This window comes from Rattus rattus, chromosome 3 (assembly GCF_011064425.1).
Source record: "Rattus rattus isolate New Zealand chromosome 3, Rrattus_CSIRO_v1, whole genome shotgun sequence".
NCBI classification, from domain to species: Eukaryota; Metazoa; Chordata; class Mammalia; order Rodentia; family Muridae; genus Rattus; species Rattus rattus.
The window spans coordinates 59,098,521-59,356,452 of NC_046156.1; the positions used below are offsets into that span (position 1 = coordinate 59,098,521).

A 257,932-nucleotide genomic window follows, 5' to 3' on the forward strand; every position below is an offset into this window, starting at 1 on the left:
CAAGGTTAACATTGGTTACAAAGAGAGCTTGAAGCCCACCTGGGCTACATGAGACCCCGTCTCAAAACAAAATAAAATAATTGTTCCCCCCACACCTTTATAGGGTGCAAATTTTTATGGCTTTAGACTTTGTTCTTTTATATTTGACAGAGATATTGAGTGTGAGCATCGACGCAGGCAAGATGTACTATTGACTGATGTCAAAGCAAACCCTACCACCAGGAGAGAGGAAATGAGTCACCACGAAAGTGCTTATTAACTTTTACAGCCAGCCTGCAGAAGCATGGAGACCACAGGCGTCCTACCCCCTCGCTCAGCTCCCAAGCAAGGGTCGTCTCCCTGCCGTTTCACAGGCAATCTGCTACCTACATTCATGGGTAGCTTTGCCAGTCAGAAAGCATCGGCAGACTTCTGCGAGAGACACAGCAGAAAGCCCATTGCCATGATGGAAGCTGAGAGCCTTCATCAGCGTTGACGTTATTACCTCCTAAACCAAACCCTTCCTCTTGAAAACAGTTCTCAGAGGCGATGTGAATTACTGTCTATGGACCTGTGGCCTGAACACAGCATCTCTTCCCAAGCACATCTTTATTGTTGGTCTGACTCTTGGATACATGCGGGACCACTCCCAATAAACTGAGATGCCTGGGTCAGGGCACACCAAACACATAGAGTGCCCACAAAACCCGTTTGTTTGCCAAGCAACCAGAGCTTCCAGGGACTAAGCCACTATACATGGACTGACCCTGGACTCTGACCTCATAGGTAGCAATGAATATCCTAGTAAGAGCACCAGTGGAAGGGGAAGCCCTTGATCCTGCCAAGACTGAACCCCCAGTGAACGTGATGGTTGTGAGGAGGGCAGTAATGGTGGAAGGATTGGGAGAGGAACACCCATAAAGAAGGGGGGGAGGGGTTAGGGGATGTTGGCCTGAAACCGGGAAAGGAATAACATTGAAATGTAAATAAAAATACTCAAGTTAATAAAAAAAAAAATGCTAAAAAAACAAACAAAAAAAAACCCATTTGTTAGTTTCTTGCTTCTGTATTTTTATCAAAAGGACATTTATCTTACAATCATACACTTTGCATATGCATAGAAACATCTGTGAAAGACTGTCATAGAGAAAGAATCACAGTGCATTTTAATATGTTATTAAATAATGAAACTGGAGTGGGGAAGTCCTAAAATTGGAGAATGAAATGTAGTTTAATGCTTACCTAAATCACTCTTTCTTAGCAGGGAGCTTGAAGCAGGTGGGATAGGGAGATAGAGGGGAAAAGAAAGCCAGAAAACCAGAGGCAGCAGGGGTGGGGGGATTGGGGGGCCTAGGGAGGTGGGGTGGGGAGGGGGCAGGAAGAGGGGTGAGGTGTGTAGGGACTGTGGGGGGTGAGGGGTAGAGGGTGGAGTGGGAGGTAGAGGAGTAGGGGAATGGGGGATAGAAGGTGTTAGGGGTTGGAGGTAGGGAAGTGGGGATGGAATGGAGGTAGGGAGTGGGGTTGGGGAGTGGGGAGGTGAGGGGTAGGGTGGGGGCAGGGGAGATGGGGTGAGGTGTAGGGACTATGGGGGTGAGAGAGTAGGGGCTGAGTGGGAGGTAGAGTAGTAGGGGAGTGGGGGTAGGGGATATGGGGCTGGGGTGTAGAGGGGTGAGATGTATGGAGTGTGGGGATGAGGGGGAATGGGTGGGAGAAGAGGTGAGGGGTATGGAGGTGGAGGATGGGGAGTGGGAGATTTATATATCATTTTCACTATTTTTCAACTGTCTCTGCCTTTTCATACACACTTTCTAAGTTCTGTGACAGCCCCAGAGGCCTGGTGGCAGTGGGAGATTACTCTGCTTTTCTTGCATTTTTATATTATGATTTCATCGTATCGTTGACTGGAAATCATGACGATATACAAAGAGTGCTGGTCCGCTGTAAGAGAAAACAGCCGCTTCTGGATCTCCCTGCGCTGCTAATCGTGCACACGTTAAACACGCAGATCATATTCGTCGTTCCCAGCCGGCTCCAGACAGGAAGGACTCCCACTCTTGTGTGAATAATTATGTGTTCTTAGAAGATGGCCAAGAGTATATTTTCCCTCCATAATTAGGAGACAGAAAAACAAGATGAAATGATCTGTTTCCTACATGCCTCCCCAGAATGCTGGGAACACCAGTCAGGACGGTGTTCACGAATGCTGTCTTCAAGCACAGCCGGGCGTACTATGTCTAGTTAACAAATTACGATGCTGAGGAAAGCTCTCTGTCTACGACCTTGGCTTTTCATTCCCTTAGCATTGAAATGGAAGAGTTTCGGGGTTCGGAGTCTTGTGGGTTGTCTCTGCCCCAGCTTTTGATCACTGGCACCAACCCTTGGAACCTCATCCCTTGACTTCCTGGCTCTAGGTGTGTCCTTCGCAGCCCACCTGTTACCGTGCACTGGGCCTCTGAGCAATGAAGGACTATTTGGTCTGGGATCAAGCAGGGCTGTGCTCCAGGATGTCTTTCCTGTTTCTTGGCTTCATTGGGCTGCCATACGGCTGGATTAGATGTCTGTAAACACCTTTAATGACCGGATTATGTAAGAAGACCAAGGGCATAACCTGTGACAGCTCTTTTTCTCTTCTCTTTTTATTTCTCCTTGAAATTCTGATGGCTTTGGAATTCCTTGCTGTCCCAAACCTTCTTATTCCTTTCCAGGTTGTCCTTTAAAGTAATTTTCTTTGTATTTCAAATATCCCCTGTGTGTTATCTGTCCCCCCAGTGTGCCTAGATGAAGATGTGGTTTCTGTGGCCCTTAAAGTCCTTCTGTTTGTTTGCCTTTGCGTCCAAAATATTTTATTACGTTTGGTCTTCCTCAAGGCAGAACATTTTCTTGCTCTGCAACACTTCTTGCTCCTCCCTGTCAGTGCCCCCAGCAAAGCTACAAAATATCTCCTTCTTATCACTGGAAAGTAGTTTTCCTACTTTTTGAATCTTATATGAATAAAATGACATAAGGTTTACTGTTTTATACCCAAATCGTTCACTCGATGTGATCCATTCAGATCACACTGATACACCAGTTTATTCCTCCATATTATCGAGTAGTAATTCATTGCACGGACACGGTACAGCTCCTTTGTTGTTGTTAATTCTTATTTGATGGATGAATGGCGGGGGTGGGGATGAAAAGGAGGCCTCGACTGATCTGAGCATAGTGGAGGAGAAGGTTTATTGTAGATAAAGGGGAGAAAACAGCCAGAGGCAGCGGCATCTGGAAGAGTCCAGAATGAGTATGGCCAGACTGAGCCAGGCCTTGTGATGAGAGAGTGTGAGGGAGAGGGGAAGGTCTGGAAACCAAGAAGGCAGGAGGCCAAGAGACCAAAGAGACAAAAGGCACCCAAAGGGTAAACAGGACCACATAGCCCAAACGGATGGATTAATGTCGTGTGTGTGTGTGTGTGTGTGTGTGTGTGTGTGTGTGTGTGTGTGTCAGCTCCAGCAACACTTGGCTATGTATGTTTCTGATGCTTCTTGTGGTGATTCCTGAATTAATATGTTTGTTTCATGAATATAGAGATTAAAATCTGCCCAACTTTCAACAGAGGTACCACTGAAAACGGCGTAAAATATTTGAAAGCCGTGGGCCTAGTTAGAGATTAATGTTTGACGTACACAGCTAGATAACTGAACAAAACACACTCGCCACATGGAAGGGATGACGTCACCCTATGGGTACGGTGATATAGCCATACCATACTTAAACGATATCTTCACCTTTGGCACTATTCACAGTAGATAAGACTTGGAATCTATCCAATGGCCCATCAGTGAATGAAAAGATAAAGGAAATTTGATAGTTAGTTAATGAGACACAGTGTTGCTCAGTATCCGCAGAGATTTCATTCCAGGGCTCCACCCCAAATCTTAGAGAGCACATGTTAGGGAGCTCTGCTCTCCTCCCTAGAGGAAACAGTCTCAGATCCCTTCAAGGCCACACTCCCAATGACTTAACATCCTTCTAGAAACTGTTCCTCATAAAGGAGCCTAGTCACATAACACACAGGCGAACAAGTCTGGCGATATGGGCCTTCAGGGGAAATGAGAATGATAACACCATATGATCGACAGTTTACTTCTGGGTAGATACACAGAAGAGCAGAAGCCAAGCATGGTGGATCATGTCCAGTATCCCAGCACTGGAAGGTCAGCCAGGAGGACTGACTGCTTGGGCTACATACTGTTCCAGGCCAGACTTAACTAGGAAGGAGGACCTCAAAAATAAAGTTAAAAGCCAGATATCGAAGAAATACTTGTTCATTCACTCTCATACAAATTATGCACGAAAGCTAGAACATCTAGCAACAGATTCAAGTGTCCAGCAACACCTGAGTTGATAAACAGGATGCAGTGTATCCACACATCGAGATACTAGTCAGTCTTGCAAAGGGAAATACAGGCATGGATGAGTCTGGGGGCTACTGCAGTGAATGAGATAAACGACTTGCGGGAAAAACCTGTGTGGTTTCACTTAATCAAAATTTAGAGACAAAAAATAAAGTGGAGAGTTTGCAGTGAACAAGGAAGGGGAGGGAATCCCAAAGGGTAGTGTTTCTGTTTTACAGGTGAACGATGTATGGAGATAGATGGTTGCACATTACACACATGTTTAACACCACGGAATTGTATGTTTAAGACAATCGAGATGGTAAATTTTGTGCTCATATCTATTTAGTTTGGGGGAAGATTACTCAAATTAAAATTCCAGCCCTGCCAGTAGCCCATTCTGGACCTCAGGTCCCTCATCTTCAGAAGAATGGCAGGAATGGATTTCTGAGGTCATTTCTCACTCAACAGACTTTGAATGAAGTCAATGAGTGCTCCTGTGGTTCATAAGTGTGGGACTAGAAGACCGGTTCTTACCACTGATGGGTGCAGACATAGGAAATAGTTCTTACCACTGATGGGTGCAGGTGTAGGAGATGGTTCTTACCACTGATGTGTGCAGGCGTAGGAGATGGGTTCTTACCACTGATGGGTGCAGGCATAGGAAATAGTTCTTACCACTGATGTGTGCAGGCGTGGGAGATGGGTTCAGATGTGTGCAGGCATAGATGGACCACTGATGTGTTCTTACCACTGATGGGTGCAGGCATAGGAGATGGTTCTTACCAATGATGGGTGCAGGTGTAGGAGATTGGTTCTTACCACTGATGGGTGCAGGCATAGGAGATGGGTTCTTACCACTGATGGGTGCAGGCGTAGGAGATGGGTTCTTACCACTGATGGGTGCAGGCATGGAGATGGTTCTTACCACTGATGGGTGCAGGCATAGGGAGATGGTTCTTACCACTGATGGGTGCAGACATGGGAGATGGGTTCTTACCACTGATGGGTGCAGGCGTAGGAGATGGGTTCTTACCACTGATGGGTGCAGGCATAGGAGATGGGTTCTTACCACTGATGGGTGCAGGCATAGGAGATGGGTTCTTACCACTGATGGGTGCAGGCATAGGAGATGGGTTCTTACCACTGATGGGTGCAGGCGTAGGAGATGGGTTCTTACCACTGATGGGTGCAGGTGTAGGAGATGGTTCTTACCACTGATGGGTGCAGGTGTAGGAGATGGGTTCTTACCACTGATGGGTGCAGGTGTAGGAGATGGTTCTTACCACTGATGGGTGCAGGCATAGGAGATGGTTCTTACCACTGATGGGTGCAGGTGTAGGAGATGGGTTCTTACCACTGATGGGTGCAGGCGTAGGAGATGGGTTCTTACCACTGATGGGTGCAGACATAGGAGATGGGTTCTTACCACTGATGGGTGCAGGTGTAGGAGATGGGTTCTTACCACTGATGTGTGCAGGCATAGGAGATGGTTCTTACCACTGATGGGTGCAGGCATAGGAGATGGTTCTTACCACTGATGGGTGCAGGCGTAGGAGATGGGTTCTTACCACTGATGGGTGCAGGCATAGGAGATGGTTCTTACCACTGATGGGTGCAGTTGGGTTCTTACCACTGATGGGTGCAGGCATGGAGATGGTTCTTACCACTGATGGGTGCAGAAAGATCTTACCACTGATGGGTGCAGGCATAGGGGAGGGTTCTTACCACTGATGGGTGCAGGTGTAGGAGATGGGTTCTTACCACTGATGGGTGCAGGCATAGGAGATGGGTTCTTACCACTGATGGGTGCAGGCATAGGAGATGGGTTCTTACCACTGATGGGTTGGAGATGACCACTGATGGGTGCAGGCATGGAGATGGGTTCTTACCACTGATGGGTGCAGGCATTGGGTTCTTACCACTGATGGGTGCAGGCGTGGAGATGGGTTCTTACCACTGATGGGTGCAGGTGTATGGTTCTTACCACTGATGGGTGCAGGCATGGGAGATGGGTTCTTACCACTGATGGGTGCAGACATAGGAGATGGGTTCTTACCACTGATGGGTGCAGGCATCTTACCACTGATGGGTGCAGGCATAGAGATGAGTTCTTACCACTGATGGGTGCATCTGGGAGATGGGTTCTTACCACTGATCATAGAGATTTCTTACCACTGATGTGTGCAGGCATAGGAGATGGTTCTTACCACTGATGGGTGCAGGTTTAGGAGATGGTTCTTACCACTGATGTGTGCAGGCATAGGAGATTGGTTCTTACCACTGATGGGTGCAGGCGTAGGAGATGGTTCTTACCACTGATGGGTGCAGGTGTAGGAGATGGGTTCTTACCACTGATGGGTGCAGGCGTAGGAGATGGGTTCTTACCACTGATGTGTGCAGGCATAGGAGATGGTTCTTACCACTGATGGGTGCAGGTGTAGGAGATGGGTTCTTACCACTGATGGGTGCAGGTGTAGGAGATGGTTCTTACCACTGATGGGTGCAGGCATAGGAGATGGGTTCTTACCACTGATGGGTGCAGATATAGGAGATGGGTTCTTACCACTGATGGGCAATGAGGTGGAGATGGGTTCTTACCACTGATGGGTTGAGATGGGTTCTTACCACTGATGGGTGCAGGCGTGGGGAGATGGGTTCTTACCACTGATGGGTGCAGGTGTAGGAGGTGGTTCTTACCACTGATGGGTGCAGGTGTAGGAGATGGTTCTTACCACTGATGGGTGCAGGCATAGGAGATGGGTTCTTACCACTGATGGGTGCAGGCATAGGAGATGGGTTCTTACCACTGATGGGTGCAGGCATAGGAGATGGGTTCTTACCACTGATGGGTGCAGGCCACTGATGGGTGCAGGCCTTGCCATGGGTTCTTACCACTGATGGGTGCAGGCCAGGCGTGGGAGATGGGTTCTTAACTGTCTGTGCAGGCATTAGGTTATTACCACTGATGGGTGCAGGTGTAGGAGATGGGTTCTTTCAGCATTGACCTAAGGTTACTTGTGCATCCTCAGTTTCTTCTACCTCCATACCATATAGGCTGGGGACATAGAAAAATGGAACCACACATGAGAGATAAAATGGACTTTGTCTTTCTGAGGTCCACTGAATGTGATTATCTCTGGTTGTATCCATGTCTCTGCAAATAACACGAGTTTGCTCTTCTTCACGCCTGAGAACGATCCAGCCTGTGTAGGGATACCGTATCTTCTCTCTCACTCCTTTGCTGATGTTGGACATCTAGGATGGTAGCCTAATTTAGCTGTTGTAGAAGAGGGATGCAATAAATGATGGCGTGTAATGATCTCTGATATGTTGACTTAGATTCTGGGTGATTTGGCAGATCTATTTTTACATTTTAGAGGAGCCTCCATATTGACTTCCTCGGTGGTAACTTACCTACCAGTAGTGGGCAGGGCTCCTTTGGGTCCACGGCCTTGCCATCTTTGGTAACGCCTTCTTCACAACTGTCTAAACATTAGGTTATTAGAAGTAGATGCTTTCAGAAGCATCAGGTTTCTTCCTGCGCCCACAGAAGCTGGGGACAGAGTGGAAGAGCTTCACTCCCTAGAGTCCAGTCAAGCCCTGCCAGGATGAAACATAAAGGCGATTCTCATGCGACCGCTCATGCGACCGTTATGCTTGGAATAGCAGAATGGCTAAACGAAGGCTCGGGTAAACTGTAAGCCATCAGGACTTCTGCCTCCCTTTGATTTATGAGCAAGCCCTTCCCTCAAAGTCCCCACAGAAACAGCCAGTTTGTTCTGCTCCCTAACTTCTTCAGGACAAACAGTAAAGATAAGAAAGAGATTGTAATCATTTACCTTCATGTCTGGGAGATATTTATGTCCCTCAGTGCTCTCAGGCCTCTTAATTTTGAAGTTCAAAACAGGTCTTATCTCTTGAATAAATAGTAGATAAACTTTCTTTTAAAAATAGGAAACAAACACAAGCCATTTATTTTGAGAGATGGATTTATAGGTTTTTTCCCCCCTTGTTTTCATACATGTCTAATTATTAAAAGGTCAACCCATGAATGGATTTATTTTGGGATTTTTTTCGTTGGTTTGTTTGTCTGAGACAGGGCCTCATACATCACAGGTTGGCCTAGAACTCATTGTGTAGTGAAGGATGGATGACCTTTGACTCTCAATCTTCCTTCCTTACCTGTTTTTTGTGGTGCTGAGGATGGAACCTAGAATAGGGACAGAGAGGGCCATGCTGGAAGGAAGAGTTCCTGGGACAAGCCTTGTCAGCTGTGACAGACATGGTCCTTGGTCAGAGGCTTCAGGAGCTCTTTTTGTGATGGGTCATATGTCTTGGCCGACTGCCTCAGCTGTGTTAGACTTATGCTGTCCTGGAAGGCATACTTCTGTAGAGCTAGAAAGTTAGCACTGGGGAAAGTCCTACATGAAGAAATGGCAGGAAGGATTGACTATGGGGTGTGGAAATGCTGGCTCTGCGATCCCAGGGCAGGGAGGCTCCTTGCTCTGCTTCAACACCTATCATATGGAAAGGATTTGATCTGTGTTTATTGGATACATTAGAGAGGAGGAATGAGGATTAGAGTGTTTGCAAACTAGCCTCCCAAGAATCACTCTTGGCACCCATACTCCCACACTTCCATACCCCCATACCCCATGCCCCCACCCATATACACACCCACCATATACCCCACTCCCATACCCCCCACACCCCATGTCCCTATCCCCACCCCCACACATCCCACACCCCATGCAACCACCCCCACACTCCCATACCCCCCACACCCTCACACCCCCACACCCTCACACCCCCACACCCTCACACCCCCATACTACCACACCCTATACCCCCACCCCATGCCCCCACCTCCACACATCCCCACCTCCCATACCCCACACCCCATACTCCCCATCCCCCCACCCCCCACACCTAATACCTCCCCCCCATCCCCTCAACCCCCACCCCCCTCCCCCCACCCCACCCCCCCCCCACCCCCACACCCCACACCCCCCACACCCCACCCCCCACCTCCCACCCTCCACACCCCTCACATTCCCATACCCCCACACCCTCATACTCCCACACTCCAAGGCAGAGTCTTTCTGGATCTTCCTGATGGCCTCAAACTTTCAGTTCTCCTAGGGTATCCCAAGCACTAAGATCAAAGGTGTGTACTACCATGCTGAGCTCCAGAACTACCCTTCAAGTAACAGCCTGTGTGAGCTGGAGCAATTCTATGTAAAAACTGAGAACTGTGATATGTAATCCCACCAAGAAAGGAAGTGGGCAGATGCTGCTGTCCTGACCCATTCCGATACCTAGAGATGGAGGCCAGAAAAGGTCTCCCCCTGGTCTCAGAACCCATCACTTCTCATCAGTTTCTGCAACCTGCAACCTGATGACAAAGGACAGTTTCATTCTGGTTGAGCCGTTCTACCAAAAAGTCCTAGGTGGCGTTGATAGAAGGTGTCGATGAAGATTCTCCAGATGTTTGCAATGTCTCGTTTAAAAACAACGATTTATTTATTCTTATTTTATGTGAATTGGTGTTTTTCCTGCATGCGAGGAAAGGGTGTTGGATTTTCTGGAGCTGGAGTTACAGACAGTTGTGAGCCATCATGTTGGTGCTGGGAATTGAACCTGGGTCTTGTTGTAGAATAGCCATTGCTCTTAACTGCTGAGCCTTCTTTCCAGCCCCGCAGTGTCTCATGGCTACCTGCTTTTTCCAACACACAGCCAAACTGAAGGGTCGCAGCAGTCAGATGCTTTTACCTGCACACCCAAGCCCTGAATCTTCATGAACACCTCATCTCCTTGCTTATCACAGTCTGCAGTAGGCCACCTGCTAACCCATCCAGCAATCCAACTTAGTTTCTTGATGTATTTTGAAAAATGGTGAAGACGTCAGGAACATTCCTTCTAAATGCTCCAGCATTCCCACCCTCTACCAAGCCAGTATTTCCAGGCTTTTTGCCTTTGCACACAATGAAACGCATAAATCAGTCAGTCGCCTGTTGAGACTTGACAAACGCATACATGCCTGTGAATGCTTTCTGAGTTCGTTCTGATGGATAAAACATTCTCGTACAAATTATTTTGTGGACATATGTTCTCATTTCTGTTGGGTTAATTCTTTGAAATGAAGGAATCATAGGAAGGTGGGGGTAGTTTGTTTTATTAAAAAAATCAGCCATGTATTTTCCCAAAGTGTTGAAAGATGGTATATCCCACCATTGTATGAAGAAGACATTCTCATTGCTTCCAAAAGTCTTCTCTGCACGTGTGCGTTTGTTCTAAATGGAGATGTAGGTGAATGTGATACAGGGGACCCTTTCCCTACAACCACTGCCGAAACCTTGGGATTCTGAAAGGATAGCAATCGTGTAAGCAATGAGTGAGATGCTTCTCAAGGCACAGCAGGCCTTAGTGGTAGGGTCACAAGGGTGAGTCATGGCACCTTTGCCTAGGGGGTAAGCAAATCCTGTCTTTACTTCTGAAGCTATGGATAGCCAAACTCAATATCATTTGTGGAGAAAGCCAAGTCTTGGTAAGAGTTAGTAGCTAGAAATGGAGGGAGAATGCCATAAAGAAGAAAGTTGGCATCCAAATTTGAGGTCAAGGTATTTAGATTAATATATACATATATATGCATATATATATATATATATATATATATATATATATATATACAAGCAACCAATCTTTCCCTCTGAGTGTGTGTGTGTGTAAGGGGGAGTACATGCATGTGAACTGTATACATGTGAAAATCAGACAGCTTACAGGAGTCGCTTCTCTCCTTCCACAGTGGGGTGAGGATTGAACTCAGGATGTCAGATTTGGCAGCAAGTTTTCTTACCTGAAAGGATCTCATTGGCCTCACTATGCTACCCAAGCTGGTCTCAAAGTCCTGGGCTTAAGTAATTCTCTTGCCCTAGTCTTCTGCCTAGCTAGGACTCCAGGCATATGCCACCATGCCAAGCCTCAAAGCAGCTTTTAGATAAGGGTTTATTGTCATCTTTTAATGGGTTAGGCTTAAAGTTAATCCATCTTATGGTGTTATTACAAAGCCGTGCGTCCTCCGTGTTCTCTTAATGACAGCATCGTTTTATAAAATGCACACTTGTTGCCTGTGTCCTCCCTCTATGTACTTACCACATGGTCAAACATTTGGCCAGGAAACAGATGGTCTCAGAATTGGTCCAGTGTTTATGAACATAGCAACCCAAGAGTCTCTTATCTGAAACAGCCCTAGGAATGTAGGAGATGTAGACAAAGGTTGTACAACGGCTGGTTCAGGGTATGGGCTTCCATTAGCAAACTAGCTGAAAGGAAACCAGAGTTACAGAATGTCCAAGCCCGAGGATAACTTGGAGGTGACCGAGAACTTTCTCACAAGGGAGTTAGTAGTGAGTGTGTAGCGTCCCTGGTTTCTGACAAGTTGTTAGAGTTTTCGTTACCCTGAGGAAGACATACACTCAGGCCAGCTCAGACTTAAGTGACTTAGTTACAAGGAAGAAGAGTTGCTCTGCTCCTCCAGACCCAGCCTCAACCCCGAGCTCTGCAACAGAACACCAGCTGCAGCCTACCTTCCCCTGTGGCTGCTTGTCTGTGGATCCACAAACTATCCTCCCTCCCCCTCCCTTCACCCGTCACTGTATCTCAGCCCTCAACGCCAGCAAGCACCTTCTGTTCAACCACAGGCCACGCCAGCCAGAAAACCAGGAGGGCTGCCCACAGACCTCTCTTTTCTCTCTGTTCCCCCAGACACAATTCCTCAGTCCCATCCCTAGCGATGCAACTGATCACTGGCTGCGGCCTTCCCTCCCCTCTGCACGCATCTCCTGAGGCTCTAACAGACCTTCCAACCTACCTCCCCGCCACTCATCACTATATCCCAGCCTGCAACAGCAGCAGGCGCTCCCTGTGACCACACCAGCTGAGCAGACCAGCAAGAAATAGGCAACACACAGCCAGCATACTCTCTGAGAATCCAGAAATGAAACAGAAGCCAAGAAACAAACGCCCACCCAACAAAGACAGATCCAGAAATCAGCAGTGCTTTCCCACCCCAGAGAGACTAGAAGGTAAGTGAAGGCTCCATGTAGACACCAGCTCGACTTCTCCGTGTTCACTGAGTTGTGCGTATGCTGTCCTCAGCAAACTCTGTTGTCCTCAGTCTCTCTGTGTGGGAAAGTACTCTGCAGACAACTGAAAGAGAAATGTGGACACCAACCCAGCCACAAAACCTTTGACCTACAATGTGTCCTGCCTGAAAAACACGCTAGGGCAATGGTGGCACTGTTATGAAATATAATGTGGCTATGGTGGTTTACTGGGGAAAGGGAGGGGAGGGGGGACCTGGAGAAGGGGTATGAGCAGACAGACAGGCCAGGGCTGGGAGGGCAGAGAGTGGGGGGCAGAGAAGGACAGAAAGAGAGGCTCAGGAACACATGGGGGGGAGAGAGAGAGAGAGAGAGAGAGAGACAGAGACAGAGAGAGAGACAGAGAGACAGAGAGAGAGAGACAGAGAGAGACAGAGACAGAGAGAGAGACAGAGAGAGAGACAGAGAGAGAGACAGAGAGAGAGACAGAGAGAGACACAGAGACAGACAGACAGACAGAGAGAAGAGACAGAGACACACACACAGAGACAGAGAGAGAGAAACGGACAGAGAGACAGAAAGAGAGAGAGACAGAGACAGGTGAGGGTGGAGATAGCGAGCAGAGAAACAGAGACAGAGAGAGGTGAGGGTGGAGGTAGCGAGCAGGTGATGACACAAACCATTGCTAGGTCGCTGTTGGGAGGAGCCTAGCAGAATTGTCTGTAACCCAACAGGCACAGAACTTGTTGGAATAGCCAACCAATGTCTGGTATGACTTAAAGCCCATTCCACCAACAACTAGAGACTAGATAGCCCAGAGAACTAGGGTAAAAGCCTATCCCAGTACAATGATTCCCAAGGATACATTGCTATACCCATAAACCAGAGCCTTATGCAGTCATCATCAGAGGGGCTTCCTCTGAAAGCAGATGGGAACAGACGCAGAGACCCACGGCCAGGTATAACATGGAGAAGGAGTCTAAATTGGAGGTCCCCACCAAATCTCTCTTCACAGAGACCAGGGACCCTGCAGGATGGAGGTGGGAAGATTATAAGAGACAGAGGGGATGGAGAAGAACATGCCTCTCTGAATCAACTAAGCACAGCTTGTATAACCTCACAGAGACTGAAGCCCCAAGCACAGGACCTACATGGTCTGCACCAGGTCCTCTGTGTAGCTATCAGCTTAGTGTTTTTATGAGACTCCTGACTGTGAGAACAAGCGGGGCTCTGACTCTATTGCCTGCTCCTGGGACCTTTCCCCCACTGGATTGCTATGTCCAACTTCAGTATGAAAGGTTCTGCTTCATCTTATATTAATTTTGTCATGTTTGGTGCTTTCTCTCAGAAGCCTGTTCTTTTCAAATGAGATACAGAAAGGAAGTTGATCTGGAGGGGAGGGGTCAGGTTGGGAAGGAACTGGGAGGAGTAGAGGGAGGAGAAACTCTAATCAAGATACAGTGTATGAGAAAAGAATTTATATTCAATATAAAGCTTCTTTTACATCAAATTGCAGTGTTTATTTTACAAATGAATGTAATTTGGGAGTTAGTTAAAAAGCAAGCCAGTAGACAATAACTCACAGATACGATCCCATAAGAATCCATTAAATCTGAAAGGAAAACTTATTATCAGAATACAGTAGAAGAAAAATTCTCAGTTCCCAAGGCCTTGTGGACAGTCCAAGGATATTAACCAAGACCATTAATGTGACTACCACACACCGCTTTGGTCAGCTTCCTTACTCAGACATGCAGCTGACCCCGATCCTCTCATAGCTGACTTTAGGTTTCGAGTTTAGACCAAAATAAAGGCTAAATGTTTTGAATGTGTTTAGAAGAACTGTTTTGTCCAGTTTGGGTCAAGTGGCCACCACTGTTGTCTAAGACCACAGAGCTCTTTCCTGTGTTCAGTGCAAGGTCAGTGGTGGTGCCGTCTCAACAGTTACCTGCAATCAAAGCAGAAAACCTGAGGAAAAAACTCACAGGATATCAGAAGTCTTAAAAAAAGACTCTTCCCATCCTTTAAAACAAGAAGTTTTATTTATCTGTGTAAAATTTTAAAATGCCCTGTTAGTTCACCCAGAGATTCTAGAACAAAATAGCAGAATATCAGAGAGAGTAATCAGTGATTTCCTTGCCTTACAACATGAGAACTATCCTTTTTTCCTTTGATTAACTTATTTTTCAGCATATCTGATATAGAAACTAATTCTAAATGTACATATTAGTGGGATGTTAATAATACAATGGTTTGACAAATTCATGCTTCATTGAATGTCTGGATCACTCAAGTTAAACATGAACACATTTTTAAATATTTTATTCACTTTAAAATAGAGGAATAGGAAGAGGAGGAGAAAGAGGAGAAGAATGGGGAAGAGGAGGAGAAAGAGGAGAAGAATGGGGAAGAGGAGGAGAAAGAGGAGGAAGAGGAGGAAGAAGGAAGAAGAGGAAGAAGAGGAGGAGGAGGGGGAGCCAGGGTCCAGCCTCGACACAGGATCAGAGTTTTCAACTGGAAGCAGGGATATCTGGAAGGCACACAATAAATATACATGGACTACTCTTTGGGTACAAACTGACAGGCAATTTCAAGGCTTAAAGTTATTCTCTCTCCTCTCTCTCTCTCTCTCTCTCTCTGTCACACACACACACACACACACACATACTCACATACATACACACATACACACTCTCTGTCACACACACACATACTCACATACATACACACATACGCACTCTCTGTCACACACACACACACATACACACACACACACACACACTCTCATGTACACCTCACTCTTTCTCTACTCGCTCTCTACTTGCTCTTTACAGGCTTGCACATGTTCACACATGTTCTCTCATTCGCTCACACACTCGCTCACACATGCTCCCTCACGTGCTCTCTCATTCACTCTCTAGCCTTTCTCTTGCCCCAGTCTTTTATTGATACTCTAAAAGCAGACAGAAAAAAGACATTGTATAATCATTGCCAAATCAAATTTCAAAGAATAACCACATCCCACAAAGAATTAAGAATTACAATTGTTCCCCAAAATTTCAAGCTTCCCCTATTCCCAGGCCTGTGGCCAAAATAATAGTAATTGCAAACTTATCATTATTTAAAGTTTAACTTTTGACTTATTATACTTCAGAGCTCCGAGGTCAGCTACTTGCACTTTCCTGTGAAGCTCTAATGATAAATGACATGGGCGAAGCTGCCAGGCAGTGGCCAGAAAGAATCAAGTTAACCCTTAACCAGTAGTTCTGCTAATTTTCTGTTCCTTTACATTGCACACAATGACTCTCGTAAGAGTCCCAGTATTTTGACTTAGTTTACTAGTATATAATTTTATATATTCTATACTTCCTTCTACAGGAACCACTCTCAAATGTTATGCAAAACTTATTTCCTAACTTCAATAACTTTTTCCTTCCTTAAGATCCCAATGTTGGCTCTAATTCATTTTCTAATAATTTCTTCAAACTTTCTTTGCAAAGTCAAGCATTAATCTGGAACTACCATTGTGCAGTTATTACATTGTTTCCGAGATGAGAACACACAGCATGCACCTGGGCCATTAGGACTGTGCTGTGCTGTGCCCCTATGACTCTATTTTTAATTGTTTAAGAAACATTACATCGAGGAACATCTAGTTTCATAGAATTCACCAGAGCAGAAGGAGAGAGAAGTAGGAAAGTCAGATATAATAGAATAATTATGCACACCAAGGCCAACTGATAGGCAGTCATGCACAAATGAAATCTATACAGCCGTTGTCCAGGGCTAAGGTTAGGAGAAATGGGAACAACCAATTTTTACAAAGAGCTACTGCGGGCTACTGAGATGTCTCCATCCCGGCCTACTGCAGGCAGCCTCTTATTTCAGATGGCGGGATGTGTCTCCTGCTTCTCAGGGTCCCAGAGCTTCTGAGATGCCCTGGGCTTCTGAGATGTCTCCATCCCGACCCACTGCTGGCTGTCCCTGGCATCATATGCTGTCCCCAGCAGGGGAGGAGGAGAATCGCCCGTGGAAACAGAGCATGGCTGGGACTTGGCTGGGGAATTGAGCAGATGTGTGTGGTTAATGCAGTCAAAGGCTTCAGGCGGCATGCCTGTGGCTCCGACCAGACACTTCCTCTTCTCTTAGCTCAGCATTCTCTGGGTGTTTAACACCCTTGAGCCTGACTGCCCTGATCTCAATGCTACTCCACATGTCTGATCATGCAATCCCTCCTTCCCGAGGATCCACCTTGCCACCCACTCATTGCTCCAGCACTGTCCTCCAGTAGCTGAATCCTTCCACCACATCAGCAGCCCCTCTTCCGCAGTCCAGGTTCTCAGCAGAATCCCTTGTCACCATTTCTGCCTTTGTCTCTTTCGATCTGACTTGGGAAGGTCCAGAGACATCCCTTTCATGATGACATTAAGACACACACTGCTGCTGACTTGTAGAACCCTGTCTCAACGGATATATCTAGAAAACACACCACACCCGAGGCTCAGGGAGTGTTGGAGGGAACACCAAGAAAGTGACTGGGAAGAATGGAAGTGCCGGAAGATAGGGAGATAAGCTAAAAAGGGACGTCTCCTGGATATGACATGGCCCTGCAGCTGTGCTCACCTCACAAGATGGATTGCTCCCTATTGACATTTCCTCATGACACAAACCATACAAAACAGTTCCTTTAAACATATTCTTAACCTTTAGCCTTTACTTTGTCTGAACATGAAACCCAAAGTCTCAGCTATGAGAGGAACGGGGTCAGCTGCATGTCTGAGTAAGGAAGCTGACCAAAGCGGTGGTGGGCGGTAGCATTAATGGTCTCGGTTAATATTCCTAGACTGTCCACAAGGCCTTGGGAACTGAGAATTTTTCTTGTACTGAATTTCAAGGAATTCTTGAAGCCCCACACCCCTTTGGGGAACTAGAGCCAATTAACAGTCTTTGGGAAGATGAGTAATTTTCTTCAGTGCCACAGCCACTGAAAGTCATTATTTATCTGGTAATTAAGTCTGTACTCAGATTCATACAAACGACCCCAACCAAACTCAGTGGGCCAAGAACAAAATTACTTAATGGGGGTGTGGGGTGTGGGGTGTGGGGTGTGGGGTGTGGGGTGTGGGGTGTGCTGCTGGGAAGGAGGGAGGGAGGGAGATGGGCATGGAAATATGAGAGAGCGACAGGAAAGAGCTGACTCAGATTTATTACATGTGTATAAGATTGCCGAAGAGAGGAAGAGAGGAAGGAAGGGAAGAAGAAATGGAAGGAGAGGGGGAAGGAGGGAAGGAGAGAGAGAAGGAGAGAGGAAAGAAGGGAGAGAAGAAAAGAAAGAGAAGAAATACAGGGAGGGAAAGAGAGGAGGGGAGAAATGGAGGAGAGGGAGGAGGAAGAGAGGGAAGAAATAGAGGAAAGAAAGGAGGGAGAGAGGGGAGAAATGGAGGGAGAGAGAAGGAAGAAAGAAACAGGAAGATAAGGAAGGAGAGAGATCCCTGACAGAACGATAGATGACTGCTCCCAGGACGGGCTGGCAGAGGACAGGACTGACAATGGCAGTTACCCCCTTAGAGTGGACAGAGGTGGGGTGTGTACACGGATAAGGCCCCTGGTGGTGACTAACCCCAGGCTCTCTGGGGATGAAATTGGAGAGAAGCGTCATCATTACAAAGGCACTGGCTTTGTGACGTTTCCTTCTGCCCTCGGAGTGGCTCTCTTCCTGGAGACTTGGTTTCTGAAAGGTGGAGCACTGAAAAGCGATCACATGTGCGCCATGACTCTTCCTCCAGGCCTTTCCCAGAGACATGTGGAGCCGCGTTCTGGGTGACTAAATGGTTGAGACATACCCAGCCCTTCAGAGGCCTGGGAGGTTCTGACTGAGGAAAGCTAACATGTGGGTCTCTGAGGTAGCCATGGAAACGCACCACTGGCTTCTCCAGCTGTAGGAAGCCAACCGGACAAGCCAACAGCGGCTATGCTCTGGATCCAGCACTCCCGGTGTTTGCTCAGAGGGCTTTGCTCAGCGGCACACTGTTTGTTTAGCCCGCGCAGGGCCCCGAATTCAACCCCCATAGCTGTTAGGAAAACAAGATGGAATAAAGCAAAACACAAAGTCGCTCGTCTGACATTTTCCCAGGTTCTGTACTGGCCCACGAGGAAAGGCTCTGTTCCTTCTCCCCACAGGACACCACACAGAGGCTGGCTTCCGGTTGAAGCTCCGGCTTTTCTTTCTCCGCAGTTTGTTTTCTTTCTGACTGCCAATGCATTTACACAAAAGAAGAGAACCAACTCACGAAGTTCTAAGAGTCTTTCCCTGAACCCTGTGGTACCATACAGTGACCACAAATTCGCAGCGTAGGCCGCCCAGTTTTCTGTTACTGCATACCGAAGCGCCACAAATTGCAGAGGTTTAAAGCAAAACTCGTTTGCCCTCCCACAGTTCCTGCAGGCCAGAAGGTCAGGCAGGAGTTAGCTGGGTCCTCTGACCCAGGCATTACAAACTGAAAGCAGTCATCAGGTAAGCTTTCCTCCTGTGACGCTGGGGAAGGATTCAATCCCAGGCCTTTTAAGTTGTCAGGTAAGTTTAGGCCTTGCAACTGTGAGACTGAGATGGCTCACTCGCTCTGTCTGTCTGTCTGTGTGTGGCGGGCTTCTTTCACCTCCTCCTGGCCTCTGACTTTATGCTACATGCATGATTCTCTGCCCACAGGCGTGACTCTCTCTTCCCAGCACAGAAACCCTCTCTGCCTCATGTCTTTCTCCAGGCAAAGTTCTATCTCTTTTAAGAGGTAGTTCTGTTAGGTCCACTGTTTTCAAATAGTTATCAGCATCATGAGATCTTGTTTTATATGAAATTTAGAATAAATTTCGTCACTGGCTCTGTCTTGCCTCAAGAACATTATATAAGGCTAAAGATTATTAGGGGCCATCTTAGGGTTTTGCCCATCACAATGTTATGAAAATATAGAGGCTAGAGAGATGGCTCAGTTAGTTAAAAGTGCTTGCTGTCCTTCGAGAGGACCGAGGTTCGTATCCCAGCTGCCACATCTGGGGCTGACAGCAGTCTGTAACTCCAGCTGCAGGGAATCTGATTCCTCTGTCCAACATGAGCACTTCTACTCACATGCACATACCGACACATAAACCTAGCTACAAATAATTAAAACTAATAAAAAGAAAGCTTTCCCCCCAAAAAAACCCTACTTCAGGTTTAAACAAAGAAGGGTGACAGCTCCCTGCTCTTTCAGAATAAATATCAAATTAATTCTCCTCCCATAAATGATAATACCATTTTCAGAGGGTGGAGGAAACTCTGCAAGCTCGAGTTTCTGAGGGATACAGAGAATGAGGGAAGCGGCCCCCAGCCTAATTCTTTCCTGGGGACAGCGTGCAAGGACCACAAGAACAAGCTCTTGGCTCAAAGGAGATTTAGGGATAAGAGGCAAAGACAGGAGATGGAGGACAAGGAAGAAAGGAAGGGAACAAAGGAGAGAGAAGCAAGGGAGCAAGGGGAGGGAGGTGTATTTGTTCCAGAGTGGGACAAAGGACTGCTTCTGGATAAAGACAGATGTGCCCATAGGTAAATCCCAGTTTATAAAGGTAAAATGGGAAACTCCATGTTAGGATGAGATGAGGTGTTTAATTTTGGTTGGGCATATGAATTAGGTGAGCCAAAAGGGGCTTTGGACTACCGGACTTCAATACTTTGATGGGTGGACCTTGGTAGTCAGCCTCAGGTGGAGGAAGTGGCCAGATAACCTCTCTAAGACCTTGGCAGCCAGCTTTAGGAATGGAATCAGACAGTTTTGTTAGCAAGGAAGAGGGGAGGGGAGGGAAAAGGCCCACCAGAACCATGTTAGCCTGAGCAGACCAGAGTCCCTTCACTGTGTCTCACCAGCAGGAGAATGAACTGCAGTTCAAGTCGAGAGTAGCAATTCCACTTGACCAAAGTAGGACTCTGAGACCAAGACCACTGAAGCAACTGGACTATCCAGGGAGACACACACACACACACACACACACACACACACACACACACACACACAGAGGGACACAGGGGTGGCCCCAGAAGTCCTAAAAAGCTAGTAGGTTGAGCAGAGAATAGATAACAAAGGAAAGGTCCTCTCTAGAGCAGCCTTACTGAAGCCTAAAAGCAACTCCAGAAAATCCCACAGGAGCAGCTGCATTGTGATGAACCCTAGTGAACTGGATTGTCCTGAGAAACACTGTGGACGTCTCCACTGATCACTGCGTGAAAGCATAGACCCGTCTACACAAGTCCACAGTGATTGTAGAGTAACTCAACTGTCCACGAGAACAAAACCAGTGGACAAACTTGATGGCCTAATAAATTAGCCTCAGTACAAAAAGATGTTCTACTAGGACCGGTACATTCTTCAGATACATACAGAATATTAATCAAGATAGAGCACCTTTGGTGAGCCATAAAATACATCTCAATAAAATGTTTGATTACTAGTTATGTTTGCTGACCATAAAACTACATTAGAATTAATAACAATAAGGCATGGGAAATAACCAAATATTTGAAATTTGAATAATATCCTGTTAAATAATATGAGTCAAAAGAAAAAGGAAGAAAGGAAGAAGACCACCAAAAACCAAAGCAAAACAAAACCTGGAAGATGCGTTAAGCACAAGGACAATAAAAATACTGCGTAGGGAAGTTAGCAGGCAGAAGAGCTCAGCAGACCAAATGTGGGAAACACACAACTTCACAGGACTGGGCTAGAGAAGGCAGTCCTAAAACCAAACGTGCTCACTTCTAACCTGGACAAGCAACTTGAACTGAAAAGAACTAGAACAAGTTAAATCCCAAGGAGCAGAAGGCAAATAATGGAAAGGCCAAGCCACAATCTGTCTTAAAATTTGATAGCTCTCCAAGAAGGCTGAGAAGAGAGTGCGAAAATAGATTGTTTTTTAAAAAATGAATTCATTATTAGTGTGTATGTTTGTGTTTATGAAATAGAGAGGTGGAGGGAAGAGGGGTGAGTGTGGGGAGGGGGGGAGGGAGTGAGGGGGAGGGGTGAGTGTGGGGAGGGGTGGGTGTGGGGAGAGGGTGAGTGTGGGAGAGGGGTGAGTGTGGGGGAGGGGTGAGTCCACGTGGGGAGAGGGTGAGTGTGGGGAGGTGAGGGGGTGGTGGTGGGAGAGAGGGGTGAGTGGGGAGAGGGGAGGGGGGGGTGAGTGGGGGAGAGGGTGAGTGTGGGGGGGTGAGGGTGTGGGGGAGGGGGGTGAGTGTGGGGAGAGGGGTGAGTGTGGGGAGAGGGGGGGGAGGGGTGGGGGGGAGAGGGTGAGTGGTGGTGGGTGGGGGACAGAGGGTGGGGGTGGGGGGGGAGAGGGGGTGTGGGGGGAGGGGTGGGGGAGAGGGTGAATGTGGGGAGAGGGTGAGTGTGGGGAGAGGGGTGAGTAGGAGCAAGCACTATGGAGAGTATGGCAGAAGGACTCCTGCAACTCTCTTGATAGCTAGTCTTGCTTAATCAGTGAGCTCCAGGTTAGTTCTGCAAAGAATAAAATTGAGGACAATTATGAGTTCAGCTGCAGATTCTCAATGTAATGCACACCTGTGCGCACACACACACACACACACACACACACAGACACACAGAGAGACACAGAGAGACATACACAGACACACACAGAGACATACATATGCACACACACAGACAGACAGACAGACACACACACAGAGACACAGAGAGACACACAGAGAGACATACACAGACACACACAGAGACATACATATACACACACACAAACACACACACAGTGCACCTATGACTGAGCTCATGATTAGTAATGAAACCTGGAAAACTCCCCACTTAAAAAAGGAGCAAAGCGGGCTGGAGAGATGGCTCAGTGGTTAAGAGCACTGACTGCTCTTCCAGAGGTCCTGAGTTCATTTCCCAGCAACCACATGGTGGCTCACAACCATCTGTAATGGGATTCGATGCCCCAGTGTGTTTGAAGACTGTGTAAAAAATTAAATGAATAAATCTGTAAAAAAAAAAAAAAAAAAAAAAAAGGAAAAGAAGATAGCTTTTTCAAATCGACTCAATGCTGTTCTAGAAGTCTCAGTCTACACAGCAAGAGAAAAGACAGAGGGAGAATGACTTTGTGAAACCCTTAAAACAGAGGGAGGGCTCAGAGAAATGGCGCAGCAGCTAAGAGACCTTCCCAGATTCAGGTCCCAGTACCCTCAGGATGGCTCACAACTGTCTATGACTCCAGATCCACGGGATCCGATGCTCCCTTCTGACCTCTGCAGTCACCAGAGATACAGGTATGTACACAAAGACAAAAATACCCATACACATAAAATCTTAAGGGAAAAAAATCATGTATTAGAAAATCTCAGAGTTGTCAAATTACCACTTGTAATATGCATTTTGGAAGAGTCATGGTATTCTAAGGAACTAAACAGAACCAAAAAGTCTCACCACAGGAAGCCATGGCATGCAGAAAAGTCAGTGTGATGCTATCAAATAGCATTTTGTTATTGTTGTTAAATCTCTTCTGAAAGAAAGAGAAAGAGGAAAAAAAGAAAAAGTGCTTTTAACTATGTAGCCATCTTCATACAATTATATTTTTATATTTAAATCTATTTATAGGCTGGGGAGAGGGTTCAGTGGGCAAAGCACTTGTTGAGCAAGGGAGAGGACCAGTGTTCAGATCCCCAGCGCCTATATAAGATCAGACACACTATTCCATGTCTGTAATTCCAGAGCTCCTATGTATGGTAAGATGGGAGGCAGGCGGGAGACTCCTTGGAAGCTTGCAGATCAGCTGTCTAGTGGATACAACGGCAAAACAACAAAACCCCATCTCAAATGGTAGGAGAGAACTGACCCTAAGGTCGTTTCTGACTTTTACACATGTGCCATGGCATGTGTACACATGCACACGCACATGCACACCCACGCGCGTGTGCACACACACATGCATGTGCGCACACTATGTTTCTGCATTATCTCTGTTCCACTAATACTACAAAACTGTTCCTAAGCAGCCTCATATTACGCACCTTCCAAGCTGTTTGATGTACTTTGGCAAACTCCTGCTCTGAAATAATTCCTACCTAGTCAAGATCCAGACATTTACAACATTCAGCCTCAGCAGACAAATTCTTCACCTAAGCTGGCTACTGTAATTATAGATTAGCTTTGCCTGTTTTAAAATATCGTCTAGATTGGATCGTTTGTCACATATTTTTGCGGTCTGGCGCCTTTTGTTCCACGTGTCGTTTGTTGATGCTGCTATGTTATTAGTGACACCAGGGCTTTATTCTTTCTATTGCTGAGTGCTGTGCACAGATCTACACTGGGCAATGCAGCTCTGAGTTCTCGTGTGTGGTTTCTTTTAGATCTGTTTTCCTGCCTCGTCAGTGTCCCCAGTGGGTCACACAACCAACTTTTGTACGCAGCTTCCAACCTGTTTTATGAAACAACTGTACTGCTTAGCCCTCTCCCAACGACTGTGATGTATGTGGTCTGGACTCTCTCAGCAACTGGTGGTGTCAGGGTTTAATTTTGACCACGAATGGACGTGAACTAAGAGTTCTCCACGATGTTGTTCACTTTCGTCTTCCTGATAACATGGTTTTGAGCATCTGTTGTGCATCAATACTGACACACCTCCTTTGTCTAGTATTGAAGTGTTTGCTGTGTCCCGGAGTTACCATCCTTGTGGGAACCTCTGTGCTAGAAGCCTTCGCGTGCCCGTGAGTCCTTTGTCATATGTCTAGATTGTAAATACTGTTGGCGGCTTGCTTGCCGTTTTTGTGAAAGAATATTGCAAACAGCCAAAACTGTATATCCTGCTGCTTACCATGTCCCTTTTGTGCTTTCCCTTAATAGTTTGTTTCTCTGTGCATGAAACACAGGAAATCATCACCCAACTTAAGGTCATAAAGACTTTCTTCACAGTTTTTCCCCCTAGATTGAACCATCTCCCCACATACAGCTTTCATATTTAAGACAGGAAAGAGTGGGCCATTTAAAAGTTAGTTTAGTGGGGGCTGGAGAGATGGCTCAGTGGTCAAGAGCACTGGCTGCTCTTCCAGAGGTTCTGAGTTCAATTCACAACCAGAAGAGGATCTGATGTCCTCTTCTGTCTTATTAGGTGTACATGCAGACAGAGCACTCATACGCATGAAGTACATAAATACATAAATATTCTTCATGTTAGTTTAACTATTATCCTTCTAGAGATTTAAGGAATGATGTCACTAGTCCAGGCTACTGTATAAAGAAGCAATCAAATGCAAAACATGGTCATTAAAAACTTTTCAGGAGTGGTAGTAAAATTAAGGAGTGGAGCACTCTGTACTGTGTGCAAGGCCTTGGGTTTAATCCTCGACACTACAAAGGTTAGATATGTTAAAAGAACAACAGGAGTGTGGAACAGCCAAGTCCTAACCACCAAAACCTTTGCTGAATACCTACTGTGTACACTTGCCGAATCCCTACTATGTTCTGTTCCCAATGCTTGACAACTGTTGGCTCGTTTTCGTTTCATGATAATCTTTGGGAAATGTACTGCTGTCACTTGCGTTATGACAAAACCGAGGTACGAAGAAGCTAAATAACTTCCCTACACCACACACCTAGCCACAGTGAGACCTGACTGTCAACAGGTCTGAACCATAGAGCAACAATCTAAGAGATCGAGAACAAAAGGAGAATGGCATCTGCTATGAGAAGGATAAGAAGACTAAGGGGAAAGGGAACTAGAGGTACACAATTCCTGATGTGAGTTCTAGAGGAAAAGATAACAGAAGAACTCGGACAATTTAAAAATTAACATTAAAAATTAGAAAGGCATTCTGATTTGCTACAGTTATAAAGAATCTATCAAAAACTTCACACACACACACACACACACACACACACATACACATATCTTGATGAAAATGTAATTTTAAAGCATGGGGAAATAAGGAAGGAGAGCAGGCGGAAGGAGAATTCTATGAACAGAAATTAAAACAGGAATGAACACTGGGGGAGAGAGGGGAGCTAGGAAGCAGAGAGAGCAGGGACCGGTTCAAGGGAAAGCTAACCGTGGCTCACCCCAGACTGACAGGAGTGTTAAAGAAGCCCGGAATAATGCGTTGGTCATCACTTACGAAAGGCACAGGCAATGCCAAAGAAAGTTGGAAGGCACTGGGGAGAATGTAAACAAAAGACTGAGAGAGAGCTGATGTTCCCAGGCCATTTCCACAGCCCCCAAAGCATTCCAAAACTGTGTCAGAGGGGACGCCGAGCAGACCAAACAGGATCACCATTTTATCACTTCAATCCCCGAGAAATTATCAGCTGGCGTTGTTACCACTTATTAATGTCGCTGTCTTTAGGATCTGAGATGGCATGGGTCCCGTATATAGATGACACATGTATCTCGGGAAGATGGGGGAAGTCCAGTGCTTTTTCTCTTCTCTCATAGTCAGCTCGGATTACTTTTCCTGCAGTTTCTGAAATCATACGTGAGGATTCCCCACACACACACACACACATTGAACGAATCGGTTCTCCACTGGACCCGGTTGTTGCCCTCGATTTTGATTTAGTTCTGATGCTACTTAGACAGCACTGGGCTTGACATTTGAAAACCTGGTTTGTGAAGCTCCCCACCACCCCCACTGCTTCACAGGCCAAGTGCAAACAAAAGCTGTGAACTCAGCTTCTGACCATGGCTACAGCTGGGATTCCTACAACCCACTCCTTGGCTTTGATTAAATTGCTAGAGCAGAAACCAGGAAAGCACCCTATCTTTATTGGTTTATTGGACTATTAATAAAGGATATGACATAGGAAACACAGACAGATGAAGGCCAGCAGAGGATACGGTATGGGGGAGGAGGTCTATGGCTCTTCTGTGCTGTCTTCTCCATGTGCATCACCCTCCAGGATGTTCCACGTGTTCAACTATCTACAAGTTCACACAAACTCTGCCCTTTGGGTTTGTATGGTGGCTTCATTATGCAGTCTTGACTGATTACGTAATTGGCTATCTGCCATCCACCAACCCTTCTGCCTCTTCTATCACAGTCATAGTCCGTTATCAGATATATCTGTGTTGTAGGTGAGGCATGAGGTCTTTACTTATACCTTGATCTCCTTGGAGAACAAATTTAGGACATGGCTACCAATCTTTAGTAGCACACAAAAGATACTTAGTGCTGTAGAAGAGATTTGAAGGATTTTGGGGGAGCTGTTTTCTCAGAAAACAGCTATAGACATGGCTCAGAGGTTAAGAGCACTGGGTGCTCAGGTCCCTGCACCCACACGGCAGCTCAGTTATCCATAACTCCAGTTCCAGGGGGTCTGATGCCCATTTATGGCTTCTTTGAATACTAGGAACACAAGTGGTGCACAAACATACATGCAGGCAAAACACCCATGCAAAAGAAAAAAAAAGAAAGAAGAAAGAAAGAAAGAAAGAAAGAAAGAAAGAAAGAAAGAAAGAAAGAAAGAAAGAAAGAAAGAAAGGAAGAAAGAAAGAAAGAAAGGAAGGGGGGAAGGAAGGAAGGAAGGAAGAAGGAAGGAAGGAAGGAAGGAAGAGGAAGGAGAATGTACTATCTTTGCAGAGGACACAAGTACAATTCCAAGCACATACACGCACCATGCAACTGCAGATTTGATGCCTCTAGACCTCAGGGACACTAACACTCACGTGAACATGTCTACACAAAGACCTACACACATGTACAAAATTAAAAATAACAAATCTTAAGGAGAGGGACGAAGACCAAATGAGCACTGGTCTAGCACTGTCTGAAACACAGATATACTAGCTGCTACACACACACACACTCTCTCACACACACACACAAACTCACACACACACACACACATGTACACACACTCACACACACATACACACACACAGAGACAGAGACACAGAGAGAGACAAAGACAGAGACACACACAGAGAGAGACAAAGACAGAGACACACAGAGAGACAGAGACAGGCAGAAAGACAGAGACAGAGAAAGACAGAGAAACAAGATAAAGATAGAGATAGACATACAGAGACAGATACACACAGAGGCAAAGACGAACGGACACAAACACAGACAGACACAGAAACAGACAGACATACAGGCACAGAGAGAGAGAGAGAGAGAGAGAGAGAGAGAGAGAGAGAGAGAGAGAAATGAAGAGCTAGAAGACCTGGAGGACCTGGACTAGAACAATCTTCACCTCAGTGTCTCACTCACTGCTTCCCAACAGTCAGTCCTCTCTTGGGAACAGAAGAGTCAAGGGAAGGCAATGCAAAAGGTGGGGGCTTTCCTAGGAATTTACCAGCCAAGAAGGACCAATGTGTTTGCTCACCGGCCTGTATATCAAAGGCTTGGTTCTCAGCTTGTGGCACTAGCTGTTAGGGAGTTTGGGACACTTATAAGAGGTGGAACCTACCAGAAGGTTTTCTGGTCCCTGAGCTGTGCCCCTGAATTGGTTACCGGGACTTGTGTTTACCATGTTTGGGCCATGAGAATATTTTCATCATATTCTCACTATAATGTTTTCCCTCAAAATAAGCCCAAACCAACGTGTCCAGTGGATCCTGGACTGAGGCCTCTGAAAACTGAGCCAAAATAGAGCTTTCCCCTAAAGTGATGCTCTCTGTTTGTGGCTTGGCTTTTTGCTCACTTGTGGTTTTTAGAGTAACAGAACGCTAACAAACAGGCAGAGACGCCACAACTGAACTAGAGTGGATATGTATTTTCAAAAGGGTGCTATACCTTAAAGATCACTGAGTAGTTTATCCGAGCAGAGAGCTTCTAGAGAAGGAATAACAAATACAGCGTTCACAGGGCCCTTAAACATTAGGAGCCCAAATTCTAGTTAAAAACCTTGGTCCTGGCTTTCAAACAAGCAACACCAAAGTGGAATCTGACCACACGGAGGACAGACTGCAGTGTGCTCCTCCATGGCGTCTGCTTGGAGCTCTTCCTGCCCTAACTTCCCTCAATGACACATTGTAACCTGGAAGTGTAATACATCCTTTATGTCTCTAAGTTGTTAATGGTCTGAATGTTTCATCACAGCCACAGAAAATAATTATAACCATCTGATTCTAATAGAATTTAGCAGTGGCTTCATCTTGGCCCGGGAGTTCAGATGACCAGAGACCTCATTTGCTCTCTTAGGGTTATTGTTACAATGAAACACCATGACCAAAACAAGTTGGGGAAGAAAAGGCTTCTTTCCCTTCCACTTCCACAGCACTGTTCCTCACTGAAGGAAGTTAGGGCAGGTACCCAGAGGCAGGAGCTGATGCAGAGGCATGGAGGGGTCCTGTTTACTGATTTGCTTATCATGGCTTGCTAGTCCTGCTTTCTTATAGAAGAACCCAGGATAACCAGCCCAAAGGGTGGCCCTACCCACAGTGGGCTGGTCCCGCCAACATGGTCACTAATTAAGAAGATGCCGCATAGGCTTACCTGCAGCCCAATCTTATGGAGGCTTTTTCTCAGTTGAGGCTCCCTCCTGATGACTCTAGCTTGTGACAAGTTGACATAACACTAGCCAGCCAGTTGGGAAACTCTATTACAGCCTCACTTTCATTACCAATTATAAATATGTTTAATTTGCTCATATCTTCTTGATTTATCTTTTGTGAGTTGTATTATGTCTGGGAATGTATCTATTTCCTCTTCATCCTAACTTTGCAGATCTATGCCCATCCCCCATCCCTCTCAGTTGTGTGTCTCCTTTTTAAATTATTTTTGGTGGGTGCCTTGAGACAGGCTTTCTCTGTGTAGCCCTAGCTGTCCCAGAACTCACTCTATAGACCAGGCTGGCCTTAAACTCAGAAATCTGCCTGCCTCTGCCTCCTGAGTGCTGGGATTAAAGGCCTGGTTCTCTTTCTAAATTTTTAAGACTTATTCTTTAAAAATATGTGTGTGAGTGTGTGTGTGTGTGAATGCATGCATGTATGCATGTATGTGTATGAACACATGTATGCAGGTGCCTGAGGAGGCTAGAAGAAGGCACCAGATCCCCTGGAGGTAGAGTTACAGCCAGCTCTGAACTACACAACATGGTGCTGGAAACAACATTCTCATCCTCTTCAAAAGCAGAGCATGCTCTCAACAACCGAGTCATCTCTCCAGCCCCACTGGGTCCAATCTGCATAGACCATAGACTCCTGGGGGTGGAGTCATCCAATAGAGTATAGTCAATGTACCATGGGCCATAGCCTCAAAGAAGGACTGTCCTTCCTCCAAAAGTCAGTGTTGTGCTGACTTGATCTTGTGCAAGTCTTGTGCAAAACCCATGGCTGCTGCTGTCCTGACATGCTTCTAAGACAGTGTCACTCTAGTCCTTCCTGACTTCTGGCTCTGAGTAGCTGTCTCTTCTTCTGAGATGGTCCCTGAGCCTTGGGGAAGAAAGTCATGTAGACATCCCATTTGTGACTCGGCACCCCACTGACCTGTATTCTCTACACTTGGGTCTATTGAGAGTTTCTACCTTAATCACTATCTATGGCACTATGAAACCTCTCTGAGGAGATCAGAGAGCTGCACTAGTCCATCAGCATTGGGATATGAATTTAGAGAGAAGTGTGATATATACCAATTACCAGAATAACAGTAGGAATGTCATCTGGGAGCTCCATGGCCATAGATTCTTGGCCAGATTTACAGTACTAGACTGGAGTTTCCACACATGGAGTGGGCCTCAAACCCAACCAGAAATTGGTGGGCTACACCTAAAACACTCCTGCCACTACTGCACCCATGGGCATATCTTGCCTTGCCAGTCACTAGCGTAAGTCACAGGGTCACAGCTGAGTGACCTCCAATGTGTCTGCCAGTGCTATGAAAGCTTGCCAATAGGGAGAGATCTTCCTAGTCGGGACATGATTTCTCTATGGTCCCCACAGGTTCCTTTGTTTGAACAGTTAGTTCCCTGTTGATGACACTGTTTGGTAAGGATTAAGAGGTGTGGTTTTATGGAGGAGGTGTATCAGTTGGGGCAGGCTTCAAGGTTTCAAAAGCCCATGCCATTTCTAATTAGTTCTCTCCCCCATCCCTCCTTTTCTTTATCTGCCTCTGCTTGAAGATCAGATGTAAGCTCTCAGCTACTATTCCAGTGCCATGCCCGCCTACCTGCTGCCTTGCTTCCCGCCATGACAGTCATGGACTCTGACCCTCCACAACCGTGAACCCCAACTTAAGTGTCCAGTTTTATAAGTCGCCTTGGTCATGGTGTTTCTTTGCAGCAATGGAAAAGGCGTGCGCGCGCGCGCGTGCACACACACACACACACACACACACACACACACACACACACCCCTATTATAAGATATCTGTATACATGAGTTGAATTGACGTTACCACACACAGGGAATAATGCTGCTTCAAGAACCTGTAGTTTGCCAAAATAAAAATGCAGTGCCCAGGCATAGGATGCAACTCCATTGAGTAACTAACTGGTCAGAGCTATGTGAAGACTCCTCAAATAGTACAAACCATTTTTATTGCCCTAGAATTTGTATGTCCCTAGAATTTGATAAGACCATTGCTGAAGACACGCCACATTTTGGTCACAAAACTTGAATCTTGTTTCTTTCTTTTCTTTTTTTTTTTAAGTTTTTTAAAATTGTGTTTTATGTGAGTATTTTCTCTGCATGCGTTTGTACGAGCATCCTTTGTGTTCGTGGTGCCTGCAAGATCAGAAGAGGGCATTGGTTCTCTGACGCTGGAGGAACGGATGATTATGAGCTGCTCAAGGGTGCTACAAACTGAATCTGGGTCCTCACAAACGCTCTCAACTGCTGAGCTGTCTCTCCAGCCCCAGACCTTAGGGGTCCTTTTTGTTGTTGTTTTGGGTTTTTTTGTGTGGTTTTTGTTTGTTTTAATCTAAGCAGCTAGGGTCTCTGGAGGTACAAGTGTCTGCAGGACTTGAAAATAGAAGAAATAGAAAGCCAGTTATAAAAGGGGAGAAAGAGGCTTAAAGGAGGGGAATAGGGAACGAGAGAAGGTGACAGAGTCTGGCCAGCATGAAAGAAGGGAAGGACAGGGTCCTCAAGAAAGGGAGGGAGGCGGAGAAAAGAATGAAATGGCTTTTACTTGTATGTTTACCAAAAAGTTATTTTAAAAATACACTAAAATTAGAGAAAATTAAAAATAAGCCAGAAGGGACGTGTTTTAAAAGGCCCTTTATTCTCTAATATCAAAGGATGAACAGAGTAACAGTGCAAATATCAGGCAAACAGGGCTTCTGAGATTAAAAGTTGCCTCTGTGTGATGGAAAAGAGGGTAACAAAAGACAGTTTATTTCTAAGAGAGTGGGGCGTGGTTCAGTGGAAGAACGTTTGCTTAGCAAGCACGCGTAAGGTCATGGGTCTGATCTCCAGCACTCACGGACTCACGCACGCGCTCGCGCACACGCACGCACGCACGAATCACGCACGCACGAATGCACGCACGCACACACACGCACGCATGCACGCACGCACGCATGCGCAGAGAGAGGAATTGAGATTCTAATTCCAAGAGACTAACAGAGAAGTAGCTGAAGCCACATGGCTGATGACAGGAAATCAGAGGAGTACAACAGAGAGGCTATACAGTGAGACCTGGAAAACAGCCTGTGTCTCCAACCATAGTTTCCAATCCAGAGAAGCGAAGTCATGGCTGTGTGCTAAGCCAGATGGCCTTGGTTAAACAAACCTAACCGCAAAGGACAAGCTCCCAGCTGTGGCACACTTACATTGAGTGTGGGGACTCAGAATGACAGTTACTCCTCCAATCCTGCAGGCCCTCCCACATGTCAGAGTGCTACAGCCAGCCACCTCGAGGTGGAAGCTATTGTTTGAGACTGAGTTTCTCTGGGGACCTGAAAACAAGAGACAGCCACAAGGCAGGGGACCTGGGGATATCCGGTCACAATGTTTGGGCAGGAAACCCCGCACTACATCACATCAGCAGATGGCATAGAAGAGAAAACAGGCAATATGTGTCCTTTTAAGTCTGGCTTCATTTTGCTTACTTTCCAAGTTCCATTCATTTTCCTGTGAACACTGTAATTTCACCGTGTATATGCCCAGCTTTCTCTACCCATTCCTCTCTTGTCCCACCCCGGTTCCCCGTCTTGGCCACTGAGAACAGTGCAGCAATGAGAGTCGACATGTAGCTATCTCTTTAGAACCCTGGCTGAGGAGATGAGAGAGCTAGTGGGGTCACGTGGTAATTAGCTTTTCGGACACTTGGACACGCACGGTGGGTGGCTGCACCGTTTAAATTTCTGGCCGTGAGTGAAGGTCTTGCCCCTCCCTCATCATTGCCAGCCCTTGTTGCCGCTGATTGTCTCGATGGCAGCCATTCTGACCAGGAGGAAATGGAATATCGAAGCAGTTTTAAAGTAGTCTTGTAGCTAAAGGCACTGAGTACTTAAAATTTAACCCTATGGGAATATCATTTTTTTTTCAAAAAGCAAAAAAATACAGGTTGACTATTCCTGTGAGAATAGCATTTTCTTTTCTTTTCTTCAAAAAGACTTATTTATTTTTGTGAGCACACTGTACTCTTTGGATCCCTTTATCAATGGTTGTGAGTTGCTATGTGGTTGCTGGGACTTGAACTCAGGACCTCTGGAAGAGCAGTCAGTGCTCTTAACCACTGAGCCATCTCTCCAGCCTACAGGAATAGCATTTTCAATTCTGACTGGATGGTTTGGGTTTGGGTATTTAATTGGGTGGAGGGGGACCTTTATGGTTCTAGATATTAATTTCCTATAAAGAGAGATCTGCTTTGGGCTGCAGACACTACATAGAAGTCATTTCTGGAAACCACATACAAGCCTTATGACACAGAGCAGAAACAGTAAAACCACAAAAATGCGAGATGTTTCATAGAAAAGATTGTTAGTGTGCTAATTGATTACTGAATACATTTGATCTTATTTGCTAAAGAAACAAACAAAAATATTGTGTATAGACCCATCTGTCATTTCTCTATCAGAATTTAATGGGCAGGAATATTGCCATGAGTTCTAAGCCAGCCTGGAATACATAGCAAGTACCAGACCAGCCAGGACTACATACAACAACACATCAATACACTCTAATAACTGAATGTACGTATACTTAAATCAGGCTTTCTGTGTCCTCTCTTCCTGCAGTCACAGGTGAAGGCTCTCTCAGCAGCCGTTGCCTTCTGATAGCCACTTTCCCCCATTTGTGTTGATGGTTCAGAAATGGTCAGACTAACTCAAAGCGTCTACAGAAGTTTCTTGTCCAAATTCTGTGAAGGCAGCATTAGGATCTCTGGGTTCAGAGATCATTTTAGGGCCAAAAGACTTTTCAGGGCCTCGACAAACATGATCAGAACCCTGATATGGGCTTTGAGTCCCATTGCTGCCTGGCAAAAGAATGTTTGCATCATAACCCTCCCAAATCTATGAAGCTCTAAAGAATTTATACCTGGCATTGTTGTGACCATTTACTTCTCACAAAAATCCTGTAAGACGAGAAGTATTGGGCTGAAGACATGACTCAGTAATTAAGAGAGCTTGCTGCTCTTCCAGAGGACCTGAATTCAGCTCCCACCACCCACTTTAAGCAGCTCACAACTGCCTGTAAATAGTTTCCAGGGGATCCAAAGGCTTCTTCTGAAATCAATCTCTCTCTCTCTCTCTCTCTCTCTCTCTCTCTCTCTCTCTCTCTCTCTCTCAGCATGGAAGAATAGATCATTCTGAATCAATAGTTGGTATGAGGAAACGGAACCAGCAGATGTCACCAGAACTGAGATACATAAGGATTGATTCAGGATACCACACTGCTTTTGGAATGAATCTGTCCTGGGAATATCTGATATTCATATTCCTGTGTATTCACTGATGAACTTTTTGATTGCCAGAACCTAAGTCCTATACCAGTGTGCAGGCCATGACTGAGCCTGAACCTACCGCGTTTGATTTCCTTGAACCTAGTTTCCTCTCCGTCACTGTTTACATCAGAAAATGTCTTTCATTCTACTTAGCTCTATTTTGAAACTTTGAAGATAGTTGTGACTCTCTTTCTCATACAGTCTCTGCACTTCTCTATTGAAGAATTTGAATCCAGCAACATGGCCGCTCTGGAAAGAGATCACATCCGAAGTCCTTCTAGGTCTATGGAATCTGACCAGAATGCAGACGCACTCTGGATTATAGGATGATCTGGCTGGAATGCAGACATGCCCTCAGTAGATCCCTTTAATCCCTAACAATGAAGGTGAATTATAGGATGATCTGGCTGGAATACAGACATGCCCTCAGTAGATCCCTTTAATCCCTAACAATGAAGGTAAAGTTAGTTTGGAGAAGGGAGCAGCCATGTTTGAAAGTGATGTCTAGTTGAGGGACAGACAAAGTGACGAATCAGAAAAAGATTTGACAGAATGAGTCAGAGAGAGCCCAACTCTCAAGAGAACACACAGGAAATAGAAGTTACTTCTAGAGCAGCACAGGGAGGGGCAGTGAGAGACGATTTGTTTTACAGAGATGAGCTAATGGGGAAACACTGAAGGAGCCAGAATGAGAATGACCCACATTAGAACAGATCACCAGAGTTAGTTCCAGTCAGGACAGCTGAGTTGAAGCAGCTAGCCAGAGTTCAGAGAGAGAGAGAGAGAGAGAGAGAGAGAGAGAGAGAGAGAGAGAGCTATAAAGGGTGAGTTTATTCAGCAGTAAGCTTCCGATGTGACAATTCCATCTGGCCAATAAAAGTTACTTTTATCAAAACCTTTAAGAATGTATCTAATACTAATGTCTCGAGACTATTTCAAGTTATGGGTGACATCTGTATGGTAGTAAGAACTTCAGAGTCTTTAAAACACAGAAATAAACTAGAGAGATTAACTTCCTATTGAAAATTATTTCAGAGTGTAACACACCCACTTCCACCCACCCCTTCACCCATTTATAGTCCTCCCTACAGAAAGAGAAAACTTCATGTGTCCATGTGGCCCTGGACCTATGTTTAGGTTAACATCACACAAGGAGTAATCTTTTGAGGGCAAACCTGTTAGAGGCAGCTGCTGTTCTATGGGAAAGTTCCATGTAACAACTTCAGTACCCAGTGTTTCTGATATCAGAAAAGAGGTATCTGATGTCATTGCAAATTCAATTCTTGGTGTCTCACACTTATCATCACCATCACCACCACCACCACCACCACCACCACCATCATCATCATCATCATCATGGAAGTGCCTCCTTGTCTGTGCTAATGGAAGCAGCTGAGTTGAGGCTCTGAGGAAAGTGAGAACACTTTAAATCCTCTTTAGAAAGAATGTTTAGCTAGGTGTAGAGACACATTTCCTTAATCCCAGCACTGGGAAGACAGAAGCAGGGGAATCTATGAGTTCGAGACCAGCCTGATCTACAGAGGACAGCCAGGGCTCCATTACACAGAGAAACTGTCTTGAAAAAGCACATACACACACGCACGCACGCACGCACGCACGCACTTGCTTATTCCCAGAAATGTTTTGAGAGGACCGTGAGATTTTAGAGCAGGCTAGTCAGTCAAGTTCTGTCCTTTCAGGGAGCCAGTTCCTAAAGTCAGGACAGCAGATGTTTACCCTGATGCTCAATTTTCAATGATAAGACCATAAGACTCGTAAAGAAACAGGAAGCAGGAAGCAGTGCCCATTCAGAGGACCAAAATCAAGGTGTGGAAAACCAACCAAGAAGAGACCCAGATCCCTGGATTCTGTAGATGTCAGTAAGCTAAAGGGCAGCACAAAAGCCTAAATGCAATTAGTAAAATGACCCGCAAACCAAACGAGAACACAGAGTTTTTGCTTTTGATATACATGGTGACCCCCAAAGTCTGTGTAGAAGGCTTGGTCCCTAGGATGGTGCTGCAGTGAGTGGTGGAACCTGTGAGAAGCCAGACCTACTTGGCTTCTCACGCTTAGCAAGGCGCTTAGACCGTGGGAGGCTGTGCCTCTGAGGGGCAGGCTGCCGATTCCGGCGAGCCTGAGCTCATGATGTGAGTGGTTTGCTACAAAGTCAATTTCCTGGCTAGGTATAAAGGAGCCTTGTTGGAACAGCACCCAGGCCTAAAAAATGACTGCCAAAATCCCAGCTAGAAGAGTAAATGCGTCTATCAAGAGTTACTCACAAAATAGCGAGCAACTACAGGGTCTGGGAAGGGGAACTGGATTCATCCACAGTGACCGTGACTCTGCCTACCCACCAGAAGCCTGTTTAGTAAGGCTGTCTGCCGCAGAATGAATGCAAATCTGGGCACAGGGCGCCACCTATCGTTAACACGCCAGCGGCCACGAGGCTCACCAATCTCGGGGAGTGAGCAGCCTGTCCTTGCTCACATGCGGACCACCGAGAAAGGTTTTATTTCGCTGCAGTTCGGCATGCCGACCAGTGAACTAGAAACTCTTTGCAAGGATAAAGAAACAGGAAACAATAGACCCTGCAACAGGAAGCCAGCGTACAAAGAAGGGCCTTAGATGACTCCTGCTGAGTCCCACCTTGTAAAAGTCTCAGTGCCTCTTCTCTGGTCTTCCCTGGGCCTTGCTGACACTGGTCTTCAGTGAGGACACTGTGTGGTGTTGGTTCACCTTGCCTTCATCGTTTGTCGTGATTTTGTGGAGAGAAAGGCGCCAAAGAACTTCTCGGGATATTCCAGCAGCTTCTTGCTGTATCCGCAGACTCAGGACAATTAGAAGAGCCTCAGTTTTCTTCTGGATCAAGCTGCCGCTGCTGACTCCTGTGAACTGATCTGCTGATATCCTGACAACAAAGACTGGAACTGCCCGAAAGAACTAGTTCTAAACAGGTCCACTTCCCCTGTGTCCTAATAACCTCCCTTTCCTATTACCTCTGGTTGGTGGTGGGCTAAAACAGAGGTTGAAACATTTAAGAACCCTTATTAAAGTAGCTTTTCTAAGCCTACACAGAATCCCAGCACATTCACCTTTCAAAGGACAACCCGTGCCCAAGCCATAGTGTTCTTTCTCTGGCCCCTCAGGTCCATCTCTCAATGCAAATACATTTATTTTATTGTCTTGGACCCAGAGCTTTGCAGAACCACTCAAGGGTCCCCATTCAAAATTTTATCTGAGACATGATGTAAACTCAGATGTCAGTGGTTATAAAATAAAAACCGAATACCTGCCGCTACGATTCAGGGTTGGGGCAGAGATAGATTGAACAGTAATGTCTCAAAGGTGAGAAATAGGGAGGTAGAAGGGAAAAGACAGAAACCCAGCAGGAAAGCATTAAAATGTAAGCCCAAAGCCCTGTGTTCTGTGCACATTGGAAAGGGGGAACCCCATGCCTTAAGTAGTGACACTTTAAGGCCTTGCTGTTGACCCTCTCGCTCTCTTTGACTGCATTCTGACATTGGTGGCTTTCTCAATTACATGCTGCTGGCCATTCTGCCTTTCTGGGATATCCAAATGTGGTCCACTCTTATGGCTTCACTCAGTATTGAAAGGTCTCTGCAGGGATTCGGACCACGAGGCACACTTCTGCCTGCCCATTCAGTCTTTGGGTTGAAACCTCAGTGGAAGCCCCCACGAACCCACAACTCTTGCATTCTGTATACCAAGAAGACCCTCACCATATGCACACGTGTCAGCTGCCTGTGTGAGCTGTACCCCAGCCTGCTTCAACAGTGGTCAGAATGGCCACAGAGCCCTTTCCCGCTGAAAACAGGATAGGTTCCAGCGCAGATCAAAGTAGAGTTCTAGGGCCTTCTTTGAAACGATTCCAGCCTACCAGAGCTCCAGGCCTGTCACGGAAGTGGTAGCCTCAGAGTTTGTAAGACGCCCTCAGACCTCCTCCCTGCTGTCCTGGCACAAAGCAGCTGTGCCCTCTGTCCACGCCAGTCTCCTTAGAAGACAGGCACTCTGCCACACTGCTTTGTTTTCTGACACACACTTTTCTGTTTTCCTTGGCTAGGCTGAGATTTTTCCAAAGCGTTTTGCTATGCTTCCCTTTGCTCTCAAATCCTGCTAAACTCAGCCAAAACCATCCACACAGCCCATTGCATAATGTCGTTTTGGAAGTTTTGCCAACAGAGACCTTAGATCATCACTTTGGTTCAGCCCTCTTCAGAGTAGTAAGGGCACAGTCACTATTTCTCGGTGTTGGCATAACGAGGGAGCCATTTTCTCCAATAGAATTGATATTCCTAATACCGTCTATATTTCTGAGACCAGTTTCTTCGTCCTTCCTGGAGTTACCTGCAAGGGCTTTGCACTTGGAAGAGTCTCGGTCTCTTCTCGTTTGCTCCACCACACTCCTCTAACATTTCCCAGCTGCCAATTACAAAACCAGTTACAGAGAAAGCATTGAGGAGCCAAGGAGCACAAGGAATCAGAGAACGGTGTGGAACCAGAGAATGCTGAGTAAGCAGGTCTCTGACTCCAAGAGCCCCAGAGATTCCCAAGAAGTCCGAGGCTGCAGAGAGCAACGGCTCTCACTCTCTCCTCTGTTACACACTACCACATGGAACCTAGCAGTGCCAGATGGCTCTCGGAATGTCACCTTTCAACTCAGCCCACCTGGGCCAGCAACTCAGCCCATAAGTCATCTTTTGTCTCTTCCACGTTTTACCTCCCGCTTGTACATGTGTGTCTCACGCACGGTGGTTTGACTTTTGTTTGTCTGTTTCTCAGTTGGGTTTTGTGCTTTTCCACTCAGTGCCCCATAAGGCATTATTTACTCTTTAGTCACACTTCCCTCATATATCCTTCCCCTTCCCATGTCTTTTTATCCTTCTTTTACCCTCATCTCCTCCTCCTTTTGCTTCTTAAACATGACCTCCCACAGCTCTAACAGTCTCTAAGATCTGCAGACCCGAACGGTACCCTACCTTTCCCCTTAGCTACTTTACCTACCTTGATTTTTATTTTTTTTCTACAGGATCATCTAATGATTAATCCTTATCTTTACCCACTTCATTGCTAATCCTATTAACTAAAATCCAAGTATATTTCATACCACCCTTGTTTTTTTTTTACTTTTCTACAGTTTTTAGATTTTTATGTGTGCGTGTGCGTGTGCGCGTGTGTGTGTGTGTGTGTGTGTGTGTGTGTGTGTGTGTGTGTGTGTGTGTGTGTTTGAGCATGTATACACAGAGGCCAAATACCCCCGGACCTTCAGTTACCAGAAATTGTGAGCGCCTGATATAGGTGCTGGCAGTCCAATTCAGGTCCTCTGGAAGAGCAACACATGCTCTTAATCACCATCTCTCTAGCTTTCTCTAACAGCGTTTGAAACCCAAGCGGCTACGGTTATTAATTGGTTAGTACTCCAGAGGCTTAGTGGCAGTGTCAGATAACTGAGGTTGCTGTCCCAGTTAAAATCCTACTAAGTAATACAGAACTTAGAGCAGGCATCCAGGGCTCGGGTCTAACTATCTTCTGAACTATACACTCAACACTACTACATCCAAGTCCTGTGAACATTATAAACACTTCAATAGAAAGATCGTAACTGATAAAACTTAGGCTATCCCATCACGTTTTGGACTTCATGAACTAGGCAAAAAGGAAGACAGAAAGTCAAGTGGGTAGAGACTAGGGAAATGGGGGATCTAAAAGGAACTCTGGGAGGGGTGAGTAGATCGAAACACAAAATTCTCAAAGAATTATCAAAAATGCATTTTTAAAACGTCTCAAGATAAAACAAGCCAAACAAAGAATTATACAGATGCATAAATCCCAGTGAAATAATACAATAAACATGAAAAAACAAGACAACATATTCCTTCAAAAACTATCAATCCTATAGCAGTGGCTCCTACCAGAAGTGAGCCGGATGGAATCCCAGAGAACTCAGTGATAGGACGTTCAAAGACACAGGCAGCTGAATGAAGTAAGGAAGGCAATGGATGGCATGAAAGAGGAATCCAACGAAGAGAACTACTGAGGAAAAACCAGTCTAGAACACTAGAAGTGAATAATCCAAATAAGAATAAAAACCAAAACCAAAACAGCCAACCAGGGAGGAGTATCAGCAGCAGAGTGGAGCAAGGAGATGACAGAGAGCCCGAGCCTAGGGACGGAAGAACCAGACAGTCCAGCAATACAGTCAACACTTTTATTGCAGTAGTAGTAGTAGTAGTAGTAGTAGTAGTAGTAGTAGTAGTAGTAGTAGTAGTAGTAGTAGTTGTTGTTGTTGTTGTTGTTGTTGTTGTTGTTGTTGTTGTTGTTGTTGTGCTAGCGAGAATTCCAAGATGTACAGAATGCTCTGGAAAAATCAAAATTACATGTTACCGTCATAGGAAGTTCCTGGCTGTTATGAATAAGGCTGCTATGAACATAGTTGAGCAAGCGTCCCTGCGGCAGAATGGAGCACCCTTTGGGGATATGCCCAGGAGTGGGATAGCTGGGTCTTGAAGTACATTGATTCCCAATTTTTGGGGGAAACAACCATATTAATTTCCCAAGTTTGCACTCCCACCAGCAATGGAGGAGAGTTTCCCCTGGTTCCACATCCTCACCATCATGCATGCTCACTTGTGGTTTTGATCTTCATATTCTGACAGGGGTAAGGTGGAGTCTCAAGAGTTTTGATTTGTAATTCCCAGATGACTGAGGGTGCTGAACATGTCTTTATCTTGGCCATTAGAGATTCCTCTGTTGAGAATTCTGTTTAGATCTGTACTCAATTTTTAAAATTGGATTATTTGATTTGTTGATATCTAGTTTCTTAATTCTTTATATATGTTGGATATTAGCCCTCTGTCAAATGTAGAGTTGATTCCTGGCTTTTTCTTGATTTTATAGTGATTTTTTTTGCTTGTTTGCTTCCTCCTATATTTAATTATTACTCCAACATAATGTGTTCTTTCCTGTAGCCTCATAGATAGATTTGCTTTTCTCTTTAGTTTAATTTGTATGATTACTTCAAGGATTGTCCAAAGAGCTAGCTTAAAGGGCATGAATTCCTTTAGTCTATTTTGTCGTGGAAAGTTCAGATTTTTCAGGTGTGCTGTTAAGTTACTAGTATGCGATATCTCCATTTTCTTTATGAAGGGCACTTAGTGCTATGAACTTTCCTCTTGGCACGGCTTGCATGGCGTCCCATAAGCTGTCCATTCCTTTTCACTGAATTCTAGAAAGCTTTTATAGCTTTAGTTTTGTGCAGGATGAAAGATCTGTTTGCAATCTTCTACATGCCGGCGTCCAGTTAGACCAGAATCCTTTGTTTAGGATGCTTTCTCTTTTCCATTGAATAGTTTTGGCTTCTTTATCAAAAAGCAGGTGTCCATATGTGTGCAGATTTACATCTGGACTTTGATTTGATCCCATTGTCCAAACTGCCTGTTTTTATGCCAATACCATATGGTCGTGTTACTATAGCTCTGTAATAAAGCTTGAGGTCAGGAATGGTGACACCACTGGGAGTTCTTTTATTGTACAAGATTGTTTTAGCTATCCTGGGTTTTTCCATAAAAAGTTGAGTATTGTTCTTTCAAGGTCTGCGAAGAATTGTGTTGGAATTTTGATGGGAATTGCCTTGAATCTGGAGGTTGCTTTTGTTAAGATGGCCGTTTTGGTGTGTGAATTCTTCTGATCCATAAGCATGGGAAATCGTACTATCTTCTGATATCTTCTTCATTCAATTTTTCTCATTAAAGACTTGACGTTCTTGTCATACAGATCTTTTGCCTGTTTGGTTAAAGTTGCCCCAAGATATTTTATATCACTTGTGGCTATTGTAAATGGTGGTGGAAAGAAATCCTTGATTTCTTTCTCATTTGTCATTTGTGTATAAGATTGTTACTGATTTTTTTTTAGTTAATCTTATATTCAGCCACTTTGTTGAAGGTGCTTACCAGCTATAGTTCTCCGATAGAATTTTTGGAGTTGCTTCTGTATACTATCACATCATATGTAAATTATTGTGATGGTTTGTATATGTTTGGCCCAGGGAGTGGCAAGGAGGTATGGTCTTGTTAAAGTGGGTGTGTCACTGAGGGCATGGGCTTAAGAGCCTTATCCTGGCTACCTGGAAATCAGTATTCTGCTAGCAGCTTTCTGATGAAGATGTAGAACTCTCAGCTTCTCCTGCACCATGCCTGCTAAACTCTAGTCTATCCCCACCTTGATGGTAATAGACTAGACTTCTGAACCTATAAGGCAGCCCCAATTAAATGTTGTCCTTATAAAAGTTGACTTGGTCATGGTGTCTGTTCACAGCAGTAAAACCCTAACTAAGACATTAGTGATACTTTGACTTCTTTTTTTTAATTGGATATTTTTAAATTTACATTTCAAATGTTATCTGCTTTCCTGGTTTCCTGTCCATAAACCCCCTATCCCATTCCCCCCCTTCTTCTAGGAGGGTATTCCCCCTCCCCAACCACCCACCCATTCCCAGCGGATCCAGCCTTGGCAGGACCAAGGGCTTCTCTTCCCATTGGTGCCCAACAAGGCCATCCTCTGGTACATATGTAACTGGAGCCATGGGTCTGTCAATGTGTACTCTTTGAGTAGTAGTTTAGTCCCTGGGAGCTCTGGTTGTTCAGTTGTTGTTCTTATGGGGTTGCAAAACCCTTCAACTCCTTCAATCCTTTCTTTAACTTCTCCAATGGGGACCCCGTTCTCATTTCAGTGGTTTGCTGTGAGCATCTGCCTCTAGATTTGTCATGCTCTGGCAGAGCCTCTCAGGAGACAGCTATATCAGACTCCTGTCAGCATGCACTTCTTGGCATCAGCAATATTGTCTGGGTTTGGTGGCTGTGTGTATATGGGCTGGATCCCCAGGTAAGGCAGGCTCTTAATGGCCATTCCTTCAGTCTCTGCTCCAACTTTGTCTCCATATCTCCTCCTATGAATATTTTTGTTCCCCCTTTTAAGAATGACTGAAGCATCCACATTTTGGTTGCCCTTTTTCTGGAGCTTCATGTGGTCTCTGAATTGTATCTTGGGTAACTCGAACTCTTGGGCTAGCATTCACTTATCAGTGAGTGCATATTATGTATGTTTTTTTGTGATTGGGTTATCTCACTCAGGATGATATTTTCTAGTTCCATCTATTTGCCTATAAATTTCAAGAAGTCATTGTTTTTGATAGCTGAGTAGTACTCCATTGTGTAGATGTACCACATTTTCTGATATTTTGATGTCTTTCTTTCCATTTTGTATCCCTTTGCTCTCCTTTAGTTCTCTATTAGAACTTCAAATATGATACTGAATAGATGTGGAGAGAGTGGATAGCTGTGTCTTGTTCCTGATTTTAGTGGAATTGTTTTTGAGTTTCTCTCCATTTAATTTGATGCTGGCTATTGGTGGCTTGCCATAAATTGTCTTTATTATATTTAGTTAAGACCCGTGTATCCCCAATCTATGAAGGGATTTTTATCATGAAGGGATGTTAGATTTTGTCAGAGTCATTTTCAGCATCTAATAAGATGATTATGTGGTTTATTTTCCTTCAGTTTGTTTATATGGTGGATTACATTGACAGATTTTTGCATGTTGAACCACCCCTACATTTATGGGATGAAACCTATATGATCTTTTTGATGTGTTCTTGGAATTGGGTTTTTGAGTATTTTTGTATTAATGTGCATAAGGGAATTTGGTCTGTAATTCTATTTATTATTGAGTTTTTGGATAGTTTGGGTGTCAGGGTAACTTTGATATCATAAAATGAATTCGTCAATGTTCCTTCCATTTCTATCTTGTGAAATAATTTGAAGAGTATTGGCATTAGCTCTTCTTTAAAAGTCTAGTAGAATTCTGTGGTAAAACTGTCTGGCCTTGGGCTTTTTTTTTCATTAGAATAATTTTTAAAGACTATTTCTATTTCCTTTGGGGTTATATTTAAGTTGCTTATCTGATCTTTATTTAACTTTGGTAAGTGGTATCTTTTGAGAAGATAATCCCTTTCTTTTAGATTTATGTAAGTTAAATGATTATTATATTCTATGTAGATTAGTGCTGGAAATTAGTACAATAGTAGTCCTTAACCTACTTCCCCCCCACCCCCAGCAAATAACCACACAGAGACCTTTTAATATTTCAAAGCCTTAGACCTTAGCTGAGCAGACTCTCAACTCGCTCATCCAAGTTAACCCAACCACCTAGCTCCATCAAGACATGTGGCTAGCTATACCTTCCAGGCCCATAGTCACAGCCATCTCCTCCAATGTCTCTAATGTCTCCTGGTAAAAAACCTTCCTTCTTCCTCCCAGAGTTCCTTTCTCTTCCCAGAAGTCCCACCTTCCACTTCCTGCCCAGCTAATTGGCTATCAGATTTTTGTGAAAGCCAATCAGAGAATGCCTTAGGTAGGTGAGGAAGGACAGAGACACAATTTTACACAGAGTACCACAACAGATTTTGTGGAGGACAGGTTTTGAAGTATGAGCTAACCCCCAACTTGAGGTCCATTGTTGTGTACTTCCTTTCCATTTCTGATTTAGATAATAAGCTTAAAGTCATTAGAGCTGGGCAGATCTCAACCTCTGTGCTATTTTGTCTACTTCCCTGTGGTGATCCCCAAGATATCACTTCCCAGGACCCACCTAGGACACTCCAGCTCCATCAGACCAGTCCTCAAGGTCATGCATTTACAATTCATGATACCCTGAGACAAAAGAATTATTTATTTTATGTACATGAGTACACTGTAGCTGTCTTCATGCACACCAGAAAAAGGGCATCAGATTCCATTACAGATGGTTGTGAGACACCATGTGGTTGCTGGGAATTGAACTCTGGAAGAGCAGTCAGTGCTCTTAGCCACTGGGCCATCTCTCCAGCCCCAGTAATCTCCTTCTTCTACCTTCCCACTCTCCTTGTGATCCCTGCCTGAGATTCCCCAAGTCTAAGGTACCAAATCCACCCCCTCTCTTCTGCCTAGGGATGTAGACAGCTTTATTAACCAATCAGGGATAACTTGGGGGTGGGGCAAGGTTTACATATATGTGAGGATCTCCTGGGGGGAGGCAGTATTTAGGGGACCAGAAGTTAGCATTTGAATAAATAGCAGCACCAGACCAACCCCCTACAGGAAGACATTAAAAAATTGAAAGATGTCCTATACTCGTGGTTTGGAAAGAATTGATATTATGAAAATGGTTACTTTGCAAAAGCAATCTATAGATTTAGTGTAATCAATCCTAACAAAAATACCACTGACTTTCTTCACAGAAATTTAAAAAATTAAAACAAAACAAACACAGAACCAGTCCCAGATCAGTGGAACAGAATGGAGTGCCCTACAACTACACCCACCTGGGTTTTGACAAAGATGAGCAAAAGACACATAGAGAAAAAAATATCTTCAACAAATGTTGAAAACTGGAAATCTACGCTCAGAAGAACGAAACTAAACCTTTATCTCCTGTCCTACACAAAAATCTACTCCAAATGTATCAAGGACCCTAACATAGACCTGAAACTGAAATATCGAGAGCAGGGGTTCCTAACCTATGGGATGTGACTCCCCAAAAGACGATTGGAAAGCATAGATATTTATATTACAATTCATAACAGTAGCAAAATTAGTTACAAAGTAGCAACAAAATAGTCTTATGGTTGGACCAGTCACCAGGACATGAGGCACTGTATTAAAGGGTTGGGGCATGAGGAAGGCTGAGAACCACTGACGTAGAATGTCTGTAGCACCTATGAAGCTAGAAAGGGCCATGGGGTGAAGAAGAATTGAGACCTTAAGATCTTAGTAGTGCACATGATAGGAGGATAAAGGGAAGTGTGTGTGTGCGTGTGTGTGTGTGTGTGTGTGTGTGTGTGTGTGTGTGTGTTTCCATATGAAAGTAAAATTGTCTTTTCAAAAATCTGTGAGTAACTGCTTTGGAATTTTGATGGGAATTACATTGAATCTGTAATTTATATTAGACATAATATAGATTTTATATAATTGGAGGCCATTGTGAATGGTTTTGTTTCCTTGATTTCTCTCTCAGCCCATTTGTCATTTGAATATAGGAAGGCGGCTGATTTTTTGTGAGTTAATACTATGTCCAACTACTTTGCTGGAAGAGTTTACTCCTGGTGGAATTTTTAGTGTCACTTATGTGGACTATTATATCATCTGCAAATACAGATGGCTTCTTCCTTTATACTTTCTGTCCCCTTGGCCTCCTTTGGTTGTCTTATAGCTTCAAGTACTATAATGAATGTGTATGGAGTGAGCAGCCTTGACTTGTTCCTGATTTTAGGGGAATTGCTTTTAGTATCTCTCCATTTAAGTTAATGTTGGCTATGAGCTTTCTGTAAACTGCCTTTATTATGTTGAAGTATATCCCTTGTATCTCTGATCTCCCCAGGACTTTTATAATGAAGGTGTGATGGATTTTGTCAAAGGCCTTTTTTGCATCAAATGAGATGAGCATGTAGTTTTTGTCTTTCAGTTTGCTTGTATTGTGATTACATTTATTTATTTACAAATGTTGAACCATCCCTCCAACTATGGGATGAAACCTACTTGATCATTGTGGATGATCTGTTTGATGTGTTCTTGGATTCAGTTTACAAGTATTTTATTGGGTATATTTTTGCATCTATGTTCTTGAGGGAAATTGGTACATAATTATCTTTCTTCTTATCCTGGCAATGATATGTAGTAAGGAGAATACTCACCCATTGCTGGTGCGAGTGCAAGCTGGTAGAATCACTGCGGAACTGGGAAGGTGGTTCCTCAGGAAGATGGGAACCAATCTATCTCAAGACCCAACTATACCACTCTTGGGCATTTATCCAAAGGACACTCCATCCTATCACAAAGACACTTGGTTAACCATTTTTTCTTTTTCTTTTTCTTTTTTCCCCTTTCCTGTAAATTAGCCCATTTAGTGCAGGCCTGGCAGGTCTCAGACGGTAGGGCTTCTTCTGGTCTTTCAGTTCCTCCAGTCTTCTGATGGCAGACTTCACTGTGACTGCAGAAGTGGTATTGTAGGTCCAGGCCCCACCGGCCACTGTTTTCATGCAGGAGCCACAGTGCCAGAAGCCAACGGCTCGTCTCTTCGTCTTGGTCTTGGCACAGAAGGAGCAAGTGTACTTGGCGTGCTGGCTGACCTCAATTTTCTTCACCATTTTCCAGAGGGAGGCACCATAGCGGGTCCCGTATTTCAGGGCAATCCTGACCTTCTTGGTGCATTGACCCCAAGCCCAAGCCTGAAGAGGACGATTGGTTACCCATTTCAATGCCTATCTATGCATAATAACCAGAAATTTGAAACAACCTAAATGTCCCTCAACAGAAGAATGGATAAAGAAAACGTGATACATTTACACAATAGAGTGTTACTCCATCATTTTTTAAAAATGAAATCATAAAATTTTTAGACAAATGGATGGAACTAGGAAAAAGACTCATCCTGAGTGAGGTATCCCAGTACCAGAAAGACAAATATAGTATATATTCATTTATATGTGGATATTAGCTGTTAAATCAATGATAACCAAGCCACAATCTGTAGAACCCAGAGGGCAGATATAGAGTACGGGATCAGAGGGTAGATAGATAGATCTTGTATGTTAGGATAAAGAAATAGAATAGATAATTATGGGTGGATGAATGGGCAGGTAGAATTGGAGGATTGAGTGGAGAGACAAAGGGAGGGAGAGACAGTTAAAATTAAGGGACACTTGAAAGATGGCATAAAAACTTAATATAGTAGAAGCTTCTTAATATATATACAAATATGAAGGTGTGAAATTGCCAAGTAATGGGGGAGACAGTCCCATTTGGCCATCTCTTGTTAGCAAATGAAGGTTCCTATGCTAATTGGATTATAGCCAATTGAGCTGTTGGCCAAAGGGGCCCTGTGGAAATCCCCCAAACAACCCAGGCTGTTACCAAAATAATAGGTTGCTCTCCCCAAACTAATAGCAAGTCCCCGCTGATGAAGACACCTACCTAACACATGAACATGGAGAGCCTTCACCACTACATGCTAGTGTCTTTGGTACAGGAAGGCACTCTTCTCACTACCAAAAGAGAAACATAAACACTAAGCCACCCACAAACCTTTTGATCTACAATGGTGTCCTGCTCGCAAGATATACTAGGACACAAAGCCCGTGGGAGTGACCAAGCAATATCTATCTGATTTGCCTTAGGCTCACTCCACAAGATGGAACCCATACCCAACACTGCTTGGATCACATAGCCCAGGCATCTAGAGTGAAACCAAACCCTGCTGTTTGAAAAAGAAAACGTCGTGATCAAACAACTCCTAAAGATATCAGCAATACTCATAGATCAGTGCCTTATTCAGCCATCATCAGAGAAGCTTCCTCCCTCAGCAGATAGGAACAAATACAGAGACCCAAAGCCAGACACCGTGTAGAGAGAGACCTTGGAAACTCTCATCCCCAAATGTCGTATTTCTATCAAATCCCTCCCCTTAGAGCTCAGGAAAACCCGTGGAAGAGTGTGAGGGTGACAGGGAATGAGCACACTGAGAAGATGCTCTAAATCAACACGAACAAAGCTCATCTGAAGCAGCAAGCACAGGGCTGCACGGGTCTGCACCAGGTCCTCCGTGTTATGTCCTACAATGTAGGGTTGCTGTGAGCTTCCTGAGTGTGTGGATGAGCGGGTCTCTGATTCTTGTCCCTTCTCTTGGGCTCTTTTCCTTCTGTTGGTTTGCCTTGTCCAATTTGGTACGATAGCTTTGGTTTTATCTTATATTTTATTTTGTTATCTCTTAGAAGGTTGTTCTTTTCTAGTGAGAAAATGGATCCAGATGGTAGGGGGAATGGGAAAGAACTGGAAGTAGTAGGGGGAGGGGAAGCTGTAATCAGATATATTAAGTGAGGAAAAGGAATCTACTTTCAATAAAAGGAAAAGAGAAAGAAAAGAAATCACATGATGCATCTTTGCCAGTCACAATGGAATGAAACTAGAAATCGCAGCAGAGCGGAAACTGGAAAATTCCCAGGCCTAAACAGTGAATTATGAGGACATTAAAAAGTACCTTGGCATAAATAAAAATGTAAATACCAGGTGTCAAATTTAATAACACAGGTACTAGAGGGATGGTTCAGGGGTCAAAACTACAAGCTGTTCTTGCGGAGGACCCAGGTTCAATTAATTCCCAGCACCCACATGGCCTCTCAGGACCATCTGTAATTTCAGCTCCAGAGGATCTCATGCCCTCTTTTGCCCACCCCATCATGGACACCGGATATGAATGTGGTTCACAGACATTTATCCAGGCAAAACATCCATACACATAAAAAATATAAAAACCCAATTTATTAATAGTCCCAATAGGAAAATTTTAGTTATCAACACACTGAATGAAAGAAAATCTTTCTTCTTTTTGTAAAAAATAAATTATTTATATATTCACTTGAAACCCCAATACCAACACCCCCCCCCCAAAGAAAATCTTAAATAAACTCATCTTAAGGTAATAGGAACAAAATGAGCTAAGTTATGGTCACAGATGGGAAGGCACAATAAAGCTGTGAATGGAGGTCAGTGAACAGTAGAAAGCAGAGAAGCAGTTGACCAAGGTCAGGGAAACCGTTAGTTGGTTCTTGGAAAACACCAAATTAAAACACAAAAACAAATGAGCAATGAAAACCTGAGCAAGAGAATTTAATACATATTTGCAGTGAAAGCACAAATAACCAATAAGTGTATAAGAAGATGCTGACCATCCCCGATCATCAGGAGATAAGTAAGTCAAAGTTGTAATGGGATAGTTCCTCAGAAGCATAGAAAGGCCATTACTGAGAGTCAGAAATTTCCTGTGATGACGAGGATGGGCAGGAATTGGAACCCTTGGAGAGATGCCTCTGCAACTCCAGCATTTTCCACGAAGCATCAGGACCTGAGATTAGATCTCCAGATGCTACCTTAAAGCTGGGCCGAGTAGCGCCTGTAGTCTCAGCACTCCTGTGGCAAGATGGAAAAGAAAAGCGGGAGACATCTGGAACCCTGTAGGCCAGCTAGCCTGCGTGTGTAGCAGTGAAGAAGAGAGACAGTCTCAAACACGATGGCAGGGTGGACCAACACCTGAAGTTGTCTTCTAACCTCTACACGTGTACCATGACTCTACAGTCACATGTGTGTATGTGATGTGTGAATGTGTAATATGTATGTATGTATGTATCCATGCATGCATGTATGTATGTATGTATGTACAGAGAGGGGATTTTAAAAAGAAAGGAATTGGAACCCCTGGGCAGTGCTAGCCAGAATATGAAAAGGTACCCACACAAATGGAAAATAGTGAGGCAGCTCAAAAAATAATAATTAAAGTATAAATACCATAAGGTCTAGCAATTCCACTTTCAGACGTTCCCCCAAAGAATTGAAAACACACACAGAGAAAAATGTTTCTGCACCAAGGCTTTCAGTAGCCTTACTCAGACTAGAAGAAAGGTAGAAGCAACTAAAGCTGAATGGTGAAAGAAATACAGAGCTTAACAAAATGTCCATGGAAGCAAGCCCCGTGCAAGGACACCACCAGCTGACCTGCCAAAGGGAAGAGGGAAATCTCACAGGGGTCCACCCACTAGATGAGGAGCTGGGTAAGCAAAGGCTGCTGAGGGAGGCAGGATCAGTTTTCTCTCAGGCCGAGCCCCCCATTGGTTAGCCATTCCTAAGCGGTGAGCCTCAACAGGAGTACATCCGGGACTCAGTATAGCATGCTCACCTCAGGGCTTACGGATCGGAGAGGAAGCTAAGGAATGCAGGTGGGTCAGAGGCGAGTGAATTGCTATGATATAAATACAGTACTTGGGTAGGGGTGTAAATTTTTCAAAAAATAAGACTTTCAATTTTAAAACATAACAGACAGCCGGTTTTTAAAAAAGAAAATGTAGTATATAGACACCTTGACAAGTCATCCAGTCTTATAAAGAAAGAGAATTCTGACACATAGTTGAGTCAAAGCTGTGGAGACTGAGGCCATCTCTGAAGTAAAGGGGTTTGCTCTCATCACTGATGTTCGATAGAAATGGCCCAGGGCCTGGACACATTTCTGTAGCTGCCAGCAACTGAGTTACAAAGCAGTTAGAAAAATGCCTTTCACACCTATAAGCCGAGAACATTTGGTGTAAACCATTTATGTGGCATGTCAGGGTGTCTCTCATCAACACACTACAGCACAGATAGACTCTGAAGACTCTACTCTCGAAGCCAGTCACAAAAGCAAAAACAAACAAACAAAAAACAAACCCCCACGCAAATGTAGTTCTCTGAGGGATTTACTTCACTAAGACTCACAGACTGAAGGCAGACAGTGGGCGTGGGGGGAGAAAATGGGGCGTGGCTTAATGAAGTCAGTATTACTTGTGTAAGAGAAAGAGAGTCTTGCCGGGTGGACTAGGACAAGCCTTTAGTCCCTTAGCAGGCAGATCTCTATGAGTTGGAGGCCAGCCTGGTCTACACAGAGCCTGGTCAACGGAAAGAGTTCTTGGCCAATGGGGACAACATACTGAGACCGTATCTCAAAAAAGAGTTCTATAGAACATCTACATAAATGAAATATCCTAATTACCACAAAATGAGCATGAAATGGTTAACATGATATATATATGTATATATGAATATATATATGTATATTCACTGAAACGTTAAATAACTTTAAGATTTCTCAGTAAGTCATCTCTAAACTTATCTGACTTAGACATATATACTTAGAAATACTTAGATACATTTCTCTCCCCAAGTAATGCTGTTTTTATTACTGTGGAGGCCTATGGATGTCCTTTAACATTGTTGTGACTTGGTTTCTATTGAAAATAAACATCAGGGATGGAGAGGTGGCTTGGCAGTTAGGAGCGCTTGTTGTTTTTACAGAGAATCTCACAAGGTGGTTTGGCTAATAACCAGCAACAGAGGACCAGTGCTCTCTTATTTCCATGACGAGTATCAAGGCATGCAGGTAGTATACATACACGCACACACACATTAATGCAAACCCTCGTATACATGGGAGAGGATGCGCTTAGTCCTGCTGCAACTTGACGTGCTAGGGTGGGTTGGTACCCATGGTGGGGGCTTCCCCTTCTCCTCAGAGAAGGAAAGGAGGTAATTGGGGGAAGGAATGTGTGAGGGTGGAACTGGGAGGAGAGGAGGGAGGGGCTGCAATTGAGATGCAAAGTGAATCAATCAATCAATCAATCAATAAATGAAAAAATCTCAAAGTCATTTTAAAACACCCACAACAGAGCCCTTTTGAACAAGAGACACACACGATAATGCAGTTAGAAGTCTTGAGACCACTGCTTGGCACCTAGTGGGCTCTCAGTAATGTCCATCGTTGTCAGTGGGGTCTGATTCAGTGTCCTTGTATGTTATAGGACATTGCATGACTGGCCAGGCTTCTTACATGTTTAAAATTATGATCATCACAAAACTAAAGTGATTTCCATTTTTTTCTTTACAAGAAAACAAATCGAAAGTAGATTAGATAGATGACAAACCTTCGAGTGTCTGTCCTGTTTCTAACTCTGTGGCTAAGGACTGGGGCAGGGTGCAGGAGGCTTCGGCGCTGCCGACAGGGACAGCAGGGAGATCCAACCTTGAGCAGTATGCAACCACTTGGGCTGGCCCAAGTATGGAGGTGGGACCAGCCTCTCCCTGGACGTAGATGTGACAATGACTCCTTGGGGAAATTAGTCTTCCACTTCTCCTGGCGCGGCAGCACCGTGTCAGGGGAAAGATTGGAGACTTGAAGAATAGTGGGGTGTGGAGGGTGAGGGAAAAGGCACTCTTCAGCAGTACTTAGGAGTGCAACAAACCCAGGGCTGCTCAAAACGACCTACCTGTGAAACAGACCCTCTGTCCTGGTTAGCTTTCTGTTGCTATGATAAACACCATATCGTGACCCAAAGCAATTTGGGAAGGAGAGAATTTATTTCAGCTTACACTTTACGATCCATCACGAAGGGATATCAAGGCCAGAACTCAAGGTAGGAACCTGAAAGACCATGGAAGAGCACTGCCCACTGGCTCCCTCCTCAGGCCTGGCTCAGTTTGCTTTTCTGTACCACCCAGGACCACCTGCCCAAGGGGGTGGCACCACCCACAGTGGGCAGGGTCCTTCCACAGCAATCCTGAATCAAAAAAATGTTCCCCAGACTTACGTACAGGCCAATCTGATTGAGGCATTTTCTCCACAGAGGTTCCCTCTTCACAGAAGACTTCAGCTTCTGTCAAGTTGATGAAAAAAACAGAAGTAGCCCAAACCACGCAGCAAACGTCATTTTCTTGTTGGCAGCCATGCTAAGACACTGCTGAGGGCTGACATCTTTTATAGGCTACACAGAACACAGGTGTTGTGATAGTTCAGGATAATGGACCCATCCCTGCTTACCTTAAACACCACATCAGAAACACACAGCGACAGACAGAGCTGTCTGTACCCACCAGAAGAGACAGGCCAGGAAGTCTCACTGAGGATCAACCCTTGTAACCTGTGGGTTTTTTTTTTTTTAACTTATAAAATGTGTTACCACCAAGTATCCTGCAGCAGATGCACAGGGGCATGCAGCAGGCCAGATGCTAGCACCACAGAAGCTGAAAGGTACACAGGGGAGAGATGAGCTTCCTTCATCCGGAATTTAAGACAGTGCTATACTCTGAACACCACAGCTGTCCTCTGACACGGATTACACTCAGATGGACTATTAGCTGTCTTTTCAGGTAATCCAACACTTGATCCCAAACTGAAAGGAAAATTCATCCTGGGGGAGATTGCACTGATTTGTTTCAAACAATAACATCATTTCTTTTTTTTTTTTTTTTTCTGATTTGAAATGTATGGGAAATTTACGTGACATCATTCTGGGAAAAGAACAAAGAGTCATTTGAATAAGTGATGAACTTGTTAAATGACCAAACGTATTAGGTGACAGGATTGCTGGTGACATTTGTGACCTGACATTTCTTTGTTTTAGATAGAGTCTTGACTGTTTGTTTTGTTTTGTTTTTGGTTTTGCTTTTATTTTTTTTTTAAACATTTGAACCATCTTTTATATTTTGATGGCTTAAGTAAAGCTAATGTAAGTACATTAGGAAGGAATGTGGTACAGATTTAACCTCACTCTGTTACCCTCTGCTCCTGGGGAGTTTTTAAGAGTTTTGTCTGTGAGAAGGAAGCCTAGGAAACGCATCTGGGATAAACAGAGGAATCTCAAGTTACTGTTGTGACCCAGCTGTATAGCACTGATTGGACAGTTAAATAAGGACCCTAAGCAAGAACTGTGCATTGTCGGGGTGCACTGTGTGAAGGTTGCCTCTGTCTATCCCACCATTGATGGTTGTGCCAGCACAGAGCTGAGAATTGCTGTTCTTATGGCCTCATAGTTCATAAACATTCACCTTCCTCACTTGTCGAATGGCTTAATAAGAGCTGATGGATAACAGCTAGGCAGACAGGGGAAGGCGGAACTTCTGAGCTGAGAGAGGGTCTCCAGGAGGACAAAATTAGAAGTGGGGGTTCACGAGTGGGACACAGAGGCGGCCGGATGTGAGCAGACGCAGAGTTGACTGGGCACAGGTCGTGGGCTAGGACAGGCACATCGATTTAGACTGAGCTGAGCGTCTGCCCAGCTAAAGGCCTAAACTATCATAAAAGCTCGTAAGTCTCTGTGTCAGCATTTAACCAGTGGATCCAGGGAGTCCCACTACAATGTATGGCAGCCAGTAGGACTTCAACATGAGCCATGAGTACAGAAATGCCCAAGTCACCCCTGTGTGAATGCGAAACAAAGGGATTATTCTTTTTTCATTCATTCATTAATGGATTTACTTTACATCCTGATCACAGTTTCCCCCCCTCCCTCCTCACCTCCCAGCCCCTCCCCCTCACCTCTTCTTCCCCTGAGTCTCAGCTAGTTTTTTTTGCTGGCGATTACGAAACAAATTTTTCATTCGCTGCGTAAAACACACAACAAATACAGAAAAGATGAACAGAATAGTACGCAGCACATACAGCAAGTGAACCTTTTCGAGTCTCGCCCTGGGTCCAGGGGGCCCACTGTCAATGCTCCCACCGTACCCTACCTCCACACAGAATGGGGGTTCCCAGCCATACGTGCAATGGCAGTTCTTTTTGTTGTTGCAAACACCCCGGCTATTGCACTTTTTAGGCAAACAGTCGAACTTCAGGGTGGCGTAGTCAACGCAAGTCCTGTTAAGGCACACCCGGTTAGAACCGCAGGAGGTACCGTCGTTGACATCACCTATGTCGGGTACCCCGTGCGGTATCATGGTCCCATGGTAGCTCGTGCCCCAGCACTTGAGATTGTCTCTCTTCAGGTGGGTGCTCAGTAGAAGGGTGTGATCGGGAAATATGGGGACGGCTTTAATGTTTACACACTGGAGCCGACCACAGACCGTGTTGTCTCTATGACACTTGGTGTATCGGGTAAAATTTACAATGCCACAGTTCCCAGACTGGTCACCTATCATGTTAACTGCATCGTAACACTGGCGAGGGGCCTCCTTGGCTCTACGTCCAAAAATGGCCTGGCACTGCAAGGACCTGGATCTGCACCCCTTATTGAAGCAAAAGCCTCCATACCTGCACGGAGTCCCATCCTGCTTGTAATAGTCTTTCGGACAGAAACCTGAGAGCCCGTCACAGTACTCTGCGAGGTCGCATTCATTTTTTTCCTCCCTGCACACATAGCCCGATGGAAGAAAGTTGCACTTATGACAACAGAGCCCGGAGGAGCAGTTGACGCCCTCTTTCCACTTACAGTCTGGCCCGCAGCACAGGTCGCTTTTGCACTCTTCTTCGGAGCCGCAGTCACACTCCTCCTTGTTTTCCACAATTTTATTTCCACACCTCTCTACTATATGCAGCTTTGGGAAGTCAGATAGACAATAGGACATTTTGTAAGACGCGTGTAAAAAATACTGATGGTAACTACAGTTACTAAACCCTGTACGTCCTGTACCCATGACACAGCTCTTCCTGCCTCTGCACTGACAGAATTCCTCATCATGATACATCCCCACACAATGGCCCATTTCGTGAGCAGTCCAAGTGGCAGGTCCCAGGAGATTAACGTTGAGGAAGCTGCTTGCGGATCCAGCATGGAATTCTTCACATGCCCTTCCCCAGGACCACGCAGTAGCATCACTGTATCTCCTTGCAATGTATAAATGTGTCCAGTCCGCAGGAAGCCGGTGTTGCAGCGAAGCTCTTTTGTAAAGCACGAATTGGCCTAACACTTGGGATAAACTGGAATAATAAAGATGTATTTTGTCAAACTGCGTCCAGACTTCAAGCGCCTTCAGTTGAATCTTCAAGCTGACATCCTGAAAGTAGGTGTCTGCAATTGAAGCCAAGAGAATGGCGTCCTCTACCATTCTAGTCATATTGCCTCGGGTAAACACATATCTACTCAGGTCAAAGACCATGACCAATTCCAAGTACCTTTGGTGCTTGTAGGACTGATGAAAGTTTTTTATCCTAGCCACTTCCTCTTCCTCGGCTGTTGGCCCATCTGTTTCTTCATCAACCACACCACAGGTCTCATTGCCGGAGTTGTCCTCAGTTAGGAGATACACTACATGTTCAAAACGGGGAGAGGCCCTGAGGGGTTCGATTTGGTAGTATCTGGAGTCAATGTTCAAGACGCCTCGCAGACCCCCCATGCATGTACTCAGAGTAGATTCGGCTTCTTGAGAGCCCTCCACGAAGCCCACGTAATTACACTGGTCTGGAATATGTGGGTAGTCCTCTATCAGACTGTCCTCTTTGGTGAAGGAGAAAACTGGCAGGTGTCTGGGCAGCAGTAACTTCTTGGGCCGCAAGTGCACCACGCGCTCCTTGCCTTCTATATGTAAGAGGTATGACAAAGAACTGTCGACACCCTGCGCCTCTTTCCTCAAGCTTAGTACTTTGGGAATGGTGATTTCATACGAGTCGAAGCCCCAGTCAGGGTCAAATAGTAGGTCTTCGGCCATAGCCTCAAGAAAGAGCATCGCCAGAAGCAGCCAGCGGTGTTGGGGGAGGGAGGCCCACACTGACCTCATGATCGGTTCTGTTTATCCCCACTTGGTTTGTTCTAGACTCAGGAGTTGCAGGAGCAACTCCAGCCTCTGGTTTGGGCATCAGATTTCCATGGGACTCCACTACGAGGACAGGAGCCGCAGGCGCACCGCTCCCCTGGCAGGCTTTCCTGGGAGTTAGATGGCGGGTTTTCCCCAGGCGCCCCCTACCCAACGCATCCAGTTCGTTTCCCTCCCCCACCCCCCACCCCTGCCCGGGGCAGTAAATTAAGCTCGCGCTTAAGAGTAGAGGAAAACCTGAGCGCGCGAACAATAGAATAAGGAGCGGCCCCAAGCGTGTTCTAAACACGAGGGATGCAGAGGGGCGGTTGTAGATTCAGAGATGGAGACGGAATAGGGAGATTGGCTCAGAGACAACTTATTATGGAGTCTGTCTACAGGAGAACGGAAGAAATCACGTGCTTTGCCTGGTGGTTGTGGCACATGCCTTTCTTTAATCCCAAAACTCCGGGAGGCAGAGGCAGTGGGATTTCTGTGAGTTAGAGGCCAGGCTGGTCTCCAGTGTGAGGGAGGACTACACAGAGAAATTCTGTCTACAAACAAACAAACAAACAAACAACAACAAAACCATCACTACCCCCCCACACACACATTTTATAGCGCCTCCCTCGCCTCGCTGGTAAGTGTGCCCCATTTTCTGGTGGCTGTCTCCAAGAAGCTGAAGATACCAGTCAGTCCCAGATTCCGCATCACACCCTTCTGCCCCAGGGTCTTCCAGCTGCTGGCTTTTCAGATCTCTTCAGCCAAACTAGAAAACAATCATTTTGCCTCTTTTGCTGCTGGTCAGGAATGTTCAGGTTGGTGTAGCCATGCACAATGAGCACTTGTTGGGGTCAGGAGAAGCCCAGGGATATTCTGAGAAAGGGACATTGTGGCTTATAACTAATTTAAATATGTGCAGGTGACAGGTGATGTGTCATTGGCGAAGAAAAATGTCCTTCATTCAGAGGCCAGAAGGGCTTAACATCCACAGACAACCCCGGAGGAATGACAGAAGACTGAAGACAAACGTTTTCAGTTTTAGTCTTAGGAAATTCAGTCAGGCTGCTTCCCATGGAAAAACTATGAAGACCCATCATTAAGTGAGGAGTGAGCTTTTGATGATCCAGACATGTTATCTGTGGGCAGAATTCATGGCCCCTGGCTGAGAAGGAAAGGGAGAGGAGGAGGATAGGAGGAAGGGAGGCAAGGGCTGAGAGCATCAGGAGTGCTTTCCCTGGATGCTGCCATATTCAGGTGTGGCAGCTTTCAGCCCCTCCTCCCTCCAGGCTGGACGGTTAACTGGCTCAGTCTTGTGCAGGCAACCACAGCTGCGCTGTGCTCATAATTGTGGTGATCCCATTATGCCTAGAGGATGCCGTTCACTTTGGTCTTCCTCCCCATGAGGCTCTTACAGTCTTTTCACCCTCTCTTCCTAGATGGACCCCTGAGCATGAAGGGTGGTGTGGGGCATGCACCCCATATATTCTTAGTCTCTACACAGTCCAGCTGTGAGGTTTTGTGTGCGTGCATGGGTGCGTGTGTGTGTGTGTGTGTGTGTGTGTGTGTGTGTCACACACACACACGCTCGCGTGCGCACGCACAGGCTAGTCACCTTTAAGGATAGAATTTTTTTCATCTTGACTTTTTAAAAATTCATTCTATTCGTTTACATTTCAAATGATATCCTCTTTTCCTGATAGAATTTTAAATGTGGTCGGGTAGGTGGACCTCCTAGGGTAACATAACCCGGGTTAAGTCCATCCCCACGCCATCAGCATAGTGCTCCATGGAATAGTGTGGGGAAAGGAGACAGGGAGACCAAACAAGAGACCTCAGGAAACCTAGGATGTATGGTCAGGCTAAAAGAAGAGGCTTGTGGTGTTCCGAGGATTGGGTTTGGAAAAGGAAGGGCAAGCTGAAACAGGGAGCTGAGCAGAGTTCCAGGAACCCCGAACTTAGCCAAACGAAGACTATGTGAACTGGTTCAGGAGAGAGCTCAGAAGCTAAAGCAGATACCGGGATCTAGGTATACAAACTGGAGATTCGTTAGCAAAGCCAGCTCACATTTTCAAGAAGTTGGGCAAGGCGGAGAGAAAAGACGAGGAGGAAGCTGGTGTGGATGCTGTGACAGAAAGAAAAGGTAAAGAGGACACAGTTCTGACCATTCTCCTCTGCTGGTGGGAAGCCAGACAGAGTGCCCAGTCAGCCTTCAAGGGCTGGGATGCTCCAGCAGTGGGACTACCCAGCAGGAGACATGGGACACAGCACTGGGAGGTGAGAAGGTGAGCGACCATCAGGGCAGGGTTCCAACATGCTCTGCGAGCTCAGCCTCTACAGGGAGAGTGAGGAGGTGGTGAAGGGGACCCAGGAGATAGGAGAGAACCTGTGTCTCCTCCACTGTGAAAGTCCTGCAGAACATTGTAAGGACACAAACAATGCCAGCAGACAGGGAGTAGCTGAGGAAAGGCTGCATTACCCCCTGACTATTGCTCCCCAAGCCCCCTCCATCCTGAGGAATACAGAAAGTGTACATTTTCAGAGACAGAGTCTTGCTATGTAACTATGTAACTGTAGTGAGGCCTCAAGTCTGTGGGTCCTCTGGGGAACACACGCATTTGCTACCCCATCAGGCAAGAAGGGTATTGGAATTTTGAGACGTGGGGTCTAGCTGGAGGAAGTTGCATCATCCAGGTGTGCCCTTCCAGAGGATATTTCGACCCTGGCCTCTTCCTTTTTGCTTCCTAGCCATGAGGTGACAGCTTCTCACACTCTTTGCTGACCAGAGTAGGCCAAACCCATAAGTCAAAATAAACCTTTCCTTTATGATTGATTATTAGAGGCATTTCCCCACAAATATGACAAAAGGGGCAGAAGAAACTTTGGGGAGGCAGTGGCTCTGCTAATGATCTTAACAGTGACAGCTTTACCGGTACACACATATCTCGAACATGTATGTAATATGTAATGTATGTATGTAATATGTAATGTATGTATGTAATATGTAATGTATGTATGTAATATGTAATGAACATGAGTCTCTATATAGAATATTAAATATGTGCAGCAATTTATATGTGGGTCATCTCTCAGTAGAGTGTCTATTGTTTATTTTTATACTTATATAAATGGTACATAAATACAATGTTAGGAAATAATGACTGAAATGTACTAGTTCAGTTCAATGGCCGTCCCCACCCCCACCTCCCTGCTGCCCCACTTCTCCATGGTGTTTCTGCTCCTGGTAAGTCTCCCTCACCCTTCCTTATTTCACCCATTCCATTGCCTTCTCTACCCCGTTCTCTGAAGCCCTTTCTAGAAAGTGACTTAAATCTAGAAAATAGTGCATGTTGTTCACCTTATTGCAAGAGCGGCTCTTCCGCTCTCTCTCTCTCTCTCTCTCTCTCTCTCTCTCTCTCTCTCTCTCCTCTCTCTCTCTTCCTCTCCTGGCTTGACAAGATAAAAAAAAAAGAGTGGCTCCTCCCAGTGACAACACATAGTGCACATAATTTTCTAGATTTACTTCGATGACCCCAACATTCTAGCAGAATGCACTACCCTCTGACTTGACAGTTTCTCTCCTGTGCCACAGTTATGCTAGTCAAAAACCTCACATTTACCCTGTTTTAAAGCTTTCCTGTATTATGCTAGTGAGCGTGAACAAATACGTGCTTTACAACAATTAAGATGTATGTTTACATATAAACACACACACATTTTAGCCCCTTGAAACTATTTCTATTGTGTCAGACTGCTAGAATGTAAAGGAGTAGATCAAAGAAAGGGAAAGTGTTCATACTGATTAGTGTTATTGACTCACCCTTAAAAATGGTGTTCTTTACAAAGGAAGCCACACCGAGCGCTTGGATTTTACATATTAGAATTAAGACCATCTAACTAGCAGCGTGTGCCAGTCAATATCTGCCGCCTGAGAGAGCATGGGCACCTGAGAGCCATTCTCCACATTGCGTAACAGCTAAGGTTTTCGCTAGAAAAAGAATATAGCTCAATATTTTTGGATTGCTATTAAGGTGGGGTATATTTAGTAAGTGGAAGCAAATATGCTTTTAGTTGTCATAAATATCAACATTTTGAGGGCTTGGAGAGGCTCGGTGTGTGAGCCTGCAAGCGTGGGGACCTGACTCTCAATCCCCAGCATCCACGTTGAAAGCTGGCACAGCTGTTTCCCTGTAATCCCAGCGTTGAGAGGTAGGAGCTTGCAGGCCAGTCAGCCTGGCTGAAATGGTTCAGGAAGAAACACTGCCTCAAGGTAATAAGGTGTCAGGGAAAGATAGGAAGATGCCTCCTATTCTGCTTTGACCTCCAAATGCACTTACACACATATACCTCACACACACACACACACACACACACACACACACACACACACACACACATATACCACACACATCATACACATAACACACACACAATCACACACATATACCACACACATCATACACATAACACACACACACACACACAGACACAGACACACACACACACACACACACACACACATACACACTTTAAAAGAAAACACTCTGGGAACCTGGCCCTTGGGAACCCACTTGGAATAGTGCAGGAAGAGTTTGTTTATGGAGCTATTAGAGCCAACAAAGAAAAGGTCTCACTTTTTTTTTTTTTTTTTTGGTTCTTTTTTTCGGAGCTGGGAAAAGGTCTCACTCTTAAAATTCTTTCCAGCTACTGATAAAGCTTAGTAGAGTGCCAGCAAAAATGTTTTTTTTTTTTTTTTTTATTAACTTGAGTATTTCTTATTTACCTTTCGAGTGTTATTCCCTTTCCCGGTTTCCGGGCGAACACCCCCTAATCCCTCCCCCTCCCCTTCTTTATGGGTGTTCCCCTCCCCACCCTCCCCCCATTGCCACCGTCCCCCCAACAATCACGTTCACTGGGGGTTCAGTCTTAGCAGGACCCAGGGCTTCCCTTTCCACTGGTGCTCTTACTAGGATATTCACTGCTACCTATGAGGTCAGAGTCCAGGGTCAGTCCATGTATAGTCTTTAGGTAGTGGCTTAGTCCCTGGAAGCTCTGGTTGCTTGGCATTGTTGTTCATAAGGGGTCTCGAGCCCCTTCGAGCTCTTCCAGTTCTTTCTCTGATTCCTTCAACGGGGGTCCTATTCTCAGTTCAGTGGTTTGCTGCTGGCATTCGCCTCTGTATTTGCTGTATTCTGGCTGTGTCTCTCAGGAGAGATCTACATCCGGCTCCTGTCGGCCTGCACTTCTTTGCTTCATCCATCTTGTCTAATTGGGTGGCTGTATATGTATGGGCCACATGTGGGGCAGGCTCTGAATGGGTGTTCCTTTTGTGTCTGTTTTAATCTTTGCCTCTCTATTCCCTGCCAAGGGTAGTCTTGTTCCCCTTTTATTGTTGTTTTTTTTTTTTTTTTTCTTTTTTCTTTTTTTCGGATCTGGGGACCGAACCCAGGGCCTTGCGCTCCTAGGCAAGCGCTCTACCACTGAGCTAAATCCCCAACCCCTTGTTCCCCTTTTAAAGAAGGAGTAAAGCATTCACATTTTGATCATCTGTCTTGAGTTTCATTTGTTCTAGGCATCTAGGGTAATTCAAGCATTTGGGCTAATAGCCACTTATCAATGAGTGCATACCATGTGTGTTTTTCTGTGATTGGGTTACCTCACTCAGGATGATATTTTCCAGTTCCAACCATTTGCCTACGAATTTCATAAAGTCATTGTTTTTGATAGCTGAGTAATATTCCACTGTGTCCATTCCATTGTCTGTATCCATTCCTCTGTTGAAGGGCATCTGGGTTCTTTCCAGCTTCTGGCTATTATAAATAAGGCTGCTATGAACATAGTGGAGCACGTGTCTTTTTTATATGTTGGGGCATCTTTTGGGTATATGCCCAAGAGAGGTATAGCTGGGTCCTCAGGCAGTTCAATGTCCAATTTTCTGAGGAACCTCCAGACTGATTTCCAGAATGGTTGTACCAGTTTGCAATCCCACCAGCAATGGAGGAGTGTTCCTCTTTCTCCGCATCCTCGCCAGCATCTGCTGTCATCTGATTTTTGGTCTTAGTCTTTCTGACTGGTGGGAGGTGGATTCTCAGGTTTTTTTTGATTTGCATTTCCCTTATGACTAAAGATGTTGAACATTTCTTTAGGTGTTTCTCAGCCATTCGGCATTCCTCAGCTGTGAATTCTTTGTTTAGCTCTGAACCCCATTTTTAATAGGGTTATTTGTCTCCCTCTGGTCTAACTTTTGAGTTCTTTGTATATTTTGGATATAAGGCCTCTATCTGTTGTAGGATTGGTAAAGATCTTTTTCCAATCTGTTGGTTGCTGTTTTGTCCTAACCACAGTGTCCTTTGCCTTACAGAAGCTTTGCAGTTTTATGAGATCCCATTTGTTGATTCTTGATCTTAGAGCATAAGCCATTGGTGTTTTGTTCAGGAAATTTTTTCCAGTGCCCATGTGTTTGAGATGCTGCCCTAGTTTTTCTTCTATTAGTTTGAGTGTATCTGGTTTGATGTGGAGGTCCTTGATCCACTTGGACTTAAGCTTTGTACAGGGTGATAAGCATGGATCAATTTGCATTCTTCTACATGTTGACCTCCACTTGAACCAAAACCATTTGCTGAAAATGCTATCTTTTTTCCATTGGATGGTTTTGGCTCCTTTGTCAAAAATCAAGTGCCCATAGGTGTGTGGGTTCATTTCTGGGTCTTCAATTCTGTTCCATTGGTCTATCTGTCTGTCTCTGTACCAATACCATGCAGTTTTTATCACTATTGCTCTGTAATACTGCTTGAGTTCAGGGATAGTGATTCCCCCTGAAGTCCTTTTTTATTGTTGAGGATAGTTTTAGCTATCCTGGGTTTTTTGTTATTCCAGATGAATTTGCAAATTGTTCTGTCTAACTCTTTGAAGAATTGGATTGGTATTTTGATGGGGATTGCATTGAATCTGTAGATCGCTTTTGGTAAAATGGCCATTTTTACTATATTAATCCTGCCAATCCATGAGCATGGGAGATCTTTCCATCTTCTGAGGTCTTCTTCAATTTCTTTCTTCAGAGTCTTGAAGTTCTTATTGTACAGATCTTTTACTCAGCAAAAATGTTTAATAGATCTTTTTAAAAAGTGTGTTGTGTATGTCTCTGCGTGCACCTGCACATGTGCCGTTGTGTGCCAGGGCTAGAAGCTGGCACTGGGTGTCCTCTAGCAGTCCACCTGTTTCTCTGGCATAGGCTCTCTCCCTAAACCTCCGACTGGTGTGTTCTCAGGTAGGAGCTCCTGTCTCCACCCTTTCACGCCTGGAGTTACAGGCACATACTGGCTTATGGGTGCTGGGATCCTGATCTGGGCCTCACGATTGTGTGTGGTGAGTACTCCTGACCGCTGAGCCATCTCTCCAGCCACCCCTCTGCTTTTGAAACAGGGTCTTACTGTGTAACCCAAAGTAGTCTCAAACTCATGTTCCTGACTGTCAGTCTTCTCAGATTGTTAACAGATAGCTCCAAAGTTTTGCTCGGCCACAAGCCAGCCTTCCTACTCCACAGACCACACATCTTCGCATTTCTTGTGTTCACTCTCTGCAGGGGAGACAGATGTCAATAGTTGGAGTGTGGTTTATGGTCATCTCTATGCAAATGTACATAACCAACTGATGTCAATTCTTTTTGTTTTTCTTGACACAGGTACCACTTCAAGAGCTCGTTGAGTACAAGGCGTAAGGGACAGCCGGAACCTGTGTTTAACCTCTTTGTTACTCTTTCATCACTGAGCATAGCGTTTGTTTTAGATGGTAGTTGATACCTTGTGTTTCCTGGCATAATTTATCGCATAGTTTTTTTGTGAACGTGTAATTTTATCAGCACACCCTTGATTTCCCTGCAATGATTGTGAGTTTTCTTGATGTGGCAGCATCTACTGATATACTTAAAAATGTTTTTTTATTTTATTTGTTATGGGTGTTTTGCCTGAGTATGTGTGTGCAGGGTCCCCATAGTCTACGAGAGGGCATTAGATCCCTTGGAACTGGAGTTTCAGAGCGCTGTGAGCCTCCTGCTAGGCAGATGCTGGATTCTAATCCAGTTCCGCTGGAAGAACGAGTGATCTTAACCACAAGCATCTCTTCATTCCCAGAAATACACTTCTTTTTTGTCGTTTCCTTTGGAGAACATTCCTGGCTAAGATGGGATGTTCTAACACTCATTTGTGCCAGTTTAGGTTTTTATTACCTGACACAAGCTAAAGTCATCAGAGAAGAAACTTAACTGAAAAGATTTTGCTGTTGGATTGTCCTGTGGGCAAGTTTATGGGTCTCTTCCTTGATGGATAACATGTGAGAGGACCCATCTCACTGTGGAGAGTGCCACCCTAGCAAGTAACAAAGACTAAGCCAGTCAACAGTGTTTGGCCACAACCTCTGCTTCAGTTCCTGCTTCCAGGTTCCTGTCCTTCCCTCCCTCCCGTCATGAATTGTAAGCAGAAATAAATCCTTTCCTCCTCAAGTTGCTTTTGATTATGGAGTTTACCACGGCGATAGAAGGCAAAACAGACACTACTGTAGTTTTAGTTTGGTAACAGCTGATTTAGATTTTTGTATCTATAAGTAAGATGAATCTATAACTTTCTTCATTTCATGTTTTCCTTCATGGCACACATGTGGAGTTCAGAGGTCAACTTGGTTCCCTTTGTCTTAATGTGGGTCCCTGGAACGGAACTCAGGTCGTCAGTTTGGGTGGCAAGCAACTTTACCCACTGGGCCATTTTGTCTTTATAGGGCTTGAAGGACTTCCATTATCCATCCTGCTGCTGGGTTGTCTCCAGACTGCACCACCCCCAGCTAAGGAAGCCCAGTAGTAGGCCCAGAGAAACAGTTTTGTCAGAATTATCAACACAGTATCCCCTTTACTTTGTGATTCCTGGACTAACCCATCAGTCACAGGCCAGCAGCGCAAGTTTCCCAAAAATGTAGTTGGACAACAATAATTGAGGAAGGATCTGTGTCTTCAGATATGCCGTCCTCCCACTCAAACTCTGGCCAGGGCTCTGAGCCATCTCTCAGGGTAGGGTGAGAAATGCAAGGTTCATGGTGTGCCTTGACAGGAATCTGCTAGGTAGCTTTCTCTCCAGGTTCCAGTAACTGCTCTTGGCTTCCATTCCTTCTAGTAAAGATTAGTAGATTGGTCAATGCTACCCAGGGGTCTCTGCACTCCATGTTGTGCTTCTAACACTTATGCAAACACTCCCTTATTAAGACACGGTCTTGTGGAGCCCTAGCTGATCTTGAACTATGTAGTTGAAGATGATCTTAAATTTTGGGATCCTCCTGACCTCATTCCCAAACTGCTGGAATACTGGCATCTGTTAATATACGTTAATTATTCTATACTAAAAGGAACATTGTAATTTTTCCTTATCCCTCACCCGCACCACAGCAGAGACATGTGCTAGAGGCTGGGACCAGCTCACAGATCCTGACACTCCACATCCTGGAAAGTGTGCTGGTATTACAGGAGGCTTGTTTTATTTTATTCTTCACATTCTGATGTGAGCCAGTCCCCAGCTCTTCGGCTGTGAGGCTTGACTGATGCTTGACCGAGGGAGACTATTCACTCCTGTTCCTTGTATGAGGTGCAGTATCCAGTCCTACAAATGAGGGCAGGGCTGTAAGGTTCCCAGGTGCAGGGTAGGAGATCAGTAGACCAGTGACCTCCAGCCTAGATCCATGAAAGGACGTGTTCTCCAAGGAAGATTTGGCACCAACAGAGGTCTGCAAGAAGCAAGAGAACAGCCTGTGGGCCATCCTTCTGAGGCTCTTATTAATTCTCTCCATACACCAATTAAAAGCCACATGGAGGCCAACATGTCTTATGCACAATTATAAAACTTGAGGACTAACTGATGTGTGCTAATGAACTGTGAGGTTCTGACGCTTTTTTTTTTTTTTTTTTGTTCTTTTTTTTTTTTTCAGCTGGGGACTGAACCAGGGCCTTGCGCTTCCTAGGTAAGCGCTCTACCACCGCTGGGCTAAATCCCAGCCCGTTCTGACGCTTTCTTAACCAAAGCATCTCCCAAGATTTGAAATTAAGTCATTTCCGGAAAAAACAAACAAAAACAAAAACAACCCAAACTTAGTTTTTGTAATTATGCAACATGATTTAGAAGTGTCAATAAAACACTGGGACATGAAAATAAGCTGGAGGTGAGATTGCTGTGAGACTGCTGACATCACCCTGCCCCCACTGATTGTTAGCAAATCTATGCCCCGAAAGCACTGTATCATCTTACTGTACATTCTGTCCTTCACACAGCCACACAAATCAGCAGTGCTCGGGTAAGGGAACCAGTAAGTTTCTTCTACCCCAATTCTTGCACAGCACACATTCCCCGCTTCTGTGGGAGCCGCTTGGTCCCAAGCAGCTGTCTGTTGGCCACTCCTATGGTTAGGGTGTGGAGGAGCGGCTCCGTATTATGGTATTTCTGAATGGATGAAAACTTTCCCTTCAGAAGCATTTATTTATAATCAAACTAGACGAGAAAATGAAAGAACGTCAGTACTGGGTGGGCTTAAGATTCAGGATGAGGAAGATTTAGGTTTCTCTCACCAACCATGACATCATGCGGTGCTCACTGTGGAACCAGGGCAACAGCAGGGGAGAAGGGCAGAGGAGGAGACCACTGAGCTTTGACAGGGAACCCTTTTTATTTTGTGATAAAAATGTTTTCATATAAATTTCATCTTAAACTACTTTTAGAATGAAACTTTAAAAAGTAAAAACAGTGTGCATACTCCTTTCTACATTTAGTCAGGAACATGCAGTCATTTTCTGGTTACTGAGTTTCTCATACAGATACAAGGTCACTTTTCAGGGAAATGTACACAAGGACGTTGCCATAGTACCACGACAGTTAAGGTTGGGGCCTCAGGACATGGACATGTGTCCTTCCAAACAGTCCTCGCAGTCAACGCGCTGGTTAGAGTCCGGGTCCTGAAATCGCACGCGAACAGAACGTTACACCTTTGGTTCTTTTCTATGCAAGACTTCAAGTGGCCAAGTTTAACAAAAAGATATAACCAACTGTCGGCTTTCGTTAAAATCTCTAACTCAGTCTTTCTTTCCTTCAATCCCCCCACCATCGCCTAAGAAAACGATGCTTAAAACAAAAAAGAACAAATTAAAAAAAATATCTTCAAAAGCAGGCAGGAGTCAGAGGGAGAATTCATATGAATAAAAGTAAGTCCAACAGGGACCGGGACCTGTGTATGGAATGAAGGACATGCCCTTACAACCTTAGCCTCTGACTCAGATCCCAGGAGAAAGGGAGTGCCCGTCCCTCTCCCCTTTCCTAGACACCACACAGGTCAAGAATTCTAACATCTAAGGGACCCATCGGATGTCTGACTGGCAGTGTTGTCTTCATCTCTGTAGCCTGTTGTCTGTAATGGCAGTTTTCACATCCCTCCTCCCAAACCCAAAGGATCCTCTTTGAGGGATCCCTGACGGAGAAACGGTAAGTTTGTTCTTTGTGTCTGGGGAAGGATCAGTGACCACAGGCCCAGTGGCTGGGTTCTTGGCCATGGCTCGTAGGCAGTGGCACTAAGGCTTTAGGCAGGGAGGTCCACACAGAGGTTCTCTTTATCTGGGACTAACTGATGGGCATGGGGACACAGTCACCGTTTAGGGCAATAACACGTCTATATTCCATGAAAGGGGCTGGTAGGATGATGTTGCCACATGATAATAAAGTCAAATGAGCAAACTTAATCTGCCATATACCAGGACAGAACAGATAGTTTTTGCTGATTCAGTGACCTTGGATGGGACTAAAATCCTCACTGCCATGGTAACGGAGTTCCTAAGGTCAGGCTGATGAATGAGTGGAGGGACACTTATTTCAGCTATTGCAGGAATAAAGACTATTATTAAAACAACAATTTAACAAAACCCCTAAAACAACAAATAAACACCCCCTCAAGGTGATCCACCTAATATTATACACAAATGCTCCCGCAGAACTCATTTTCCGGTGTCACAGGCATCATGACACCAGGAAGTAATGATGGCACGGCCCTAGGGCCAATTATTAGCTGGCTGAGGGGAAGATGGAGGAAACTGTCATCCTAGATTTACAACAGATGAAGTTGTTTCTGCTCTTGAGAGTCCGGGACATCACTGAAACCACAATGCAGGAAGCAGGTTTGGATGAGGTACAATCTTAGTCTGAACACGAGGACAGTGAGGAGTCATCATCATCTGACTCTAGGAAGGAAGACAGTGCGGCAACGACTAGCAAAGGCCGCCTCATGTGTGCTCAGGAGACTGTCCGTTCTCCACGTCTGGAACCCAAACACGGATTCCATGTCGTCACGGAGAACCTGCGGTGTACACCAATCACTCAGCACACGGTGTGGAGGGAAACTGATAAGCTGGCTTCTGATCTGAGAGGAAAGTGGTCCTAAGGAAGTTGGCAGTCACTGGGTCCCCTGTGCCCCAGGCAAGTTCTGTCCTAAGTGGCAAGGGCAAATGGAGAGACATTTTCTTCTGCGGGCATCTCTGAGGAGCAGTGCAGCAGCCAAGAGTACCTTCATCTGCTGGATCAATGGGTCCTAAGATTTGGGGGTGAATGTGCTTCACAGTGGAGATCAATGTTGGGCCTGTAAGTGGGTAACTGCTTCCTGGGCAAGCTAGCTTATTTCCTGGACATCCCAACATTCACCCACTTTTCCCACTTTACAAAAAAAATGAGAGAATATCATAGTACCTAAGCCTCCTAGAGTACAATTTTATACTGACCAGGCCAACAAACAAAAGAACTCATATCCTTCCCCCTGGTGAGTATATATGGGGCCCCAGAGGCAGGGGAGAGAAATTAAGGTGCAGGTTCAGAAGGAAGCTTCTCTTCCCCAAATATTTTGTTCTCTCTTTCCTTCTAGGAACGAGACATGAAGGCTGCAGTGTGTGCATTTTTCATAGGCACGTACTTCAGAGGCCAAGGTTGAGACCCATGACCAGAGCAAACCCTGTGAGGCCCCTCGGGTGCTGGGAATGTGGGGACAGGAGGCTGAAGCTGCTTTCCAGGTCAGGAATGATTAAGGGCACAAACGTCTGCCCATGACATACTGGCGGGATCAATCAGACAGGCGCAGAGAGAAAGCACCAAGTGACATCAAGGCCACTTCCAGGGCTGAGACGATTGGACAGAATCCCAGGGCATGACTCTCAGTCCACCTCTAGAGCAGTCTCCACATGGAGGCAGAAGCCTCCAGGGCTTAGTATGGTATTCAAGTTGCAAGGACGTCTGGGTGACAACAGGCGTCCACTGTGCTCTCCAAGAAGAGAGCGAGGGGCCCCAAGGCTTGCATTCATCTTGCATCTCCATGGACTTGCAGGATGGGCAAAGGTCAGTAGGAGCTGAGTCCTCCCTAAAACTGCACAGATACTCAGTGAAGATGAAAACAATGCTGCTCATGCTGGTGTGAAGTCAGGAGCGTCTTTCCTCCTGCCTCCAGAGGCTGGCTACAGAGGTCTCTTCATTTCTCTTGGGTAACCTTCACTCGTCCCTCAGGAGTGCGTGTGATGGCACGTCCATCTCTAACTGAGGCACTCTTCATGCATAAACCTGCATGTTGCTGTGTGGTGGCTCGGACATGTGTGTTCCAGGTCCCCGCTGACCGCCTCCACCCCCTCCAGGAGTTGGGCTGGTGGTCACATCTGACCAGTCAGACGCAGAGTGCGGTGAAGAGCTCGACCATTGGTCAGGAGACTCTGGGGATGGTGTCAGGTACGGGTGCTCGCCCTGGAGGTGACCACCATGACTGGGGGTGCGCTCGGCAGCATTTGAGGAGGCATAACTGTGTTGGGAAGGGGGGGTGGGGTACTTGCCCACAGAGGCTGGGAAAGGGTGATAGGTTGGGACAATGGTCTGAGCTACCTGCCCCTCCTGCTGGGGCATCATGGTAGGTGGGAAAGCCACACTGGGCAAACGGGCCATCTCTGGGATCTGGTACATAGAGGGCAAGGGGCCTGCCACAGCTGGAGGGCAGCTGGACTGTGTCTGGGGAGCCCCAGCTGCCTGAGCAAGGCTGCCTTTTGGGATGAGCTGGAAAGTCACAATGGGCGGCAAGGGCTCACGCTGTGTGGAGATGTGCTTCCCTTCCGGAGCTCTGCTCTGGGGAGCCGCCATGCCAGGGTGGGTTCCCTCTGCAGGAGCCAGGACCATGCCAAACATTTCATTGTACTGGGTCTCACTCATCTCCACTCGGTTCATCCAGTCTGAGGGGACAGGGACTGAGTGTAACCTGCCCAAGCTTCCTGCACTGCCACTCCCTGGGGGGACAATGTGGTGGTGGGATAACAACTGGCTGACCGAGGGGAGCACGGTGCTGGCTCCAGGAGCCAAAGGCTGCATTTCGTGAAGGTTAGAGAAAGACAGTGCATGCTGAGCATGCACTGGGGCAGCTGGGGCAGCAGCCAGCAGAGGCGTGGGTGAGGCCTGTAAGATCCCAGGGGATGTGATCATGGGGGAAGACGTGGCATCAGAAACGTATGTGTGAGGAGACTCGAGCGAGTCGACAGGGGATAAAGTCACTGAGCTCTCGGAGAGCTGGACCTTCTCGTTTAGACACTTCTTCCTCCTGCTCCCCTTGACGTCCTTGGCCTCCTTGGCAAGGTTAGGCAGGCTTGTGGGCATGGTGCTCTTGGTGTTGGGCCGTCTAGCCTTCTTACCCATTGGGGTGTGCTTCAGACTGAGGAAAGACCTGTTGGGCCCACAGAGGACAGGTGAGAGAGCAGAAGTCAAGACAGTCCCCGGAGGGCTGGGAGTCACGTTGTACTCGTCCAGGAGGCGAACTATGTCATGGTGCATGCGGTCCCGAGCCACATCCCGGGGAAGGCGGTCCATGTGGTCTGTGATGTCCCGGTTGGCAAAGTGGTCTAACAGGATTTTGGCTGCTTCATAACTTCCCTCTCGGGCAGCAAGAAACAAAGGTGTCTCTTCCTGAAGAAAGACCGTGGAACATATTTTTAATACCCAGAGCACACAGAAATGTTCCTAACCTTTATTCTTTTATAATCTTTTTAGTACGTTTTCTAAGTGCTTCTTCTATGAAATACCATGGACAGACAGTATCTCTTCCTATATGCCATGTACTTTGACTTCCACAGAGATCTCATCTCTCCCAAAGAACTCACTCTGCTCCCAGGAGCACCAGCTTCTTAGACAGGAGTCAGTGACATGAAGCAGGCCTCAGGGCCAGAACTTCACATCAAGTGGACAGCAAATTGGGCTACCAATAAGAAAGAGAGTAGGGAAACCAAAGTATCCAAAGAACTCAGAACACGAAAGAGAGGGGGTGAGACTTGAGGGAAAGATGTACAACAAAGGAAAGAAGTAAATGCACGAGGAATAAAGGAGGGGCCGTGTCAGGAGGGACCACAAAAGGTAGTGCCAACCCAAGTAGACTTTGGTATCCAAGAACAGAGAAACCAACTGCTGCACAGAGGGAAGGGGAAGACCGTGAGGACAGAGGTGAACAGCCAGGGGCTGCCTCCCAACAAGCTGCATCCTCCCTCAGGGTCTCTGTCCCTGGCTCCCCCAACAAGCTTCCCAGGTGGCCTCCTAAGGGAGACACTGCTGCGAGCATGCTCAGGCTCTGAGCTGAAAGCTGTACCTTGTTGTCCTGCATATCTCGGTTGGCCCCATTCTTCAACAGCAAAAGAGTTGCCTCCACATTATTGACGGCGGCTGCCCAGTGGAGGGCAGATTTTCCTGCAGGGGAAACATTTTATAAGTATGGCACTAAGGAAAGTTTTGTGTTGTTTATTTATTTATTTTTATCTTGTTTTTGTTTTCTAGGAAACCCTAACCTCCCGGAGAACAGCAGCAGGACAGACGTCAGTGGCCAAGGGAGCCAACAGGAAAGCACACTTGTATTTCTGTTCCTTGTGTTCTTAGAACATTTCAGCACAGGCTGGGAGCCTTTAGGTGACAGGACCCCTGGTGTGTGACATTCATGGCCTCCACATGCCCCAGTTCTACACACTGAAGGCAGGAAGCGTTTTGCTATACGCCAAATGCACACTTAAGCTGTCTCGTAATCCCCAGGGAACCCACTCCCGTAGTAAGAGTGGTTACGGCTAGGAACCCACAGGCAAACCTTTCCAGAACATTCTTTGAAGTCCAAGAACCCTCATACTGAAAACACTAAAACCAAAAACCCTTCTCATCTTAATGTGGGGACTCCTAGTGCCTCAGTTCTCTGAGCCCAGCATACTGAAGGAAGGGTGTGACACGGGAAAAGAGTAAGGGACTCTCCAGCTTCAGATCTGAGAACGTCCTCAGGGGAGTGTAGCAATCCTCTTGCTTAGAGACATGCTCTGCAGACTGAGCCAAGTCCTCGTCCATACCATGGTCATCCACTGCGTTCACATCTGCTTGGCAGTTGATCAGCTCTGCCACCATTCCTTCCACAGCCAGGCGGGCAGCCAGGATCAGGGGGGTAGTGCCATCATTCATCCTGGCGTCTAGATCCGTCACTCGGTTGCGGATCAGAATCTAGAAGAGAGGCAGAGGAAAGCGTCCCTTAGATGAAGAAGAATGAGACAAGAGCATTCAGACTGAGGTGTCCCAGGGCATGCGATCTTTATGCGCTAGAAGCTATAGTGGCTTCACTGTGTATTTGTTGAGTAAGTTTTCGCACCACTGTAGATGATCAGGATGCTCTGGCCCATTAGGACGATGTTCTGCTTTCTAAGGAAAGGGAAATGTGTGTGCAAGTGTCACAGCTTCAATCACAGGTCAGCTAGAATTTTCCAATTTCCTCATCAGGTTAATTGAGGAGTAATACACTACCCACTCATGTCAGGGATCAGCTGTAGGCCCACAGACGGGCAGAGTTATAGAGAATTAACACTAATCCAAGGATTTGGACCAGTTCCTGCTCCCATCTGACCTGTGCAGTTGCAAGGCATCACTGCATATCAAAATATTGCTCATTAAGATTCAGAGCCCTGTGGCTGACTGAATCATTCTCTGGCTACTCAAAGTAGGTCAGCTGGGCTTCCTCCTTTTTCTGCCCAGCATAATTGTTTCTCAAAGACTTCTGTTCCAGTGAATTCCACGAGCTGGTAAGTGCTTTGGTAAAGCTGAGCCTCCACAGGCCTATAATAGTTATTTTACTTGGTGTGTGTGCAGGCAGGTCCGTGCAATGCAGGAATCAGTTCTTTTTACTCTGTGAGTTCTGGGGACTGAACTCGGGGTCTTGGGGTTGGTGGCAAACACCTGTGGTGTTTTAAATGCGATGCTTGTTCCCAATAAGTCTCAGCCTTTGACTTAGGCCCCAGCTGATGGCCATTTGGGAAAGACCGAGGAAGTATGGCCTTGCTGGAGAATGTATGTCACCAGTGTGCTTTGAGGTTTGAAAAAGATGGTGCCACTCCCAGTAGCTCTCCACCTCCTGTCTGTGGTTCATGATGTGAGCTCTCAGCTGTTCCTGCCCCCATGTCTTTGCTCCACCATTATGGACTCTGATCCTCTGGAAGCATAGGCTCCATTAAATTCTTCCTATTATTAGCTGCCTTGAATATGGTATCTTACCACAGATAGAAAAGTAACTACGACATGCCTGTACCCAGTGAGCCACCTCACTCTTCCCACTCAAACCAACTCTGGCCCTTTACCTGGAAGACACCTTGGGCATCCGCTGCAACTGCAGCATGAAGAGGACAGCGGCCCATGTTGTCCTGGGCGTTGGCATCTGCACCAGCATCCAGGAGGCGTTTGGCAGCATCAGCTCTCGAATAGCGGGCTGCAAGATGCAGGGCCATCTCACCAGTGCGGTCCGTCTGTGCCTGAAGGCTGGCACCTTGGTAGACCAAGTCCGTGATGATGTTGGCAGAAGAGTCCTCAGCATCTTCGTCTTCATCACTCAGGTCTGAGCTGCCTCCTCGGAGAGAAGCCAGCATCAGTGGGGTGCACCCATCTGCAGGAAGGGAAGGTCCCAAATATATCCAAATTAACCCATTACTGGAACAGTTCTGCTGGCCACCATCCTGCTGTGGGACGGAACTCTCCAAGCTTGCAGTAACCATGCCAGGTTTTACGTGACAAAGCCAGCTGTGTGGAGAGTGTGGGAAAGCAGCTGCCTTTGCCTGGGGCTCTTCCTTAAGCTGATAAGCTTTTCTGCTTGGGTTTAAGTGGAATTAGGACATTTCAAACTAGACAGCATTTTATACAGAAACATAAATAAACCTGTGCAGTGATGTAAAGCAGGGATGGCAGTCGCCTTCTGCTGTGGGGTGCAGCGGTGGCGTGAATGGGAATGGCCCTCACAAACATAGGTTTGAATGCTTGGTTAACAGGGAGTGACACTACTTAGAAGGATTGGGAGGTGTGCTCTTGTTGGAGGACGTGTGTCACTGCGGGGTGAATTTTGAGGTTTCAAAAGCCCATGCCAGGCCCTGTCTGTCTGTCTATCTGTCTGTCTGTCTGTCTGTCTGTCTGTCTGTCTGTCTGTCTGTCTGTCTCCCTCTCTTGGTCACAGTGTCTCTTTACAGCAAGGAACCCGTGATGGAGACAGATAGTATTTTTCTAACCCCCAGAATCTAACTTGTTTAATTAGCCTGCTTGCCCTCAGTATGCTGTACAGGAAACACTGCAAAATCCCTTTCTTTGAAATCTGCATTTTCAATGGGAAACACAGTTAAGGATTTATTCAGTGAGTATGAGTGTTTTGCCTACATGGATCTCTGACCCATGCGCATGGTTCACATGCAGGGTAGAAAATGGTGTTGGAGCCACTGGAACTGAAGAAGTACATCACCATATGGTGCTGGGAACTGAAGAAGTACATCACCATATGGTGCTGGGAACTGGAACCAGGTTCTCTGTCAAAGCCACAAGTGCTCTTTAACCACTGAGCCCGTAATTTAAAAATACTAAATATTTATGTATCTCATTGTATGTGGATGATATGCACACATATGCGTATGGCGTGTGTGTGTGTGAACACATGCATGTGTGCACAAGCACATAAGTGCTGTAACATGCATATGGAGGCCACAGGACAACTCTGTCCAACTTTGACACGGACTCTGAGGTTGAATTCAGGTGGTCAGGCTTCCACGGCAAATACTTTTACCCACTGGGCAGCCAATGTCATTGTCCCCAGGCTCATAATCCCCACATGGCTGTATTTCTCATGCATTCATTTCCTCACTCACTTAGTGTCTGGAATCAGCACGAGAAATGCTCACCAACCACACAGAACTCAGGATGGTAAGGCCCAGCACTGACCTGGGCCTCGGACATTCACGTCCAGCACGTCCACCTCCTGCTCTGCCTGAGGAGGAGTGAGCGCCAGGGATGGAGTCCGGCGGATGTCTGCAGCTTCAAGGTGCTGCTGTGTCCAGGGGCGCCGGTCGACAGGGTCGTCTTCTGACAGCAAAGCCTCATCCTCAGCCTGGGTGGGGAAAATAGTTTCCCCTCATTAACCTGAGCCCTCCGGGTTACGCTGGCGAGGCTGAGGAGCGGCAGTCTTCCACCATCTCTTCTAACCTGCCTATGGTGGTCGCCTGCGTCTTGTTTGACTCCTATTTGCTCTTCAAATAAAACGAGATTTTAGTCTCGTTGGCCTTTAACAATGGTTTCTGTTTCCTCAGCTGACCACGTGGTAAGTGCTACCTGGCACTGCATCACCACCTGCCAACCAGACGCCATCTTCCCTTCTTTAAAAGAATTTAGTTGCAGAGCGACAGGTCCATTACAAACCTGCCACTGTACTTGGCTGGCACAGTCACCTCTCGCCCCTTTCCCGTCTTCCCTCCAGACGGTCCCCTGTGCATCGGCTCTGTCTATCTATGTACATAGTTAAATACAGGCCCCACGTGAGAGAAAGCACACGCTACTTTACTTTTCTCTCACCTGGAAGGTTCTCAAGAAGGGGGATAAACCCTGTCCAAGGTTGCCTGCTGCACTTAAGACAGTACTCGGAGTGAGTACTGAGGAGAGCATGGGGAGAATCAGCAACTCGGAGAGAGAGCCATTGCGGCGGCTGCTGCTGTCTTTGCGGTCTTGCACACGGAATACTAAATACAACGAGGCTTCTGCCTGACTAGAGCAATGGCTCTTTGATTTTTTGGAGATTATAATATAATTACACCATTTCTCCCCTCTCTTTCCTCTCTCCAAATCCTCCCATATACACCACCTCCTTGCTCTCTTTCAAATCTAGGTTTCTTTAATTATTAATTGTTGTTAAATGTGTCTATATCCCTAAATACAGCCCGCTCAGTCTGTAATGCTATCTGTATGTTTCCAGGGTGACAAAAGCAATACGTTTTCATTCGTTTACTTTATTTGGTTTTAGAGGTAGCTGAGGCTGGCCTTAAATTTGGATTCCCTTGACTCAGCCTCTAGAATGCTGGTTTAAAGCAATGTTCTAACTGTCATGCTCGGTGACCTCCCAAGAAGTTAACGGTCTTGGCTTTCCTCACTGGGTAACTCCATGTCTTCCTACAGAAGCAGCGGAGATGTATGAGTAGATGGAACTGGGAGCACCGCACCATCAGTCCTGACTCAATGAACACAGGCGCGGCCCTGAGCCAGGCACAGCGGCTTGCTTTACGGTTTTAAAGGGTCTTCAAGAACAAACATGAGCAGCAAGGGCTGTCAGTGCTCGGCGGCCCCGCTGGTCATGGGGCTCGGTGGCCCCGCTGGTCATGGGGCTCTGGGAAAGATATAAACTGAGAGTGTGACCACAGGACTGCTGGCAATATGGCTTTCCTAGGACAGCTTACCTTGGCTTTCTTTGGCTGGGGTCCTTCATCATCACCCCAATGCTCGCTTGTCGCGGAGCCGATCAGGTTTGCCTCTGACACTTGCACTGAGAGATTCCTGATGATTATTTAGGGGAGAGACAAGAGTACAGGTTATGGCTGGGCAAACGCGGTGGCTTTCTGTACTTCACCGCACACTCTCATGTTAGCCTCTGACTTGGTCCAATGGGATAGGATGCACAGCACTTTTTCAAAATTACAGTAATATTTTTCAAAATTGAGTATGCATGTCTGTGTGTATATGAGCACGTGAGTTCAGGTGTCTACAGATCCCCCTGCAGCTGGAATTACAGCCAGGCCACCCAGCATGGGTGCTGGGAGCTGACCCAGGTCAGTTCATATTCTTGACTACCAAGGTATCCCTCTAGCCCCTTTCAGTACATCATACGCTCACAGCACAACATGACGTCAGCTCCATCCTTCTACCATGCGGGTACCGGGGATCAAACAGGTCAGCAGGCTTGTGGGGGCGGGGGAGACTTTCACCTACTGAGCCACCACACCAGCCCTGATGGGCAATGTTTGATGTGACATTTCTGAGCACTCATCCTTTCTCTTCTCACTAAGAAACCACATCAAACGTGTTCCCCCACTCAGACGCTGAGTGTGGCTGCAATATGTGTACACACAATGCTCACAGACTCGGACAAGCCACTAGGAGCTGTGGTCAGGGCGAATAAGGGGAGGTTGAAAATCTGAGGTTCTGATTCCATACTATGCCCTTCTGCTCATCCCTGCTTCTCCCTGTGGATACTGGCTTATTGTAAATCCTTACTTCAGCCCCACGGCATCCTGCCCCACAGGTTCACGTCGCTTGTGATTGCTGGAGTCTCGGCGAAGTGTGAAGCCTTCAGGCAGCCAGAGGAAGCCGTGCTTGCGCTTCCGCTTTGCCATGATGACCCCCAGCAGGATGAGGAACAGGATAATGACCACAGCAACCGCAAGCAGATAGAGGAGCGGAGTGTTCCTTGGATCCTCCGATTCACCTGAAAGTTCAGAGACAGGGACAGTGATGGAGACAGAGCAACCTCTTCCTACCAGCAAGGGTGAGCCCCAGTGAGGTCCCTTCTCAGCCTCCCCCCTTCAACACTAATGCCACTCACTGACAACAGACACCAGAGGGTAGGACAAGGTCCCTTGGATGGCATGAGAAGCCAGGAGAGCAGCTGCAGCATCTGTGTTCTTGAAGCACTGGTCTGAGTCTTGAATACACTGTCGGTTGTCGATTTCCAGAAATACCTTAGAGCTTAGAGGGAGAATGGGGGAAGAAGTGAAGGATCAGGTCTGGTGGGCCCAGTCATAAAGGCTCCTATGGCCCACCCTTCCCTCTTTCAGCATCAAGCTTTCCACCTGTCGGAGAAAGAACTCAGAAAGTAGATGTTTTAGATGCTGAACATGGACTCTGCATGAGAGGACTCACGATCTGCAGTCCAGCTGACACAAGCCTCTGACTGGATGACACATAGTAGCTGGGGAAGCGGGTCCTAGTGGTCCCCAGCCCCGACAGCTCAGTGCTGCTTAGTCCTCGCTGGCTCTCCTATGTGTCTACACTCATGTCTCAGCAAGGAAAAGGCTGACAGTTACAGGCCATCGACACTCAGCGGGATGTGAAGGGCAGACCCGCCCACCGAGGGGTACTGCTCATGTCAAGCACAGGCATGAAGATGAAGGACCTTGAAAATGAGGCAATGATGAGTCCAAAAGACACCACACAAATAAGGCTCTTGGCAACTCTGGAGAAACAGCACGGTACCCAGATTTGAGAAGGCCTTTCTGACACCTGCCTCTCTCTCGCTTAGCTGATCTTTAGGAGCCTTTTATCAAGGCAGATCTTCATCCTTACATATAAGAGGCTGGGCTGTTAGTTTTAAATGAAGGGGTTCTCTAAGCTTTTCATTTTGATGGACTGAATGTCTGTGCTATGGATGAAAGCCCCCAGTTTTATGAATTCGCTGGGAAGCACTGGTCCTTTGGGAATTCCTAAGTCCAGAAACACAAACCTACCCTATTATCTCCTGCTCCTGCTCATCAGGAAGAGACCTGCGTGCCACCTTCTGCTTCTTCATGGCAGCTGACTTCTCCCCATAGTAGGGGTACACCATTGGGGCGCCCTGAGAGTCTTGTTTAATGCGTAAGTTGGTGTGGAGCAGGGTGCCCAGGGCCCTCAAGAAGCTTCGAGAATCCTGAAGCAGCTGCTCAGGGGGTAGGAGCACCACGATGACCAGGATGCCCTCCGCCAGGTTCTCAGGCTGGTCTGCAGCGCAGTCCAGCCCGTCCCAGCCACACTCCTCGTTGTTGCATCCCTTATCGCAGTGATTGTCTTTGAAGTGGTCTGCACAGTATTTGTCATACCTAGTCAGGAGAGAGGAGGAAGGCATCAGAACACACTGGCTGGAGCCTCAAATGACCGTGGACTTTCCTACCCATTGTTTCCAGCCCATTTTCAGCACCCCAATGTCTAGGGAAACTTCCCCTAAATCATGTACCCCAACACCGTGGACTATACAGCTGTGCCACTCAACATTACCCTGTGCCTATGGGATGGAGAACGTTACACTCACCATCCTACGTGAGTTTAGTGGGTCCCACTTAGCCAATCACACTATGAGGGCAGAATTTTGTATAAGAATCCATCTCTGAAGGTCAATGTGGCTCACACTCGCCCTTCCTTCGCTGACTTAGTAAGAGCAAAGGGCTCTAGAAGTAGAAGATGTCCACGCTTGCCCCAGACCTCTACCCATCTAAGTGCTATTCAGAGGAGTGGGCCAAAATGGTCTGCTTCTTTCTCTTTCCAGAGTAAGACAATAACAGAAGGTAGGGGCAGGGAGATGTTCATACAGATGTTTAAATGCCAAGAAAGATCTGGGTGTGGTGGAACACGCCCATAATGTCGGCACTAAAGGCAGGAGGAGGAGGAGGATCAGGAGTTCTAGACTCAGGAGTTTAGGGCCAGTCTATACTGCATGGGACCCTGCCTTAACACACACACACACACACACACACACACACACACACACACACACACACACACACACAGAGGTATATACACAAATGTCAGGCAAAAGAACGAAAACTCCAAAGGTCCTTTTGTGGCATAACTGGTTCCCTCGCCTCCTTTCTTCGCCTGCCCCAAACCTTTGTTATTTGTACCACTTGGAGGAATTTGCCATCTGCTTGATTAAAAACAGGCCTTCCAAACAGCTGTGTGTTCTTGGCCAGTTCTTTGCCCTCCAGGGAAGATCGCTAACCACACCTATGCCTCACAGAGCTGCTGAGGCTCTCTGGGGTTAAACGAAAGGATCAAAAAGGAAACTGAGCGGAGCCGATGGACCGGATCTGCAACACTGGTGACCAGGAGAGCTGAGAGGCCTGAGCTCATGCCTAAACTCATGCTTCCTAACTAGATGAAAAACACTAGTCTTAAGGAAAGGAATGAGCAGAGAGAGAGTGGTACAGACCTTTCCATCCATCCTGCAGCAGGCTAGGCTGGAGGCTGCCTGTGAGTGGCAACGCCACTTCCAAGGTTATTTCCCCCATGGTCGCAAGAGCAGCATGTGAGAAGGCAGAGATAGGCAGAGAGAAGGGATGTTATGCAGTGAGCAGTCCTGGCCCTCTGTCAGCAAGGGAAAACAGGGCAGCGTGTGATGGGACAAGGCTGGCACCATCTGAAAGGCAGAGGCGGCTTGGGCCGAGGCACTGGAGTGGTTAGGAGCAAGAACAGGAGACCGAGTGTGTTAGTGACAGCCCCCCTCGGCTTCCGAAGGCCTGGGGCTCTTACTTGCAGGTTTTGCTATTCCTCTGGCATTCAAAGTTGTCAAACAGGCACTCTGCAGTGTTGCACAGCTCATCACACTGGTTGTTGATGTACTCCCAGCAGCGAAGCGAGGAGGTGCAGTTGGCCCAGGGGTCCTCCATAGTGAGGGAACAGTCACCTCCATCCCACTGGCAGGCATGACTGTTGCAGGCCTCATCACAGATGCCGTCCCGAGCCTTGTCGGCACAGTACTGACTCAGACAGGTAGCAGGAGGGGTGCTGGTGGGGGCTGTGTAGCTCTCGCAGTGGCTGCCCCAGAACGGTGGGGAGCAGCGGCAAGAGTAGTAAGGAGGCTGGCGCTGAGGGTAGCAGGTGCCTCCGTGCTGGCAGGGGTTACTAGCGCAACCTGACTCGCAGTCCTTGGGGTTCGGGCAGAAGCAGCGGGGTCCCGAGGCGGTGTGCACACACTGCTCCCCTCTCCTGCACTTCACTTGTCCACAGCTGCTCTGGCATCTTGCCCCGGAGAACCCCTGCAGGACAGGGTAATGAGGATGGTGGATGGACTGAAGAGCTTGTCCCACTTTACCCCACACTCCTAGGGAGATAAACACTGGGCACTGCATTCTAGAAATGACCTTTTAAAATCAGCCAACGGGCGAGGGCTGACAGCTCATGGGGTGAATGTGGCACGCCATCACTTTAACGGTCTTACTAGACAGGTGTCCTCCAAGTATCGCCCCACATGGCACTCTCAGTGTCAGGGAACTTTCGGCCTTTGGCACTGGCAAAGGTATCTGCACAGCCAAAAACTAAATCAAGCTTCCTTCTAGTTTGAGAGGCGCTGACTTGCCAATGGCCGCCGCTAAAGAACAGGAGCAGAATGTTGCTGACGTAACGTGAGCAGCAAGGCTCCCACAGCACCAGGGCAAGACTGGGAAGCCAGGAGGAGTGGCCCCATTTCGAGGGGCAGCAGACCACTGTGGTTTCCCCTCGTGCTCTGAAGGCTGACAGGCTGACTGGGAAGCTTAGTTGCTCAGCGTGCCCAAACAACTAAACATGGAAGACCCAGACCATCTTCAGGCACTGACACCCTAGCATTCTCCTAGTGGGCACGAAGAAAACAGACTCAATCTCAGCTCCGTCGAGAATGTGGAAGAGGGTGCGTCCCTTACATCAGCAGCAGGCCACTTACCGGGGGACAACGACAGATGAAGCCATCAGGCACGTTGCTAGCCACAGCACAAGCCCCTCCATTCAGGCAAGGCTTCTGGGGACACACATCTAGGAAGGTTTCGCAGTGTCGGCCTTAGGAGAGAACATAAACATAAAAGGTATAGCTATTAACTCAGAGACACTAAACACTACCCAGCCTCAGAGGCAGCAAGAGGCAGGGCAGGTCAGTTCTGAGCCTACAGGATAGGGAGAGGGCACTCTGCGGGCCTCGGCGCAAAGGGCCATCTCTGCTCAGACCAAGACAGCAAGTACACAAGATCTACCTACCCCAGACCAACCCCCAAAGTGACAAGCAGAAAAGTGACACAAGTTCCAATAAAAACAAAAACTCAAACCCTCTGAGACAAAGGGAGGTCACGCCTCTGCACTAGGACATGTCGCATTTGTTAAGCTGAAGAATATCGTCAGCAGCATTTTGTTTGACTACCTCACAGACGCAGCTGCATTAGGCCAATGCGTGCACCCAACCGGGACTGATAGTTTAGATAAAATGTTCATCTTCTTGGCTACTCTGCCTTTGTATAGTCTGACCAAACTGCTTTAAAACACATCTGACTTTGTCCAGCGCTCATCTCCTCTAAATCCAGGTCTGAGGCAGAGAACCCCTGCAGGCTGCTTCTCCCTGATAAACTGAACAGGTGGCTGGAATCACAGAGAGAACACGGGCTTGGCTAGGGTCTCTTGGCAAACAGTAGGAAAAGGGCCCCATCTGTCCTGTGGTCAGATTAAAAAACTTTATATGTAGTTTTTTTTTTTTTTTTTGCCATTCAGAGTTTAGAAAAAAGAATTTGAGATGTTGGGCCTCTCAGCAGACACTAAGGTAAAACGGCCAATGTGGACAGTGGCATTAGGAGGCCCCGCTGACCATTAGAGGGGACACTTCACAGCGCTGCTCAGTGAGCTGCTTCCAACATGGACATGAGCAGACAGCATTTCCTGACTGGGAAATTCACTCAAGTATCCCTATACCTCTCCCTGTCCTGACCCTCTGCCTTTTTCTTCTTTTTAAGTTCTGGTCAGTGTTTGAGATACGGGCATCCTCAGAGGCAATGAAAGAAACGGGAGCCCACTCTGCCCCAAGAGCCATACCAGCTGGAAAGGACAATTTCTTGTTTGGGGTTACTGCATCCAGGCAGCTTTCAAACTGTGAAATCCTTTCCATTCTTTGTAAAATTCCAAGCATTTAAAGGGTAGCATACATTTCAGACTGAAGAGAAGGCAAGAGGGGGAGAAAAGATAACAGAAGGCAGGCAGGCTGGACAGGGCTCAGCAAAAAAAAGCGTCCCAAAGGAGACTATCAGTTAGCAAGAGACTGGAAGTTACCAGGCTTCCAGCATGTGAGGACACGCCCAGCATAAAAGTCCAAGCAGGTCCCAGAAAGCACAAGACCATGTCACATCTACATACTGGCAACTACTTTAGCTCCACAAGTCACTGGAAGTGGCTAGGTGGCTGACAGAGCTTCTGTTCCGGGGCAGCACTTGGCTCTCTTCATGACCTCTGTGAAGAACAGGCTGGGTGCAGAGCCAAGTCTTAGCCACGCAAGAGGACTGTGCCTACGGCAGCTATCCTGCGGTTTGCATCAGCTGCCTTTTGGACCTGATCTTCGAAGTGTCCTAACAGGCCTCCCAGAGTTAGAAAGATGACAGGCACAGACATTGCAAAGTAATTCATCATCAGGTGTCAAAAGGGGCAGGGTGGTAGGTGCACACAGGGTCAGATAAATGGCTCCTGAAAATAAATGTCTTGTATTTTAAGAGTTTGAGAGTGTACAGTGATCTCTGTAGCACTCAGTGTGGGTGTGCTGAATGCTACTGCAGTGTGGGTGTGCCGACTGCAGTGTGGGTGTGCCAAATGCCACTGCAGTGTGGGTGTGCCGAATGCCACTGCAGTGTGGGTGTGCTGAATGACACTGCAGTGTGGGTGTCCGAATGCCACTGCAGTGTGGGTGTGCTGAATGCTACTGCAGTCACTGCAGTGTGGGTGTGTGGAGTGCTACTGCAGTCACTGCAGTGTGGGTGTGCCGAATGCTACTGCAGTCACTGCAGTGTGGGTGTGTCGAGTGCTACTGCAGTCACTGCAGTGTGGGTGTGCCGAATGCTACTGACATTCCCATATAGATCTTGATTTGCTTACTCAGGCCTCCTGTACATGAGACTAGCAAGGGCCAAGAGGCTCTCACCTGTGAAGGCGCTGCGGCAGACACACTGGTAGTTGTTTTTGAGCTGAATGCAGTCCAGGCTGCCCTCTGAGCTGCAAGGATTGGACAGGCATTCATTGATGTCCCCCTCACACCGCTCCCCAGCAAAGCCAGGCAAACAGCGACAACTGTAGCCTCCAATCCGGTCCACACACTGCCCACCATTAAGGCAGTGGGGGCCCCCGGCACAGTCATCAATGTTCTCTTCACAAAGCAGGCCTATGGGAGAGAAGAAAGTCACAAATTACAAAAATCTATTGAACCCACCATTAGCAAGAGATAAATGCCCTTGTGGTCTTTAACGATTCACTAGATTATATTCCTCAATCTACAGTGGGACCTTTATAATTGGGCGAAAGGCGCTTAGTCTATGCCAGCTGCATGCAGTCCGTGCAGCTTTCTGAGGAGCAGCATGAGAGGAAGTTACACCTGAGGCTCCACTCGTTCTTCTCTCCACCCAGAGCAGCAGGGACAACTGTCCCATCTCAAGGGCACGGGGGCCAAAGCTTAGGAGACACTCTGTGAGTTTTCCACCATTTATCAACTCCAACCAAAATATGAACACAGTTCAAAAAAGAACACTCCCTAGTTACTACATAGACTATGTTGGGGTTAGATTTTGGGCAACAGTATTTTATGTTTTATAAACAATGACTTTTTCCCTTTAAAAGAGTATAGGTGCACACTAATTTCTTTTTTTTTTTTTTTCTTTGTTCTTTTTTTCGGAGCTGGGGACCGAACCCAGGGCCTTGCGCTTCCTAGGTAAGCGCTCTACCACTGAGCTAAATCCCCAGCCCCACTAATTTCTTTTTATTTAAAACAACAACAACAGAGTGGAAAGAAATATCCTGCTATGAATCTGAAGATTATTCCAGCTAAAGGACACATTGGAGTTGAAGCCATCTAGTTAAGATAACTGTGAGGATGGTTAGAAACAACAAAACCAATGACTATGCCATGAAAATAACTTGAAAAGGTTAAAAACAAAACACTGTGTGTCCTCACCATTTACCCATTGGCATACTTTGAGAGAGACGACATAAAAGGGAAGGAGACACAGAAGCTCCTCGTTATCACTAGCAGTTTCAGAAGGCAAATGGCCGAGCGCATCAGAAACACATATGCAGCCTCATAGGCAAGTGCTCTGAAGGACAGACAGAGACGTGGACAGATGGAAACATACGGTATCTGATTACGCAACTCTTCATGGTAAAGGCATATTCACTATAGTATATATAAATGTAATGTGATCTTAAAAAGATATCAGCAGTATTTTTTAATGGCAAACTGACTCAAAAATGGTTTGGAAAAACCAAATCACAGCCAGGAGAGCACAAAGAAGAGGCCTTCATGGTTGAAAGTTTCTCGTGAATTGACCGGACAGGACAACAGCAACAACGAGGGTGCTCCTACCAGCACCTAACTGTGCACTGGAGCTTAGAATCTGATGGGAGTTCCATCTCAAGTCACTGTAGAAAACATCAACCATCCAGTTCCATGGCAACTTCAGAGTCTAGATAAAGCCGACTACCACTCGGATGCAAGCAGCCATAAAAAGGAGGGATAAATTCAACATGATTAGAAATATTCTGCATGAAGAAAAATCAACGAAAGATTCCGACCTCAGAATAAGACGTCTGAAAGGTTACAACCAGTGTACATGGGGAAAATACCCGCATCATGCAGCAAAGACAAATGACTTCTGCACACAGCAAGGATAGACAGTGTAACAGGGAAAGAAGGAGGGATACATCTCAGAGGGAAACAGTAAATGTGCTAGATGCCGAATTGCACAGAGAGGAACGCAGCCAGTCCTGTCACTCAAGTGACAGCTTGGTGTGACAGCCTGGCAGACTTTCTGCAAACGCATTCTATAACATGCACTTATGTGTGCTTTAAAACGCATTCTATAACATGCACTTATGTGTGCTTTAAAAACCCAATGTCTATCACTACAGGACCAGCTAAGCACACTACATAATGTTGTCATAAAGGGGAATTCTGAAGCTTTGAGAAAATACTGAGGAAGTTCCCTATTTTGATATGAAAATATTCCAATTAAGTAAAAAGGTCAAGAGAAAAACAGCACCTTTGATCCATCTTCAGAGTTAAAAGTGGAAGGAATAAAAACTATCTTTGTATTTGGCTCCTACACACATAATGCAATTTTGAAAGACAGCCTTTTCAATCCTCCAAAGACACACAAGAGACTGTCTGCAGTGTGCGTGAAGAGGGGAGTGCACTGTTGGGGTGCACACGTGCACTGGGAGTGCATCTCTATGCATGTCTTTCTGTGCATGTGGACATACTTATCCCTGTCCACATGCACGCATCACCTTAACTATTGACAGATTAAACTGGGAACCAGAAGGTGGAAGCAGACAAAGCCAGTCCGTGCGCCCAGTCGCATAGGATACTTGATATTTGGCGTCATGAGTGAAATAAACAGAAAGCTTCCGAGTGGACCGAGCTATCAGTGGCACACACCATTCTTTAAGCCCGACGCAACAGCAGGATGACAGAAGTGCTCCAGGGACCTATGCTCTGGCGAGCAGGAGGTGTCAGCAGGCAGCACCTGGGAATATAGTGCTGACAACAAGCACTGTGCTGTGAGAGAGCTCCAGAGTCTCTGGGGACAGTCACAGATGGACAGGCTGGGTAGCCAGAGAGGAAAAGTCAGAACAAATATACGCTGTTTCAGGTACCTGGAAACATCACGCACACAGGTATAATCCAACAAGCATTCAGGTAGGATGCACTGGAAGAGAAGCACAGTCTATAACAGACCATTAAAGGCCATCTCGGAAACTGAAGGAGAGCCAGGTATCGTGAGAGGTCATTAGTAAGACCAACTGCCAAGTTCTCAGTGAAGACCACAGTGTAATGTCAGTGAGAAGACACATCTGAAGAGCTGGCTCGGAAACCGTCATCAGGTAGACAGATACACTACATTATCACTCTAAGCTGCCACCAACAAGTATTTAGGGCCCAGGCAGTGGCACGTGGCTTTAATCCCAGCACTTTGGAGGCAGAAGCAGGTAGATTCCTGAGTTTGAGGCCAGCCTGTCTACAGAATGAGTTCCAGAACAGCCAGGGATACAGAGAGAAATCCTGTCTCAAAACAACAACAACAACAACAACAACAACAACAACAACAACAACCACCACCACCAAACAAAGAAAAGAAGGAGGAGGAGGAGAAGGAAGAAGAGGAAAAGGATCGGGGAGAGAAAGAGATTGACTGATCGATCAATTGATTTAGAAAAGATAAAAACCTCATAGTTTTAGGAGACATTCCACTCTGGGACCGCATGCATCTGTGGTACAGTACAAAACCCACGCCGTCTCCTAGCTCTTGGCCTCCACGGGTTATGGAAGAACACTAGTGAGTGGCTCTGACACACACCTTTAGGGACGTGACATGCGTCACTTCCACACTGAGGGAAAGCCTCCGCACAGCCCTGTACATTTTCTCCACCTTTCCTGTGACGGCCCTGGAGGCTACGGACCAAAAGCACAGAGAAAAGCACCAAACGCACACCTGTGCGAGTCAGCGCCAGAGCAGCAAACACAGCCTCAGACCACTGCTGTGCCGTCCAGACGTGATTATTACTATTGATATATCATTAGCTCCACCAGGGTCGTCGCCGCCTGACCAACACCACTGTTTAAAGGCCTCACTACCCAGGCATGGAAGTACACGCCTACAGTGAATCTGAGGCTGAGGCGACTTGGGATTCTGGGGAGAGAAGGAGAGAGGGAGGGTAAGAGGTAAGAAGAGAGAGGAGGGATGAAAGAGAGGAGAAGAGGAGAGAGAGGGGACAAGGGGGGAGGGAGGGAAAGAGGGAGGGAGAGATGGGGGAGAGGGAGAGATGTGAAGGGGGGATGGGGAAAGAGAGATGGGCTGGGGAGAGAAGGGAAGAGGTATGGGAACAAATGGAGAGGGAAAGAGGAAGGTGGGGATAGGGAGGGAGAGGAAGGGGAGGGAGATGCAGAAAGGGAGAGGGGAAGAGGAAGAAGAATGAGGAATGAAGGAAAGGGGAAGAGGGAGAGAGTAGAAGAGAGGGAGACAGAGATGGAGATGGGGAGAGAAGAGAACAGATGGTGGGGAGGGGGATATGGATATAAACCTCCCAAAGGAGAAGACAGAGTCAATTTGGTTCTTACCTTATGAATTTAACTCTACTACTCAAAAATGCCCTGTCACAAAAGATGGATGGATGGGTGGATGGATGGATGGACGGATGGGTGGGTGGGTGGATGGGTGTGTGGGTAGATGGATGGATGGGTGGGTGGGTGGATGGATGGGTGTGGGGTAGATGGATGAATGGGTGGGTGGATGGATGGATGGATGGGTGGGTGGGTGGATGGGTGGGTGGGTGGGTGGGTGGGTGGGTGGATGGATGGGTGGGTGGATGGGTGGATGGGTGGGTGGATGGGTGGGTGGATGGGTGGGTGGATGGATGGGTGGATGGATGGATGGGATGGGTGGGTGGGTAGATGGATGGATGGATGGGTGGATGGATGGATGGATGGGTGGGTGGATGGATGGGTGGGTGGATGGATGGGTGGGTGGATGGGTGGATGGATAGGTGGGTGGATGGATGGATAAATAGATGGATGGATGGGTGGGTAGGTGGATGGACGGATGGATGGGTGGGTGGATGGATGGGTAGGTGGGTGGGTGGATGGATGGATGGGTGGACAGGTGGAGTAGGTGGATGGATGGATGGATGGGCGAATGGGTGGGTGGGTGGATGGATGGATAATGAATGATAGAGATGGGTAGATGGATGGATGGGTGGATGGATGGGATGGATGGATGGATGGATGGATGGGTAGATGGATGGGTGGATGGATAGATGGGTGGGTGGGTGGATGGATGGAGGGTGGGTGGATGGAAGGATGGGTGGGTGGATGGGTGGAGTGGGTGGATGGGTGGATGGGTAGATGGGTGGATGGGTGGGTGGGTAGATGGATGGATGGATGGGTGGGTGAGTGAGTGGATGGATGGATGGCTGAATGGACGGATGGGTGGGTGGGTGGATGGATGGATAGGTGGTGGGTGGGTGGAGGGATGGGTGGGTGGGTGGGTGGATGGATGGGTAGGTGGATGGGTGGGTGGATGGATGGGTGGTTGGGTGGATAGAAGGAAAGGTGGGTGGATGGATGGGTGGGTAGATGGGTGAATACACTAGTAAGCATCTGGAACGGAGTCCTACTCTTTCTACCATGGAACTTCCTATTTCTAGACTAGGAACCAACCCTCCTTTCCATGTAAAGAATTTTAAAACAGTTGCAGGCTGGTCCTCAGCTCTCTTCCCTAAGACTCATTCTGCACTATTAATGGAGTATTCTTCTGTCTTAATTTAGTCAAATTTTATCTCGAGGAAGAAAAGTTACCCAAATGCACTGGTGTGGAAGGCTAAGAGAACAGAGCGTTCTCTGAGGGTCTCTTCTGACGGACTGCTGCCTAAACGTACGACTGCTGCTATCTTTGCCATCCTGCTCACAGGCTACGCAGAACCTTCAGATCCAGAGGTCCCTAACAAGCCATGCTCTCTCCAGGAGACGTCGGAGCAAGTGTCAATTCCCAGAGCACACTAACGGGTCTGCTGTCCACAATCTAGGGGTGCAGGTGCAGGAGCGCAGCCTTCTGTCTGCAGCCTCCTGGGACGGCAGCCAAACACATCCCATTGATTCCCTTGCTCTATGGACACAAGACTTGGCTCACTTAAACAATTAAAAAGCAGGCCTATGCGAATTTGCTCTTTAAGGCTGTTGGTTCATTTTCACTTGAAGCACCAAAAACCCTGTTAGTCGGGGTTATGTCCATTCTGCATTCTGTTTCCTGGAATATAAGCTAAGAAACAACCAAACCTGAACCCAAGCCAGCGGGAGACTAGGGGTGGAGGTGGGGGGTGAAGAGGCAGGTGGCTACAATGAAGCTGCTCTTCCTTAAATTGTCTCAGTTTTCAGAAGCTGATTCAGCACTAAGAACAGATGAGCAACTGTGGGAGCGGCCTGGGTGGGAGAGAGAAGAGACTGCATCCCCGGGTGCCTGGTGGGCACGAGCACTTGAAATGGTTCACGAGGTCGATGCAGGTGCCTCCATTCTGGCAGGGCTGGTTCTGGCACTCGTCCACTTCATACTCACAGTTGACACCCTGATACCCTGGAACACACTGCCAGGAGAGAAGGACATGGAGAATGCGGTCACTGCTGGAGACGGACCATGGGTGAGTGAGAGGTCAGGTCACCGTGGTTTGCTTTCCACCCCACTGAGCAACTGAGAACCCATCCCTCTGTAGCCACGGCATTCTCCGCTACTTCCTGGTGCAGGGCTGCGCTTACCTATCACTCTTCCTGCCCCGCGCCCCCAAAGTCACTTTAAAGGAGAGCGAGGACGTAGGTTCTGAGGGCCACTTCCATGAGACCCCCGAGTAAAACTTTCGGGTAAGGATCTCCTCATCTGTGTACTGCGCACCCCTTCACAGGTGGTAAGCAGCCAGAGGCTCAAACAGTACGTGCTTGCAGTAGTAAAGAGCCTGCGCCCATTGCACAACTGGGGCAAATGAGGAGGCTGAAGGCAGCGGGCCATGGGGGTGGTGGGCCTTGGAGGGCGGTGGACGATACAGGAGGAGTTGGAAGAAACAAGACTTGATAAGGAAAAGACAACTGTGGGGAAGTTTCATTTAGGCGCCACAATGCCAACAGTGCCTGCAGAGGAAGTCCTTCCTTCACAGCACAGGACTACAGAGTAAAGGGAGAAGCAAACTTTGAAAGAGGGGATACCACGGGCGGGAGCTTAAAACTGTGTGGTGACATTTAATGACCCGGCAACAACAGTCTCTTGGTGAGCGAGCTCCCGAGGGAGTGCAGACTCCTTGGCTTCCAGAGCTGATCTTACCTAGGATACACTCACTGCGGCTTACTCTGTGGGCTACACCAGGCAGGCAATACTAAACGGCTGTAATTCTGCTCATTTAAAAACAGTCGGATGTGTAAAAGTTTGAGTGCAGCATCGGCAGGCTTTTGAACTAACAGACCAGGCCTGCTCTGAGATAAACAACTGAAGGCAGCAGGAGAGAGGTCTTCTGTTGTTGCTTGGTGGTCTGGTGGGTTTCAGGTTCCCAGTGTGGTGTTTGGTTAACATCTGGCTCTAACTTCTGTCAGCCCAGGCATTGACAAAAGACGCATACTTAAACATTACGCACAGTAAGGCTGAACATGGTGCTGTGGTACAGCAGGTGAGACCCTTTTTTTTTTTGGTCTGAGAGAATTACTCATTGGCTGGAACTGTGCTGCTCGTCAGGAAGCATGGGGACGACTGTACTAGATTAGCCTGGAAGATGCCAACATAGAGAGCCAGCCAGTTAAGGAGGGGTGGTCCAGACTCTATGAAGACATCTTACCAGAGCTCCGGGAAAGCATGGCTGAAAATAAAAACGCTGACTGCTAAACACTACCATAAGGACAGGTAGACATTGATACTCTGCAGGACACTAACGGCTGAACTCAGTAACCAGTGTTTTTAGCACCGGCACCATCTCTCGGGAGCTCTGTGAGCTCGGCCGCCTTCTCACCTCACATCTGTATCCTCCGATGAAGTCACTGCAGGTGGCACCATGCTGGCATGGATTGGATGCACACTCGTCAAGCTGTTCCTCGCAGTAGCTCCCCGTGTAGCCCAGGGGGCACTGGCAGTGATGCGTGTTGCCAGCATTGATACAGATACCCGAGTGCTGGCACAAGTGTTCAACAGGTACTCCTGGGACACCAGGTGAAGGGAGAAGCATCAGAGAGAGCGTGACACACGGCCGGTTCAACCCAAACGCAAGAGAGCCTGGCTGGTGGCTCTTCTTGGATTCTCTATATCTGTGTCTAGTTTTCCTCGACCCTCAGCAACTGACTTGCATTCAAAAATAAACAAGTTCTGAAATCTGTCTTAACTTCATTTCGGTCACCTTTCTCTAGCCTTTCTTCAGAGCCTTGTCCCTAGGACGCAGCATGTATGTCAGTACCTGATGTCAGGGGCGGAGCTCACCTTTCTGCAAGGCTGCCGCCTTACAGGACACGTTGAGCACATCACAGTATGCGCCATCCCATCCAGGCGGACACAGGCAGCGTGGCCTTGCCTTTTCCTGAGCACAAGTTCCTTTGTTTTTACATGGAGAGGGGCTGCAGAGGTTCACCAGGGTCTGAAGCGGAGGCAAGGGCATACATGCGTCAAAATCCGGATCTCAGAGGTGAAGCCTCTAAGTTACAGTGCGTTACATCAAAGGAAAGACTGCCTTTAACGACAAAGGGACGCCTCCCCATACGCCTTCACTGGGCACACTGTCCTAGACACACTCTGTCACTCTTATAGCCTCATTTGTCTGGCTCGTGTCATTTTAAAAGCCCTTATCCTAGAAATCTAACAACACCAGAGGCTCGGTATGCATTATCCTCAGAGCGTTAGACATGACTATGTGAGCATATATGGCCTCCTTGCAAGGCTGGCAAGGGCTGTAGCTGCTGGGTCCATGCTTCCTCTGTTAGCCCTGCAGGACCACATGCACCTTGACTAGCCCAGCAATGGGAAGATGGTGAAACGATCCCATTCAAAACCTTACTTCAACACCAGCTCATGAATAACACTCCTGACGGACTGTTGCTGGCTGGAAGATGGTCAGTGAGGGGAGGACAAGACCAGCTGGGCTGCCTGGCAGAGAATGCTGTCTTGAGCACAGCACCAAGCTGCTTCATGTGGAGGTGGCTGCTTCTGCGTCCACTGTCATCAAATGCCCTCTGTAACTAGTCAGTTATTCATGAGCTCTCTGAGTTGTTCCTCTTACAGAAGATGTAACGCAGCAAAATTACCATTTGTATGTGACCTTGGAAAGTTCAGAAACTATCATTTCTGGGATCAGGCAGAGGCTGTTTCTCCTCCATGAATTGAAAGTTAGTTTCCTATGAGGACTCCTTCCATCAAAAGATTACATACAGACTTATAGTTATATATCTGGAATTTAAAGATACACAGTTTTGCTATGGCTATAACACTGCAAAGCATTATTACCCTGTTGGCTATACGTGGTATTTACTGATTTTATTTTGATTGTTCTGTCCTGTGTTTGGCTATGAAATGACTTCGGAGGCTCCTGTATTGAGGGTTTGGTCTCAATGATGGTGTCATACTGAACCACTGTGAATACTAGAGGACGTGCCAGCTGGAAAAGTGGATCACTGGTTACATTGGGGGAGCTACATCTTGTTCTTGGCTTTCCCTGCCTCATCTGTCTGTCTCTGTCCCCCCTCTCTCTTTTCCCTTGTCTTTCCCCTTCCCTCCCCTGCCTCTTCTCCTTGTCCTTCTCTGCTTCAGGCCACCATGAGAGGAGTCCTATACCAGCTCTGGCACTATGACACTTCCCTGGTCTCAGGCCCATAAACAAAAGCAGCCAGCGAGGCCCAAAATCTTTAAATCCACAAACCCAAATAAGCTTCCTATTGAGTTGTTTTTGTTGCTGGTTTTTTGTTTTGCTTGTTTTGTTTTTTCAGGTTAGCAGTGAAAGGCTAACAACCTTTCTTCCTGCACACTGGCTGTGGGAGGCATGTGAGAGCGAGAAGAGCAAGCTCGCTGTCAGTCACATCCTCCTCAAACAACCCACACCACACTGCTGGTGTCACCAGTCTGCAGTCTTCTAGCTCTCAAGAAGGTGGCTCAGATTCACCTCAGGGACCACCTGAGACGCACAGTCCTCTTTTCAAACGGTCCGTCTTGCCTAGAAACTAGACAGAGCCCTCGGCTACAGTGGGGAGCTGGATGAGCAGGAGGGAAGCTGATTACCTGACAGTTTTTCCCAGTGTAGCCCAAGGGACAGGTGCATCGGTAGGTACCCAGGCCATCAACACACGTTCCCGAATTCAGGCACGGGTTAGAGCTGCACTCATTGATATCATGGAGGCAGAAGGGACCAGTGAAACCCACAGGGCATAAGCAAGAGAAAGAGTTGATCCCATCAACACACGTGCCGCCATTGAAACAGGAGCTGAGGAGCAAATGAGAGACTGCATCAGCTATGCGAGCTGAGGCCCTGAGCTGCTGCTGTAAAGTCTGGCTGCTGAAATCTAGGATGTGACTGGACAATCACCTCCGAGATGCCAATGCCTACCCCCAGTAAGTTTTAAAGTCTTCTAAACTAGACTGGGGGTCAAAGATTACAGCATCAACTTCCTTTCCAATATCCACTTAGGAGCATTTAAATGGCTGAGCTGTCAAGAATCCTAAAGAGTTGTTTTCCATAATATATTTTATCATTAGATTAAGTGCCCTTACATGAAAAGTCCTAAATAGCTTTTCACTTTAGATTTCTTTATGAAAGAATAAACACATTGCTAAAATAATAAGAAGAAATCAAACAAACTGTCTAAAAAGTACTTAGACAGTGGTAACAGATCTACAAAGAAAGAGAAGTCTTCCATCTGGAACAAAGAGACAGGACAACAGAACAGAACTGATGGCTCTTCTGCTCCACGGCAAGAAATAAGTGATGGTCTATCCCACTAACCTTTCAACCTCTGACCTTTGACCTTCCAATTACATGTCTTTCAAAAACTGAGCAATGAGAGAGGACTGTGGAATAGGTCTCAATCCTCCCTGCCCTACAATCCTAGCATTGTGCTGTGTTGTCTCTCTACTCCCCCTTCCCCGTGAGCTGCTGTGCTGTGCTGTTACCCCCCTCCCCTCCCTCCCCTTCCCTGTGGGCTGCTCTGCTGGGATGTTACCCCCCCTTCCCTTCCCTGTGCTGGGATGTTCCCCCCCTCCCCTTCCCTGTTCTGTGATGTTACCCCCCTCCCCTTCACTGTGCTGTGATGTTACCCCCTCCCCTTCCCTGGGAGCTGCTCTGCTGTGATGTTACCCCCCCCTTCCCTGTTCTGTGATGTTACCCCCTCCCCTTCACTGTGCTGTGATGTTACCCCCTCCCTTCACTGTGCTGTGATGTTACTCCCCTCCCCATCCCCGTGAGCTGCTGTGCTGTGATGTTACCCCCTCCCTTCACTGTGCTGTGATGTTACCCCCTCCCTTCACTGTGCTGTGATGTTACTCCCCCTCCCCTTCCCTGTGGGCTGCTGTGCTGTGCTGTTACCCCTCACCCCCCTCACCTCTCAGTGCACTCATCGATGTTGTTTTCACAGTGGACTCCATGGAAGCCCGCAGGGCACGTGCAGGTGTAGCTGTTGACGTAGTCAGAGCAGGTCCCCCCATTCTTACAGGGCTCACTCAGACATTCATTCATGTCTGTTTGGCACTTGTCCCCTACGAAGCCAGGAAGGCACAGGCAGGAGAAGGTGTTCACTTTGTCCACACAGGAGCCTCCGTTCTGGCAGGGGTCTGAGTCATGACAAAAGAAGTGGGACTCAGGACAGCAGCACTGTGCAGGCAAACGACCCAGGCCAAGCCATGCCCTTTAGAAGCACATTCTGGCTTCCATATTTGACCCCTTTACATTTACCCTGACACGAACCCTATCATGGAAAATGGATTCCATTAACACCCGCCTGAGATGTTCTTTATCTGTTTGAAAATCAAGATCAATCTAATCTATATCAACACCATTTTATAACATTAATAGTCATAAAACTTTCATTGGTCCTCTATATATATGTAAATCAATTATGTAGCTTAACACATACAATATTGGAAATATTGACGAGTATTTTCTTTTTTTTATAGTATAGAATAGAGTTTATTCAGGGGATGGGGAGGGGAGTTGAGAGGGTAGTAAAGAGAAAGGCAGAAAGAGAGAGAGAGAGAGAGAGAGAGAGAGAGAGAGAGAGAGAGAGAAGGAGCAGAGGGTGGGACATACGCTTGTGGAGAGAGGGGGAGGGGAAGTGGAAGAGAGGGAGAAGGGGTAAGAGGACAGAGGGACAGCAAAAAGGCAAGAGCAGCAAGTATTTTCAAAACATGTTTGTGGAGGCCGAGGAAGCAGGTTATATATTCAGTCTGTTCCAAGAACATTGTATAAATCAATTCAATCACCTTCCTGTATCTCTCTCACTTCATTCTCTTATTTAAGTCTGAGTTATAATAATAGCAGGGCCTCATACAGTCTGATGCCAAAGGGATTAAAGTAAGAAAACCATGGCGTAGCTGCTGGCATGCAGGGGGTTAAGTTACAATGGCAGAAACCATCACAAATATGAAAGGAAAACTTAAGCAATGAACTGGAAGGTCAAGTGGCCTCTACTTTATCAGAGTTGTTTAACACACCCACAATATGTTCAAGAAGAAAAGAGTCGGCTTGGTGGCTCACTCTGTAATCCAGCATCTAAATGGTGATGCAGGAGAACTGCCCTAAGTTGGAGGCCAGCATGGGCTGCACAAGGACTCCCAGGGCAGCCTGAGCTATGAGAGTGAGAAAATGAATTCTATCCAAACAGATTCTTCTCCAAGAGAGAAGGAATAAATGATCACTAGCAGATACAAGAAGAAAAATGAGCATACATGTCCTAGCTATTCAGGAAATAACTTATTAGTGGAGAGTTAGGTAAAGTGCCACGCAGGTCTTTCTAGTTGTTTTGTTGACTCAACACAAACCACAGCCCTGTGAGAAAATGCCACCACCAGGTTTTTCTGCAGGCAAGTCTGTGTTGGTAGGGTTTTTTTTTAATTAATATTAATATTAATGTGGGAGGACACCAGCCCACTGTGGATCCTGGATTCTGAGAGAGCAGGCTGAACAGCAGAGCTGATCCTGGTGGTGGTAGTGGAGGTGAGCCAGCCTGAGTATGTGAGCTGAGTGTGACGCGCTGCCCCCAAGCCCCCAGCCACCTGCAGTTAGTCAGGAGAGCTGGCAGAGGGCACGAGAACAGACAACAGACGTGCTAGCCTTGCCCCTTAATGGCTGCAGCATTTGGGGAAGCACAGGCAGCACAGTGGAGCTGAGTGCAGAACAGGAGAGGTGATCCCGCCTCCTGCAGATGGAGGCACTGGTGGCCCAGCCAAAGCAGTGCTCAAGCGCTAGCCCTGGTGATGTGGATAAGGGAGACCCTGTAGGCTAACCAGCTTAGCTACCACCCAGGCCCAAATCCAGAGCTCTCACTTGGCCTACCCCCAATTCCCCCAAAATCTCTATCATCTGTGAGTGGCAGGGATACAAAAAAGGGCCAGTTCTGCTGATTCAAAGCTGCAGGATCTCCATGACACTGAGCGACATCAGGACAACCAGGAGTAGTCCAGGTGAGGATCCAATATCCATGGTGTCACAGAAGCCAGATGCCTCGAACCAGACCATTGTACTGAACATACACAAGTAAAGATATATGGATGGGGGATGTACTGTGGGACACTGTGACACACTACAGCTTCCACGAGGAGATCTTTTATATGGTGTGTGTGTGTGTGTGTGTGTGTGTGTGTGTGTGTGTGTGTGTGTGTGTGTGTTAATTTGGGGAGGAGGTTGCAGGGGTAACAGGGGTAAATATGAAGGGATGGAGAGAGGAGTGGGATTGGGGTACATGGTGTCAACTCACAAAGAATCAATAAAAAGATAAAAAATAGCATGGGATAAGGATTTTTATTATGGAAAAGGAAGGAAGGAAGAAAGAAAGGAAGAAAGGAAGAAAGGAAGAGGGAGAGGGAGAGGGAGAGAGGGAGGGAGGGAAGGAGGGGAGGGCTGGCTGGGCAAGCCGTGGGGAGCAAGCAGGTAAGCAGCATGCCTCCATGGCCACTACTTCATGTCCCTGCCCCGACTCCCCACAGGGATGGACTGTAACTAGGAGGATGAAATAAACCCTTCTCTCCCCACATTGATTTTGGTCACAGGTTTTATCAGAGCCCTGAAACTTAGCTAAGACAGATGGAATCTTTGAAACATATTTTACCAAAGCTCAATCCAAACCAAACTAAAATAATTAAAAGTTAAGACTCAAAGAGAGTAATTAAAAAAAGATTTAAAATATGGCAATAATAATAATGATGATGATGATAATTAATAATAAAGAGTCTGTATCTTGCTGCTTAAAGGAGTATACACCCATTATGCACAACATTTTTAAGAAGAAAGAGAAGGTGCATGACTCTGAAGAATCAGAGGCAAACCTCAGGGGCTTTAGAGATGTGAACCATAAACTACCAAAAAAAAAAAAAAAATATATATATATATATATATATATATATATATATATATATATCAAACATGGTGTCACCTTTCCCTTCAAAAGGAAAACAATGTGCTTAGAAACAGCCCTTGGGCAAACACCTCACAGTGGATTTAAACCTAGTATACAATGAACTAAACAATAAGATAAATAACCCAACATGTTCTTTAAATGGGCAAAAGACTTAATTAGACATTCCACCACAGGTATGCGCACAAAGACCATGGGCAAAGGTGGCAGCACCATTATCAGGAGGATTATACCAGTGAGATGCAGTGCAGCGTGGGCAGGAGGGCTGGTTATACCAGTGAGATGCAGTGCAGCGTGGGCAGGAGGGCTGGTTATACCAGTGAGATGCAGTGCAGCGTGGGCAGGAGGGCTGGTTATACCAGTGAGATGCAGTGCAGCGTGGGCAGGAGGGCTGGTTATACCAGTGAGATGCAGTGCAGCATGGGCAGGAGGGCTGGTTATACCAGTGAGATGCAGTGCAGTGTGGGCAGGAGGGCTGGTTATACCAGTGAGATGCAGTGCAGTGTGGGCAGGAGGGCTGGTTATACCAGTGAGATGCAGTGCAGTGTGGGCAGGAGGGCTGGTTATACCAGTGAGATGCAGTGCAGCATGGGCAGGAGGGCTGGTTATACCAGTGAGATGCATGCACAGCATGGGAGCTAAAGTTCAACACTGACTGCATCAAGTGTTTGTAGACATGGAGTCTGAGTAAGGCTTCTGCGTTGTAATTCTGCTGGGAAGGAAGAGTGGAGCAAGCACCTTAGGAAACACTGTTGTAATTTATCAGTAGTCACTGCAGGTACTGCACGGCTCATCCTACACACAGGCGTTTATTTCAGAGAATTAAACCATTAATCTACACTCCTATCATAACGTTTTTATCTATAATACCTAAAAACTGGAAACACAAACAAGTAACAATAAATAGCACTGGTAAAAATAATCCAAAAGTCTAAACTGCAAAGCTCTCCAAAATCTGAAATCCCTTAAGGGTCAGGTCAACATTATGTCACAAGAACAACTAAAATGGATTCCACAGTCAGCATTCAGAAACATTGAAAGAATTGCATCAAGTTACCTTCGGCCTACTCATGCACAATACACGTGAGAACATGAATGAGCCTCATGCCTCCACTTGGGTCACATCCCCAAGATGTGAATATTCCAAAACCAAAAGGCCTAGAGTGGGTGAGCATCTGAGGCTCGGCACCGACGGGCTGAGCATGCTCAGTGTGCACAGCCAGAGAGGAGGCCACTGGGCAGTAAGACAGAAGACACTAGTGAACATAACCGGTTCAGTAACGTGAGCCAGCCGGAAACAACTCCGACCAGAGCATGCCTACAGAGCTGCACTATATCAAGTGGTTCAAGGTACGAATTTATCTACAGTGGCAGAGGCAGGTCTGTGGTGGTGCGGGACAGAAAGTAGAACAGAAGGACTTTTAGAGGAACATTCCCCAATGGTTGACGGTTTTTGCTATCATTTTGCCCAAAGTGGATGAATTCTATCATCAAAATACTTATAGTTTTTGTATGTTTACTACCCTTCATAAATCTATATTCTCAGAAAGCTATCTCAGCACTGTCCCTAGTTTGTCAGCATTTAAAATGTAGAAAGATGCTTAGACAGATTCTACTACTTGGATTTCTAAAGACAGTAGCTCCCAAAGGAAGACTTAAAGAGTGTGGGATGTCGATGTCGGCGTAAGGAGCAGGGTCCTCACTGTGACTGAGTTCTCTCTCCCTGGGCCCCGGGGCAGGTGTACTCACTGGCGAGGCAATCATTGATGTCCTCCTCACAGTCCATACCACTGAAGCCGGGAGGGCACTCGCACATGTAGCTGCCCTGAGTATTATGGCAGATGCCATTGTTCATACACGGCTTGGAGACACACTCATCAACGTCAACTGTACAGCGCTGACCTATAAAGAAAGGGTAAGGAATAGCCAGGCTTCGGAAGAAAATTCCCACGGAGATCAAGGCAGGGTGTAAGTTTGGGTAGGTATAAGTTTTAGTACACCATGAGCTTAGAGTGTTTTGATGCAGGAGGCCACCTGATTGGTCCGATGCAGGAGGTCCCAGTAAGGCATTTATGTCCCTGAGAAACTCCTCCCAACTGCTACTCATAGCTTGAAACTCTTGGGTTGGAGGGTCTCAGCTACTTGAGGACTATACAGATGAAATCTGGGAAGGTCTTAGGAGCCCTTCCAGCTAGTGGCTCCTGTCCAAAGAGCTGTGGCCTCCCATGTCATCTTTGTTTACGGTGCAGCATGCATCCGGGATCGTTACCTTGCCAGCCAGGGGCACACAGGCAGGTGAAGCTCTCAAAGTTGGGTGCCTCTTTACAAACTGCAGCATTCTCACACGGGTTAGGGGAGCAGGGCGCCAACACCGTTTGACAATTCTTGCCTAGAAAACAAATGTCAGCCTGTGATAAGGAATCAACCAAGGAAAGGAGGGCGTCCAGAGACTGCAAACCCAGATGTGCTTCTGTCAGAACCCCAAGTTACAGCAGCAGCCAAGAGGTTCTAGCTCAGTGGGGTGCCATGCAGTTCCTCATGCTACTTCATAACTGTAATTTTGCTACTGTTATGAATCATAGTGTAAATATCTGGTGTGCAAGGTATCTGATATGCACGTGACCCACAGGTTGAGAACGGATACCAGTTCCTCCCAATATTGGCCCAATACAGTTAACCCGGTGACCTTACCTAGCATGTCGTCAGGGAGGACTTCTGTGGACTAAGTGGGAAGCACACGCTAAGCCCTGTCTAACACTGAATGAACCCCCAGCCTCTGTGCTGGCTGCTTCCTCAGCTGTTACCGCTGGGGCCGGCTCTTTGCACTGTACACCCACATCTCTGTTGCCGGGCAATCTCTACTGCTGTCAGTGGGATGCTGACATCTGCCTGCCAACGAGTGCTTCCTGCCTTAGAATGCTGAATTCAAACTTAGAGAACAATTAAAAGAAGTAAAAATGATTTCACCAAAAGGGCACCAAGTATGTTTTAACACATTAGTTTTCAGCAGGTGAACTGAGTACTCTTAGGATTGGTGGCAAGTGCCTTTTACGGGGGTTTCACAGGCTATTCCATTGTTTCTGAAGTCAAGCTACAGCAAAGTCAACTTTAACAGCCATCCTAAAACTCTGTACTCAGAAAACAAAACACATTATCGTGGATTTTCTCCACAATACTGTGTTATGATGTCAAAATGATGGATGCCGCTGGGCCAAGTAGGCACCGGATTCTAGACATATATAACTTTAAAACCCCAAACAGTAAAGCACAGGGCTGGGGGTGTGGGCCAGCTGTAGAGCCCCTGAGGGTGACCCACAATAGCATGGGCCACTCAACGGCTATGTCATCTAAAAGTTCACCCCAAAAATTCACCGAACAACAGGAGAGGAGGGAGGGGTAACTGCAGTTGGGGACATGATCTATGAGAGAAGAATAAGTAAAAAATAAAAACAACAACAAAAACAAAACAATACAAAGGAGACGCAAGGCCCTGGGATCAATCCTTAGCACAAGAATAACAAACAAACAAATCCCGAACACTGAAAAGCATAAAGGAAGGAAGCTGCTTCCCACTACCATGTAGCCTCTGAGATCATGAGAGACACCAATCGGGGTCCTCAGAGCAGCATCACAGACGTGAGTCTCGGAAACTCGCACGTTGGCACTGCCTAGCCCAGGGCACACACCCCTGCAGCCGTGCCTGCGCCTGCAGTACCCACCTGTGTAAGGCAGCATGCAGTGGCAGGTGTAGCCACTGACGTCATCGAGGCAGGTCCCTTGGTTCAGACACGGGTTTGAGGCACACTCGTCTATGTTCACCTGGCAGTTATAGCCTGGAGGAGGAGGAGACATGTGCACATTGAACCGGCAGCCTCTTATAACCCCAGTTACCGACCGGCTCTCCTAGTGGTTGGTGAAAACTAGGTATCTCGGAAACTTGGGTCGTGGGAGCACCTGCTCACTCATTTTAGTTCGGGTCTCGGATACAGTCAGTCGATGGTTGATCAAAACGATGAGAAGAGTGCCTGAATTCAGGCCTAATGCACCTCATTATGTAACCGGATTCTCCAAAATGAACTGAGAACTCACGCTGCGGAAAAGCTGGCTGCTCTACCTAACATGGGCTCTTAAACGGGAAGTTTCTGGTCAGAAAACAGGCAAACTCATGAAGGAAATCCCTGGTGTACCCACTCGTCCACCCGTGTAGTCTCTCTTATCAGTAAGCTATGTCCTAAGGCCTTAAAAATACTTCTCCTACTTAAAGGCAAAAAATTTATTCCCACTAAAAGATGAAAAAAAAAAAAAACCGTAGCAGAATGGGGCTGGGGCAGGACCCAGACACCACCCATCTTTGCACCTCCAATGTGGCCCAACAAGACTCTTAAAAATGGAGAAGCCAGAGCACTGTGAGCAAAAGGGAGCAGGAAGACAGAGGCCTGGGCTCAAAGGTGCTCACAGCTCACTGAACAAACAGATTTTGATTTTATATTTCCATTTTCCATGTGATCACTGATAAGTTACAGTGAGTTTTTTTTAAAAGTGCTTTTGAATATTCAAGTTTCTTGGCAAATGTAATGTATCAGAACACGAGACTTCCTAAACCTGTGTGGTGTCGTCTGGGCGTCCTTTCTCTGAGACTTGGTGTCTGTGCTGGACAGCTATGTTACTGCGATACACACTGAAGCCGTCTGACAGACAGCCTCAGTGAAGAAAATGCCTGTAGGATATGGCTGTGGGCAAGCCTGCGAGCACTTCTTAACTAGTGACTGACAGCAGAGGGCCCAGCTACCAACTGTGGCTACTGGTCCTGGGGTCTACAAGTGAGCAAGCCAAGGAAGCCACGGGAGACCAGGCAGTAAGCAGCATCCTCCAGCCTACGTCGGCTGCTGCCCCTCGGTTCCTGTCCCCATTTCCTCCCATGACAGACAGTGTTGCGGGAGTGTGGGCCACATAAGCCCTTCCTCCCCAGCTTGCATTGGTCGTGGAGTCGTCATAGCAACAGCAACGCTAAGACAACGTCGCAAGTGGTTAGGGTTAGGGTGGAATAAAGTGAGGATTCTTACAAATAAATAACAAGCTGCTTAAAGGATGTCATCACGTCTCTCTCCAATAATCCTACACACAACCGAGAGTGGTTTAATGCAATCTGTTAGAGTAATATTGTGCATGAAATAAAGTTTCATGAACTTTCATTTCATGTTGGTGTTCAAAAAGTTCCTGATTTTAGAAGACTCCACATTTGGAGTTAGGGACACTCAACCTGTAATTGAGTAGTTCTAAAACACACCAAAGTGTCAAACAGCCCAAAGCAAGGAGAACTGTAAAATATTTTTGAGATATGTTCCTCTGCTCTCTATTTTTCCAGAAAAACACAGGAAACTAAGTGTCCAGAATAGCTCACGTGTAAGGATTTGCTGGAAAGGCCCTGAGCACAGCACAGGGTCCAATGACGGTTAAGTACAACACCCTCAGCCCACTCCAAGAAGCAACCTGACACTGTAGAATCAAGCCTTGGCCAGGAAGCTTACAGTTAGACACTGGAATTTAGGGTGTCAGGCAGCGCGGATCTTTACCACAGAGCCATCTTGCCAGCCCCTAAGTGAGGTCTTAACTGTTCGTTTTAAGTATCATTGTCCCAATGGTTTACCTCTGGTAGGCTGAAGGCAGAAAGATATCTACTCGTGTTTTATTTTGCACATGTCTCGGAAACACGAACTGCTCAGCATACTTACTGTATTAGCAAACTACAGAACGAAAAGAGTCGGAGACCACGATGTGGACCAGTGTACAACAAGGGAAGCAAACAGCAGGTATAATGAGCTGGGCCTTCACCTCACCTTTGAACCCCTTCTTGCATGTACACCTGTAGCCATTCACCAGGTTATTACATGTTCCTCCATTCTGGCACGGGTTAGAAAGACACTCATTTTTGTCCACTTCGCAGTTGACACCAACCCAGCCTGCATCGCAGAGGCACTTATAGCTGCAAGAAGACAGAGGTGTTACTGTGTGGTACAAAGGTACAGCTGAGTCTTAAGAGGCACATAAGAGATAGGTGGAAGACAGGCGCATCCTTCCTTTTCTTTTGTCTGGTATTTTGGGGACAGGGTCTCACTCTGTTGCCCAGGCTGTCCTAGAACTCACTATGTGGCCTAGGTTCACCTCGAACTCATGGTAATCTTCCTGATTAAGCCTCCCTAGTACAAAGATTACAGGCGTGAGCTCATTTCTGCGTTTCTGTGGATCTGTACTGGAATCACCGTCACATGGTAAGGTCATGAATCCATCTAGCATGTCAGTTAGAAGACCGACATGTGCTTCCAACTGGCTCACAGGAAGCTGGTGGACTGCCACAGAGCTATGATTTGTCAAACATACCGGGGCAATCAAAGGAAACATGAACACGAACAAAGCTCAGAACCTCTAGTGCAAACATCAGAAAATAAGCCACTGAAGCCTGCTGAGGATTGACCAGAGTCTTACAGGTCAGTCTCGCTTTCTTAGGATCAAGATCCTGCCTCAGAGCGTGGTATCGAGCAAGACAAGCTGAAGATACCCGAAACACGTATAACACCTGACCCCAACATCGCTAGTAGTTACATGTCATATCAGATCAGTCAGAGAAGGGGAGCTGGGAAGTGGGAGGAGAATGGAGAGAAAGAGTGGAGGAGAGAGAGCCATGGCGGGGTGTCTTGAAGATCATCATGTTCTGGATTGGAAACAAACGTATCTAACATGTTCTCCTTTCTTTGAGTTTGAGACGTGGCAATGCCCACGCTGTGTTATGACAAGAGCATACAGCCGCTCATCGTGTCTAAGACACTCTTGTTCTAAAGCCATCGCATGCCAAACAGCTCTGAGGGCATGCAGCAGCAAATGGACTACCGCAGGCTCCACAACTGAACAGGGACAGGCTGTAAGGTGTGGGGGTTGTCAATCTAGAACACTCCTCAGATCTCAATCCTGTAATATAAACACAATTGTAGATGCACGGATTCCTGGCCCCTCCGTGGGGTCCTCATTGATTACTTATGTAAAGGAAACAGTCCTTATTTCTCAAGTAAGTTCTCAACCCGAGAAGATGGGTCAGGTTCTACAGACAAAGCAGTGATTTGGACGACCTAAATATCAGGTCAAGTTCCCAACTGACAGATACGAGCTATCGTGTTAGTGTTTCCTTCAGTTGGCTTTGACCGGGGCCAATTAGTAGCTTCTAGCTAGCATATGCAGGCCCGTTGGAAACAGTGAGCACATGGCAGCTACTCACCCGCTGAGACCTCCAGTACAGTTTCCATGGATGCAGGGACTGCTCAAACACTCGTTCACCTGTGAGTAGCAGCTGGGATGGTGTGGTCCCTCAGGGCACATACACCGGAAACCATTCACGTCATTGATGCACGTCGCACCCTTGCGACAGGGGTTGGAGGCACACTCATCAATGTCTATGTTGCACCTCTGCCCTGTAGAGGGGTCAGGAGCCGTGTTACTCATATTTAAATTCTCAATTCTCAAGGGACAGAGATTTGAACACATAAGAAGACACTGTCCACGGAGGCAGGCTGTAAGGTTCACGATTCAAGGACTAACATGGAGAAGCACGTCATGCCATGCAACTTGAGGAGCAGTTCCAATTAATAAGGAAGGGAAGTTACTAATGACAGCAGATCAAAGCCACGGCACTCTCAGGTAGACTTTGTCTAGCTTAGAACTTCAGAACTTCACAAGCGTTAAGGAGAACATCAGATGTCACCAGAGACAGCTGCCCCTCCTGGTGTTGCTGTGCGTGCATGCGTGTGTGCGTGTGTGCGCATGTGTGCATGAGGGTGTGTTGTCTCCCACGTGTTCTATCACTTTTCCTCAGTCGAGTTTTTACATTTCTATCTCTGGTTAATCACAATTAACTGGGATGTGAATGAACTGCTAGTTTAATGTTAAATCGATAAAACAAAAACAAACAAACAAACAAACAAAAAAACCAAAAAAAACATAGCTACTTCGGTTTCATTCTTAGAGTAGGGTTAACCCATACTCTACTCTGTGTGTAGTCCGTAAGCAGGCATTTACTGCCCTCCAATAATTGAGAAAACACTTCAGTGACTCCCAGTCTAGACCAGTGGTTTTCAAACTCTAATGTACAAACATCTCTTTAAAATGTGGTTTCTAGGGCTGGAGAGATGGTCCAGTGGTTAAGAATGTTGACTGCTCATACTGAGGTCCAGAGTTCAGTTGGTAGCACCCATGTTCAATGGATCTCAAGTGCCTGTAACTCCAGCTCAGAAAATCCAATGTCCTTGTCTGGTCTTCACAGGCACCACAATAAATAAATAAGTAAATTTTTTTTTTTAAGTGACAAATTTCTAGGCCCCATTGCCACCGACTGCGATGGCTGGGCCTAACAACCACATTTCAAAGGGCAGTACAGGAAGCTAAACACACCCACGACTGAAGGCCTGCCTGCCGTATAGCCCTCATCACCACTGCCTTATGCTGCACTCAACACTATGGCTAAGCATATGAATGTCTTTCTATATTTCTAGTAGTTGAGAATTAACCTTCTGAAATGCTTCCAAGTTAAACTTTTCCCTACAGCACTGGGAGTGAAATCTAGCGACCATTATGAAGGAATTTATGAACTTCAAGAACATAGTGTTCTAATAGTTCTAATCAGGTTTGAAGGTTTTTTTAATTGATTTAAAAGAGAATAACACCATATTTAGTTCAAAAGGTTCCAAATAAAGGAGACACACCCTTTAAAGGAAGGCATGAGCAGGCTGCTGGCCTCCCATGCACTGTGAACCATCACTGGTGGCTCCTGTGGTAAAGTCCCACAGTCTGGGATAGCTGCCATTTTCCTCTTCCTCTGTACGTCCTACCTCAGTCTTCCAAGCCACTTCTTCTTTTATTTATTTATTTTTTTATTTATTTATTTATTTTTTTTGGTACCGGGGAGAAAACTTGGGATCAGCCAGCATCCTTCCCCGGAGCTATGTTCCCAGCCCCTCATCTGCCTTTAAACAATTCTCAAGATAAAGTCTGAAGGCATTCTGTGCGAGTGGGGTCAGGGCTGGAGAGCAGTAGACTATTCCTTTGCCAGTGTGCCTGCGAATTTCTTTTCTGATACCTATGGCAAAGGATGAGAAAGAGTCGGGCTTGTGCCCCTGGGAGGAGCGCACACGCTCTCTAGCTCACTGGCTTATCAAGCTCCATCTCTGTGGCCATATTTGTTAACTGAGGACAGAACAACTCCATTCATGGACGGTTAGGAGAATTTAGGAAGACAGTAGATCTGGGGGAGGTTGGGCTTTTTGTTTCTCTTTGGGAAGACTGGTTTGTTTGTTTTACTTTTTGGGTTTTGTTGTTCTTGTTGTTGTGGTTTGGTTTTTGGTGCTTGGGTGGAACCCAGGGCCTCATGCACCGGAGGCAAGTGCTCTACTCCACACTCTGTCTTGTGGCCCTGCTGTTCACTTTGGTACTTTTCTTTATGAAGCAAGCTCTTACTGAGTTGCCCAGCTGCCTTGAATTCAGTCCATGGTCCAGGCAGACCAGGACTTGTGGCCATCCTGCATGAGCTTCCAGAACAGCTAGGATTATGGGAGTCTGCCACCAGGCCTGTAATCCTAACACCAACGCGGCTTTGGAAAATGGAAAGGAGTTTATAGGATCACATGATGTCCAACTTTCTCCCATCTAATCAGAGTTATCTGGAGCTCCTGGGAGAACAGAGAACAGCCGTAAAAAGAGAAGAGACAAAGGCCTCCCTTGGACCTTCTAAAGCTCTTATGGAAACGGTCAGGGAAATGATTAAAATAAAATAGAAGGAAAAACCCCAAATACCTCACAGTTATGGCTTATGACTCTTGGACATCTCCAGCCACAGATTTACAAAACAGCCTCTTGGACCAGAAAGCAGTTCCCAAGAAGGGGCACCACCCAGCAGCCAGAACATTCCATCTCCTGGCTTTGTGGGTTCGTGCTACACCTTATGTTTATTTTAGAGTATTTTTAGCCTGTGTGCTCCCCCTTTGACCCTGCTGATTTGCTGAATGTTAAAAACAGACAGAATATGATTCACTGACATTTAAAAAACTAAGTCCGGTGAGAAGTCTTCCGTAAATCCTGAAGGAAACCATAACAGGCCGTCCCTTGGCCATGCAGTGGGAATTAGCCTGCACTCTGGGGTCAGACGCTTGGGGCAGAGCCCTGGTTGCAGGGCACTGAGAACATCACTCTCCCTCTCTGCTCTTTGCCCTCTCCTCAGTGCCACAGAGGCAGCAGCTGTGCCAACTAAGTGAGATGGGGTAAGCATCTTGGTTCCTAGCTCAGAGTACACTGTTCATACAAATTAGGCATCCTCTTCCTGCTATGCACTTCAGCAGGTCTGTGTATTTAGTTAGCTCCCACCTATCTGGGAGAACAGCTTTCAGGAAGCCCAAATTCACCGTGCTGCCTCAGTGGGTCGTGGCACAAAACATTCAGCACACTGGCTTCTCAGTCACCTGGAAGAACCGAGGTCCGCCAAAGCCACAGATGCTCCTGGAGCGCCCACATTACCGCTGGCATAGAGAGACTGAGTACCCAGCATCTCTTCGCCTGGCTCTGGCTGCCCTTAGGCTCTGCCAAAAGCTCTAAAGTGGGTTGCTCACCTGGGGAGCAGGTAACCAGACGGCAGTTCCTATGGGTACTATTATAGACATCTGCATGTGTGTGGTAACGTCCAGAAAGAGCATGATACACCGTGTAGCCTAACAACGGAACCTTTCCCATAATTAGATGTCAGGGAGAGCCTAGGCTTCCTCTGGAGCCTTCACGATAGTTGTCCAGGAACATAAATGACACAGTTGATATTAGCAGGGAAGAAGAGAGCGTGTGGAGTGTACGTCACCTGTGGGCACATGTGCACATTCTCTAGAGGGCCAAGCCTAAGGAAGGGTCATACGCAGTATTATCCTCATCTACTTTCTTTTCATGGGCAGAATGATCTTGCTCACTGTAGCCAAACCAGTTGGTGGTCTCCTCAAACTATGCCTCCCCAAACAGGCTCCCAGAAGAGGCAAGACCCAGGACAAGCGGTCAGTGTTTTCATGCAGGTTTACCTTGGGCACAGCTTTACAGAAGGCAGTGGCTGGAGGGAAACAAAGTGGCTTTGGAGGCATTAACTCCAGCACAGTGACGGAAAGTTACAGTCTGCTAGGAATTCTCAGGTAGCAAGAAACACGTGACCTGAAACGCTAAGGGAAGAGCTGTGTTTCCACTTAGCAAAGGTCTGGAAACAGGAAACTGGTTCAGAGCAGAACAGAAGCAGATTGCAAACCTTCCAGAGACGACGAGAAACAGGAAAAGGGTGAAAATTTGATTTTTACTTAGGGGCCCCTTTCCCAACTGGATGGGCAAATGGAGGCCCCGTCCAAAGGCAAGAGCATTACCTGTGAATCCCGGAGAGCACACACAACTGTAACGGTTGATGCCGTCCACACAGGCTCCGTGCAGACAAGGGTTGCTGGCACAGTCATCAAAATTAATTTCACAATTAAGGCCTGTAAAGAGAGGCAGAGAAATGATTCTGTATCACCGCAGGAATGTGGGCACTTCCGCCTGTGGTGCTCCACAGTCAGAAGCCTGAAGGGAACCCAGGCACTCCGAATAGAACAAAGCAGCCCTTCGCCAAGTACAATCCACAGAATCCAGGACTGAGAAGCCAAGAGGACCGGATTACTCATACTTAGCCATGATTTGTCCCTTCTACTCTGTTGTCATGGAAACAGCACAAAGGCAATATAGGTAAAACTGTCAGCATCTCAGCCAGGATCCAGGCTGCAGGCCCCAACCAGATGGACACAAATCTACACACCCACAGCCAAACAAGCACGTGTCCGCTTCACAGCTTTGGTGACGACATTAAAATCTGCCGCTGTGGAACTTGCAAACTCTCAGCCCTCGGGTTGAGAGAGCATCACAGACAGGAGGAGCAGCCGCAGCCCGAACTGTGAGCTGTCACAGCGGCATCCTACACTTCTAGAATCCCATTTTAACTAAAACAAAACAAATGAAACAAAACAAGAAACCATCGTGCATTAAAGTGCGTGTAAGAAAGCTTTGTGGTTCCATAGACTGTTTTGTGGAATATAGACAGGTAAAACTCCTAGACCAAATGCCACCATGCTGGTTCACTCACCAATGTACCATCTGTGATCACACATTTGTTAATAACTACCACCTCTATGCTAGTTCCAGAATGTCATGAAGCCTTCCCATATTGATGAGGCTAACCTCGAGGACCATTAATTAATAGGAGACCGGCTTCCATATTCCTGTACACAAGGGTGGGCCTTCTAGCCACCAGCCCCTGATCCATGAAGCCCTAGCATGCCAGCACAGTTTTAGTCCCTGGGGTCATGGTTCAGTTGGACTGGGAATAACACCCAGTCAAGCTGGGCCACAGCATCTACACTGACAGAGCAGCCCATTGGGACTCAGGTCTGCAGCCGTCCCCCCGTGCTGGGATGTTACTGCTGCTTAGAGTCCACGAGAGGCTTCTCTGCTGTTGCTGAATTGTCTGCTTTGCTGTTTCTTCTCCCTTTATGCTAGTTCAAGCCATTTTAGCTTAGTTGAAACTCAAGAGAACTAATTAATTACTTCAAGAGTTTATCATCATAAAGCACAAATGAGAGAAGGTCCTAAAAGTAACTGAGTCTATCTCGCTTTAAGCATCCAGATAGTGCAAACCACAGGAGTAGTTAGCAAGGCTATGATGATTCCTTCCAAACGTCAAACTACTAACAGAGACTGCATGATACATGGATCAGAAATCGTTACTCGATGACAATCTATCCACATTGTCTACCAAGTGGGCTTTCCAGCCAGGCCCGCAGCACAAGCTTCCTTTCCACTAAATACAGACCAGCAACTCGGGATGTTGCCTGCAGCTCTTTGCTCTAACTCTTCAAACTGCTGCAGCAATGGGTTTGGCCTCCCTCTGCATGCTGCCTGCCGCAAACCATGAATATTAACTTCTTGCCTCTGTCCCTCAAAGGAAAGTCTACCTGATACACTCTGGCAAGAGGATATAATCCAAGAGGAAAATAAGTTCTTGCCAACCTACCACTCACCAGGTTTCCAGCATGTTGGTTACAATGAGGGAGACAGCAAGGCTAACACAGCCCCTCCATTCTAAAGACTCCTATTCAACTGCTTGTAAATCTCTCACTTTTCCTTCGTACTGCAATTTCTCATGTCTGGGGACCAGCCCGGAAGCAAATTGCTTTTGGAAGGTTTCACAAAGCTCTATTCAGCCCTTTGAGGGAGTTATCTAAATGTGGGGAGGGGGCCCACATTCTCAGCTGTGAAGGCATGGGATGTTTTTCGTATGCTTGAGCAATTCAAAAAGGACTTTGTTTTCAAACTTGGCATGTGTGAGGCCCTGGATGAAGACCAGGACCTTTGACAAGTTTGAAGAAATGGATTTGAAGGAACACAATAAAAGCAGGGCAGCTACCCACTCCCCTACCTCTGCTCCCTCCATAGGCCAACTTCCTTAAGTCCAGGATGAGTCCCCAACAAATCACCCTGTGTATCAGCAGGTCCTCTGCTCAAAAGGGCTCACACTGGTTAATCTTCCACTAAGACATTTCCCTTTGATCTCTCACAGTATCTCTCTGTCTACAGCTATAGCTGTGTCCAAGACCGTTCCTCTCACAGGTAAAATGGAATTCAGGGAGATCTGTGAAATGCCCACTGAAACAGCTCCAGAACTCCCGATAGGAGAGAGAAGGCCCTCGTCCAGCAAGCTGCCTCCCCTCCGGGCTCAGGTGGCCTGCGAGGAGCCCTAGGCATTCTACTTCGCCACTACAAAGGTCTTAACCTTTGCCTGAAATTCCTGAGGCCCCACCAGACACAGGGCAGGAAGAAAGTTGTCGCCTTAGACCAACAATCCCAGAGGACGGAATGGCAGATGGAGGGAGGGACTGTCCTACCTGAGGTACCCGGTTGGCAGTTGCACTGGTAGCCGTTCACCAGGTCGATGCAGCGTCCATCATTCAGGCAGGGGCTGCTGTAGCATTCGTCAATCTGGTCACTACAGATGGCTCCCATGTAGCCGGGGTTGCAGATGCAGGTGTAGGAGTCAATCCCATCCTGGCACTGGCCATGGTGGCAAGGATCCGGGTCACAGTTGTCGATGTTCTCATCACACAGTGTGCCAGTGAAACCTGCAGAAGGAATTTTAGTGAGGAGACTTTGAAACCAGGAAGCATGTGGAGTCTACACATAAAGGCCCTACGACCTTGCACGTCCCACGTCTGGAGCAATTTTCACAGCTGGCCTTGTCTGTTTGATTTAGAATTCTAGCTTGGGGACCCCATGCTCACAGATTCTTGGTGGCGTTTATAGAACTGAAATGCCCAGTGCCTGAGCCCCGGGGTCTGCTGCCGTCTTCTCACTGCTTCCTGGCCTTCAGGGCAGGAAGGTGCTCCACACTTCCTCCTTGCGTGCTGCTCTGAATATCTTTCCTCCCCACCCAGCACACAGGTACTGATCATGGTTTCACGTATTCTGTCTTACAGATTTGAGTCTGGAGAACAGAGATGGAGTCTCAGAGCCCTTCCAAGAGTCTTATGCTAATTTCTAAATACATACTCATTAAATAAAATGATCCACTTATAAAAAGACAATGAGATATGTAAGCGTGCCACAACTGAGGTATAACTTGATCCATGTCCCATCCCACCTCTTCTTAAAAGGCTCAGGTCTTTCCTCCCTTTTGTTTTTTTATACTTATTTTTAATGTATTATGTTTCAGTGGGTGGTGTGGGTGTGTACATGCCATAGCAGTCGTGTGGAAGCCAGGGGACGAAGCTCCCTCCATGAGGTCTGGGAGGGAGACCCATGTCTCCAGGCTTGTGAGGTAGGTGCGGTTGCCGCTGAGCAGCTCAGGCCCTCTCCTGTCCTTTAGACATGAGATCTAGGACCTAACCTCACTGCTGTGAGGTCGTGCACCACAGAAGCAGACTAGAACGTGTCTGGAGCAGCTCCAACAGGAGGCAGTCACTCCTAAGAGGAAGAGGCCACTCAGCAGAGTCCACACCTACAACAGACATCAGCTCTGCACCCCCGTGGGAACAAAGTGTGCTTCCTGAGACCTGAGAGGAATCAGAGGCACAATGCCTAAGCTAAGGGCCTGTTTCTAACCCGTGCTGTGACTCTCCTCATGACTTGTTTGTTGTTTGAGTATGTATTTAGATATTAGTAGCATAACGCTCCCGGAAGGGCGCTGAGACGCCATCTCTGGTCCCCAGACTCAGATTCGTAAGACAGAAACCATAGTCAGTAACTGTGTGCTGGGTGGGGAGGAAAGATATTCAGAGCAGCACGCAAGGAGGAAGTGTGGAGCGCCGTCCTGCCCTGAAGGCCAGGAAGCAGTGAGAAGACGCAGCAGACCCGGGCTCAGGCCCTACCCACTGAGCAGTAGTGGAAGACAGTTGCCCTGCTGGCCCTGATGACAGAGCGCCTGTCACAGGGCTGCGGAGCGTGCTGACACTTACCTGTGGCACACTGGCACTCATAGCCATTCGGGTGATCGATGCACTTGGCCCCATTCAGGCAGGGAGTACTGGAGCAGTCGTCAATGTCGATCTGGCACACTGGTCCTGTGAAACCTGGAAGAGGCCCCAAGGTGACAGACACGTTGGAGACTGACCCCATCTTCCTTCACTGGAACAGTGGGTTGAATCACTGGCAGAGCAAGTGCCATGGGGTCACCCACACCCAGTGCTCTGCACCATCTCCGGGGGAAGCAAGAAGAACTGAGACACTGTGGAAAGGGGGAGTCTCAAGCTAGTAACTGTAGCCCCAGACTGCAAGGACCTTCACTCTGGAGATCAAGTAGAAAAGCCACTGTCCACAGCAGTGGGCTGTATGCCTTCAACATCAGCACAGGCAGAGACCTCGGGAAAATCTGACGTTTGTTGCCGGCCTGGACTTAATGGAACAAATGTCTTGGGATTTAGAAATATGACTCAAAAGGAAAAAATAAAATCTTGCACTTCTGTGAGGTGTGAGCACTCTGAAATATATACACAGACAGGGAGGTCAGGGGCCATTCAAGAACAGACTTGGACTTTGGGCCACAAGAGACTTGGAAGACATACTGGCTAAAACAGCTCCCCACCTCAGCATACACAAAGTCTCTTCCCAAGTAGCTGCTTTAACGACTTCCTCATGCTTGGCCCACACACATTCACCCCACCCCTCCCCCCTTCCTGTGGTCAGCTGGCTTGGTTTTGGAAGAACACAGGGGCAGGTGGCTGGCACTTACCAGGGGGACACAGACACTGGAAGCGATTGACTTTGTCCACACACTGCCCATTGTTTACACACGGGTTGCTCTGGCATTCATTCACCTCCAGTTCACAATGCACACCTTTGAAACCTGCACAAATGGACCACACATGCAGTTCAGACAGAAATAAAGGGACATTCTAGCCAAGAAAGCACAAATGTGCAGAGATAGCTCAAAACCTTTGCAAGCATGAGCAGTTCCTCACAGAAAAAGAGTCTTCACATGATAGAGTAGTCCCAGTAGTGGACAACATGTAGATGCCGTAAGACATTTTTGCCGAGGTGAAGGGGCAGGGATGGGATGGATGTGAAACACCCCTCCCAGGGTCGTGTGCCTGAACACCTGGTCCCAGTTGCTGCAGCATGAGGAGGAGAGGAACCCTGTGGGAGACTCGGCCTCGCTGGGAGAGCAGCGATAATCAGCTTTGTTTTTCTTTCTGTTATCTCTGCTTCTCAACCCACCAAAATCTGAGGAGCTGCCACCACACACCCTGCCCCATGTCTTCCTCTGCAGGATGACTTGTCTATGGTACTTTAATTGGTTCTGTCAGGTATAGCACCACAGTGACAAGAAAAGTGACCAGTGCAAGGGTTAACCCCTGGACACAGCATGTAAACAAGGACTCCCCACATTCTGTGGCCAACTTCTAATTTCTGGAGCCCCCCACTCTCTTCCTAAGGCCAACTGAAGTGGTGCAACGTGAGGTGCAGATCAGGATTAGGAGGAGCTCCCTCTGAGGCTAGAGTGCTGGCTTCCATCATTAACAGAACAGCTGGCCTGTGCTGTTATGTCATCCTGTCTTTGTCCACTGAGGAGCCAGTCACCCCAGGACATAACTGAGGTAGGGTCTCATTCTGGGCAAGCAGAATTAAGTGTGCATTAAGTGTGGTCAACGTCTAGTGAGATGGGATGGCACATGTAATCCATCACGGCATCAGGAAACTCAAGGTTTAGAGGGTTATAGCAAGTAATGGCTTCTGAGGCTTCCCACTATGTGAATCTGGAGGGTGACAGGGTGCTCCGGTTTGATCTGGTCTGCTTTGCTCTAACTATCCCAGTTGTCTCTTCTTTCTCTGCAGTGTTGAGGCTTGGAGAGGGTTCAGGACTCAGCTCTGTTCAATCAGCGGGGGAAGCACATGCTGGCATAGCTGTAGTGCAGGGAGTGGGCTGTCCTGTACACGGCTGGCCATCCCTGCTTACCCGGCATGCAGAGACAGGTGAAGCCTCCGATCTTGTCCAGGCAGGTGGCGTCGTTCTGACAGGGGTCTGAATGACACTCGTTGATGTCCATCTCACAGCGAGGCCCTGCGTAGCCCTTCAGACACTCACAGTGGAAGGCGCCATCTGTATTCACACACTTTCCTGCATGCTCACAAGGGTTACTGTTGGCTGTAACACATAAGAACCAGTTACCAGGACCCATGCCAGAGTTTCCACAAATGCGGATAATGGAGGGCAGTCTGAAGTCTACAATGCAAGGGCCCCATTTTCAATTAAACAAGATCACTCTGTTTTCAGGTTTGCTTGTTAATTTATAGGAAGAAATGACAAGGAGCGATCTCCAAATTTGTGCTGTTTTTTTAACAGGACAAACAGGCAGGACTTTATATTAATTTTATTTCTTTTTAGCTATGTGTATGTATGTATGTCTGAAGCCAGAAGATGTGGTCACAGTCCCTGGATCTGGAGTTGCAAGGAATTGCGAGCTGCCTGCTGTGGGTCCTGGGAATTGAACTTGGGTCCTCTGCAAACATAGTACATGATTAACAGCTGAGCTGTCAGCTCAGCTCAGGAGCTTCTATTAAGAATCAAGTCTAGACCTGCCATTGCATTTAATTCCCAGAACGCATGCACAGGAAAGGTCGACTGTGAATTATGTGCGTAGAACAGGAAAAAGGAATCAAGGTTTGGGTGTAACAGCTGCTAAGTACAAAGCACGCCCACTGAGACACTGCTGAGCAGACGCACCCAGGTCAGGAGAGAGGCCAGGCACTCACCCATAGCACACTCATCCACGTCTTCTGTGCAGTCAGCGCCCTTGTAGCCCTGTGGGCAGGTGCAAATGTACTGCCCATTCAGGGGGTTGGTATCACACAGCGCCCCCTTGTGACAAGGGTTGCTGATACAGGCATCATCCAGATGACACAGGAGCCCTGTTTCAGGATAGAGCAAGAGAACATACACACAAAATCTCTCTTAGAGAAATGCTTTTTCTTTGTCAAAAGCAGGAGAAGCAAACTTAATATCAAGATCTGGAGGCAACATTCCCTTCATCTGATCCTACACTAGGGACATGCCACAGCCCTCAGCTCACAACCTGGGCTCAGGCTGGAGCTCTATGCTAGAGCTCTCAGGCAGGGTGTGTATCTGCAGAGGAAAGCAGGAAAAAGACGTTATCCTGTGGAGAGTACCAGCATTTGCAAACAAAAACAGTTGATGCCCAGTTAAATCTGAAATTCTGGTAAGTGTTCTTGTAAGTATGCTTCCAGTGTTTCATCCGGCATCCTCCTCCTCCAGCGTCACATTCCCTAGTGACTCTGGGCTCACTGGCCATCTTACTAGCCTCGGAACTCAGCATCACCTGTCTATTCTCCAGCGCCCAAGAAATCGCATCAGCACATTCCTGGATCGGGTGCCAGGGGACGGGAGATGTGGCTCTGCCAAGTGCCCAGGAATGAGGAAGTGCAGGAGGGAGGAGGCAGAACTGTTGGGCTTCCTGCTCTGCAGGGTCCTGGTAGGAACCTGATTTTCCAGTCTAGCTCACACAAAGCTACAAGTGTGGCTTTGGGAAAGGCAGAAACACAAAGACGTCTCATGACGGCCAGGTACAGGTTTTCTTGACTGAGGTGTCTTCTAATAGGTTTGCCTGAACAGTGCTCTGCTACTCCTAAAACTAGATGCTGTCCAAAAACAAGGTCAACGGTGCCTGCTAAGAGTTCTTCCCAAGGGACTCCAAGTCTCTTAGGAAGAGGAACACAGGGGAAACACACTCTTCTGAATAAATGGGTATTTCATCCTAAATTGACTCTGAGTCCATGGATTGGTCATCTAGTCTGGATTTCTGGGCTGCTTCTCTGGCTAGAGTTGTGAGGAATTCTCCTGGAGCTGAATGTCTAGGGAAGATGACTAGCCCTTCACTACAGACTGCATTCCAGAATGGTCCTGTGTGATCTCCCCCAAGACTGCAACAAGGCAGGTGCCATGTGGAAGAGAAGGCCAGAGTGTGTATGCTCACAGCCTCCGGCCTCCTCCACCTCCAGCTCGGTTGTTCTGTTGGCCTTACCTGCCTTTCCCTCTGGACAAAGGCAGGAGAAGGAGGCCACACGGTCAATACAGGTGGAGCCTGGCGTGCAGGAAGCGAAGGCACAGTCATCGATGTTCTCGCTGCAGTCATCCCCACTCCAGCCGTTCACACACACGCAGCCGTAGCCTCCATTGCGGTTGGTGCAAGTGCCTCCATTCTGACAAGCATTGGGCTGCAGCAGACACTCATCCACGTCTTCCGTGCAGAACTGCCCTTTTGGGGGGAAGATGCTGGGTTAGGACCCGTACGTCATAAATGATTTGGACCCTAACAGCCCTTGATTGAGCTGCCTGAGGCTGATGTAAATTACGAGATTTAAGGTGACCCCGAGTTATCCAAATGACACTAACCAGAACACAAATGGCCTTTCTAGCAGCTCTGACAGCATGGAAACTTATCCAGCTAGCCAAGTAAAGGCAAACTCTGTAGGTGCCTTGTCTTAGCTCAATTCTTGGCCCAAGAAATAGAAGGCAGGGTGGGGAGATGGCTCTGCAACCAGAGCCCTCACCGGCCGCTCTTCGCAGAGACCAGGGTTTGATTCCCAGCACCCAGACTGGCTTCCTGACTTCTAACAGTTTTAAAAGTTAGGATGAACAAGAATATAGGGAAAAGATTTAAAACAAAGCCCCAGTAAAGTATAGATGTGAAAGAAAAAGCCAAGAAGAGTGAGAATAGAAAAGTGTCTCACCCCAAGGGGCACGGTCCACCCAACTCTCTCACCCCGAGGGGCACGGCCCACCCAAGTGTCTCCCCCTAGGGCACGGTCCACCCAGTGCAGCAGAAGCTGAATGAGACCCACTGTGCTGTCTGACAGACTAAAGGACCCCTGGTGCGCATGTGTCACACAGATGTGCTATGAGTTGCCAGCTACCATGGGAGGGACACTGGGCACAGAACAAGGAAATGTTTTGTATTCCTTACAACTCGAGTTCATGACCCACAAGAGCAGTTTAGTCTCAGGCCACCTGGATTATAAGACAAATTAATACACTGGTCTTCTTGGAACTATTTTAAAACCAGTTTTTGCTTCAAAGGCTACCAAAATTAGATTATCTGAAGTCTCTAAATCATAACAAATTCTAAAACCAAACAACAACAGAATCACTCATCCCCCTTTGTACATAAATAAACAAATAACCTCAATGGTCAACTGAGGGGGGCATTCTGATTAGGAATCTACCTATGGAAAAAAAATCACAGAATGTTTCAATTTTAAAAATACACATGCCTTAATCCCAGCACTTGGGAGGCAGAGGCTGGTGGATTTTTGTGAGTTTGAGTCCAGTCTGACCCATAAAGCAAGTCCAGGACAGCCAGGGCTATACAGAGAAACCCTGTCTCCAAAGCTAATTTTTAATTTACTAGATTAATTTTAATTAATTAAAAATACTAAAGCTACTCAAAGTCCCCAGAATACCTCCCAAGTCAGATAACTGCAGAAGGCACACCCTGTGCCCGGCTATGGCACCTTCACTTCAGGCTTGTGCTATGAGCTTGACCCAACCTGTCTGACCTACCACACTTCAGCCTAGTCTGGCCTTCATCCCCTCTACTACAGAGTCAATATAACTGTCACACTCGCTTGGTCAGGAGTATGTACTCCTCTCCTGCTACCTTGCTGCAAACAATCTGTCTGGGGCTTCTTGTGTCTTTCCAGCATAGACCATTCATCACCTTGCTGACAGGATGGATGTGGATATTTGGGGTCTGTCCTAAGACCTTCCTGCTCCTCCCCTTGCTTCACCTGCAGGGCCTCTGAGACAGCACTTAGACTACACATGATCTGGCCCTACTGCTGGATGCAGGATGGGCATCTGACCCAAGTTACATCACTGTGTCTCTTTCCATTACTGGACTGAAAACACCATGCCGCAGCATGGAGAGACTGGCTAAGGCAGGAAAGGACTACGGTGACACGAACGTGCAGAGTGAAGTATAACACCATCACGGCACTCAGACTGCTGGCTCCTGTCCCCCTGAGTCAGCTGACTGTGAGCCCTCCAGCAGCACACAGATCTCAGAAGGCTCTCCGTGCAGCAAGTTTCCTGATTTGAAAGAAGCTCTACCAATTGTATCAAAAGTATCAATGACTCCAGACAGACTAATGGAGAAGGGGAGGGAGTAAGGGACCAACGAGTGGAAGAGAAAAGAGATGGATGGATGGATGGATGGATGGATGGATGGATGGACGGATAACAGGGTGAACGGAGTGAATGAGTGAGGTGGTAAGCAAAGCGGTGAAAGGCTGAATGAGTGAATAACTAAGGAAGAAAGGGAAGGAGGAAGTGATGAAGGGAGGGGGAGGAGTAAAGGGGAGAAGGCGAGAGCAACAGGGTGAAGGCAGAAGAGCTCAGAGCGCGAACACCCACCCCAGGGTAGATGATGTCATTCAGTCCCAAACATTTGCTCCCTTTTGCTTCTAGCAAAAATGCTACTTCAAAGAGTGACAGCTGTGTTATTAGGATTTGGGCAGGGCTAGGAAATTAATACATGACCACGGAGTAGGTAAAGAGCTGTGTAAACTGGGTAATTGCTGAGTCTAACCCATTACACTTACACTAAACAGACAGCTGTGCTGCCCCTGAACCACACTGACATGTGGAATGCAGGCATGGTCCATGTCATCATTCTTTAGTGAGGCAGTCTAAATCTGGGCATGAGACACTGTATGTTTAAAGATATATTTTATACATGCTATTGTAAGAGAGACTGGGAAGAAAGAAAAAGTAGGTAAAATAATATTTCCTTGGAAAAGAAACCTGACACTCCTGGGAAGCGATACTAATAGCTGGATTGTCTACAATGAAGCAGACATTGTGAGCTGTCACCAAAACCATGTCATTTATAACTGAACGACAACAGGCTCAGAGGAGCCGCTGCAGGCAGCGAGCAGGGGCAGGAAAGCTGGGCTTGTAACTGGTCCACCTTGCACTAAACCTAACATAGACTTGTGGTGTGAGGCTGACCATAGCAGACCAGCCCTACACGCCGTATCTTCCCAAGGGCAGAGGCATGGGAGGTAGGGAGGTGAAGACCAAGACCATGAGTCACTCTGCTGGATTAGGGGAAGCTTACAGCTGCACAGCACTGCCTGAAATGGAAACGTGCTTGAGGGGTGGCACTCACGCCTCTTCAGTGGACTCGATCTGAATATCCGTTTGATACTGCTAGCTGGACATGAAATCTGGATGGCTAAGGGCACACGCCAGCTTCCAGGTGATTTTCTGCAAACCAGGTTGCTTTTTTTCTAAGGTTGTAGAACAAGAACTTCCTAGGCTCCTTTCAGATAGTTTTCTCCCCTCCTTCATACAAGTCTGTCACCAAGTTCTATGATCAAAAATGCTGACAACAGTAGCTGGGATAGTTACTACAATCTCTTGCTCCGAAATTTCCAGAAGAATGTCTCCTAGGATACTGCACTTCATGTCCACATCTGCTTTGAGTAAGAGAAAACCCAGGCAGAAGCCCACGGTGAGAGAAAGTGAGGCTCACAGCGAGGAAGCTTCCCAAGTTCAGTGAGTGCTGACACCAAAGCCTCTATCAGACCAACTCCGAACCAGATCTCTTCCCCCAGCCCAGGCCCTTCTGTGGCAGGCGGTACTGGGGATCGAACCCAGGACCTTGCACATGCTAAACAAATGCTCTATCAGTCAGCGACATCTTCAGCACTGGTCCCTGCCCCCAGCTCCTCAGTACGGTGAGATCCCCAGCTGTCTGAGATAAAGACCAACCTAGCAAAGCAGCAGAGCAGAGAGGCCATGAGATTAGGAGGGAAAATGTCGGCATTTGCAGGAACACTGGGTGTACGCTCTCTGGTCATTTAGCTTTTCCCACTCCCAACAACAAAGCACTTGCCTTTGTGGGAGGAAGGAGGCTTACTTCAGAAGGAAGACACAACACAGGCAGGTTCAAAAGACAGCAAATGAATGGCAATGTACTCTCCTGATGGGGATTTAAAAGGCTGGAGATGGTTTAAGACTTCAAATTTGAATATGACCTCTGGACCCACGTAACAGGTGAAGAACAGTTGGGGAAAGACAAGATTGGCAGTAAAGGGGATGAAGTCAAGTGAAGACAAGTGACGCTTAGCAGGAAGAGAGGGACAACACCGAGTCAGGAGCTACTTAGCAAATCAAAGTGTGCAGTGGGAAGGGAGACTTGTGCTGGTGCCCAGCCCCAGTCTTGGCAACACTGTCATCTGGGTCAACACAAACTATGCTGCGAACTCCCCAGCAGACTGCAGAGCGAGGCGAGGCAAGTCTTCAGAGGACAATGATCACCGCAGTAATGTTCACTTGGAGATGCTGCAGGCTGCCTCCACGTAACCCTGGGACCAGAGCAACGGGCTGCTCAGGCCGTCTCCACCCTCGGGCAGAAGGAAAAGAGCAGGGCTTGTGTTCTAACTGGATCACAGAGGCCCCGACTCATCTGCTCCGAGATGTCACACTCGCCAGTCTGCGGCTGGAGACTTTAAACACTGACACCCGCTGAAGCTACTGGAAACGTCCTCACTTGTCCCGGTGCATATAGTCACATAAGCCTCGCCCTGGCTCAGACATCTCTGACCATCAACAGCTTCCAGCAGCTCCTCGAATGCTGGGTTCTGTCCTATGGCAGGGGCTCTGCACCTCCTATGCTCTCTACCCCTTCCGATCCACAGGGTCAGCTACTCACCATCCCTCAGACCTTGCTCCCGACTCAACCACATCTCCACATGCCCATCTCCCCGTGACTCACCACTGCCACCATCCCAATCATCTGTCCTGGCACCTGGCAAAGCTGGACTTTATCCCACAGACCCTCATCTCTCTTCCCATTAGACTACAGGTTTCACAAGGAGAAGGTCTGGTCTACCATTTCCTTCAGAATGTATGCCACGTACACCTGGGCTTCGTGGAAAAAGACTTCAGACAGCAACATACCTGATTGTGTTCTAGATGTGCAGAGAAGTATGCTGACCTGCCCAACTGAGAACAGCTCTTTACAGAAGGACTGGAGACACTGATTCAAAGTGGAAAGATGTGCCTCACCAGGGGACTGTCCGACTGCTACAGAAGTTAACTTCCAGAATGGGGAAGGAATCTGAGCTGACTGCTGAGGGGCAGGAGGACTGAGAAGCTTGGAAGAGTTGAAGGGAGCTCGGTGGTGCTGCAGGGGAAGGCCCCCCCACCAACCCACCAGTAGTGAATCAGGCCCTGTGCTGGTTTGCAGGAGTTGGGCCATCTTACCGCTCTAGCCAAATGAGCCATGACCCAGTAACCACAGGCACCATTTGCAGCTGTAACAGGCCAGGGTTCAAGGAACTCATACTTTTCAACGCACCACACAAAAACCATCACTCTGACATGCAGTTACCAGGGATGGGATGAGGGAAGGGGAGGCCACTTAGGGAGACAGAGAACGGCCTGCCGAGCCTTGAGCTCTAAAGATGCTGTCCCCAGCCCCCCATCTGTGGACTTCAAGATCTGCAGGGAATATATTTCATCGCATCAGCAAGCACATTAAGAGTCAACACAAATTTTGACAACAATCCCCACACAAGAAACATAAAGTTTAGTTTGACTGTCCCTGACCCTGTTCCCTTCCTTTCTATGGTAAATTCAAGACTATGTCACCTCTAGCACATCCTTTCAGCCCACAATCACCAAGCCCTCGAGTTCCAGAGCTTCTATCTTCAGGCCTCAGAGAGCGTTTCTCCAGCTTTAGTCTACAGACTTTCTCTCTAGCTTATTTCTCAAGTTAAGGAGCAGAGGAAAAGCCAGGCTACTGTACAGGCCTAGAGGACTCACAGTGGTGGAACTAGTTGTCTACAGTGTGCATGCAACCTGAAGAAGCACAGGCCCTTGCTCCCTGGGAGGGTGGAAGTGGCTAAGGTATGGAGGGAGAAGGGAAGTAACAGAACTAATTCCACACTTCTCCTTCAGGACTCCTCAAAAACCTTCTTTCCTGCATCATGACCAATGCGATTTTCTAGAGGGCTTCCAGAATGATCGTAACCTATAAACTGTATTGAGCCACCTACTTCTCTGAGCCCTCTGATGGCATCTCTGTGGGATACGATCCTAGCACTTGTGTTTTCTGCACCAGCTCTTCCACTTCTTTGTCCAAGCCTCCCAATGGTCGCAGTGCTTCACCTTGACACCAGGACGAGTAGTGTCAATGCCTGGGGACATTCTACCCTGCCCTCCCCACATAACTCTTACAGTCTACTTCTGAGCTGTCATCTTCCCCCAGACACCTTTTGTACCTAAACAAAATTAATTTTCCCCACTAACAGATCTCTTTCACACCCTCTACTAATGCTGTCAGGCATTCCCTACAGATCAGATTTTATACATAGTCAGATTATTATTTTCCACTATTGTTTACTTCAGACCAGAAACCTTATAGAGAAATAAATGGTGGCGGCCATTACCTCATTGCTGAATCCCCAGAGCTCAGCATAGAGCCCAGATAATAATTCCCAGGATGCTTATGTATTAAGTGATTTGTCTGAATTCTTTTTTATCGTAATTTCAATAGAGTAAGAGCCTTGCTCCCCATCAGCACTGGAGGGGGTCTGTTCTGTTCACTCCCCAGTCTCCTTTTGTCCTTATCTACACACTGGTCAGCTCAGGAACTCCTCATCCAGTCCCTTGCCCTGTTTGTTAAACAGCTTCTCAGTGAGACACCAAGTTCCCCTTGCCTCTGTTCTAATCTACTACACTAGATTCAAGAGCATCCATGTTGTGATGACTTTTTTCTTCTTAACTGAAGCCCATCCCGTCCCTAAAGCCATCTTTCAAGATAGCGGCCTCCTGCAGTCCTCCTCTGTGTAAGGGTGCATGGAGAGAGGCCCAGTCTTCCAATTACTGGCCTCCAACGGTAAAAAACGTGCGATTAAATTGTTTCTAGGTGCCGGACATCTCTGTATGTTCTTTCCATTTATTGCCAAACATCATCTTTTCAAGTGGTGAGCACAATTTACAAAAGTTCTCAGCAAAGAATCCAGGGGGTCAAAGGCGTCAGAGACCACCAGAAAATCTAATGTCCCTATTCATTCATTGCCTCACCCCCCCCCCATCCCCACCACACACACAGACCGTGTCACATCTGGACTATCTGTACTGGGACTATCCACGAACAAAGCAGCCCTGGCTTCTACCCTGTAGACTCTGAGGAAAAGCGTAGATATGCCCACACAAACAACGATAGTACAGGGTGCCAAGTATTTTAGTGGGTACCTGTTCCCTCAGGAGAACAGAGAGCAAGAGAACAAAACCGGGAAGTGAAGCCTGGGCGACATACGGCAGAGCAGGCTGTCAAGAGTGTATGTGTGGGTGGAGGGAGGGGTGGAGGACACGTCTGGCAGCATGGTGTGATGTACGTAGGTTTGAGTGACGAGGGAGCATGGCTCATTTGAGGTAACAGAAAGGAAGGGGTGCAGCTGAATTACAAGACGTGCACGGGTAGTGGGGAGATGCGGCGAGCGCGGGTTCCACAGAGAACAAGGAGCCTCACCAAAGCACTGAAGCAAAGAAGCACACATCCAACGTGTGTTTCAGAGAGCCTGCCCTGCAACTCCACCTCACCCCTCCAGGTCAACAGCAACTTAAACAACAGAGGCCTCGCAGGCCGCTGTGGCCACTATAGCAACAAGAGAGTCTGCGGTGCATCTGGGGCAAACTCCGGATGCAATGGCACCAAAGTACAGCTGGGCTCAACCTCTGTGGGGAGCTGAGGCAGAGCTGGCATTCAGGAGGCTGGCCCCTGGCACAGAGGCCTCTCCAGAGAGGAAGGCGGTGCCAAGCTTCAGCCTCCCCACTGGAAGGCCCAGCATTGGCTCCATCCCCACTTCTGTAGGTTCCTCCCTTCTAAGCCAATCGACACAGGAGAGCCCTTTCCTCACAGGGAGGCTCAGGGTGAGGGGATCCAAACAGCCCGGAATTTCTCTATTTACAGACAAGCAGTTACTCTGCAGAATGAGCATGGGACTATTAAAAGGCTCTGCAATATAAAGTGTGGATGTGTGCCACATGCGATTAGATAAAGAGCACACTGGAAAAATACCCATTGCCAGGAACTAGTACACTGAGAACGATCTCAAGACACTGACAAACTCGGGTTCTAAAACAACACAGAACAGCAGGGCCAGTGGAAGGGGCTGAGAAGCAGCAAGGACAGGAAGGATGGAGATAATTGTGAATCACAAGAAAACAAGAATGCACTACAAATAAAACTCAGGGTCACGGGCTGTGAAGGACGGAAGACAAGAAACTATAAATTGGGGTTACAAGAGGAGAGTTTGAGATGTTCTCACAAGATGCAAAGGAAAAGGAAAAGGGAGAGGAGTTGATCTCTGTGGGAGGGAAAGATGACCTTTAAGGGCTTACAAAGAGAACAGCGAGAACAGCAATGCTGACCATCAAGGAGGAAGAAACATGTCTGATGCTACACCCCCACCCTGGACTCATCAGCGCCTAAAGTCTCCACTTAAGTTGGTGAACCAAGAAGTCTATACTAGCAAAATGCTCTCATACATGAAGACTGAGCCAAGAGAGCTCCCAGAGTGCACCACTGCACCTCCTGAAAAAACATCACATCACGCACAGTTACTTAATTGACTGAAAACTCAGCCAAAATGAGGAAGGCACACATGCACGCTCTTGCACACACACACACATACACACACACTCGCTCACACACACACACACACACACATACACACACACTCGCACACACACACACACACACACAGATAGCTGTAGCATAACTGACTAGCTGCACCAACGCTGTATTAACAGCCGAGATGTTAAGAAGATGCACTAAGATTTCAAAGGTCCTAACTATACTATAAGGTGAACTCTTAAACCCAGATTACAAATGGAAAACCCACGGAGGACAGGAAAGGTAATCAGAGCCAGGAGACACTCTTCACCCCTGCAAGAGCTGCTCCGTCAAAAAGACAGCCAGTAGCAAACACTGAGTAGAATGTGGAGAGTGAGGGGAAAGGGGACTCCTGCACCCTGTTGACAGGAATGCCTCTCAGTATGGAAGCTACTCACAGTCTGAAACTAGAACTACCAGGAGCTAGAGAGATGGCTCAGCAGTTAAGAGCACTGGCTGCTCTTCCAGAGGAACTGGGTTCAAGTCCCAGCACCCACATGGTGGCTCACAACCATCTGTAACTCTATTTCCAGGGTGTCCAACGCTTTCTTGTAGCCTCCATGGGTACTGCATGCACATGGAACATACACATACATACAAGCAAAGCACCCATACACATAAAAATTAAAGAAAAAATGGAACTACCATGTGATCCAACAACCCCACACAGGGAAATGAAACCAGTATATCATGAAGACATCCGTTTCCAAGTTTACTAAAGTACTGTTCACAACAGTCAAGAGACAGAGACGACAGAATTTTCTATCAACTGACAATGCACACAAAAATGTGTTATGTGCACATCACAGGCTGAGTCAGTCATGTACGGAATACATGTGATCAGGGCTGCAGAGACAGCAGGTGTTAAGCTCACACTGGTCTCCCAGAGCACCTGCGTTCAAGTCCCACCACCGACGACCACCTGTCACTCCAGCAACAATGAGTATTGTACACCCCTGACTCTGGAGGCAACTTCCCTCACATGCATGTACACTCACACGCACGTACCCACATGGAAGATATGTCATATTGTTTTTCTTAAAAAAAAAAAAAAAAAAAAAAAAGAATGTGACCACTCGACCATCCTGGTTATCACTTACCCAGGAGCTGTCACTTATTAAAAATGGTCCAGGAGTCTTACATACATTAAGACCAGCAATCTACCAGCTAAGCTGAATCTATAAGCCAGATGGAGCAGCAGAGTACTACAGAAGCTATGGTAGAGGCAGGCAGAGGTGGGCAGGTGAAGCATTCTTGTGGGATAGCCTGTGACTCAGTGGTGCCTTGGACAAAACTCTCTTCCAATCTCTTCCCTCCCCCTTTCTTAAGCTTCCTTCTCTGCATCAACTTCCTCCTCCATTTTCTCAATGTGAATGCCTGTCCCAATTCAGGATCCAATCTTATTTACTCACTGGAAAAACTCACGAACCTAATAGATTCTCACGGAAACTCACTGCCCCTACCCCCATGCCCCCAAAAAAAGATCTGAGCTCTAAGCCTGCTTCTATCTGCCTCAACTCCTCTATTCTGGCTTCCTACTGATGTTTTCTGAAAACTTAGTTCAAAGTCATTATCATCTCTACTGTATTTTCCCCTCTCTGCCGTGAATCCCACACTTTCCTATGAGAGTCAAAGCATAGACGGTTTGCTTTTCTCAGTCCGCACTGGGAATGTTAATTCTAACCCTCACCACACCTCTTTCTGAATCTGTCTCCTTCATGTTTCCTATCTCTTTTTGTGATTACATGCATGGTTTCTTCTTTTGACAAGCTTACGAGGTAGAAGTTGTCTGACTTTGTGCTCTGTAGACTCTCAGAGTACCCTAGACTGCGAGTTGTTCAGTAGGTGTCCGCTCCTGAGCTTCCACACTGCCATTCCATAGGGGCTTATAAACTTGGCATAGGCCGCTGGCCATGGGGCAGGAGGCCTTCCTGGCCTGACCTGTGCTGCACATGCACTTGGCCTCCTATCAGCTTTAAAGGGGCCTCGTGGTTGTGGATGCCTCAGGTGATCACCCTGGAGATCTGTCCAACAGACAGGAAACCAAGACTGGGGGTGGGAAGGCAGCGCTCCAGAAGGTGGGCTGGTGATCAAGTTCTAACAACTGGTGGACAGCAAAGAAGTGGAGGGAGGGATGCTTTCCCATCTACTCATACAGAGTACCTTGGCCTAAAATAGGATTCATTTCTGCTCCATCCCTATAGTCTTACACACACACACACACACACACACACACACACACACACACACACACACACACGGAGGCAGGGAAGCTTCCAGGACAACTCACCAATCAGAGGCTGGACCAGAGCAGAGCCACCTCATTCAGCATCCAAGCACCGCACACAAGCCCTGGAGCTGACGGCCCACCTCTGGCACAAGCTCTCATGAATCCAGGCCAGATGCTCTTTTTGAAACCAGAGCAAGAGCAGTCATAAGCCACACTGAAGGCTCAGTGCATTTACTGTAGAGAAGACCTAAGAGGAGATGTGGTCTGTTTTATTTGACTCAGATCTACCTAACTTTCATTGTTTGCCTCTGCTTCGTGTCCCAAAGCACTATTCCAAGCCCAAGCTGAAATTACATTTCTGGATTAATAACGAGAGCAGGAAAATCAATCACATCTGCCCTGGGAATGAACCCAACACCAAAAGCAGCCACAGAGGAATCTGTGAGTTGAGTTTAGAATCAACTTTAATTCTGAAGGAAATGAACCTTTAAGAAGAAAACTTAAATAACATCTATGTAGACAAAACATTAATCTACACTGCCCTAATAAATGTGGGGTTTTTAAAGTTCTCCCCTTCCGTGGACATTTGCCAGAGCAGAGCTGCCCTGATAAGATGGCAGGGGGCCAAAGACTGCAGAATAGAGGCCACCGCGCTGAGCCTGCACCAGCCAGCCCTCCGCTGCACTGTGTCTGCATGAGGCCACCGCGCTGAGCCTGCACCAGCCAGCCCTCCGCTGTACTGTGTCTGCATGAGGCCACTGTGCTGAGCCTGCACTAGCCGTCCCTCCGCTGCACCGCCCCACCTAAGGAATACCTGCATGTCCACTTTCTCCATCAGGATCCCCACAAGCAAGCCTGCCTGCCTCCAGCCCACCCGAGCATAGCCGGCTACTCCTGGAGGCTTCTAGATTCGGAAAAGCCTCACTAGTGACTGAAGATGATTAGCTCTGTACTGAGCTACAACAGCCCCACCTCTCCCCTGGGGAGGAGCTACCACAGAACAAGGTCAGAACAAGGCTGGCCCGCTCGCTATGGAGTACCCAGAGGATCTGTACCTAAGCAGAGCAGTCAGCAGCACCACGGCCCTGCACAGCCTCTGAGGCTGCAGCAGCGTCTCTCACACAAAGAGAGAGGCAAAGAGAGAGGCACAAGTGTGATCCTAAAACTCCAAAGAGCCACTTATTTAAAAAAGTGAAATTAACTCTTGACAGATGTTCTTAGACTCAATATATCTAAAACATTATAACTGTAATACATTCCAAATGTATTACAAACATTTGTAATACATGTAAATACAATGTCTCCAAACATTCCCAAATGGAATATTTTGCCTTTTTCATACCAACATCCTCAGAAATCAGGTATTGTGCGGCAGTTATGACACACTGGGATTCAGACTCGTCACATTCCAATGCTCTCGAGCACACGACTAGCAGCTACAGTGCACAAGTGGCTCCAGAGTGTTCATCTTAATTGATGCTGCTGAGGAAATACGAAGGCTACAAGACCTACTGTAGACACTGACTGTCAAGACTCCAAAGAGTAAATAGTGTATGTGGGTTTTACAGGACACAAACAAAAACCAAGAAAAAGAGACGTTCTTTCTGTTCACCTGGAAGTCTAGAGAGGTGAAGGGCGGTGTTCCTGCTCGCCCGCTTGCAGGGCGAAACTGTCTTGCTTCTGCTGTCCTCACTAAGGACAACAAACTCCCAGCCCCCACTTAGTACAAATCCACGCTAGTTGCTCCTTCCATATAATCTCGCACATTCTCTCAGGGAGGGCACCTCACTCCCTCTCCACCAGCCTGGTACAATCCTCCTGGTCTATCAAACACCAGCCAAGCAGCCCACACTTCAACCATAGCTGGGAGCTACAGGGGAATTGAGCACAGTTGTAGCAGGCTCTTAGGTACAGGGAGAGAGGCAGCAACTGACAGTGAACCCTTCACACCATGTGAACTTCTAACCTTAGAGGCCCCGGTGAAGTTCCCAAGAAGGAAAAACAAATCACGAAATCCTAGAATAATGAAATTAGAAACTGAACTTTTGAACATTAAAGGGACTTCTGTGGTCTTTATCCTTAAAACATAAAAAATAAAAGGCACCTTACAGAGCCCACTTCACACACACACACACACACACACACACACACACACAAAGACCACAGATTTAAAACTCAATAAGCCTAGATGAAAACATGAACCCAATCACTATTTATTTGCTAAGGACAGATAATTTAATTCTCTTAAGTATGCATTGTGCATCAACATCTAAAAAAGAAGGATGCACGATAGGTTATGCCCTAATAGAAAATATGCAATTAGCACATTGAGATGCTAGCACATCTAACTCTTGAGTTGAAGCTTTGCTCATTCCTGTCAATTATGTAGAGCTCAGAGCTCTAACGGCAATAAAAGCAGGGCTCCTGGGAAACAAAACTACTTCTGTATTCTCAGCATTAGCAGAAGCCAGCCATCAAATGCAGCTACCAACATCTGTTATAGCGGCTCAATCCCCTGTAACTCCATCTCTCCACCATAGCAAGCACCTAATAGTGTCTGTATAGCTGTGGAACACATCAAGGTGAAAGGCAGCCAGAGGGGAGCACAAGTTCAGCCTGGAGAGAGGGAGGAGAAGCCTTCCTGGCAGGAGAGCACCTGAGTCAGGCAGGGAGAGGAAGAGTGGGGAGTCCTGAGAAAGGGGAAGTTGGCTGAGGACAGGATATGGAAACACACTTGCACTGACAGGACTGTGGGACAGAATCTCTTGGGTGAGAAGAACTAACAGACACACACGGAAAAGATGGGAAACCAAACAGACACGAGGTATGGCGCTTCCCATACCAAAGGAAGAGCTTGGATTTCATTTAAGGATGGACACAGCCTTGTCGTGGGAAATCAAAGAACGGGTGTGAGTGGAGGAGGAGGCAAACTAGAGGGAAGCTGAAGGTCATCGTGTGACAGTGCTCAGAGAGATAAACACTGCCTGAGGAAACTGCTCCATTACCTCCACTGCCCTCCCTGCAGGTACCAGGAAACTGGAGAATGACTCTCCAAGGAGGAAACTGCCATTGCAGGAAAGCACTTGCAGGACTGGGCACCCTGGGGTTAAACACCCGGGTTCTCAGAGGACCCTTCCCTAACATGGCACTGCCAGAACCAAGGTTAGAGCGGGCAGCCTGGTGTGGCATCAAGGGAAGAGTCGGTTATAATGCCCATGGATCACACTCCACGGAACAAGCAGAGGTCAGAACAGAGCCAAGGCCACAATCCTTCATCCCAACCCTGAACACTACATCTTCAGGAAGACAGAGTCCAGTATTAGCAGTGACTATTTCTCATGTAATTAACAAGACTGTTTTTAAGTTGGAAGAGAAAACGGTTTCTGCAAAACTGTGCCACCGGGATGGTAAAAGCTAGATAGAAGAAAGCTTGACAGGAGGTGTTAGAAGTGATGCCCTGGGACCAGGACGTCATGAAGAAACTGAAGAAGTCCAACTCTAGACCTGTGGGAAAGCACTGAAAAGAACGGGGATTAGAAGTAGAATTACGGGCTCTTCCAGAAAACAATCACGCCACTAAGTTTTAAATCCTCTTGAGATTTCTCTATCCATGGTCTATAGTACTGAGGCACTCTAAATAATTATATATTTCAGATAAGGCAAAGCAGTCCAGAGACCCAGAGGCCTGGCTGCTTCCTGCAGGAGATAGTTCAGGTTTCTCTGCTCACATTAACTCACTCCTCCCTCTTCCGCATTAAGCCAATCAGTGTCTCTCAGAACACGGTTAGTTTAGACCACTATGTTAGTGCAGAGAAGAGAGACTCCTGTTGCAAAGCCTAACGCCCAGGGTTCAATCCCCAGGACCCACACGTGGAAAGAAAGTATAAGACACAACCAAGATGTGTCCTGACCTCCAGATGATGCTATGGTATATGCATGCCACATATATACACATGCACACACACATACATACATACATACATACATACATACATACACACACACACACACAAACACACACATGTGTGCACACACAAGTGCATCTACACAAATATACAGAAATGTAATGGCCAGGGCGGGACAGAGTCTCACTATGCAGTTCTGGATACCCTGCAACATGCGCTGTAGGCCAGCCGGCTCAAACTCACTAAGATCTACCTACCTCTGCCTCCCAAGGCTGGGATTAACAGTGTGGACCACCATGCCAGACATAGTTAATACTTTAAAGATTCTTCACTCAGCTACTTATGTCTACATCAGTCATACATGAACAGGTCAACATGAACAGAATCTACAGCGAAATGTCTGCATAAGATCACTCGACTTTTTTTTTTTTTTTTTTTTTTTGTTCTTTTTTCGAGCTGGGGACCCGACCAGGGCCTTATGCTTCCTAGGCGCTCTACCGCTGAGCTAAATCCCCAGCCCCATCACTCGACTTTCAAAGAGTGGGTTACAAACCTAAGAAACACAAGAAACTTCAAAAAAGCTGTGAATTTAAGCACAATTGATCTACTCATGTCAGTGGTAGGAAAAAATAGTTTAAAGCACTGTGCAAAAAGGATACAAAAAAGGAGGAAGACAGTAGAAATGATGTCACTAGAGTCCCTGACAATGAGATAGAACAGATGTCTGTCCAAGATAAACCACAAGCTATGGGTTCTTAAGGCCTGCAGTCTGTTATGCATCGAAGTATGGTTGTTTTCCCTCTCAAATACCTACTGAGAATTCTTCGTCCAGACCACAAGCCAACAGACGCTAGGCTCTGCCCTCCGACCCAGAAGGGTGCTTGTCCCAGCTCTGAGCTCAGAGCTCTTGCCCGTGAACACACACTTACTTCAGAGTGAGCACAGAATCACGGGAGAGCAGGCTCTACTCACTCTGACAGCTAAGCACCCTGTGGTAACATGAACACGACCCCCTCTTCCCTGCACTTACCAGTCCACTGAGGGGGGCAGCGGCAGTTGTAAGTATTGACGCCATCCACACACACCCCTCCATTCTGACACTTGTGGTTAGGGCAGTCGTCGATATTCCGCTCGCAGTTGCTCCCTTCAAAGCCTGGTCAGAGAAGAACAAAAGACAATGAGGATCTCACAGCAGCGCTCTGCTCTCACTAGCAGGACATGGTCACAGGACAGACCTGCTTTGAGACTTCAGGACACAGCCAGCAGCTGATGCACAAGAAATATCCCGGTCCTATACTCCTTGGCCTTAAGCACAGCTAGACAATGAAAGTGACTCATTATGGCTCTTGTGTTCACAGTTACCTCACATTTATTTCTGTGAAATAAAATCAGAGCAGACAAATGTATTCCAAACACCAGGGCATTGGATTCTCCACAACTCCTATCTAGATTCCTAAAAAGAACAGCTCAATCAATCAACAGATAATTAATTAAGTCACTGGGGTTGCACATATAGCTTGATGGTAGAGTGCTTGTCTAGAGTACACAGGCCATATTGCCATAGAAAAAAGAACAGAGAGGGTGGAGGGAAGAGAGAGAGGAAACTAGGAATGGGGGTTGGGAGAACTGGACATTTCTGTGAAGGGGAAAGAGGAGCACTGGAGGTAAAGGAGGAGCACCGGGGTTAAAGGAGGAGCACTGGAGGTAAAGGAGGAGCACCGGGGTTAAAGGAGGAGCACCGGGGCTAAAGGAGGAGCACCGGAACTAAAGGAGGAGCACCGGAACTAAAGGAGGAGCACCGGGGCTAAAGGAGGAGCACCGGGGCTAAAGGAGGAGCACCGGGGCTAAAGGAGGAGCACCGGGGCTAAAGGAGGAGCACCGGGGCTAAAGGAGGAGCACCGGGGCTAAAGGAGGAGCACCGGGGCTAAAGGAGGAGCACCGGGGCTAAAGGAGGAGCACCGGGGCTAAAGGAGGAGCACCGGGGCTAAAGGAGGAGCACCGGGGCAAAGGAGGAGCACCGAACTAAAGGAGGAGCACCAAGGGCTAAAGGAGGAGCACCAGGGGCTAAGGAGGAGCACTGGGCTAAAGGAGGAGCACCGAACTAAAGGAGGAGCACCGGAACTAAAGGAGGAGCACCGGGGCTAAAGGAGGAGCACCGGGGCTAAAGGAGGAGCGTCGGGCTAAAGGAGGAGCGCCGGGCTAAGGAGGAGCGCCACAAAGGAGGAGCGCCTTGGGGCTAAGGAGGAGCGCCCGGGGCTAAGGAGGAGCGCCTGAACTAAAGGAGGAGCACCACGGGGCTAAAGGAGGAGCACTGCGGGGCTAAAGGAGGAGCACCGGGCTAAAGGAGGAGCACCGGGCTAAAGGAGGAGCACCGGGGCTAAAGGAGGAGCACCGGGGCTAAAGGAGGAGCACCGGGGCTAAAGGAGGAGCACCGAACTAAAGGAGGAGCACTGGGCTAAAGGAGGAGCACTGGGGCTAAGGAGGAGCACAGGGCTAAAGGAGGAGCACCAGGGGCTAAGGAGGAGCACGGGGCTAAGGAGGAGCACCGGAACTAAAGGAGGAGCAACGGGGCTAAAGGAGGAGCGCCGGGGCCAAAGGAGGAGCACCGGGGCTAAAGGAGGAGCACCGGGGCTAAAGGAGGAGCACCGGGGCTAAAGGAGGAGCACCGGGGCTAAAGGAGGAGCACCGGGGCTAAAAACATGCAAGTGAGAAGGAATGGCAGGCTGGGGGGCATAGAGGGAAGGCGGGCTAGGGGAACCTGTGGGGGAGGCAGGTTGGGAGCATGCAGGGGAGATCAACCAAAAGAAAAAGAAAAAGGAACCTGTGCCTTCAAATGCTGATTTTACAAAGGAATGAAAATACTGTAAGGACTTAAATGTTACTTAACTCAAAAAAAATATGTTGATGAACAAATAAATTGGAGTAGAAAACAGTTTTAACAAGCTTTAAGTCTTTCTCTTTTTTTTTTTTTTTTCTTGGACAACAGGTCAGAGGATTCCAAAACTAAGTGTGTGGGAGGACACAGGAGAGAACTGAGCTTGAGGTAGAACAGACTGCGTCACAGCGTCCCCACCTGAAGCTGTTCAATGCACAGCATTACAAACTCTGAGTCAGCGTCAGGCAGTTGGAAGGAGGCTGAATCCACCTGCCCAGCCTGCCTTTCTGGACTGGTAAGTGCCCCATCGGGAATAAAATCCTCATGGTAACACAGGCTTTTGAGAAGTGGCTCTTCTCCATATGAAGGCCACATTGCTTGTCTTCCACATATGGGTAACTCTAGAATACTACACTGCACCCTAACTGCCTGTGGGCTGGCCCTCTATCATTCTCACTGAGCCGCTCTCCTTCCCTGTGTGACCAAACCTCTGGCTAATGAGGAGAAGCCGTGTGGGCTCTAAGAAGCAAGGCCAGTGTGACCAAACATCTGGATTCCCCCAAAATATCTCTTACAGCCTTCCTCACTCAAAATACTCCCTGGGTTTTACACTGGATACTGGGGTACCACAGAGCGATAGGCAGAAGCCCTGTTTATGGGATACAGACTTCCATCACACCTTGCTCTGTTCTTTCCTTACCACAAGCTACTATGGGCTCTACATCCGATTTGCTGTGCTGAACCATGGCTGGTTATCTGACTACATGGACAGTCATATAAATGAGTTTAAATCAGGTAGACAAAACCACAACCCCAAACTCACATTATATAGAAGATAGGAATAACTAAAAGCAACAATTTGGCACAAGCTAGGGCTATACAGGACTAGGACTCGTAACTGAGAGGATGCGTCCATAGACTGGCGTGGAAGCAAGTCTGTGGGGCATTTTCTTGGTGGATGGTTTGATGTGGGAAGGCCCAGTCCGCTGCCGAAGGTTCACCTTAGACTGGTGGATACGGTACATAAGAAAGCAGGCTGGACAAGCAGCTTTCCTCCACAGCCTCTGCCCCAGTTCTGTCTTCAGGGCCAGCCTGACTTTCTTTGATGATAGAAGTGGGTATTTCTAACCTGAGCTAAGCAAAGCTTGCTTAAATATGACCAAAAGCACAAGCAGTCAAAGAAAAATAGATCTCCTCAGAACATCTAAATAGCAAGAGGGGAGCGGGACAGGGGGCAGCCCACAGAACAGGAGAAAGTGCCTGTGAGTCACATATACAGTTAAGACTTAGATTGAGGATGTATTTTTTCCTTAGAACTTATACAGCTTAATAAAAAATACGAATAACCCAATCACTAAATGACAAAGGCTCTCAGGGGACACCCCCCAAACAAGCGAATAAACAGTAAGCACAAGGACCACGTCTTGTCACTGCAAGCTACCAGGGAAGCACAAATCAAAACAAAGAGATGGCTAACTTCACACCCATCCGGACTGTTGTAATCAAATGGCAGACGGTGACAATGCCACCACAGGTGTGGGGACTGGAATACTATTTCACTGCTGGTAGGAGCATAGCACAGTGTGACCTTCTTGTGAGTCTGGCCATGTCTGAAAGTTAGTGTTACCGTGTGACTCAGCAACTCCACTCCCAGGTGAACACAGAGTCAAAATGTCAAGCGCCTGAGAAATGCACGGTGGCAGGACTGAGCAGTAGACTGTCAGCCAGCGGGAAAAGGAAAGGAGTGTCAATGCGTCCTACTGTGCTGTAGAGCATCAAAGTCACACTAAGTGGAGAGGGCCAGACTGTCACACAGTAAAATGTCCACAGTAGGCAAACACAGTCACAAAGTCCATCAGCACAAAGTCCATAAGCGCTGGAGGGAATTAGGAAGATGGGCGGTATGTGGTTCTTCTGCAGCGTGAGACCATTACAAAACTGACTGTGGAGATGATGACACAAATCTGTAAGGCTAGTAAGAGTCACAGAACTGTGCATCTATAAGAGGAAACCGTATGTTGTGTAAAGTATCTCTCAGTAAACCTGTTAGTCTAGGGGAAGGTTCTTAAACATATGAGCTCATACTATTCTGCATCAAGGGGATTAGAGCATCCGCTGGAGATCATCTCCTTTAAGCCTCTTATATTACAAATGCGGAAGCTAAGGGGAACTGGGATGGGATCACTAGCCCAGAATTGCTTGGCTAATAAGCAGCAGCATCCAGGAAGGAACCGGAGTACTACCCAGTATTACTCAGTTTTATGAGACATGAGAGCTTCCCTTCAACAACCTCAAAGCAGATCTTAGGTCAAAAGTCCCCAGATCTGAGTAAACTCAAGCCACATTCATTCCTCCCCCAAGTAAGTCAGGATTGACGCTTTTAAAATAGAGATGCAGAAAAAATAACCACATTAATAACTAAAGATCTAGAACTCTTTCTGAAAAGGGATAGCAAATTCTTGAAAGAAATTGTTCATCCAAAAGTGGGGGCGGGATAGTAAATTACGGCCATCATTTCCTTATAACGTTTCAAGTCTGTAGGAGGAGTGACACATAGATCAGATGTAGGAGTAAGTAGATGTGTCACAGTCACAGAAGGGCTCGCATGGCCACACTAAAGGAGTCCACTGCTGAAAGCCAACTCCAGTCCTTAAAAGGCCAAAAGGAGAAAATTAAACTCCGAAGAGCCATTTTAAGACTGTGCCTTTAGGAAACTGTGGGCCACCCTGCTGAGCAGCCTTCAGTGAGGGACACATCCTCCCACAGACAGCAGCTCTCTCAGGAGAGCTGGTGTCCTCCTGTCTTCAGGCCCTTTCAGTGAGGGGGGACAGCAGCTGGGAGAAGAGAAGCGATGGGCTGACATTCAGGTCAGACTGAGAGACTTCAGGAGTAATGGAGAGCTGGGAATGTGCAGCTGGACCAAAGCCAAGAGAGACGCCATCTTTTTCCTGGAAAGAAATCTCACAAAGGTGAAGCTGAAGCTATCTTCTAGCTATCTTCTGTCTCTGTCTCTGTGTGTGCGTGTGTGTGTGTGTGTGTGTGTGTGTGTGTGTGTGTGTGTGTGTGTGTGTGTGTGTGTAATGAGAACGTGCAGGAGAAGAGCACATGTTCCTGAGTGTGAAAATGGCAGAGGGAACCACTGCTGGTTGTACTTCTGCTCTGCAATAACAAAGGACACAGAAGACACACAAGGGTGAGTCCTTTACTGTCAGGCAGATGACATACACTCAGCCTGCAGAGCATACAGGCCCTTGCACCTTCACAAGAACATGGTTTCTCTGACAGCAGTGGACAGACAAGATGGCATTCCAAGAAGTCATCATATAGAGAGAAGGGAAAAAAAGGCCAGTAGCTTCCAGAACTCTGTTCCAACTGTGGACATTTCTCTCTCTCTCTCAGTGTTGCACAAACTGAATCACTTTGGTGGTATGAATTCCTTCCTCATGGGCCCTGGAAGACTGCAGTCAACACAATAACCACAGTGCTCTGAGCAGGAAAAACTACACCTTGACCATACAAACAGGATCACTAACTTCTGTGCTCCTCTACAATTTTCAGAACTCCAACTTTTCAGAACACTCAAAATCACTTTCAGCCAGTATTACAGTGTCCTTGGACAAAGGCAGCCAAACCTGAGCTGCAGGATTCCAGACAGGAAATGTTACACCCCCCCACCCTGACAAGATTCTACACTCAATCAGCAGTCAAGTGTCTGTGGGCCTGTTCCACATGGGTCCCGTTTTCAGGTGTTTGGGGCAGTCATCAATAGGCAAAAGCAAGGATCGTGACCTTCAGTCGAGCCTGGAAACAACAGGCACCATAAAAGAAATGACAAAGTATAAGTTATACAGCAGGACGCTAAGTGTCGCAGAAAAAGAAAACAAAAACTTAGGCCAGGGCCAGTAATTACGGGATTGGAGGGGTGGCTATAATTGTAAATATAGTCGTCAGAGTACGATTAGAATGCAAAGATCTGTGCTGCAACAGGAAACAGCAATGCAAGGGATGCAAGAGACCTTGACCAACTGCTTTGTGCCCCACTGACTCAGTTTCCCCACTGAACTTGGGGTGCTAGTCACATAGACATTTCTATTTTAACAGCATCTCAATCCCTCGTGCAGAGCAGGGGCAAGGAGGGGAAATGAAGGGAAACCCGAGAGGGCACTGCCCAGACCTCGCCTGGGATGGAGGAGAGTGTGAGGTCTTCCACACTCTGGAGATGCAGACTTGCTCCCAGTGCTGTGCACCTCCCACTCCTTCTCTACATACAGAAGGTAGTCATCTGTCTCAGATCACATGATCCCAAAGTGCAAGCACCAGTCTGGTAAACTACGCCTTCTGCTCTGTGTGCCATACACCCGGGCTAATGCAAACACTAAGTGATTATAATGGAAGTGTCTCCTTTTCCCATAAAGTAAACTACTTTTAATATTAATCCAAACTGCTCAAAACATGTAATGAACTGTCAAATACTCCAAGGCAGTCTCAGAAGCAGATGAGCAGTTTGATGACCACCAGGTACGCCGGGCGCTGGCTTTGGAAATGGCCTGCCTGGGTCTAGTGGCCTGCTTCTGTATCAGCTGTGAAACTTTCAGTGACTTACCAGGCCAGACTCTAGATACTTCCGCTGAGAAAACTCAAAAAATTATACCTATCTGCAAAGTATTAGAGATGTGTGCACACACATGCACCCCAAGCACAGCACGAAATACAGCCGAAGCTCCTTACTCCACTACTCCAGCCCTGGCAGTGCACTGGCTGCGGAATTCCTGGTTATTTCCTTTCCCAAGGAGAAGCTGCTATCCTCATTGACAGCCTTTCCTGGACTCGCTCAGAATTCCCTGAGGTTCGTTATCACGCCTAGCGGATAACAATGCAGAACAATGCGGGTGAATAATCGCTCTCCCAGCTAAAGACTTCCTGTATTGACCTCTCTAACTTCCTGTCAATATCTTGCTGCCAAGCCAGCCTCCTGTTCTAGGCAACTATTAAAAGCAATTTTCTTGAAACTGAAAATGGCACACGGCCCCAGCCATAAATCACACTAACTTCAATTATGAGCCACTTGGGCCATTACATTATATTATTAGAATGTTTGCAATATTAAAATATTTACAAAGGAAGTTGTTTATATTTCTATTTCTGTTTTTAGGTCCTAAAATGCAAACAAATCCAAGTGCAAAGAAAGATATCTTGGTTTTTTCCTTCTGTGTGATAATACAGGCGATAGCCATTCTAACTAAACATTTATTCAGCGTCTAGAACGATAGTGCTCTCTACCCCTGACTGAGAGAGACTAGAGCAGGACGATTATGCATCTAGAATGACAGTGCTCTCTACCCCTGATTGAGAGAGAGAGCAGGATGGTTAAATGTACTTCCTTATGCGTCGTGGTAGTGGCTGGCTGGACCTGGGCTTCTGACATGCTGCTTGCTGTAGCAAGGGCACAGCAGCATCTGGGGCACGGCAGTAGGTAAGTAGGTCAGTTAAGTTTTGCTAAATTAAACTCACAAACTGGGTCTAGAACAGTGGTTCTCCACCTGTGAGTGGCGACCCCTTTGTGGTCACATATCAGATACCCTGTGCATCAGATATTTATATTACGATTCATAATAACAGTAAAGTTACAGTTATGAAGTAGCAACAAAATAACTGTATGGTTGGGGGTTACCACAACATGAGGAACTGTACTAAAGGGTCACAGCATTAGGAAGGTTGAGAACCACTGACCTAAAGAGAGGGCTTAATGGTTAAGAGCACTTGCTGGTCTTGATGAGGATCCAGGTTCAGTTCCTAGCACTTACATGGTGGCTCACTACTTATAACTTCAGTTTTGGGGACTACAATGCCCTCTTCTGACCTCCTTGGCCACTAGACACACATGTGTAGAGACATACATGTAGTCAAAACACTCTTAAACATAAAATAAAGAAGTCAAAAAAGTTTGAAATAAATTGTCATTTGGTTTTATACTAAGGATTGACCTTTGACTTTTAATCTCCTAAAGATGAAACACACAAGCCATTATGTGTGAGGCACATTCTCAACACCGGAGTCTAGGATTCCCACTCGAAGAGCGGCTGAACAGCTTCTTTTTGAGGCAATCCTGCTGATTTAGCACATTACACATACACCCCACACGCAGTTTTCTCTTTTGTTTTTGTGCTAAGGGTATTTGTATAAAAACAGAATCTTTGTTGCTTAGTAATTCATCTGCTCCAGCTGCTGGTGCTCTGTTCCCAATCAAAATTCCTGGTTTTCAGCATCCTCATTACTTTTATACGGAGTGAAGTGAGCTGGCCAGGCTTGCTCCCTTGTCCCTCTAAGGAACCCAGGCTCTGGGCCTCCAAACACAACTGCTCTGTGCTTCGGCGCTGGGCTGTGTGTGTACCTAGGCCCTGAGCAGCCAAGAGAATGGCAGCAGTGTGTCTAGATTAGTTTCTCCCACGGTGTCAGTCAGAGCTTGTCGGAAAACACCTTGGTTAACAGAAGAGCTTCTTTCAAACGTCTCCAGCTTGAAGGTGGGAAGGACACCCCCATGTCAAGGTGAAAGGATCATCTCCTATGTCAAGGTGGAAAGGGCTACCCTCCTCCCAAGTCAAGGAAGAGACAAGGGAGAGGTAACTCTTCTTCTGGGGCAGAAGCATAAAAGAGAGCTGATCCTCCTGTCTTGATATCACTTTGGCTTACAGTGCTTACTATACACACACACACACACACACACACACACACACACACACACACACACACACACACACACACACACACACACACACACACACGATTCTCACAGTCTTCCCCACTCTAGATCTGGCCCTTTCTTGGAGCTGTTTCTCCAAAAGGGACAATAAACAGTTTCCTAAGCACTCATCGTCATAAACTCTTGACATGTTAAATTAACCCCTGCTCTATTTATGGATCACAGTGATCCCATAAAAACCCTCCCTTACCAGCAACCCACCCCACACAAAGCCACGCTTCCCCTTTCCCCTGCTTTCTTCGTAAAGGAGGTTCTGAGCCTCTCACACCTTCCACCTTCATCCTGAGGCTGGTTTTCCCCCACTCCAGAGAGCCAAGAGAGCTCCTCACCTGGCAGGCAATGGCATTCAGAAGTGAAGTCTCCAGTCTGACGGCAGGTGCCTCCATTGACACAGGGTGAGGGTGCACAGGGCACGTAAGGGCTGTCACAGTGCTGGCCTGTGAAGCCCTGAGGGCATTGGCATCGGTAGGAACCAGGAAGGTTGAGGCAGGTGCCACCATGTTGGCAGCGTCCTGGAATGTCACATTCATTAATATCGGCTTCACACTTCTGCCCTGTGATGCCTGCAGGACATCTGCAGGAGAACTGGTTGGCCACAGAGGTACAGGTGCTTCCATTTTCGCAGGGATGAGACAGACAGGCATCTGTCCACTGACACTGCTTTCCTAAGGGAAGGGGAACAGAACTCAGTGCCACTCACTGAGGGAGCCAGGCCCACACTCAGCAGCTCCCTCTCCCAGCAAGTGAAGAACAATGTGCTTACATGGAGACCCCTAGACTTCAGAATCTACAGAGCACAGGAGTGCCACCTGAAGATCTTCAACCAAATGGTGTTTTCTCAAAGTTCCCTGAGGCCTTACGGTAAGACTCAAAGATTCAGGGGGCAGGGCACATGAGGGACTGGTGTTGGCTACGTAAAGCCATGCCGGTAGGATTCCATCAGTCCTGTGGCCCAGGGTCGGGTCTGCCTGCTCTCCTAGCTCCTGGTCGTTGCTGGGAACACTGTCATTTACCTGCTGGGCTCCCCCTTATGCTGACAACTCGGCCACCTCTTCAAACCATCCTTGATGCCCACCCTGAAGCGGCCATCTCCTCAGCGCATGCCAGCCACCACAGCAACAAGGCTGGGTCCCCACCAGGCTCTCAATCATGTTCGCTAGTGAAGAAAACATGGATTTTCCACACTATACGGTTACTGAGTTAGCTCTTCAGTGACGGAAACAAGTCAACACTACATTTTCTTCAAACAATTTTCCTGAGTGTCTAAGCAAATACTTCAAGGTATCTACCTTTTTTCTTTTTCCTCCCCTGTACCTTCAAACTCTCCAAAGGTAGAGGACACACTGACTGTTCACCTTACAAATTAAAAGATTCTCAGTGCCTCAATATGAAAATGTTTAAGAGCGTTATTCTTGAATTATTTTCTTCTATACTATATAAAGGATCTCACACATTTTATGTCCTCTTAATTATATTTTTAACCTTTTCCTGTTTAAAATAGCTAACACTTAGCTGTTAACAGATTTTTAAGTGTCCCTGAACCTTTCCCCATATTCCAACTTGTATCATAATGCTAAATGTACAGTGGAGTTGGGGGGCCCTGATGTGAGGAGAAATATCCCTCACAGAGTCAAGCATCTACGCACTTGGTCCTCAGTTGGCAGTACGTTTGGGGAGGTTACAGAATTGTTAGGAGATGGAGACCCTACTACAGGAAGCACATGGATGAGGGCAGGCTGTGAGCTTGCAGTCTCCTCCCACTTCTGCCCTGCTCTGCTTTGTACTGGTGAGTGAAAACTGACCAGCCAACTTTCTGATGGCCGCCATGCCTTCCTAGCTACTATGGATCCTTCCTCTAGAACCATAAGAGAAAGCAAAGTCTTGCTTCTCAGAGTTGCTGTGATCAAGGTGTTTTCTCACAACAGCGAGAAGTAGCTAACACAGGTCACTTCAGACACCGGAAAGTCAGACGCATTACCTGTGAAGCCGACTTGACAGATGCACTCGTAGGTGTCCCGGCTGAGCTTGTGGCAGGTACCTCCATTCTGACAGGGGCGGGAAACAAAGCAGGGGTGAGAGGTCGAGTATTGGCAGTCCTCCCCTGTGAACCCTGGAGCACATCGGCAGGTGGCTTTCCCCAACATGGCCTGCGTCACACAAGTACCACCATTCTGACAGCGGTTCTTCTCACAGGGGTCTCGATGTTGACAATATTCTCCCAAGAAGCCCTCTGGACATCTGTATTTAAAAAAAAAAAAATTCCATGAAAAACAACTGATTTCTTGTGAGTCCAAAGATCAGAAAACGATCTGTACATGCAAGAAAATATTCAAGTGTGAACAAAGACATGTAAAGGTCCAACCTACAAACTCCCTGACTACAGGAGAGGTGGTGCTCAGAGAATTTACTGTATCCCCAAGTCCCTGTGAGTCCTGGTAGGTAACAGAAGACCAGATGGGTGGCCCAGCAGGGTCAGCTACAGTCAGTCAGCATGACACTTCCTCAGAGGTAAAACAGACTGAGATGGTCTCACTATAGAGCGCTGTGCAGACCTCCCTCCTTTGTGGCGGTAACTTTCTCACTCTGATGAGGCAGTGGACAGGACTAAGACACTCTCATGATGACAAGTACACTGAACCCTCTAGATGTCCCAGTTAACACAGAGTTGCCATCATGGGCTCCTTCTCAACTGAGTACTAGGAAATGGTAGGTATCTCTCTGCTCTGCACATGGCTCTCGGGGTTGCGTTCAGGCAGCTGAGACAGACAGAAGAAAAGGAAGGTTCAGGAAGGGTTCAAAGAGACATCTTAAATGCTGATGAATAAGCAAATGAAAAACGGTATAATTAAGAATGCATAGAAAATCTCAAGTACCACAGAAACAACTGTCATAGCAGGGAAATAATTCAAGAATAACACTCTAGCTGATGACACACACCTGCATTCTCAGGATTTGGGAGAGAAAGCAGAGGGTCAGGGGTTCAAAGCCAGGATTGTATGAGATCCTGCTTCAAAACGACTTTTTCCATATTTTCTTTTCTTTTGTTGTTTTTATATTTATTTATTATATATAAGTACACTGTAGCTGTCTTCAAACGCACCAGAAGAGGGCATCAGATCTCAGTACAGATGGTTGTGAATACTGCCATGTGGGTACTGGGAATTGAACTCAGGGCCTCTGGAAGAGCAGCCAATCCTGTGCTCTTAACCACGGAGCCGTCTCTCCAGCCTTTCCCATATTTTCTAATTAGATCATGAGAAGTCATTCCTCTTAGTTCATAAGGCACACAGCCACCCCAAACCACACGTATCACTTATAGAAATGTTCTCTAACAGCATCGGAAAGGAAGAGAAGCTGTTTAATTAGGACACTAATGACTGTGTAAAAAGAACACAAAGACTGAGAATGCTTCTAACTATAAGGTGTGCCATTTGGCTGGAACCCCAGGTACCCGAGTGACCTATTTGTCAATTTTACTTTTTGGAGGACAAGAAAGTGACATAGAAGCCTGTACCACTACTACCTAAAACATCTTTAAACCAAACCTTCCCCCTCAAACCCAGCTCCTGTCCCGTCTTCTCTGATGACAGGAAGCACTGAACTCCTTCCTTACTCTTCCAAGCACACCAAAGACACCTCACTAGCCATACTGTTTTTGAGAAAATGAGGAAGGCATGAAACCAGGGAACTAAGACAATATGGTCAGAAGAACTGTGCAGTAGCTGTAATGACTGGTGAGAAAATAGCTGGTAAACAGGGACAGTGTGGTGATGTAATCAGCTAACGCCTCCTACCCCTTCCCAGAACTATACACCGTAGTGTGGTGGGGAGGAGCAGACAGGACTCTGGAGCTTCTTCATCAGTAAGTCACTCTCCAGACAGCAGGGAGCAGAGTTCACCGTGAGGAAACCAACAGACTGGCCATGGACAGTGAGTGCACTTCAGAGGGGCAGAGGTCTTGTCAAGAGCCCGGGCGTCAGGGCTGAGAGATGGCTCAGCGGTTAAGAGCATTCTGCTCTTGCAAAGGGCCTGAGTTTGGTTCCTAGCACCCCACATTAGGCAACTCACAAGCACCTGTAACTACAGCTCCAGGAGAACCTGATGACTCTGGCTTCCCTGCACTCACATGTACACACCCACACACAGACACACGCAGACATATAATGAAAAATAAATTAGCTAATTTTAAGACGAGTCCAGATGCAATGACTTTGGACTGGCTGCTTCTCCTCACTGACATCTTAAGTAGTTAAAAAGGCTACTTACACCATGGGATTGTGTGAGAACCAGGAAACTCGAGTACATGAAAAAGAATATCATGAGCACTAAAATACTCAGCAAATAATGTTTCTCTCCATGCTTGCTGAGGAAAATATGATGGCTTATCCAAATCACAGCTTGTTTGACAATAGGCTATGGAACTTTGCTGGACTTCTTTTTTCTTAAATAGAGGCACTGAGAACAGCAATGTGGCATGGCTAAAATTAACCCTGCGAGGGATTATTAAAAGCACTTGCAGCTTATTCAAGAAATGTGTTGTGGAAGATGCTAAGAAACTGTATCCCACCTCCCACTCACAGCAACAGGCCTCTGGGCATCAGGCCTGTTGATCTTCCCGGGTGGGAACCGTGCACCGTGTGAATAATGTGGGCCTGTAAACCCGGGTGGGCTCTGCCCAGCTCTGCTCCTCAACTGTTACACCACCCCCAGCGCTGCCATGTGGCATCGGCTGAGAAAATGCAAACTCATTTAAATGTCAACATCATGAACATTCAATGAGAACAAGGTCCCTGGGAAAACAGAAATGGGTCAACAGGAAAAGTTCTGGGACCTCAGAGATGCATTTCTGAATTCTCTGTTTCCAGGGTTTAATCCAAATAGTCATTCCCTATCAAGTATAAAAAATAAGTTTCCACTAAGTAGATCGTGTTTAAGAAGCTGGCCACAGTGGAAAAAAGCAAGGAATGCCTTAGGGGTCTGGTTTGGCCCATTTCTGTATGGCCTATAAACCATGAATGGTCTTTACATTTGTAGATGCTTGAAAAACTTAGAAAATAATATTTTGTGGCACTTGGAAAATGTATAAATTCTCATTTCCGCATCCATAAATAGTCATGTTGGAGCACTGCCAGGCTTGCTCATTTGCAGATGGCCGTGGCTGCCACAACCACGGAGTAGAATATCTGCAGTGGGACCACATGGCCCACAAAAACATTTAATCCTGGAACTTTGCAGAAGTTTGCCCGTTCCTCAGTACAGAAGACATGGGGCCTATTAATAGCACCCAATATGTTTATTAGTCATGACATTAATGATGATGGAGAATACTCTACTAGTTTAGTACAAAAAGTGTTAAACTCATTCATTAACTGTTAGAGCAAACACTTAGCAAACACTGACTGTGTGCCAGGCGTTTTTTTTCCCAGTAGTTATGGATGCACACAGGTTCAGCATCCCAGGACTCAACCAACCATAGGTCAAAAATGCCCGGGTCGGGGCAAGATGGCGTCTGCACTAGCCATGTTCAGCTGCTCTGCCACTCCCTGAATATATATTGTTATAACTGTTCACACAGCACTAACATTATATTAAGCATTAAAGGTAATGTGCAGATGGTTTAATGTGGGAGTTTATGCACAGGTTGAAAAAAAAATATTATATAACTTTATACAAAGGCTCTGTGGGACTCCTGGAGCCAATCCCCAGCTGATACTGAGGAACAACTGTGCTAGGAAAACCTCTGTGTTCATGAATGTAAATTCTAGCAGAGGACAAAAGCAAAAAAGTGCAAGATGCATTAGGCAGAAGGAAAAATAAATCAGGAAGGAATGGGGGATGGTGAGACGTCTCAGCAGTTAAGAGCACAGGCTGCCCTTGTCTCGGCTTTGGGTTATGCCCTAGCACCCACATAGTGGCTCAAAACCACGATAACTCCAGTTCCAGGGACCAGCATCATCCTCTGGGGAAAGAGAGACAAGTCAACTTTAAATAGGAAGGCCTGAGGTGGCTGACTAAGGGAAAGTGTGCACAGCAAAGGGACAGGTGCACCAAGGCTCTGAGCAACCCTAGCTTATCCAAGGAACAGCATGAGGCCAGGTATTGCCACACCCAAGGGCACAAGGAGGGACGACAGAGGGAAGCTGTAAGCTGGCAAGGACATGGCGCCCTTAGTCCCTGTGTGAGTCCTCGGGATGATACACAGCAGTGAGGCCTCTCAAGCCCACAGGCAGAACCACCTCCCTTTACATGAAACTAGACTTACTTATTGGTGAAGACCCGACTTCCTACTTAAAATGTCCTGGGCTTACCATCTGTCTGTGTCTTTAGGTTTACCTTTACATATATACACAGGTCTCTTCTAACCTGCCTTTCCAACGACGTCCCTCCTCCCTTCCTTTCTACGAAGGCATATCCATGTACAAACAAGCCTCTTGGGCTCGGCGTGCAGACAGTCCTTTCTTTCTGACCACGTCTCACTTCTCAGAACACAGCTTGCAACCCAGGAGGCTCCGATCACCTCCTAAGAGTGCAGACTTGGTCAGGCTTAGCTGACATTTCTCTGCTCATGCAAGGGCACCCCCAGTCCCACTGGAAGCTCTGTGGGTCACTTCCTATACCATCTGGAATGTGACCATGTCTCTGGCAAGGCCTAGCAAAGTTGGTCTACCTTTTCCCTTTTCCATTATGGCCATTTTCAGTTCAATTCTGGGCCATGCTGCTCTTTTCTCCACCATACACTTAGTGCTTGTCCTTGTTACAATAATTTAAACACAGCAGACTCTAAAGGACGCCACTCTAGGGCACCGGTTCAGCTTTCTAAGCCACTACCTATCATAATATGTCCTGCCAATGACGTAAAGAAAAACATTAGGAAAAGATCATTTCCCCAAGAAACTTTCAGCTCTTCCAATTTCCTAAGGGTCATAATTCGACTCTCTTTTATCTAATCTCTTTATGTTATATACAGTTGCTGTGTCTGACAAGTCTTGTTAACTGAATTCCTTATCACTTGTGTTAACTGTTCCCCTCTTGATAGCAGTTCTGATCATCTTTAAAGCCTCAGGCCAGACATCTTGTTGCTGGCTCTATTCCCACCTCCATGCATCAAACCTTAAGGCACTGTAAGGTAATTTCTATCGAGTGGTATAAGCATTTCTAAACTATTCCCAAGAGGCGATAACCAGCCCCTGCTTGCACCAACGTGATGCAGCGGCAGGACGTCACCGTGTTCATTTGTTGTTGCTCCTGCTGCTGAGCCTGTACCTCAGACCCAGCTCCCTGCACTGCAGATCTGGTTCACCATAGGAGCTGGAGCACAGCACTGGCCCTCTCTCTTGTGACACAGACTCAGTATGAGTGCCTGCCCTCACGGGGTCCTCACGTCTTCACAGCACTGAGAACCCCATGCAGCAAACAGTAAATGCTGTATTCACAGTATTGTGACGTAAAATGACTGGCTTGCTGCTTCAACAGTCTTCAGTCTTTCCATTATAAGATACATCTTTCCCTAAAATTCTGCCCCCCCACACACACACACCCCACAGTAACTAAAAGCCTATGCTCACACTAGCATTCTTCGTTCACAAGTTCATGCCAGCATGATTCGTAATAGCTGAAGGTAAAACAGCCCAACTACCCATCCCCTGGTGAGTATTCTATCCACACAATAAAACGTTATCTGTCCAGGGTAAGGGATGGACTACCTGACACACTGCACAACATTATTACGCGAAGTAAAAGACGGCAGAAGCGACAGCCACAGGTGTGACTCTGTTCTTGGGAAATGAGCTCAGCAGGCAAATGCAGACACAGGCAGATGCTTGCTTATTGCCTGGTCCACAGGGCTACGGCCATTACCTATTACAAGTCTGCTGCTAATGACACAAAAGAAACTACTGCTCATTGCACATGCAATGGGAGAATAGGGTGAAGGCAGGAAAGAGAGAAAGCAGTAGAAAAGGTTCCGTCTGAAAGGACTCCTTTAAGGCCCTCCCTGAAACAGCCAGCCAGGCCCTGCTCTCCCAGGCACAGTAGCCTGGATTCTGGACATGGAGCAGGGACAAGATGGCAGTTCCCACCTATCGTCCATCTGCAATGGCCACAGTGCAGGCTGTCTCCCCAGTAATACAGGGCAGGAGAATTTCCCAAGTGAACAGCCACCCATCGAGAGAAAAGCCAAAAGCAGTGAGCAGCTCTGTCAGCTCCAAAATGGGTGACGTCTGAGGAAGAAACAACCTCTCTTCCAACTAAACACCAGGGCTTGCTCACCCCATTTCCACCAAATGTTCCAGCAGCAGGGTGAGCCCAAATTTTGCCCAGGCTGTGCTGCAACCCTTTTGCTTGTGTTTTTGGGAGTTTTATTTTTATTGTTGGTGAGGATTTGGTCATTAAAAACAACAACAAAGGAAGCCCCACCACACACAGGAGGGAGGGGCAGGCTTCACACAACAGCAATTTCAAAATCGTGAGTTTTCAAAAACTGTGCAGAATGTGGAATGGAGGGAAAATGTCTCCTGTGGGCTGCATCGCAGTGCAGCTGCTCCTCATTAAAGCTCCTCTTGACTCCCTCTGGGCTGGTTTCCAGCAGAAAATTCTTTAACCAGAACTCGGCTTTCAACCCACTTTCGTCTTGCTCTGGGCCTCTCAGCCCTCCGCTCTACGGTGGCGGCCAGCCTCCACTGAGCTCAGGAGGGGGACAACCGGTCATTAAGGTACATGGGGGATGGGGGGTTAACGACCCACAAACCAAATGAAACGCTGGACAGTAACAAAGGTCTGTAGTTTAAAGGGCCTCAAATCAGTCTGTTCTTTCCTGTGACCATGATGCCAGCCAGGTTTCCTGCCACCACCACCCACCCCTACCCTGTTCCCATTCCCCGTTATAGTAGATAAAAGTAATTGCTAACAGATGAAGCTAGCAGTAACCAGTGAAAGTTCCTATTTAACTTTCAATTCCCAAAGCCAGGCTGAAAACATCTAGGTGCCCCAAAGCTTTTAGACTCCAGTCTCAATGCCTCTGTTACACTCAATATCCCAGGCCACTGGGTAACCTCAACGTGTCCCTCATGTCATGACCTTCAGCCCCACATCTCGCTAGACTATCAACCTCTTAATTCTGTGACTGTGCAAAGGTAACTAACTGGGCTGTGCTCACTGCTGACTTGTTTTATTGTTATTGTTTGGCTTTTGTTTCGTTTTGTGTTAAGCATGGACCTACGGCTAACTTCCTGATAATAGAAAATGGAAGTTGCTTTATCATATGCATTGTCCCACAACCCCCCACTACCACTCATTCCCTGCTGCTACTTCCAAAGAAGAAAGGGAAATACAGAAAAAAGAGAAGGAAACAGTATATCTTACCCAGTAAGAAGGGGAAGTGCTGGTGTGCACAGTGGAGCCCCAAACAGGCTGTTTGTGGTAAAACATGCTTTCTAGGGCCTTCTTGGTTTGATATAAAGAAACAAAGACCAGTATACAATCAACCCCACACACACACACACACACACACACACACACACACACACACACTCTCTCTCTCTCTCTCTCTCCCCCCACCCGACCCCCACACACAAACACTCACTTACACTTCCCCCCCGCCCCCTCATACACACACACCCACACCTCCCCCACACACCCCAACACACACACTCACTCACTCACATCTGACACACAAAGACTGCAAGGCAGGCGTTTTTCTACTATGTAAATCTGCTTCCTGGACAGCACATTTCTGCCTTTCTTGTACAAGTATTTCAGAAAATGTTAATCTTGATTCCCACATTAGCTGAATGCTTCCAAATTAAAAGTTTCCCACAGGAAAAATCCGACAAGGGAGCTGGGAGGCCAGGGCTTGTCTTCTGGAGCCCTACCTCGATTGGCTCACAGGTGTTCAGGTTTCCCCACCCCTCATCTGAATGAAGCACTGATTCTAACACATCCAGGCTGAAGAGGCTGAAGAGGCTGAAGAGGCAGGGCCTCAGACCCGCTGGTTCACAGCAATGCGACCCTAGGTTGGAGCTGGAATAGGGAGCCGGGCAATAGGAAGACAGGCTTTATTTACATGGGAACTTTGCGAGTGCCCTTGTCTTCCAGCTGACAGTCTGAGCTCATTTACCAGAGCTCTGAGACCCAGCTGAGTGCCCAGGGCCTTCAGCAGCCTTCTGAACAATGGAACCGGGACACAAACAGTGCTGGGGCTGTGTCCTTGCTATAGCAGAAGGTGGCTCTTCCTGTGTCTTTCCGTACATAGTCAGCCCTTTACCATGTTCCCTGGACCCTGAAAAAATATCCAAAGGTGACTAAAACACCACAAACCCGCTCTCATCACAAGAGTTCACAGAAAGCACCCTCCACTGTAACAGACAACTGCCTGAGAAGGTGCCTGTTGTAAGTGCAGTGGAAGCAAGGATCTGTAACCGACGAGCATTCCTTACACCACTGCGCTGTATCTGGCCCACATCTGAATGTGCACAATGCTGTATACGTTATGTTAATGTATGACTAGCCTAACTGTCTATTTGGGTGACTTTTATATTACTGCTGATGGAGTCAGACCTTGCTCATGCCTTGCAAGCCTCAAGCACTGCGCACCATTCCCAAGCCCTGGAAAGAGTCCTGAGTTCCTAGTAGACTTTGACCTGGTGCATTGTCTTGAAACAATTTTCTTGATGTAGTTTTTCTTCAAGCACTATACTCTCTGTACTCAGCTTCCTCTACCTCAAAGAACATGTCACAATCCAACACGCCTCATGCCAGACCTGCGCACACGCCAGTCAGAGTCCTACTGTCTCCACCATCTGTCATAACCATGCCCCCAAATTCCTCCAAGCCTCTGCCTAAATATTATTTCCTGCTGGTAGCCCCATGCTGCCTATGAGCACACTTGGGAGGCTCAGGCAATAAGACCCTGTCCTTACCCCCAAAAGAAAAGGAGGGGAGGAGGGGAAGCTACAGGAAGGAGAAGAAAGGGGAAGGGGAGAGAAAGGGAACGAGAAGGTTTGGAAGGGACATCCCCACTTTACGTTCCCATAGATCTCACACAGTGTAGTAACCTTTACTACAATTATTTATCTCCTCTAATAGACAAGAACTACTCTCTGCTATGCCCTCTGTGCCAAGCAGAGTGACTAACATATGGAAGTCATTCAGCTGTCGAGCGCTCACATTCTTAGCAGATGCCAAAGGGCAAGATGCGAGGGTCCACATAATCTTTACAACCCAAAGACTCCAGACTCCAATTACACTGGAAGTTTGGGAACCACTGGGTTGAGCTATTTACCTAAAGGATCTTTAAGCTAATTAAGATTCTTGATACACAGAGTACCTACCTCTTAACCTTCATAAACCCAAGACTATTCGAAGCTGTACGACACATGGAATAGATTTCTTTAAATCACATTTACATTTTCCTATATATAAAGTTACTCAGCTCTCGGTGTTATCTGCTGCACCCTAACCCTCCGACTCTCACACACAGCAGAGACTGCAGTGCCTGTGTAAGAGGCTCACGGTACACTGCTGTGCCGGGAAGCAGGTACCAGCCCGTGCCAGCTTTGCACAGCTCCAGGCTCACCTGCACACCTCTCGAGACACTTTTAAGAGCAAACATGATTATTAAAACCATCAGTGTCACATCACCCAACCCCAAGCCTGTCTACACAAAAGGTAACTTTTGTGGCATTTACACCAACTAACATTTATTACTTTGCTGGTAATAAGAACAATTATTTGCCAAAGAAAAGCCTGTGACGTTCACGTCTTTGAACAGTGTTCCTCATTAGTTTAGTAGAAACCTGGCTGTGACCGGCACAGACCATCTCAGCTAGAGATAGCGCCAACCAAAAGCAGGCAGCGGGGGGATCAAGAGTAGCTCACTGCAGCGATCTCAGCTCCTCTGCGTCACCGCACAGTAAAACAAGGACGACATCAGAAACAGTGGCTCTCCTGGCATCTGCCACTTCTCCTGGGAAAGCAGGAGGCTTTCCTGTGGCCCTAAGGTGGATGCTTGTCCTCCAGAGAAATCTACCAGCTGTGTTTGGATCATCAGCTCAGGAACCATCACTGGTGGTGCTTTAGTGGGCATAAAGTGACACAGAATTAACAGTTTGACTCTCGACCTGAAAAATGTGCTACCAAGCATTGTAAGGAGTCTGCTGACATCTGCTCTGACTGCAGGACATCACTGACAGCAGAGTAAAGACAAAAAGGCTGACAGTTTAGGTAAACTCTTGTTCACTACAAATAAAGCCATTTCTGCTAGAGATAATACTCAGTCGGTAGAACCCTGGAGTCCCATATATGAGGCCCTAGGTTTAACTCCCAGACCAGAGTGAAAGAAAGAGAAGGAGAAAAGTAAAATAGGGTTAAGGAAACCAGGCCAGTTGAGAAACAGCCATTACGAACTATGTTTAACTCCAGAAACACAGCCCAATGGTATAAGTATCGTGGTCAGTTGCCAAACCATCTGTATAGAGAAAATGGAAGACAAAGGCTGGGAGTGGAGCTCAGGGGTAGAGTATTTGCCAACGGCTAAGTTTCCAGATTGGTTGCCAACACCAAGATAGATAAATAAGTAAATACAGACAGACAGACATACCTAAAACAATGGACATCTGCAAAATAATTATGGTTCCTAACCCAAAGGTGGCATCTATTGACCACTACTCTTAAAAACAGGACCATGACCTGAGGGGGGAGGGCATCAATTAATGGGAGTAAAAATTATCTGAGATTTTATAGTGGTCTGTGGTCTTTCATACTACAGAAACCAAGCCTCCAACAGACATGCTGAACTTTCCACTCAACTGTACCCCAAGCAAAGGCAAAAGCATGTGAAGAAACGCTTCAGGGATTGTGGCGACAAGCACAGCGAACCCTGAGCTGAAGTGGCCTAGGCTGAATCTAGACAGAGCCAAGTACAATCTCCCGAGTGTAAGCAGTCGGTCTAGAGCAGAAACTGCAACACACGCCACAACTCATGCACTACGGCGTTTCTGGAGAGGCGCTTCACCGACTGCACATGTGGGCAAAGCCACCACAGACACACACACACACTCCTCAGCACTCCACTGAAAACACTGCCCAGACGCCCTCACGACGCTTCTGCGGGAGACTCCGAGGGCATGGGTGCACTGACAAGTGCATGTGCATGTCTATATGTACACAGTCCAAACCTGCCACATATAAAATATGTGTGTGCAAATGTATATGACCATGTGTGTCTAACAATGGTTACGTTTTTGTCTATCTGAATAAATATTAAAGTATATTAGTACATGGTTTTCAAGATGTCTCGTCCAGGGCTTCAGGACCACCACAGATCTTTCTGGCATTGCTAACCCCGGCTGTTTCCTTGGACTAGCCTTGGCTCTGCTGCTGGATGTGTAATCATGAACCTGTCTGATCCTCAGTCTTCCTTGTGTTAAAAATAAGACGCTTGGTTCTGGACAGCGGCTCAGCCGCTATGAGACTTGCTGCTCTTGCAGAGGACCAGAGTTCAGTTCCCGGAACTCACCTGGCAGCTCTCAACACTCTGTAACTCTGCCTGTGGGGAACCTGATGCCCTCTTCTGACCTTCCAGGCGTCCCAAGCATACACGTGGAGTATATTCATACATGCGGGCAAAGCACCCTGACACATAACATAAAAATAAACCAACCTTTTCTAAAACTAGGATGCGAGGCCATCTAAGAATGCTAAGAAACAATGTCCAACAGTCGCTTCAAAACTGTACAGGTCCCCTAGGTTCTGTTCACAGCCCTGGAGTTCCAGGGACACGAGCCTCACCGAGAACTATGATCTCCACATCGTTTGGATTCACTGAGCTTTTAAAAAGTAAAATGCCTACTATTCTTTCAAACTGCCCCACAAAATCCCACTTTTTTTTGTTTTTATGTTTTGCTTACATGATAATACATATATTTACCCACACCAGTTCTTAAAGGGTTGCTACCATGAAGAAAAAGAAAAAAGATAAGATGTCCAACTTGCCTACTGGGGTCAAGAGAAATAACTCAATCCCTGTCTATAATCGAATCAGTCATGTAATGCAGAGTAATTCACTCGGCTGTCTTCCCCACAGCTCACCATACACACACACAGTGAGTGGGAAGGACTCTAAGGTGCCTTTAGCCTCCTCCTGAAAGCAATGACCTCAACACTGACACTTAACTCCTTCAGCACCCTTGTACCCCAGGAAGTAAGGACTCCAAGTCCCACTCCTTAGGCAAGAATCATGCCCCTCATGGAGCCTAACTATCCCTCCTAAGGGCCTGTGGCACCTATGTGAACGACTATTGCTCAGGCCTCACTTGGAGCTAAGCCCTCACAGGAAACAGAAGGAGGCAAGGACCAAGCAGAACAGACCTAACCGTGTCTGTTACAATAAGGGCACCAAGAGGAAAGGCAGAGACCAAAGGATCTCTGTCCCTTTCCAGGCTTTAGCATCTTCCCCACCCCCCATGCCAGCGTGGCAGCCTGCCTTCTTCAGCACAGAATGATGGCAGATGTCTCATGACTTACAGGTAAGTTACAGGAGGCATTTTAATGACTGACGTGTGTGAGAGACAGTGGTCTGGGAAGAGACCTCACAGGGAATCGACCCTTGGGTGACTCTGGTGAGAACTCTTTTCAGGCATCCCTTCAAACTCAGCTTGGAGGCCTCTCCTGCTCGCCCCCAGATTACAAGGATGTTGTCATTAGCTTATAAAACCTGAGAAGCCTTTAATCAGCAGAGGCAGAGACAGGTAGATCTCTGAGTTCAAAGCCTGCTTAACCTACACAGTAGTTCCAGGCTATGGAGAGAGACCTTCTCTTCAAAACAAAACACCAACAACGTAGAAGCTCATCACTGAGCTGTGCGGAGAGGCATTTTACAAACTGTGACAATCAGTGCCAGTCTTTGCCTGGAAGGAAATGAGTCACCTCTCATTAGTAATCAAGGGCTGTCCAGTTTTAAGGAGTGACCTAGACATCCACAGGCATGAGTTTCAGCAATAAGAGTCCGAGAGTCAGACACCACAAATATTATATACAAATAGGACCATGGCAGAAAAATTAGAGTCAAGGAGGTTCTTTGGGTACTGCTCAGAATGACTAAGGTTTCAAAGGGGCAAGCTGCCCAGTGAAGAAATTCCTCAAGAAGATGTGCCTGACTTACACAAGCACAAGAATTTCACAATCTTAAAGGGCCAGAAGGTTGAGGGACGAAGGCACTGCCTAGGTCTAGGCAAGAAAATCATAACCACTGTCAAATGTTTTCCACACGGAGCAGGCAGCCTGGTCTATTCTGGATAATTGGGGGTTTGGATATGTACTATATAATTAGAGGAAATAAGCAGTAAAGGACATGAGCTAATTTGGGGTAACCAAAGACTTGGCTAACAGATACCCACTCACTCCGGATCCCTAAGATGAACTGAGCCTGGCCAATGGGATGCTGGGCAGAGGACCTGACTGAGATACCTGGCCTCTCGACTAACAGAGGGATTCGCAGCCTGAACAGAGTGCCCAGGCGCTGTCCCTGCTCTTGTTTCCCTCCTTCTAACCAAACCCATTCTTCTTCTTAGCTTCTGAGACTCTCGAACTCTGAGTTCTTGCCTAACACGGCCACAAGCTACCTGACTACTCTGTCTAGCAACACAATGAGTCAGAAAGTCAAGGGAAGGAAGGTAATTGCTGCCAGCTGCCCTCTCTTCCTGTGCCTGGGCCCTTTCCCCAGCCTCTCACTAGACATTCCACCTCCACAACTCATGCTAGCACCATGTGCTGAAGGGATGTTTGTCCAAACCACTTAGCTGTCACTTGAAACCTGACTGATCCACACACTGGTGAAACATTACATGAACTAGAATTTAGACAGAAAAAGCAACCAAGATGGAGACATATTTGGGGCTTTCTGATCTATTTACACGACCCAGAACAGAAAGGCCTGAGACATGTGGAGGCCTCTGGCATGTGTGGAGGCAGTGCTTGCCTCCTATGGGCCACACGGGGTGTTCATATCTGAATAAAACAATGTGTAGTTGCCTTGAGTGGCAGAGATACTGAGAAGTTGAGTCCTTTGCTCTATGGAACAGGAGACTGGAGTTAAGGGCTTCTGGTGCCACTTAGATTCTAAGGCAGGCGATGATGTTCTCATGAACTTTCTCTTTCTACAGGAGGGGAAGCAGGCGGAAGGGTGTGATTCTGTAGTCATTGAGCAATGCCAGCCGTCACCACTGCCCTTGCCCTCGCTCCTCTTTCCTAAAGTCCTTCTCATAAAGACAATGTGGACTATTTCTGAAAGGGGACTATTAAACAGAATGGGAAGTCTGATGTTCCTATCTGAGGACCTTAGACCCCATGACTGCCTACATCCTCAGGGAGGTCACTAACCGTAGATAAATAAGATCTAAAAAGTGTAGTGAAATGGAAGAGAAATATTAATTTACCTTGCATTTCAGTTGGATATAAAATAGAACTCAAATTATAAAAACACAGAAACAACACACTCTCCATGTGCACATGCATGCACACTCATTCACGGATATGTGTGCGTGCAACACGGGGGAGACAAGACACTCAGCTCCACTGCTGGGAATTCCAACTCCTGAGCGTACATATTTATGCTATCTTATCAAAATAAGCTTGGAAATCTCTACATAATTGTATTTCCATTTAATTTTGATTAAGGGCAAATATAGGCAAAACTAAAATGAATTTAACTAAGCTTCTCTAGAAAGAGAAATATTTCTCATTCTGCTTCCCAGGAAGAGAAGTGGGGGGTCTAGGGGGTTCCTACATGAAGTGATGGTGCTGACAAGCTACGATTGAACAATGAGCAGCTTCACACAGGATTATGGTTAACCTGGAGGCCGTGTTCAAAGAAGCTGAGCTAAATTCCAATCTATTAATGCCAGCTTTGTGAGCCAAAATTAATTGATTTAATTTATTGGCAGCTACCCAAGACAGGCAGAGGGATTCAGGCGGAGCCTACAGATGGCCTTCTACTTCCCCATCAATGTTTACTGGTTCCGCCTAAAGCAGAAAAAGGATTTGGAAAGCGCATGGGACTCTCTTACCCTGCGTTGATAAGAAGCTGGTGGTCAAGCCTCTTCCAACACACTCACAGTTTAAAGGACGCTGTAAGACTCACTTTGGGGTGGCGCTGTTAGACAAGGTACGGCCTTGATGGACACACCTACATATGTGGGTAATTCATATGCAAACACCAAGTGCCATGTTTAACAAGTGACTGTACTGGCAGCAACATCCCAGAAGCCCTGGGCTTCACCCATCTCAGTGTCACAGCTGTATACTCGCCCTTGTAACCTTGGCTAGCTAAAAGCCAGTAGTAAATAGTTAAGTAAGATGCTGAGGTCTACCCAAAGCCACTACTTCTACTTTCAAATCAGGCACTGAAAGGCAGAAAATAGGTACAGCAGATAAAGGAGCTTGCTGCCAAGCCTGACGACCTGAGTTCAAGCCCTGGGACCCACATGATGCGAAAGAACTGGCTCCTGCAAGTTGTGCTCAGACCTCAACACGCATGCCATAGCACATACGTGCCCACACATAAAAATAAATAAGTAAATAGATACATAAAATTTAATTAATAAAAGCAGAGATTTGATCATATTCCAATAGTCATATATTTCATACTTCCTTTTGGAGAGGTCTTGTTTGAGCTTTCACTTCAATATGCAATTTGGTCCCATTTTATTGATAGGTAAACTGAAAGAAATGACAGCACATTTTTCAAGAGCTCATCTCCAAACCATTAAAAAAGAAAGTTTTAAGATCTTGGGCAAACTATCCACACTCCCCAAACACCCATCTACTGACTGATAGAGCAAGAGTTTAACATGCATTTCATCTAAACAGCAGAACTGATGGCAGAGCTGGTCTAGAACGACAGTCGGCTAGCACCGTAGCCGTTACATTGCCAAAGATCTGATTGCTAGCAGGAAGTAGGCTCAGACTCCAGTCTATCTGGCATGAAAATCTATGTTCTCTGCATGTTACCAGACAGGACTCTTCCAAGACTTAATCCACTCACAAGTACCAGACTGAGCCACACTGGAGCCTGGGGCAAAGGCAATGATGGGTACTGCTAATCTCCTCATTTGGAATGCTGGGATTTCTCACCATTTTTTTTTTTTTTTTGCACTAACTTTGATATTTTGAACTATGACGCCGAGGTATCCCTGACTGATGAATGAGTTTTCAGGCAGTGCCCTGACTTCCATACCCGAGGCTGTGGTTCTCCCTACTCACCACAGCCCCAGCTCACTCTGAGCAGTCCATACGAGATTCAGTTATTTCCTGCCTGACTTTATTTCTCGCCCGACCTCACGACAGTCCTGCAGGGCTGCTCAGGACCAGTGATCTGATAGTGGCTGGATGACTTTCCAAAGTATGAAGTAATTCAACAATATCAACTGCACCTCTTACCGCAGACGTGAGTGGTGCATGTGGGACACACAAGCAGACTGCAGTAAATCGCTATGTGTCCATTTTTACTTCCGGTGTGTGTGTGGGAGGGGTGCTTCTATGTATCTCTGTGTACCACCTGTAAGCCTGGTGGCCTCTGAGGCCAGAGATGGCTTTAGGTCCCCAGAACTGGCGTTCCAGATGGTTATGAGCCACCATGCAGATGCTTGAAACCAACCCTGAGTCCTCTGCAAGAGCAGCGGGTGCTTTTAATCATGGAGTCATCACTCCGTCTGCACAATAAGTAACGCTCGAGTCAATCATTCTTAAGCACCACTCTAAGAAAAAGAGAAGAACCCCTACCCTGTGAGAGCGTTTGAATAAGCCAAAGATACCGCTCTTCACTTAATGTCTGAAAGATGCTAAAAAGAGGACGTAGAGAAATGAAGACACCACAGGGGCATGGCTGGCTCTGCTGTCGCCTTCCAGAGAACCCTTGCATACATGATGCTCTGAGAGCTAGGGCACCCAACATGAAGGAACTGGGCTGGCGGGGCCAGCTTGACAGGAAAGCAAGCAAGGGATTGGCCAGGGGACAGTCTGTCCACAGCTCTAGTCCTCAGCTCCCCTTCACAGCAGTGCATGCACTCAGGAGAAGGCGATGAAAGAGACTAATGCTGAGCTGGCCACAATGCACACACCCTTCTGAGACCACCACTGAGGCCCAGAACTAGGCTAGAGCCTCCATGAGAGCTGAGTTCTGGGGGAGTCCAGCTCCTCTGATCTCCGCTATGATACCTAACTGTGTTAACAATGAAGGCAACCCGCCCAGTTTTCTTGGATGGATTTCAGATGCCTGGACCACCAACATCACTCCTAATCCTGGCAAAGAAAATACTGAGTTGCTAATGTTTACTGCAGCTAGCGACAAGGTTTGGATAAAATGTGACACAGCTTGTATTTTACAACATTTTGCATCCATCATTTGCACTTTAAAATGTAATTTTTAGATACACACTAGAAGTTCCCAGGAGCACGCACCCATCCTCAGGAAGCTCGGCAACTGTGTGGCTCTCCTTGTGCCTTTCCTCCTCTTTCCAGTGCTGTGCTAGGCACCTCCTCCATGGCAGGTGATGAGGAAGGACCCTTCACCATTCCAATCCATACCCTCGCAAACAACACCAAGCACATCAGAGCAGCTTCCTTGTTCATAACAACTACAAAGTCATGATATGAAAGGCACTAGAGAAGACTACAAGGAACACAGGACTTGAGAGGGCACAGAAGCAAACAGTGAGAGCCCCACATTTAGCTGCCTTCCCTCTGCAAGCTGCTCCTCGATTCACATAGCACTACAGACAAAAGCAATTGACGGTGGACATCTTGCTAACAGAGACAAGGCAGGGGCACCGGAAGCTATGGAGATAAATGGAATTTGAAAGGCAAACCCTTGGAAAAGCCGGAGACCTGGGAGGAGGAGCTCAAAGTCTGAACACAATACTGTAAATGCTTCTCCTTCAATGGCTCTGACTGTGCAGAAGCTGAGAATACAATATGAGACCCATGCGAAAGAGTTGGAAAGAGTGGGTAGGCAGTCCTCCTTAGAATTCAAGTCTGCCAAAGTAGAGGGGCTGGATAGAAACACCCCAAGCTTGGAACATCCCTCACACTCCACAGAGATCCTCTGAAGGGTCACATCTTGGCTATGTGTGTCACCTCCCAGCACTCAGGGTGAACAGAAGCAAATCTACCTAACGTAGCACTAACAGGATCAAAGTGATCCATCAGGGATGGATCGTACCCACTCCCACAAACCTCCCCTGGGACAAACACTCCAAATGCATCGCCTAGTGTCAAGGCAGTGGTTTAAAAGAGTGAAGGAAAGCAAAACTGAGCCCACAGTCAAGACAAGGAGCAGTGGGCAGAAACGTGACCACTGGCACCTCAGACAATATATAAAACAGGATAAATATGTCCTTGCAGTAAACACCGTGAACTGCGTAACTCATGACCTCACCTACACCCCGCATCCTAGCAAACATGAGCTGCCTACGATTTTTAATCAAAATGGGATTTGAGGTGGTTTATACTTGAAAGCTTAGAACAAACAACTCGAAGGTGATTAATTACATCCAAACTTAATTACATATTTACACCTCCCAGTAGGACAGGGAGAGAATAAAATGTCCTAACTTTCAGCAGTGAAAGGACTTTATTAAGAGCTGACAGCAACTATTTAGCAGCAGTAATTGAGTTTTATGCAAGATTGCACAGGTCCCCTTGCCTGGCAGCACAGTCTGACAGGGTCCTTGGGCTCATCGCAGTGAGAAGGGGGGGAAACCACACAGTTGAACTGTGCACAAAACCCATCTTTGAAAGTACTTATCCGCATCTGTCAGTGTGATCTTATCAAGGGTCTCTATACTGTCTATAAACAATCATTAGGTTTTAGCTGAATCAGCAGCATAATACCACCTTAACAGGTTCTGGGATACCTTCCACCCTAAAACAGTTTTCTCCCAATTCCCACCCTACCCCCCACAAAAGGAACTTGGCTTCAACTCTGTTTCCTTAATCCACTAAGCAACCTCAGGGGAAAAAAGACAATCACATGCCCTGCGCGTCTGGTGTAATTTTCATAATCCTCTAAGTGTTGGGATACTTATGGAGTATTTTGTGAAAATATTTACTGAACAAACTGGAGTGCCTTGTCTCTCGGGTCGGGTGGTGAGGGATGCTGGGAAGTGCTGTGAGTACACATCATTGTTACTTAAAACAGAGAGGTCAGTGTAGCAACCTAGGGCAGTGCACTCAGCCTCCATGCTACCCTCCCCTTCTGTGTTCAGTCACGCCCATGCCCCTCCTGAGGACACCGGACACTCAGTGAGGAGAGCACTCTTCCCAGCCTTCTTGCTGGTCTCCAAAAGGATGGCTCTGCCAACTTCCTCCCTTACTCCTCTTTCTCCAAATTTAGTCCCTCTGCTGTGTGACCCTAGTTGCCTGAAACTTGAAAGGTACATCAGGCTGATCTTGAACCCACAAAGATTGGCCTTACTATGCCTGCCAAGTACTGGGACAAAAGGTGTTCACCACAACTAGTCCCAGGCTGACTCCACTTCTAGCGCGTTCATTGTGCAGGGTTTTCTTCCTGAGGCTGGGTGCAACCACTCCTCCCTGTCAGGCTTCCGACCATGCTGGCCTGGTCTGAGGCTAGCAACTGCCTCGCCCTGAAAGTGAGCTGTATTTAGTGTCCTCTCCTGTGCTCGGACACTGTTTGTTCTCCCTGAAGCCTCCTCTTCTCATATCAGACATATATCAGACATATACAGGCCAGCACTTATGACCTATGTGAAACTCCCCCTGCATAAGTCATTAAGTCCAATGCATCCAACTAGCTTGCCTCTCCACCAGGCCAACGTTACACAAAGTAAGTAAACTTCCCAGAGGGGAAAATCCATCTTGTTAAGATAAACAGATAGAGACCTGGGAATGATGGTATGTGCTGAACTCTGTGTATATGAATCTTCTTAATCAAGGAGCATGTGTGGCTGTTTCCTCCCAATTGAAACATTTACTCTACAAAGGTGGGAGGGGCTGGTAAGACACAGTTAATGAAGCTCACAAGGCATAAGGAGCTGGGGACCCAGAGGATTTGCAACGCCCTGCTCTAGGGTTACAAAAATAACCATCAGCTGGCGGGGCTCACCTCCTGCAAGGAGCTGTGTGAGTCACCGTGACAGTGGGCTTTTCAGTGCGGCAGCAGGCCTTTGAGTTGCCTGTGCTCCAATAAGGAACCCCGGTGGATAGTTAGACTTGGGTGGCATCAGTTCTTGGTTCTAGTTTCAGGGGCCCACTTGAGGCAAACAGGTGTCTATGACAGCTCCCTAGAACAGTGGGTGTCAATCTATGGGTTGTGACCCCTTTGAGGTCGAGCAACCCTTTCATAGAGGTTGCCTAAGGCCATTGGAAAACACAGATATTTACATTGTGATTCATAACAGTAGCAAAATGACAGCTATGAAATAATTTTATGGCTGGGGTCACCACACATGACTGTATTCAGGGGCCCTAGTGTTAAGAGGGCTGAGAACCGCTGCTGTTGAAGAAGGCGCAGACAAAGTACTTCGCCCTACAGTCCCTGCATGCCAGGCACCATGCTAGGTATTAGCTATGCGAAAATGCCCAGAGAAAAGGCTCAGCAGTGATCGCATAGTGCCAGGTAAGTCCACCAGAGCTCAGTGTTAGAACAGAGTAAGCAACCACACAGCAGGAGCTGCCAAGAGACAAACTGTGGTGTCCAGTAGCGGTGTTGAACTCCCTCCCGTAGTAGCGCCCACGTGAAGGAGAGTGCACCACGTCAGTTTTATTTTCCTGGCTAAAAATCAAGTGAGTAGCCACAGTCAGTTACATAACTTCCATTTCTGATGCTATCTTAATTCCAATCCAAACTAACTAATGTCAAGTTTGACTGTCAGCACGGTTTAAAATATTTTCACTCTGTTGAAGAAAATTGTTCTAATAATCTTTCTGAAAATCTTATAACATTAAAGAATGTGGATCCTAAGGTCAAAATCTAGGGGGAAATGTTACAAGGACACAAGAAAAAGGGCCAACAAGTTCCTATTCGCACATCTTATTTCCCTGGTGTAAATCCAAGGACTCTGAGCAGAAGCGGGCATATCTCTGGGAGTTCAAGGTCAGCCAGATCTACAAAGGATACACAGCCAGCCAAGGATACACAGTAGGACCCTGTCTTAAAAAGAAGAAAACAAATACATAAAAGAAATGGGAAAAAACTGTGTATGAAATTATCTCACGGCTTGTCTCAAACAAAAAAATTAGGCTAGACTAGATGGCTGGAAAAACAAAAGTGTTCTAGAATCAAGAGGTACCTCAAGTTTCCAGGTCCAGTACCCTCCCCACCCATGTGGCCCACCCACAGACCAGCTCCGCCTCCATTCTAGAAGCTCATATACACCTTGCTCCACAGTGTCCTGATGACTACATTCACTTAGAGTAGCTATCTACTTGGTGTGACTTAAAAACATGGCTATTTCTAGTATTTGAGGGAGAAGATTTCAAAGCTGTGTCTTATGCTGAAAAATAATAGAAAAAGGACTCCATAGATATTAACTAGCCACTCACTAAAACCCTTTCATTACAATAAAGATAATGGAAGGATAGTAACACATTCTCCCCAACCATTTATCTAACAACGAGTCAGCCCTTCCTTCCTCAATACCACAAAAACAACACCAGATCTACGGGCCATTCCACAGAGACACTGAAAAGAAAGACAGCCCAAGCACAGCTCGCCCAGGACCTGCTGTCAGAGAGTTGATGCGGAAGGACTTACCGGCAGTAGCCTGTGCCGTTGTGGTAGGTAACACAGGTCCCCTCATTTACACAGGGCTCTTGACCACCTCGACACTGCAAAGCTGAAATAAAAGAGAAACTGGAATCAGAAATCAGGCACCAATCACAACCCTTAGACCAAAAAGTGTTGTCTAAAGAGAAACCATTTCCCCCATCACATCACCTCTGCACGTGCACTGACATGTCAGTGTTTGACTCCCGAGACACAGGAGCACAGTTCACCTCACAGCCTCCTCTCACGTGGTCGTGTATGTCCTTAGTTTTCTGTGTCTCAGTATGTCTGACAGACACACGTCCCAGGGACAGGAGATCATTAAAGCTGTACCAACCGAAACAGGCCATGATCCTTTAGGACTTAGACACTTGAGAAAACCACATAGGAGTCCATTGCTGACTACTTAGGATCTGAGAGGACAGCGGTTGACCATAAGGAGGAGCTGCTCGGCTTCAGGTGAGGTTTTAATAAAATAGGCCAGTTGAATAAGCAATCAAAAGCATCGACATCCACCAAGAGGTCCCAGAAAAAAGGAGAAACCAAATTCATGGAGAAAGGACTACAATGGCCTCTCATTTCAAGGACTCACAAAAACGTAAAGAGAAGGTGGACACTAGAAATGGTAGGAGAAGGAACTCAGGTAAGCAAAGTAGAAACTAACTTCATATTCATGGAGGGACAGAAGCCCCTTGAGAAACAAGGAAAAGACTTTCCCACAAAAGGTCTCCAAAGCAGACGACTGGATGTGGGTGGGGGATGACCACACCCAGGAGAGGAAGCTGTCCACCCAGCTCAGCTGCTTCCAGCATCTGAAGGTTTAGCTTTTAGAATGGGATTTTCATCACAAAGATACACCAAGTCTCCTCAGGACTACCAGAAAGGCAAGAGAGAACCTATTCAAAACCCTCTGAGAAGTGTTTACCTGTCAGCCCCGTACATACAGGAACTGATAATTCAGCCTGGACAGCAACCCTAAGAAACGGTTCCTTACATCACACCCTATTCCACAGCTGAGGAAGCAGCGTGGGCAAGCAGCCTGTGACATCATCACAGCAGTGAGCCAGAGACTGACACAGAACTGACTTGGGGTGACCAGGCCCAGAGACTGTGTTTTAAGTACAGAGGCAGGCGACTTCCCACTAGCATGGCGGGCGGATATTATTATGACCACGTGCTGGAAAGTGAGGGCCAGAGAGGTTAAGTGGCTTCTTCATGAGGTATCAGATCCTATCTGGTGGCAGCACTGCTAAGCCTATCCCTGTGACAGCTGTTGGCATCACAGAAACACTCTCTGGGCTGTGCGTGACACAGGCAGACTCTGGAAGGACATCTTCTCATCCAGGGCCCACTTCCCTGTAAGGCGTAAGCGCTCCCTCTTCCCACACTGATAAGCTCCAAAACAACTACCATAATTAAAACAGTTACTGTCAGGTTATTTCCTCCATGCTGCAGCGCTCAAACTGATGTTTTCATCCTCGTTAGACACTTTTATTAGCTCTCCTCTGGTTGCCTTTTCCTCTCCTTATTATTAAAAAAAAAAAAAAAAGCAAACAGCTCAGGAAAGGACTACTCTACAGGCACAGAGCAAGTTCCAGCTCAGCCCCTACAAGAACTGCACCAAGTGAAACCATCATGAGTCCCAAGTCCTGCCTCCTGCACCTGGCTATATAGCCTCAGGCAAGACACAACGTCACAGTGCTCCACTCCCTACTGGTGAACTAATCTAGGTTAAATACCCCCAGAATCTCCATAAAGGAGGCTGCAGAGGCTGGGTTGCAGACAGTGCTTGCTATGCAAGCATGAGGAGCTGAGATTAATCCCCAACACCCACGCAAAGAGCAGGCGTGGCTGTGCACGCCTGTGATCTCAACTTGAAGAGGAGGATGGAGGCAGATCCCAAGAGCTTACTGCATAGCCAGGTTAATCCCCAAAAGGGTTTCAGCTCAGATTAAGACCCTGTGTCTCAAGACAGTGAGGGAAAAAGAAGCGGAGGAAGGCAGTTCCCTTCTGCCCGTGACGTGTGTACACAGGGTCACTCACATTCACACTCAATGCACATACCATGCACAGACATCACACCACACACGGAATAACATATATAAAAATATGCAGTACCAAGGAGAAATTTATCCCAGAGACCATAAGGACCCAGCCACCCATGACTCATCTGTGGGCAGGAAAAAAAAAAAATCACAGCCTGATCCTATTAAGTGTCCTGGCAAATCATTACAGTGACAGGTTCATAGAATGCAAACAATCTAGAGTCAATATGTGGCACTCAACCTAGCAAATACCTTTACAGCCTTGCTTTAGAGAACCAATCCAAGTCCCTGACCAAAAAAAGAGGCGGGCTTCCCAGGCGGGCTTCCCAGGCTAATAATTAATGCTTCCTGGCTGGTTTGTGAGGTTCAGCTACCTTGAACCTTTAACACGTCCCCAGCCACAGTCTTCAAACTTCGGTATGCATCAGAGGCACTGTTAAATCAGTGCCTGGACTGGCTCTCCAGCCCCAACAGTTCCCAGGGGATGCTGAGGAGGGCTGATGTCTGAGGGGCCCCACAGGAGGACGAAACAAATGCCCTGGGACTTGAGTGGCCATCTTAATAAGTCTCCTTGACTGTCCAGTCCAACCACCAAAGAATTTAGATAATCTAGGTGGTAGAGTCTGCATAAACGAAAGACAGAAAACTTGAGACTCGTGACTTCATTCTCAGGCTATTTCTAAGTGAATACTGTAATTATGTATCATATCAGAAATGACAATTTGGTAAACCAGACCAATACAGGAGAGATTGGGAGAGACTAAGACCTCAAGATTCAATGGCCTCGTTTTTCCGGGCAAACACTGCAGTTTAGCAACATAAATACAGATGTGAAGACAGCTCCCATGTGTCAGGAAGTGACGCACTCAATCAAATCAGGAGTGGACGGAGCCTGCGTCAGCAGCCCAGCTTTTCTTGTCAAACTGCACACAGTAGCAGAGCCAGATCAATCTTTCCAAACTGCGGTCTGGAATTCTGGACATGCACCCCACAAAAACAGCAAAAGCAGATATGAGGAGGTGGGCTTGTGTCTCGTCGCCCAGCCACTGGGCAGTGAGTTTTGAGCCGGGTCTCACTGTAGCTCTGCCTGCCCTGGAACTCACTGTGGAGCAGGCTGGCCTCAAATTCACCGAGATCCATCTACCTTCTGAGTGCTCGGCCACCACACCCAGCCGAAACCACTCAGAAGGCAGCACATCTAAACGGGATGCAGATGCAGATGCAGAGACTGCAGTCAACAGAGAAAGAGATTCTGTCTCACACGCTCTGCTTCTCTTAGGGGAAAACAACAACGACAAACAAAAACAAAATGTAAATAAAGCCACTTTAGACAGTGTTATAGTCTAGAAAAACAAAACCCAGTAAGGAGGTACAAACAATTCACAGTCTTCGGCTAGAGGTAAGTAAGAAAGGCCCATTTGGGGGTTGAGATGGGAATTAAACTACAGTCACAACAGGAGAAAAGCCATGGAGGCCAGGATGGGCGAAGGCACCAAAGGCTTGGTCAGGTCACAGCTGCTCCTTCAAATGGGGGTGGGGGAATGGACTGCCCTGTTTAAGCATGTCAACTTCAAAGGAAAATGACACAATTTAATACAGAGTGTGATATCAATAAATGGGATTAATTCCTCCCAGTCACCATCACCAGCACTCTAATAAACCACACAAGCCACGCGGAGCTTACTGCCCTCCTCTTAAAAGGGCAATAAAAAGAAATGACTCACTAAGTGTACAACAGCACTACCCATGAGCCAAAGGGCCACTCCATCCATGAGCAGGGCCCTCAACCAGCACTGCGTAGAAATCAACCAAGCATGAATGAAACGGTCTCTGGACACACCATCCTCGAAGCCTCCAGGGAAGGGACCGATGGAACAGAGGGAAAGTGACCTAGCCAAATGACTCCAGAAAAATACGAACACAGTAAAAATCGCTTTTATTAGATGCCTTCAGTATACCCTCTTGATACTGTCAAAACCTCTCTACAAAGAACTAGGGACACAGCACAGACCCTTGCAGCCATTCAGGCCAGACAGGCTTCATGTTTATTCAAGTTTATTAGCCTCCACTGCATACAGACACTGCAGACAACAAGATAAGTGTCATGGATCTTTACCAGGTCCAGTGCACCAGGAATTTATCTTCGTAAAGACAGACTGAAGGTATCCAGGCTTGATGGAGTCCTCATCACAATTTTCTAGGCTTTCCAGAGCTTTTTGGGCCGTGCCAGCTATGTATCATGGGCTTAAAAGCCTCCCTTTGTTTTAAGAATCTCGAACATGAGTAATTAAGTCTGGTACCCCAGACGTGTAATCTGAGCAGCCTTCAGTGTGTTTCACTCCTTGCTCTGACAAGCAATGTTTTAAATTGGCATTACTTGTTGCTTTGTAGCCTCCTCAAATAAGCCTCTGTCTGTTGTCTGACTCACATGACTCTTTTCATACCCTGCTCCTTCTGCCCGCAGCGTGTGCGTCCACTGCTCCCTCGGACGACGTTTAATGCCCTGAATGGCCACAGAGCCTAAAGTGGAAGAGTGACACAGGGTGCTTCTTTTCTCCCTTCCACGTTTATGCAAATTTCAAGTAGCAGAATTTGAGAGCTGAAGTCTGGGTTGCAGGCTGGGACTTGGCTGTGTCCCTCTGTTGCTTCTGGCACAGGGCCCCTGGAAGGAGTGCCGTCCAGTGAGCACAGCCATGTTTTCTAAAACGACTGCCTGCATTACTACCCAAAATAGGAGAGCTGAGGGTGGACGGGGCAGCAGGGATTTGCAATGATTCTCACAGCACCCTTCAATTTCAAACAAAAAAGCTTCCACTTTGTTTTTTATTCCATTGTTTGAGGCGTCAGAGGGTGGGGGTGGGGGGTGTCAGCCATGAAAAAAGAAATACAAACAAACAGAAGTGAGGAAGCTCTGAGTCCCAAGTGTCACATTCAAACAGAAGCAAAGTGGGAGTAGTTGTCTCCCTCCTGAAATCAGTCTTTGTTAAAAGGGAAGGAGAAAAGTAACGAGGGAGACATTGATTTTTTATGCTCCCAATAATGTGTCAAGCATCTCTCTGCCTTCTTCACAGAGATCACCCAGTAGAAAATATTTCCGACCTAAAATATGCTGATTCCTGACCCAGACAGGACAGCTAGAGGGTTCACAGTCTTGCTGCTTTCCCCAAATGGAAACCTGTTTTGGTTTGGGAAATTAGAAGCGACAGTTGTTTCACTCTAGGCCATACTGGCCTGAAACTGACTATGTGATCAGTCTGCCCTTGAACTCTTGCCTGACTCTCATGTGCTGGAATTAGAGTTGAGTCACCATGCCCGACACCTAGAATTTTCATTTTACAAAGAAATTCATTTCTATGAAATATTAATTCTTGATTCTAAAAACTGAAATTTTGTCTTAACATAATACTTAATAGGGGGTATCAAAATTCATCAATAAGCTGTGTAACTCTACAACTTTTTTTTTTCCTTCTTCCTTTGCTTTTCTCTCATCAGGATTATAGAAAGAAAAATTAATCCTCAATTGTGAGCTGAAGAAAATGAGTTCAACTAGACAAGTTCTAGCCCTTGCATCTTAGAGATTACACTATATTCAACACATGGTTTGAAAACCCAGGGAAGAACCAGAACGTGGCCAGTCTATTAATGGCACCCCTTCGTGCCGACCCTCCATCCCTCCAGACAGCACTGTACAATGCTGCTCTCCCCAGCTTGCTAATTCCTACCTGCATTCTGATTTGGGAACTTAGCCCTCCTAACAAGGCGGCTTCATCCCCGTTTGCTTTGATGCTGCTCCCACTAGAGCCCGGGCAGGGGCATCATATGCTCACCCTCGCATCTGCGAAAGTTCCTGAAAGGCAGTGGTGTTGACTAGCAGAGATGGCTCATCTCCATGTGTGTGACCCGTGGAAGGTGCATGCTCTCTGACATTCAACAAACTAAATAGCTATGACAAAAACCCACTAATAGACTCAGCCAGCAGCTTCCATGTTTAAAATGTTCAAAGGTTTCCGTTTTACTAAGTCTGGAAACACCCAAATGAGACTAACACAGATTTTACTTTTGTCAGGATAACAAGTAAAGGAAATGGAAGATGACAGTAGAAACATCCTAGCCTTTAACAAGAATAAAAGTTTGAGAAAGTAGAATCATACATTTCTAATCTCAGCAAAACTAAAACACTTTTCAAAGTTTCTGTCTTAAAATATTCATGAGCCAGAACTGGAGGGAGGGCAAGCCCCTCCTAGACCACATGTCACCCTCTCCTGTCACCCTCTCCTGGCTTCCGTGACATCTGCACTCATGTGCACAGGGCGCACGCACGTGTCTCTAAAATAAGTCTTTAAAATAAAGTAGGATGTGTATGCGTTGACGATATTCCCTCTGACCCAACCCCTGTGCAGCTTTAGCCATGTGGATCAGGAGGGGAGGCTGACTGAAGAGGCTGCACAGAAGCAAATCGTCTACAACCAACAAACGCAAAAGCAAACACCTCAAAGTGCTGGTTCTCCTCGTGCAGTGGGCGCTTTTGCTCCTGGCACATCCATTGGTCCATAGGCGCCAGTATGGTTCCAAGACACCCCAGTGTATTTCCTCAGCATGGGCATCCTTCTGGGGAAGAAAATGGCACACACCAAGACAGACACCGGGCTCGCAAGTCCACACAGCTCAGTGTGCTAAGGACTCGGGGGAAAGCACCATCCACAGGCTCAAGGGGCCGGCCTTCTAGCTGACCCGTGTACTATGCATATCTGTCCTCTTACCAAGACAACTTTGCTTGCCACCGATTTCCTGTACTTTTAGCAAGCCCTCCCTATTAAAACTTAAAAAAAAAAAAAAGTATTCTAAGTACAACTTAAAATTTTTAAACCCTATAATTTTAAATAGAAGCTGTTAAGTACCCTTACTGGAAAAAAATATAAATATATATAATTTTCTTGCTACCTTCCCCCAAAAGAAGCAAAATGTCCTTTTAGCTTAAATTTCTTAGTGCTTTTAAATGGAGAAGACAATGCCTAGTGTTTGTTCATCCAGAGGTAGATTTCAAAAACTCTAAGACGCAAATTATATTAAAAAGGAAAAAAAAAAAACCTGTGATTGTTAAACCCTATCGCAAAATATCATGGCAACTTCCCAAAACCAAGCAGGGAAAATCCAGAGACCAGTCTCAGATTTCCTCGCCAGCGTCCATCGCATGGTCTTTTTCAAAAACACCCTTCTGTGGTGGGAACAGGAGCGATTCACAAGACCCAGGGCTGGGCAGGAGTCACTGGGACACCGCGGCTGCTGTGCAAATGGTGACAGTGGAGCCCAACAGTGTCCTGAAGTGTGAAAGTGTGCAAGTGTGCAAGTGTGCAAAGGGTGGGGCTATGCGGTCATCAACACTGTTCTGAAGTGTGCAAGTGTGCAAGTGTGCAGAGGGTGGGGCTACTTGGTCATCAACACTGTTCTGAAGTGTCAAGTGTGCAGAGGGTGGGGCTACTTGGTCATCAACACTGTTCTGGAAGTGTGCAAGTGTAGAGGGTGGGGCTACTTGGTCATCAACACTGTTCTGAAGTGTGCAAGTGTGCAGAGGGTGGGGCTACTTGGTCATCAACACTGTTCTGAAGTGTGCAAGTGTGCAAGTGTGCAGAGGGTGGGGCTACTCGGTCATCAACACTGTCCTGAAGTGTCAAGTGTGCAGAGGGTGGGGCTACTCAGTCGGTCATCAACACTGTTCTGAAGTGTGCAAGTGTGCAAGTGTGCAGAGGGTGGGGCTACTCGGTCATCAACACTGTCCTGAAGTGTCAAGTGTGCAGAGGGTGGGGCTACTCAGTCGGTCATCAACACTGTTCTGAAGTGTGCAAGTGTGCAGAGGGTGGGGCTATGCGGTCATCAACACTGTTCTGAAGTGTCAAGTGTGCAGAGGGTGGGGCTATGCGGTCATCAACACTGTTCTGAAGTGTCAAGTGTGCAGAGGGTGGGGCTATGCGGTCATCAACACTGTTCTGAAGTGTCAAGTGTGCAGAGGGTGGCAGCTACACGGTCATCTGGGTCACAAACGCTCCATACCTACAGCACCAAATGAACCCACTCACCCGTACATGGCATTCAAGTCCAGCATTCCTGCACATGTCACTGAGAATTGTCTAAATCCAAGGACCTCAAAGGGTCCTAAATCCCTGACCTATATTTGACGCTCCAAATCACAGAGACTTGCAGGGAGAAAAGCAAACGTGGAGATGGGGGATGCACATCACACCAGGGACCAGAGAGAGGCAGCAGGAAAAGACCCACTGTGCAGCACGTACGCATGAAGAGGTCGTATGCATGAGGACAATGCAGGAAAAGACCCACTGTGCAGCTCGTACGCATGAAGAGGACGTATGCATGAGGACAATGCAGGAAAAGACCCACTGTGCAGCTCGTACGCATGAAGAGGACATATGCATGAGGACAATGCAGGGGGCACAGCCCTGCCCTTCAGTCCCGAGCCAGTCTTACTTCTCAGTTTTCCTCATGTGTTTCCCCACACAGAAATTTAACTCCTATGGCAGCGGGGCAACAGAGAAGCAGAAGATGTGATGGCGGCCATTGACAACCATGGCCAAGAGCTCCTTTGCCAAACTCCAAACCTCCAAAAAAAGTCAGCTCAGAGACGCAAAGGGTTATGATGCCCTTGATAAAGTTCTCATCGGGTCTACAGAGGTCAAGAAGTGGCTCTGTGCGACCTTCAGTCTGGCGGTCTCAGGAGGCCACCAGCGACAGTGCAAACCCTAAATTACTAAGTTGAGATCTGAGGGCAATTTCTGTGCAGGTGCTGCCCTCCATCCCCTATTCCTCATAAACAAGTCCTAACTTCCCGGAAGGATCCGGAAGAGTGAATGTATACCCTACTCCCATCCGTCTTCCTTGTCCTTACTTCTGTTCAGAGGCAGAGAGGGATCCAGAAGCTTGTGAGTCTAGAACTAAGGGGACACACACAAGCCGTTTCTGCTCCTCCCGTGTCAGCCAGTCAGCTGTGAGGACAGGCACACACACAGTCAATGCTTGGGAAATGGTTGCCAAGCTGAACTGCCCAAGGAATGGTGAGACCAGTAATTTTCTATCTCCCACCAAGAGAATGATAAACAAGGCCTTAATTGCCCACAAAGCACAAGGAAAACCTGCAAAATGACAGTTTATTATAGCCTTTTATAAGGACACAGAGACCTGGTGGAGGGGACACTTTAACCCCTCTTGTTTATCACTCTTAAAATTCTCTCCTTGAGAACAATTCACCCCACTGGGGACGTGGTAGTGGGAGGCCTGTTGAACAGGAGGGATTTGAGGGAGTTTACCAGTTCCACCAGTCCATGCCCAGGGCTGGGACCTGCCTTCCCATCACCCCATCTCATTACCAGGGTCAAATCCTTTGGAAAAACCGGTACTGGTGCAAAGCAAGCCTAGGTTTAAGGAAAGGGACAAAGGAGTCAGTGGTGGGATTTGGTGTAGTGCCAGAGAGGAAACAAGCACCCCTTCCCCCGACACACGATTACCTCACCGACAATATTAAAGCCAGAGTACTGTAATCACTCTGGCTATCCGCCCAAATATGTCTCCACGGAAAGGCTCAAATACTCTAGGATTTATAGTTTAAAAAGAACAAGTACCCAGCCCCTGCCTGCCCCGCAATGGGATCTGGCTTTCAATCTGCTAAATGTATCATCAGGCAAGATTATGATTTTTGAGCACAGTGAGTTTCAGCCCACCTCATGTATCTGAACAGAAAACAATCCCAGACCTGTTACTGGTATCCTCACGGAGGAACTCTGAGGACACGAATCAGAAACTAGCTAGCCACATCCCGAGCCATACAGTTAACAGGTCAAAGGCACCACTCCAACCACAGAGGACGCTGGCGCTGACGGAGCACCACAGAGCAACACAGACCGCAGGCAGCAGCACTGGACAGGATGTCGTTTAAGACGGACAACTGAGCTCCTCATGGACAGGGACTCTGGCTTGATTCACACCTCCACCCAGGTCTATAAATAGTTGGTGACCAAGAAGTAAACCAGAGAGCTAGTAACAACTCTCCCCGTGTGGCCAGACGGGACCAACTGTCCACCGCTACAATAAAGCACTGACTTAGGCAGCTAGGTGTCTCCACACAAACGATACTCCTTGATCCCCACAGCCCGGCAAGGCGTACAAACTGCTATAGCACTACTTTGCAAAGAGGAGAGAATTTTAAAAATAAGACACTTGCCTACAGCCATACAGATGGAGAATCCAAGCCAAGGCTAGAAGGCAGTTTTTTAGGTTTGTTTTGTGGGGTTTTTTTTGTTTGTTTGTTTTTTAATCTACCAATCCTGTATTAGGTACAAAACAACAGCCACAAGCCTGTGAAATACCACCTGCGACTACAACAGTCTCACCAAGTAGACAGCCATGGACATATAGCTGTGCATATGAAAACACTTCTGCCAGAGCCCAGGGGCTGTGAAATCGGGACTGCGCTCCTGCAACAGGAGGGGCTGCAGTGCTGCGCTCCCGACCTGCACTGGACGATGTGCTCTAAAAGACACACATGCATCACCATGGCGGCCTCACGGCAACCCCACTCTGGAGAGCACACCAACTCTGGGAACAAAACACACGAGGTACTTTATGGAGTTAAAAGCGGCAGGGGAGATGCTGACGTTGTTAAGTTCTTCCTTTGTAAAACAAGAAGAAGACTGAAGCTAGACAGCATTTCTTCTCCACAAAAACACAGCATCAAGGAAGAACGGGAACATTCAGGAGTTGGAGCTGGAACTCAGGAACAACGGACCATACCTCACTGTGACAGGAATTAACTCTCACAGACGAGAGACAGTGAGCAGTCGCCCTCACTGGGCCAAAGAACCTGTGGTTCACACGGTTAGATACAAAAACCTGCGAAATAAAACACAGCCGCAAACGAAGCTAATGAAGACTGAACCACTCAACAGGGAAGAAGCGTGGCCTGCTCCTCAGAGTGTAACTGATGTGGTAAACCAGAAAGCCAGAGGAGACCGGGGATTGTCTTCATCTGCTCAGCCTCTGTCCAACTAAAAGAGTCGACAGCGACAGCAAGAGGAGTCTAACTTCCCAAGGCAGGAAACGACCGTTCTAACACATGCCCCTAATGCTGCCCATCCCAAGGAGCCTTAGCTCTTTCTTCCCACAAGGCCCAGACCCCAGACCCTTGCCTTCCAAAGACAAAGAATAAACTTCATTACATTTTCATATGTTGTCCCGAAAGTGTCACCTTGTCTCATGTCTGCACTACTTTAAAACTATACAAAACAGGGGCTGGGCAGATGTCACAGCACTGGCTGAGCTCCAGAAGACCCAAGGTAGGCTCCCAGCATGTGTGCGGCAGCTTACTCCAATGTGACGCACTTTCTGGGCCTCCACTGGGCATCTTCAGGCAGAGCATGTATGTGGTACACAGACATATATGCAAGCAAAGCACGTGTACACATACAAAATAATAATTTTTAAAACCTTACTAAATAATTTAAAGGGGCTCAGCAGTTCAAAGCACAGGTTGCTCTTCCAGAGGATACAGGTTCAGTTCCCAGCACTCACACGGCAGCTCACAACTGCCTACAACTCCAGTCCTAGGAGATCTGATGCCACCGTTTTGCCTCTGTGGAAACTGCACTGAACATACATGCTGCATTGGGCACGCAGGTAAAATATCAGTACATAGATAGTTTCTTTAATGAAAAGAATTAAAAGATGTTTAAAAAAAACATTACTTTTCTGCTTTCTTAATGGCACTTTTGAAATAATTTACTTCTTTGTATATGTTTTTGAGTGCAGGTTTGTACATGTGAGTATTACCCTCCAAATAGAAGTACCAGAGGTTAGAGACTGCATCAGATCCCCTGGCACTGGAGTTACAGGCGGTTGTGAGAGCCAAATGCAGCTGCTTAGACCTGAAGCTCTGGTCCTCTCTGAGAGCAGTGCGTGCCACTAGCCAGGGAACTGTCTCTCCTGCCATCTTTATGACATCTTTAAGGGTATCTGACACCCAGTGGCAACCCAGGACTTTGGATTGGTAGATGAATTAAAATGAAGTTTTGAAGTATAGTACGTGTGTGTGTGTGTGTGTGTGTGTGTGTGTGTGTATGTGTGTGTGTGTGTACCCTATAAATATTCTACCAAATTCAAGAAATCCAATGACAGAACTCTGAGGAAAATAAAAACAAAGAGTTTGAAAAGTATCAAACCACAAAAGGGGAGGGGTAGGGGTGGGGGAATCAAGGAGAAACGCAAACGGCGCCTTACTGTGCAGCCAAGGCCCGTGTGTGAAAACCAGCTGTCTTTACTCAGCTGGAGGAAAACCACAGCACTGGGAAGACCTCACTCAATGTGTGTCCTAGGCTAGGACACTGCTCCCTCGGCCTCTGCAGCACACTCAGTCTAACCCGTTTTTCCAGTGACATTAATAACATAAACAGCCCTGACACTGAACAGTCTACCAGCTGAAGAACTGTCCAAAATGTCTACTTACACAGCACCCATGTCCGAGAGTCTGTCTGCTTCTACCTTACAGCCAGCCAGTTCCATTCTGCTTTTTAGATCTCAAATGGCGACCTGTTCTATCACAAAAATGAAAATTCCTCCAATACCCAAAATAATCTTTTGTTGCATCTGCTTGGTGTCCCATGGCCTCACTGATCCCCAAGTGCTGGGCTTCCAAACTCTGAAATGCAACTTTTCCTCAAACGTCTATTTTTCTTACGCCCTGCTCCACTCTGGTCCTGCAGAAAGCCGACAGAAAACCCACAGCCAGTGCAGGACGCTAGTAGCCTTCAGTCGGGCCCTCAGATGATGGATCACTCATTTGATTACTCTGTCACTTCTAGCTTACTCTCAAGTAGGCTGGTTCTTTTTCTGTAAACATTTACCAAGCTCTAACTCTGGATCATGGGCCAGGCTAGTCACCACGATGTGAAGGGAAGACTTAATCACACCAAACACCAACCCAGACTGTTACAGGGAGAGCTCTTAGTTCTCCTTTTCCAAAATGAAAAACAGTATTCTTGCAACAACAAATTCAACCTAACTCACGTACGGGTTCTATCCTCATCTTTCCCACCCCCAAAATGCACTCTTTTAAATCACGCGGCGACTCACAAAAGCTACTTTGCAGAGGGGCATTAGAAACACTGGGAGCAAAAGATAATCTATTTAACGAAAGAACCAAGAGCTTTGGCATTAAACTCTTCAATTTACCTTCTGGATCAGTGGTCTGCAAAATGAAGTATGTGTATCCTGGAAGTGTATGGGGGAGGTGTGAGACCCTCCACTGGGGTGCTGCAGGAAACATCAGAACAGTCTAAAAACGCATGACTAAGCTTTACTAAGAGTGTGCACACACTGAGTAGGCAGGCTCAAATGAATGTTTTTCTCAGGGTATACTGTTGTAAAGTTTTCACCCCCACACCACACAGTAGGATATGCACACACACCCCTCAGAGGACACAGCAGGCCAGGAAAATGCAGAGACAAACTGGGCTCACCACACTGGCTTCTCTACTGGACCCACTGCCACCAGGCTAATGAAGCGAGCAGTATATAGTCAGCAAAAGAAAACTGAGGGAGTGCACGCCAGGTAAGCCAAGAGAGGAGGAAAACCGCTCCGAACTCAGCAGAAACAAAAGAAGAAACTGCAGACGGACGGCACACAGAACCGTGAGCTTGCTGGTAGGCCGCCCTTCTCACTCCAAACAGCTCTGCCAAAATAATTAGCAATTACATGAGGTAACACAGAAACATTATGTACAGCCTGCGCTGTTCACTTATGCTATCATGTTCATTCCATCATCTAAGCCAGAATTCCCTGGAGAAATGCTCTGTCTTTATCTGTAAACAGTGGGACTCCATGGCTAAATTGTCACCTACTCAGAGTGGGTTGAGGGTCAACTTCCCTTTTCAGGCTCTGTCAACATCCCTAAAGCTTCCACAGCACTATTTCCCATCACGCGGAAGATAAGACTTGATTCCCAGGCATTCCCAGCACAATTAAGGGAGCAGCTTGGTGAAGGAAGTAGGTGACTGGGTGTTGTGTGGCCACTATCTCCGTGCTCTTGAGAAGTTAGTTTCTGTAAGGCCTAAATGTCACAATCTGTTAACACCAGTCCTCACAGCCTGTGGGTCCTCAGAGCTACGGAAGCTGCAGCTTGCTGACACTTTACAATAATCTAGGTAAAAGGTAAAAATATACTTTATACCCACATACACACACACACACCCCAAACAGCACTTATCACGATTGTGGTGCCTTCTCTTCATTCCATTCTTTTCCTACAATGTTTGATACCTAAACTGGCTCCACACGCAATACATAGGTGCACACAACCCACAGGGGAAAAACACTGGGCTGAACCTGAGAGGAAAGCGCGTGACCCTGCAGTCAAGAGTAGCACGGCCAGTAACTAGACATGTAATCTCCGGTGAGTTACCCACTTTTTCTTTTCTTAGGAAAAAAAACCACACACACACACACACACACACACACACATATTATATTATATTATATTATATTATATTATATTATATTAGGGCTTTTTTTATCTGCATGCACACTTATGTACCACAAGCAAGCAATATCCAAGAAGGCCAGAGAGAGTGTTGGATCCCCTAGAATTAGAGTTACAGTCAGTTGTAGGCTGGCATATGGATACTGGGACCTGAACCCAGGTCCTCAGGAAGAGCAGCCAGTGCTCTTAACTGCTGAGCCATTTCTCCAGCCCCAAGTTATAACCTTTTCAAAGTCTATCATCTTTTAAACTCTGATTAAAACACTGAGGTTTTCCTAAGGATTAAATGCCTCACCAGCTACACTGTGCCTAGCAGAGAGCGCACAATCAATAACGCTGTGCTGATGACTAGGAAGGCCATTGTTATTAAGTGCAGGGATTCCAAACAAAAGCCCAAAAGAAAAGAGCAGGCTTACCTGTATAAATACCAACCAGCAGGGACAACATTGGCCTATGCTCACTGTAGCCGCACACATGGACGTTTTTAACATTTTCTTCAAAAATCCCTAGCAATTCAGTGCCCACCACCTGATGAGCGCTTAAATGGTTGTTGAATGAGTGAGTGAATGAATGAATGAAACGGAGGGCTCCAAAGAGGCTTGGGGCCACCTACTCCATACTTACTCCATTATTCAGCACAAGAGGAACCTCTTCAACAAAATACCTAACACGGGCCAGTTGTTTTTATGTAGCACGTACCCTGGGCTCACAGCATCCTTACCTGGACTTCTGGAGACTAGACGTGGGGTGCTTCCTCACGGTCTACAGCAGCTCGCCAACAGCAGACAAGCCCACAGCCACTGCCTCTGTGACACTCTTAGTCCCAGCTCTAACAGCACTGCTCTGATCCCACTGTGCTTGACCATTTGTCAAAACAATGAGACCTCATTAAGCATCTGTGTTGTACAAAGAAACGTAGTCCAAAAACAAGGCTCATAAGCTTTAAAACAGCAAAGCTACGGTTGGCGACATATTGCTAAGTCAGAGATCACACACCACATGGGACCTCCTCTCACTGAAGGCTGTGGAGAAGTTCGGTATTTCCTACAAAACTCCATATCTCCCATCCTGGTCAGAAGCCCTGCAGTGCCATCAGATCCCAACAGAACCGCGGTTCAGAGACAGTATGATGGCCTTCATGATAAGATAACAGTGTGTCCTCTTCCCACAGCGGAAGTGAATCCTTGCATACTTTCCTAGAGTCAACAGTACATCTTCTAAAAGGAGACTCCACACTTTCACCAATAACGTAACAAGGAACAGACAGGGACCTGGCTCTGTTGTCCCTAACTCACCCTGGAACTCACAGAGCCAGTTGGCCTGAGATCTCGCAGGTGCCTGCCTCAGTACCTGTAAACACATGGCACAGTCTCTATAAAAGGTACCAATGCTCCTGTCAGTGTGGACAAACTAGCACAGGTTATGTCCTCACATGCAAATCATCCCTGTGAACTGATTCCCTCCCTCCTACTCACAGTGACCCAAATGCATTGCATTAGAAAAGTGCCCACAGGTGACTTAAGAGCAGTTGTGACAAAACCATAAACTAGAAAGAGTGAATACCTCCACACAAATAAAGCAGCATGATGTCACCAAAAGCTTGCAGATGACAAAGGATTTCAATTTGAGAAAATGGTCTACAATACGTTGATCTTTCTGCTTTAGGAAGGAGCAGCATGTGTATATGCACATGTATATATATATACATATGCTGTATTATACGCATACATATACATATATACACATATTAATACACACATTCATTTTGTTTCTTGTTTTTATATATTCATATATATTTCATATATATACACATATATTTGAAAAGTAAGAAACAGAATGAATTTTTTTCAAAACCTCTCAAAAGAGAATGTTTAAGAAGAAGTTTGGGAAGAAGCGGGTGGGAGAGGCTGTTCTCTTCAGAGCTGACCTAACCTTTGATAGAGCTACCCTGTTTTTTCACGTGGGCCTGGAGAGATAGCCGGGCCATTATCGAGCGCTGTTGACAATGACCAGCAGATGCGGGTGAGATGATTGCACAGCACCAGTTCTCAGACTCCGGGCTTGAGTAATTGGGTGTGTCAACCTATGTCACTCCACAGATGGTTATTACGCGAGCTACAACTTCCCTAAATCTATCTTTCAGGAGGCCCAAGCAGTACTCCGGATAACTATTCTCTGCCAACTGAGAAAAGGCACAGAGATAAACAACTTTTCTGGAAAAAAAAAAAAAAAAAAAACAGTTCCACAGTCTATTGTTCCTCCCTACACACACACACACACACACATTCTCTCTCTCTCTCTCTCATCCTGCTACTAGCCTAGGTAGCCGTGACCTCCCAATCCTCCTGCCTCAGAACTCCCGAGGATTAGGATTGTGTGCAACGACATCTAGAGTTCCCCAGTTTCCTATGAGAAGATTACACAAACGTTGGAAAGCCACCTTTGCTCGGAAGCAACGCTGCTATCTCAGAGTTCTAGGGATTACAGCACCAGAGCCCCAGCCGTCACCTTCCTAGAGAGCAGAGCGCAGCGCCATCCTGGTATAGTTAGGTGACAGCAGCCTTCACAGAGGCGCCCCAGTGACCACAGGCCAAGACAAGCATCCAGCCCAACTGCTGCGGGGGTCAAAATGATGGTGCTTTGGTGTTTTGTGAATGCTCACATACAAAACTTTTAACTAGCCCCCATGCCTGTGACCACAAGCGCATTTTAAGAGAGTTCACACCATGGTTGTAGGCAAGGGCCTTCATATCACCATTAATTGCCTCAGGACTGACCCGTACACCGGAAGCACAGTATGAGTGCACGGGGTTCCCTCTCTCCTGCACATCTGAGCAGCTACCATTTACCCAGCAAGCCTTTTCTCCCTGAACTCCATCACTTAGCACCCCCACAGAACCTGAACTCATACTTCCTGTGGCTGTAGATAGAAAATGACCATTCACAAAGCATGACCTATTTCCTCGTTTTGATGAAGAGAAGAAACCTGAAGTGCACTTGTATAAGTGACAGTGCAGTGTGGACACACCCGTGTGCATGCATAGCATGTACTCTGTTTACTGTTACAATGACTAACAAAAGAAGCCCGGCCAGCTTAGCGCTTCCCTTCACGCTAAGGAGTGGCTCCTGCGTGTACTCTACACAAGCCTCAGGGAACTTTGGGGGCAGGGGTTGATTTTGTATCTGTGTGTGTGTGTGTGTGTGTGTGTGTGTGTGTGTGTGTACCCATGATACATGTGCAACAGCATACATGCAACTTTCAGAAATTGATACCTTTTTTTTTTAACCACACGAGTTCCAGAGATCAAATAACCTCGGGCTTCCAGGCTTCGCCGCAATCACCTTTATCCACTGAGTCAGTTCACTGGCCTTTGTTTGGAGTCAGGGTCTCACTCAGTAGCCCAGGCTGACTTGGCAGTTACTATACAGTCCAGGCTGGCCTTGAACTAACAGCGATTGTCCTTCCTCAGCCTACTGAGTGCTGGAACTGCTGGTAGGCACAACCACGTCCAGTTTAAGCTTAGGGAACTTGAAGGAATAGTTGCTCTGGCGACATGGGAAGACAGAAAGCTTGACACATGAAGACTGTATGCTAAGCAAGGACGGAAGCGTGTGAAGGTAGGTGAGCAGGTGCAGGCCCCGTACAGCAGCTTAGCTGTGTCAGTGACGCCTTCTGCCAGTTCACCTGAATCCATCCTGCTTAGGTGGAAAGGGACAGGTGACTAGAGCAACACCTGGACAGTCCAGCCTGAGGAAAGCCAACAGAGCGTTCTGGGGAAAGAGCCCTTGAAGTCTAGCCAACAGAGACAGTCAAACGGGAAAAGGCTTTCCGTGCCACAGGGAACAGAATCCAGATTGAGGGGTGCTATGAAGGAAGCATGTGGTATAAAAAGGTGAGCTACCATACATGGAAGAGTGTGGGTTCCAGGCCTGGCTTTGTCGGACACTAAATACTTGATTTAGAAGAATTCTCTGAAGCTACTTAAGATATATCTACAGTAGAATTGATTTGAGGCTCAAATAGGATAGGGATGGGGGGGGTGGTTGGCGATTTAGCTCAGTGGTAGAGCTTGCCTAGCAAGCGCAAGGCCCTGGGTTCGGCCCCCAACTCCGAAAAAAAAAAAAAGATAGGGGTAGAGGGTAAACTGGGAGACATTATTTAACATTTAATACAAGTATTTTATTAGAATAAAATTCCTAGTCTGAAGTTCTATGAAGCAAAACCAGGCCTCCCCATCTTAGGCCAGAATAGATAAATGGCTACATGATTTAAGTCAGGAAAGCTGCTTCCCCAGCTCACATGGCATGAACATGCACAACACCAGGTGATATAACGTCAAACACTTCTGAAAGCATCTTCCCCACGGTTCCACTGCTCTCTCCATCACTCCACCACAGGAATCGGAGGCAGGAGCAGGCACCAAGAACCCTACCGGACCCCGATCCCCAACCCACCTCCAGTTTTCTGTGGCACAAGCCTCAGTGGAGGCTACATCACAGGACTACTAGATAAGCTCCCCAGTGCTGAGAAACACTGGCTTCGGGCAGCTGAAGCCTGATTTCCGTGGACTCAGGGGTTAGACAGAAATGATCCAAGCAGCTTGGCATTGGCAGAGTTCCTCAACTTTGCTCTGAAATCCTGAACAGAATTTTTCTATGAATCAATGGCTTCTGAGGCGAGAAGAGCAGGAGGCTGTACACTATGAACAAAACCATTGCAAACAAGAGTCCCAGACAGCACAGCTGTCAGCCTGCATGCTGGGTAATCCAGAACCTTGCCTTGGTAGTGGAGCAGAGCTGCACGGGAGTTATGTAAACAAACAGGTCCAGGGGAGGAAATCCCCAGTGTGGAATTACCACAAGCCTAATGGCACTTTAAGTTCTGGGACCCCCACCTTTGGGTTCCTCTGTGCCCAGAGCCATGCAGGCATAATTAAATGTCTCTAGCCTTTAAAAGCACTCTACAGGTTAGTTATTAATATTACTCCCACTATACAAATGAGGGGCCTGAGGCATAAAGACTTCAATGGCTTCACTGATATTCCCAGCTGATAAGAACCAAACCAAGTCTATCTATGTTCCAAAAACCAAGAGAGAAGCTACAGAGACAATCCAAGCATCCAGAAAGCCATCTAAGCCATCCTGATGTCTGCTCAGAATGACCGGCGCTGACTGCCGCTGGCCTGCCTTTACATTGCTCTCCACCGTCCTCCTGTCACTATTCCACTGATGTGAACACAGCAAGTCCTTGGCAGAAAGCCGGGCATATGGAAAAGACTCACATGCTGCGCCCAGGGCAAGGCCTGCACTGAAAAGCAGAAAGGACGCTCTGGGAATCCCTCTGGGGTCAACAGTCCTCTCATAAACGTTAGTGCGAATGGCCACTAAGTCTCAGCGCCAGAGGACATGCACTGAGAAAGGTCCGTGGAACAGACAAGGCCTCTTCGGTTTTGGCCTGGAGTGACAGGTGCAGAATGCCACACACAATTCAAACGTCCTGGACAGGACAGGTTGGAGTGGGTAGTTTTAACTAGCATCTAGTGAGGGCAGGTTGGAACTGGTAGTTTTGGTTTCTGGTGAGGACAGGTTAGTACTGGGTGGCTTTAGTAGCAGGCTGTGTCCACTGCTGAGACTGAAGCACTCCGATCCGATCTCTTCGAAGGACGCGGTAAGAAGGCAGCTGCACAGCCAGAGAAAGCTGTCTGTACCCAAAGCCCGCCAGAAGACATTTCTGAACACAAACACGACTCCAGACCACCTTTTCCCATCTTTCTAAACTTTTTCTTATTACAAGAAATAAAAGTATAAAGGCTATAATATCTATTCCTGGTCAAGATAAAACACAGAAAAGGCCACTAAACAATACTTTTGGCATTACTATCGATATAAATACGTCCTTCCAAGTTAGAAAAATTCAGAAGGAATTAGAATTCTTCTAGGTGGAAGTGGAAATTTTAATAATTTCCATAATATTATGCAGGTATTCATTCGGAGTAATGATACTACTAAAAAGAACCAAGTGTCAACTCAGTACACAAATTATTAAACTCAAAGCTAAGTCATCAGTGGACTACAGGATCGCACCAGACTGCCCTAAAGTTGGGGGGTGAGCTTTCGAGCCAGGCCAGTGGGGCTCAGTAGGAGGGTCACATGCATGGCCACTCCTGGGCCTTTCTTTGATCAGGAATCATAATGCTTACTCTGAGGACTGAAAGTACTCTTCCCAAGCATCTGTCGCCTCATAAGCCCTCAGAACATGGGGACAACTGTAAGTCACATGAGCTCCATGAGAATGGAGGTGTCTATCTGTCTGTCTGTCTTTCAGTCTTGCTTTATGAAGAGAGGACATGTCCTAGGTCAGCTTTCACAGACTCTGCAGTTTCTTCGTACGTATCCAGGTTATATCCAAATGCCCCTCCCCTTCGTACAGCCTTCTCAGAAAGTAGCTTCAACTGCTTTTGTCGGAAGATCCAAATTATAGGAAACAGGGTTGAAGTATTTTAGGGATATCTTAAGTTAAAATGAACACACAACATTTTCTGTCAATTGTGTGCTTACCAATAATTATAAATATCTCCAGACTGTAAAAGAAACCTTTCATACTCCCACAATGGAAAAACAGAGTCTTAAAAATAATTGTAGAGGGAGCAGAAGGGAGTGGTAGGTAGAAGGTGGGTCACAAAAATCTGCAAAGCAGAATCTGAAATTTTGTCTTAAAACAAAACAAACCTAACAACGTCTAAGGCTGCCAGGACGTGAGATAAGCATGCGGTCATGGGAAACATGTAAACGCACATCTCCCCAGCTCTGGCTGATCCAACTCTGAATCACCCATCACACCACTGGGTCACCCTCACTGTGGCAAAGAAGTCCAAAGGGATGACAAGCCCAAGTCCCAGGAAACACATTCTTTACTTCAGAGACAGCTTCAAGATGGCTACACCTCTGCCCTCCCCACGTCCTACCCCTTCACTGCTATTGGCTCTGAAATTAACCCTCAGACCTCAAAACCCAGAGAGTCAACACACTGACACAGCTCTGAGGAGCAAGCACCATGGGGGGTGGGGGGGGACCCGAAAACAAAACAAAAACCACCTGGCCAGGAATCGGGAGCATGAATGGTGGACTGGCCAAGCCTGGTGCCTATCCCCTTTGCAGACACTGTTCTAAAGGCTTCAGTTTCTCCATCTTTAAACTAGGTATGGAGTAGGAGGGCAGCTCCCAGCCTGAGAACCTACAACAGCCCCTGCAACTGTAAAGAGAGATGTGGCATAAGCATATTATTTTGCAGTGTCTAACAGAGAGAACGAATTGAGTATCCTAGCCTTATTAACATCCCTCACCATGGTACTGAATGGCAGACAATAACATCTGTTACATCACAGGCGCTCTAGAGAGCTCTTCCTGAAGAAGCAAGTTCAGTTCCCAGCATGCACTTCAGGTGCATAGCCACCTGTAACTCCAAAGAGGATATGACATCTTCTTCTGACCTCTGAAGATATCCAAACACAGAGACACATACAAGTAAAACAAAAATTGAAGTTAAAAAAATAAAAAGTTTTGAACTGAAAACTATTCTAAGATCAACGCCCTAGAGGATAAAAAAAAAAAATCACACTATGGCCCGATGCAACATATAACCTCAATGCCTGGTTAAAAAGTAACTGCAAAGTCCTCCCACCTTCCAGGCAGTGCACAAAACTTCTCCAAGTTGGAGGTACACCCATGAAGGGAACAGGCTTCAACGTGATGCTCTTCAACACTTCCCAGGTCAGAAGAGACCAGTGAACAGCCCGACCTGCAAAGCTGAAGGCGTCCGGTTCTTCACAGAGGACTGCAGTCACTCTCTCACACTTGACTGCGGAGATGGGGGGCAGCATTCCATTCTGCGGGAATGAACAGGCTGTCCACACCGTGACCTACAGGAACACCACTGCCAAGTCCTTGCCACACTCACTTTGCTCAGACGTTGTCCTGTGAATCTAGCATTCACAACAAGCCCCCAAGTCACGTACCACTACTCTCCTCAGTACACAGACAGCAAAATGAAGGCACAAAGAACTTAAGAAATCTGTCCTACGACAAAAGCTAGTAGGCTGTCGGTGTCTCCACCTTCTCCCCACAAAGCTGACAACTTCCTCTCAAATGCTCTACACACACTGGAATGTCCCGAGGAGAGCCAGAGTCTGGGTGCTTCTAAGAGCAGTCCCCCTGAGAGAGCTCAGAGCTGAGACCCATGCTGACCTAACAGGAACTCCTGCCAATCTCCCCGAATTCTATTTGCCTGTCCTGGCAGTGGAGCAGCTAAGCAGAGGCCAGGGCCACAGCTGCACCTGTCAGCTGACACATCCGTCCCAGGCTTACTGAAGAGAAGACACAAAGGGTTCCTAAGAGGCTGGCTTTTCAAAACAGAAGATTCTGTGATTTAATATTTAGTAACTCCTATCATAAAATGTGTGTGCGGTGTCTTTGAATACAGAATATCGGGATCAAACCTATTTATGAATCTAAACTAAGCCAATTACTAATTGTAGCACCTTGGGCCTCGGTCTCCCGACTCCTCCCTCTGTCTTCCAGAGAAGTTACGAAGTGTGTGTCAATACAGAGGCTGCACAGGACCTGGCAGAGCTCTGGACGCAGCCTCTCTGACTTAACATTCTGAGCTTCAAACTGCTTTGAGCCACAGTGCAAGTGGCTACTGTTACCCCAAAGGACAGTCATGTGACGGTCACGTGAGCACAATGAGGAACTACACTACAGCCCTGTAGGGATGATGCTTACAGAGTAAAAGCGCAACACACTTTTTGGGGAAGGAAATAAACATTAAAAAAAAAAAAAACAATCAAAATGTGCATTTAAGTGTCTGCACGCCCTCGATGATCATGTAGGAAGAAACAACAGGACTCAGTGCAAAGCCACCTGACCAACCCCTTGGTGCTGGGCTCCAGCAAAGGTTTGTGGGGTTAAAGGAACAACTCCTGTGAGGAGTGCTCTGAACTACACAAGGCTGCACTGATGCCGAAGGTTGTTTTACTTTATAAGAATCATGTTATGTTAATTAATTGGCTGGCCATTCCAGTACTAGCTCATGTTTTAACTGGAAAAACTGAGGCAGAGGAATGTTAAGCCACAGCAGGAAGGCTGGTGTCTCCAAACACAGGGTGGAGACAAGGGCTAGGCCAAAATAAATTAAGGCCAGGACAAAGCCGAAAACTAACACATCCTAAAGGAGCAAAGTAGAAAGCAGCCGGTTCAATCCACAGCCTCACCTGCTGGCTGAGCCAGGCGGCCGGGCGGCAGGGAGCCAGGCGCAATCATTCCCTACTTCCTCCCAAAGACAGAACTGGACTTCAGGGTGAGAAAGAACTTCACTATCAAATCTCTTTGCCCGTCCATAAATTAATTATGTGGAAGGGGCACAAAAACAAAGACCAGTTGTCACAAATTAGAGTCCTAGCCTGGCTGGCATTCTCCTAACCACCTCATTAGAAAGAAAGAAAGAAAGAAAGAAAGAAAGAAAGAAAGAAAGAAAGAAAGAAAGAAAGAAAGAAAGAAAGAAAGAAAGAAAGGAGAGAGAGAGAAAGAAAGAAAGGAGAGAGAGAGAGAGAGAGAAAGAGAGAAAGAAAGAAAGAAAGAAAGAAAGAAAGAAAGAAAGAAAGAAAGAAAGAAAAGAAAGTAGCAGTCCTTCAGAGAGTTTCCTTCTTTGGTTGGTCAGAAATGTCCTCATTCCCCAGGTCTCCTCATGCTAAATATGGTAATTGCTGGCAAACAACCAGCCCAGTAAATTCCAATGATACTTAAGCATTCATACAGCCTGAAATTACTCTGCAGCAAACACTTGGGACCAGCAAGGCTTCAGCACAGAGCGTTCAGCCGAGCACTCCAAGTCAAAAGCAGCGGGGCGTCTTAGGAACACACCAGCTTGCAAAAAGCAATCTATTCCTCTTTATTGCAACATTCTTCGGCAACAACACTGATCGCTTCCCCGCGGTGCACTCAGCTCCCCACCCGGCAAGTGGGAGGCTGGAGTGAGAAATGGAAGAAACAGGTGGTGCCCACAGGACGCCAAAACAGCAGGTTGCTTCAGGCCATTCCACCCCACCACAAATCAATTTGCTGAGGGTAGAAAGAAGGAAGGGACCAGTCGTCCTGCTGTCTGAACTGACTGCCCTGACCACTGTTCAGGCTCACCAGTTAGTGTCAGAATTTGCAGTGAGTGGGGACCGGATGCTGGTTTTGCCTATCAGAGCATTATATGCCGCACGTTTCTGCACCGTCTGGAAGACAGGACAGCAGTAGAATAACATACCATTTGCCTCCAAGGTCTTTTCTTAAACCCAGTATTATAGTAAATGTATGTTTCCTTGATGGATATAACTTAGAACAAGCTGTTGTGTGATAAAATCAGATCCAAATTTTAAAGCGCCAAGCCAGGCAATGGTAGTGTGTGCTTACAATCCCCTCTAGGGATGGAGGAGGAAGAGCAAGAGTTCAATGCTAGCCTCCACTTTTTGATGAGTTCGAGGCCAGCCTGGGCTGCATGAGACTCTCAAAACTCGGAACGAAACAACTACACCCAAAAATGAAATTTAAAGTAGTTGTAGAAATGCCACTGAATGTATGTATTTTTTAAAATGGCCAAGGTCAAGGTATGATGGCACACACCTTTCATGCCAGCAGAGCCAGGTGTCTGAGTCCTTGGCCAGTCAGAGCTACACAAGTAAGACCCTGTTTCGAACAGGTGGAGCAAGCCCTTTAGAACCCAAAAGATGACCAACGATCACCCTATGGAAGGAGCATTTCTTATACCACGCGTGGGACTGTGCGAGGCTTTCTGGTTTGCTTATGCCGGGTCTTTATGTTGGAATGAGCGAGGCAGAGACAGACAGAGTAAGCGTTGACTGCCTTTGGTGCTGGACACGGAACCCAGGGCCTCACGCATGTTACACACGTACTGCACCACACCCACCCCAGCCTGTGTGTACTGCAAATTGCCAGGCATACTGCGATAGTTCTTAAGCAGATGAAGTACCAACACCTTTAATAGCTGAAGTTCAGATATATTAAAAAAAAAAAAATTCATGGGTAAAAGACACAGTTGAGTAAACAAAAACAAAGAAATAGAAAGGAAGAGGAGGCATTGTTAAGAATTCATGGAGGTTTTTTTTTTTAACTATACTGCTCTAATAAGAGGCAACAAGAGAGGGGGTAAGAGCCACCATTTGCCAGGCAATAAAGAATTGTTTAAATGAAACCCAGAGGGCAGCGCTGACGGCCTCATATCCTGCTAATGAAAGTATGGCAGGGTCGAATGCTACAGAAAGCCTCATAACACTGTGGCTTTAAAGCTTCTGGATTTCAGTAGAAAATAGATGACTTTTCTTTTAAAGATCTGTCTTTATTTTATGTGTATGGGTGCTGTGCCCCCGTGTGTGTCTGCACCACAGGCGTGTGCAGGGCCCACAGAGACCAGATAAAGGTATCGAAGCCCTTAGAACTGGAGCTCATGGTTGTGAGCAACCTGAGGTGGGTGCTGGGAATCTGGAAGAGCAGCCAGGGCTCTTAACCCATGAGCCGGTCCCTCCAAAACTATTCATTACAACATTCTTTATATTATTAAACGAAGGATGGAGTTCCACGAAAATGAAGAGGAGACCCTTAAGATAGTGCAGCATGAGCCATATTCTTAAAGGGCACTAACATACATGGAAGAAATGCTCACGTTATTTTTAGTGGTACAGGAGACAATAAAACTACATGTCTGTTAAAATCCCAATTAAAGTTTTATAATAGACATGAGCATGGAAAAATACTTTAAAGAATCAAAATGTTAGCCGCAGTCCAGCTTCCAAATGGTGTAGTTATTAGAGATACTAATTGTCTCTCACTTTTTAGATACCTCTCTCTTAGACTTTGAAATCAGGGGAATCCCCAAGAGCAAATCTTCCTTCGGTGTGCAGATGAATCTTATCTGTACATGGGACAGGAGGGGAGAGGTTGGATCCAACCAAATTTGTAGTCAAAAGAGAGAGGTCAAAATACATGAGCTCGTTTCTTAAGAGTATTAATTAATCACTGGAATTGAATGTATGAAAACATTTTAAACAGAAAACTACGTGTATAGTGAATGTATATAACTTTTAAATTGTATAGTGTAGTGATTTTCAAATGTATAGGAGCTTTTAAAATCTAAGGGTAGAAAAAGACATAACAAAATACATACGTGAATACCAAAACATTAACAGAGGTGTGGTGGTATTATTTTGATTGCTCACACATACCTAAAGAATTCTAAATGTAACTGCTTTTTAAAATCACATAGACACACAAAATCTTGTAAAGGTGCCAAGGAAAATCAACACAGTATAAATATGAGTTAATTGTGTGTAAACATAAAGAATAATTCTGTTGCTATGTAAACCTACCTGAGCGAAACTGCTACAATGTTTGTTTTTAGTTACAACCATTTTCCTTAATGGTTAGGAAGTGTGTAGCAAGGACTATAAGTGGCACTCGCCTTATTTTGGGAAGACAGAGGATCTTCCTGTATAGCCTAGCTGCCCTGTCCTTACAGAAATTCTCCTGCCTCAGTTTTCAGCACTCTAAAATTAGGTTAAGCCCACCTCACTCAGCTGTTGCTGACATAATGACAAAACCTTGGGCTAGGCACACCATATGAGCTTTTTCCTTTAAATCCTCATAAAGATTTAAGTGTCTTAAATGTTGCAAGAAAATAAATATCTAAAGATAAATGTGTGCCACTTAAAGAAGGACCAGCAAAGGAACAGCCATGTACACTGCAAAGAAAAACATAAACATGAATAAGGAAGATAGCATGTCCTGGAACCTCAATGAGACTTGCTATTTTCCAGAAAAACACAAGGCAACCAGCACCTTACCATTTTCCCTCTGTAGGAGTTAATTCATAGACACCACCTAAGTAGACAGCTGTCAATTATTCTTACAGGGACACCTAGGAAGTCCAACAGACAAGATTTCTCCAGCTTGTGACCTAAACACTAGCCAGAATCTTCTCACAGAGAGGAAGGAGAGGGAGGGCAGGGAGGAGAACGCAAAATGAAAAGGAAGCAAACCACACAATTTAAAAATACACCTGCCTCTGAAGAAGGACGTATACTTTAGAATACAACCGCAGCTGTGTGTTCAGCACCTTAGCTGGCAAGCAAGGCTACATTTAAAGGGGGGTGCTATTTGTTAAATGAAGACGTATTATTAAGGAGACAATATCTGACTCCAATCAAAATATTCTCATCGTGTTTTTGGCCTCACAAAACACACATACTTTCTTCATATGAATAAACATGTCTGAGTGGGAGAGTTACTCTTACCCCAGAAACAGGTTCTGCAACACCACACACCCAACCAGTCTTTGTGTGGCAATGAGTCCACTCTGGCTTGATGTTAGTCCGATATAGTCAAAGAACCCAGAATTACCACTCAGTTGCCAACGACCTGTAGAAGGAACTGACTTGGAGACCAGAAATCTCTACAGGCAGGCCTCCAGGGAACTGGGCTTCAGGCCACTGGAAGACGGATCCCGTCAGCCAAGGTGATACAGTTCCAGACAGCAGAGGACAGTGGAATGACCACCCCCGCAACCACCAGGACCTTGCTTCATCTCTCCTGTACCACATAAGTGTTTGTGGAGCTGGGAGAACAGGGTTTTGCCAAGACAAGTAAAACAGGGTGAGGGCTATGTCAGCACGATTAATCAGTGCCACCTGCAGCACCGACTCTGGGTGTGTCCACGCCACACACGCCCCATGCCTGTGATGAGAAGGTCTTTCAGCCACTGCCACTGAGAACTGGATCTTCCAAGGAAGGCAGTTTCCACCCTACCATGTCCTGTAGCAAGCCGGCCATGCAGGGCTGAGGACACAGTGCTCTCTCACCACGAACCCACTAACAGCCACCACAACGTCTGCCAATTTTATATTCGCACCCCCCATCAGACAAGGAGGTCTTTGTCCTCTCACCAAGTCAAGTTGATTTTTTTTCCTATGTTACAACAGAGAAAAGAAAATAGCGGACTGTGCAGAATAGCAGAGAGCCCCCCACCCCCAGGGTGGGGGAGCGGGGGCTGCTGTTCTCTCCTATGTACTTCCCTAGAACCCCACTGCTGTTAGCTACCCAGACTGCAGGAAACTGCTTTCAGAGAGTGAGATAAATGGCTTTCAAACTACACATCGGGTAACTACGTATCTGCCTCATCTTAGTGATGCTATCAGTCCTGGGGGCAAGAGCCTAACTTCCACTTTGAGTACCATTCCCACATACCTAGAGACTATATTTCCCTGCTCTGCTTGCCCCAAGATGCCAAGGGAAACACCAATTAAGCCTGATGACACACCCAAGGCCCTAACATAGCACCACTCTTAGGGCACATGGTCTTTGGAGGATTCTACACAAATGTCCCTGGGCCCCTTGAACTGCAGGCTAATTCAATGGCTGAGCTGGCACCTTTGGTCTTCCAGCCAGGCGTTGAGGGCCTGGGTCCCTCTTCTAATGCCCTGGAGCCCAGTTCCTGAGAGTCCTGTTGGCAACTTAGCAGTGACTCTGAGTTCTGTGAACACACTGACCAGACACAGCAATAAAAACTCAACACAACCATTGTTTTGCTCACTGTAGCTCCCACAACCCCTCTTACTGTTTTGCTCTTTTGAAGGCCACAATGTTAACTGGCAAACAGGTAATAATCCCTTCAAAAAGGAAAGGGACAGCAAACCTGCTGCTGCTGCCAGAGAACACTGTGCAGCCTGAGCCACGGAGCCCAAAGGACAGCCTACAAACTTCTAAAGCCACTTCCTTCTTTCCATCAGAGGCAGTAACGTGAAGTGCCACGACAGAGCAATCCTGGGCCCTTCTCACAGGGCGTGCTGTTCAAGGGGCCTTCGGCGCTCTCCTTTTCCCTCCATGCACCACGTGACAATATCCCAACCCGCCCCAAGTCAGTATTGCCACCCAAATGGTGGCTTGTTCCTCTAATCACAATGATAAGGAAGCTAAGTTCAAGACCAGCCTGGACTACAGTAAATTCTGGTCAATCTGGGCTACAGAGTTATAAGAACCTCTCTCAAAAAAATCGGGACAGCCTGAAAGAAGTTGTCTTTATCTCTCTTCATGCTCCTGTACTCAAGAGAAAAGCTGCCAGCAGCTATGCGTTCACAGGTTAACAAAACAGATATCCTCGGAGGAAGCATCAATCACTGGAGCTAAAGACAGCACTGCCGGTGAAACCTGTGCATTCTGGTTATCTGAATAAGACTAATGGAGGGAGGGAAAGAGGAAGGGAGGGGAGGAGACCATCTTTAAAGACACACATTAGACATATGTCAGTCCTAAAATATACACTTCACAGACTGGCTCTTTAAAAATGCAAGCTAACATTACTGGCCTTACAGCGGTAGCAGTGATGGCCTCTCTCCAAGCCAGCACTGAGGAACGGCGCGGCTATGTTTATGCATATGTTTGTGTGGATGTAAGTCATATGTGTGTCAGTGCCCATGGAAGCCAGAAATGGGCACCAGACCCTAGAACTGGAGTTACGGGCAATTATGAGTCATCTGATGCAGGTGCTGGGAATTGAACTTGTGTCCTTTGCAAGAACAGCAAGCACTCACCATCCCTGATCCATCTCTCCAGCACCATCTAGCTTACTTTTTGAGAAATGATCTTTCTCTAAACCAGTAGGGTTCTTGTTCCATCTGGACTGCTGGCTGGTAAACCCAGGGGGCCTCCTGTCTCTGCCCACAGCTATGGAGTTACAAATGAACACCACCACAGCTGCTTAGGATGTGGGTGCTGGGGTGCTCTACACACTGAGCCATCTCCCCGCCCCTAACTGGACCCTACAAATTCTCAGCCACGACTCTAGAGCCACTGAGTCACAGTACCCAGGACAATCATGTGTTCTTTTTGTAAGAGGAGCTAGGGAAACTGCTGGACAAATTCTTTCCTCCTTCATGGGTCTATCTGGGCAGGGAGGTACAAAGATAGGGCTAAGGCGGTCCACCTGAACAGCCTTCCCGGACAGAAGAACATAATGCCCTCACAAGTTCCACTCCTCTTATGGACAAGTGGGTGTCACTTCAGTGAAGGGTACATAACCAGCCCTTTTGACTTCTGTCACCCACACAAAGCTCAGGACTCTGAGGACAAAATCCGGAGATGATATCAATAATGGCAATCAAGAGTGGAGAAACTTGGTGCATGTAAGAACTAGAGGAGGTCAAAGAATGACCGCCCTGCCTCCTGACAGGAGACAGAGGTGCACTGCCCCTTTGCCAGGAAGAGATCAGATCTAGCATGGACAGAGAGACGCACCAGAGAGCTTTAAAGTCCCCCTCAGCACATACAACAAAGAGGTAAACTTGACCCACAACCTGTGACCACCACACAGGGAGCAGGAGAGGTCAGGTAAGAGTGAATGTCATAGCCTCAGAGGGAGATTCCAAACCCAAAACGACTTTTTCAACAGCACATATGATTAGAAAAGGAGAGAGAGAGAGAGACAGAGACAGAGACAGACAGAGACAGAGACAGACAGACAGAAATAAAACATCTGGGAAAGAGAAACTTTTGGGTTTTCCCCACTTGTAAGGTAAGCAAAGACTCTTGCAAACAGGCATCCAGGAGGACCACAGTGGCCTCCAATGAAAAAGGACTGGAAGTTACTTGTTCAAATGAACATCTTTACAGGGCCAGTGAGATGCCAAGGTGCCGTGCCAAGCCGAGGGTAGAGACGTGGGCTCTGGAGGGAACACATACATGCAAAGGCACAATTCTTTCCCCGGAGCACACACTAACAGTAAGTGCTTGAGATGTGTTTCTGTTACATAAATCCATCTGTACACAAGACAGAAGCAGTTTGGACGGTCCATAAGGCCCAGGACCTGAGGCCTTAAAGAAAGGACTTCTAGTCCCAACTCTGTAACCGGCCCTGTGATCGAAGACAAAGTCCATGAGAAAGTGGACTACTAAAACATGGGTTCCCTGCAAGGTCACCAAATCAATTAATAGCAGGGCTGGAGGACGCTTCTGGTCTTCCGGCTCCCGGCTTAGTGGCCTGTCCCAAATACTACAGGTGGACTGGTGCAGAGGGAAAGTGCCTGACCAGGGACTTTCTTGGTTTGGAAAGCAAGAGAAGACAGGAGCAGGAGAATCCAGAAAGTTCAGGAGGAGAGGGGACAGATCAATGAGACATCTGGACAGACATCAAGAAAGAAAACAGATATGGACTGTAAATACAGCACAAGAATGCAATTCCCATCCAAATCATGCCTTAGAGGGTACACAACACACACACACACACACACACACACACACACACACCTGGAAAAATTTATAAAGGATCCAAAATGTATATGCATGTATGACATTTGAAGAAGAATCTGTGACAGAGCGGGGGACAGGGTGCAGTATCACTCACACGTGACGCCTTTTTAGAAGCAGTTGTGCACAAGAAGGAACCATTCAACTCTGCAGCTTTCACCTTAGCAATTTCTGAATGCCTTGAGAGTCAGAAGGGTTAACTGCTGGAATGGCTGGGCTCAATGTGGAAAGTATTAAAACCTAAAAGGCCAGATCTCATATACCTCTTGAAGGCAGATAAAGTGGAATTAATCTGGTCATTTCGTCAGAGTCTACTGAAAGCCTTTTATTATTATTATTATTATTATTATTATTATTATTATTATTATTATTACAGATTCTCAGGCCTCCTGTGTCAGAACACAAGGGTGCTGAGTGTAGGGCCCACAGCAATGGGTCTGCTGCAGCCAGGACATGCAGCTAGCTCTTGGCCTCCACAATGGAAGGGGCAGGGAGGAAGGTCACCAGGAATGGCAGAGTGGGAACTAGATCAATGCAAATTTTGTGGGCAAAATAAAATTTCTGTGGGTGTGATATTTTTAAAATGTATTGTAAGGTTGCTCTCAAGCATCCAAGCATATCCCACTGCACTTAGACATTCTTTAAAGGTCCTGAAATCAGTGACAGCCTGGGTGAGCCAAGGCTGCCCCTCTGGGCAACACAAATCCACAGAGGAGGCAGAAAAGAGATCCCAACAAAATGCCGGTATATATTTTTCAAACACCATAAAATGAGAGATTTTGTAACCAATCGCTCCCTCCTCCCTCCAAGAAAGAAAAACGGGAAATAGTTTTAGGGTGAATTTCATCTCACCCTAAAGGAAAAAAGCTTGCTCTTTCGTGATAGGGATTCAGCTGACAAAGTGTCTAGGTGACAGTAAAACCAGGGAGTCACTCCCACTGCAGAGCAAAGGAAAAACAGAAGTAAGGGGTGGTCCAGAGCCATTCAGAAGCTCACACAGATGGGTTGACAGCTCCTTGCCTTAGGAATCAGTGATGTTCAAATTAACAACTGGCCACAAGCCAAACATGGGAACACTCAAAAGTTAGGGAGGGAGAGTTATAATTGGTACCTTGGCAAAATACCCCCATAATAGATTAGGAAGCTTCCCTGCTAGACCCTGGGAAGATTTAAGATTTGCAACAGCAACGAACTCTTTAATCTCTTTTATGAGAATAGTTTAGCAGCTAAAGAACACCTGTCTAAAACCCAAAATACCTAAATTTGAGCCAACTGGACTAACACTCAATTTGTAAAGGGATAGTAAAGGCCAGCAGGAGCAGAAGCAGGGGCATCAGTTGAATGCAACCGGGGTTCAACACATCAGGAAAGCCCATGGACCAGCCTCATCCTGCTTCTGTTGCCAGTGACTGATGAGTCACTTTACGGCCCTAGGTATTAGTCCCCAAAGTACTCAGAAAAAAAAAAAAAAGTTATGCTTTTAATCCTCTTTCATAAGGGAAAGACACAGATCATGACGACTAAAGTTATTTACTGTGTAAAACAAGTCACGGGGGAACCAAGCACTGTAATCCTCAGAAAAATCACACTAATTATACACCTCTTTACCCTAAATCTACACTTAGGGCTAACAGCTTCACTCAAAGAAAAAGGGTAAGGCAAAATGCCATCGTTGAGTTTTTAGGAAAAGTCTGGGAAACCGTTCATCCTAAACAGGCTCCTTGGTCCACTTCTGACAACCTGCGGACCCAGCAATGTAAGTCATTTGAACTTTCCAAAAAGTATCTGGTTGATGCTGAACAAGCCAGCACTGTTTGCAGGTGATAAATAATCGAGTCCTCAAAGCATCTGGAATTGGCATGTCCGCTGCCTGCTACAATGAACAAAGCCCGGATTTTTCTGAAACTCATCCTTTCTCTGAAAAAGATGTCGTAGGGGTTTTCTGGTAAGTTAAAGGAGACCCTACCAGTTCATCGAACACGTACAAGTCATACTCCCCACTGGAAGCACAAACTTCACTCAGAAAGACCAAACCGCTGCCCCTGTCCTAAAAGAACTTTTCTCAACATCTTTTAAGCGCTACGGGTTTAATATACATTCTTTTAATTAATCCTATTAGCTGGGTAATTTCATCCCCATTTTATTGGTGAGTTAATACAGCAGATTTGAATCCAGGATTACAGAGCTGGGCTCCAAAGTTCTTTCCATACAACATTCCAAAGAAACGTAAAATCTAAAGATGTGGGTGGAATGGGCAAAGTATGATTCGATTTCCTTTCCTGGCTCCCACCGTGTTAGCGAGGGGGCAAGGAATATCCCACCATAACGAGCCTTCCTAAGCAAGCACTACGAATCAACCACTGTCTCCACTTTTCCTCGCCTGCCCCCGCCCCTGCCCCACCCCCAACGGTGCCAAAAGAGCAGCAAGCTGCTGCCAGGTCGGAGGAGTTGGGGATCGTCACACCACATTCCTGGGGCTGGACGCACACTGGAACCGCAGCCGAGCTCCGCGCCTCGGAAAGAATAACAGCAGTTGAGATTTTCAATCATGTGGCTCAGCACGCTGCCACACCAGTTCCCCCACTGCTGCCTCCACCTCTCCAAGACCTAAGCCCCACGCCCAACTCCTCCTCCGGACAGACCGACCGATCCGGGTGTCAAAAGTTGGGAACGCCGTAAGCCCCCGCCGCCCTCCCAATCATACTCGCACCTCGGCCCGTGAGCTGCTCGCCCGGGACCCCGCTAACACGGAACCCGAGACGCTACGCGTTGCCAAGACTCGAGGCCCGGACGAGGCAGTTTGGAAGGCGCAGCCCCCGGAGCGCGCAGTGGCAGAGGGATGGTCTCCCGGGCGCCTGGTACTCACCGTGCGCGGGGCCCGCGCCGCACAGCCAGAGCCACAGCAGCGCCCACAGCGCGGCGGGACGCAGAGCGGGCATCTTCACTGCCGCAGCCAAAGCCGATCCGCATGGGGAGCGGGTCCCGACCAGGAGCCCCGCTCTCGCGTGCTCTACCCTGTCCCCGCGGCTCGCCGAGTCCTGGAGCTCCCGCTACGCCGCCCCGGCACTCCGCGCAGCCAGGCCGCCGCCCGAAGTTTGGCTCAAAGTTTCTGGCTGAGCCGCGCGGCCGAGTGGCCCGCGTGTCCTTCCGCCTCGGCCTCCTCCCACCGCGAGGCTCCGCCCCCGTCGCCGCCGCGTGCCCAGGGGTTTCCCGCAGAAAGAAGCGCCGGTCCGCTGCGCGCGGAGGGATCTGAGCGAACAGCACTTGGTACTCGGCCCGCCCGGCCGCCTGGCCCGCCCGTGAGCTCCGATAAGGGGTTGGCTGAAGCGACCAACATCAAACGCGAGGGTTTGCCCGGATCCTGAACTTGTAAAGAGAGGCAGACCTCATGCCCCACACACCCACACACTCCTTGGCTGATTAGAGAAATGAGGGAGAGCAGACACGGGGCTGTCAACGGAAAGTAGGCGCCAAAGTCCTCTTAAGGGGACATTCCTTGAGATGCTCTGGGCATTTCGTTCATTCATCCATTCATCCATCCACCCATCTTTGGTTCTTTTAGTGAACTTCGTGTAGCAAGATGCTTGGGACCCTGGGATCATCCACTCTAGGGTCTAGGATAATTTAGGGGAGGCTTTCAAAGGACAGGTATCCTGACAGCAGGAGCCTGAAACTCTAGTCAAAGTGTAGAAAATAGTAAGAACCAGAATACTCTTTGTAACCTATTAATAGCTGCGAGTTAAGAGTGACCTAAATGCCCCACCCTTGGGGGCTAGATGAATAATGCATAATTATAAGTGAGGTGCAATACGACTGAAAATATCACCTTCATATACGTCAACCGTAAAACCAAAATGATGATGAAAACACAAATTGCAGAGCAAGACTCTAAGAATACCATTCACATATAAATGTTTCTAAACAACACAAAACATCTTATGGTTTTTTGTGTACATCGTTTTTAAATGACAGATAAAGCTATAACCCTAACTAGTTATTTCCAACGTGAGTGTGGAGTGTGATCTAGCCTGGGTAGAGATGCGTTTGTAGATTATATGAAACTGGCCACTACAAGGAATTGCATGAACCACACAGGACTATCTGTATTTCTGTCTTAACTACACTGCGAAGTCTTTACCGCCAAAGACCACGGTCGTCACCATCAGCGCCTATCACATAGTAGATGGTGACCTAGAATGCAGAATACAAGTGAATATGGGTGTGAACATTAAAACTGCATTTTGATAAGTGCTTTAGGGTCTGGGGAAATGGCTCAGAGGGTAAGAGGGCTTGCTGTGCAAGTACAAGGACCTGAGTTCAAATCCCCAACACTCACATTAAAAGCCAGGTTTGACTATGCACATGCCTGAAACAATTGTACAGGATGGAGTTAAATGAATCTCTGGGACTAACTAGCTGGTAGTCCAATTTCAGGTTCCATAAGAGACACACAAACGCTTCTCAAGGGACTAAGATTAGTGATAGAACAGGATAGCTGATGCCTTCTGACCTCTACACATGTGCATATATACATATACAGCATATATCACTCACATACACCATGTATTATACACACAATACACCATACACGCATATACCATATGCCACATACATATACACATATGTTTGTATTTTGATGCTAATTCTGCTTCCCCAGGAGGGGATGCCTTGGATGAGAAGTGAATCACGTACTCAGGTGACTTCATGTAAACCTTCTCTCCATTTTAACTCATATAACTCTAGTTCTAAGAGTTCTGGCTTCATGGGCACCCACACATATGTGCACAATCCCCATCACATACACACACACACAGACACACACACACACACACACACAAAAATCTTGACCACAAAAAAAAAAAAAAAAAAAAAAAAAAAAGCCAAGCACAGTAGTGTGTGCTTCTAATCCTGGCACTAGGGAGACAGAGACTAGATGGCCCTTAGAGCTTGTTGGCAACCAATTTAAAATAATTGATGAGCTCTAAGCCAATGAGAGACCTTGTCTCAAGAAGTGGATAGCATTCCTGATAATAATACCCAAGTTTAACTTCTGGCCTCTACACACATACACATATATGCATGCATATCCATGCATGCACAGATACATGTGTGCCCATGTGTGTGTGTCTATGTGCCCGTGCACTCACGTGTGCACACATGCACATTAAAGAATAGAATTGTTGGAGTGTTAAACTCATTACATGTGTGTTCTAGTAAGCACTAGATAAATAATGTAGAAATATTATAAATGAAAGAAAGAATAAGAAGGGACACATAAAAAGCAGTATAACCCAGTCAAGAGTGTTATGAATTCAGCCTGGAATTAAGGAATGTAAAATGAATTGCGTATTCTAGCTAGCCCATACAAAAGACACAAAATCCTGGCATTTTATTTATAAGCCGTAAACCTAGATTGGGTAAGTTTGGTGCTATTGTAATTTACACTCCAGCCATATGTCCCTTGTCACTTGCTGTGTTATTCTCACCTGGGTTATTCTCAGGGCCCATTTCTCCTGGCCTTGTGATCATGCTCCATCCAGCCTCAAGATGGCCTTCTCCTCCTCCCTCTCGTCCTTTCTCCTTCCTCTGGTCTCTCCTGGAACCCCTCACTAGATCCTCAAGTCCTGCCTTTCTCTCTGTGTCTGCCTAATCATGGCCTCCAGCCTTTAATTAACCAATTAACTTGAAATCGGGGAGCAGGTTTTAAATAGCAAAGCTGGTGTATGTGAGAATTCTCTTGTTTGGGGGCAACCAGATTTTCAGGTACAGAATATAGCATTTGTATACACAGCATCGGACCAACTACCACCAAGGGAAAGCTTCAGGAAGCGGTCAATAAGTAAACTAAAAATCAGAGGATCAAATGATCAATCGGATGAAAAAATCAGGTGAGCAGGGACTTCTCACACCTAGAGGCTTACGTCTGCCGCCGGGACTGGGACAGGCAGTGTCTGTGAAAGCAGGTAATCAAGAAGATCAGTTTGTGTACGAACTGCAGAGACAACAACCTAAACAGAAGCTGTGGGAGCGCTGGGCAGGTGGGCGTGGCTTCTGGGATTAGCAACCGCTTAAATGAGAGTGCAATAGTAACGTCAAGGAATCCGCAATGGCCTCAGTACCTTGGGGCAGAAAGACACCATTCCCAGATACAGGCTAGCAAAAGGAAGAGAAAGGCAGTCCGGATAGAGGAGATAAGTCAGCAAGAAATCAGCATGGCTCCAAGGGGAAACTGTGTTCAGGACTTACAGCAGTTGTCTGCCTTTTGGGAGAGCTGGGTGAAGCCTGGCTGATTCACAAATGTGGTCTAGCACTCCTGCAATTGGTCTCTTCCCTGGGAGAAGCCTGGGTGTCTCTGTTTGCATCTGTTTTCCTTGCTGTCAGGGTGGCTTGTGGCAGCATCTCAAACCCTGAGGCAGAGCCTGAAGATGTGGAAGGCTCCAACCTGCCTGCAAAGCTGAGGCCCAGATAGATAGACCGAGCGTTGTAACTAGACTGGGGATCACTCTTCTCCTAAAGACATAGCCCCCATTAAAGCAAATCCTCCCTCTAAGCCAGACTGGCAGGAAACCACCAGTCAGAGCAGCCACAAATCCTTGCTGATCCATAGCTTCACTGGTGCAAAGAAATATGGGATCCCACAGACCTTCATCTGAAAACACACCCTGCCTCCAGAACCCTGTCCCAGTTCAGTCTCTTAGTACAGAAATATGAACAAGGGCTAGCAATGGCTTTGGTTGTACTCAGGACTAAAAATATGCAGATATGCCCTTTTTAATTAAAACCCACACATAAAATTTCCTTCGAAAGTAAGAACCGAAGCCAGTGCTTGCCTGCCATCCAGTTCTGTCCTCTTAGAACCAATAGGTCATAAAACACTCAAGGGCTCCCCTGGAACAGAGTTGCAGACAGTTGTGACTATCTCGCTTATCTATTTTGTCCTGGTTTCTAGGACATTTATATACAGAGGCACTCAATAATATACGATAGGGAGGGGTTGTTGTGCTTTGACCTAATTTCGGTTTATTCGGGTTTGGGTTGGGTTTTTCTTCTGAGACAGGCTAGAAGTCAACATGCTATGTCACGGAGGATGACTTTGAACTCCTGATCCTCCTGCCTTCCTCTACCTACCGAGTGCTGGGGTTACAAATGCGCCACCACAGCCAGCTAAACACATGTCTTCTCTCCTCCAGAAGCTATTGAGCATGTGTGGGTCGGTGTGTGTGTGTGTGTGTGTGTGTGTGGTGTGGTGTATGGTGTGTATGGTGTCTGTGTGTGTGTGTGTGTGTGTGTGTGGTGTGTATGGTGTGTATGGTGTGTATGGTGTGTATGGTGTGTATGGTGTGTGTGTGTGTGGTGTGGCTGTGTGTATGTGGGGGGGGTGGAGGTGTGTGTGTGTGGGTGGGTGTGTGGTGGTGTGTGTGTGTGGGTGTTGGGGTTGGGGGTGTGTGTGTGTGTATGGTGTGTATGGTGTGTGAGTGTGGTGGGGTGTGTGTGTGTGTGGTGTGTGTGTGTGTGTGGTGTGTTGTGTGTGTGTGGTGTGTATGTGTGGTGTGGTGTGTGGTGTGTGTGTGTGTGTGTGTGTGTGTGTGTGTATGGTGTGTGTGGTGGTGTGTGTGTGTGTGTGTGTGTGTGGTGTATGTGTGGTGTGTGTGTTTGTGTATTTTTTGTTTTTGTTTTTGTGTTGTTTTTTTTTAGTTCGTTTTGCTGGTTTGTGTATTTTTGTGGGTTTTTGTATGTTCGTGTGCGTCTTTGTAGTTATTTGGTGTTTGTGTGTGTATGTGTGTGTGTGTATGTGTGTATGGTGTCTGTGTGTGTCTGTGTGTGTGTGTGTGTGTGTGTGTGTGTGTGTGTGTGTTAATGTGTTGGAAGGGTAAAGAGTTGGGGAACTGTCTTGGAGAATCCCAGGCAGAGTCAGTCAGGTACTTATATCCTGAGGTGGAGTCTCATCAGGGACCAGACCTGAGCTCACCTCCAACACATATCTCACACCGTCTATCACAGGAATCTAAAAATGAGGGACTCCATGTTAGTGGAAGCAGAAATTACAAGTGAGATGTCTTTTAATAATGCCCTCTATTTAGAAAGTGCTTTATACTTACCCCAAACACGTTAAGGTGTATTATCTCTCTTGATCCTCAAAGCAGCTGTGGGAAATAAACAGACCAGCCATTACCATCATCATTTCACAGATTAAAAAAAAGAAGAAGATAAAGTGTCTTGCCCAAGGTTAAATAAGTAATTAATGGCAGAGCTAAGACAAAATCCCTTGGTTTCGACTGTGTACTCCATTTCATTGCATGGTGCACAACAGTATCTTTTGAGGTGCTTCTCAGTGCAGGGACCTGCCTGCAGGCACAGAGCCCCAGCGTAATGCATTGGTGCAGAGTAAGCTGACCCACTGCAACCGAGAAACTTAAACAAGTAAGTCAACCGTTGTATTTATTTTAAAGCCATTTTGAGAGCTTGCACTCCACAGAGCACGTCCTTGACTCTGTGGCAATACAAACATAAATAAACCCCAGGCCCCTCTTGCTCTACGGGGATCACAGACTCACACCACAGCTACAATGGTGATAAGGTGCTGGGCCCTTCGAACACAGAGCACTGAGATTAATTTCAAGGCCGCCTGTATTTTCAAGTCCTCGTCCTGAGCAATGCGAACCAGGGCGGCCAGCACAATTAACTGAAAACAATTTCAAGACAGGGACCATCTCTAATTTATTTCTTCTTCAGGTTTGTAGCCCCACAGAAATGGATGTCCCCCCAACCTCAACGAAGACCTCACCCTCAGGCCTGTAATCCCAGCATTTGGGAGATTGAGGCAAGGAGGGCTCAAGGTTCAAAGTAAGTTCAATTTTGACACAGACTGTGAGGCAAAACACGGCCTTAAAAACAAACACGGAATGAAACAAAAGCAAAACACTCCCCGCTTAAAATGGTCTGTGTAGTTTAGCCTGAGAGATGACAGGAGGCAAGAGTTGACCTCAAGATTCAAATTAGCTGTCAGTCAATACGCTGATCAGACCTCGCTCCGAATACAGACCCAACTGTCCTGCTTTAATGAAGCATGCAAACAATAAAAGCCGCTATAACTTTGGTGTCTTGATGCATTTTTTTCATTTTTACAAGCACCAGTGTCTCAGTCAATATTAAAGAAAAGAAATGTGGAGGTGCCTTTAGGAGGGCCTCTCCCTCAGAGGCATGTGCGAGTGACAAACAGCCCCTTCAAAACTTCACTGGGGATCCTGTGCTGCTCAAGAGGTGAGGAGAGCTAACGTGTTAGCATAGGGACATTTGCCAGAGCATCAGGTGACCTTCAAAATTAACCTCTTAGCATAGGAATGTTTGCCAGAGCACCGCTTGACCCTAAACCTTCTCTTAGGTATTTTATACCGAGAAATATTACACTTCACTTCCTAAGCGGGGACACATACTTCATGAATATAAAATATGAATGTACAGAAACAGCTGACCCGTGTGTAAAGACAGCTCCCCGTTCAAGAGCATCACAAGCCCACGACTGTGTCATTGTCAACCCACTCTATCACTGGTTGAGTCTCAGTGCTTTGGTCACTGAGATGGTCATGCCACTCCAAACGTTTAGGAAATGTTCACAGAGACAATCCCATCGTCCCTGCCCATATCCTCACATTTTACCTCCGTGAGTGGATGAGAAATTCTTGACCACTGAGGTCCAAGCTCTGAGGCAGCTTTCTCCCTCCAGTGTGGACCGTCACTGTTCCGTACATGCGCAGATCCATGTCTCCATCTTCTGAAGCAAGCTGGCCATTTATTATGCAGAATTCCAAAGTGATTAATGAAGTATGAGAGCGGAGGGCGACACCAGAAGTAATGAAGGGGGATCCCTGTTTATTAAAAAAAAATGAGCTTTTTAAATCCCCTTCTGAGTGAGTAATTCATCAGGGGATAATTATTGGCTGGCAACAGGTATTTATTTATAATGGAAGCGAACACAGCCTTAACGATGGAGGTGCCTCTGAAAGCACCCTAATTAAAAAGGGAAAGAGTAATTTTATGGGAAAGTACAAATCGTTGGTGAGTACGTCTGCTAATGTATGCAAAGAGACGGGGTGGGGATTGTGGACCCAGATGGGTCTGTGCTGCTGGAGATAACAAGCTTATAAACACGCAAATGGAACTTCTGGTAAAACCGACTGTGCCCCAGTATTTTTGGTGAAGGTGGGGTGGGTTAGATTTTTGGCAGGTGAGGGCTGTTTTGCACTCGAATATCCTGGATATCAGCTTGGTTTTGCCTTGAATCGCTTTGCTTTGGTGGCTACACTGAACTGTGACTCCTCTAATGTTGCTGAGGTCCCTGGTCCAGCCGTGTATAATTCACGCCTGTGTGTGTCTTTCCCTCTCGTAACAGCTGCTGGAGGTTGAAGCAGAAATCAAAATGCAAATGGTGCCAAGACAAAGAATGTTTCTCACGCTAAAATCTATGTCTGAGTCTAGGAAGGCACAACCAGAGTGTAGAAAAGCTCTGAGGAAGAGCCACGCCTCTGTGAAAGACAGAGTTCCCTGAAGTGAATTCTATCTTGTCTCTGTTCTGATGACTGTCACTGCCACTTTTGATACTGAAAACAATCGTTGGGAGAATGTCTATTCTTATCACTTTTCATTAATTTGCTTATTTAGTGGTGTGTGTGTGTGTGTGTGTGTGTGTGTGTGTGTGTGTGTGTGCTGATGTCAGAGGACAACCTTCAAGAGTCCATGTAGGTCCCAGGGATTGAACTCAGGTTTTCAAACTTGGCAGCAAGCGCCAAGAGCCCATAGAGCCACCTCTCTTGCTCATTTGCTCATTTAAAGGAAGAGAAGAAATAGTAGGGTGGATACAGCTGTACTCAGGCAAACCCCGAGTGCTGGAATTAGGAAAACCGCTTTTCAGTTTCAAAAAAAAAGGAGGCAACCATGAAGAAGATAGAATTGTTCCTTAGTCATCTACCCTCTTTGGGTTTGGGGGAGAAAAGGGAAGTAAGAAAATGTGAAGAAAAGAAACACAGAATGCAAGAACAGGAAGGTGAAAGGCTGTTCTGGGGCAGCATGCACCTGCTCAGATGCGGGGAAGTAGCATGAACAGGAGCAAAAGAAGAACCAACATGGAGTTCCCCCTTGCACATCCCCATTCTCCTCCCAAAGGGGACCACAGCAATGTCCCAGCAGTGAGAGAGGCGGGCCTCAAGCTACCTCTCTGAATTCAAAGCATCTGAAATCCAAATTGGACACACACACACACACACACACACACACACACACATTGTGAATCTTCATAGAGTTTAGCAATAACAACATTAATGGCACAGGCAGTCAATGTCAATGCAGTACCTACACTTGTCGAGTGTCACACCAAGTGCTTTGGCTGGTTGTCATGTATAATTCTCCAACCAGCTTACAAGTATGTACTGTTCTCACTTCGCAGAGAATAGTCAAAGATCCTCAGGCTTCTACATGACACAGAGGTTTAATCCAAGGGTCATCCAAATGGCCGCAAGTCTCTGCCTTAGAAAGCCAAAGTCACATATCTTAGTCTGTGTTCTATTGCATCATAACCATAGCCACTCACCGCCCTGACCAGAGGACCCATTTGAGCCCTAAGTCTGTTGTCTTTCACTTATCTAAAGTCAGGTCTCCTAAGGGCATTGTGAGACCACAGACCTCTGTGCTCCACTAAAGCATGCAGCTAAATTTCTGTTCATCCGCCTGAAATGCTAAAGCAAGGCATGGCTACCTTCCCCACTGCGTCTGCCACAGGGGAGCCCAGACTGTACTGATTGGTTACCTGCTACGGCTTTTAATTTTAAAATAGTCTCTTCTAATGTTCTCTACCTAAAAGGAGATAAATCCAGTAAAGAATCAATTCTATCTTTGCCATAATAAATTATAAACATAAAGATATCTGTTTTAAACTTTTCCATAGTAATATTACCACTATAGTTTGGGGGCACTTATTCAATTGTTCTTCCCAGGCACCCCCTGTGTGTGTGTGCATGTGTGGATGTGTGTGGGAGGGTGTTGAAGGGGTGTGTGCATTCACGTGTTTATGCATCCATCAAAATGATGCCAAGTGTTGGCAAGCTTTGGCTACTTCCTGGGTTCTCTTTCTTCCACTCTTCTCCTCCATTTTCTTCTACCCTTTCAATCACCTAACACTAGATAGGAGAGAAAAAGGATAGAGGGGAAAGGGTATATTATCCTTAGATTACTTCCTGTTGATTAGGGGTGTAGAGTTCCTTGGAGGCAAGTTTGGTCTTTACCATCAGGATATCTAATTTCTTCTTGCTTCTTCTTTGTGCACAACTACCTAACAAACTACTAGCAACAGCAACCAACCCACCATCAACAGCCTACCCCACCTCTGAAGGTCCTACCATTTATATACCCATAACTCCAAGTGTCTCACAATCACAGAAACTGTCTGCTACTGACAATCTGAAGCAGCCCCATATTCCATGCCTGGGATTAAAACAAAAACAGAGTCTTATGACACTTCTGTGTGTTTTAAAGAAACCAAATTTTTCACTACAGTCAAGTGTATTCCTCAGTTCACTCCCCACCTTACTTTTTGAGACACAGCCTCTCTCTGAACCCAGAGTTTACCGACTCAAATAGACTAGCTGGTCAAAACCCCAAGACTCCCTCTACCAGCATAGGATAATATGCAAACACAACCACTCCACACAGCTCTTCACCTGGGGGACCGGAGATTCAAACTCAGACATTCATGCTTGTACAACAAGTACTTTATCAACTGAGTCACCTCTGCAGGTGACTCATGTGTGCATTTCAGTGACAATCCAGACACCTTCCTAGTCTTTATCTTGCCTCCTCAGGTAAACCCATAGATTCTGTTTTCCCTTGTGGCTACATAAATATCATATGCAACATTGTTACTGTCTACAAAATATTCCTGTGTTAGTTGATACATGAATGTCAAATACTTTCTCCATGCTTTAAGATCAGTATTCAGAAGTTGTCTACCTTACTGAAGGGACAATCTCCACGAAACAGTGCCTGTCAAGGTCAGCAGGCTAAGGCAGTGGGCTCTTCCTCACCTCAAATTAGTGAGATGAGAATGCCCCGCACAAGGATTCTTGGCCTTTTGGCTAAGATCAAGTGTGGAGAATGCCCTGCACTCTCCACTCCACGGGGTAGATGGGCCTTTCCATGCTACTCTTTCCTTCTTTCTGTTCCTTGTCTCTTCACAACAAAAGGCTTCACTTCCTACTTCATCAAAGACATGTCCCAGCACAACCATCACCTCTTCTGTAGTCTTCTCTAGCCCTCAAATCTGTGCTAGCCGGCCATCTAAGGATGCCCTAGCCTCTTCCCTCATCTCCCCTCAGCCTTGAACTACACTCAACCCAACTCTCTTTATTTTTATTTATTTATTTATTTTGATTTTTTTGAGACAGATTTTCTCAGTGTAACAGCCCTGGCTGTCCTAGAACTCACTTTGTAGACATATTGACCTTGGACTCACTGATCTGTCTGCCTACGCTTCCCAAATGTTGGAATTAAAGGCATGCGACACTACCACCTGACTCAACCAACCTTCTTAAAGGGGCAGTTTATTCCTTGATAATGCCCAACCCATGATAGCTTCATTCTTCTACATGTAGCAAGTATCTAGCATGTAAAAGTAATTTTGAAATAGAGATGGACGAAGCAGTTTCTGTTCCTGAGAAGCTTCTAGTTACTTGGGAGGATGGGTAGTTCATCAAAAACAATCCAACAAAATTAAAAGAGGTGTCATAATGGGAATGTATGGAAAAAAGATCCAAAGGAACTTGCATGGAGTCCTGTAGAGGTGGCATCAAACAAAGATTTTGGTGTTTATGGTATACTGAGTCAGTGGGTATCTAATTAAAGAGGGAAAGACTTGTTAGGTGATAGTTTCCTCTGAGATTGAAACATTCCATCTTCAGGGAAGCCCATTAAGGAGAAAGGTAAACAAAATAGCTTCAGGAAGCTCCTGAAACTGACCAGATTCACTAGGCCCCTCCCTGACAGAGTGAACAATAAAAACTGAGAATCCAGTCTAAGATAGCAAAGTCAAGCTTCAAAGAAGACTCTCGGACCAGACCATCTGCCAAGAAGAAGCAGAAATCAGCTGAGCTGCCTAAGTGAGTAAGTTTAGATCAACTGAGGTACTTGAAAAGGACACTGTCCAACCTGTTGAGCTTCTTGTAGGCTGTGCTGTGTGCTCCAGGATCCCAGCTTTTTGAACTGTCTTAGTGATACAGCTGTCTTTGAGTCATTCATGTTCCCGTAAGTAAACCCTTGTCTATATTTCTGTAAGTAACCCCAATAAAACTCAATGATTCCCCAAGTTTTACTTTGGCTGTATCTGTACTTTGGAATGTTATGGGTTCTCTACCTGGGGTGAGTAGAGATGTGTGTTGTGTCTCATAGGAGCAGATACCAAAGGCCTTGGTCTTAAGAACTGGATCCTTCCTAAAGAATGCAAAGGGAAGGGATACAGATTTACTTAGACCAGTGGTTCTCAACCTTCAGTATTCATCAGCACTACCAGAAGGTGTATGAGAACATCAAGTCACAGTTCTTGGTGACCCAGGTAATTTGCAGTTCATCTAGATTGGGATGTGATGGGAGGCACGAGGGCTCCTCATCTAGAACCTTTAGTTATCTCGAATTGTTGAAATTGTTTGAATGAAATTACTTTTAGGTGTCATCGGACTTCTAAATACAACAGATTCTCCACCCTTAGCTCCCTTGCTCTGTTTACAGCATTACAACTTAACAGCACCAACAACCTCACTGAACCTAGTAGTCCCCGGGCCAGTCTCACATTTGGTCAATTTGCTGATATACTAATCCCACAAGACTTCCCAAACACAAGTGTACTTTATGACTCCGAACTTAAAATCCACCACCCTCCACATTCATACCCCAACATCATGGACTGGCAGAGCAGCCCCTTGACCTCCAATCATGCTCATTCCTTTTTTGCTGCTGTCTTATAGCACACAAACTGTGTCCTGGTGCCATCATGTTACCAGGAACTCCCAAGACAGGCTGTGAACTTAGATTCTCCTGACCTCTCCATATATACTTTCTTCGCCCAAAATGCCTTTCTTCCTTCCTCTCCCTGCCTTTCATTCCCTCACCTGTGGAATCCTGGCTCAAGGTCTAGTTTAATTTCTTGTGAAGCATTCCTTAGCTTCATGGCTCCCTTCCTGAGCTCCTCCATAGCTGGCCTTTACATACAACATATCATCTAACAACAGTACGGATATACTGAGATTTACATAAGTCTAGTTTCTTTTCTAATCATTGCTACTCTCATGAAAAACGTTCAGTGTTGGTCTATTGAACAAATGCTAAGAACCTAGTGCATACCCACCACAGGGTGATTTGAGTAGGTACTCCCAGCTCATCCACTGGAACCTCTCAGTGGGCAAGCAAATGGGAAGAAGAGGCCATAAAGGGAAATTTGGCCTCAAGCAAGAGTCAGCCTGCCACCTCATAGACACCCAACTCCCTGACTAAAAGGTGGAGACACAGCCTCTCTTTCGCTTTGTATGACTCTCTCTTTCTTTGATGACACAGTGGCTTGTCAACTCTGTGAACTGAGCAGTTGATTATGCATCTCGATTTCTTGCTTTGGCAAAATACTTGCAGGCGCAGTTACCCAGGGCTAAGGAACAACATGTGCGGAGAGTGGATGGAAAAGACTTTGGTAGCCTGGCTTGGTGCACACACTGCAGCAGGCAGCCATCATATTCCACCACTGAAGGAGTGCCAGGAAAGTCTGCCTAGAGGAAAAACAGATTCTGTCCACTGCCCTTATCCTTAACTCTCTCTCTCTCTCACCTCCCTCCCTGCCCTACCCATGCTTCTGTTGACTTCTGTATTGGCCGGATACCTCAGAGACCAAAGGAACTTGAGTTACCGTGTGGCTGGCTGGTGTTCTCACTCTCTGGTGATCCTGTGAGGTTAGAAAACACGGCTAGCCAATGAGCTCACCTCATGTTTTCTGACTTTCCTGCAGAGCAGCCATTCATAGAGGGACTCCTAAATGCTAGATGTTTCGAATACATAATCTCATCGTGTTCTTTCAGAACGATATCTTTACTTTCAATAAAAGACATGGGGACTTAAAGAAGGTAAATGATTTGCTCAAGGACTAAGGCTAACATAAAGTAGAGGTGAAGCTTGGACTTATAGACTTATACTGCAGCTTGTCTGCTTTCTATCACTCAAGACATCTTGGAGAACTAAGAAGACTGAAAATGGCAACATCGGCCAATGTGTCACCAAGGATTAAAAGCCACATGTCCCGTTTGCCAGGGCAGCCCACAAGTACCCACTTTATTGAATTGGATAGATATGTTTAATGTTGTAAGAATCTATAAGACTTTAAAAGGATATTAAAATGTACAAATGACCTGGAATTGAAAGAACTGTCTAATGGCTCCCCACCTATCCTTGTCTCTACATAGTCATGGCCCCTCTGAGTTGGGTAGAGATAAATCTGTGAACCCTAAAGTCAAATATCCATACCTCATTTGCACCTTACTTAAGAATAATGCTTTTAAAATCCTCCCTCTTCCTCACCCTCTCTCAAGTGTGCCAAGTATGGGCAGGAAAGAAGAATAAAGTTCTATCTACATTTCCAACTACTTTAGCAAGATATAAATGCTGTTGTCTAAAGCGATGTCAGATCCCCTAAAACAACTATTTTTTTTTTCCAAATCAACATGGCACCCAAACGTAGATCCTTGAGTATTTCTTTGCTCTGCTTCTAGCCTGGGCACTATGAGCACACAGAACTGAAGATAGCATCCGTCCCAGAGTTCAGCACACAAGAGTGGGTGATAAAGTCAACATAAAACTGAAAGCAAGCAAGATCTACCGTGGATAAGCCGCCCAGACTTGGCTGCGGGCTCTAAGTGGACACTGCTGCTCATTCATCTTCCCTCTTTAGCTTTGTGCCTAACATCGCCCCGGCTTCAACACTCAGACTAGGGGAGAAAGAAACGACAGGAGTCAAGGATCAAGGATGAGCCCATCCCGTGTGCGATTGGTGAACAGACGTGCAAGGATTCCAAAGTCAAAGAAGTCACAGGCTGGAGGAACGAGTAGACAAACGACTGTTGGGCTCAAGCTCTCTTGTCTATTATGCTGCCCTGGCCTCAGCTAAGGAACTTCTAGCGTCTATCATTCAAAGGTAGCACATTCCCCTCGGATTATTCCCTCTTCTATAATTTTCTTGCCTCTGGTTTCAGAAGTAGGTTAAGGATGTTCAGGTTTCCCTCAAGCGTGGTAATGAGTTAGTCACAAGAGGACTGCATCATTTAAATTGCCCAACCCGTTGAAAGGATGCCATGAAAGAAGCTTCCACAAACACAATCTGGGCACTGTTTTTCTTGTCTCGGGTTGCAAAACGTGGGGGAGGAGTTAGCTGCAGGTGTGTAATCAGCATAAAAGCTGCTGAAGCAGGAGAGGAAAGTAGGCAGCTGCCTGGACCCAAATGGAGCTGTGGTGGTTTCATGATGCCCAATACCTGGGGGCCTGAAGCACCGGATTGTCAAACAGCAGAAGAGTTAAGACTGCTAAACCAAAAGAGAGAAGGAGGGGGAGGAGGAGGGGAAGGAGGAAGAGAAGGAGGAAGAGGAAGAAGAGGAGAAGATGGTACAAGAGGTGGAGAAGGAGGAAGAAGAAGAGAAAGAAGAGTAGGAGGAGGGGGAGGAAAGAAGGAGGGGGAGGAGGAGGAGTAAAAGAAAGTAGAGGAGAAGACACTGGTACTCTTTCTGCAGGAAACAAACATTGAGGCTAAACTAAGAGGCAGCTAGCTAATTGCACCTAAGTGCTCACAGCTGGTTTAGAATCTCTCCAGAGCTGCTTTTCATCCATCTAGTACAAAATGGCTGCCCCCTTTCCGCCTAAAGCGCTCTCCCATGCTCTTCTTGTAGCTTGAACCGCAGCCTCCTCACTTACCCAGTATCCATCATCTTTTCTTTATAGTTCCTCTTAGGAACTTTTTAGATTTATTTTTCTCTGATCCATGAAATTTTAATACTACTTTGGGGAGTTTGATTTTGGACATCAATGGTACTGGGCTAAGGATTGCCCAGAAATCGGGTAACACACTGAATTAGAGTGTGTCTGCATTTCAGGAACACTACAATGACTTTGGTGCTCTCGGATTGCACCACCACATCATAAAGCCAGCAAAGACTCCAGTAAAACACGCAGGTGGGGGAAGGGTGAGTGTTCTCTTCTGGAGCTGGGACACGTGTCTTCCCACACCGTAGTGGGCAGTGTTCCCTGTTCTTGGACCTCTGAAGCACACTGGAGTATAGGATCAGCTTTCCACCGGTGTATTAGCTGGTGGTCTATGTGAATTCACGTGTACATGAACTTTATACAAATTTTCAATTATTTTATTCCTCAGGAACCATCCTCAACCCTGGGGGGAATACCTCATTATAGCTGATGTCTGTAGTCTATGATACTACATGTGCAAATGATAGAAACATATGATAGGCAAAGTTCTTTGGGGCAAAAATCCAAGAGAATGGCAGCTATAGGAGTTTGTGGGTGTAAGGCTGTGAGGGTCGTGACAGACAGCTTAGCCAGGCAGAGCATAGGTTAAATATGAAGCTGAAGACAGCGTTAATGAAAGATAGAAGAGCCAAATTCAAGGCTGGCAGGGGAGAACATTCATCCTTTGGAGCTGAGAACTATCTCACCCCATCCTAAAAACGTCCCTTGGAAGAGAATTGCTCTTAATTCTGAAGCTAGGCTCTAGTACGTTTTTTTGATGCAGGAGTGTGGGCAGCAGGCTGTGCTCCGTAACTAAAGTCTCAGCTTATCAAAGGGGGTCTCACCAAGAGCTGTTCCTACCTCCCAGTACTTTGACCCCCTCTGTATCTCACAAAAGAACCAAACCTTCCACCCCAACATAGAGACACTCAAGCACCATGACCCCCTGTGAGCTTGGTTTTCCTTTTATTTGAGTAATATATTCAAAACCAAAAGTAGACCCAAGGATCAGAGGGAGCCTTCCCAAAGCTATGCTTCCTGCAACCCTAGGATTGCTTCCTGGTCAGATCCAGGGGCCTTTCTTGTTAACTGCCTAATTCTAGAGCTCGGTGGTGGGTTTGGACCCATTCGCTCTCTGGTCATCGAGTAACTACTAACTCAAGCCAGCACCACTCTGTGTTCTAGAGTCTTCTAAACACTCTGCAAGTGTCTCCTTCGTCTCTCCCTTCCTCCTTGCTGGTCACCGAAGGTGCCCTTATGATCTTTGGCTCTTTTTTTTTCTGTTGCCCTCCATGCTCCTCTGTGTATAAGCACAGTGTCATTTACTAAACAATGCTGAGTGCTTGGCTTGTCTTAAACAAGCAGGAACAGATACAATGTAGCAAAGCAAAACTCAACCGAAAGCATGTAATGTAGACATACATGTGATGCCTTTGTGACTCAAAGGAGAAAGTCATCGATTCTGCCATGAGGAGATTGCAAAGGGTCTGTAAGAGGGAAAGAACTTCATCACTAGTCCTTATTTATTTGTTTGTTTCTTTATTTACTTACTTAGAGACAGGGACTTACTATTTAGCACTGGTTGACCTGAAACTCCCTCTGTAGACCAGGCTGGCCTTAAACTCACAGAGATCCACCTGCTTCTGCCACCTTCATGCTTCATTAAAGGCCTGCACTAAAGCTATTACAGCTTCAGTCATTAACTAAATCTTCATGCCCAAGTAACACCAAAATGAATCATCCCGGTGCCTGGCACTTTGACTTCTGACAAATAAAATTAGCTTGCCCTTCGTGTATGTTGTAATAAACTAGGTAGGACAGGGGGAATGAAGACAAATAAGCTGTACCTCAGGAAGCCAGAGCAGTCTAGAAACAGGATCTGCTTTCAAGGCAAGCGCCCATGGCAAGTGGACCGTGGTGGCACACATGTGACCGGCTTCGAGGAGGCACATCCAGAGAGCTTGCTGCCGAAGCAGTCCAGTTGAGGCTTCAGAGCCCTTGGGGTTGGATGTTTAGGGAATGGTTTCCCAAACAAGTCTCCACCCTAAACCTGTAAATGTAAGGTCACTGGGCCCTGGGGACTCTTCAGATGTGACAAATCCAAGGCAGATTGGAAGCTTAGACTACTTATGTGGGCCTGATGGGGTCTTTTGTTTCTGTTTTTTAAAAGAGGCAGGAATGAGAGGGGAAGAGCCATGGAATTATACAACAATTTAGAAAAAGGCAGAGTTGGGGCAGCCTCTCACTAAAACAGGGAAATGGTGAGCAGCAGATTTTCTGCATGAGTTCTGGAGGGTGAGTGGTTTCGCTGAGGCCTGGACTTCAACCCAGTCAGTCTCCTTTTCCTGCTTCTAATCTCCAAAGAACAAGATACTCAACTACTTTCTAGCCACCAAGACTGTATTAATCCACAATAGCAGAAATCTCATAGGGGTGGTTAGGCCAGCCAGGTGTGAGAGGGAAGGGCACCGTGGGCACAAAGAATGGCAGACGCCAGGGCACAGAGCCCTGGGGTAACGTGCCACATCCCCGGGGTGATTTCAGAATACTAGGCTGTTGCCAAGGTCAAGGGTCAGCAAGCAAAGAGTAAACAAGGAGACTGTAAACAAACTCTTGACCATACAGGAGCTGTGCAACAAGCTGCCATGAATGGCCATAGGTGCAGCTAAGACATTGCTTCAGCTTAGAAGTGAAACTGAGAGCTGTTTTACGGTCTCGAACAGAAAAGTAAGGTACTAGACCTTCAATTTTGAAAGAAAGAGAATGGGGAAGAGCCCGGGGTGGGGTGACTATTTAGGAAGTAGTTGCAAAAGTCCTGTGCAAGGGCCACAGTGTGAGCAAAGAAAAAGTCAGAATAATGAGACTTAGGGCCCAGAGAGTGACAGAATACTGGGGACAAGGAAAAAGAAAAGAGTCCAGGGTGACCCAAGATTTCTAGTTGGGCTTTTGGATGACTTTGCTGTCTAACTAACTGAATGGAGGAAAGAGGAGATTCCACCAAATACATCCCAGATCCATTTGTTTGCTTGTTTGTGACCTTGCTGTGTAGTTTAGGTTGGCCTAGAACTTATGCTCGCCCTCTATGGGGCTCCCAAGTACAGGAATTATAAGTGGACACCAGTATTCTCAACTTGAGGCTCGCAATCTCCATTTCTACGTTCACTGAGACAGTAAGCTCCCTGGCCTGTTACATCTCCTAGGCTTTACAAAGTCTCAGCTTTGCCACCCTCACTGCAGTCCCTGCCTTGTCGTTAGAACAGCTCACTTAATGCCCACAGATATTGTTTAGCACTTACAGCTTGGGAGACGCTAGTGACTCCCAAGAATGAAACAGTGACAGAAATAAACTAGCTGAAATTGAATCTAGAGTGTCCAGGGCAACTCAGGGCTGTTCCATCTTGAATGAGCATCTTCTGTAATAACATCCAGTTTCTTTTCACTTGATTTGTACAACTTTGGGCGTGTCCTCAGGCTCCCTGTCCACTTCCTCATCCCAGATTAGCAATAAGAGTTCTCAGGTTACAAGTGAGAACTGAAGCAATATTGCCCACATAGCTATGGGGTTTAAATTTATAATATATATATTTTTCTGATTTTTTTTTCAAACTCACTTAAGTGTCCTGCATAGGACTTGTGTACAGGTCATACCACATGTGACTCATATGTGAATTTCACAACACTCAAACTGGCCCACACCCAGTCCAATGACATAAGCCCCTGCTGCCTGTCTGACACAATATCTTGGTTTATACTCTAAAGTTTCTTAGTGCTTACTCTCAGTTTAAGCAGCCTTCACAGATCATGTGTTTGGGTCCTCACAATTATCCTTTATTCTCTTACTGGGATAGTTTAAAGGGAATTAGAGATATGTAGGCATATACTCCTATATGCGTGTGTGTGTGTGTGTGTGTGTGTGTGTGTGTGTGTGTCTAATTATATGCTAGTTGGTGTTTGGGGTTTGGCTTTGTTTTTGCTAGCCCACTAAAGACTACATTGGCCCAGTGGTTGGTACTATTCCTGTAAATAGACCTTGGGCTATTGCAGGCAGAAGAATGTTTGACAGATCATCTGTTTTCAAAGAATGAATACTTCCTGTTCTTCCATTTCTTTCATCAGCTGCTTCCTTATCCTCCTCTCAACTCACACAAATGAATATTAAGATTAATGTGAGACCCTCGGTTCTCTTTTTCTTTCTTTCTTTTTTTTTAAGATGCTGGATTCTTTACCAAGTTCTTTCAAGAGAGTCAGTCCGACCATCCCAGTTTTGCCAGCCCTAATTAGATGAAGCTATTGAGCATAAATCACAGTTTCAAATCAACCTCAGGCTGTGCCGGATGGATGAGGAAAGAGAGGGAACCATTGTCTCAGGTTCACTGGCTAACTCCAGGGCTGCCCTGTGCTGGACTCCCTCCAGGCCCCAATAAGTAGCATCATGGCCTTATATTATAGCTCTTCTGGGACGTTAGTTCAGCCCTCATCACTAGTATCCAGCTGTCCTCTGTGAACAAACCCTTTTCTGTGGCTTCCGCAGCCCCACATGGAATGTTCCTCATGCATTCCATATCAGGACAACACTATTTGTGTAAACACTAGGATAAACTCTTGGAGTCACTCTTGACCCCTTGTTTCCCACCACGCCTCGTCTTCAGCCGGTCGCCATCACGGTCTGTCGCCACTATGCTTGTTTCAGCGGCAGCTCCACTGCCTCTCTTCCCATCTTCATCCCTTCCCCCCTGGGCCGGCCTTTGCTCCCTGGTCCTGACTAGAGCAATGTCTTGCCTGGATTCAGCTGCTTGTCTTCCAGACTGCAGAACCCAGGTACCCCAGCACCCATCCCCTCATAGGCTGTGCTGGCATTCAGAGACAATGCTACCCCTTCCTCAACACATCTTCAAAACATCTCCCCTTTCTTAAAAGCACTATCAGGCTTTTTTTCCCCCACCCAGGACCTGACTAGACTCTGTAACCACCCTCAGTTTAACAATAACATCAGTAAAAATCACCAAGATGCAGCCTCTTGGTAATCTCAACATTTCCCAAACATGCTATCTTTTCTCAGACCCGGCCCCCCTGAGCCTTTCTTGCAATCAACCCTTGCCCTCTAGTCCAAAGAGCAACTGGTGCTCACCACCTTGAAGCTCACACTCACACTTCTGGGAGGACTCCTGCACTCCAAGCACCGACCACTACATTATTTACAGCCTCTGTGCAACCTTTCAGTGACGTCTATGGGTGATTCATTCAACAGAGGTTCTGTGAGCCAGACACTGAGTTAGAGTCCACGGGGCACCAAAAAGTGACCTTGGCCTCAAAGGTCTTCCATTCGGATGGTAGAGGAAGATGGCAGTGTAAATAGTAGATTTGCGTATGTATTTTAAAATCGTCAGTGTTCCAAGAAGTGCTGCAGTTTCTAGCTCTAGAAGCATGGGCGGAATACGCTGAAGACTAAAAGAAGTGAAAGAAAGTCAATTCAGCTCTCAAGAGGAAGCAGGGAGATGCAGGGCTACTGTTACAAAGGACACAACCTTGCTAGAGGGTGACGGAAGAAGCCAGAACAGGCCGAGGACAATGTGAACCAAGACCCAGTGGAATGGCAAAGCGTGCTAAGTCAGAAAAAAGCAAGTCATGCCTAGGGCTTGGGCATCAGCACAGACGCGAAGTTGGCAAGGGTGTTTCACTTTACAGGCTTCACGGAGCCTGTGTTGGGTCTTAAGCCAGCACCAACACAGGGCGATCGGTGTTTCTAGGGGAATCATTTCACCAACTCGGCATAGAGAGCAACGGCAGCTTGAGGCACGATGTTCACATCTATTTTCTCTCCTCGATTGGTAGCTCCCTGGTGTCAAGTGCTGGGTGACACTCATTTCTAGTGCCTCAGCGTCTCACTTGCTCATTTGCTGGTCAGTGAGAGGTAGGCTTTGTGCTGAGTGGATCTGAGGGAGGAGACGGTGCTCCAGGCTTGGTGCTCCAGGCTTGGTGCTCCAGGCTCGCTGTGCCCTCACTCCATGAGGCACCAGGGAATCACGCTGCACTTCTGCTTCTTCATCTTCAAAATGGTGGTCCATACAAAGTCATTTCTCAGTTCTCTTTTGCTCTAACACTCTGCGATTATATAAGGGAGGTTCCCTATTTTTTTTTTTTTTGAAAGTTTGCAGCCAACATTTGGCAATATAAACAACTGTGAAGAGAGGTGTCAAGAAATTAGTGTAGCATGAAGTGCAGGCTGAAAGAAATAAAACAGTGCATCAGCCAGTGGTTCTCAACCTTTGGGTCTCAACCCTTTGGGGGCTGGAACAACCCTTTCACAGTGGTCCCTTGAAACCATGGGGAAACACCAATATTTACAATACGATTCATAACAGTAGCGAAATTACAGTTATGAAGTAGCAACAAAAATAATTTTATGGTTGGGGGTCGTCTCAACATGAGGAACTGTATTAAAGGGTCGCAGCATCAGGAAGGTTGAGAACCACTGCACAAGTTGTCTTTTGAGTGGTGGGCAGTGACCTTGGCTAATCTCTGCCTGCTGTCCGATAAAGAGCTGTGTCCTCTGAGGTTTCTTCCTTTTTAAAGGAAACAAATAGAGCTTTGAGTCCTGTTACCATGTGTCTGGAACTAATAAGGCCCATACATATAGAGAACACCATGGGCTCGAGAGAGACACCAAGTGTGGTGTTCCCCTGAGCTTAGTTCTGTCTTCACCTTCTCTTCAGAGTACATAAAGCTATGTAAGACTCCCCATGAGCTGCCATACATAGGGGATTTTTTTTAATTTTGTTTTTTGTTTTGGGTTTTTTGTTTTTGTTTTTGTTTTTGTTTTTGTTGTTGTTGTTGTTGTTGTTGTTGTTGTTGTTTTTTGCCTGCAATTGATTTTGTGGAATATGCTCTGATATTTCTGAGTCATAGACATATTACTAGCCTAATCACCATAATATAAAATCTCACAGCAGACCTACTACTGTAGCCAAAAAGAGGCAAATATTTCTCTGAACTTCGGAGCTATTTGGCTTTTACATTAATGAGACCCCTCCCCTTGAGAAATACCCTTTGTGGGTAGGGTGACCCACTTGGCAGAGTGTTTGCCCAGACTTGGCTTCGAGTCCCGGCACCACACAAACCAGTTATGAGCACATACACCTGTGATCACAGTACCCAAACTGCAGGCAGGAAATTTAAGACCACCCTCGGCTATGTAGTGAGTTCAAGGCCACCTTAGCCTATGTTAGGCCCTGTCGTAAAAACTAGACATGGAACTAGAGAGATGGCTCAGTGTTTAAGAGCCATTGCTGCTGACGTAGAGGACCAGAGCTTAGTTCCTAGCACCCATGTTGGGCAGCTCAAAGCTGTCCAAAACACCAGCACCAAGGAAACTGGTACTCTTTTCTGGTTTTCATAGCCACATGTGTGTGATCACCATGCACACACACACACACACACACACACACACACACACACACACACACTCACACAGACTCTCTCTCTCTCTCTCTCTCTCTCTCACACACACACACACACACACACACACACACACGGACACACAGGCAAAAGTAAAAAAGAAAAAAAATTAATTTGAACAGAGTCTCATTATGTAGCCCTGGCTGTCCTGGAATTCTCTGTGTAGACCAGGCTAGCTGAGACTTACAGAGTTCCACCTACTTCTGCCTGCTGAGCACTGGGATTAAAGGTGTGCACCACCGCACCTAGCAAAACTAAAAGATACCTTAATTCTTTTTCCACTGACGGGACAATTTATTTGTTTGGGGATAGGGCCCTACTATGTAAGCAGGCTAGCCTGGAACTTAACGCGTCTCGTCTCACAGAGCACTCGATTATAGCCACAGGCCAACATACACACTACAGCAATGACTCTCTGCTTTTCCACAGTTTGTTTTTCTTAGTCAAAATAATACATTTTCTTAGTTTATTTCTCTGTCATAATTGATCTCCATCGATGTTGGGATAAAATTATTCACATCTAACTTACTAGAGATGTTTCTTTTCAACTTTTAGAATGCCATGACTTGTTAGCTTTGTCTTGAGGAATACTAGTCACTCTCTATTACTGAGCTCATGTGTCTAGCTGTCTAATTCCTTAAAATGAGAGCTATATTTACCCCAAAAAAACAAAAAAACCCATGAAGAGAAGTTTCACTTGCACCATATTTTCATAATAAATTATGCCCCTGGGTTTCTTTTTACCGAGAAACAAAGCAGCTAATTTTGTGCCAGCGTAGAATTCTCTAGTAAACCAGCCACAGTGATGTGAAGATGCTTCCACTGGAATGAACTTCCCTTAAGTCAGGAAGGGAGCAAGGGAGGAGGGAGACCTGTTTACTTCTTAGGAGAGCAGGAAAAAAAAGAAACAGACATACAAGAAAGACACACACACACACACACACACACACACACACACACACACACACGCACACTCCTCCACTCCACAACCTCTCCCTCTTTGCTTGCTTGCCTCTCTGAGGCTCCAGCGGGACTGGTCGGGTTGCCATGCAGTGGCCCATTGGGCTTTGACTTAGCTAGGCCTCGGCTCTTTCTCAGACCTTTCGTTCTGGAGAGTAAGGAATAGAGTGTTCGACTCTAGAGTATCACCTAAAGAAACAAGAGGAGTAATGTAGGGGTCCTTCCCACAGAGGCAGCTCCCTTCTCCCTGGCAACCTAGACTTGAGTAAAAGTGCAGGTCCCTGTTGTTACATAGGCAGTTACCTCCAATGCCATTGAAAGCACCTAGATTTCACCTACTAAGCCACATATTCAAGAAATGCGGAGCTAGGCCTGGAGGGCGCATGCCTGTTCCCAGCTCTTGGGAGGTGGAGGCTGAAAAAAGGGGGAGGAGTTCAAGGTTATCCTTGGCTACATAGTGAATTTGAGGCCTGGAGTTCAAGGCTATGCTGGCAACATAGTGATTTTTGAGGCCTGGGCGCTAATGACTCTCAAAGCAAAAATGAAACAAAATAATAGAAAAGAAAGAAAGGTGGGGGAATAAGGTTACTGATGGGGGTGAGTGTGGCTCAGTGGGGAGAGGCCCTTGCACCAAGTCTGACCACCTGACTTCTATTCTGGGAACCCACAAGTTTCCCTCTGATCTGACCTCTATACACACACACACACACACACACACACACACACACACACACACACACACGGTGATGAAATATATTTTAAAAGATAATAACTAAGAATCAAGAGTTTCCTAACCAGGACACTATGATACAGTTCTAAATAAAACTCCTATAGTTCATTCCAAAATTCACAACAAAATGTTAACCAAGCACAAGTGCCGGAATATCATTCTGGCTTCTCAGAGATAAGAAAAGACAAAATAGTATTCTCAGGAAAACCTTCCACCTATAGGCTGATGCTTGGCCTGTTTCCTTGTCAGCCAAGACTGAAGATTACAAAAAGTATTCGCACTGTACAAAATAAACTAATAGAGCTCCGTTGTCACAGGGCGAGCAGCCTAGGTGCACGGACCCCAGGTGCAGTCCCCAGCATCCCACTAGCCAGACATAGTGACAAAATATAATAACAATGAAATGAGTTTCTCTTCCCTCTTTTAGACCCTGCAGAAGTGGGGCAAAATACCCCAAAAGTCACTAAAAGGTTGTAGAGCATCGGAAATTAATAAGAGATTGTGTGTGTGTTTGTGTGTGTGTGTGTGTGTGTGTGTGTGTGTGTGTGTGTGTGATTTGTTTGTTTGAGACAAGGTCTCGTGTAATCAGGCTGGCCCCAAATTCACTGTACAGAGAGGCTGGCCTTGAACTTTCTACCCTCCGTCCTCCTTCCCTACTGCTAGGATTCTATGCATGAATGCTATGGCCATGAATGTCTCAGTGTTCTCCCATCTACTTCTTTTATCTGATCCTCCCCTAGTGGTTCTGAGTGTGCAAAAGCCACTGTTCTATCAGTCCTTGGAAGAATAGAGGGAATTGTATATTGACTTTAAAAAAATAACAGTAAAGGAAAGATCCATGTTTGCTATTTAGGAAGGTTCTGGTGCCCACAATCGGTGTGGACCACTCCTGGTGGCACTGACTGTGGGTTGCCTTTGCACTATGTAACTCACTCTTGCTAAAAACAAGTTCTTTGGGCTGGAGGCATGGCTCAGTAGTAAGAGCACTTAAGGCTATTGGAGGGGACCCAAGTTTTAACACCAGTACTCATGTCGGGCAGTTCACAACCACTGGTAACCCCAGCTCCAGGGGATCTGATGTCCTCATCTGGGTACTGCTGGCACCTAGGACCTCATGCTTGCTCGCTTACTTGCACACACACACACACACACACACACACACAGAGAGAGAGAGAGAGAGAGAGAGAGAGAGAGAGGTAGACACAAATAAATACAATAATTAATATTTTTAATTAAAGAAAAAACAAAGCTTTTGAATGAGGAGTCATGCATCTTTACAAACACAGCTCTACTTCGCTTGTGTTCTCGAAAGGGTACTAGGCAAACAACTGCAGTCTGTGGAGAAACGGAGCAGAAAAAAGACGAATCATGTTTTAAACTAAACTTGTCAGTTTTAGAAACAAACCTAACAAGTTCCAGTGGCAATACATAATCATCCAATAGAGGGGTGCCAAACACGTAAACAGATCTAAGTGCTGTTTTAGTAAACCATTTGCTCCGAGAATGCAGACCAAGCTCACCCCACCAGGGGTGAGCCTGCAGTGTGTGTCTGCAAGCCTGACTGCCTGGGTGTGAATCCCGGCTCTCGTTCCTTACCTATCAGTTCTTAGAGAATCTGTGGCCTCAGTTTCCTCCCCTGTAAAATGGAGACAGTGGCAACACCTGTTTCATAGACTTGGTTGAGCAGGAAACAGATTAATGCATGTAAAGGGATTACAAAATGCCTGGCATACAGGAGCAGTTACTAGTGTTAGCCCTGGCTCACAATGGCCCTGCTTTGAGATTCTTTGTAGCCATGAAATTCTCTGCATTCTTTCTGGGAATAGGACTTCCACTGAATGGAGGGGACAGATCTGTAAAGCTTTTAAGTGAATCCTAAAATATATCTCCTGGGATCCCCATAGTTTACTTTAAGGCAGAGGTTGACATTTTTCCAACGGGAAACAGTGTTTGTTATCATATAGGCAAATTTGGTTTGTGTAAAGGTGAATTTTTCCTCTTCCTCCAGGACTCGTTCATTCTCCCATTCTTCCTCCTGGTGTAACATAGGTTTTAATTTGAGCAGTTGTAGTGGGGAGAGCTCCATGTCATTGACTCTTAACTACCTAAGTCGTTACTGAGAAAAACAGTTTCTGAATGGCAATGCTCCTTTGAGAATTCGCCTCTATTCCACTCAGTAAGTCAAGGGCCCAGGGCTATTGATTATATCAGCTCTGCTTCCTGGATTCACTTTCAATCAGAGAGAGGGACCTTTTGCCAGAGAGAGCAGGAGTGACTCGGCATTCCTATTTGTGCTGGGTCAGTGGGGCACGCACCCTGACCCAGAAAGGAAACACGCTTCTGAGTTAGATGGCCGCTAAGCACTGCGGCTTAGAGGGGTAGGGATGGGATCCTCCCTGCACACTCAGCTGCCTGCCTGATCCCTCCCCTGGCAATGATGCAGAGTCCTCATCCTGCAAGATGGCTTCCTCACAGAGATGATGTGATAATGTGGAAGTGGACCAAGCTCTTCCCTCTTCTGTGGCTGCTTCTCCTCGGTGACTCAAAATTTGCTTCTTAGGTCAAGTTCTCTTCGATACACTATGACTTTGAGAGATGAAAATCAAGTTTCCACATCAGCCCATGCTGAAATATTTGTAGAAAATATTTATAAAACAGATAATTTATCAAATATAAATGAAACTTGGTTGGGAATAGAAAAATAAATCCAACAAGCCGGGGAGATGGCTCGGTATAAATATGAGGACTTCAATACGATGCCCAGCACCCAGGTAAAAATACCTTGAGGTATGACGCTCACCTAAAATCCAGCCCTGGAGAGGCAGAGGCAGGAAAATCTCTGGGGCTTACAAACCAGCCGATCTAGCTGAATCAACAGGCTTCTGATTCAGAGAGACACTCTGTCTTAAAGAAAATAGTGAAGAGCAATCAAGGAAGACTCCTGGTATCAGTCTCTGGCCTCCAGAGGTGCACACACGCACATGCATGCATGAACATACACACACCAGCACCCACATAGCAAAGGAACGCATATCTCAGAGGTAATGTTAAGGTTGTCTATACCTTTCCACTCTAATCCAACCCTACTGTCCTCTTGCGGGCACAGTATTGGTCAGGCCTGGGCCAATGAAAACCACATCTCTAATTCTTCCTCCGGGGGAGAAACCAGGAAATGGTTTGTTATTTCCAGTGCCAGCACCCAGCTCAATCCCTGGCACACTGCCTGGCGTATACAGAACAGTCAGTAAATATTGATTGAAAGGACAGTTACATGGGCCGCCCATTCCCGTAAGCCAGAACGACTCGGGATGAATGCAGCCTCCCGAGGCTCACCACTCTGCATCTTCCTTTCCCCTCGCTGATCTGGATGGTCCTTCTAGGTGGTCCTTTGATCGGGACCGTCATCTGTTCCCTGCTCCAGTGACCCTGTGAAAGGCAGCAGCAGTACAGCCTGCCACAGCAGCTGATGGGCAGTGACAGACAAGGGAGCCAGACTGCCTTGCAGGGCCCAATAATTCCTTTTCCTCAGCATAGGCCTCTTTTCAGAATCCCTTACATTGCCAGGAACTCGCCCCTCAACAGCGTTGGGGGCTGAGGGCCCCCTACCCAAGGCTTCACTGGGCTCCTTCATGTGTTCATCCAATAACACTTGAGAATCTTCTCTGCATTATGACATACCTCTGGCCCTTTTTGCCACAAGGTGTTTTACTATCATGTTCTGCAGCTAAAAATCCCAGTACAAGTTCAATATTAGCATAAATCTATTACAGGTTTGCCCAAAGCTGCAAGGACTTGCTTGTTTCTTCCCTGGTTTGCAACAAGCCAGTATTCAGTTCACTTAATTTCCTACCTTACAGGACACCGTCTTTTTCTCACTTGATTATAGGGACTTCTATTAATATATTTAATATTTTAGTATTGTTTCTTTTTAAGTTTTTAATTAGTGTTTATAGTTTTGACTTTTCTTCTGTGTTTGCATGATGTGTGCATATGTGTACAAGTGTACAATGTGCATTTGTGTGTTCTCGTGTGTGAGTGTGGATGCATGCTTGACAGCATGTATGTGTAGAATTCACAGGACCTCACCCAGTATTCGTCCCTCCTACCTTCCGACTTATTTGGGGGGTGACCGGGTTCATCTGCCGCTGTTGGAGGGACAGTGCGTAGGTATTTGAACTCAGCTCCTCATGCTTACTGAGCAAGAACTTTACCCAGCGTGGTTTCCCCAGCCCCCACCCCTACCCCATCTTCTCTTTTCATGTTTGTCTCTTCTCCCCACCACCTTTCTTTTCTCTCTCTCTCTTTCAACTTCTGACCATTTATCTGTTACTTCCTCTTTTCTTTCCTTTCCTTTTTTCTCCCCCTCCCCTTTGTCCTCAGAAGTAGAAGTTTCCCACAAGGACAGCTCATGTTCCCCCACAATCTGTCCCTGACATTTTTCCTTTGCCTCCCTTTATTCTCTTGGCTAAACGTTTGCCATATTTTGCGGCCTCCTCCTTGTTAGTTTGTTTGTTTTGGTGTTGTCTCTTCAGAGCACCGTGCCAGTACTCACGTTTCAGGACAGGACTGTGACACGGCACCAAGTCTCTTCTGACCTTCTCTGTTGCGAGGCTTTCTCACAACACATTGGTGGACATCTTCTTCTTCAGAGATATTGAAAGCGTTCAGATTCTGCTAGCTCTCTGGGTTCCCCACCGCTGGGGCACAGTAATATCTGTCAATCCAGGAATACCCTTCTGTAGGCATAATATTTTTGCAACCTACTTTTAATAAGCCTCTCCTCTAACCCACCACTCAGCAGAGGTAGTGGCAGAGAAAAGTTATTAGGAAAGTGGACCTGTTCAGCAATAGTTCTTTGGGGGCAAACTCAGTCCTCTTTGGCAGCAGTTCAATCCTGTAGCAAACACCAAATACAGCTCAGCAGCTGCAGACCAGTCCTCTCGGCAGACAGACACCAAGCACAAACCAGCAGCTGGAGTTCAATCCTGAAGAAACTGCCAGGCTCGCCAACCAGCCCGAGGGGTGAGGCCAAGGAAATGACAAGCTGCCGCGAGAACCTCATGAGCAGTTCTTTGAGTTTCTCTCAATGCTGTCATCATTACCACAAGTTGAGCTCCACAGCGCCATGTAAGCTGAACCAATACATGCGTGTCCTCAGTGAAGAACCCCAAGGCGGAGCAAATCAAACCAATGCTCAGTGGCCGTCTCCCACTGTCTGTGGGGTCATATTTACACTCCATCATGGATTCTTTCATGTGTTTGCTATATTAAAACATCCTTTCACCTGCGTCTGCTTCGAGAAAATAGTCTTTCATGTGTCTGCTTTAGCAAGACATCCTTTCTCCTGTGTGCCCCAGCAAACCATCATTTGACATAACTGACTTTCCAAAGAACTAGAAGCTTCCACTTCACCCTTCCCTCTGTTTTGTACAATAGCCTGGTTGATGACACTCAGGTTGGCATCCACAATGCTTCCCCAAACAGCCTTGTGCTCCTCTCTCTCCTCTCTTGCTCTCCCTAGTCTATAACAGAAATGCCTGTACTCACCAGCAGGCACACTGCCGTGGGGCAGACCTCGCTGTTGTTCCCACCACTGATCAGACCACATAACCCTTCTAGTCCTCACCAGAGCATCAGCACCTGCGTCTCTGTCCATGCGCTCCCCAGAGGAAGTATAAAGCTTGTGTCCTCATCCACTTCGAGGAGCTTCTCAAAGCCAGGGGGTGGAAGGAGAAGTTCAGCTTCAGCTCAAAATGGCAGACTGCCTAACTGGGGCCAGAAGAAGAGCTCTTCTTTGGTTGCCTAGGCTGGCCTCACGTTCCTGATGGTCCTGTCTGTCTCAGCATCCCAAATGCTGATATTGTCATGTGTGCACCACTGTGCTTGCTACCCCCACCCCCTTCACCCGCACCAGTTAAGCTTTCCCTAGCCCCTGCCTCAGCTATAGGAAGACATTCTACCATTGCTTATACCTGTTTTCCTAACTGTGGGCAACTTAATATCAATGGGGCCAGAGGCAAGTTTCCCCTTTATTCTAATCCCTCAGTTTCCTAGTATAAAAAAAAATTAAACACATCAGAGAATTTCCATTGCAGGGTTGTTACAACATAAATAAAAACCCTATGTTTCCTTAGTCTATAATTAAAGATTCTGATAGTTTTTATTCCCCCTCCCCAAGTATTTTTGAGAAACTCATGAAGCGGATTAACCAATGTATATTGAACATTCCGTGCCCTTCACTGACTCAGGCACACAAAGATAAACAAACCAGGACAGTCCTTCCATGGTATTTACATTATAAGATAAGGAAAAGAACAACAACTGTGTCCTGGCCAGCTTTATGTCAACTTGACACAAGCTACAGTCATCAGAGGAGGGGGCCTCGACTGAGAAAATGCCTCCATAAGACTGGGCTGCAGGCAAGCCTGTATGGCATTTCCTTAATTAGTGATTGATGGGGAGGGCCCAGCCCATTGTGGGTGGGGCCACCCCTGGGCTGGTGGTCTTGGTTCTATAAGAAAGCAGGCTGAGCAAGCCACGAGGAACAAGCCAGTAAGCAGCACCCCTCCATGCCATATAACAGCTCCTCCCTTCAGGTTCCTGCCCTGTTTGAGTTCCTGTCCTGACTTCCTTTGATGATGAAGTGATAAGAAAGTGTAAGCCAAATAAATCCTTTCCTCCTCAAGTCTCTTTGGTCATGGCATTTCATCACAGCAATAGGAATCCTGACTAAGACACACTGCCCAGGATGATAGATGGCTCAGTGGTAAAAGTGCCTGCCACCAAGATTGACGACTTGTGCTCCATCCCTCATCCTATATGGCAGAAGGAGAAAATGGATAACTGATAATATTTTTCTCTGACTGCCCCATGTGTTCCTAGGCATGCACGTGCACACTCATTCACAAACATGCATGCACAATAAATAGATAGATAGATAGATAGATAGATAGATAGATAGATAGATAGATAGACACATAGATATATAGATACATAGATACATAGATAGATAGAAAAAATAGTAAAAATCAAGGAATCGGAAGGATCGAAGGACACAAAATGGCTGAGTGTTGTGGAAAGCCAAGGTGGGTGGTACCAGGCTGACGCCAACTGTAAGGTCCCTTTGACATACCTGTGTGTCCTGTGGCCAGACCTGACCTGTGTCCTAAACTCAGAGCTATCATCATCATGCTTAGTGAACTTGGCAGGACCCAGGATGACAGCTCCACCATGAGTTGGAAACCCAGATCAGTGCTTGAGTGGGGAGCATTGTGGCTACCCCGGTCAATGATGCGTTTCAAAAACAGGAAGTAAGGCAGCCTGTGCTCTCAGCACCAATGTGAGTGTTACTATACAATTAAGTGAGATCAATTGCTATGGCTTGTGAGAAGGCTGATGCTGTAAGGAAGCTTCTCCTGCCATCAGAGCTGGTCCGTGTTACTGGTTCTATAGGGCACCAAGGGCTATGGCAGCCTGTGGGATGCCTGATAGCATCCTCTGTCAAAGCAGAAAATGGAAAGTACCCTTCCTCACAGCGTGTTCAGGTACGATTTGGGAGGCTGGCCCTAGAGAGCTGCAGACTTGCAGAAGACGGTTCATCTTATACAGAAACAGTTTTGTTTCTCTCTGAGAAGATACATAGTGGGTCATGGCTTAGTCCTGACACGAATGGCCATAGGCATGGTCTTCTAATGCCAAAGACTGGCCTTGCCATTAAGACTCTTTCTTCCACATGCTGTGCCCTCTGCGAGATCCCCCTCTATCTGCCAGCCACCAGCCTATCTTGAAAATCTCACACATTTCTGCCTGCCCACTCCTGACAAAACCCTAGTGGAGCAAAGATCTAGGGTTTCCCCCAGCAGAATTCTCAATCCCTTGTAAAACAATGGACACCCATTGATGCCCAAGGAAAAGGGGTACCGGCCTTCTCTGTGTGAGGTTCCTTTGTGTTGCAGAAGAAGTAGAAATTTTATAAAGCTCTCAGCATAGATCTTCTACTTGGTAGGTGTTCAAAAATTAGAATCATAGTCATTTATCTAGTACCTTAGTGAAACACTATACATTTGCTGTTAATAAACAAATATGATTTATGGGCAGCAGAGTTTGCTCAGTGGATAGGAGTACTGCCTGCTCTTTCTGAGGACCAGAGTTCCATTCCCAGCACCGTATCAGTTGGCTCACAGCCATCTGCAACTCCTGTTCTGAAGACTCTAATGTCCTCTCCTGACCCTGGTACGCACCCCCACGTAAGTAACATACACTCTCGCAGACACATGCACATAAGTTTAAAAACTAAAAATGAAAAGTATGACTAGAGAGATGGCTCGGTCATTCTGAGTAGCACTGACTGCTCTTCCAGTGGACCCAGGTTCAATTCCCAGCATGCATTGCAGCTTACACCTGTCTGTAACTCCAGTTCCAGGATTTCTGATACCCTCACACACGCAGTCAACTCACTAATGCACAAAACATAAAAATAAATTATAAAAAATAGGTAAAATAAAAGCATATCTTTAGAGGTTCTTAAGGTCACTTACTGTATCCCAGAGGACCCGAGTTTGGTTCCCAGCACCCAAAGCAGGTGGTGCACATCCGCCTGTAACTCCAGTTCCTGGGACTCTGATGTCCTCTTCTGGTTTCCACAAGAACCTTCACTTGTGCATAAATCCACACCCCCCCCACACACACACACAAACAAGTACACATAAGTAAAAATAAACTAAATCTTAAAAAAAGAAATAATTGGTTGTTCATAATTTTTTTTGAAACCGAATCATGTACTAAATAACCAGAAACAATTATTTAGCAAAACAACAAAATTCTTGACTACAGCTGTTGTAGTAGTCTTTCGCTTACTGAAGTCACTTCCACACGTGGATTCTGCCCGGTTACGGTCTCAACCATTTCTCTAAAATTGCTCTACCTGAAGCCGCTCACTACTTGTTAACGTCATCTCTCACAAAGAAGACTGGAGCACCTGGGAAGGGGAGGTACTCTGAGGTAGATGACAAACTGGAGAGGAGTATACAGGAGTAGATGGGAGGGGACAAGAGGTAAGACCATTGGTTTCCAAGCTGAAAGAATGATCCAGAACCAAGGTTGGATCCAACCACTCACTGTTACCCAAGAGTCAGGTGGTCCGGTTAGAAACCAACTCACCGAGAGAGAAGAGAGACTCCACCCTCAAGTGAACTCCAGACAGGTACAGGCTGAAGACTCACGGTAGGCCCAGAAAGAAGCCTGTGAGGAATGGATGATGGGGAATCCAAACTCACAAAGCCAATGGCGCCTCAGCTGTGCTTTGCTGGGAATGTCTGGTGAGAGAAGTAAACCCACAGTTATCTGTCAGAGATGAGAGAGGGCTCCCAGGGGCACTCCTATGGTGGATATGTCAACAAACTGCCCGCCACACCCAACTTCCTCTTTGAGGTGAAACTGCCCCACCCACAGCCCCCTGCTCTGTGCAATGGGGCTGGGTTGTTCTTTACCCAGGAGTGGCTCCTGATTGGACCAGGGATTAGCCTGTCACCTGAGGGCTGCCTCTCCAACACAAGAGTGAAAAAGACGAGCTTCGTCAACAGATTCTGTCCTTCTGGGACATGGGTCGGAAGGCAAGATCTAAAGAAGCATTTGTCTGTGGAAGCGAAGCTGCAAGGATGTCATACAGTGGAGTAGACCCTCAGAGGATGGCAGCAAATCTGTGAGAAGGCAGAACAGTTTGATAAGAATGGGGTTCGTGAAGCAGCAGCAGTTGTGGGGTAGAGAAGATGTCCAGTCAGCAGAGCCCGAGGGCTGGAAAAGGTGGGAAGGGAGAAAACCCACACAAAGAGGCTGAGCGGTGGGGCATCTCCATCCTGAAGGTCTTGTCAGCTGACCCCATAACAGCTATTTCCTGTCACCTGAATCACCTGCCTTAATAAACACTGTGCCCTTTCCAAGGCCTTGCCCGACTGTGCTGAGTTCCTATGTACTGAGCACCGACCAAGAACTAGACATGGTTCCAGGTATCTGGGATCCATGAGTGGAGAGATGGACTTAAAAAACAACAAATTGCTTATAGAAGGAAAGGATACGTATAAAAATCAGGGACCTGTGGATTTATTTAATCAGCTCTTGTACAGTTACTGGGGGATTACCCCTGATCTATATTTCTAACAGCAGTCTGTATACTTTGCAGATACTTGCGGTTTGAATCTTGCCTGGATTAGTTTTGCTTCATGTCTGTCTGAGGTGAGCATTTCACTCGGGCTCCTGGTCCATCGTGGCTAATGGAGGCTGCCTGTTCTCTCCTCCTTCACTCTCTTCTCTTCCTTATGGTCCCTACCTGTGACCATCCCCCCATCCTCCATCTCCCCAACCAGAAACTGAAACTCTACCTACCCTATACTCCCAGGAATTGACTGTATCCCCTTTTATTTAGCTTAAAATTGGGGAACCAGGTCTACATAGCATCACTTGGTTTATGTGAGGATCCGCTCTTGGTGGACACAACCAGATCTTGGGGGTCCAGTATTTAGAATACGGAGCAGCACCACACCGACCCCCAACAGCCTCTGTTTCAAAGAACCAAATTAAAAGATCTCCTGGCTGGGTACCATGGCTGGTCTCTGCACTCAAGAGGCCAAAGCAGGAAGGTCGCTGTGAATTTGAGACCAACCAAGGCTACACAGAATGTTTCCGGACAGCTACAGAGTATGACTGTACACTGTCTCAAAATACAAAGGAATGAGAAAAATCACCACAGACAGGAGGTGGGAGGTGGGGGAGGGGTAGGTGGTGAATGCTGGGTAAGGTGGAGGTGGGGGGGGTCACTCTCCTGCCTTCAGCTGTCTCATGCACCATCACGGTGGGATCAGGGATTCCACTCTGATTGGGAACACAATTCCCGTTCATTGGCTGATGTGGCTGGTGGCTGGAGAACTAGAAACAGTGCTTGGTAACAGAGTGACCAAAGCCCACTTTAAAACTCGGCTTTGTCATTAACTTGTCTGACCTTTGGCACGTCTTTCAGTCGTGAGCAGATGATAAAACAGCACCCTCATCATGGCACTCTGGTAAGAGTGCCAAGGTATCCTATACCCAAATTTTCTCTCTGAAGGCCAAAGCTTTCCAGAATCAGAAACTCTCACCAAAGTTCGTTCTGCTTGGTGCATCCCTTCCCAGGCACTGTCTGCCCACAGGAGTGAAAATAGTACTGGATAAAAAGAGCGAGAATGTGCTGAGGGAGGAAGCCGCTGCCACGTAGAAGAGCCCTTCTGGAAGGAAGGAGAAGCACCGTGTGCCCTCTTGGGTGGCACAGAAGGCAACCCTTGGGTGTTGGTACACAAGTAGATAGCTGAGCGGAGGCTTCAGGCTTCCCAGCAGGAGTGAGCACTGGCCCTCTTACCCTGCTCCTTGTGGCCTCTCCAGAAGCAATGGCTCTGGGCTAGACTGTATGTAAATGCAGGGCTCTGTCACCTGAAGAGAACCGTTGAGAAATACTCCAGTGACATTCCCAGAGTGAGCCCGATGCTTCCGGGATAGAGAGTCTAGGGAATGCCTGTTGCTGGTCACAGAGCTGACAGCTGACTCTCTGGGCTGAGCTTCCAGGTTATGGGCTGAAGTTCACATCCTCAGTTAGAGCCCCCAGGGCTGTTTGCTTTCTGTCGCTGTAACAAAGTATCTGAGGCAAGTTAACTTTTTTGTCTCTTGGCTTCAGTCTTTGGTCACCTGATGTGGCGGCTCTTAGGCCTGTGGTGAGAAGTTCCTCATGGCAGAAGCTCCTGGCAAAGGAAAAGCTGCTCATCTATGGTGGCCAAGATTCCAAGAAGAAAGAAGAGAGGGGCCAGAGTCCCATTGACTCCTTCAAGCACAACCGCAGTGCTCACCTTCCTTCAGTTAGCCTCGTTGCCCAAGGGCTGCACAGCCTCCACAGCTGATGACTAATTCAGAGGACATCTCACACCCAGACTGCAAGAAGGGTTTGATGACTTCCTGGGAGAAACCTTTTCTATTTTCTTCCCTATTTACTTTTATTTTACGCTATTGGTTTATTTGTTTGTTTTGAGGTAGACTCTCACCATGTTGGCCTTGAGCTCATTCAAAATGATTCTCCTGCCTCTGCCTCCAAGTGCCTAGGTTAAAGACGTGTGCTATCATGCCTTGCCCTTATCTATTTTCAGTTATGAGCAATGGAAGCTCTACAGGGCTCCTTCTGGGACAGAACAGCCCTCTCTCCACCGTGGGCAGCACCAGTCTGCCTTACTAGCACAGATTAACCAATCTGGGTTTGGTTGTATGAATAGCCACACTGGTGAGCATGACAGAGTGGATGCAACTCTCAGCTTCTAGTTCTTGAAAGTTTTAAAAATCTGGTACTTTAATGAAAAGTTAACATCTAACTCTGCTTCTAGGCCTCTTGCCTGTAAGACAGCAATAATAGCACCACACGTTAGTTATCGGTTTGTGTTAGTTGATATAGGCACATTCTGAGGAACATTATCTGATTAGCTCTTCTGGAGCAGAGGTGAGGGGAGTCTTGAGCTGCATGAGTATAGTGTCAACCTTAGTACAACAAGGCCAGTTTCCACACACACAGACACACACAGACACACACACACACACACACAGACACACACACACACAGACACACACACACAGACACACACACAGACACACACACACAGACACACAGACACACAGACACACAGACACACACACAGACACACACACACAGACACACACACACAGACACACAGACACACACACAGACACACACACACAGACACACACACAGACACACACACACACAAACACATAGACACACACACAGACACACACACACAGACACACACACAGACACACACACACAAAACACATAGACACACACACAGACACACACACACAGACACACACACAGACACACACACAGACACACACACACAGACACATAGACACAGACATGCTGATACACACATACACACACTCATGCACACACAGACACAGACACACTGATACACACACACAAACATACACACACATAGACACAGACACACTGACACACACACAAACACACACAGAGACACACAGACACACACAGATACACAGAGACACACATAGACACACACACACAGACACATACACACACACACACACAGACACACACACACACACACACACACACTCACACACACAAAGTCACACACACACACACACAGAGACATATACAGACACCCACAGAGATACACACACACAGACACACACAGATACACACAGACACACAGACACAGACAGACAGACAGACAGACAGACAGACAGACAGACAGACACACACACACACACACACACACACACACACACACACACGGCCCTCGGCTGCTGTGGTAGCTTGAATGAGAAATGCCTCCCATAGGTTCAGCTATCTGAACACTTAGTCCTTCTGCTGTTGGCACTATTTGGGGAGATGGTGCAGCCTTGCTGGAGGGATCATGTCCCTGGGCACCAGCTTTGAGAATTGTCTCACTTTTGGTTCATCCTCTGAATCCTGATGTGATCTCTTGGTTTCTCACTCTGGCTGCTGTGGCTCCCGGCCATCATGGACTCTCTCTGTGGTGCCATAAGCACAAATAAGCTCTCCCCTGGGGTGCTTTTGGTATCTGAGAGTGGCAACAGAAAAGGAACTAATACAGGTCATTTATGCAACTTCTTAGTTGGAAGGCTTAGGTGAGCTTTTGTTTTGCATTTTAAAGTTTCTCAAGCTTCCTTTCCTTAGTTACCAAATAAGGCTAAATAATGTCAACTAGCATATAGGGCCACTGTGAGAATTAAATGAAAAAAAAAACATAAAAATGTGCACAATACCTAACAGAGAAAATAAACAATAACACAACCCCAGCCAGTGCTGTTACTATGTCAATGCTTTCGGGTCTCAGATCTCTGGTCCAGCTCATTAATCTCACTTCTCTATACATCTGCCTCCTGTCGCCTTCTTCATGGATGCTCAAAGGCAGGTACACACTGGTAGAGACCAGACACAGGCCCTGGAGACTGAGAAGCAAAGACTTGCTCAAACAGGTCAAAACCAAGGCAGAGTTCAAAGGGTATGACCCAGCGGTGGTTTGCTTTAAAGGTAGGCATATCATTTCTCCGTATAAAGCTCCCTTTCTCCTCTTCTCACAAGCTTGGCTGCTGGCATTACTGCTCATCAGCCACCAGAAGAATCTGAGACGCCATCCTTAGCCCTGTCTGTGCCTTGACATAGCCTCTTAGCAAAATCATCACTAGATTCTGCAATTTTCACCTCTGTGTCTTTTCCATTTTAGATTTTTGTCCCACATCTTGTTGAGAGTTTCCTAAACGTATAATAATTCAAGGCCAATTCTCTGGCTCTGAAGCAGTTCATGGCCACACACACTCCTATGGTAGCTTCTGTTTAGAATTTTGGCTGCCTCAGCTCGTGGGACCCATAGAAGAAACTGATCGCCCCCATGGCACTGACTTGCATCAGCCAATAAAACATAAGCACATGGGACAGATCTTAATTTGACAAGTACCTCTGGGAGCCACGATGCTGTCCTATCATCCTGGCTCGCTGACTGTAATAGTCACACGGCCCAGACAGGACAGCAACCTGTGTAAAACATGAACAGAAGGTCAGTATGTTTGTTGGTAGGGTGTGGGGTCATTATTACATCACATCCTATATAATGGGGATTCAGCTCCTGTGGGATTATTGGTGGAGTCTTCAAGCTAATGAGTGGTATCACGGGAAATCAGAGGGCCACAAAGAAGTAAGCTTGACCTTCCGCTGAGCATCAGTGGAGCTGCAGACATTCAGGAGGCACCAAGAATGTTCTACCAGCCAAAGCTCAATCTTGCAAAGTAAAAGTTTGCTGTTTTAGAAACATGGGTTTCCGAAAGGAGCCAAGAAGGTGAGACTTCTGCCGGGGGTTCGGTGTGTACATAAGGAGAAATCAGAGCAAAGCCAGAGTCGCCTAACTGAGGGGTGCTGGGAATCCCAGAGTTGCATGCCGAGGAAATGGCCTTGCTGTGAACTTATTTATGATCTACATCACCACATTGGAAGATGTCAGCAATCTGGGAGTTGGAAACATAACTTGACAGAGAAAATAGCTTCACTTTTCTAATTCTACCATAAGTCGCAACTCTGTCTGACCACATTTCTTCTGCTTCGCCACAGCCTTGGCCACAAAACAACAAAGCTTGAACAATGTTAATTTATCCATAGATTTTAAGCAGGCTGTTATTTTCCATGCTGTGTGACAAATTTAGCTATCACAGGGCATTTTGAGATGAAAGCCCTCTTGATTCCATTTTAAATACTCAATATTAAAGCAGTTTCTATACCCCAAAATGTTGACGTTTCGTGGGGGACCGTCATGGGCCCTGGGGCATCATCTATGTTATGATCTGAGAGGTCAGCAGTACCATTAAATATCTCCAGACACTGGAAAGTTTCCAGGGTGACTTCTAAAAAAAATAAGTGTAATGCCAGGAAATCAGCAGCAACAGGGGAAGAAGCTGGGGGCAATTTTGAGATGGCCTTTGATTTGCTAATCCGTGTGTTACTTTGCTTGTGAATCAAGCCAAGCCGTTCCAATTCTCCACTTAACGTCAAGTGTAAATATAGTTTTCATAGTCCGGATAGCATGGAGGCTGAACCTGAAACTCTGGGATCAGACAACATGAGCTGGGCTCTTGCCTGACACTTGTTTGCTGTGTAACTTGAGATGAGTTTCTTTACTTTTCTGCTATCATGTTCTGGACAAGGGTAGAGTACGTGAAATAACCGAGTCACGACAGTTCAGTGCGTCCATGCATGCAAGGTGCTTTCAACTACCCAAGAGTAGAAAAACACAGTAGATATTTCTTGGTATCCTTACCTGCGACTTAGGCAACACTCTCTCTGTTTCACATATACGGAAGTAGTCTGCAAGTAGTCTGAGAAATCAAGTCCCAAATCCTGTAACTGTTCAGTCATTTGGAAGTCAAATTCCAAAGCCTGGAGCATTTCCCACTGCATTCCAGGTGTGGGTGGAAGACGGGCTAAGGATAGAACAGCTCTTTCAGAGATAGAAATGGGGACCTGTATCCACTCGGCTCGTGTGCTTGCAAGGGGTAGAGGAAAACCCCGGTGAACAGGAGGCAAAAACACGACCTTTACCCCTGACTGGCTGTGCAAATCTGGGCAAGTCTCTCGAACATCCTGAGGCTGTTTACTCATCTGCAGAATGGACGAACACACACACACACACACACACACACACACACACACACACACCACACACACACCAGCCTGCCAATCTTCACAGAGAGTGGTCACGGTCTGTGAGAAAATGTATGCAGGGGAGAGACGCAGAGGTGCAAAGCCTTCAGCAAGGCCAGGTGAGGAAGGTGGAGGCTCTCTCTGCAGCTAACTGTTAGAAGGCAAGCCCCCTCGATTCCTGGGTCATGTCTTGTTTCTCCTCCCAAAGTGAGTGTGTCTGGAGTCCCCACATGGCTGTCCCATGTTCATGATCAGCTGAAGCTGGGGACACAAGGAAGGCTCTCTGGGCCATAGGGTGGGTATGCTGCCTGGGGTCGGGGTGGACACTTGGAGGGGACCCTAACTTGAAGACGGCAGCTGCTGCTTATCTGTAGTTAGTCAGCAGCCCAGACAGATGAGGTGTCCGTGGTGACCTTCCTGCCTCAGTGAGTGTGGGAACTCGGGGCTTCCCAGGGTGAGGGAGTGGGAACATAAACAATGTGGATCCAGCAAGGGCATCTTGTCCTCCCTCAGCACTGCCCTGCCCAGGAGGAAGCACAGAGCATATGGTCCAGGCAGGCTGTGTAGCTCTGCAGAGGGAAGAGAGCCTGGTTTGGGGGCGGGGGTGGTAAGGGAGTTGGGGGTGGAGTATGGTGAGTAAGGGAGGGTAGTGGTGGGGAGTGGGGAAATTGGGGGGAAGGTTCAGAGTCCAAAACGATTCTAACTCTTTTAAAGGTAGATACTTCCTGACAAAAGTCCCCCCCATTGGCATCCTTTGCTTTCAAACAGGGCGGAAGCAAAAAACAGGATCATCCTGTGGAATCCTTCCTTCCCTCCACAGGCTCTTTCGGGCTGTGTTCCCTCCATGGTCGTGATGTCCGGTCCCTGTGAACAGCAGGGCCTCTCTGCTAGATGGGGCATCTCTTCCTAGATGAGGACAGCAGACACACACAGTAAACAAAAGGGGCCGAAGAATGGCTACCGGCTCAGCTACGGAAGGTCTGTCAGGGTTGTCAGCTCAGGGTTGTCAGGGTGCACGATGGTCATTCTGATCACCCCTGGGTGGACTGCACAGGGCTTCTCCGTGCGTTCGAGCATCTGCTACTGCTGCTGCCTCTCCTCGATGCCTGATCTCTCCAACTGAACAACTTAAGAGTGTTCTCAAGCAAGACAGCAGTGCATTTTCCTCCGCGTTTAGATGACTTCCCATCTTTTCCTTAAACGTTTTCCTCTCCATTTTTAACATAGTCTGCTCTGCATTTGACAAATACACTCACTGCACGCCTTAAAGGTGCAGTGGATGCCCCAGTCAGCACACACAGTAGAGTGGAGGATTTCTGAGTACTGCGGTCTGGCTGGGCAGGCGTTAGATCTTAAACGAGAGTACTCTGAAAGAGATGCCTTCTTGGGGTGCCACAGTGCCTGTCAGTGGGTATAGCTAAGGCCCAGGGACCCGTGGTGCATGAAGACAAGGTGGTGCATGAAGACAAGGTGGTGTGTTTAAGAGCAACAGAAGGAGAACTGGGCAAATGGAAGGTAAAGGAGGGGAAAATGTGCTCTGTGAAGGTGCTGAGGGGAGGCAGAGATTTGAGGAAGCAAATGAGCACAGTACAGCAGCTTGTGGGCCAGGCCCGGGCCCTGCCCTCTCCCTTGAGCTCAGCTGCGGCCGGAGACTTCTGCCCTACTCACCCACCATAAAACCTGTCACACAGATCCTTCCTTTGAGGCACTTCCTTTTTCCTTCTGTGATTTCGATCTCAAGGGACGATTTCCTAAAACAAGTCTGAGGTATGAAAACTGAGATGCTCAGCTCCATCCCGTCCTCCTCTGAGATCAGCAGCAGGGGAGTTGGCTTTCTGATCTGTGGCTCTAGAAGTTAACGTGATTAATAATTGCACTAATAACAACGCACGATGAACATTTTCTCAAAGGCCCATGTGAGCTCTCTATTGTTTTTTACAACTGATTCTCATAGGTCTTGTCAGGTAGGCGAACTTCCCTCTCTATCTCTTCAAAGGTTTCTTGGAAAGGCTTCCTATGACACTCACCATGGATGTGTTTTATAACTAACTCTTTAGGTAGAGGAAATACCCAAACAATATTTTCAGACTTTTCAGCAAGTATTGCTTAACTAAAGCACTCATTGTTCCCTGTCCTAGTGGTATGGAGTATGCATGATTAAAGGAATCTCAAAATCACTGCCTCATTGCCTGAATGAATGAATGAATGAGTGAATGAACAAAAAAGCAAGAATGAAACAGCTTATCATTCACAAACTGAGTGAATGACTGGCCATTCCCAAACGTGAGAGGGAGGACTTCATAGATGTGACTCGAGGTTATAGAGATAACTGTCTGATGACCACCGCTGCCTGGAGTGAAGGTTTACGGTCAGCAGGTGAAGAAACGCCAAGGTCTGACTCATTGTCTGCTCAGGGGAAGGCTCTGCTTATGCTTGCAACAGCAGCCAAGATTGGAGCAGCTGAACTCAGAAGGCTCTAACGCATGACTCTCAACCTGTGGGTTGTAACCCCTAACCACCCTTTCACAGGGGTCACCTAAGACAATTGGAAAACACAGATATTTACATTACAATTCATAAAAGGAGGTAGTTACAGTTACTATGAAGTAGCAATGAAAATAATTTTACAGTTGGGGTCACTATATGAGGTGTGGTATTAAAGGGTCACAGCACTAAGAAGGTTGAAAACCCCCGCTCTACAGACCCCTGTTAGTCTCTCTAGTAAATGGAGTCTTCTGTTTCTGTTTTATCGCAGCATTGTTTTTCATTCTAAACTCTAGTTCCGGGTGTTATTTTTACACGCTACAATAATGATATACTCTTAAATTGTCAACTTCTAAAATACATATTGGTACACTACACTGCATGACTATGCACATACATGTGGGGGTGATGCGGATATGGACATGCATGTGTGCATGCATGCATGTGTGTGCACATGTGTGTGTGTGTGTGTGTATCTTTTTCATTCGCATCCCTGTTGGCAAGAAGTGGCATGTGTTGGAGCACAGACAGCAAACGCAGAGGGGATGAAAGACAGCCGTGGTTTGATGCTCACAGATCAGAGGGAGGCAATGACTAAGAAAGTCAGTGATCCGGACAGGAGTTAAACACAAGCATTCTGTGGGAGTACAGTCCCCCTGAGTGACTGGAGCCAACCTCTGCCTAAAATCTCTCAAAGTACTCTGAGCTTCAGCAGCTGCCTTCCCCTCGCACGTCAGGTAGCACAGCCTAGGGGTTAGCTACGACCTGGATGCAGAACAGTCAGTATCTTTCAGCCGTTGATTGAAGCCGTGTGAGTCACAGTATCTCTTCTCCTCCATCTGTAAACAGGAGGGCTCCTGCATATCCCCTGCAGGTCCCTCAAAGATGAAAGAAACTTTAGAGGTGCCTTGCTCTCCGTGTTTGCTAAGTTGCTATTTGATGCTATTCCATAGGTGACAAAGCAGATACTCAGAGCAGATAACTCTTCGGGGCCCCAGCTAGTTCCTGGCAGTGCCGGGGAGCAGTCAGGCATTAAGTCGGGCCTAGGCAGAGAGCCAGTCTCACCCTGGAGTAACATTCGGGCCTCAAATGATTTCTTTTGTAAATCCTCTTTAATTTCTCTGCATTGTTCCGCCAAGTTTGCTTATCTGTAAGTTCAGAATTCCAGTGAAAAGGTTTATGTGGGACCTTCTGGAAAGTTAGATATGGGGTGACCTTTGGAGACCCAGATCGATCGAGGAGGGGCTCGCTTCACCGTACCCACTTCAATTGTGGAGGAGGATTATTGACATTGTGGGTTGATGTGATACGATCACAATCCCACGTCGGCACCCCTCTGCCACTTCCCTACCCCGGTGGGTGTGTGCTCGGGCTGTGTAAACTCTGGGAGTTGGGCAAACCTTGTGTGAACCCAGGAGGCACCCAAGCTTTTTATGCCTCTGTCTCTTTTCATCCCCTGCAGAATTAGGGAACCGCCAAGAAACACAGTAACAACTGACTTCTCTTCAGCTCTCATTCTGCAAATGGTGGAAACACAGATAAAATAGGAGTCAGGGAGCAGGGCTTTGATCTGGGAGAGACCATGGTTGACCATGGGTCCCCCGGCTTCTAGGCTCTGCCCTTATCTCTAAATGCAAAGAAGAAAGGCAGGTTTATGGAGTTCCTATTCTGCTAAGTGCCTTCAATCATATCACTTTGTTTAATACACAAGAACCCTGCTAGATAGGAATGCTTATCTGTGCTGTGCAAATGGGAAGATAGACGATCATGCCTGCTGTGTTGGCCCAGACCTCAACAGCATTAAGGAGGGGCTTGAGATGGAGTTAGAATTGAGGACGACCTAAGTCCAAATTTTAAGTTCACTCTGCCATGCCTTGGGTTCTGTGTGTAGGCTGGAGCCCCTAGAAGATTCACCTCAGCCCTTATGCACTAATCGTATCAATTGTAGACCTTGATAATATAAAGAAGGATCTTCTTACCATTGATTAAAATAAATTCTTACTTCCATCTGAAATGCTTTTCCAACTAAAAAGAAAAAGATTCTGAGACCATTTTCTTGTATTCTTGCCCAGGAGCTAATATTCAATTTTCGTTTATTTAACATCCTTACTTGACAGACCAAGGGCAGTTCACAAGGATATTGTGGTACTTTGAATAAAATGACTGCCATAGGCTCATAAATTTGAATGCTTAGTCATCAGGGAGCGACTCTCTTTGAGAAGATTAGAAGGATTAAGAGGTGTGGCCTTGGAGTACATGTGGCCTTGTTGGGGGAAGTGTGTCACTAGGGTTAGGCTTTGAGGTTTCAGAAGCTCAGGCTAGGCCTACTCTCTCTCTCTCTCTCTCTCTCTCTCTCTCTCTCTCTCTCTCTCTGCCTACAGATCAGGATGTAGCTCTCAGCTACTGCTTTAGCCCCATGTCCACCCCCATGATGGAGAGTGGACTAAGCCTCTGAAACTACAAGCAAGCCTTGAATTAAATGCGTTCTTTAATGAGTTGCCTTGGTCATGGTGCTTCTTCACAGCAATAGAGCAGTGACTAAGAAAGATATATTTTATAGATTCTAACCCACTCAGGATCAGAGCATAGAAGGAGCAACACAGACCCTGGGTCTACAAGCTACTGACTTGGCAATGGAGTGTTTCCTTTCTTCCCCTGAGTCACACAATCAAGTGTGGCAGAGGTAGAAGTCAAGAGTGTCTTGTGGGGCTGAAGAGATGGTTCATTGATCAAGAGTGTGAACAGATCTTGCAGAAGTCCCAAGATCAGTTCCTAGCACCCACAGCAGGGAGCTCGCAACTGCCGATAAGTCTAGCTACAGGAGGAGCCTTTGTGTTCTTCTGAACTCCAAGCATACCTACAGTCATGCATGCATATACATATACACATGCACATAATTAAAAATAGATAAGTATATTTTCAAAGAGTACTCCTGGAAAGTGCTTACTTACCAAACCAGGGTCTCCTGAAATGGTCAGCGGGAATGAAAACCAGGCTCAGGTTGGAGGGGTCTCCGAACACCCAAGGCTGAGACAAGTTTATTGCAAGCAATCAGACTTTTTCTACCCTTATCAGATGCAGAATCTAATGGCAGTTGCCGGGAAGAATAGAACTGTAAGTGCCAGGATACAATGATGTTTGCGAGCTATACACGAGATTAATGTCTAAGACTGATTGTCCAGCCTTCTTTATGCTTCACCAACTTCTTCGGAATGCAGAGAATTCAATCGGCCTGACTGCTTCCCTGCCCAAGGGAATGCCTCAGTTTCTCAGGAACTGGATGGCACACAGTGCCCCAGGAGCCACAGACCCTAGTCCGAAAAATCCACAACCCACGGCTGGCTTGGTAAGACGGCTAGACCAGGCCAACTCCATGATCCCCTGCACCCTGTCTGCTGTTTGGAATCAAGTTTTGAAACTCAGGTCTGTCCATCACTCCCCAACAAGCCTGGAACTTAAACATCCCATTTCTCATGGGCCCACTATGATTTCTCCTCTCCCATATTCTTACGTAGAGTCATTTCCTGGGTACGAGACCTAAGATGAATTCCAGCACAGTGGCTCCTGGACCTGGTACCATAGCCTTCTGCCACCTTGAGGGGTTGGGAGGAGGCAGTAATTCATCTCTGGATCAGGATTCCTTTTCCTGATTGCTCGTGTGTCTCTGTGAGGCCTCGGCTGTGAGCTAACCTAGTAAAGAGGACAAAAATCGGGCTTTTTAAGCATTAGTGGTGACAAGGCATCCTGATACATCAGAGGCCCATGAACGAAGGAGCAGAGGACTCACGGATGCTTCAGAGACTTCTGCTGTGGGATCAGACTTACTCAGAGGAGCTGAGGACAGGAGTAGATGAATGAGATGGCTGGTGCTGAGTGACTAAGGCTTAGTCTAAAGTCTAGAGGGACCAGTGCTCTGCACAGATGAGTAAGATAGGAAATATTCTTTGTCGCTGCTGATATTCCTCTCTCGCACAACACATCCCAAGAGCAGATCCCTCCCCTCTCTCCTTCCTCCTGGCACCTCTCACCTTCCCTCCCATCTCTCCCTCCTCCCAGTGCTCTCCTCACCTTCCCTCTCCCCCAGACTCACTGCTTCTCCATTTCCCCTCAGAAAAGAGCAGGCCTCCCAGGGATATCAACTGGCCGTGGTATAACAAGATGCACAAAGACCGCACCACCCTGAACTCATCCTATCTCGTCTGATCTGGGAAATAGTCTTAAATAAAGCAGGTAAGCCGGAAGCATATGCAGGACAAAGTTGAAACAAAATTTAAAAGTACAGAGATTACCAAGCCATGTGGTGAAGGCCTGTAATCCCAGCTACTCAAAAAGCTGAGGAGGGGGAGTAGCATTTTTAAGGACAGCAAGAATTCGGGGATAGCCAAAACAAACTAGCGAGACTGTGTCAAAAGGCAGCTCAGATGTAGGTTAGCGTGCCAGTGCTGAATGAACTCAAGTGTGAGGTCCAAGGTCGACTTCCCAGGATTACAAAAAAAAAAAAAAAAAAAAAAAAGTTTTTAAGCAGAGTTTTATTCTTATTGGATAGTAACAACAGACACATACCCAGTGCTCTCCTCTGCCCTTCTGATTTATTTCTTTATTCAGTCTTCACAAGTGCATGAGGTTACCTTAGCATTGGCCTCACTTAGTAGGTTAGAAACCTGACATTCACAACTATAATTTCTGCAAGGTCATATAGCATCTAAGTGGCAAAGGGTGAGAATCTGGAGTAAGCTCCATTCCTCGCCAACATTTACTTCCCTAAGTATGTGCCAGACTGGGGCTTTAGTCTGACCCCGGGATCTCTGAAGAAACTTGGGCAAAGAAAAAATAAAAAAAACAAAAAGCCCTGTTACACCCTTCCATTGTCAATAAGATTATTTCCTTTCAACTGATGTGGCGTGGTCTTTAATCCTATATTTTCAAACACACTTTTCTCATAAAATACGTACCTGCACAACGTCTATGTTGTGGTATTCATGTGCTCAGATATAATGTCACCCCCACCAGGTCCTGCCTCATTCTTACTTCTTGTGACTAACATGGTTGCCATGAGTTTTTTCCTGAGAGGAAAGGAGCAGCCCATGTGTTGCACAGATGGTGAAAGTCATGTAGAGGTCAATGACTTGAGCAAGGTCATAGACCAAGTTAACCACATTTGGCTCCGATCGGATCAATAACGGCTGTGTGTCCAGTCTCGTCCTTTGCTGGCCTGTCTATCCCGGTCCTGGGCCACATTCCAAATGGGGTCATCCGGTGCACACCGCCTGGCTGAAAACTCCCCCTGTGGTTTCCCTCACATCTGGTGTTTTTCACTTCTCTTTCTGACACGTGCTTTGATTCGATTGCTGCTGCAGCAGAAAGATGTCCCAAGGCTCCATGGGACACAGCTTATTCAGTGAGAGGTGACCATTACGCCCGCCTCCCGATGGGACTTCTAAATATAAGTGGGATCACAGTTGCAGCTCGCCATCTTTGAAGCATGCTAGAAACTCCCAAACTCAGTACCTCTACGCGGCTTCCACAGGCCCGTGCCCCAGCTCACTGCCAACCATGTCTGAAGTCTTCCTCCCTTCCTTTTGTGGATGGCAGGGGTGAGGATGGGTTTTGTGCCTTCCCTGAGGGTTCATGGATCAGATCTCACCATCAGCTCACACACAAGCTGAACAATTCACAAACTTACATCCATATAACCCTATCAACAACAGACTTCCCAGACTTCTCCATCACGCTCCTTCCAGCAAGTGTTATTGCCTCTTCTGTCCTTACCTCTTTATAACGAGTCTCTTCCTTAGTTAGAAAAGCATTTTTTTGTCACATTAATTTTCTGAGGGAGACACCAGGTATAATAGTGCACGCTTATATCTTACACCTGTAAATTCATGAGGCGTAGGCCAACCTGGGCTATGTTACATAGTGAGGCGCTCTCTCACAAACCAAAAACAAAACAAATGAAACCCCCCTCAAATTTATTTAAATAAAAAAACATTAAGAACATGAAGAGTAAAAAAAGGGAGGGAGGGGGACCTGGAGCAATGGCTCAGCGGTTAAGAGCACTGAGGTCCTGAGTTCAAATCCCAGCAACCACATGGTAGCTCTCAGCCATCTGTAATGGGAATTGATGCCTCTTCTGGTGTGTCTGAAGACAGCTACAGTGTGCTCATATACATAAAATAAGTAAATAAATCTTTAAAAAACAAACAAAAAACCCAAAGCTCACAGTTCTTCCACTTTACCAGCTCATCACTTTGATTCCTCTAACCTCATTTTCCTTGCAGATTTATACATTTTTTTGTTCATTTATTTCCTTCTACACAGGAGAATGGTAGTCCACACGCAGCTGTGTGTCCTGTTCTTTTGCTCAGTCAATGGTATAAATGTTTCCTGTTGGTTTGGGCTGGATTTGGCTCCAGTGTCCCCCAAGCCTCTGTGTGTCGAAAGTAAACCCTGTTGTGATGCATTAAGGCAGAAGAAACTTAATCCCACTATGGAGTTTAGAGGTGGGGCTTTTGGGAAGGATTAAAATTAGATAGATAGAGTCCCCAATGCCGACTCTTGGTGGCTTTACGAAAGGAAGAGGAGCTGAAGAGATGGCTCAGTCGTTAAGCTGCACAGTGCTTTTGCAGAGGACACGAGTTAGGTTCCTCGCCTCACACATGCCCGATGCCTCTGGCCTCGGTGGCTATCTGCATTCATTCACACACCCCCACATACATATATACAAAGTTAAAATAATCTTTAAAAATTTAATAAAAAACGAGGGAGAGCGGCTAGACGCATATGCGTGTGACCTGTATTAACCTGGGGCTCTGGCATCACCAGGCGGATCCTCAGACTTGAGCCTCTGGAACCATTTGCCAGAATAAGGCCCCTTTCCTTATAAGAAACCAGTCTCTGCTATTGACTGACTAGTGATATAGCCAAGCTCCCACCGTATCTTGAGGAAGGAAGGAGACACAGGACGAGAGAAGGACATCAGGAACTTCCATAAAGCAGTGGGCTGTGTATGAGTCTTGTAGGGACCCATCTTTTCCTTATAATGAAGCTAGAGAAGACAGAGGGGCGTGGGGGAAAGGACAAGACAACCCACAAAAAAGCAGGAAGTTCCAGACATTTTCTCTGATGAGCTCAATTAGAGGCAAGGCTGCGCGTTTCGGTAACACCTACCTAAACAGACCTCAGAGAAGAAGGACTCACCATAGACCCAACCTCCCTACCCTTGAGGAAGAACGACTTCCCGTGGGCTGTGGGAAATGGTAGTAAATTACATTGCTTACTGTAATTCCCAGAGCTTTTCCAGAGTGAAATGAGGAAGCAGAGCCTTCTTCCTGCTGGAAGGGACTGTTTGCGTTCCTGGCTAGGTTTTCTACTTTTATCTTGGCCCCTCTTTTCCTCTCAGCTGTCCCAGCCCAATCCCGTTTCCCAGATGGGTTACACTGTCCTTACTCAGCCAACCTTCCTCCGGTTAAACTGGCAAGGAGAGTTTCTTGCTTTCCTTTGTTGACTTTCCAAAGCCAACAGGCCATACCAGCTCCCCTCCTGGGCTGTGTCTGCACAACACACGGCCAGCACCTGGCAGCATCCGCACACGGTCCGGTCCGGCAGCCCCTAGATGGCTGAGGAGCAGAGAGAGACCGCAGGCTACTGCATCCAGCGGTGCTTCTTTGGGGGTCGCTCTGCCTCCCGCAGGGAAACCAGCTGACCTGTGAGACCGCCAGGCGCTGTCATCTTTGCAGCTGTTCTTCAGTGACAGGTGAGGATTGGTGTTTATGAAATAATATGCGGGTGAAATAGGATGGGATAAACCAAACGTGCCAAGGAGCAAGGTAAAAGTGCGTATTACCCACCTTCCCCAAAGACTAACGGCGGAACCAGAAACGGTGCCTGCCTGTTATCCTGTCACTTGGGAGCCTGAGGCAGGATGTCCCATTCAAGTTCGAGGCCAGCTAGGGTTGTGCTTCACTGTGTTCGAGGTTAGCTTGGGCTACTGTGTGAGACCTAATCTCATTAATTAATTAATTAATTAATTAATTAATTAATTAATTAATTTAAAAATCATTGTTAATCTTTTCTTTTGGTCTGAGGTAATTCGGGAGATTGTTTTCTGCTGGGGTGGGAACAGGTCGGCTTTCGCATGCTGGACAAGCACTGAGTCGTATCTTTAGCTCCATTTGAATCCTTCTGTCGTCTCCTCTCTTGCCCTGCTCCATAGTGTGAGTTTCCTTTACTTTGTCCAGTTGGGATCACATCCATTCCTTTAGTTCCCTAGTGCCTCCTCATGGTGCGTCACAGCTGAACAGGGGAGACAGTAGACGAGATCACGCTGTTGCAGCTCTCTTTGGGGGTCTCTGGGGTTCCTGGTTTCTGTTGTGTGGCCCTGCTCTCTGCCTCTGTCATCACGGCGCTCTTCCTACTCACATGTCTGCGTCTCTACAGCGCAGTCTCACTGTAAGACAATGCTCTCCTTCTCTATGCCCTCACCTTAACGGCAGTAAACCGTAACTCCTGGGGTCACAGTAGTATTCTAGGCACTGAGCATGGACTTCTCCATGCAGATTGGGCTGTGAGGCAGGAACAGAATGCAGGTCTATGTTTCCTCTATTGCATCTTTCTGCTTTTTGCTGACAAGTCAATTGGGAATCTGTTCTAGGATGTGCACTTTGGTTGGGGAAACAAACTAAAACATGCATGTGAGAGGAAGAAAGAGAAGGACTCGGGGAGAAAGAGAGAGCAACATTACAACATAATACAACACACATGCACACACACACACATGCACACACACATACACACATGCACGCACACACATACACACACACACACACACACACATGCACACACACACAGGCACACACACTTTTCTTCCCTCACAAGACAGGGCTCTTTAGAAACCTGCTACAGAGGGTCTTCACTGTGACCCCAGTTCCTCAGCTGAATGTCACTACCAAGCTTGGAACACTTACAGAATGAATGCTGGAAGGAGCTAAAAGAAACCATGGATGTGAAAAAGGAAATGGCCACTCACGCTTTGGAAGCCGAGTGTATTGAATCTATCAACTGAGAAGCACCATAATAGTAAGAGCCATCTGCTGGACACGGTGGTGCACACCTTTAATCTGGAGGAGGCAGAGGCAGAAGAGTTTTTGTGAATTTGAGGCCAGCCTAGTCTACATATCGAGTTCCAGGCTAGTCAGGAGTATATAGGGAGGTCCTGTCTAAAAAAGAAAAGAGAAAAAAAAAAAAAAAAAAGGGCAAATACATTTTTAAATCCAAGATCTTAACTTTTTTAAGAAAAAAAAAATAAAGACTTCATTTTTTCAGAGGAATTTTACGTTCACAGAAAAGTCGACCAGAAAAAACAGTCACCCTAGGACCCATGCCTCCCCACCAGTCAGTGTCCCCAAGCAGAGGACCGTCTGTAAGTAACACAGCCACTGACATTCCCCCATCATCCCAAGCCTATAGTGTGCCTTAAGGTTAGCCTTCCACGTTGTGGAATGTGGATCTGGACAGATGTCTAACGATGTGTAACCAGCATTAATTAGGATCTTAGAGTGGTTTCACTCCCCTAAAAATTATCCCCACTCTTCCTGTTTCTCCCCCTCAACCTGCTCGCCTGGGACTGACTGTATTAATTACTTTCGCAGTGACCAAAACAGCTGGACAAAACAAGAGCATGCAGGAAATGTTACAGTTTCAGAGGATTATCATCTTTGATAGGTAAAAAGAAAGGCACAGCAGTGGAACGAGCTCCTCTTGTGACATTGGGAAAGAAAGGCGGAGGGTCCGTATGTCAAGTGAACCAGGAAGCAGAGAGAAGAGGTGGGGCTAAAGGTGTGTGTGTGTGTGTGTGTGTGTGTGTGTGTGTGTGTGTGTGTGTGCGCGCGTGCGCACGTGCGTGCGTGCAGTTGTACGTGCCTATGTGTGTACATGTTTATGTGTGTGTACATGTGCATGCAGTTGCACATGCCTGTGTGTGTAGGACACTGGGTGTCTTCCTTGATCACTCTTGCTCGACCTTACTTTTTGATATGGCGATCTCTCTCTCGCTGAGTTTGAAACTCACTCATTCAGGTCAGGTTGCCTGGCCGAGGAACTCTAGGGACCTGGCTGTCTCCACTTGGCCACTGGGAGCACTTTTATCTAGTGGGTGCTGAGGATCAAAACTCTTATTTTTAATGTGAGTTCTGGGGACCCAGGCTCTGGTTCTCGTGTTTGCGTGGTGGGTACTTTGCAGACTAATCCATCTTCCTAGGGACAACCTTTAAAGGGCTGTTCCTGGTGGTCCTACTTCCAGCAGCCAGAACCCTTCTCCTACAGGTTCCACAAATTACCAAACAGGGTCCCAAGCTGGGTCCAAGCCCAAACATGGGACTGTGAGGGGCAATCTGGGGTCAGTGCTGGGTCTTCACAATCTTCACAGTTTGGGTGTTTGCAGAGGGCCATAGAGTTGGAGTCACTTGGTTCATACGTTTCTAGCTGCCTTTTGTCAGTTAGATATGTATAGTTAAGATTCCTCTGTAGTCTCCCAAGGCTTGGTAGACACTCACACTCATTTTCTGTGAGATCTTAGCCCATTTCTTAGTCCCCGTGAGATTCTGTTTTTCCATGCAGAAGTTGTCTGTGTGCAAGGCAATAGGTGATCTACATCAAGTGCCTGGCATGAAAAAAGTACTTTGCACCTTGATTATTCAAGAAGTATCTTCTACCTAGTGTTTCCAGGGCTGTTAGAAGCTGCCTATACGATATTAACTACAGTTAACAGATCCTGGCCTCATGCAATGCATTCTTTGAAGAGAAAGGTAGATATTCACATAACAATGACTTTTATCAGTTTAACCCACATAAATAAAGAAAGAAAAAAAAACAAACCCTTAAAATAGAAAGGAGAGAATGGTAAGCAACAGGGAGGGAAATAAAGCCCTAAGTGAGAGCCACTCTGAGGAGGTGACAGGAAGCTGAGACCTGAAGTGGAGTTGGGGGTGGGCAGCCAGATGGGGGGCTTTAGTGGAGGCGGTGTGGGTGTGGCAGGGGAAGTGATCCAGGTAAAGGGAACAGGTCCTGAGGCCATGTAGAGATTAACACAGTGCAGGAACTGAAACATCAGTCACCAGAGAGTAGTGAGCGAGAGGAACACTGCATGGTGCTGGAGACACCGGCAGATGGGGCGGGGGTCAGGGACTCAAGAGTGAGAGAGAAAGAGACAGCCGAACGAGAATGAGACAGGAAGGAAAAGCAGAAGGGTGACTTAGAAGAATGGTTCCAGGCATGGGGGAGGAGAGGGATGAGTCCGGGGAGGCTGAAGGAAGGGGACTTAGGAGATTTCAGTCATTCAGCAATGACTACCCCACTCCTTTCTCTTTCTCTCCCATGCTGGCTGAGAACTCACAATCCCCCCGCTCAGCCTCCCCAGGGCTGGTGTCACAGGCGTCGGCCAGTGGGTCAAGTGGTCCCTTGACAGTTCTGAGACAGCAGCAGGCTCAGGGCAACAGCGGGAGAGTTGGGGGAGAGCCAGACACAGGACTCTCAGAAGCGGTATTCAGTGAGGGGAAGAAAGGGAAGGAAGCTGGGACCACTGTTTTGGGAAACAAAACAAAAAAAAAATAAAAAAGAGGGGGAGCTACTAAAATTGCTTCTTAAACTTTATCTTCAATTGGAAATTGTGAGCATCTTCATTCTAAGATAGGAAGAACCTGGTGCCTAGAAGGAGAAAGCAGAACTAACCTGCCTTCCAGAGGCTCCACTCCTGGGTACTTTACCTGCAAATAGAAGGTGGTAGGCAGAACCTGGGCCAGCAGGCAAAAGTGCTTGCTGCCAAGCCTGACAGCCAGTGGCCCATCATGGAAACCACTTGGTAGAGGGGGAGGTGTGCCTCCTGCCAGCTCCCCTCTGACCTCTGCATGCCATACCACACATATGTCACCACGCATACCATAAATAAGCAAATGTAAGAGAGAAAGTAGCAGATGCTATTGTCTCAAAAGGACCAAGTACCTAAACGAAGCAAGTTCAGTCACATATACATCAGTTCCAAGTGTGTCCTTGTGATTTTAAAATTATGACTATAAATCGAATATTCAAGTCCTGGTTCCAGGTCAGTTTTGCATGAACAGGTCTTTTAAAGATCTTAGAGTACAAACTTTCCAGTTGCTCATACATTTTCTTCTGCCCCAACAGGAGATAGAAAGACACCAGCTTGTGACGCTGTAGGGCTAATGGAACAGGAGAGTTTCCTTTACCCACCCGCTGGCCTTACTAGCTGGGAACAGAATACAGTTTCCATCCCACCTTCTCCTTTATTCATGAAGATGAGAAGGATAGGTTGGTCATTTATATCAAAGTTTAGCATGTGCGGTTTAATAACCAAAACAGTTGTTCTATATCACCTGCCCCCACCAAAAAAATTACCCCCCTCCAAGTTTCTCAACCCCAGAGGAGATCTCTTTCAGGCTTTCTCTAGCTAACTCTGCTTGTTGTAATTAGCATACCTCGAAATGGCTACTTCTTGGTCTCCTTCTCTAGTGACTTTCACTGCAGAAGGTGGGGATTTAACTCTCACCCCTACCCATAATCCACGACACATGTGTTTCCTGACCTTATACACCTGCAT

The 257,932-nt window shown here is 46.7% G+C and overlaps 3 protein-coding genes across 3 annotated transcripts; all 3 read right to left on the reverse strand.

The window, feature by feature from the left end:
• Nucleotides 1-47,208: 47,208 nt before the first annotated feature.
• LOC116895791 (60S ribosomal protein L37a-like) lies at nucleotides 47,209-53,322 on the reverse strand. Its single transcript, XM_032896934.1, has 3 exons — nucleotides 53,309-53,322; nucleotides 50,287-50,326; nucleotides 47,209-47,589 (listed from the first exon to the last, which is right to left on the reverse strand). The coding sequence occupies exons 1-3, from the start codon at nucleotides 53,320-53,322 to the stop codon at nucleotides 47,209-47,211; spliced, it is 435 nt and encodes a 144-aa protein (XP_032752825.1).
• A 1,927-nt stretch (nucleotides 53,323-55,249) lies between these two features.
• Nucleotides 55,250-57,430, reverse strand: Adam30 (ADAM metallopeptidase domain 30). The gene has a single exon (XM_032896682.1). The coding sequence runs from the start codon at nucleotides 57,428-57,430 to the stop codon at nucleotides 55,250-55,252; it is 2,181 nt and encodes a 726-aa protein (XP_032752573.1).
• A 10,686-nt stretch (nucleotides 57,431-68,116) lies between these two features.
• On the reverse strand, nucleotides 68,117-202,522 carry Notch2 (notch receptor 2). Its single transcript, XM_032897648.1, has 34 exons — nucleotides 202,266-202,522; nucleotides 167,455-167,536; nucleotides 145,666-145,925; nucleotides 144,017-144,352; nucleotides 135,083-135,205; nucleotides 119,251-119,484; nucleotides 117,965-118,120; nucleotides 117,168-117,356; nucleotides 115,944-116,057; nucleotides 115,171-115,284; nucleotides 113,605-113,838; nucleotides 111,058-111,168; nucleotides 106,902-107,094; nucleotides 105,472-105,617; nucleotides 103,354-103,467; nucleotides 101,904-102,023; nucleotides 101,384-101,536; nucleotides 96,608-96,836; nucleotides 95,292-95,493; nucleotides 93,507-93,660; nucleotides 93,046-93,230; nucleotides 91,512-91,644; nucleotides 85,442-85,678; nucleotides 83,219-83,331; nucleotides 82,051-82,556; nucleotides 80,277-80,624; nucleotides 79,376-79,518; nucleotides 79,048-79,258; nucleotides 78,234-78,330; nucleotides 76,732-76,897; nucleotides 75,117-75,418; nucleotides 73,845-73,992; nucleotides 73,109-73,206; nucleotides 68,117-72,435 (listed from the first exon to the last, which is right to left on the reverse strand). Exons 1-34 carry the CDS (start codon nucleotides 202,336-202,338, stop codon nucleotides 71,047-71,049), a joined length of 7,413 nt encoding a protein of 2,470 aa, XP_032753539.1. The 5' UTR covers nucleotides 202,339-202,522; the 3' UTR covers nucleotides 68,117-71,046.
• Nucleotides 202,523-257,932: the final 55,410 nt, after the last annotated feature.

Excerpts from the sequence above, each read along its gene's own strand:
- LOC116895791 (XM_032896934.1), bottom strand. Across the intron at positions 47,590-50,286 it reads CTACTCGGCCCAGCTTTAAG|GCTTGGGCTTGGGGTCAATG; the intron begins GTAGCATCTGGA and ends CGTCCTCTTCAG.
- Adam30 (XM_032896682.1), bottom strand. The coding sequence starts at position 57,430 with ATGAGGTCAGTGTGGGCCTCCCTCCCCCAACACCGCTGGCTGCTTCTG.
- Notch2 (XM_032897648.1), bottom strand. The coding sequence starts at position 202,338 with ATGCCCGCTCTGCGTCCCGCCGCGCTGTGGGCGCTGCTGTGGCTCTGG. Across the intron at positions 93,661-95,291 it reads ACACTGGGAAAAACTGTCAG|ACCCTGGTGAACCTCTGCAG; the intron begins GTAATCAGCTTC and ends CCTCCGCTTCAG. Across the intron at positions 80,625-82,050 it reads AGGAATAGCAAAACCTGCAA|GTATGACAAATACTGTGCAG; the intron begins GTAAGAGCCCCA and ends TCTCCTGACTAG.